At 42.7% G+C, this 256,762-nt stretch overlaps 6 protein-coding genes and 1 long non-coding RNA gene across 18 annotated transcripts in view; 3 read left to right on the top strand and 4 right to left on the bottom strand.

Annotated features, from left to right (window-relative positions):
- The window catches only part of SYTL4 (synaptotagmin like 4), a 48,928-nt gene extending 41,648 nt beyond the window's left edge, over window positions 1-7,280 (bottom strand). For all 4 annotated transcript variants that reach the window (XM_074278469.1, XM_074278470.1, XM_074278471.1 and 1 more), the window contains exons 1-2: window positions 7,263-7,280; window positions 6,513-6,612 (exon numbers count right to left, since the gene is read on the bottom strand). The gene's annotated coding sequence lies outside the window, so the exon portion shown is untranslated. The remainder of the gene's footprint in view (window positions 1-6,512; window positions 6,613-7,262) is intronic.
- Window positions 7,281-25,086: 17,806 nt separating this feature from the next.
- Window positions 25,087-33,509, bottom strand: TRMT12 (tRNA methyltransferase 12 homolog). Its single transcript, XM_074277750.1, has 8 exons — window positions 33,233-33,509; window positions 30,311-30,395; window positions 29,806-29,974; window positions 29,341-29,539; window positions 29,099-29,249; window positions 28,697-28,806; window positions 27,046-27,203; window positions 25,087-26,119 (listed from the first exon to the last, which is right to left on the bottom strand). The coding sequence occupies exons 1-8, from the start codon at window positions 33,309-33,311 to the stop codon at window positions 25,649-25,651; spliced, it is 1,422 nt and encodes a 473-aa protein (XP_074133851.1). The 5' UTR covers window positions 33,312-33,509; the 3' UTR covers window positions 25,087-25,648.
- Window positions 33,493-55,175, top strand: CSTF2 (cleavage stimulation factor subunit 2). 6 transcript variants are annotated; one of them, XR_012484030.1, is made up of 16 exons: window positions 33,738-33,871; window positions 35,218-35,296; window positions 35,474-35,643; window positions 38,826-38,962; window positions 39,368-39,487; window positions 39,600-39,719; window positions 40,611-40,725; window positions 41,572-41,634; window positions 43,490-43,558; window positions 44,136-44,277; window positions 44,942-45,114; window positions 45,745-46,001; window positions 48,720-48,815; window positions 49,834-49,959; window positions 51,520-53,783; window positions 53,878-55,175. XR_012484030.1 is itself a non-coding variant. In XM_074277745.1 (15 exons), the coding sequence occupies exons 1-14, from the start codon at window positions 33,814-33,816 to the stop codon at window positions 49,954-49,956; spliced, it is 1,713 nt and encodes a 570-aa protein (XP_074133846.1). In that variant the 5' UTR covers window positions 33,493-33,813; the 3' UTR covers window positions 49,957-49,959; window positions 51,520-55,175. The 6 variants fall into 6 exon arrangements, 5 of the variants coding, with proteins under 5 accessions (XP_074133846.1, XP_074133847.1, XP_074133848.1 ...); XM_074277745.1 differs by having other exon boundaries at window positions 33,493-33,871; window positions 43,490-43,549; window positions 51,520-55,175; XM_074277744.1 differs by having other exon boundaries at window positions 51,520-55,175.
- A 1,913-nt stretch (window positions 55,176-57,088) lies between these two features.
- On the bottom strand, window positions 57,089-97,446 carry LOC141548684 (uncharacterized). The gene is made up of 3 exons (XR_012484031.1): window positions 97,385-97,446; window positions 97,175-97,284; window positions 57,089-57,343 (listed from the first exon to the last, which is right to left on the bottom strand). It is a non-coding gene; the product is annotated as an uncharacterized LOC141548684 (long non-coding RNA).
- Window positions 97,447-102,238: 4,792 nt separating this feature from the next.
- Window positions 102,239-169,968, bottom strand: XKRX (XK related X-linked). Of its 2 annotated transcripts, XM_074277057.1 has the most exons (5): window positions 169,829-169,968; window positions 139,313-139,456; window positions 113,351-114,436; window positions 110,565-110,833; window positions 102,239-104,794 (listed from the first exon to the last, which is right to left on the bottom strand). In XM_074277057.1, the coding sequence occupies exons 3-5, from the start codon at window positions 113,899-113,901 to the stop codon at window positions 104,049-104,051; spliced, it is 1,566 nt and encodes a 521-aa protein (XP_074133158.1). In that variant the 5' UTR covers window positions 113,902-114,436; window positions 139,313-139,456; window positions 169,829-169,968; the 3' UTR covers window positions 102,239-104,048. The 2 variants fall into 2 exon arrangements, with proteins under 2 accessions (XP_074133158.1, XP_074133157.1); XM_074277056.1 differs by lacking the exons at window positions 139,313-139,456; window positions 169,829-169,968 and adding an exon at window positions 114,840-115,229.
- TMEM35A (transmembrane protein 35A) lies at window positions 155,143-163,512 on the top strand. Its single transcript, XM_074277086.1, has 2 exons — window positions 155,143-155,422; window positions 161,450-163,512. The coding sequence occupies exons 1-2, from the start codon at window positions 155,303-155,305 to the stop codon at window positions 161,822-161,824; spliced, it is 495 nt and encodes a 164-aa protein (XP_074133187.1). The 5' UTR covers window positions 155,143-155,302; the 3' UTR covers window positions 161,825-163,512.
- CENPI (centromere protein I) lies at window positions 169,799-228,094 on the top strand. 3 transcript variants are annotated; one of them, XM_074277054.1, is made up of 22 exons: window positions 169,838-169,974; window positions 170,490-170,633; window positions 173,633-173,817; window positions 174,665-174,802; window positions 187,096-187,214; window positions 187,486-187,593; window positions 196,673-196,721; window positions 196,996-197,042; window positions 200,026-200,115; window positions 200,662-200,790; window positions 201,017-201,184; window positions 201,277-201,397; window positions 201,653-201,744; window positions 204,792-204,909; window positions 205,001-205,065; window positions 209,846-209,940; window positions 212,860-212,992; window positions 214,008-214,132; window positions 215,279-215,336; window positions 215,497-215,712; window positions 220,295-220,336; window positions 221,873-228,094. In XM_074277054.1, the coding sequence occupies exons 3-22, from the start codon at window positions 173,646-173,648 to the stop codon at window positions 222,032-222,034; spliced, it is 2,247 nt and encodes a 748-aa protein (XP_074133155.1). In that variant the 5' UTR covers window positions 169,838-169,974; window positions 170,490-170,633; window positions 173,633-173,645; the 3' UTR covers window positions 222,035-228,094. The 3 variants fall into 3 exon arrangements, with proteins under 3 accessions (XP_074133154.1, XP_074133155.1, XP_074133156.1); XM_074277055.1 differs by having other exon boundaries at window positions 169,899-169,974; window positions 170,494-170,633; XM_074277053.1 differs by lacking the exon at window positions 170,490-170,633 and having other exon boundaries at window positions 169,799-169,974.
- Window positions 228,095-256,762: the final 28,668 nt, after the last annotated feature.

The raw sequence follows: 256,762 nt of genomic DNA, 5'->3' as shown, positions 1-256,762 counted from the left end.
GCATATGTACTGTCAAAAAAAAAGTTATAATTATAAAATAAAATAAAAATTAAATTTAAAAAAAAAAGAAGTTCAAGCTTGTGTCCAAATAACTTTGCACTAAATAAGACTACACATCACCAATCCTAACAAGCACATTAAGCAGATACCTAATAAGGCCTAAGCTTTTTTTCCTCTCACCACTTTTTTTTGGATTTGTTTTGGTGGGGGAGGGAGGTGCTCTTTAGTATATTTTTTATTTATTTCGTTAAATATTTCCTAATCATATTTCAAATTTTTAAATACTTATTTTTTAAATTTTAGTTTCAAATTCTCTCCCTTATCCTCCCCCACTCTTTAAAAAGGCAAACAATAGGATACTGACTATATATGTGAAGTCTCACAAAACATATTTCCATATTAGCCATTCTGCGCAAGAAAAAACACATATAAAAAAATCCAAAAAGATTTTAAAAGTGAATAAAGTATACTTTGGTTCTCTCTCTCTCTCTCTCTCTCTCTCTCTCTCTCTCTCTCTCTCTCTCTCTGTCTCTCTCTTTCTCTCTCTCTCTCTCTCTCTCTCTCTCTCTCTCTCTCTCTCTCTCTAAGTAGATAGTATTTTTTCATCATGGGTCCTTTGATAATTAAACCATTTTCTTAATAGACTATATTTCCCCCAGCTCGGAAATGTAGCTCACAGCCAAATACTTGCATGAAGCCAAAATAATCAGAAGCAAGTGGCTTGGGTGGCCAGAAGACTGATTCACTGTGGTTTTCACTGCCTTTGGAGTTGCTCAGATAGTCAGTATCTGGCCCCCAGGAGCTGCTTAACAAATGCTCGTGGACAGTTCAAAAGTTTTGTTGGGTTTTTGGTTTTGTTGATTTTGTTTGGTTGTGCGTTTGCCTGCTTTTTTAATGGTCAAGAAACCTGGTTGGGAAGAACAGATCAGAAACAGCATCTTTTTCCAGTCTTCTACCTAATTTTCCAAATGCTCACTGAAGAGAGAGAACAAGCCTTGGGAGACACTATATCTCCTAGTTCAACCCTTCCTGTCACTAAGGCTCCCAAAGGCTCAGAGTTGCAGCCAAACAGAACCTTAGAAATGAAGTCCAAGTCCCTTCCCTCATTTAGCAGATGTGGCAGGAATGGAAGTCCCAAAGAGGCTGAACTGAGCTCCCCCATGGGGAGTAAATGGGAGATCAGGAGGTCCAAATCAAGCCCTCTCAGTCCACATCCTGCCCTTTCTCCGGTGTCTCTCTTTTGTAGACCACTCAAAGGTGCTCCTGTCCCTTCTCATACATCATCTTGAGCTTCTATCCCATGAGAAAAGCCTTTAAAGGCAATTGCCAGGCCCCTGAGGACAGAAGTTCTGGCTTGGGTGTATTCTGGGAAAATGCCCAATCTTCAATTACACAGAAGAGTTTCTAGGAAGAAACTAACTTTCTAAGGAAAAAAAGAAACACCACAACACAAGTATGTGCTTCCCACTGGTCAGAGTTATCACAGGAGTGCCCAGAGGTTAAATCAGCACCAGCCCAGTGAAGGCTAATGCTACCTTACCGGAGCCCTCCAGATGTAGCCCAGAGGTGTCCCCAGGGGCAAGCCAAGACTCAAAAGAATGGAGGCTGGGCAGGAGGGGGGAGATATTTCAGGGGCCTCAAGGTCACTGCCTATAGTGCTTCAGATGTTCCCCCCAAGAGAGACCTTCCCGGCTCTCACAGCACCCCCAAATCCTGGAACAGGCGACACAGCCAGCACGTCACAACCAGAGAGATTGGGTGCAAAGTACCAATGGCCCTGGGAGGGGAAAGCTGTTGACTTTTTTCTCTCCACCCTGAGGCGTGTGGCTCCACATATCAGATGGAGAGCTGACGACAGTCTACAGTCCCCGGCGAGGGCACCCAGTAAGCACTTCATAAATGCTTAAGGCTAGGACTGAGCGGCCAAGGCCAAGGGGCAAGTGTTTTGGCCAGTGCTTAGCCAAATTAAATGCTTGTTGACTGAATGAGCAATGCATTTCAAAGCTGCCCTGGCTCTGGTTCTAAAAAACCCTGAGCATCCCCCACCCCCAGCAGCCATGAATAATTCAAGGAACATTTAGAAACCTCCGCCTGGCCACTCACTACCCAAACGACCTAGGGAGAAACACTGAGTCTCCCCAGAACTCACTTTTCTCCTCCATAAAATGAGCCAGCCCGGCTGGAAGGTCCCCAGGGTCCCTTCCTGTCAGCTCTAATCTACCATCTCAAAGCTCTCCAAAGTCAATCTAATTAATTTCCACTAGACCAGGAATACCCATCCATAGCCCGTGGTAACCGTCAGTCCCTCCACTGTGTTCTCTCCACTCCCAAGCCTGCAAAATTGTCCCAGGACCTCGCCTGCCAAGAGCTGCCAGATGCATTTAATAACCCCAGGGAGGAAGCCTGCGCACTATCAATCTCCTCCCTAACGTATCGCTAGCCGGGATGCTCAGTAGTTGGCGTCTGCCCCACCATCTCTTTTCTTTATTCCCAGAAAACTGGGGAGAGGGAAGGGTGGGGCAAGCCAGGGAGCTCCTCACAGTGGAAGAGTTCAAGTTGGCCGGAACCATCCCAGTCCAACTCTTTCATTTTACAAATGGGGAAACTGAGGCATGGATAATTGGTGACAGGGGCAAGATCTGAATAATGCTCTTTGTGATTCCATATCAGGCACCGCATTGCTTCCCTCCCAACATTCAAATCACTAATATCTTCACCTAAATCAATTGAATCCCTTCTGCCTTCCTTGAAGGGAGGGTCCAGAAAGAGAAAGAGGAGGTTGGCGAAGAAGGGACCCAGAATGAGAAGGGAGTGGAGGACGTGGACATAATTTTGCCTAGAGTCACCCGACCCAAAGGAGCACTTTTGAATCTGGGTTCACGTGATGAAACCTGCTGCCCATCTCCTGCCCGCTGCTGAGCTCAGTGTTCGGAACAAGATGTATTTGGAGACATGATTAATATGGGAATTTGTTTTGCTTGCCTATGAACAGGCAGAAGGACCTGACCTCAAATCCAGCCCGAGACCCTTGGGTGCCATGTGACACCGGCTGAGTCACCTGAGCGCCTCACCTAGAAAATGGGGATGATAACAGCACCGACATCCCAGGGTTGTGAGGATCCTGAGCTATTTGTAAAGCATTTTGCAAACCTAAGCTGTTCTAGTTATTTTAGCTATTATTTGCTAGGGGTTTGTTTTTCTTTTGTGGGAAAGGGGGAAGGAGAAAAGACTTTTGTTCATTGGGGAAAAAAATACAATTTAACACAAATTTTTTTTTTTAAAAAACCTCACAAAACTGGGATCTTTAGAATTGTTGGATCCTCATGTTCTAGGAAAACTCTAAGGCCAGCCTGAACCTAATCCAAGCCCCAAATTCTACCCAATTCCCTTCTAGGCCATTCTTACAGGTGATCATCTATCCTCTGCATGAACACATCCCAGGATGGAAAACCTGCCATTTCAAGAAGTGGCCCAAAAGAATGCCTTTCTCCCATGGGACAGTGGGAAGGGCTCTGGACTTGGGGTCGGACACAATAGGTTTGGGTGCTGGTGCAGCCATTTACTTACTAGGGGACCTTGGGTGAGGAAGGGGGTGGGTGGGCTGAACACCAGGGAAAATTCTGTCTCCCAACTCCAAATCGGAGGTTTTGGGATCTCCAGTGAAACTGAATGCTCCTCCCTTTAAACGACACCCACTGATGCCAGAGCTGCCCTACGGAGCCACAGCAAACATAAGTAGCATCTTTTCTCTACAATGGTTCGCCAGTGCTGAAAAGGCATTGATTCCTTTCCCAGACACGCTCTGACAGAAATCCCTTCTCCTTCCTCTCTCCCATGCTCCTCTCCTGCTTAGATGCGAGGTCCTCGGCCAACCCTTTGCCCTGAATTCTCTGATTCTGTTCTAGTGTGTGATGCCCAGGATTGACCCAGCACTCCGGACAGGTTCTGACTGGGTCCAAGGCTAGAAAAGGCATTTCTTCCCTTTGTCTGGATGCTCCCGCAATGTATATAATTCAAGACCACATCGTGACTTGGCCTTGCGCTAAAATACCGGAGCGGTCCACAAGAACCGGTCTGGCCACATCTCCTTTTAAAACTCAGGCACAAGTCACCCTATGGAATTGTTATGGTGATTTTTTATTTCTTGGAACCCAAAGGTTCAGGGCTTTCTATCAACTCTCTGGAACCTATTTCCTCATTTGTAGAATGGTGAGGTTTGGAGATGATCTCTAAAGTCCTTCCAGCTGTCAGTCTAGCAATGAGATGACGACAAGCATTTATTCCAATTCAATTTCAGTTTGCTTGGAAAAAAACCTCAGAGTCGGGAAGCCATGACTTTAGCCTGGTCTCTGTCTGGCATATACCAGCTCTGCACAAGCCACAACCTCTCAGTGCCCAAGACTACGGTCTGAGACTCTTAAAAGAATAGACCAGGCGACGGCCCTGTCCCCTCTACAGATGACAAGGGGAAAAACCCACCTTCGGATCGTAGAACTTGCAAGGGACTTTGGGGGTCATTCAGAGCACCTCCCTCCCCACTTTGCAGATGAGGAAACTAAGGCCTACAGACATTAAATCATGTGTTCAAGGCCATGCAGGTAGCAAGTGGCAGAGCTGAGACTGTCCAGGGCTTCTGGTCACAGAGACGAGGCTCCTTCCACAACGGCACTCCGGTGAAATGATGGCTAAGCCAAATGGCAGAACCATCTTTGAGCATTCTGCTCCTGCCATCCCAAATCCTAGAATCTCAGTCCCACAGAGGCTCCCGAAAAGTGCCCTTCGTGACGTGTTTAAGGAGGGACACTCACAACAACCTCCTGAGGCAGCCCATTCCATTGGTGGACAGGTGCAGACTTAAGCTCATGAAAAAATATAATCACCAGACTCCCTATTTTCCGAAGAGGCAGTTGGAAGGCTGGACCCAGGGCAATTAGAACACGGTTCTGAGCTGGTCCACTCACGCTCTAGTCTCTTTATCTATAAAATGGGGGTGCTAATAGTACTTTTGAGGAGACAGCTAGGTGACAAAGGAGAAAAAGCCAATAGAGACTGGAGTCAGGAAGACTGAGCTTCAGCTCCTTACTAGCTATGGGATCTTAGGAGAATCACATCACCTGTCTGCCTCGCTTTCCTCAACTGTAAATTGGGAATATGAGAGCACCTAGCTCCCTAGGTTATTGAAAAGATGAAATGAAATCATATTTGTAACGCTCGGGGTTTCCTTCCTTCACTGGGTTGTGGTGAGAAACAAATGAGATCACATACAAAGCACTTGGTGATTCTTTTTCTTCACTCAAAACCATGAATAAACTCGGATAGAAATGAGCAGAGGGCAGAGCCCCACGGCACGCCACTATATTTCTCTGTAGCTTCCTATCAACAGACTGCTAAATAATCCTATTCTTCTGTCTTATTCACATCAAGTCTGCCAAATGTCCTGCAAACATTCTGCTGCTACTGCTCTAAGAGGAACCGGGCTGCTTAGGAGCATAACAACACCTTCCAAAAGGAACCAGTTTAAGTCCCCTTTGGATCCTTCTCGGGGGTTTTGGTCTGTGCTTTTGTTATCTGATTGATGCACTGCATACACAATGAAGCCATTTCAGGATCTAAACCCCACTTCCATTCCCACCTCCCATAAGCACTCACTCGCCACAAAATAAAAAGTTAAAGCAAAATTAAGGACACATGGATGAGAACAGCTCATGGGACGCGGAGCCCTCCTCTTTACCGACAGGGAGGAAGCGGAGCCTCAATTGTTCTCCATGACTCTGATGGCTCCGGGTGGTCCCCACTTCCAGCCGTGGGTCCCCGCTCCGCCTCGGTCACACAATGGCTCCGAGACTCGAATTCCTTGCCCTGGGCAGCCGGCTCTCCAAGGTTATGACTTGCAGAGCAGGAGAATTTTGCTCCCCCCCTTCTCCTCCCTTACCCCTCCTTTCCTGGGTTCCCCCTTCAGGGTTCCCACCCTTCAGTTCCCATCTAGCTGCACTTGGTAGAGTTCCCTCCCCGGGACTTCAGTATATTCTGGTCCTTCTCCCCCAAATGTGCGGGCTCCCAGATCCACATTTACTACACTAGGGCTTATATTCTCTTTTATCTCTAGAGATCAAAAAAAAAAAAAAAAAAAAAAAAGGCTCTTCCAAATCTTGGCCATTGATTCTGCAGAGCTCATATACCTATTAAACTAGGGCTTCGTTGCTAAGAAAGCCGATCATTTCATTAAGGAGCAGGAGCCTTTTTCTAGCGGAAATGTTCTTGTTCCCCGAGAAGCTCCCAACGCCCCTGTGGGCGCTCGGCTGAGGCTGGCTGGGGTCGGGATCTCGGGGAGCTAGCCCTTGGCGGGAAGCCAGCCCCGGTGGGTGAAAGGGCCCCCGGCCCAGGAGACAGAGCCTGCAGACCTCTCCCCAAGTATTTCTCAGCAGCAGAGCTCGGGCGAGGAAGAGCCCGCACGAGCCCCCCCGCCGCCGCCCCCGCCGCCGCCGCCCGCATGGAAAGCCTCCCAACTTTACCTTGGCCAGGAGAGGGGAGGATGAGGAGATGCCGTCGGCCTTGCAGGTTCTCCCGAGGGTCCGAGATGGAGGGGATCGACGGGCACGGCCCCGGGCCAAGCTGTGCCAAACGGAAAGGGAATGCCTGAGTCAGCCGAGGTGGGGTGCTGGCCCACGCTCCCCTTCCCCTCAAAGGGCACATTCATGCAGCGGAGCTGAGGGGTGGGGCCCAGAGAGCCCGGAAGGGGGAAGAGGGAAAGATGAGCTGAAGCGGGGAGCCGGGAAAGGGACAGGACTGGACGGAAAGAAGGAGGAAAAAGAGCCCGGGGGAGGCTGGGAACGGACCCTGGGAAAGGGCAAGGGGGTGCTCCCTCCCGGAGCTCCAGACCTGAAGGGCCCTTGGAGGGAGCCTACTCCAAGCCCCTCAAGGTACAGAAAAGGAAACTGAGACCTGCTGGGAGGGAGCCACTTATCCCAAGTTTTCAGAACCGGGGCAGGGGCCCCGCCGGGCTTCCTTCCCACTGAGCCCGACGCCCGGGGCGGGCACGGCCGGGGAAGTCCAGGACTCCAGAGCTCCGGGAAGAGCGGAGAAGGAGGGAGCGGGAGGGAAGAAGTCCGACGGGGAGCGGAGGAAAAGGGCGGAGGGAGAGCGCAGCCCGAAGGAGCGGAAGGGGAGGGCGGGCCAGCCAGAGCAGCGGCCCGGGGCCAAGCTGGGATGGAGCCGCCGGGACCGGGGCGGAGGAGGCGCCAGATCGGGGCTGCCCGCATCACCTGGCTGCGGACGCGGGGACGGGGCTGCGACGCCGGGGGCTGGGGATCAGCGGGTCGGGCTCCCTCCTCTCTGCCTCTCTCGGCTTCGGCGAGTGCAGGTGGGTCGGGTCTCTCGGCCAGGTCCGGGCTGCGGCCAGCCGCCTGTAGCTAGAGCCCCAACCTCCTTGCTCCTACCGGGCGGAAAGAGACACGACTTTCCCGGGAGCGGGGCGGGGCGGCCCCTTTAAAGGAGAGCCCGGGACCCCGCCCCTTGACGCGCGGGGGAGACCCCGCCCCCGCCCCCTCGCGCTCCCGCACACCATTGGACGAGCCTCGGGCCTCCTCCCCCTCCCGGCTGCGGGCAGACTCCACCCCGCCCCGTCCCCGACAGCTCGGACCCACCGGATTTCAAATGCCCGCTCGTCCCGGTGCGTGCGTGCGGGCCCGGGGGTTCTGGGAGAGATGCGCCAGGGTCTCTGCCGGGCTTCCACGGGGATCAAACACAGCCTTTCGGGAAGCGTCCCCTCTGGGTTGGCCAAAACGAACAAGCAGCTGCCTACCAGCAAGGTGCCAGACTCGCACTGAAGCTAGGGTGCCAGCTCTCAGCTCCCCCGGATCTCAGGCCAGGCCCTCGGCCTTTCTCCAAGCCCCTAATCCAGAAGTCAAGCATTGCCACTGCAGCCTCTAGGATACCCCTTCAGTCCCCCAGGCCTGTTCCTCCTGGCACTCTGAGAGCATCCCCATGCATGCCCGCCTGGCTCTGTTCCTCCTGGCACCCCAAGAGCATCATACACATATCCCCAGCCCTGCTCCTCCTGACACCCCAGAGCATCCCCACACATGCCTGTCCAGCCCTGCTCCTCCAGGACCTTCCTGGTGGCAGGCCAAGAAAGGGGGCCCTATTCCCTGCTTCACTTCCACATGGCTGAAATTCTAACACCACCTGCGGGGCAGTATTTTGCTTGGCCATGTTCTCCAAAGGCCCGGGACTAGGCCCGCTCACCAGAATGTCACCCCTCTGGCCCTACACAAACACACCAAGTGGCAGGGGCTAAAGCCAAGCAGAATACCTCAATGCAAAGTAGCGGAGACCTCGGAGCAGCCAGGCTGTGCTGGGAGAGCATCCTGTAGCAGGCCTGAGTAAGGACACTGGAAGAACTTCCCAACGAGCAGGGAGCACTTCGTTCTTCAGCCTTGAAAAATTACAGCAGCAGGCCCTGAGGGCCTGCCTTCTTTCTGGGAGCAGAACTGGGATATCTGGTAAACAAAGATACATACACTGTTCCATACACTGGAACAAGCAAAGTACAGTCGCAGCTCTTTAGAGTTAGCAAAGCTCTGTGCTACCCCTATCTCCCAACATCCCCCTAACACCCTCTGGGGAGGAGGGTACTATAGAAGGGTTACTATCTCCCCTTGACAACAAAGAAATAAGGTTTAGAAAGGTGGTCACATACATTGCCCAGGGCCATAGAACTAGGTGGAAGAGAAACTCTCATTTCCTTGGCAATCCATTCCCGGGAGCTTCCTCTCTGGCCAGCCTATGTCGGGTGCTAGCTCCTCAGTGCTTGGAAGGGAGCTAGACAGGCCACAGAACTTTTTACCACTAGAATTTACCACCACGAGCAGCCTAGATGGCTTTCAGTGTTCTAGGAATGGAGAGCCTGAAAGTCTACGTGGAAACTACATGTGGTACCCAAAGCACTTCCTGCTAAACTAGCCCTTTCCTGAATTGAGGAACCATTTGTACCATTAACACTGAGTGCTCTACCTTCGTCAAAGCTTCATTTGCCAGCCTCAAGTAGGGTTAGCCTGTGCAACTCTCCCCTGAGAAGTAAACAAGGGCCTCTGTGAAGATAATGAGGAATCATGGAGACTAGGATGAGAGTTCCTGTGACCCTACTTTGAGCTCCCTAGGTAGACAAAGCAAGATTTGAATATACTCATTGGCCTGTTTTGGCTAAGGGCCACACAATATAGAATCGTTTTTAAGTTAGTCCAGATGTGATGGGATACTCATTTACAGAAGAGTTGTATCTCTGAGCAAAAGGCCAACGGGGCCATCCCACCTACACTAACAAAAACCATCAGGCAAATGGATAACCCCCTTTCTTTGCCAATCAAAATCTGTCCAAAGTCCTCAGAATCCAATGTTTCACAGTTACCTACAAATGGCTTCATAATGCGTCTGTGTTCCTACTCATATTACGATAACAGGATGTCGGGGTAAGGACAGCTGTATATCCATCAGCCCTCACTCTAGGAAAAACATGATTTTGAATAGACCTGAACAAGAAATAACCCTAAGAAAAGAACGTTCTGCTCAGTGGCTGACTCACACTGGTGCAACACATTACTTTGCCTCTCCGTGTCCCAGGTAACTCTCTTAATTAAGACTTGGTTACAGACATAGGGCTGAGATGCATGGATACGGAGAGCGTCCTACACAGAAGCAAACACGGGCTTAGAGAAACAAAAAAGGGATCCTCCTCTCTGCCCCCCCTCGCGACGAATCGTCCGTCTGGCCCTTTCTTATACCTACAAAAGGGCAGGTTTTCACATATGCATCTTAACAAGTAAGAAAACCATTAATCAGGCTGGGAAAACATGAGCTCCTTCAAGAAAAAGAGATGCTACACTGTGGGTGCCCAGCCCAGTCCTGCCCTCTCCAGAAATCCTCTCTTTCTTTTCCCCTATCAAAGAAACTGATACAGAGATTCCTATCTTCTGTTATATTTGGGAAAATTGAGTTTTCCGACCACCTTAGGTATCTCCCATTCGTGGCAGACTAGGATGCTGACCCTGAGTCTGCACACCTACCAGCATCAACAACTATACAAAAGATTCTGCTTTGTTTCCTGGGCCTCCCCAGGCCTCCTAGATGGAGACTTGGGAACCAGCTACAAACAGAACACCTTCTTCCACTGTTACTGCACCCTTGTTACCTTTCGTAAAGGTGCACCCTCATCTAGAGTTAACATCAGCCTCATAGAAACCCTGTTCAGGGGATGGTACGGGGATCCATGTACCCACTGAAGATTGGGGAGACTGAAAGGTCTGCAGGTACTTGCCTAAGATCACCCAAAAAGTTATTCACCCAGTTGAAATTGGAGCCTAGAGCTTCTGTACCCTTACACTTCTGTACCCTTCCCTCCCATCCCCACCCAAAAGTCCCAACCCGCTTCAGATTCATTGTGTTTCCTGAGTGAGCAGAACTCAAAAATGCTCCCTAATTCCAAATGGTTATTCCTTGAGAGACTGAAAAGTCAGCAATAAGAGCAAGGTGCCCGGGCACACGAGAAGAACTAAAATGGAGAGCAGAAACTGATTTTTTTTCCAAACATTTTCCCCTTTCTTTTCAAATTTCATGGGGAATTTTTTTTTTCCAATTAGAACGTTTTGCATGACTTCACACGTGCAATGTATAATATTGCTTGCCTTCTCCACGGGTGAGGGGAGAAAATTTGAAACTGAAAGTTTAAAAAAAAAAAAGAATTTCCCAAATAAATAAAATTAAAATTGATTGTTTTCTGCTCTGTCACTTTCTAGTGAGTCCTAGTTCCATCCCTCAGCCCCGGAATTTGTTTAGTGAAAAAATTCTCTGCACCAAAGAATTACAATTAAGTAAAACATAATTTGTGTCAAATTCCATGCATACACAGTATACTCCCGAAGGAAACATGTTTCACTTTCAGTGCTCTAGTTACAATTAGTTACAATGATTTGTTCCAAGATCTAGAAACTGATACAGAGAGCCAGCCAGTGGAGACAACTTCCAAAATCTTCTCATTCTGAAATTTCACCTAAATTATTACTTTCTTGATTTCCGAGCTTAATTTCACATGTGGGGTTCTGTGGAGTTTCCTTTTACTTGTTTGTTTGTTATTATAGAACTTTTTTTTTAATCTTTGCTATTCCAGAACTAACTTCTATGTACAAAAGTGCCTTGGCTTCATTATCTAAAAAAGGAATTGCATCTATTTCTTGGTCAGAAACACAACATGGATTTCCTCCCAATGTCCATTTTCCTTCATATTCTTGTTAAGTACAACAGTCATCGATGACAATTGCTGCAAAACTAGCTGCCGAATTTACATAGCCATAATCAAGGCTTCTCTTCCTCTTGTGCCCACAACCTCCCAAATGATTCTGAGCCCAAAAGAGATAGAACCATTGAAGCTGTCAGAGGGTGGGGCATAGAGCCAGAAGACTTATCTGAGTTCAAATCTGGCCTCAGACGCTACCTAGTTGCGTGACCTAGGGCAAATCACTTAATCTTGTTTGCCTCAGTTTCCTCATCTGTAAAATAAGCCAGAGAAGGAAATGGCAAACCATTCCAGTATCTCCACCAAGAAAACCCCAAATGGGGTCACAGACAGTCAGAAACAACAACAGAATAATCTCTAGCCATCCTGGAAATTTTCTCAAAAAAAAACAAAACAAAAAAAAAAAAAAACCCAAAGTAGACAAACTTTCACAAAAGCTGTCCTAGATTAGCAGGCCACATTTCCACTCAGACAAATGCTTGAAATATAAGGAGAATATAAAATATCTAGGATTGATTATAACAAAACATTTGATTCAATACAGTAAAATGCAACTTTAAAGGTTCCATTTGAACCACCAATATTCTCTCAGCGAAGAATGCAAATGGCAGGTAGCTTAAAGGGCAATGGAAAGAGCCATAAGAAGACTGAGGCATGTTATGTACTTTTAAAAAAAAATTGTGGTATTAGAGAATAAATCAAAGTAGAAATAAATTTTAAAACAGTACCTTTACACTTTCAAAATTGGAGTACATATTTAACATGGTAGAATTCATAGACTTAGGGGTTTTGTATTTAATTCTTTTTTCATTTAACAAGTATTTATTCTCTCCGGCCCATGCCCTCCTCTGGAAAACTGAAAAAAATAAAAAAGTAAACCCTTGCAGCAGATATCCATTGTCACACAAAACAAATCCCCATCCTGACATAATATCTCTCTCTTTGTGCCTCTGATGCAGAGTTCTCGTCTTTCAAAGTTAGTTCATTTTACATGTTGTTATTGAATGTTGTCCTTCTGGGGCCATCACCAGTTGCCTTGAGTTAAATCTTGCCACTGAATCCCAAGCTCCTGGATGAGTGAGGCTGATGATCTTTTGCAATTCTGTTTCACTTAAATTCAATACACTTGCAACTTAAGCTATCACCCTGATGTTATTGGTCCTCTCAGAGAAGGACAAACAACAATATTGTTGGTTCTGCTCAATTCACTCTCTACCTTTCCATAAAATCTTCCTTGGATCCTTTGAATAATATTTCACTATATTTATATAGCATAATTTATTCAGTCATTCTCGAATTGATGGGCATGACCTAGTTTCCATTTTTTTGTGTCTGCAAAGAGATACTATAATGTGGTACAGATTGATCTTTTTTTCTTTTCTCTGATCTCTTTGGAATATAGGCCTAACAGCATTATCACTGAGTCAAAAACTATACACTGTTTTAATAATTTGGGGGGCATAGCTCCAAATCACAGTCCAGAATGATTGGGCCAAGTCAGTTTCACCATTTTTGCACTAATGTGCTAGTCTTCCCATGACACACAAATTTCACTTTTGTTTTTGTTTTTTTTTTTTTTTTGGCTGAGGCAATTGGGATTTAGTGACTTGCCTGAGGTCAGTCAGGAAGCATTAAGCATTTGAGATCAATTTTGAATTCAGGTCCTCCTGACTTCAGGGCTGGTGCTGTATCCACCAAGCCACCTAGCTGCCCCAGATTTCGTATTTTCCTTTTTCTTTTTTTCAAACTTTTTCAATCTCAGGATTGCTTTAATTTACATTTTTCTAATTAGAAGCAATAGTGATTTTCCCATGGCTTTTGGTAGTCTGGGTGTCTTCCTTTGAAAACTGCCTATTCATATTCTTTAACCATTTATCAATTAGAGAATGACTTTATTCTTATAAATTTGAATCAGTTCCTTATATCCTTATAAAGACTTTTATCAGAGAAACTTCCTGCAAAGACGGTTCCCCTACTTATTTCCCTTCTAACTTTAGCTGTGCTTAGTTGCATTTGCTCAAAGACTTTAATTTTATATAATTGAAATGGTCCATTTTATCTTCCATGATCTTCTTCATTCATTATTTGCTCATGAACTCTTCCCCCATCCATATATCCAAAGGGGAATTTCTTCCTTGCTCCTCTGATTTATGATGTGACTTTTTATAACTAAGACATCTAAAACTTATCCTGGCATATTGTGAGAGGAATTGGTCTAAATTTAATTTCTGCCAGACAGCTTTCCAGTTTTCCTAGCAGTTTTTGTCAAAACCCAAGTCTTCTTCCCGTAGTTGAATCCTGTGGGTTTCTCAAACGCTAGGCTACTGGGTAATTTGCACCTGCATGTGGTACAACTAATCTATTCCACAGACTGGACTATCTTTTAACTAGTACCAAGTTCATTTGATGATAGCTCTTCAGTCATTTTCAGCCATTTACAACTTTTCAGAGCTCCATTTGGAGCTCTAGGCAGAGGATTGGGATGAAGAGGTGCTTTGAGCCCAGCAGGAGATCAAAGCAGTTGTGCCCCAATCCTTTCCTCCTTAAGATCTTGCGTGTTTTTGTGAATTATACTTCAGTACATGTGGGACAGAGAATGGTGAGGGAGGACATCTAAAGTGGGAACAAGTAAGGAAGTGGTAAACAGATGATCCCCCCTCTCCTTGTATATCGGGCAAAGGAGCCTTTGCTTAGAGGGTAATTATTTTGTGGGAAGGGACCAGAAGAAAACACTTACACAGCCTTTAGCTCAAGAATTTATTGTGAAGCAGAAGCAACATGATTCTATTACAATGAAGATTCGTAAGGTTCAGAAAAACAGCCTTCTCCACGTGATGAACCAGAACGTGAGGCAGGCAGGTCTTCCCCCCACCCCCCACCCTTGTTCTCATTGGAAATGCCACGTGTACTCATATTGTGATACATCATCTGAGCAGTTCATGCCAGGGATCCATGATCCTTGTATCCCTCCACCATCAAGACCCTGGGGCTTGAGCTCCATCCCCAGACATAACCACTCCCAAGTGGGGCTAGGCTCCTTGGAAGCCCTGTCCACGGGGTACAAAATGAGCAGCCTCAAGCTTTTCCCTACTTTGGCACTACTTCTGACCAGGAAGTCCACTGCCTTGGGGTTCCCTTCTTGCTTTTCTCTAACTCTAGAATGATCTTTATCTTCCTTGCTCACTACATTGTGCTAGAGTCTGGCTCCAGGGTGCCCAGATTGAATGTGAGAGAAGACATGACCAGTATCTCAATCCGGCGCTGCTTCTTCCCTTTCCCCCGTCTCTTCTCAGACTTGGCGGCCTTTACGGTCACCAAGCCTTTAGCCAGTATCCCTCTGAGAACCTCTGAGACACTCCCTCTCCTGCTCAACCAATTCCCCTAGTATATAAGCAAAAAAGGATGCTTGCTGTTGCTTCACTTGGATAGAACCCTAACTGCTCAGAATGGCCAAAGATCAGCTTCCTTCCAGTCCTCCCCAGGTGCATGTGCTGGGGTACACTGGGTGGGGAGAGGGAAGAGCTGCTACCCAAGAAGGGCTTCAACAAGGAACCTTCCCCCACCAAAAAAGCACTCCAAATTCTGTTGTACAAGCATCAATGAAGCATTTGTTACAAGCTGGCCCAAAGAGGTCCAAACACAAAAGTCAAACAGTTCTAGCCCTCAAAGGGCTTCCATTTTATTCCAACCCCAAGTCTGGAGACGAAGAAGTCTTTCAGCAACCACCCGGGCCAGCCCTTGCCCGCAGGCCCTAGAAACCAAACCCGTTTACAGGCTCAGGCTCTAGATTATTTTTCCTAGTACAACTTTTCCCAAACTCTGCCTGGAGGACTCAGGAGTTGCAGTCTTCCTGAATTAATTTCTGGCCAACAAGTAACTCCCTATCCGTTTGCTTCGGGTAATTTAAAGAAATCGGATTACCAAAGAAAAAGGTTAAAGGGTCAGCTAGGGGTCCCACAATACACAATGAACCAGGAAGAGCCGAGTTCAAATCCAGCCACTGACAAGTATTAGCTGTGTGATTCAGAACAATTCATTTTTATCCCATTTGCCTTAGTGTTCTCATCTGTAAAATGGGGATAATTATAGTTATCTCCCTCTCAGGGTTGTTGTGAGGATCGAATGAGGTAATGATTGTAAAAAAGCACTTAACACAGTTCCTGGCACATAGCAGAAACTATATAAATGTTGGCTCTTATTAAAGAAAAAAAAAATATATAAAATAGCTACAAACTGGAGAATTCCCCATGGATATGCTCCGTGGCCTTGTTGGTACAAAAATAAAAGTGCACACAGCTGAATGCGGTATTGTAGAAGGGGAGAAGATATGGTTCGGCGGGGAGAGTCCGAGGTCCTGGGTTCGGATCCCAACTATGCTGCTTCCCATCTATGGGACGTTGGGTAAATCACCTCCGCTCTGAGAACCTGTTTCCTCCTCCATAAAATGACAGGGGTAGAGCTCTGAGGCCTCTTTCCATGGGCCTATGAAGAAAGCAGGGAAATGGGAAATGAGACAGATTGAGAAAAAGCCTGGTGATCACGACCAGCCAGCATTCAGAGAGTGCTTGCTATGTCAGGTGCTACGTTAAGCACTCCATATATATTCTCTCCTTTTATTTAGACTAGTCAAATACATGACTCTGTAATTCAATTGAAATTACTGTACACTTTATCTCCTGGGGAGATTCTATTAGTCTTCCAGCAGTCTCAAGGAACCGAGAGAGGCAGAGACCCTGAGTGGCCTTGCATCTCTGGGTCTGGCTGAGCTAGCCATCTGGTCCATTTGGTGATAAAGAGTTAACTAGGTGCGGGAGCTATTTGGACAGCTGTTAATTCGACTTGGCAGCATTGGCTAATTTGAGGTCCCTCGCTTTTGTTCCATTTCAGCCAGGGAGTACTGGCATTTTCTTTTCGAGTCGTTTGCATGCTTCGGAGTCTAGGTGCTCAGGGCCATAGGGCAGAGGAAAGGGGGTGATCACTCAGATCATCTGGAGCTTGTTCATGCTGATCATACACCCATTGAGAACTTGCTGCAGATTCCCTTTGCCTCCCACTAGGTAGACAAAAGGAAGCTGAGTGTGGACAACTTTTGCCAATTTTGACTTTTCAGTCACAATTAAAACACCGCTAGGAAACATGTATCGTGGAAAGAGGCTGGATTTGGAGTCGGGAACCTGGGTTCAATGCCTTCTCCTACCAATACTCCCCAATGTCTCTTCTGGAAAACAGGGGGTTGAATAGCTGCCTTCTGAGGCTCCTGTGGGCCTGTATCCCTACGACTTTGCAAAATTCAACCGGCCCCTTACGAGCAGACCAGTTGCTAATAAACTGCAACCAATTCACTGAGCCTTGGCATTCATTTAAAATAAACAAGCAGGTTTATTGAGTCCACCCTGCCCATATGGCTTTCTATTTGAAACTAAGTAAACCTGGGCCTGTCCTGTCTCAGCGTGAACTGAGATGACATTTCTCCCCCCCCCCATTACTGCCGCTTCCCAATAAGTACCCCATTGCCACCCCCACCCCCACCCCTTGAACCTTCTGCTGTGACAAACCCACATGATCCAGTCTACCACTTCTTGGGGAGAGGCAAGACTGTAGATGAGATACCCAGAGGAGAAGTCCAAACTGGGGTCATGACTAGCAAAAGGAGATGCTGAAAAAAGGAAGACGGAGATTGGATCACTGTGTACACACACAACACACACACACACACACAGCACGGAAATCAGAGACAGGCTTCAGAGAGCCTTTCTGGGGAGTGAATTAGAAAGGAAGACAAGTTCTGAGCCTCAGGGGAAAAATGAAGAAGTCCACCATGCCTTCCCCTCCTCTAAGATCTGGATCCAGGAGGTCCGGCCTGTGAGGAAATCTTCGACTATTGCTTTCCTTAGTGGTCCCCAAGTCCCCAGAGAGTATTTTCAAGGTAAAGCACACACAGTCAGTAAATGACAAGTCACATTTCTACAAAGCACTGCCCTCCCCACGCCCTGCGAGGTAGAGAGCACACACAGCACCGCCCCACTGGAGGTCAAGGTAACTGCATTTCTCTGGGCACTTGAAGGTTTCCAAAGACCTCTGTTCATGTCTGCTCCTTACAACAGGCTGTGAAGTCAGTAATGATTCTGGTCCCATGTCACAGATAGGGAAAAGCCGGCTGGCTCGCTGCTCCAGGGCAGGCTCTATACCTGGGGCTCCTGGCTCTCCCCACATGCTGGAAGTTCAGATTTTCCTATGACTTATTGCAAGGGTTCATCTCACACTACACGGTTCCAGCATAATCAACACACTTCCTACAGAAGGAAGAAATAACATCTTGCACAAATAGAGTATTCTTTTTCAAAAGTTCCTAGGTGCCACTGCAATGAAGAGAATACAAAATCCATTTAAAGAGCATCACTGAATCCATTCGTCATTAGCTACTGTTTTTAAGAAACTGACTATCTTTGTCAACAAGTATACAAAGAATAGACTACAACTCTCTTTGGGGGCAGGGGGTGTCCACAAAATTGTCCTTCCTACAAAAGAGATTCTAGAACAGGCTGGTCACTATTATTCTCAAGATTCAAGAGAATAAAGAAAGCTCCTGAAAGGCACCCCACCCCCCTTCCCCGCTAACTGTCCCAAAGGCAGCAGAGAGAAACCAGGTACAGGTAAGCAGTGGCAGGGCCATGGACGATGGTGGAAATCTGGAGCTCTGTAATGGCTCCATTTGAGACTCTGGTCCATCAGGATCTGCTTTCTCCCAATCTAATCTCTCTTTTGGACGCCAGAAGGGTCAATTATTGCAGGTTAGCAAAACACTGGGCAGAGGGGCTACAGAGACAAGGATGGGGACGGGGACAGGATGTTCTCAGCAGAAACAATGGGCCTGTTTTTTTCAAAGGGACAGAGAGGAGTCAAATAGCAGGCGCGTCTGGCTCTTTAGATTCTAAGGGAAGACAGAGCAACCTTGGCATCTGGGAAATGAGCTCCAGCTCGAGATGGCCGTTGTTACGGGTGATATGATCAGAGAACACATCTGTAGCACCATGGTGCTAACGAGCTGTTTGGGAAGCTCAGGCCCTGGGGCCCCCTAGGGCCTTGTGTATGTATTTCCAAAGAGTGCTGGGTAAGATGGTCAGCTAGCCAGGGGGCCTTTATCTTCCCAGGTTTAAGGCTTGGAACTTCCTGAGCATGCATGAAAACCAGGGAAGACAGCAGCTACCTGGGGGCTTAAGGGCAGAAGAGGAACAGCCAAGAGTCCCCACATAGAATTCCCTCCTCCTCACCCCAGCTGACTCCCTCCCTCCTCCAAATGTGTGCTCCCTATGACCACAGGGGCCTGGTTACACTCCAGGGGCAGATGAGGATGACTAGGATACACTGGAGCCCCTGCGGATTCCCAGGTGGTACTATAATCCTGAGAAGTGAATAGCTTCTCATTTCCCTGTGGGCTCTAGCTCCCCCCCCCCCGCACCCCATCCAGGACAGTTCAGAAAATGCATAGAAAAACACCCTAGTGGGCCATTCTCCACTTCCAACACTTCTTCAAAAGCAGGGAGATAAGGCAAAGGAGGAAGATAGGAGCAGTTCCAGAGGCAGCATTCAGCACACTCCCAAGTCAACTTCTCATCTGAATCCCACTATATGGCATTTCGGACTCCAAGCTAGTGTGCAGCAGCCCAGGGATGACCTAGAGTGCCCGTGTGCGGAGTCGACGCTGGCTGCCCAGGGACCCTCTACACACCGAATCCCATTTCTCCACCAATTCTTATAATCGAACTCATTCTATATTCCTATGAAAAGGTTTGGGGTACGATGCTATCTAAGAATAGGAGAAAGTGGAGCATACACACACAATATACCAGGGGTGTTTTCCCAAGGTACAGCAGCCTAGGACAAGGGCTGCCAAAACGTGAGGGCAAGGGGGATGAGCAATGTGGTTCAGGAATGGGGGATTCAAAAAACTGAGGGAATACGCAGAAGAAGCCCACCGAGATAGATGACAGATACTTTGAGGAAAGAAGGCTTGAAGGGCTGGAAATGGCATAGACTGAATAGGGAGAAAAAAAACTGGCCTGTGTTTGTTCTCTTAGAGAGAACCCCCACGTGAGGAAACTCCATCTACCAATGCAAGGGCAGCACTTTCTTTGCAACTCAAAATCTGAGAGTATCCTAGAGCCCGGCTTCTTAAATCGTGGGTCATGACCTCATGTAGAGTCTTATAACTGAATGACAGAGTCATGAAATTATTACTGGTAATTCTTTGCTTTGGATACCTATATATGAGATCACGTAAAAATGTCTTGGGTGAAGAGGGGTCGGAAGTGGAAAAAGTTTAAGAAGCCTTGGCCTAGAGCACCGGTTTCCAATCTCTGGGTCACAAGTATCCCAGAGCCTGCAAAATTCCCATGTAGAACCTGAACCAGATTAAAACGTCATTGAGAAATTGTTTTTTAAATGAATACAACTAAGATAATGTGAATTTGTGATTTTCTAAGTCATTATGTAGCCTAAGGGACTCCTTTTCTACTTAGTCTGATGCCAATGGTCCAGAGAACTGGGGAGTTGGAGTGACTTCTGCCAGGTGACACGAGCAGCAAGATTCCGAGGAAGGATGCAGAGAATAACATGACAAAATGAGAGTAATCAGTGGCAACAGGATGGGAAATGGGAGTCATCCCCGAAAATTTGCTGCCTGCGCATAGGCAGACCACTGATTCACCAGAACCAAGATCAAAATTAGCACAAAGTAGAAGGTTAAAAAAAAAAAAAAAAAAAAAAGATATGCTACGCAGTGAAAACAGCTCTAATCTGAACTATATAACCAAGTTACTGACGCCCCCAAGTGGGAAATGGATGGAGACATTGAATAGATCTTTATACACAAGTATAACTGAATCCTACGGAAGATTATGAAGAATATTGCCTGACTACGCAGCAAGAAACACTAGAGGGAAAAACCCAGTCTAAGAGAAAGCTTGACATGACATCCACCTAAGCAAAGTCCTCCAAGACTGGAGTAAACTAATGCTTGTTGACTTTCCTGGAGGAAATTTAAGGACACGCATAAGAAGAGAGCAACAAGCAGATGAGTTTCTAACAAACTCTTTTCTTCCTCAAGGACAGTGGAACCATGTCCGGATTTCATCATCCCAGTCAGGGGTCAGGGGAAAGGGGGATCAGAAATGACATCAAAGAAAGAGTAGACCTGCACAAGGCAATGTAACTGGGAGGAAAGCAAGAGAGAGATTTCTAAATGATGTCAAAGAGAGGAAGACACCCAAAATGAGGCGAACATGATTACGAGTCAATGTACTTCGGTTCCTCTTTGTTAAGTTTTTTTTATAAGAATAAAGTAGTCAAACTTTAAGGGCACACTAGTGAGGCAAGGGAGACAGGAAGCCTTGAGGCAAAATCGTCGGGAGAGCAGGGCAGAGGGTGCACTCTGCAAGCATCCCTAAGGAGCACACAGAAGGGTAGCCCCGTATCCCACCTCCGGGCCATTTGTAAATCAGAGATGCTGCCTTCTTGGCTATTCAAGGAGCTAGGGCCAAGCTGAGGGCTGACCTGGGGAAATGGTTATCAATCAGAGAGAGGAAATGTGCAAAGCAGAGTAGGAATACGCTCCTGTGGGGGACAAGATTCTACTTGCTCTAATTTCCAGTCAAAGAGTAGCAAAAGTGGGATGTCCTGAAGAAACAGCACTGGGGGGGGAAAGCAAGTGCTATTAGCAGCAGAAATCCAGAAAAACCAGTGACCAGAAAGGTCCTTACCCTGGGCAGGAAAGGCTTATGCTGCTGGGGTAACCCAGGCAGGACACAGCTGAGGACATGCTCCCCAAACTCCCCAGGAAGTAGCTGGGCTCTGGACTACAGCTAGCAGGCGCAGAAAGCTGAGAATACTGAACTGCCAGTTGTTTTATCATCCCTGCTGAGGTTCCACACATGAGTCCCGCTGACCATGGGACAAAAAGCTCCTGTCTGTTTAGTCTGGTTTTAGAGATCACGGAAAATCAAGCCCTCTTGCCTTTCCCGCTCTAGGCCCCACCAGTGCCCTCGACACAAGCCCAACTCCCATGCCCTCTCCTTCCCAAAACCTTCATTGAAGTTAACTCTGCCAGGAGGGAGCTCTCCTGTGGAATCCCCGTATTGTTTACATTGACGCTACATGGCAGTAATTCCACAGACGGACACTCTAAATGTCCCAGGTCCCACACTAGATTTGGGGCTCTGGGTCAGCTGATCTCTGGCTATTGTGGCATCTCCCATAATGTAGCGTAAACAATAAAGATGTAGCAAACATCCTGCCCTCATGGATCTAGGGGTCGTCCTTGCTGAGGATCTGTCCTACCAGCTTTCTTCCTTCAATGGAGAAGCCCGCTCAGCTGCAAACACCACCAAACCAAAGCAGAGGGCCTAGGGAGCCACCCCGATTAGCTCGAGGCAGAGCAGAAACAGAAATACTCATTAAAAAGCCAAGTCAGAGAAAACCTGCCTTCTGGTGACTCCCCACAAAGCTCCCAAAGGACCTTTGTCTAGCTTTATGATAACAGTCAGAAAAAGGGAAAAGGGACCATAAAGGACTATTAGAAACCTAAACTTCTAATCAAGTCTTTGGTTCAGTTTGAAGCTAGAAAATGGGAATCCCTATGTTACAGAAAGGCCCAGTGACTACAACACTAGACTTAAAATCAGACACGTCTGGGTTCAAATGCAGCCTCGGGCAGTGTGTGTCTAGGTGACCCCGGACAAACCACTTCTCTGAATGTGAATTTCCCAACTGGTAAAATGAGGCTAACAAGGGCCCCTTCCTTCAAAGGGGGTCAGGAGGAATAAGGAGACGTCTGGAAAGTAAATGACAAATCTAAAAAAGGCTACAGAAATCAGAGACGCCATTATTGCTTCATCTTGCTCATTTTTGAGGGAATTCAGCTAGAAATGGGCCTGGAGACAATAGGGCAGCCGGCAAAATGAATCCAAGGCTTGGGATGGAGGCTCACCTTCCTCAGAATCACTGAGAGCAGTTTCGGTTGGACTCCAAGAGTAGCTGGGCTGCCCGGGCCCAGGTTGTGAGACAATGGGCCAAAGCTCGAGCTCTCGATTCCCTGCTCTCAGCTATTCTAGTCATACCAGTATGGGAGGGTCCAGTGGAAGTTCAGAGTGTAGAAAGCAAAGCTAACAGAAAGCCCCAAGGGACCTCTGTGCACATGTCCTGTGCTTGCCACAAGCCCCCTGGCTACCAACCACACTGAATGGCTGCTGGGGTTAGAGCTAACTCTGACTGGGTTCTGAGCCTGCTGTTACTCATGACCCCCTTGCCAAAGCAGTCTGGCCCAGACTCCCTCCCTGAGTTCTCCCAGCCAGGCCCAGGCTCTCATCTTCCAAGGTTTCTGCCCTCATTCTTTCTCCTCTTTGGGGTACCTCAGCTGGGCACCATCACCCGTCAGCTCCAGCAGCCGCTGCCGCTTCAGTCAAATGTGAAAAAGTCTCTGAGAAATAGTCTGATGGGGATGCCAAGTGCTGAAGGTTGGCACCTTTTCCTCCAGAGGTTTGTTTAGGGCCAAGATGCAATTGTGTCTTTAAGGCTAATATGTTTCTGTAGAGCTGATGCTTTAGGCCTGGTTCATGGGAATGCTGAAGAAGGTCAAGTCTTTGCCACCACAAGGGTGAGCACTGCTCCATTCAAATCTCACAAAAGAATAACGGCGGGCATTTTGCTAGTGCCCTAAAGTAGGCAAAGCCCTTTACAGACATTATCTCATCTGGGCCTCATGACACTGTATTTATGAGAATTATCCCCATATTTCAGATGAGAAAAGCAAGATTTAGAGATGAAGTAATTTGCCCAGGATCACATAGTTAGGAAGCATCAGAGACAGGACTAGACCCCAGGTCTTCCCAACTCCGAAAGTAGCACTCTGTGCTGGGGTTCGGCGGAGCCAAGCAGGGCAGGGCTACTGGCCTAGCAGATGAGGAAACAAAGTTCTTGAGTGGCTTTGAGGTCACACACACATATGGGATTCCTATGTTACAAGCTTGATGTCGCCGTTACCATCTTGCTTGGTTGTATTTATGCCCCCAGAACTTAGAGCACAATGCATACCATCTAGTGACTGGGCAATAAAAGCTTTTCCTTTGTGCTCCATCAGTAGGTGGCCCCCTAGCCATCTGAATCCATTTCCTATAATACCAGTTTCAGTTGGCTGAGCTATGGAGTGGCCTGGACCTGGAGCCAGAGCCAGATGCAGGGGCCTGCATGCCTCCGGAGCCCACAGTGACCCTTTTTCTACAACAAAAACTGAGTCTCTTCACATCCACCATATCCAGTTTTGTGTTAGCAGACACGAGAACCCAACAAATGTTTCTCGGGCCAACTCTTATCAATCACATTTGTTCATTCTTTCCTTTTTAAAAACTAACACAGTAATTGAGGCACTTGCGGTTACAGAAGCTGAACATACTTCAGACCCTACTTAATTTTATTTCCTATCTTCCTATGTTTTGGGTCTCATGAAAATGTTTACTTTGAATCAAAACAGAAAGAAAGCTTGCCACCACCAAGAAAACCATCCCAAGCGCCCAGAAGAAAAGCTCGAGGTGACTTTTCCCCAAACGCTGTACCAATCAACGTGACTGCTTCCCCAGTGCAAGCCAGGATATCAAATAAGCATCGGCCCTGTCCTCCCCCCCTCCCCCCTGGCCTGCATGCTTACAGTGTCCAGAGAGTCCCAATCTCTCTGGACATTCAACTAGTCATTAAGCATTTATTAAGTACTTACTATGTGCACACAAAGCTAGAATACAAAAATGAAATCAATTGCCTTATATATGAACTTTATCGCTGATACTTTGTTCTCTTTAAACCCACCCAGCAGAGGCCTACAAAGTGCCCGGATGAAGAGTAAAGATGAAAGCGCTAGAGCTTCCTGTGGGACACTGACAAAAAAGTAATAAAGCAGCTGACCTCGTGACTCTATCACCTTCCTCAAAAGAAGCCAATGTAGCGCTTCTTGGTAACAAACTAACCTTTTACCCACAGCCTGTCACTATCACGATCACTAGAGTCCACAAATGAGGATCTCTGCCTGGTGTCGACGCCAACCTAAGGGAACTGAAGAGTACAAGGTCCTCTTGGAGAGAGGGAGTGATGGATGGCTCCTGAGCTTCCTCCCCTCTCTCTTCCCGTGGCAGGGACTGCAGGAATGGTGGGGGAGAGATCACGAGCAGGGGCAGGAAGGGCATAGCAAACAAAATGGAGCTTCAATTCCCTGACTTAAGAGATTCCATGAGTTTCCATGAGCGGAAAAGTAGAGCTCGAGGAACTCCCTTACTTCTGCCATCCCTGTACCATGACTGTTTCTAGCCCTTTTTTTGGTGCAGGGTCTTTCTACTGAGACTTTAGACAAGCAGAGAAGAAGGGAGATCATAGTGCATTGCTTTGAAATCCAGCTGGCCCCATGTTGACTGGAGAGCACTTGGGGAGTCACAAGGGGAGAAGCCCAGGTCCTTAGTGGGGAGTCCAGCCAAGAGCCCTAACAAATACAAAGCTGTCCTGAAAACGCAGCATTCGCTCCCAAGAAACCAAGCACGATCAGCAAGTTTCTAGCAGCATTCGCATGCCCGACAGCCAAAACGAGAACCTATTTGGAAGATCAAAGTTACGAGCCGTCACAAAGGAGGGCCGAGGACAAGCACTGACGAGACCTGACATGACTTTGGTCCACTCAGGCAAAGAGTGCTCTGGCTCATATTCACCAAACCAAGCCCACCTCCCACCACCCGCTTCTACCCCCCACCCTCCCCTTCCCCCCCCAGAGCTATTATATGTCAGCAACTGGAAACGGCGCCAAGGACTTCATCCCCAGGACGATCCAAAGCTCTTCACGGGACAGGCATAGCTGCCCGTCCGATTCTAAGACCATGGAATGTTTCTAAGAAACTAGGCGAAACCTCCAACTCCTTAGACAACAGCTACATGAGGTAGTTCAGAGATAACCCCATCTTGGAGATGAGGAGACCCAGACAGTCCAAAAGAGCAGCAGCCAGTGCATGGCTGCCCAGACAGAACTAAGGCCAAACTGCAGAACCCAAGGCTTTGTAGGTCACACTCGGGTCAATAAGCTAGTCTGCCTCTGCTAGGTTTATAAATAAGACAATTCTTCATGATTAGTGGAAGAGGAGAGCGGAAGACAAGACTCTGGCACCCCACGGCGCTCAGTCTCACGTTTACACTGAGCCCTTGGAAGAGATATTCAAATAACCAGTTGCTGTAAAAATTCCTTATAAAAATGTAAAAGATCCGTTCCCAGGGAGAAGGGGGCAAGAAGAGGGAGCAAGTCGCCAACTTCAGAACTGTCAGCCAGATGGACCCCAGGCCTCAGACCTGGGGCCCCTGGCCACAGCTCCTCTCAGCTTTACCGATGACTTCACCAGAAGAGCAGGAAACAGGGCGACAATCCAGATCCAAGACCACATGATCCACATGGGGAGCATAAGACTTCACCGGCTGAACATGCAGGATCCGGATCTCCCACGGCTTCCCGTGCAGCTGCAGAAGCAAGACTCCAATGCGAGCAGCCACAGACTCAGCCCACCTGTGCCACTCTAGCTTAGCGATCTTTGCCGGTGTCTGCCTTCCTGAATTCCTGGCAGGTCTCTGCTCCTTCTGCCCTTCCTCGCTGCTGCCGGGGAACTGAAGTTCCTTCCCTGGGAAGGACTCCACGTTGTGGTGGATATGCAGGATGCCCCCTGTGTCCTGGCGTAGCACCTGGCAAGCAGTGGGCCAGCCCTCCTCAGAGCTGGGGATGAGCCCCAAGTTCACCCTGTCAGCAATGCTCCATAATTTCAGCTAAGAGAGGTGGGGAGAGAGAGACACAGAGGGGTGAGTAGAGCATCAGGACCTCTAAATGAGTCACCACATTAAAGGCCCAAAAGGAGGGAGGAAGGAAGGAAGGAAACAGAGAAGGAAGGGAGGGAGGGGGGGAAAGAAGAAGGGACAGAGGGAGGGAGGGAGGGAAGGAGGGAGAAAGGAAAGAAGGAAGAAAGGAGGGAGGGAGGAAGGGAAGGAGAGAGGAAGGGAAGAAAAAGAGAAGGAAAGAAGAAAAGAAGAAAGGAGGAAGGAAAGAGAGAAGGAAGGAAGCAAAGGAGGAAGTGAGGGAAAGAAATAAGCATTTCTCAAGTGCCTGCTATGAACTAGGCCCTGTGCTGAGCACCTAACAGATGCTCAGCTGAATCCTTCCAGTTCTCTTTGGGAAAAGGCTGCTCTGGAACACACCATCACCAGCCCACTGCAGACAAGAAGTTCAGAGTAGACGACAACCTCTTCCTTTGGGTCTTCTCCCAACATAGACTCCCTGTCCCTAGTTACCTACTCAGACCCCTTTTAGGACTGCTGATTCTCAGATTTAAGCCCCACACTGTAAGGACCTGAGGCTTTCTGGCAACCACTCCATTACCTCCTTGCCCTTATTCTAATCCTTTGAGGTTCTCCAATGCAAGAACCAGCATGCATTGCTCTCCATCAGAAGCCTTAAATATCAAGAACATGAGTCCCATAGAGTGAGATGATCATGGCAGACAGCTCAGGACATCATTTTTCTCCATCCACAAAAAGACAGGGTCCAACTCAATGATTTCTAAGATATATCCTGGCCCCCAAGCTGTCTGAGTTTTCCTGAGGAAGGGCGAGACTGGGACGGGCTGCTTGAGAAGAGGGAGGAAGAGGGGACACCTGTCCAGATGTGAAGTCCTGCTCGTTCAGCTCTGCTTACTCACCTTCCTATTATCACCGAGATGGATACAGCATCGATCCGCAACGCCATTGAGCTCCAGGTTCTTCCTCAAGGCGGCAGCAGCATGAGGGTCCCACTCGCAGGCATGGACAAAGGCAGCATTTGCATGGATCAGGAATGGCAAGGTGAAGTAACCAATGCCTGTGAGAAAGGAGACAAAGATGAAGGCCTTGAGTGGACAGGTCTTGCCAGACCAAGGCGGGCTCCACGCTCTTATGTGCGTTGTGACCCATGAACAGTAGTCTCCCGTGGCAAGAGAAACCGTCTAGGAACAAGGGACAAGGTTACAAAAGGAAAGAGATTCGGCCACATGGATGCTGGTGGCGGGTAAAAGCCCCAAGGACCGACATGCAGAAAGGCAACATCTGGCTCACACAGCACAGCACAAGGCTTACTCTGCCCGCCAAAGCTACGCAGCGACTTCCCACGATCACAGCCCAGCCCCTGGCACAGAGGAGGCACTTAATGCTTGCCGGTTCATTGCTAGCCAAAGGTAGGGTTAGAAAGGACACAAGAAACCAACTACCTCAGTCTACTTCAAAAGCGAGACAACTGAACGTTCTTCCTCAAGCTACTTAAGAACCACATTCAGAACTTCCCGCTGCTTAAGGAAGCCGAATCATACAAGCAGAAGTCAAAAAAGCAGCCAGCTGGCTCCAAATGGAGCGTGGTGCCAGCTAGGCACTGCATTGACCCACGCTCCCTGCCTTCTAAGGCCCTAGGATCTGACAGAGACGACACTGATGCAGACAGAAAGGAGACAGGAAGGAAACAGAACTCCAGTATTTACATCACATCCATGCCAAGGGTTAAGTGCACATCTGGTGTGGAAACTCAGGCCACAGCTGTGGGAACTTCCTAGCCAAGCAGAGAGTGGGGGGAGGGGGGAAATGAGGGATTCCCTCTTCTCCAGTCACCCCAGGAAGGACACATGAAGAAGGCAGCATCTCCAGAGTCACTTAATGGAAGCCAGAGAGCTTGCTAAGGCAACTGAGGAGATCCCAGGGAAGGGAAGAGAAGGTTCCAGAGTCAGGTACGGTTCGGGAGAAGGCCTCTAGGCAGGCTACGGCAGAGGAGAGGAAAGTCGTGAAATGTTCTGCGGCAGGGAATCTGGTTGAAGTTGTTGAGGGAAACCATGGTGGACCTGCTACAGAGGAAGGAATGAATGGATGGATGGATGGATGGATGGATGGACGAACGGAAGGAAAGAAAGAAGGAAGGAAGGAAGGGAAGAAGGGAGAGAGAAAGGGAAAGGAAGGAAGGAAGGAAGGGGCTATAAGTGGTGAAGGGATATGGTCAAAGCAAGGGGAGGGCCACTCCCAAAGAGTAAACTAAACTAACAGAGGCCCTGGATTCTGATCTCAGCTTTGCCACTTCACAGCAGCTACACACTCCCTCAGCCTTCCCGAGTCTCCTCCTCTGCACGTGACATCCAAGATCCCTTCCAGCTCTGTCTGAAGCTCGGCCTCTCTCCAGGCCCCTCCTTCCGAGCAGGCAGGATTCCTGAATCCGCACACTCGGGCATCAGCACAGAGCAAGCCTACCAAAAAGCTCCTTACGGTCTTGCACCAACAGCATCGCTCCCGAGCAGAGCGGCGCCTCTGACTCAAGAGGCTGCTCCCAAAGGTTGTCACCTGCATAGAGATCCACCAGCACTTCTCCAGCACAGGTCATTGATGCTACCCGTAGCTTCTCAGTGATGTTTCCAAAGGAGAACATGCTTTGGGTCACATCAAACGTGTACCTAGGGAAATCAATATACCGAGGGGCCGAGTGAACAACATGATGAGCATCCTCAAATTTCTGAGCGCCCCCCAAGAAACAGGGGTGCTCCATTAGGTAGTTCAGAGAAGAGTGCAGGAAGGAATGAGGTTCTCTCAGCCCCAAGCTCTACAGCTCAGCCCGAGTGCCACCAACAAGGAATAGTGCCTGGTGTTCCAGAGCTCTGAGGTGATGCCCTCACCAGCCCTTCTGCTCCCTTCTGCCCATACCCTCAAATGAGTTTCCCTTGGCTCACCAACCCTTCCCATACCTACCTGATGCCATTATCCACATGCTCCACCCAGCCATGGGCACCCAGCAGCAGGATTACTTTGGGAGCTCGAGTCCCACCTGGTGACACACGACCCCGCTTTGCCAAACGCTGGCCTCCTAGCGCAGAGGCGACAATCTTCCAGAGGCCTGGTTCTGGAACAAAGCATAGCCCCCAAAAGGGAGATGGGGATGAGGCTGCCTCAGGGGGAATGCCGACTTAGACCAGGGTACTTCTTTCACTTACCCAGTTTTTTCCATTGGGCAGCTCTGAAGCTATCCTCATTGAGCAGGAGAAGGTCACCATGACGTTGCCAAGAGCGGGGAAGATCTTTCTCTAGCTCGGCCGACCACACATACCCCTGGCCCTCCACCAGATGCTGCACTTCCTGACGTAACTTCTGAGCGGGAGAACGATTCTGAGCTTTCTTCGAGGGAAGGGGATTCTGGGAAAGGAACACAGAAGAGACGTACACAGGGGACATATACATGGGGAAGAGCGGCATGGGGAAATTCCAATACCAAAGCCCGCACATAGAACGAAGGACCGCGTCTGGCAGACTGGACAACAGCTGCCCACAGAGTAAAGCCAGCCTCGGCAAAAAGCTCCCCAGGCCCTGGAGAAGCAGGGCCAAACTCAGGGTCCCACACCTAGGGCTCATCAACGCCAAGGTCCGCTCTTGCCAGTGAGGACCTCTACCTGGATACTGACCAGGATGTGTGTCAGCCTGTAGGTGCTCTCAGGGAGCCCTTGCTGCCTCAGTGCTTGCAGGTGCTGCTCCGTAAGGGCCTCTTCCAGAACAGGTAACGCCATGGTACCATCAGGCAGCTGCTTCACACGGTGGCACTTATCCAGGAGTTGGTGCTTCTCGAGATATTTCCTGCAGGACCAACAAGGAATTTGGCTCCGGGGCCAAGGAGCATCAAGCTGGGCAAGTCACAGGATGACATTCCTTCTCTGGTCTCCAGTGTCTCCACGGTCCTGGCTGGCTCAGGGACCAAGCCATGTTCATCCTGTCACATCAGAGCCCCGGTTGCGAGCACAAGGGTTGAGGACTTCACAAAACCACTGCCACTTCTGTACCCCCTAATCCGGGATCTGTCACCCTATAGTCCTTCACTAAGTTCCACCTCTCATTTCATCCAAGTATTAAATCATTTAACACCATTTCTCCAGGCAACCATCTCCCTGAGATATCCCTGTAACCTTCTCTTACCTGCAATGCTGTGTAAACCGAGGCTCTGTCACAATAGCCGCAATAACCTCAGCCTTTCCGCCATCAGCTCCCGTTTTGTCAGAGCCTGGGGGAAAGAAAAAGTAGCAGCTCAGCGGGAGGGGAAGCCCAAAAGTCCGCCTTCCCAGGTTGGGGATGCATCCGGTGGCCCAAATCTCTGTTCAGCCTTCGTGCCTGGAGCTCCACAGCACGAGACTGCCTGGGATAGACAGAGGAAGAGGGCTCCAGCATATGGACCGCACAGGAAACTCCCAAAGGTGAGTCTTTGAACGGTGCCCTGGACGTTCCATCTCCTCTCTGGTATGGCCAGAACTTTGAGCAAGCAGCCAGGCACCAGTCTTACCGCACAAGTTGGTGGAGAGCAAGCATTCAGGCAAGCCTGTGGCCCTCCGGGCCTAGCTGGCCCAACCTTCCACCCCAGGGACTATACCGGCACACCTGTGTGAGGAGGCTAGGCCACAAGGAGCTGAGAGCACAGAACCAGGTAACCCATCTCACTCTTAAGAAATGCCAAACTGGCACAAGGAGACATGTTTACATGGGGCCAAGGAATTTCTTTTGATTCAAGAGGTAGATTTGTTTGGGGGCTGTTTTCCTCCCCACCTCCCCAAATTTGGAAAGAGAGAGGCTGCCAATAGGGGTTATCAAAAAGAAAAAGAAAATGTCACTGAGGGATTTTTAAAGTACATTGAAGACAAGAAAAGGAAGGCCAGTAGGAAAAAAAAAAATGAGCAGAACAACTTTGAAAGCAACAGGCTGAATTTATTACATACTTTAAAAAGCGAGCTGTATGCAAAGGAGAGCCATGGTTCCAGGGACAATCTTCTTTGTCTCTTCTACTCTGCACCTGGACTTATTTTATTTGGTGTTGGGTAAGTTCAGTATAAGAATTTAAAACAAAGAAATGCCACATGGATTTCCGATTCCTGGATTCCTTCTACTTCTGACACAGACACTGAGTGATTGGGGGAGAATAACATCACCTGTCTTAAATAGGGCCTCAATAGACTAAGGTTCTAAAACCAAACACCCCTAAATTACCCTTTGAAAACTATCTGGGACCTAATTTTTGCCAAAGAGGTGATATAGAGACTCCTCTTCTTACCTGTGGTCTGTGGCTCTCCAAATAGACTTTAGCACTCAAGAGTGGCTCTATGACCTACTGGGCACATAGAATTCCCCCTTTGATCAAAGGGGACTGTGAAAGTGACTCAAGCATCACCTGTCTTCAGGACTGAGGATAATAAAAGGCTTCTGGGTTGTACTCTGCGAGGGTTAGTTGAAGGAAATTAAAGCCCAGCTTGGAAGAAAAGACTTTAGGTGACAAGAAGGCTTAGTACTTAGAAAAGGAGTAAGCCTAGCTAAGCCCTCTTTGGCCCCAGAGGCCAGAGTTAGAAGAACAAGGAAGCATATAGAGATGCCAAGGCAGGATGACCAGTACAGGGATTTCCTGTTGAGACATGTGGAGTAGGTAGTAGCTGAAGTTACTTGGGGGAATCTCCTCAGCTCCCACTCGCTCCATTATGATCACTGATAATGTCTAGATCTGGAGGTCCACACTCTGTCTCCTGTGTTCAACTTCTACACCTCCAACTGTACTTTGGACATCCTGAATCAGATGTCCTGTGCCTATCACAAATTTGGACAAAAATGGCCAAAGCCTGACTCATTCTTCCTCCAAAGTCCCCCTTTTCCCAACTTTCTTTCTACTTTGAAAGCACCAAGCGTCATGCTCAGCTCTTCCCTCTCCTAAGACACATCCATATATCCAGCTTGCTAAATCTGATGCTTCTATTTTCCCCCACATCTGGGGGGATCCCCCCCCTCACTCAGGGCCGTCACCCTAGTTCCAGCCCCATCTCTCCCCTGGACTCTACCTATCTGCTCTTTGGAGCCAAGTCTCTCCCTTCTGGATTTCATCCTCTTACTAAAATGATGTGCCTACAAACACCCGTCTGTCCATTATGTTCAGCTCCACCTCCGAAGGAGCAGTGGTTCTCTGTTACTTCCAGAATATGATGGAAAATCCTGTTTGGCTTTTAAAGCCCTTCAGAAGCTGACCCTCCCTACTTTCCCCTGTCTTTTAGTACCTTAATTCAATCTCCTTCCTGGCTGTTTCTCACACAAGAGGCGACCACACCCTTTCAGTACCTGGAGCAAGGGAGGTTTAGCTCAATCCCTGAAGGTTTAGCTGAAATTTCAGCTGGGGGGGGGCACCCAGAGGCTACCTCCCATTTACCTTCACATTTCTCATATGTATTCAAGAGTTTACACTTAAGTCTCCCCAAGTGACAGAGAGCTCCCTGAGGGCAGGGCCTGGGATTTTGGCATCCTTAGTGTTTGGCTGTCACATGAGGCATGCTTCAGAAATGTTTGGGGGGGTTGCACGCCTGCCTGCTTCTATGGGAGCAGCCTCCCTGCACCGGGCTGTTCCGAGGCCCAGCCGGCTCCTGGGCTGCTGCTTCCTCGATTGCTCAGGGGATAGGGAAGCAAGCAGCAAGGCCGAAAGACTGCCGGGAGCTGGGCAGCCAACCAGCACCCCTTCCTTACTTTCTTCGTGCTCCTGCCAGGCAGCCCTCCGTCAAGCACCTCCTCGGGGCCGGCAGGCTGGAGACAAAGGCGCTGGCCCCGGTACCGGCGTCAGGGAGGGGGAGGCTTCCCCCTCCGGCCAGTGGTGCCCGAGTCAAGCGGCGCCCCCTTTCGGCCGGGTAGCCCCGAAAAACGTTCCCCACGGAGGCGCCGGGTTGCGAAGGGGCGAACCTGAGCCGGCTCCAGCTCCCCCTCCCCCCCGCGCCAAGCACATGGAGCTCGCGCCCCCAGCCGGGTCCAGCGCAGCGCCCCCCCCCCCTCCCCGCTCGAGCCCTCCCCGGCCCCCTCGGCCTCAGGGCTCCCTCCTACGCGTACCCTCGGGCGCTTCAGCTCCGGGGCCCCGGGGGCCGGGGGCCTCGCTGGCGCCCGGCCCGACTTCTGCATGCTGCTCCATGCACTCGGCGTCAGCCCGAGCCAGAGCGGGCGCCGGGGCGGGGCCAGGGGCGGGGCCGCGCGTTTCCCGCTCCCAGGAGGAACCAAAGCAAAGAGGCCCCGGAGGCCGGCGGAGGGCTTCGAGGTGGCGTCCCGGACACTGGCGCCGCCATCTTTAATGAGACACCGCCCTCCGCCGGGGGCGGTCCAGAGGGGGGGAGGAGCCTGCGAAGACTAAGGGCTCCATGGAAGCTGGGCCGGAGAAGGCTTCTGGGGCCGGGCGCCGGCCGGGTGGCGGGAGGCAGCCTTCCAGGGAGCCCGGGCGGTTCTTTGCCATGGGGCTTTGGCCCCGCGTTAGGAGCATTGTGTCTCCCGCCACCGCTGTTTACGGAAGAACGCTGGCGGGGTGCTAGGGGCCGCCCCTGTGAAGGGGGCCGCCCCTCGCGCATTGCGGAAGTGTGGGCAGGCGCAGAAGCTACTTGTACTCGCACCGGAAGAGGACTCAGAAGAGGGCTCGGAAGACGATGGCGGGTCTGGCGGTCCGAGATCCAGCTGTGGACCGATCGCTGCGCTCCGTGTTCGGTGAGCTGCCCTCGCCGAGAGGGCCGGCTTCAGAGCCGGCTTCAGAGCCGGCTTGCGGGCTGAGTGGCTCCCGGGATCGGGTTGTACGGAAGCGGGAAACTGGGCCACGCCGGGGTGGAGGGGCGCGAGCAGGCAGGAAGGGGAGGACCGCGGGCTGCCGGGAGGAGACGGGGGGAGGGGTGACGGAGGTGGGGGGGGTCGCACGCTCGACCCCAAAGGCCTACGGACGGAGCGCGTAGGGCTTAGGGGAGGCAGGGGTCAGGGCCGCGGGCGTAGGAATCCGGTTTTTTGGCTACGCGTGCTGCGTCCGTTGGAATTAGTGCGCGTGCTCCCGGCACCTTAGCTCCAGTGCCTCGTGTGCTTCGCGCTTCTGCAGACGCCCCGCGTTCCCCTCGCCTTCCCTCGCGGCTGCCTCTGCCCCGTTCTCAGCCCTTCGGGCTCCTATCCTGGCATCTTCTCCCTCCGTCCAGGGAGGAGGACAGTGGGCTCTTGGGGGCCCCGGGCTGGCCGCCAGACTTGCAGGCAGCAGAGCGCTGGGCCGACCTTTTGGGCCTCTTCGAATCGTGCTTGAGTAGCGCGCTCCAAAGCTCCTGCAGAAACATGGGACGCCGAAAATGGTCGTCTCGCTCCCGGCGGACTCGCAACCAAAGCAGGGCCGGGCCTTCCGCAGCCCCCTACCCCGAATGGGACGGCCAGGACCAGAGTAACGATGGGGAGAGGGGGGCAGGGGGCGGCAAGCTTTGCTATCCCTGTGGTGGTGGCGGCGACGGAGGCGGCGGCGGTGGTGGTGGTGATGACCAGGCAGCCCTTGAATGCATCCTACAACCTCATCCCTGCAGGGGGTTGGGGGGGCGGTGGAAGAGAAGGGTGGTCTCCCCAATGTCCCTCCCCCCAGCTTGGGAAACTCAAAGCCAGGGCTACTGCGATGTGGGAGCAGAGGTGAGATAAAAGGCACCCTCTGAACACCACGGTGCCCGAATGTCCAGGGACACTGGGAGCGGGGAGGGTCAATTTCCGGGGGGGGGGGGGAGGGGAAGCTTAGGTTCCAGGGAGAGGGAGAAACCCACAGAATGGCAACTAAGTTTGAAATCGAGGTCTACTTGTTAGAAATGTAATGAAGTCGAGAATTCATTGCTCCCTCTACTGTCTAAATCTATCCAATCCTTTGCAGGGAGCAGGTAGGGAGATTGAGATTAAAAACAGCCTAGACGGAAAATTGGGTGTTTTTTCCCTGATTGCTAGAAATGCCATGGTCTGTGACGGTCTAGATTCCAGTCAGCTAATTTTGCCTTGAAATTGTCTACTGCAAACCTGGAATTTCATCTTTCCTACCTTCTTCTCCTTAGTGGGAAACATTCCTTATGAAGCTACAGAAGAACAATTAAAGGACATCTTTTCCGAAGTTGGACCAGTTGTCAGTTTCAGGTAACAGGCCATTCTTTCAAGATACTTTTCTAAGTTTTTTCTTGGGAAACTTAGAATAGATTGTAACTAGTAATTCATGATTTTGCATTCTAAGCAGAAGTTTAATCCTCCCTGATCATTTGATAAGATTTCAGTGAAGAAGACTTAAGTACCCTGTCCTTTGGTTCTCCCTTTTAGGTTGGTATATGACCGGGAGACAGGGAAACCAAAGGGTTATGGCTTCTGTGAATATCAAGACCAAGAAACTGCTCTCAGTGCTATGCGCAACCTGAATGGTCGCGAGTTCAGCGGGAGAGCGCTTCGAGTGGACAATGCTGCTAGCGAGAAGAACAAGGAGGAACTAAAGAGTGAGTCCAGGCACAAAGCATTGTGGGCATCAAGGGGCAGAGGGCTTGGGAATATAAAAGATTTTCATTTCTGAATGAGATGCTCAATCCTGCGATATTCACCAAGATGAAGCACTGGGTTTGTCAACTGAGTCGATTAAAATATGACATAATAAGGAAATTTCAATGATTGGCGATCCAAAAGTTAGTTTGCCTTGAAGCTTCTTACTTGAAAGGAGGCAAGACTTGTATTTGAACTTAGGCTCGTGATGCTAATGTGTAATGTTAATATTTACTCTACCCGTTTTGGTGATTACTGGACATTTAGAATGTTGTGGTATTTCTATGGTGTCCATTTAGGAATGACCATCCTCTAGAACTCTGACCTCAGTCCTGTTAAGAGGAGTTGGGGAGCCTTGTCTTCTAATGTAAGCTCAAAGCTTTTTGCTGGTTTGTAAAGTTGGCTAGTTAGCCTTGTCAAGATCCCTCCCAGTTGGGAGGGAGCAAAGGTGTTTGTTTTCATACTGCCCAACAGCAACTTCCATTTATTGTTTTTATAAATTCCAATAGCAAAGGTTACTGTCACTTAGGAGTTCAATTGCCACATACAGGGAAGAAAAATTAGAGTGCTGGAAAAACCAACCGTGTTGAGGGACAAGAAAAATAAATTGAGCAAATAAGCATAGGGGAAAAAAACCCCAGACAGTTATGAATTGTTTGTCGGTGGAATTTTTGCAGGGGATATTGTTTATGGTATACATAATCGTTGAGTCAACTAAGAATTCATTGAAATGATAAATTAAGTACGATTGCAGAATATCAAGTAAATCCATTTAAGCTGTTAACCCTCATATATATTAGCAGCAAAGCCCAGCAAGAGAGATAGTCTGTTTAAAGTAGTTACAGAATATATAAGAATACTTAGCAGTATTCCTATTAAAACACACACAAGAACTATATGAATCTAACTACAAAGTACTCGATGGGAAAAGAGTACTTGGTAGTTAGCTGAGAGAGGTAAGAAATTTGGTAGAGAACACGTGGGTCTTCAGACCAGAGAACCAACAAGTCAGGGCATTATGCGAGTAGGTATAATAAAGGCTTTTAAGATTACACGTGGCTGTTCTTGAGCGTGCTACCGGTTATTAAGCTTATAGATTGAAGAGATTGTGGCCAGAGACCTTTGAAGGCCTCAGAGGAGGCGAGCCGGGTAGAGTTGACACTGCAAAGGTCAATGGTCAAAGGTACTCTGCTGGTTAAATAATTGGGGAAATATTTAGTTCTCTTGGGTAGGTCAAGACAATTGAATGAAAATGTCAGCAGCACTTAATTCACTGGGTGCTATATTACTCAATCTGCCAAAGGATTCCTTTGTAGAGCTATGAAAAAGTAAAATAAAGTTCATCTAGAAGAACAAAAGGTCAAGAATCTCAAAGAAAATGATGAATAAAAGGAGATAAGGAAGGGCCTGCCAGTACCAGATCTATGTACTATATACCTCAAAGCAGTGATTATCAAAATTAATCAAATAACGAGAAGTCAGTGGAACAGAATCGGTATGTGGTATAGCCGAGCAAATGAACAGTGGTAGCCTAGTGTTCCATAAACCTGAAGCGCTCGCAGATGCTGGGATAATGGCTCACTATTTGGCAAAAACTGCTTAGAAAATTGGACTGCTGCTGGCAGAAATTAGAAATAGATTAACATCTCATACCACATACCAAGACAAACTCCAGATATCTCAAAGATCATGTCATAGATGTGTGAGCAGAATGAGGAAGAAATGACATTTCAAGTCTGTGAATAGGGAAAGACTGACCAAACAAAGGATAGAAAGGGTCACAGAAGGTAAGGTGGACAGTTTTGATTATACAAAATTAAAAAGGGTTTGCAAAGAAATCCAATACAGCTAAGATTAGAGGGAAACAAAGAAGATCTTTGCAACTAATTTCTCTGGTAAAGGCTTCACTTCCAACATATATGAAAAACTTTCATATTTACAGGAATCAGCTATTTATCTGTAGCCCTATGAAAAACATGCCCCTTTTTCCATGCACCAAATTGGCAAATTTGACAAAAAGGGGAAATGGCAAATACTTCCGCAAAACAGACATATCGACACACTGTTTTTGGAGTTGTGAAGTGGTCCGGCTATTCTGGAAGACAATTTGGAAATATGGCTCAAAAGTTACTAAACTGCATTTGTCTTGTGCCACTGCAGAGAACAAAGAAAGAGGGAAAGGGAACACGTGTACACAGATATTTTATAGTGACAGAGAACTAGAAATGGGGTGTGGCAGGGGCATGGCACTCATCAGTTGAAAATAGCTGAGCAAATTATATATGAATTTATCTAAATGTTGTATCTGAAGAGGTTTCAGAGCAACTTAGGAAGACCTCTGAACTAAAGTGATCTCAGCCAGTACTTACACATTATAAAAAAGCAATTTTTAAGATTTAAGAATTCTAGTCAATACAAGGAATCTTTAGTATTTAGAATCTGCTAGATCAGAGTTGTCAAACTCATGGGAGGGGGGAAGGGACTGAATTCAAATGCAATCGACAGACATTTAACTAAATATAAGTATAATACAACAGAGACAATGTTAATTGTCATTTTCTGAGTCTCCAATAACCTTGCTATTTGAGTTTGATATGCCAGTTCCAGACTGCTACCCACTGTTCACACGAAACTCATAAATAATAAATATTTGACAATTGGGGGGGGGGGCAGGGAGAGAAAATGTAGTTTTAAAAAGATAGAAAGAAAAAACTCAAAACAGCAAAATCATTTCTTTTGACTTAAATTGAAAACTACAAGTTCTGGTTCATAAGCTTCTGGAATTTCTGCTAATCTTGCTTTGCTATTGGATACGTTCAATGTTCCGCTAAGCCAATTGCTACTGTCGATGTGGTCAATACAGTATAGAATTTCAATACTTTTAAACATTTCTTGGCATAAAAATTTAGAAACTTTGATGACAAACATTTGTTTCCCATAGTTTTTACTGTATCAGATTAAGGGCAGGAAAGCTATTGTCTTCATATGGCATCTGGATATTGTTGGCCTGATGTGACCTGCACAGGATTTATAGGACTTTAAATTTGTAACAGTTTTAAGATGTTAACAGTAAGCAGCTCTGCATTTGGAATCACTTGATTTGGAGTTTCGTTTTGAATTTTGTCGCATTTGTCTTGATTAGGTCTCGGCACTGGTGCTCCTATCATTGAATCTCCCTATGGAGACCCCATTAGCCCTGAAGATGCTCCAGAATCCATTAGCAGAGCAGTTGCTAGTCTACCACCAGAACAGATGTTTGAGCTGATGAAACAAATGAAAGTAAGTTGAAGACAGATGGAAATTCTCACATTGAAAGAGCAATCTCAAATGTTAATAGAAACTGCTTCCTTTGGTGTGGACGGTGTGGCCACAGATAAGAGTGGTCTTTGCTTGGTTCCGTCAAGATTTAGTGTCATTGACATTCCCTTGTAGCAGAGAAGTCAGATACTTGTTATTTTTGTAGACCAAGAGGACTAGTATTTCAGCTGGGGGGGAGCCCATAGAAAACCTGATCCAGTGGTTAGAAGGGAGGGGTGTAATTAAACAGGCTCTTGAAAGTCTTAAGTTGAATGAGGTGCTGGCTGATGGCAGTACTCTTCAAGGAGATTCATCAGTTAGGGCTCTTACTGTATTATTTCATTCAGAGGGACCATGGGATCTAATGAATTCTATCTCTTTGCTCAGCTTTGTGTGCAGAATAGTCCCCAAGAAGCACGGAACATGCTGCTCCAAAACCCCCAACTAGCTTATGCTTTGCTGCAGGCCCAAGTTGTGATGCGAATCGTGGATCCAGAGATTGCACTGGTAAGTCTGTGGGAGCAAGCCACTATTCCTTTGTGGTGGGAGGTAGGGCTTGGCGGATTATCCTCTTACATCTTGGCCAGTTCCAGCGCATATGTTTGTCTCTTTCCCATAGAAAATTTTGCATCGTCAAGCAAATATCCCATCTCTGATTCAAGGTAACCCGCAACCTGGCCAAGGACCCAGTGCGCCAATGAACCAACCGGCTACTCCAGCCTCTCAACCACAGCCCTTGGTAGGGGTTCACATATAAGCACTTCTGTCTGTCTTAGAATGTTGTTGTTCTCTTGCTGAGAGAACAATGGAAAGCTAGGGTGGAATAGAGAAAAATAAAAAAGCTGCCCAATTAAAAATCGTTTTCACTTTGTGGTATGTACATCTAATGTGATGGTCTCACAGATGCTGGGAGGGGAGTAGAAATTGGGGATGACTGATGAAGTTGGGGCCTCAAAAGAGGGTGGACTCTGCTCACTTACTGCTCTTAACCTATCTTCGGCTTTGTGCAGTGGTGAGGTCTTTCAAATGAGATCGTTTCTATTTAAAGTGCTTAGCGCAGTCTGGGGCACAAAGGTGTTTCCAAAATGCTCGTTCCCTTCCCCTGTATGTAAAGAACTGTGGTTGTGCCACTCAGTGTGAGAAGTGACCTTTGAAAACAACCCCACCAAATCCACCCCAAAGTCTCCCAGTTGCCTTCTTTAAAGCATCACTGCTTTGGTACTTCTCTAAAGAGAATCTCAAGACACCTGCCTTTCTCTCCCTTTAGTTACATAGGAGCTCCCCGACTGGGGTTGAGTGGAACAATTGGATTGATTGGGATGTCAAAAGAACAGATGTATCCCAATATCTAGGGGCTACCCAGTCCCAGCTGTACTGAGTTTGGAACATCCCACTCTGTTATGCAAACACTCCCGTGCACCCTTCCCTGAGAAGCCCAAAGGATTGCATCTATGCCTTTTCTGGTTTTGTAACCTGTGGGTGGGCATTACCATCTGGACAGGGATGTGGGGGGTGGGGTGGGATTGTTAGAATGACTAGTTTGAAGGGAATTTAGGGTTATCATCAACTAGTGTATTTATTAAATCCCCACAGGGACATGGGACAGGCTCTGATTTCTTCTCTTGTTCAGGGTGGGATGCATGTGAATGGAGCTCCTCTGATGCAACCACCTCTGCCAGGTGGCGTACCCGCACCAGGAGCAATACCTACTGCAGGACCTGGCCCTGGCCCTTTGGCTCCTGGAGGTGAGCTGTGCTTCAGATTCTCGCAGTTTGAGGATCTTTAAACACAGTCCCATGGCAATGTATTCATTCCATAGAAGCACCAAGGCTCTTGCATTAATGTGATTCAGTGAGAGAAGCCACAAAAAGTACTCAGTGAACCATAGTGTACTATTGAGATGCACTCTCTTGGGAACGTTTTGTTGAGTTGCTTTTAGTCGTGTCCAGTTCTCTGTGGCTGTATCTGGAGCAACCAAAGTAGACGCTGCTTCATATCTTTCTCTTTCCGAAAAAGATGGGATGAAATAGTCTGAGTGAATGCTTTGAACGTGACAGGGAAAGGAGGAAAGTCTTGAGCATGTAATTAGTCCCGGTCTCCCGTCTCTTTTGCCTGTCATTTAATGGAGTGCTTTGAAGCCTTGAAACATTAAAGGTGAAGAGAAGTGAAGGCCACTGTGCTGTAATTTGCCTTGCGTGATGTGGTCAAGGTTTGACAAGGCTTCGGCCCACGGTTCACCTTGGCAGTTTGAGAAAGCCTGAGGCCTGTTTGTCTAGCCATGAAGCTCTAGGCACTTGGGTAGAAGCCCCTCATGAAGAGGTGGCATCTCTCAGCTGAGGCCTTTCCTGAGTCACAGAAGGCACGTGTTCTCTGTACAGAGACTAGCTGGAGGTCTACTGAACGATAACTGCCTTTGTTACCCAATCCCTAGCCAAGTGTGCTTTTTTTTTTTTTTTTTTTTTTTGAGGGGAATGGAGCAGGAATAGGGATTCTGAACTTGCCTTTGGGGGATTATGATTCTGTCGAAGGAGGAAACGATCTATGGGCTTCTTCGTTGTCCTAAATTGATTCTCTTGGCTTTTGTCTTCTAGGCGGGATGCAGTCCAAGGTTGGGATGCCAGGCGGTGGGCCAGTATCCCTAGACCGGGGCCAAGGTAAGTAGGCTGTGTTGTCTTACTAACACAGATTACTCACACAGTGCTTGAATCTTCCAGACTCTTCTTTTAGTAAGGTAAAAGCCCACTTGCACAAGCATTAGTCATGAAACCGAGCCACCCTCAGCCTAAGATGAATCGGACAGCACTTTTTGCTGATGGGTTAATAGTTGTGCTAGTATGTGCTCGCTCTCTCTCTCTCTCTCTCTTCCTGTATTGCTAGTGCTGGCTGTTGAGGGGGCAAAGGGAGCGATGGGCACATTACGGAGCCAGGGCGCATAAAATGACAATGGCTTAAAAAGTCTGCTCAGAGCTGTTGGGCAGAGTACAGGCCAGTGAAGCCCACACATCTTGGGTCAGGTATACCAGCATGGCCGCCGCGGCAGCGGCCAACACTTGTTGTCGTCACCGGCGTGCACAGGCTCCTGGTCACAATAGCAGCAGCAGCCCCAGACTTTCTGCCTTCTGTCTCCATGTGGCCAGATCCTTTTAAAAGCAAAGAAAATGTGGTTCATTTGCATTTGAGAACCAGGAAGACTAGTGATGGGGAGCTTCAGCTGCTCTTTTCCTCAAATAGCTCTCAGATACCTCTAGCCTTTCTCAAGGGACAAAACCTCCCCTCAAGGGGCGCAGAGCAAAAGTGGCCAGCAAGGAAGATCTGTGAGGCCTTAAGACACAATATTCTACCCTCCTTCTCATTTCGAGCTGGTGTACTGGGAAAGGTTCCTGAAATGACAGGACCAATAATCCACTCCACAGATGACTGACAGCAATCCAGTTCAAGACCATTGTCTCGCTCTTTCCCTCAGGGTCTGTGTGCTTTGAGCGTAGGTGGATAGGGGTGCGGTGTGCCGCCTATCTGGCCACAGAAGAGATAGGTGAGGGGCTTTCCCTCCTTTCACCCATAGGTAGTGTGTTTGAAAATTGCTCTATAGGGAAAGTGGAGAAACGGGGTTCTGAAGCGGATGCTCTTGGGGCTCCTTGGTAGCAGCTCTTCTTGCATGCCTCTAAAGGGCGCAGGAGTCCGGGCTCCCTCTTGCCTTTGCAGCTATTGTCTCTCCCAGCAGTCTTGCTTCTCCTGCATGCATGCATGCTGTGGCCACGGGGGACAGGGAGCCGGCCTGAGAGCGCGGCATCTCTCTGCCTTCTACTACCCGTGATTCTGGCGCTATCACACCTGTGCTATTGATATTTGTGTGCATGGGAGCGAAGCCCTTCCTGGGGCTTGGTTCATCGTTCCTAAAAAGCAATTTCCTTGGAAGCGTCTTGGTCTTCCGAGACCCCACCTGACACTTGCTTCTGTGTTGGCCGCTTTTATGTTTTAGCAGTGGCTACGCTTGTGCCACCCCACATGCTTTGACCCTTTTCTCAGTTAACCCCACCCTTCACGCTTGGACTTCTCTTTTTTTTTTACCTGCTATGTTTTATTTGTGAGCATGTGACCATACTCTTGGATGAAGACTATCCATTTTCTAGCTCAAACGACATAGAAGTCTTTTTAGGAAGAAAATAAAATTGTAAGAGAAATAATGATCCAAGGAAGCTAGGATTGCTTCCATAGTCAAATTCGCAATACAGGCTTGACATTTCTTTTTGATACTCTGGTTACACACACAGCTTCTGGGAATCCACCTTCCCAAAGTTAAAGTGTGACTCAGGTACAAAAAGAAACTGAACGGCCTGACCTGGGAATGATTTTGAGCTTTGGTGAGCATGTTTACAAATCCGCAGGTGTGGGTATGTGTGTGTGTGTGTGTGTGTGTGTGGTGTGTGTTTGTGTGCGGGCGTGTGGGGGATGTGCAAGCCATTCATGTCTTTGCTCTTTTTCCTTCTCTTTAACTTGCTGCTCACCCAGGGACCCTACAGCACTCGCCCGTGGGACCCGCCGGGCCTGCACCCATTGAGCGAGTTCAAGGTACCCACGGTAACTGCAGGTTTCTTCTGCTTGTGTTCAGGGTGGGGCATGAGAGGAGGAGAGCTGTGTGGAAGTGAGCTTCAAGTTGAGAACCCCAAAGGGTGATACTTTGGCTTTGCTTTTCCCTGGGAGGGAGCCACAAGCCTGAGATAGGCCTTTGTTTTGGAGGCTTGGTCGTCAGGAGGCTCAGATGGAATGACAGTAGTCTGTAGGATGGCAAGAGGTCTTTCTCCAGCTAAGAGGTCCTTGTAGGCACAGCCATGTTCATGTGTGCCGAGACAGGAGCTGCTTTTTGTTACTGTGGTTGTCGGGCCAAGATAAGAGTTCTCCTAACGAGGACAGAGGGCACAGTTGGCAATTCTACATGAGCTGTCGCTGTGGCCTGGGCTCTGCTCACTCCCTGTTTTCTCCTATGGAATTTATTTCAGGAGCTTTTGTTTTGTTTTGTTTTGTTTTGTTTTTTTGGGATAAGGAGTTTTCCTGAACCCTAGGGTGTGGTAGTTTTGTTGACTGTGGTACACTGAGTTATTACTCTGAGTGTCCTTGGTTTTTCACTTCAGTAATTCCCCCTTTGTTTCCCTGGCAGTGCCAATGCCAGACCCCAGAGCCCCTATGCAGCGTGGACCTATGCCTGCTGGCGGCCCACCTCCCCGAGGTCTTTTAGGAGATGCTCCAAATGACCCACGTGGAGGGACTTTGCTCTCAGTCACTGGAGAAGTAGAACCCAGGTAAGCAAGCACAAAGCGAGAAGGGCGAGCTTTAACTAACTCGTGCCCCCTCGCTTAGAGCCAAAGATGTGCCATATCAGTTTTGCCCCTCACACCCCCACACCTCCCCCCCCCCCAAAAAAAAAGAATTTTTTTTTTTAAAAAGAAAAGAAGGAAAAAAAAGAAAAAAGTGAACTATTCTTAGATGCTCTCCAGGACTGAGCGCACCATGGGACAGAACTGCAGATTGCAGACAGGTACATCAACCTGGGCTGACTGTGGCTATTGTTTCCTTGGCAATCTTTCATTAAGTGCCTGACAGTGAAAGGTCAAAACATCCGAATGGGGAGATGGTCAGTGTCAGGTGGTCTCTATGGCATATGTGTGTGTATAGGTAACACAAGGTCACGGCGTGGTATGGCCTAGACCCCCTCGCCAGAGAAACATGCTGCTGTTCAAAGAACACAAGTGGGACGGCGTTAACTCGGATGGCCATGTGTGACTGGTTTCCTGCCATAATTCTGGCAGTGCACGAGTTGGATGATTTAGCTGTCTGATAACCATCATCTTACTCCTGCCAATGTATAGACTTAATCTCTGGTGTCAGGTTTATGTCTAATCTCTGTTTTTTTGATCCTTTCCTAGCTGACTCCTTCCTTTTGCCTTTCCCTCTCTCCATGTACAGAGGATATCTGGGTCCACCTCATCAGGGTCCTCCCATGCATCATGTCCCTGGACATGACAGTCGTGGCCCTCCCCATGAGATGAGGGGAGGACCACTGGGAGAGCCAAGGCCTTTAATGGGAGAACCCAGAGGACCCATGCTGGATCAGAGGGGTCCACCCATGGATGGTAGAGGTAAGCTCATTACATTAGCTGGCTGTGGTAGTTTTCACTTGAGTCAGGTTTTTAAAAGAGGGGGGGAAAGCCTCACATAGTAGGAAAGAAACGAATTGAGTATAAAGCAATCTTGACTCCAGAGGACTAACAGTAAAACACACCTTTCTCCTCTCAAAGCAGAGACAGATGCTTGGCTTGGAGCACAGCGAGGCAGGCTTTCATCATCAGGCGTGGCCGGGGTGTGGGATTGTTTTGTTGTAGAGAAGGAGGTGTTGGCAAGTGACAGACAAAATGAGAAGGATGAGCTTTACCTACCTGTTACCTCCTCACTTGGAGCCAAAGACTTCTGTATCAGTTGCAGCACCCACCTCCCACTCCTATCATCCACCCACCCACCCACCCCCCCAAAAAAAGAAAGAAAGAAAATACAAAGTTTTCCTTCTCAATCAGACAGTAAAAAGAAATGAAGATGAAGGGATAGAGAATTATTAGCCAGGAGTGTGCGACATACACGATAGAGGGACAATTTTGAGCCAAGTTATTAGAATTGCATTTGTTGCCTAGATGTTTACCTTGTTCAAGCAGTAAGCCACAAGCAACTGTTGGTTTTTGAATTTAGAGTCATGCCTTTCTTAACTCTCACCACAGGTGGACGAGATCCCAGAGGGATAGATGCCAGGGCCATGGAGGCCAGGGCTATGGAGGCCAGAGGCATGGAGGCAAGAGCAATGGAAGCCAGGGGGATGGAGGCCCGGGCCTTGGAATCAAGGGCCATGGAACCTAGGGGCATGGACACGAGAACAATGGAAACGCGAGGACCTGGTCCCAGAGGCCCAATGCCGGGGGGACTCCAGGGACCTGGGCCAATCAATATGGGAGCAGGTGGCCCTCAGGGGCCCAGGCAGGTATGCATACCCCCTCTTCTTCTCTTAGTAATTCTGGATTCTTCTCATCTGAGTCTAAATGGCCACTTCCTTCTTGTTGTGGCTCTAGTTTTTAGAAACAGGAGGCATGGTGTGTGAGGTTCTACTTGAGGTTTGTTTGTTTTGTGTTCTCTTTTTTGGCCGCTGCTACTGTATCCTAGAGACGAAGGTTCTCTTGCTGCGGCTGATACCTTCGAAAAAGCAGTGTCTAATGTGTCTAACTTGTGTCAGTCTCTAACCCAAGTAAACAAACAGGGTGTCACAGGAGTGCTTTGCTAATATACCCCTATCAAAACCTCCTGATCTCATCTACCTACCTCCTGGCTTTTCTTCCTTAAATGTGCTTCTAGAAACTAAACGGCAACACAGACACTTCTGCTTGCTTGGGACCGTCTTCCTACTTGGTTAGCTCACCATCATCACTAGTACTTGCCCCTTTTTTCTGGTTCTTTTTTCACTTTGCATTACTTCAAAAAGGTCTTTTTGGACCATCTCGGTCACTTTACAGTGTTTCATTTACAGCACATCTGCCAAAGGGTATTTAACTACTCCTGATCTCTCAATAATCACCCTCTTGGTTTCTTTCTCCATGTCTACAGGGTTCTAGACTGTCACTCTAGGCAAGGCCATCACCTTCCTTGGGTTCCAGGCAATTCTTTTAAGAATGAGTTACCTGCCATCTAGGGGAGGGGGTGGAGGGAAGGAGGGGAAAAGTTGAAACAGAAGTTTTTGCAAGGGTCAATGTTGAAAAATTATCCATGCATATGTTTTGTATATAAAAAGCTATAATAATTAAAAAATGTAAGACTGAGTTATGGGGATTTCACTTTTCTCATCTTTGTTTATTCTGCCTTTCCCTTTCTCTCCTCCTTTTTTGCCTCTTCACATCTCTTTCCCCCCTTTCTGGAGAAGGTGTATGTCCCCCTTTCTCCCCCTTGGGGGGGGCAGGGAGCTGTTTCTTGTCCCTTCCCTCCCCACCTATCCCCTCTCATCATTGTACAGTTTGGTAAAAAGGTGTCTCTTTCTGATTCAACACAACTCTCAACTCTAGGGGGAGCCCGAGCCCTGTAGCTTTTTTTTCCCCTTTATTTAAAGTTTCCTTGGCAGCTTTTACAGCTTAGCCTACAGTACACACGCTGGCTGGCTGGCTGGCCTGCCTCACTAGCTTCCATCAGAAGCATCACTCCATTTCCTAAAGAATACGCTCTGACTGGCTGGCATCTGGCCTACCTTCTATGGCAGGTGTTACTACTTTTCCTACAAAACACTCCATGAGTACAGCAGCATCTGCAGAAGAGGATACTTCGTTGCCTCTGCTTACTTCTTCAGTTCCTTTTGCCACTTTTCTCGCTAGAGTAGCGTTTCTGGTACGACATTGAATATAGTCATGGACATCAGACATCCTAGCTTCACCCCTGATTCTTATTCAGAATTGTCCTGTGTATCCCCATTACAGAGAGTGTTTGCTCTGGGGCTGACTTAAAGAAACCCTTTGAGGCGGCCTGTACTTTAACTGGGTTCTGTGTTTGGTCAAAAAGCCTTTCTTCATCTATTGAGATAAATCACACTATTTTTGTTATTGATATGGTCAGTTATGCTTATGGTTGTAATATTGAACCAGCCCTGTGTTTTCTACTATAAATTGACCCTGATCAACATGTGTGCTCTTGTTCTTCTTTTTCTTGCAATTGGGGTTAAGTGACTTGATCAGGATCACAGAGCCGGCATTGTATATGATCTTTGTGATATTGCTATAATTGCTAGTTCCTGCTAGTATTTTCTTGAAAAATTTTGCATCAATATTAATTAGGGAAATTGACCTAGAGTTTTCTTTCCCTGGTTTAGGTATTAAAGCTATAATTATGTCACAAAGGGAATTTGGTAGGATTCCTTTCTTTCTCTCTCTCTCTCTCTCTTTTTTTCTTCTGTTTCTATAACGTTAGAATGAATTGCTTTTTTAAATGTTTGGAAACTCATCTAGTGGAAGAGGGGTTGTTCTTTAAAGAGATTCATGTTTGTTCAGTTTCTTTCTTTTTTAATTGGCTTTTTTAAGGATTCTCTTTCTTCTGTTAATCCAGGTAGTTTTCTGGCTTCTCATTTCCTCCAAAACATTCCCTGTCTCTCTGTCAGGCATCAGTTCTAGTTTCCATAGCAGAGGTTAATTACTTTTTCTCCAGAATACACCTACTCCCATAATCAGAGAGGTATATTTTCCTTTTCTCTAGGGCCAGTCGTAGTCATTATAATTATGCAACTTTCTTCATTGTTCTTTCTTTGTAGTTTGTTATAGGCATTTTAACACGTTCCTTTCCTGGTTTTACTTCCTTGCCTCTGCCACAGAGTTTCTCTCAATTCCTCATCTTTGTAATTTCTTACAAAGCTACTATAGTATTTTCACATGCCAGTTTGTTGAATATTTCCCTATTTAATAGATTGTCATTTTGTTTACAGTTACAATTACAACACACACTCCAGACACTATTGCTCTTACTCTTGTGGTATGGATTTCTTTCTTGCTTCCTTTTGACTTAGGGTACATGACTGGGCCTTTGGAGGGTTCCCAATTCCATGTTGTTCTCCCAACTGATAGGACTACTTCACAGCATATTGTTCTTCTTGATCCTGCTATTTTTTTTGGGGGGGGGCATTATGTGTCTCTAAAACTCATCATGTTTTCCTCTCTTCTCTTTGGACATACAGGTCCCAGGCATGCAGGGATCTGGTCTGCAAGGCGGAGGTCAGCCTGGGGGATTTAGTCCCGGGCAAAATCAAGTTACTCCACAGGATCATGAAAAGGTAAGTCAACTCTGCCAGTGAATCAAATGCCTCCTCTCCATCTGAGCATGTGCCCAATGAGGCTGTGATACAATGAGAGATTTTCTATGTCCATTCAGGAGTGGCATTTTTACTTGTCCACAGGCCCAGCTCTGGTAACTGAATGAAATTTCTGTAGTTGGCTGATCTCCATCAAGGACAGGCTAAAAAGAGCCTCATCCTGTCTTTTATCCTTCACCCTGTAAAAATATTAGTTGAGTTCCTACTGCTTTGAGGCAGTAGATATTACTTGGATTGGGGAAGTTCAGTTCTATTCTCCGACCTCTGGGCAAGTCACTTTATTGACTCAGTTTCCTCAACTATGAAATGGGGATCTTAAGAGCAGTCCTCTCTCTCCCCAGGTTCTCATGAAGATTAAATGAGATAATTTGCAAAGCACCATAAAATGCTGGCTATTGTTAGCTCTTTGCTTTTGTATTAGGTATTTGCAAGAAATTCATATATGGTAGGAATAAGAATAGCAAGTAGTGATTTACATATAGCCTCTCTTGTGATACCACCATCCTGCCTATTATAATCCCTTCCTTTATGGCTGAGGAAATGTATATTCAGGGAAGGGAAGTGACTGAGATGGAATAGGAGTCTTCCTGACTAGAGTCCTGTGTGCTTGCACTAGCCTTGGCTGCCTTGGGGAAAAGAAAATAGAGGGATCTGAAGAAAGGAATGCCAGGTCTTGTAAACCAAAGGGATCCCCTCTGCCTCTAGGCTTCTAATTTACCAGTTTGGCCTTTGGACTGCCAGAGGCCCTGGCCTGGCTGCAGTTTTATTTACATGCAGTCTTCTCTGTTGGCCTTTTCCCTACATTGGTCTTGTTTCCTGTTGCCTTTGTATAATAAGATGGTCTTTCTTTTGCCATTTGACGTCATCTTCCCTGCTCCCTCCCAGTTCCAGGGCTGACTTCATAGGCAGATGATGGCAATGGAGATTTGCGTAGATGCCATTATTACCGTTCCATAATCGTTTTCTTTTCTTTCCACAGGCTGCTTTGATTATGCAAGTGCTCCAATTGACTGCAGACCAAATTGCTATGCTGCCCCCTGAGCAACGGCAGAGTATCCTGATTTTAAAGGAACAGATACAAAAATCTACCGGCGCCCCTTGAGTGGTGAGCAAACACGTTCAGTTGGGGAGGGTAAGGGGCTAGAGAATTCTGTACGAGTCACTTTCGTCCTCATCCAGAATGCTCAGTTTCAGTCCTTCACTTGTCCCTCCTGATCTCTGTTCGGCTTCTGTGAGGCCGATCCAGCCCTGGGAAGTGGGGTGGTACTGTGGGCCAGCGGCCCCTCATCAAGGCTCTGAGTTAATTGCTTCGGATGTGCTTGTATATGGAGCGTTTCAATAAATATCTATGTAGCTTAGTAACCAGAGTATTGACTTCTGAAGCAAATTCTGATGTGAAAAGAATAGAAGTATGTAGCCAAGGAAGCAAATAGTCAAAAAAATCCGCCTTAAGCTCTGACAGGTTTTAGAATGAGTTAGTACAGCCTGACACATAGCTCACTCCCATTATCACCCTTCCTCCTCTGCCAAACTCATCTTCCAAATAAAGTCATCATGACCCTGAAAGTGGTGGTTCACTTTACAGTTTGGTCTCCAATGTTTTTGAGATTTAGTGGTTTAGTGGAAGCTAAGCCATCTGGCTAGTTCCATGACTAGGTTGATTCCACCCTGCCAAGTTTTTCTAACTCTCCCATGCCTCTTTCTTTCACCGGGAAGGTGACATTGGGTTCTTGGAGGTTTGCTGGCCAAACCCAAATTGCGATGGGTCCTGCCTGAGCCATAAACAGCCTCGATCACAAACCATGGGCCTAGCCACCTCCACAGAGTTTTGCTGCCATTTAGAACTTCTTTGGCTCTCATCTCCCAGTCCAGTGATCTAGTGATCTTATTGCACGACAGGCTAGATCCCTACATCAGTCAGTCTGTGAACATTTATTGTCTACTATGTATCATGGCGCTGGGGTCATTGCTAGGAATACAAAGAGACAGACAGTCCTTCCCCATTCAGTAGGCCACAAATAGAGCAGACTTCTTCCCCAAAGTTTTCAAGCCTCTGGCCACCCTTCAAAGAATTGTACTCAAGATTTGAAATAAGTCTTAGTTCATCATCTTGGCCACAAGTGTGTTTACACAGTTTTCCTGCCCCAGGAAATGGAAAATACGAAGTCTGCTTTGGGGCCAAGAGTGGGAGAAGACTCTCTGGGAAAGGTTGCCTGAGGGCCGCATGTGGTCCTGTGTGTATCTCTGCCTCATTCCCTAATTCGGCAGGATTCCCCAGCTTGGATGGGCCTGCATTTTCTGACACCAGGAGATCTTTCTTTTGAAGATTTAAGATGTCAGGTAGCTTCTACTGTAGTTAGGCTAGGTACTTACTAGGGGAAGAGGAATGGGCCATTCTTTGTAATTGCCTAGAGCCAGCCCCCATAAGCTTCTGTAGGAGTTTATAACTCTGTAGAGTTTACAACTCTGTTGTACTTATGGGGGAGAGGAAGCCTCTCTCCTTGCAAATAACAACTGAAAATTGCCAAGGAGGTTTTATGTAAGTGGGCAGCCGTCCCAGCTTCTCCCTCCCTACCTCAGAGGCCTGTTCTTTGTGATCTAGAGTGGTCTTAGACCCATCTCTTCACTAACAGATTCTCCCCAACTTGTCTTTACATGTTTACAGAATGCTCAACAGCAATCCTGCTTGTCCGATTGAACAATGTGGAGAAGGAGCCAGGATCAGAAGATTTCTGTATCCCAACACTTGAAAGACCTTAAATAGTGGTGGGTGGAGGATAGCTAACACCTCCACCACAAGTAAAATCTGCTTGTCTTCATTCTTCTCATTGTCATTGTCGGGTTTTAGTTGGGGGTGGGGGGTGGGGTGGGAGCAGGGACAATGATGGGGAGGGGATAGAAGGGGAAGGTCTATTTAGTTTATTTTATGTGAATTAAAAGTATTCCCCAGGACTCGAGTGTACCCCTAATCAAGATGTTTATGACCTTTTTGCTTTGAGGACAATTGTTGTTGCTTTTGCTTCAATTGAAGGCCATGAAACTACTTGTTAGATTATGGCTTCTATTATCTCTGAGCTGTGTTCCTCAGCTCCGCCTTCCCCTGTGTATCAGTGATTGAACAAACATTTATTGCTAGTGTATGCAAGATATTGTGCTAATCAGTCTTTTATTCTTCTAGATGGTTAATTTTTGGCTCTATGGTTTTTCGAAACCAGTTTTTTGTGTTCACTTTGTTTCTATCCAAAATAGTATGATGTATCTCTAGAGAAACTCTTTAGAATGTACAACTGTGTATCTAATAAGCATAAATCATAAATGGATTTGGCCATGGATGCTCAGTTGACGGGAGCAAGCAAATATCCAGAAAGGCAACAAAGCAATGACGTTGACACAACAGTATGTTGCTGCTGGAAAAGTCCAAGTACCATCATGCATCTTTATGTCAATAGCAGATGGATTCTTGTATGTCGTTCTGAGCTAAGTAAAGATGGTATGATTGATGTCGATGACACAGTGTCATCGACATCATAGAAACAGATACCACTTGCCTGTTCTATCATAAAGCTCTTGGGTCTCTGGAAAGCCAATTAAAAGCTCTTTTTCAGGTGTTCGTGATGCCTTTTATTTGCACATCAGTCATTGGCAGGTATGTTATCTGGGTTGGGAGGTTTCCAGCCCAGTGTTAGTGGAAGGGTATAGAACTTGGTCAGTGAGGGTCTGCAACACTTGGCCCCCATATGGGACCTTTCTTCTGATGAGAAAGAGACAGGTTTCGTTTTCTGTTGTCTGACATTAAGATCAGTCATTAGAAATTACATTTTAAGAAGCAGCTAGGTGGCGCAGTGGATAGAGCACCAGCCCTGAAGGCAGGAGAACCTGAGTTCAAATTTGGCCTCAGACACTTAACACTTCCTGGCTGTGTGACCTAAGCAAGTCACTTAACCCTAGGTGTCTCAGCAAAGAAAAAAAAAATTGCATTTAAGGTAAAAAAAGTTCCCTTTCTTTTTTAAAGTTTTCTTTGTTTACATGACTGTCACCCTGCTTATGGGCTCACTTCACCCTACTTCAGTCTAGCTGAGTCTTCCTGGATTTCACTGAATTCCTTAGACTTGCCATTTCTTACTGTAGAACAATGTTCAATTGATTCTACATATCATAGTGATAAGTCCTCAGCCCTTGTCCCCAGAATTTTCTCTCCCCAAAAGACAGACGGAGATGATGGCTGAGTCCAGAGTCTACTCAAAACTTGCAAATCTGGCTAAGAAATAAAGGCTCTCATCTGTTGCTCTTTGTCTTTTCTAAAAGCCCCATTCCTTAGCAATACTTTGCTAAAAGACATCCTGGCTCCTCCCCTACCTGAATGTTAACATTTCTGTATCTAAAGCTCTCCCAACTTTTATTTATTGCCAGAGTCTGTTTCCCTCCTATATAAAGTCTTTTGTGATTACAAAAGAATTTATTTGGATTCTTTGAAACCAATGATGTGACTCCAGGACACATCAAGAGTTTGTTCAGCCATTCTCTAGTGAATGGACACATAGTATGTAAAATCCATTTAAAAGGAAACCAACCCCAAATAAAGTGAAATAAGAACAGAAAGTGCAAAATCCAGGCCTCTCCTGCCATCTGGAAAAGGCTTTCAGCATGTGATCTGATTGGCTTCCAGTTGCATTACTCTAGTTAAAAATAGTTGGGAATAAATGTAAATGATGTACTAGAGGATTCTAAAGTGAATATATAGCCTGCTGAAAAGCCTAACTCAAATGCTGGGAGCTGGCTACCCATACACCACTGCTTTTGCCTTGCAGATTATGTAAGAAAGGCCAGTTATCTGCTCAGCTCTCTGATCCTTCCAACCCAAACTGCCTGGGACCAGTGGCATTCAGAGCTATGTGGTAAAAGATCATGATTATCCTCCATTCCACGAAGGTGATTTCAGATGTCAGAATGTTCTTAATAATGCAGCAGAACTGTTGTTCAGGAATTGATCTAAATCATTCTCAAAACCTATTTCTATTTTCAGCCTGTGCTGCCTCTTGAGATTACTTGCAATCAGTTGTATTAAGAGGCTCACAGAATGTGATGAACATGTACCAAGCCTGAGACTTAGGAGCCAAAGGCCATGAGATCCCAAAAAGAAGCAAAGAGAAATTGGATGCTAAAAAGCTGAAGGAAAGGTTTTTGACTGTGATGTACAAAGAACTTGAAAAATTCTCATAAAATGGCCCGCCTCCCTTCTAGTACATTATCAATGGGGAAGGGGACCAGGGGAAATGAAATGAACCATTATTTCCTACTTTTTCATTGTTCTGTAAAATTGTTTTTAGTGTTATATATAGTGCAAATCCTATTTTTAAAAATGTCTGCTGTCAAACTGTAACTAATACTTAAAAGACCACAAGCTATCCTATTGATAATGGTGATTATTAGTGTAGTGATACCAGACTGAGAACCAATCTACCAATCCAGAGAAATGCAAATTAAGACAATTCTGAGGTAACACTACATCTCATATTGCATAAGGTGACAGGAAAAGATAATAAATGTTGGAGGGGATGTGGGAAAACTGGGACACTGATACATTGTTGGTGGAGTTGTGGAACACATCCAACCATTCTGGAGAGCAATTTGGAGCTATGCCCAGAGAGTTATCAAATTGTGCATCCCCTTTGATCCAGCAGTATCTCTACTGGGTCTATATCCCAAAGAGATCTTAAAGGAGGAAAAGGGATGTGACAAGAAACTGGAACCCAAGTGGCTGCCCATCAGTTGGGGAATGGCTGAATAAGTTATGGTATCTGAATGTTATGGCATATTATTGTTCTATAAGAAACAATCAGCAGGATGATTTTAAGGAGGGCTGGAGACACTTAACCTGAACTGAATGCTGAGGGAAGTGAGCAGAACCAGGAGATCATTGTACACAGCAACAATAAGATCTGATGATCAATTCTGATGGACGTGGCTCTTGTCAAGAATGAAATGAGTGAAGCCAGTTCCAGTGGTCCTACACCCAGAGAGAGGACTGGGAACTGAATGTGGACCACAACATAGCATTTTCAATTTTTTGCTGTTGTTTGATTGCATTTTGTTTTCTCTTTTTTTTTTTTTTTTCTTGATCTGATTTTTCTTGTGTAGCATAAGAAATGTGGAAATATGTATAGAAGAATTGCACGTTTAACATATTGAATTATTTGCCATCTAGGAGAGGGGGTAGGGGGGAAAGGGTAAAAATCTGAAACAAGGTTTTGCATGGGTCAATGTTGAAAATTTATTCATATATATGTTTTGAAAATAAAAAGCTTCCATTTAAAAAAAAAAGTGTAGGACGTTTAACAAAACTAAAATCCAGGTTGAGGGTCAGCAGGGAAATTGTCATCATCAACCTGGGCAAGTTTAATGGCGAGTTCTTACCAAGCTGGGCCTTAAAGAGTAACTAAGAGGTCATCCAGCCAAGGGGGATGGAGGTGGAGAGAAAACCCTAGAGGCCATCCACAGTATAATGAGGAGAGACAGAGATACAAAGAAAGGCCCACTTAGGGTACATTGTGGAGGCCAGCCTTCTGTCTCAGTATTGAAGAGATGTGGGTAGAAGGTAAAGACTAGGTATTGGAATCCTGGTCAAAGAGAGCTAACATTTGCCCAGGTATGATTATCTCCATCTGGGGGCACAGGAGAGCTGAAAGAAACCAAGAGCTCATGACCAGCTGCTCTTGTCTTGCCTCCTCCATTAGAAGTTTTCCTCACTGAGACAGAACTGGATCTTCCTGGGATCCAAGCTGGAGCAATGGTTACAACATTTTTTGCGGGTCTGGGGATCTCACAGGAAAACCCCCACCACTGACTTACATAAACACAAAAGGAGTAAGGACTGAGATATAGGAGATCATGTGGGCATGGCACTTTCAGCCCTGAACTAGCTCCATTTCTTGGCACTTTCTCTTTTTAACATTACTTTTTAAAACTCTTTGAGTTCCAGATTCTCCCCCTCCTCACTCTCCCAATTGAGAATGCAGGCAATTCAATACAGGTTATACACATGTAGTCATGTGAAAGAAAATAGACCAAAAACCTTCAAAAATAAAAAAAAGTATTCCTCAATCTGTCTACAGTCTTTGGGGATGGATAGCATTTTTCATTATCAGTCCTTCAGAGTTGTCTGTATTGCTGAGAACAGCTAATCATCTTACAGTATTGCTGAATTTTGCACACAGTATATGTCACTTCGCATCAGCTCATGGAAGCTATTCCAGGTTTTTCCAAGATGAGGGACTCCTCATTATTTCTTATAGCACAATAATAGTATTCCATCACAATCCCATTCAGCCATTCCCCAATGATGACCATCCTCTCAATGTCCAATTCTTTGCCCTCAGAAAAGAGCTGCTATATTTTTTGTACATATGGGATCTTTTCCTTTTTTTTAAAAAAAAAAATCTCTTGGGATACTGACCTACTAGTGTTATTGCTAGGTCAGAGATTGGCCCTTTCATAGCCCTTTGGGCATGGTTCCAAACTGCTTTACAGTAAAGCTTTCTAAACAGGGTAAAGACTCCATATGACATTGCATAACTGAATGTGGAGGTCACACAAAATGTGGCAACAACTGACCATGTTGCATCTCGCAACTTCACTGCAGCCTTACTTGCGCCCAACATGCGCACTCTGTACTATTCAGGCATGGGTACTTCCAGAAACATCTGGGTGCTTTCCTAATACACTCAAGCAGATCCCCTCTGTCCTGAGGCTGGAGGACACAGCTCCCGAGAGACATGGTACCTCCTGGTCCACTGACTAAAAGCAATTCGAGTGACTCTGCAGCTCTCCCAACACAATATCCTGCCTCCTGCTTCCATTCCTCAAAGGAATGGTAGTTAGTTCTACACTAGCACTGGGAAGGAACGATTCAGGAAACTATCCAGATTCAATCCCCAGCATTTTCACATTAAAAACAAATAATTAAGGTAAAAGTGTCTCTGTTGTCCACTTCATTTGCTAGCTTAGGTCAAGTACCTGACTGTGCTTTCTTGCCACAGGGGGTGGCAAGTTTTCACTGCTGCCAAAGCATTAATTCTTCCTTAATGGCATTCTGGATGACATTTTCTCAGTTAGTGGTCAAGAGTTTCAGAGTGCCCCAGAGAGATTTCCACAGGAGAGCTCGAACTGATAGGCTCATTCCCTTTCACTCCTAACACTATAATATGAAGTCAAAGCATCCCGCTTTAAATCCTGCCTTGCCACTTACTACCAGTGGACCCGTTCACTTCCCTCTCTTCTCTGGGTCTTAGTTTGCCCATCTTCAAAATCAAAGGGTTAGATTAGGTAGCCTCTGACATCCCATTCTATTCCAACACCATGATCCCATAATACAACGGGTCTTACCTTACAGCAGCCACGGCCAAAACCTCATTGCCCCACACAGAAGTTTTCTACTTCAAACCAGTCGCAACATCAGTAAATTTGTCAACATGCAGTGCTGCATGACCAGCCTAGAGTCAGAAAGGAAGATATTAGAAGAAGCCCCTAACTGCAGGCCATTCACTCCTGGAGGTCGGGTCACTAAAGCTGGGGGCTTCCTACTCCTCCCCCGCTCTTCACTAACTTGAGAGGATCCAGAGGGGCAGCAGCTCATACTCAGCCCAGTGCACCACAAAGAATCAAGAGTCAGGAGGCATTTAGAATCATCTCATTGAATTCAGTCACCTGCCTGCATGCCCTGTGGATGAAACAGTTCACAAAGACTATATTTCCAATGCTTCTATGCTTCTAAGATGAGAGGGAATATATTTACTATTCAAAATAGGTGTTGCAGGTGAAGGGGCAATTTACTTTTGCTTGATTTCACGGATGTTGACAAGAGTGATTTTGTTTGCTTGATTTCTCAATGGGAAGGGGTGGGAGAGTTAGGGAACGGTAGAGAACAGTTCTTCCTTTGAAACTAAAAATTAATCTCAAAAAGCAAAATAAATAGAACTCAAAAAATAGGGGTCGGCAATGTATGCATTATTACAACATGGCAAATAAAAATAATTACTGAAGAGAACTGAATTCTGGGTCATTGATATGACCAACCTGGGCCGTGAACAAAGACAAGGATGTGCAACTAACTCCTTGTGTTAGAAAGAGAGGAGACTACAGGGGTGGAATGTTGATGTTGCATGCAATAATTAGTTAGATTTGCTTCCTTTTTTTTTTCATTTGTTAAGAGAGAAGACTCGGAGGGAGGTGGGCAAAGAGGATACCTAAAATGACTGTGATGTAAAAACAAAATACATCAGTAACAGTTCAATTAAAAACAATGTTGGGAACTCACAATGTCCTACACGGTGAGGAAGAGCCCATATAGGATAAGAAATTCACTTTTCCATACTCTTCCACGTCATATTCTAGGGAAGCCAGCAGGCCATTGAACGAGATAAAGTAGAAATAAATCTGGAATCCAAGAGAGAGTACAACTTTACCCTATTTGTACTTTGAGAAACATGCTAGATATGTCATCAAGAGGGCTTCTAAGGGCCAACGGGACAAATCCCAGCTCTCATTGCTAACTAAGTGACTTTCTAAGGAGTCTTAAAGAATTTCCATGATGTCCAGAGAAGCCTTCAATGGGATGTAATTTGTAGGTGAAAGCTATCATGACAATGAAGCAGTTGCCACTAGTTCTCTAGTGGCTAGAAGCCTATTTGCCAGACTGCCATGTATTTTGGGGGCCCTAGGGGTTTCTGTTGTTTAAACACTCTTATAAAAGTCCGTTGCTGGGGTGGAGCCAAGATGGCGGAGGGTAGACAGGTCTTTATCTGAGTTCCTTCTAAATGTTCCTCAGTCCAACACCAGATCAGGCCTCTGAACTGGTTTTGGAGTTACAGAACCCACAAATATTTGGAGTGTAACAAATTTCCAGCAGAAGATATTTTGGAAGAACTTCAAAAAAGGTCTGTTTCAATCGGATCTGGAGGAAGGCAGCTGAGCACAGGCACAGCACAAAGACCTAGGGTGGTACAGGTCCCTGTGCCAGGGAATCCACCAGAGAAATCTACAGCTGTGTTGGCTACTCTGTCCTGGTTGCAAGCCAGCAGAACAGCAAATTAGCTGTGAGATATCCAACACAAATGGTGAGCCCCTGAACCCCAGAATAACGTGGACTATCTGGCCACACCCACCCAGCAACAAAAGTAAGTCAGCACTGACTCAGCACAGCTACTGTCACCTATAGAGGAAGCTTGGACATTCTCCCTTCCCCACATCTTTGCCCTAAAAGCAGACCTCAATTTTAAAAAAAAATTAGCAAAAAAGCAAAAAGTACTCTGATCACAGACAGTTTTTATGGAGAAAGAGAAGAACAGATTTCAAACCCTGAGGACATTAAAAGCAGATCATTTCCAGAAGCCCCAAAAGATATGAATTGGTCCCCATCTCATAAGACTCTCTTGGAAGAATTCAAAAAGGCTCTTAAAAGAGAGTTAGAAGAAAAATAGGGAAAGGAAATAAGATCATTACAAGAAGGTATGGAAAAGGAAAAATAGAAATTATCTGAAGAAAACTCTTTAAAAAATAGATTTGAGGAAATGGAAAAAGCAAATAACTCCTTCTAAAATAGATATGAAAAAGAAACCAATTCATTAAAAAAATGCAACAAACAAAACACTTCATATAAAAGTTCAATTAACCAAATGCAAAAAGAGATAACAAAGCTAAGTGATGAAAATAAATCACTAAAAATTAGAATTGAACAAATAGAAGTGAATGAATCAATGAAACTTCAAGAATCAGTCAAACAAAACAAAAGAGAGGGAGAGAGAGAGAGAGAGAGAGAGAGAGAGAGAGAGAGAGAGAGAGAGAGAGAGAGAGAGAGAGAGAGAGAAGAAAATGTAAAATACCTCATTGGAAAAACAATTGACCTAGAAAATAGATTTAGGAGAGACAATCTAAGAATTATTGGACTTCCTGAAAACCATCAAGAAAAAAAGAGCCTAGACATCATTTTTCAGGAAATCATCAACGAAAACTGTCTGAATTCCCTAGAACTAGACCGTAAAATATCCACTGAAAGAATTCACTGGTCAGCTCCTAAAAGCGACCCCAAAATGAAAACTCCAAAGAACATCATAGCTAAATTTCAGAATTATCAAATTAAGGAGAAAATATTGCAAGTAGCTAGAAGGAAACAATTCAAATATTGAGGAGCCACAATCAGGATTACCCAAGACCTAGCAGCTTTCACTTTAAAAGATCAAAGGGCATGAAATCTGATATTCTGAAAGGCAAAGGAACTTGGATTGCAGCAAAGAATCAATTATCCAACAAAATTGAGCATCATCTTTTAGGAAAAAAGATGAACATTCAATGAAACACAGGAATTTCATCTATTTCTGATGAAAAGACCAGAGCTGAATAGAGAATCTAATCTTCAAATACAGAACTCAAGAGAAGCATTAAAAGGTAAAAAGGAAAGAAAAAAATAACTTTAAAAAAAAAAGGTTAAAAAGCTTCTATACCTATATGGGAAGATGATATGTTTAACTCTTTTTAAATATATAATTATAACTTTTTATTGACAAAACATATGCCTGGGTAATTTTTTTTTACAACATTATCCCTTGTACTCACTTCTATTCCAACTTTTCCCTTCCCTCCCTCCACCCCCTCCCCTAGATGGCAAGCAGTCTTATACATGTTAAATATGTTACAGTATATCCTAGATACAATATATGTGTGCAGAACCGAACAGTTCTCTTGTTGCACAGGGAGAATTGGATTCAGAAGGTAAAAATAACCTGGGAAGAAAAACAAAAATGCAAACAGTTTACACTCATTTCCCAGTGTTCCTTTTCTGAGTGTAGCTGATTCTGTCCATCATTGAACAATTGGAACTGAATTAGATCTTCTCTTTGCCGAAGATATTCACTTCCATCAGAATACATCCTCATATAGTATTGTTGTTGAAGTGTATAATGATCTCCTGGTTCGGCTCATTTCACTCAGCATCAGTTCATGTAAGTCTCTCCAAGCCTCTCTGTATTCCTCCTGCTGGTCATTTCTTACAGAACAATAATATTCCATATATGTTTAACTCTTGAGATCTGTATCTCTGCTATGGGTATACATAGAGGGTACAGGTATAATTTAATTTTACTGTGATGATTGTAAAAAAGAAATTAGAGGAGGAACAGTGATTCTACTGGAAGAAGAGGAAAATGGAATTAAAATGGGGTAAATTACATCTCATGAGGAAGCAAAAAAGACCTATTGCAATTGAGGGAAAGAGGCGGGGGGGGGGGGGGCGGGGGGGGGGGAAATGAGCATTGTATGAATCTTACTCGCATCAGATTTGGCTCAAAGAGAGAATATCAGACACATTAATTTCAGAGAGAAGCTTGTCACCCTACAGGGAGATAGAAGGAGAAGGGGGAAAGGAAGCGGGGAGGCTAACAGAAGTGAGAACAGAAGTAGAATGGGAAAGGTATAAGAAAGGAGGAGGGGGCTGGAAAAGGGAAGGGCTGTTTGAGGGAGGGGGTGATTAGTAACAAAATACTGGGAGGAGAGAACAGGGAAAAGGGAAGAAAAAAAATAACTGGGAGTAAACAAGATGGCAGGAAATACAGAATTAGTAATTTTATCTGTGAATGTGAATGCGATGAACTCGCCCATAAATCAGAAGCAGATAGCAGACTGGATTAAAAGTCAGAATCCGACAATTTGTTGTTTACAAGAAACTTATTTAAAGCAGAGTGATACATTTAGAGTAAAGGTAAAAGGCTAGAGCAGAATCTATTATGCTTCAGCTGAGGTTTAAAAAAAAAGCAGGGTTAGTAATCCTAGTCTCAGATCAAGCAAAAGCAAAAATAGATCTAATTAAAAGAGATAAGGAAGGAAACTACATTCAACTTAAAGGTACCATAGAAAATGAAGTAATATCAATACTAAACTATGCCAAATGGTGTAGCATCCACATTCCTAGAGGAGAAGTTAAGAGAGCTGCAAGAATAATTAGACAGCAAAACTATACTAGTGAGGGATCTCAACCTTGCTCTCTCAGAACTAGATAAATTGAACCACAAAATAAATAAGAACGAAGTTAAGGAGGTAAATAGAATCCTAGAAAAATTAGGGATGACAGACCTTTGGAGAAAACTGAATGGAGAAAGAAAGGAATATACCTTTTTCTCAGCAGACTATAGAACCTATACCAAAATTGAACATGAATTAGGGCATAAAACCCCCAAAATCAAATGCAGAAAGGCAGAAATAGTAAATGCATTTTTCTCAGATCATGATGCAATAAAAATTACATGCAATAAAAGACCAGGGGAAAATAGACCAAAAATTGATTGTAAACTAAAAAATCCAATCCTTAAGAATGAGTAGGTGAAAAAATTACTCATGCATATATACTGTGGAAAAAAAAATTCTAAATAAAATTAAAAAAAAAAAGAATGAGTAGGTGAAATAAAAAAATCATAGACACAATCTGTAATTTCATGCAAGAAAATGATAGCAATGAGACAACATACCAAAATTTGTGGGATGCAGCCAAAGTGGTTATTAGGGAAAATTTTATATCTCTAGATGCTTACTTACATAAAATAGAGAAAGAGAAGATCAATGAATTGGGCTTGCAACTAAAAAAGCTAGAAAAATAACAAATAAAAAACCCCCAATTAATACCAAATTTGAAATTCTGAAAATAGAAGGGGAGGATTAATAAAATTGAAAGTAAAAAAAAAACTATTGAATTAATAAACAAAACTAAGAGTTGGTTTTACCAAAAAAAATAGATAAACTTTTACTTGATTTGATTAGAAAAAGGGAAGAATAAAATCTCAAAAATGAAAAGGGAGAACTTTCCACCAATGAAGAGGAAATTAGAGCAATAATTAGGAGTTATTTTGCCCAACTATATGTCAATAAATATGAAAATCTAAGTGAAATGAAGGAATACCTACAAAAATATAGATTTGCCTCAATTAGGAGAAGAGGAAACAAATTACTTAAATAGTCTCATTTTAGAAAAAGAAATAGAATAAGCTATTAATCAACTTCCTAAGAAAAAATTTCCAGGGCCAGATGGATTAACATAAATTCTAGGAAACATTTAAAGAATGATTAATTCCAGCATTATGCAAACTATTTGGAAAAATATAGAAAGAAGGAGTCCTACCAAATTCCTTTTACGATACAGATATGGTGCTGATACCTAAAGCAGGTAGGATCAAAACAGAGAAAGAAAATTATAGACCAATTTCCCTAATGAATATTGTTGCAAAAATCTTAAATAAAATATTAGCAGAGATTACAGCAAGTCATCCCCAGGATAATACCCATGACCAAGTAGGATTTATATCAGGAATGCCAGGCTGGTTCAATTTAGGAAAACTACTAGCATAACTGACTATATCAATAACCAAACTAACAAAAATCATATGATTATCTCAATAGATGCAGGAAAAGCATTTGTCAAAATCTAATACCCATTCCTATTAAAAGCCATTAGAGAGTATAGAAATAAATGAATTTTCCCTAAAATGATCAGTAGCATCTTTTTAAACTATCAGCAAGCATTATATGTAATGGAAACAAGCTAAAACCATTCCCAATAAGATCAGGGGTGAAACAAGGATGCCCTACTATCACCATTACTATTCAGTATTGCATTAGAAATGTTAGCTTTGTCAAAAAGAGAAGAAAAAAAGATTAAAGGAATTAGAGTAGGAAATAAAGAAACCAAATTATCACTCTTTGCAGATGATATGATAGTATACTTAAAGAATCCTAGAAAATCAACTAAAAAACTACTAGAAACAATTCACAACTTCAGCAAAGTTGCAGGATACAAAATAAATCCACATAAATCATCAGCATTTTTATACATTACCAACAAAATCCAACAGCAAGAGATACAAAGAGAAATTCCATTCAAAATAGCTGTCGATAGCATAAAATATTTGAGAATTTATCTACCAAAGGAAAGTCAGGAACTATATGAGCAAAATTACAAAACACTTTCCACACAAAGTCAGATTTAAATAATTGGAAAAATATTAAGTGCTCTTGGATAGGCCGAGCAAATATAATAAAAATGACAATACTACCTAAATTAATCTACTTATTCAGTGCCATACCAATCAAACTCCCAAGAAATTATTTTACAGATCTAGAAAAAATAATAACAAAGTTCATCTGAAAGAACAAAAGGTCAGAAATTTCAAGGGAATTAATGAAAAAAATGCAAATGAAGATGGACTAGCTGTGCCAGACCTAAAACTATATTATAAAGCAGTGGTCATCAAAACCATTTGGTACTAGCTAAGAAATAAACTAATTGATCAGTGGAATAGGTTAGGTTCACAGCACAAAATAATCAGTGACTATAATAATCTAGTGTTTGACAAACCCAAAGACCCTAGATAACTCACTATTTGATTCACAATTTGACAAAAACTGCTGGGAAAATTAGAAATTAATATGGTGGTAGAAACTATGCATTGACCTACACCTAACATCGTATACCAAGATAAGATCGAAATGGGTTCGTGATTTAGACATATAGAGTGATATTATAAGGAAACTGGAAGAATAAAGGATAGTTTACCTTTCAAATCTGTGGAAAAGGAAGAAATTTGTGGCCAAAGAAGAACTAGAGATCATTATTGTTCACAAAATAGATAATTTTGATTATATTAAGTTAAAAAGTTTTTGTACAAACAAAACCAACGCAGACAAGATTAGAAGAGAAACAATAAATTAGGAAAGCATTTTTACATTCAAAGGTTCTGATAAAGGCTTCATTTCTAAAATATATAGAGAATTAATTCTAATTTATAAGAATTCAAGCCATTCTACAATTGGTAAATGGTCAAAGGATATGAACAGATAATTTTCATATGAAAACATTGAAACCATTTCTAGTTATATGAAAAGGTGCTCAAAATCCCTATTGATCAGAGGAATGCAAATTAAGACAACTCTGAAATACCACTACACACCTGTCAGACTGGCTATGAAGGAAGAGATAATGATGAATGTTGGAAGGGATGTGGGAAAATTGGGACACTGATATAGTAGTGGTAGAGCTGTGAACTGATCCAGCCAATCTGGAGAGCAATTTGGAACTATGCCCCAAAGGGCTATCAAACTGTGCATCCCCTTTGATCCAGCAGTGTTTCTATTGGGCTTATATCCCAAAGAGATCATAAAGAAGGAAAAGGAACCCACATGTACAAAAATATTTGTGTCAGCCCTTTCATTTCAGGCAAGGAACTGAAAACTGAGTAGATGCCCATCAGTTGGAGAACAGATGAATAAGTTATGGTATATGAAATATGCCATAATTATTATATGAAATATGGAATATTATTGTTCTATAAGAAATGACCAGCAGGATGATTTCAGAGAGACCTGGAGAGACTTACATGAACTGATGCTAAGTGAAATGAGCAGAACCAGGAGATCACTGTCTATGTCAACAGTAAGATTATATGATGGACGTGCCTCTTTTCAACAAGGAGATGATTGAGGCCATTTCCAATGATCTTGTGATGGAGAGAAACATCTGTACCCAGAGAGAGGACAATGGGAACTGAGTGTAGATCATAGCATAGCATTTTCAGTCTTTTTGTTGTGGTTTGCGCACATTTTATTTTCTTTCTCACATTTTTTCCTTTTTGATCTGATTTTTCTCATGCAGCATGGTAATTGTATAAATATGTATACATATATTAGATTTAACATATTTTAACATGTTCAACATATATTGGATGACTTTCTGTCTAGGGGAGGGGATGGGGGAAAGGAGAGAAAAATTTGGAACACAAGATTTTGCAAGATCAATGTTGAAAAATTATCCATTCAATACTGTAATATATTTAACATATATAAGACTGCTTGCCATCTGGGGGAGGGGGTTGGGGAGGAAGGGAAAAAATCTGAAAAGAAGTAAGTGCAAGGGATAATGTTGTAAAAAATTACCCATGCATATGTACTGTCAAAAAAAATGTTATAATTATAAAATAAAATAAAAATTAAAAAAAAAAAGAAAAATTATCCATTCATGTTTTGAAAATAAAAAAGGTTTAATAAAAAAAAAATCCCTTACTATCCTCACTTCAAATTACCTCCAAGGAAGCATTCACTTTCCTAGCTACTGGCACAGTGCCTCACACATAGTGCTTCATAATGCTCATCTACCCTGAACTAAGTGTTTGCCCACAAGTCAGGCCCAGGGGACTGATCCCCACAGAGGATCCAGGAGGGAAGCAGCTCAGAGATCAAGGGAGCTAACCAAAAAGTACAACTACCCTTTTGGTTTTGAAAGTGGGGTCTATACCTGCCATCTAGGGGAGGGGATGGGGAGAATGAGGGGAAAATTGAGAACAGAAGGTTTTGTAAGGGTCAATGTTGAAAAAATTATCCATGCATATGTTTTGTCATTAAAAAGATATAGTAAAAAAAATTTAAAAATAATAAAAGTTTGCTGCATGTCAAAACTTGTACCAAATGGATTTCAGGATGGAGGCAAAGAGGGTGACCCCAATTCCTGTTCCCACCTACATAGACACTTCATACTGAAAAACATCTTCATTAGCTCTACCAAATGGACCATCTACTTTCAGCTTGGAAAGAGTCAAAAGAAAATGGGTCAGAGGACATTCTCATCTTCTTCATAAAGGTCTGAGGGCTCCTTTACTTGTTTTCTGTATTTGGATTAGAGCAGATGGCCTGGAATTTCAGATTCCACTGAGGAGTTTTCCAAGTTGCTTGCCAGGCTACCATTATCTTTGCCCATGTCTTGGATCTTGGCTGCTTTCTAGATCACATGTGGGCACAGAGGATTTCTGTTGTTCAAATGCTCTTATGAAAGTCTCTGTCCAGTCCCCCCAGCTGCCCAAATGTGGATAGAGAAAAAATGTGCTTCGGGTATTGAGGTCAAGGTGAAAGGGTTCCACTCCAAGGGAGATGCTGAGGGGCAACTGACAAAGCTATACTGTCCTACTTCCATATTGAAACCTCACTTGTCATCTAAAGCTCCAGTACTTTAGAAGGGTGCTGGACCACCTAGGAAAGTACATGGACACACCCTGAATATATTCGCCCTACTGTTCCCTCCCTGATTCTGTGTAGGATTAGAAGTACCAAGGTATATATTTAATGCCCAGGATTTCGTTCTAGCTCCCTTCAAGGCTGCCATCTCTCAGGGCCAAAATGAAAGATGGCTGCTTTAGGTAGGTGGATTGGCCAGACAGTACATTCAGTGTCAAAGGAGCCAAGCCCCCATCCCTTATAGTTGGAGATCAGCACTTTCTGCCGTGAGCAGTAAAACCAGAGGAGCCGTTCAAAGATATAGAGGATGACTGGGGCTAGAGCCCACTCACTTCCAGGACTATATAGATACAGGGGCAGAAGGCAAATTTGACATTAATTACCCAGGAGTCTGATGCTCCCCACTATGCACTCCAACATCTGAGCAGAGCACTAGTTCTTCCATTGAAGGAAAGAGAAAGAAAGAAATACCAGCCATTTTACTCATCCAGCTGTCATTCAAAGAAGATAATTTCCTGCAGATTTAAAAGTCTGGCTAAGTAGCAAAACAGAACTAATGTATTTCAGACTGCTAATCTGGATAGTTAGCTAATACCAAAAAAAAAAACCAAAACAAAACAAAACAAAAAAAAAACCCAGTGGGAGTGAGATGGGAAGCAGGATAACATGACCTTGAAAACATCAGGAAGCATGAACACAATAACAATGACATTTACTGCAGTACATCAGGGATCTCATTGACCTAAATGTTCTCTCTAACCCAAGCACACCTGCCATTCCTGTGTGCCTCTTGTCTCTGTCCTTCCAGAAATATCCTGCAAGGGGGGGGGGAGGAGGCAAAAACAACATGTTGGGCATCTTCCACTAGTTTTCTTGCCATTTCAAGGATCCCAGTGTAACACATGAGCAGACCCATAGTTCCTCATCACCTGCTATGTGACATCCCCCTCCTTTTTCTGGCCTCTGAAAGAATTTATGTGACAGCATCATTTATGAAAGATCATATTCAGTGACAGAGCAAGCATTTGAACCCAGGTCCTCTGAATAGTAGTTGGCCACTCCAAACTCAGTGTTCCATACAGTCACCATCAATCCTTCCCTTCTTGGGAAACTGAGGGATTACTCCCCCCCCCCCCCAACAGCTATATCAAACACTTGACATTTTCGACCTTTTCTCTTGAAGAAGTCTCTAGAAGTGCTGCTACAGAGCACAGCTCAGATGGGCTGTGTGGATTTCATATCATGGACAGAACACAGGCATTGCAAAGCATTCGCTGCCACCATCCCACTTGCTATTTCACTAGCTCCCTCCTTAGCCTGCAAGACCCGCAGGCGTTGGCTATTTCAACACAGTTTTGTGGATGTCGTTTATTTTTCTATCAGTCACTTCTAGATGTCCTACACTTTATTCTCATACTATCCCAGTGAGTCATAGGATCAGAGCTCTTTAGCTGAAAGGGATTTGAGTTAGCCAATTCAGAGGAGGAAACTGAGGCTTAGAAAGGTTAAGGGCCCTTTTAATAAAGAAATATATAAATATTTATAATATATAAATATAACACCGACACAGTAACTGACAGGGTAAGTCACATTCAGAACCCATTGCACTCTCCCTCTTCCTTTCTCCAAAAAAAGGAAAGTCATTTCCTTTTCTCTCCTCTAGAGCCAAGGTTGGACACGCCAATTATCATCAGGGATTGACTCTGAGAATTGCCTCAGATGAAGTATGTTTGGGCGCCCAAAAAAGGTTCATGGCTCACCAAGCAGTTGCCCCTTAGGAATGAGAGTACATTCGGGCGCATGGGGAACAGGACCAACAAACTGTAAAAGTTCAGAGCAAGTAGAGGCCTGGGCCTATGCTAGTGAAGACTGGGAAGGAAGTGAGGAAGGAGAAGGAGGAAGAGGAAGAAGGAAAAGGACAAAGAGAATGAGGAAGAAAGAAGAAGAAAAATTACTTTCTTTCTGAATCCTGGCCTGGGTAGACACTATCAATAAGCAGGATTACATTTCGATGAGGAGACATGTTCAAATGGATGAATGAAATGGAAAAACGCATCTATTTATTAAGCACTCTGTGCCAAGCATTGCAAACACCAGGGATTTTTCGGGGTATCATTTGGAGTGAGAATCAATGCAGACATTGAAGGACAGTAACCCAACAGTCAGAGGCAAGTTCCAGATTGCTGCCTATAAGAGGAATCTTTAAAAGCCTGCAAGAAAACCAAAATATAATCTGTAGGAGCCTAGGTATGTGACCGAGCATCTGGTACATATCTTGACTAAAATATTAGAGCTACAATCTGCTTTACTCCAATTTCTTTGATATGGATATCAATGAATGAGATGGTGCTACTAAATACAAAGGCAAGGAAACCTAAGGGAGGGAGGGGTTCAGGACCCCCTCCTTCAAGCAGTTTCCACCTGGAAACTTTCAGGGAAACTCTTCTACCAGCTACTAGGTGTAATCAATGCTTCCAGTCCCCTGGAGCCAGCTGTAGGGGGTAGGCTGGGGCAGTGAACACAAACCTAGATGAACAAAGGCCACCTAGTACAGATACTTTACCCATGTGCCCCATCCAGCTCAACCTACCCATTTCCTGTGACCTCTTCCTCCACTCTACCTCAGCCACACACAGGAGGCCCTACTCTTGATCTTGCCATTACCCACAAATCTTTCACTTCCATGTTCATGAATTTTTAAATTCCCTTATTTGATCATAATGTTTTCTCTTCCCAGCTTTCTCTCTGGCTTACAATCCCAACCTCAGCCTGTAGCTGCTCGAGCCCTCAGTTCTTTCCTGGATCATCATCGCTACAATGACTTCACCTTCCCTCTCTACCTTGCCCCTTTGCTGAATCAGTTCAACGCTATACTTAAATCCCTAGTCCCTTTTCTTACTGCTTATCACTCCAGCCTTACTCCCACTACTCACCATCTTCACTCCTATTTCTGTATTTTAGAAAAGCACAAAATCTTGCTGATTGGTTCCATGAAAAATTTAGGTTCCATTCTTTCAAGTGGACCCTCACAGCAGCAAGACAATACTTTGACACCTCCCTAATTAACTCTCCTCAAGAGCTAGATTTCCTTACCTATAAAATGAATAAAGTTATTCCATTTATTGGTACCAAAGAAATTGGAGGCAAGTGGATCATAGGGCCTGTAATCCAAATTTTTTTTATGCCATCCTCAAGCCTCCTAAAGCACTTCTCCACCCCTCTTTCCAAGCTGAGGACTTTTCCTCATACTTCATGGAAAAAATCGGAGCCATTCACTGAGACCTTCTTTTGTTCCCCATCACTTCATCTCACATCAATCATATGTCTTCCCTGATAATTTCCTCTTTCATTCCTGTCTCACACGAAGAGGTGGCCCTTCTGTTTGCCAAGCCAAATCCCTCTATATACTCATTTGAGTCTATTCCACCTATCTTCTTCTGCAGATTGCCCCTTCTATCATCCTCTTCCTCTCTGTCTCTCTCTTTCTCCTTGTCTCTGTCTTTCTGGGTCTCTCCTTTGATTCCTCTCTCTCCACCAGCTTTCTTCGCTGCCTACAAATGTGCTTATGTTTCCGCTGTCTTGTCCTCCTATATTTCTCCTGACCTTCTCAGCTGAATTCAGAGAGCCATCTATCCCCATTTCCTTTCTTCCCACTCTCTTTGAAATCCTTTACAATCTGGTTTTTGACCCCCTCATTCAACGGAAACATCTTTTTCCAAAGTTATAATCTCGTTTTTTATTTGTACTTTCATTTCTAAATCCTCTCCCTCTCTTCAACTCCTCCACTCTCCATTGAGAAGGCAAGAAATACAATACCCATTATACACACGAAACCAGGGAAAACATTTTCAGATTGGCCATGTTGTGAAAAAAAATGCAAGAAAAATAGTGAGAAAATAATATGCTTCCATCTGCACTCAGGGTTCATCAGTTCTCTCTCTGGAGGTGGGACAGCTTTTTTTCATCATGAATTCTTTGGAATTGTTGTGGATCTCAATGATCTCTTTTCTTTTCATTTTTAATAGCTTTTTATTTTACCAAATACCAAGATAGTTTTCAGCATTCACCTTTGCAAAACCTTGTGTTCCAATTTTTTCCCTCCCTCCACCCCCTCCCATAGACAGCCAGCAATACAATATAGGTTCAACATGAGCAATTCTTCTAAACGTATTTCCATATTCGTCATGCTGCACAAGAAAAATCAGATCAAAAGGTGAAAGGAAAAAAAATGAGGAAAAAAACCAAATAAACAACAACAACAAAATAAGATAAAAATACCATACTTTGATCCATATGCAGTCTCCATAGCTCTCTCTCTGGATGTGGATGAGTCTTTCCATCACAAGTCTACTAGAAGTGGGGCAGCTACATGGCATAGTGGATACAGCACTAGCCCTAAAAACAGGAGGACCTAAGTTCAAATCTCAGCCTCAGATACTTAATGCTTTCTAGCTATGTGGCCTGTGGCAAGTCACTTAACCCCACTTGCCACACCAAAAAGAAATTCATTTTAAAAATTAATATATTCAAATATATAAAGGTAGCCTTTATATATACCATAAGTCTATTGGAATTGCCTTGAATCATCTCCCAGTGATCTCTTACTGGCCAAATTCAATGACTTTTTCTCAGTCTTTAGCCTTTAGGACCTTCTCTGTGACTTTTGACATTGTGGTTCATCTTCTTCTGATGGATACTCTCTTCTCTCTAGGTTTTCATGACAATCTTTCCTGGTTCTTTCACCTCTGTCTGATCATGCCTCAGTTTCCTTTGCTAGCTCTTCATCCAGATCATTCCTACTATCTCACTCCCCACTACTTTTGTCCAGAGTTCCCATCCTCTCAGCCAAAGCTCAGTCCTGGGTCTTTTCTTCTTCTTTCTAGTGTAAAGATACTCTAGCCATGGGTGTGAAACTGAAATAGGAAAGGGACTGTAGTTAAGGATACCTAAATTGATTTAGACAACTATATATTATTATTATCTATGTTCTACTGTATTTTTATTTTGCTAGATATTTTTACTTTTTAATCTGGTTTCACCTACAGAGCTTTGTGAGCAGTGTTTGACACTTCTGTTCTAGACTATCTCAAGTGGTGATCTAATCAGCTCCCAAGAGTTCCTTTACAATGTCTATGCAGATGACTTCTAGATCTACAAATCCAGCTCTAATCTCTCTCCTGGAGCAAGTGCAGTAGATAAGAGCTCTGGGCCAGGAGTCAGGAAGACCTGAGTTAAAATCCCACCTCAGATTTTTACTGGCTGTGTGACTCTGGGCAAGTCATTTTGAAGCAGGTTGTGGTCCCTTTAAGAAACTGTATTTCCAGTTGATCTGGGATTCCTTTCAGATTCCCAGCCCCTCCTGGCTGAGGCTATTCTCCCCAGACAAGTTGTCTTTCCTGGATGCCAGAGCCTTTCATTCATATACAAATCCTGGTCAAAAAGCATCCCTTTGAATTCCCATAGATCCCTGCTGTTCCCCCCCCCCACACACTCACACACATACTGGGTCTGAGCCAACTTATCATTTAACTCCCTGACCACCAGAAACCCTAATCTCATTTTGGTTCCCTAAATCTAGACCTTATCAATTTCCTCCTGTTTGCCTCAGTGTCCTCTTTTGTAAAAATGAACTGGAGAAGATAATGGCAAACCACTCCAGTTATCATTGCCAAGAAAACCCCAAATGGGATCTTGAAGAGTCAGACATGACTGAAAACCATCTGAACAACACTCTCCCTTAGTTATTATACTCCCACCTCACCAAGTGCCTCTTGGACATCTTGAACTGGGTGTCTTGTAGACTTCTCAAATTGAGTATTGTTATGCCACAGTCTCCTTGAGCTGTTCTGCCTCAGTTTCCCTGCACTAGTTTCCCTTATTGTCCTGACTGAGTTTCCCTGAATTGTTCTATCCCAGTTTCCTTAACTGTTTTGCCTCAGTCCCCTTAAGTTGTAAAACCCCCTCTGGTTCATTAAGACTGAGGACCATTTGCTCTAAGGTTATAAATTGTCAATGGGAGATGAGGAACAGATCAGACATCCTGGCTCCTAGCTCCTTCTGCCTTCAAAGAATTTTTAACACTGTTTGCTAAAATATTCTGAGAGATAAGACCATGACTCTGGATTTTATTGCTCTCCCCATCCTGACAGAACCAAAAGGTTCTGTAAGAACTTTTCCCGCTCTTGTTCTTTTCTTTGTTGGAAAGCTATTAAAGGGTTTGACATTCTCCCATTCGTCACTGGATACTTTGAGACAAGAGTCCTGTCCAGTCAATTAAACTCTCCAATTAATAAAAGATTAAAAACTCTCTAATCTCTATCTTGCCTCAGTTTCTCTGGCATTACAGTATGTCCAAAATAGGATTTATTCATTATCTTTGCTCTGAAACCCTTCTTTCTTCTGAATTTCCCTGTTGCTGCAGAGGTCATCACCATCCTTCCAGTTACCCAGGCTCAAAATCTAGGTGACATCCTGGACTCTGCACTCTCTCTCTTCCCTCCTATATCCAATCTATTGACAAGGTCTATGTTAATATAGTACAGCTGTTGTCAGGAACGTGAACTCTATCTAACAGAGTCCATGCAGGCAACTTTATCACATACTCAGAGGGAGGCCAAATTCCTGAGACAGTTTGAGCTCAGAATGACTAAGGCTTGCTCAGTTCAAAAGATCCTTCCTCCCCCAAGCAGGCACACTGGAGACACTCTCACCTAACAAATAACTTTTGTGACCAAAAGCACCTTCATTATCTTGGATATCCCACTTCCTGGTATCCCATCATGCAGTTGCAGGACAGACATAATGTGCACCTTTACATTTAGCCTACTGCTAAATCATTTTGACCAGGCCATTTTATCCTCTAAGATAATAAAGGGTTCCTTGTAGCTATGATAATACCTTTGTGAGTTTTTCACATTCCAAACTGCTCTTCAAGAACCTGGTGCTTCATGAGATGGAGTGGGTCAGACCCTGGGCCTAAATTTTAGGAAATCACATGATCCCTATTCCTAGATGGCTGTAGGGCAGAAAAGATCAGACTCTAGGTCAAAACTTCAGGAAGTCATGTGATCCCTATTCCCAGAGAGCTGTAGGGCAGAAAAGGTCTGATCCTAAGGCTAAGCTTAAGGAAGTCACGTGACCCACAGGAAGTAGACAGCCTTGCTGACCAATGGTCAAGGATTACTTCCTTTTCAATCCATCCAATGAACCCACGTCTTTTGCCATTTAACTAATTCACTATTTTCAGCCCACCAGGGCAGACGATCCCAGGAAATAAGAACTGAGAAGCTATGTGTCTGTTCTGGTGTGCATGGACCTTTCCTTGCAAAGACCGAATAAATGCTTCCTGTTTGTAATGCCTCTGAGTAGTCACTCTGGGCAAGGGGGTCTAGCGTCATCCCACACATGGCTACAAAAACACCTTTGTGAATTTTTCACATTCCAAATTGTTCTCCCAGAACTTAGTGCTTCATCCTTTCTACTTTCACAACTTTCAGAACAACCCTTCTCTCCTCTGATATAACTACAAGCCTAACTCAGGTCCTTATCATCTCTCGTCCAGGTTATTGCAATAGATTTCTAATCAGTTTCCTGGTCTCAAATTTCTCCCCATCTCAGTACATTCTCCACTCAGCTATCAAAATATTTCTTCAAAAGTGTAGATATGACCATATTGCATATCCCGCCCTGTTCAATGAGTTTCAGTGACTCACTGTTATCTCCTGTCCTTGGTTCAGAATTGAAAAGCCTTCATAAAAACTTAGGTCCTCTGAACAATACAGTGAACCACGACAATCCAAAGGACTCATGATGAAAAATGTCAGCTGCCTCCAGAGAGGGAACTGATGGACTATGAATTTGTGCAGATTGAAGAGGATTTTTCTTTCTTTCTTTCTTTTTCTTGCTGGGTAATGTGGAAATGCTTTCCTGACTTCATATGTACAACTGGTATAATACTTCTTGCCTTCTTAATGGGTTGGGGAGAGATTGGTGGGAGAGAGACAATTTGGAACTGAAAATCTAAAAACTATTAAAAAAATTAAGTAAAAGTCTTCCTAACCAGCCCCCTTCCTACCTTTTCAGTCTTATAATGCCTTATTTTATTCCACGTACCATATGACCTAGTGCCATGGGACTACATTTTCTCAAATAAGACACTTCATCTCTTAATACCATAGCATCTTTGCACAAACTATCCTAAGGCCTCAAATGTCTTGCCTCTTCACCTCTGCCTCCTAGTCTTCCTGACCCCCTTCAAAACTCAGGTCAGGTCTCACTTTCTGCAGCAGGGCATTCCTAGTTCCCTCCATCCCCCTTCCTATTTGAGATTACCTTTGGTTCTCCATATATATCTTATAGGTAGCTAGTTATTTGACTGTTGTCTCTCCATTAAAATATGAGCTCCTCAAAGGCAGGACCTTGTTTTTTTTGTCTTTTTCTGTATCCCTTGAAATGAACACAGTGCCAGCAAATAGTAAGTGCCTAGTAAATGTTGGTGCCTCTATTGTCACAGTGATGGTCAAGCATCTGTTATCAGAGGACCAGATGACCTAAGTGTAGAGAAGTTCATCTGTAGGTGGAAGAAATTTTTAGCCACAGGAATGGAGGATGGTGCTTAGCATAATGTCTGGCATACAGTAGGCACTTAATAAATTCTTGTTGACTGACTGGAAGAAAGAGCTTCAGAATGAGTCATGAGTCAAAAGATCTGGATTCAAATCCTGGCATTTATTTCCTATAGGAGCCTAGGCAAGTATCTTCCTCTCTCTGGGTCTTATTTCATCGAGAGAGAGAGAGAGAGAGAGAGAGAGAGAGAGAGAGAGAGAGAGAGAGAGAGAGAGAGAGAGAGAGAGAGAGAGAGAGAGAGTGTGTGTGTGTGTGTGTAAATAATTGCTAAGGTCCCTTCTAGGTCAAAATATATGATATATTCCAAGGCAGAGAAAGGCTGCAAATAGGATCAATGTTTACTGAGTGACTGACAGACAAAATGACAGATTCTTGAAATATAGAAATAGTCTTGATGAATCATTACAGGCACTGGAGATAGACTAAGGTGGGATTAGTCCTGCTCTAAAAGCACTTCCATTCCACATAGACACAGGTCCGATGGGATGGGATGGTACCACTCAGATACAGTTCTGTCACTGTTGGAGGAGGGGGAACAGAGTTGGCAGAGCCAAACAACCCCAATGCTGGGGAGGGATCTGGCTTTTCGGTGAGATGTTGGCCACAGCCTCTAGGCCATCTCCAAACTTTCCATTTACCCCAATGATTTCCCTGGTGTCGTAGCATTTATCTGATTTCTCAGGAAAGTGTACACAAACAGGAAAACATTTAGGCCCAGCCAAACAGCTTGGAGAAGGCAGAAAGAACAAAGAAACAAAGCACAGACTGCTGGAAATGAAATGGGAAGCCAGGGCTAAAAAGGAGAAGAAAGAATATATCCACTCCAGTGCTTTATACATGTCTGCTTTCATTCACAAAGAGTAAAAGTGTGCCAATATCTCATTTTTTGAGATCTTTAGGGAAAGGCTTGGAGACAAGCAGCCTTGGGTGCAAATCCTGTCTTTGCCCCCCCTTCCCTTCTATGTAAGCTTGGACAAGTCTCAACATTCCCCAGATTCAGTTACCTCATCTGTAAAAATGGGGATAATATGCTCCGAACACCAAACTCCTAGGATTATTGTGGAGCTCAGAAAGCGTGGCGAGGAGTTGTGAAACAAAAGATGTCGTGATGTTTAAAAGGGGGGCTTCAAACAATCTTGAAAAAAATCTGCAGTTTAGGATGATACATGAACTCTTTGTGATCAAAAGCTGGAATAAACAGTTGGATTTCTACAGAGACAAAGACTTCTCCACCTGAAAACTAAAGTATTGCTGATGGAGCCGCCCACTACATTCTGACGCACTTTCTCCTCTGCATTGGTTGTATGCGGATTTTTTTAAACAAGCTTATCATTGCTATGGACTTTGTACTGTGGGACTTATTGTCTCTGGCTATAGTGGGCTCCCAGGGCTCCCTAATCTGCTTGTACCTGCACAGGCAGCTATGTATTACCTGGTTCCCTGGGGACCATTGGGTCTCCAACTTGCTAGTATAGTTGTAGGTCTGGAATTCAGTAGGCCCTGTCTTGCTTGCCTCAGCCCCTATTTTATTCCCTGGATTTGGGGCAGTGTCAGGGACTGCTGGCTCAACTCTCTGGGCAATATAAGAATAATCCCAGAAGTCTTCAGCCTAGGAATGTCTAAGAGTTTGTCCAGAAAACCCAGGCAGCTAGCCAGGTATAATACTAACTCTAGCCTCAGAAAGACCTGACTTCAAATGAAATCTCAGGTACCTACTAACAGCCTTGTGGCCCTTGGCAAGATATCTCACCTCTGTATGCCTCAGTTTCCTCCTCTGGTAAATGGGAATAATAACACTGCTAATCTCGTTGGATGGTTGTGCGGATCAAATGAGATAATATTTGTAAAGTGCTCAGCATAGTGCATTGTACATTGTAAAGGATCTGTTTCCTTCCTTCTTCCAGACTTAGCCTCCACCCTCCAACAAACTGATGCCACATCTCCCAGAGTGGAGTTGCATTTGTCCAGATCTCTAGTCCAATCAACCTCTCCTATGTCGATCTCTGGAAGAGGAAAAGTGTGGAGGGCACTCTCCACTGGCTCCCAGGGCCCTAATTCCTCCTCAGCCCCATGTCTCCTTCTCCCCCTCCAGACTAAAAACCAAACAAAGAGAGGAAATGGAGGGGGACTGCTAGTGGTGGCCTTTCTCCTCTTAAAAAAGGGCACCAATGAGACCTTTTAAAAATACACAGATAAGTCAATTAGTTGTTGCAATGATAAACGGTCTTATTCTTTTCAAGTTGTCTTGGCAATGATGTAATTATATAAATTGCTCTCCCTGCTCTGCACCTCCTGACACAGAGGTGAAGGTCTGAAGCTAAAAAATGAGCCACATATATGGGGGGATTTGTTTTGCTTGACTATGCAGATTTGTTACAAGGATTAAGTTGTTCTTTTTTCTTTTTTTCAGGCAAGGCATGGGAAGGAAAAACCAACTTTTATGAACCAAAACCTGAAAAATTCAACCTGAAAAATATGTGTAAAAGAGATCAGGACGTTCAGATAGACAAAGGGATAGCTTTGAAAGTACCATGTTCAATTTACCACATACTTAGATAAAACACCAAGCTGGATTCCCATTTTCATAGACGCTGCTTTTTTTCCCATCTTTCTTTGCACATGGAAATATTTGTTTGTGGATATTTGTCAACATCCTTATGATAAAAAAAGTGCCACGCTATTATCAGTATTATTATTAGATAGCTGGGTGCCACAGTAGATAAAACTGCGGTCTGGAAGCCCTGAATTAAAATCTGGTTTCAAACGCTTCTTAGATGTATGACCCTGGGCAAATCACTTAACCCTATTTGCCTCAGTTTTCTCATCTGTAAAATGCACTAGAGAAGGAAAGGGCAAATCATTCCAGTGCCTTTGACAAGAAAACCCCAAATGGGGTCACAAAGAACCACATACAAGTGAAATGAATGAACAAATATTATTACCCAAAGAAAAGGGCAAGGTTCCCTGAGCCTCAGCTATAAGATGATGTGGGGGTCAGAGAGCTAATGTTGGACCTTCCAAGGTTTACTGGCTATGTTGTCCAACCCTACTCCAGATTAGGAGACATGAATCTTGGGCAGCAGTGGAAACTACACCAGGGTGATCATCAATACTGGACCTACCTTCTGGTAGGGTTTTTTTTTTTTATTATGAAAGCTAGGTTGGTATCCTGGATGGAGAGTTAGTCTCAGAAAGATTGAAGAAGCCCTGGGTTCAAGGCTTGCCAATAAAATCTTGGTTGTAAGCCTGTGGATAAGGAAACCTCTTAATCTCTTAGTACTCCAAGCCATTTTCTAAGTTTCTAAATTGTATAGAGAAAGAATAGCTGCATATTGGGAAAGAGAGTTTCCTCATCTGGGAGGTTCCTAAGCCAATGAAATCACAGGTTTTCAGTCCCTCTCCCTAACTTTTTTCTTTTTAGGAATTTACCATACACTGACAATGTAAGCCAGGCACTCAAGAAGAGCGGACTTTGTAGACGTCCCCAAGTAAATCAATCCTGTTCTCCAGGACTCTGTCTCTAGTCAAGAAGGAAGAAAGGGAGAGAGGGAGACTGAAGAGGCACCCTTGACTTTCACAGAGGTGAAAGGGATGAGACTGCCAAGGGAGTCCAATTTTTGCCTGGAGGGTATGGCTGTACATTGACAGTGATTGGGTTGATTTGAATAAAAACTATGCAGTTGAAGAACAGTAAAGAAAGAAAAAGCAGAAAATGTCAGAGCTGGAGTGACCCTCAGTCTAATCACCTCATTTCACAGATGACAAGAGTGAGGGGATAAATGAGGGGTAACAAAGGGGAAGTGATTGATCTAAGATCACATGGGCAACTAGTCGGGAATTGGAACAGGGCTCTTGACTCCTAGATCAGGGCTTTCTTTAGCTTGGAAAAAGAAATACTTTTTGATTGATGTTTTTTTGTTTTCACATCACTGGCATTTCCGGAATTCTCCCTCCTCCCTTTCATCTCCCCCCCCCCCCCCTGAGAATCAAACCCTTCCTTTTAAGCAAAAAAAAAAAAAAAAACTGAAAACACTCAAGTGAGAGCACCGTGAGCTCATCTGAGCATGTGGGCCAGATTGGGCTCTAGGAGCCCCCCCCCCCTGGCCAAGGCTAAGAGGAAGAAGGCATATTTCATTGTCTGATCTCTGGCACCATTATTGTGCTTTCAATTACTCACTGTTTGGCTTGGTGGCAGCAAGTTTTTCCCTGAAATTGCAATGGGCTGCCTTTGGTTCTGCTCATTTCATCTGTAGCAATTCATCCAGCTCTATTAAGGGCCCTTTCCATGCTAGGCACACATAGGGACAAAGACCAGAAATCTAAATTCAGAGAACTCCCATAAAAAGAGAATCACAGTGTTCATGCAGGCAAGGACAGCACATAGAACCTTCTGTTCCCCAAACTCTCAGCTTTTCAGTAAAGAGTCCCCTCCCTGCAGAAGCAATCCTGTGGGACTCTGAGGAAAAGTGAAAAGCCAGGCAGGCTTCATAAGGAGTGTTGAAGTTGGAGGAAAAGCCCTTAGAAATCTGGGAAAGGAGACAGTGAGTTTTGGCAGCTAAGAAATGAGGATGAGAAGAAGGAATGAGAGATGGAGTGCTGCTCTGGGAGCTCCACTTCTTGTCCTATCATTGACTGCCTATGCGACTTCAGATTAGCTGCTTGCTTTATGCCACAGGTACTGAAAATGTCTGATAGGTACATGATTTAGACATAAAGGGAGATATCATAAGAAAAACAGGGCAGAATTGAAATAGTTTACCTGTCAGATTTATGGATAAGGATAGAATTTATAGTCAAATAAAACACAGATATAAAATAAAATGGATGATTTTGATTATGTTAAATTTTAAAAATGTGATTAAATTTTTAAGAGCCCAAAATTAATGCACTCAAAATCAGAAAGAAAGTAGGAAAGTGGGGGGAATATGTATAGCAAGTTTCTCTAATAAAAAGCCTTATTTCTCAAATATATAGAGAACTCAATAAAATGTATAAGAAGATGAGCCATTCCCCAACTGATAAATGATCAAAGTTTTTAAAAGTTTTTAGAAGAAGAAATCAAAGCTATATATAGTCATGTGGGAAAAAAATATTCTATATCACTACTGATTAAAGAAACACAAATTAAAACAATTCTGAGGTATTACCTCATACCTATCAGACTGGCTAATGCGACAGAAAAAGAAAATGACAAATGGTGGATAGAACAAATGGGGAAAAACTGGGACACTAATGCACTATTGGTAAAACTGGGATCTGATCCAACCATTCTCAAAAGCAATTTGGAATTGTGCCCAAAGGGCTGTAAAACTGTGTATGGCCTTTAACCTAGCAATTCCACTGTTAGATCTGAACCCTAAAGAGATCAAAAGAAAAAGGAAAAGGACCTATAGGTACAAAAATATGTATAGCAGCCCTTTTCTGGAGGCAAAGAATTGGAAATTGAGGGAATGTCCATCGACTGAAGAATGGCTGAACAAGTTATGTTATGTGATTATAACAAAATACTATTGTGCTATAAGTAATGATGACCAGGATACTCTCAGAAAAACCTAGGAGGATTTACATGAATTTATGCAAAGTGGAGTAAACAAAATCAGAACACTGTACACAGTAACAGCAATATTGTACAATCATCAGCTGTGAAAAAAAAGAAGTCTCTTCTCAGTGACCTACAGTGACGATACAGTGACCTAAAATTTCCAAAAAATTCACAATAAAAAATGCTATCCACCTTCAGAGAAAGAACTGGTGGAATCAATGCAGTTTGAAGCATACTATTTTTTTTCATTTTTTAAAATGATTTTTCATGGGGTCTTTTGGAGATCTGTATTTTCTTTTGCAACGTAGCTACTATCATTACACATATCAAATTGCTTGCTTTTTCAAGGGGTGGGATGAGGGAGGGAGAAACAATTTGGAGCTCAAAATTTAAAAAAAAAAAAAAAGAATGTTAAAAATTTTGGCTTCCATGCAATTGAGAAAAAAGAAAGAACTAAAGTCTAAGTTTTTCTTTCTTATGAGACATTGATGAGCAAAGTGAGGTTAGGAATAAGAATAGATATTCTTTTGGAGATTATTAAGAAGAAAGATTGGGGGGGATGATATGAGAGGAGACAGGCCTGAAACCCAGTATTTAGAATTTGGCTACACCAATACTTCTCTGCTATTTGGCTGTGTCCCTTTGGCCACCCCCAGATTTCGCCATATGAATGCACATCTTTTTCTTCATAAAGAATACCAGGAAAGTCCAAGAATCAGCCACATATCTTTCCTCCAAAGAAGGAGGAATTATCAAATTCACACAAGGAATTATCAAATAAAAGTGCTTGGGGTCCTTCTACCCTGTTAGCCTTCCTAATGAAATGATAACTGGGCCACTTAACAGAATCACAGCTGAGAACCAGTGGTTAACCTCCCACCCACCCCCACTGGCTATGGGCAGTCTGCAGTTTCTCTCTGGGCAGAGGGACAAAGGAAGCCACTTGGTTTCTGTGAAGGGCCTTCAGGATCTAATATCTGTCTAGAGTACTGATCGGCTGCTTCTGGTTTCTGGGTTTAAAAATGCAAATCTTCCTAATAATCTTCTAGGAATGAATGAGTGAATCATATATGAATCACATGAATGAATGAATGAATGAATGTTCCTCCTTGGAACACCACTCATCAGCTCAGGTGGGATAGCCAGCCATCTTTACAAGAACCATAGGGGTTTTTTCTGAAATAATGAAGAATAAATTTTCTCCCACCCTTGAAGAAATAAATTTTCATTGGGTTATCAGATTGACCCAGTAAGAGGTATCCAAGGAGTGCTTCTATTTTTTTTTTTAATGGACAGGAAATGTTCTTTCAGGAAAAGCAAATACTTGCAAAAATTATTTTTAAGTTTTTCAAAAGAAAAGGACCCCCCTGCACAAAAATGTTTGTGGCAGCCCTTTTTGTGGCAGCAAGAAACTGGTAACTGAGTGGCTGCCCATCAGTTGGAGAGGTTGAACAAGTTATGGTATATATATGTAATATTATTGTTCTATAAGAAACCATCAGCAGTATGATTTCAGAGAGGCCTGGAGAGACTTTAGGAACTGATGCTGAGGGAAGTGAGCAGAACCAAGAGAATACTGTACATGGCAATAGCAAGATTATATGACCATCAATACGATGGACGTGTTTCTTGGATTCAGGTGATTCAGATAAATTCCAATGGTCTTGTGATGAAAAAAGCCATCTACATCCAGAGAGAGAACATGGGGACTGAATGTGGAACACAACATAATATTTTAACTTTTTTCCTGTTGTTTGCTTTTTCATTTTCTTTCCCTTTTGATCTAACTTTTTCTGGAGCATCATGATATTTGTGGAAATATGTACAGAGGAATTGCACATGTTCAACATATATTGCATCACTTGCCAAATGGGCGAGGGGGAAGGGAGGGAAAAATTAGAATGCAGGATTTTGTAGGGGTGAATGTTGAAAATTAGCCATGTATATATTTTGAAAATAAAAAGCTTTAATAAAAAAAGAAAGGAGCCAGTTCTGCCATAACACCTTCAAGGGAAAAGAACATCACCTGCCCCCAAAGAGAACTATAACAGTGCAGATCAAAAAGTTTGCTTCAGCTTAGGCTCTGGGCTTGCCATCATCATTGACCTAGTTCCACCTTGGGTTAGCATATTAAAAAATGGTTTACATTAATTTTTCTTGGGGTGACGAGACTGAGTAGGATCATGTTTAGATCTTAGAGCTAGCAGTGGAAGAGAACTCAAAAGTCACTAATTCAACCTTCTCATTTTACAGAAGAAAAAAATGGAAATGATTTGTGCAAAGTCACCTAGTTAAGTAGGCATCAGAAGATCTGCCCTGCCATGGCCTGACTCACCTTCACAAGGGACTGACTCAAAGGCTGGAATGCTAAGTTTTATTTTACTAAGAGGAGACACACTTATTAAAGCGAGTGAGTAGTACTGGCAATTCATGACTCCTAGAAAGCCAAATCAATGATCACATTGGACATTCTAGTGAGAAGAGAACCAGGACAGAAACATCTGGCTAGTTTTAAGAGAAGCATGGCTGAGGAGAACACAAACTGGATTCTTGAGGCTTGAAACCTGAGCTCAAAAATCTATCTTTTCCACTCCCAAATCTATAATTTTAGCTTTCCTGTAATTGATGGCTTACCATCAAGATCTTTTTTTGCTGTTTGGTCAGCTTCCTCTTTAAGAAACCAGGCTCCATGCCATTGGCTGTGCATATTTAATCAGTACAGTGTTGCATGATCTATAGTCCTTTCCAGCACAATGGCATTTGTCTGGGTTATCTCACTTGGCGTTATTGATTTTGTCTCTTGTGCTATCTGAAATCATGATTGCAATTCCGGCTTTTCTGGAATTGCGTAAGGCATAGTACATTTTCTTTCACCACTCCAATCTCCCCTATTTTCACTCTGTAGGTCTTTCTGTTTTAGCTTGCTTTCTCACATATAGCAGAAGTTTAGATTTTGTTTTCTCATCTATTCTCGGGAGACAAGAGAGTCAAAAACATTGTGGCCTTGGGAGTCAGAGAAGTTAATTTTAATATTCCTCTTTGCTACTGATAACCAAATTCCTCTTCGATGAAATGAAGGGGATGGCCTAAACCAGAGATGTTTGGTCAAATACTGGGAAGACCCCCTATGGCTCACAAACACTCCTGAGTGGGTTCAAAACAGACAAGGCAAAATTGAATAAAATTATTAAAAATACCATAAAACGATAAAACCTGCAAGGATCCTTATGTATGAATTACTGGCCCAGTTTCTTTTTGAGTTTGATATCACTGGCCTAGATGAGCCCTATGGTGCCTGCTGGGCCAATCCTAAAATATGCATTGTCAGAAACCTCAGGAACCATCTAGGTCAATCCATGCATGAATGAGAATCCTTATCTACAACACCCCACAATTAGTGATCATTGAACCTTTACCCTAAAACTACCCTTTCAAAATAATTAAGGAGAACACAATAAGAAAGTACTCAGAGCCCACAACTTAAGAAAAAAAAATTATTAACCCTCCCAAATCTTAGGATGATGGATTGTCAAAGCTGGAAGAGCCATTAAAAATGTATTTCAACTATCTTACATTGTAGAGGTGGAAACAGGCCCAGAGAGGGGAAATGATTTCTCCAAAATACCATTCACACACTCTTTTGAGAAATAGGTCCAAATGGAAGAACATGCATAGATGTAAAGATCTATATATAGATATGAAGTATGTATAAGATGTAAAGGATGTAAATATTCTACCAAAACAAGCTCTCTTTGTTCAATAGAATAATTGCCTTAAATTCTTGATTTGCCATTCTCTTTCATTTCATTGGTGAGTTTAATCCATTCACATTTTATGTTAATTATGCACTTTGTGGTTTCTCTCCATTTAATTGCACCACAAGAGTTTTGTTGTCTAGGTTTTGGCAACCTTTCTGGGAATTAATTTTCCCATTTGTACATGGGAGAGGGGTGGGTTAGCCTAGAAGATCTCCAAAGCCTTCTTTCAATTTCATATATTTTCATTTTGTCACTAAGCTGCTGTGACAGCTATTACCACTACCACAGGTATCGCCACCCGCTGCCACAGCTATGGCCGCTGCCACAACTATGGCCGCTACCACAGCTATGGCCACTACCACAGCTATGGCCGCTACCACAGCTATGGCCGCTACCACAGCTATCGCCTCTGCGCATACTCGGCACACCATTCGATGTACGGTAAGCGCTTTGGAATCTTAAAGGGGTAGGCAAATGTCTGTTAATATGACTGTTCTTTTTATGCACAGATTGGATCACCATCGAAAGCTGACAATTCAAAACTTCCAGGAACTCCAAAACCAAAGCCTGTCTGAGGCCACAAGCACTCCTTCTTACTGCTTTTCCCTCACTTTGACGTGTTCCTCTTCTCCCCCCTCCCCCCCCCCATACTATCCTAGCAACCTCTTGGTGACGTGAATACACAACATAAAATTCCCCGCCTAATCTTTGGTGGGTTGGGTTACCCAGAGCTCAGAGGGGCTGAGAGAGCTGGTGGAGGTAGTTGCTTTCATCCCTGATCTCACAGAGTCCCAGGTCCAGCATTTCTGATCTAGGCTCAGATTCGCTCAGATTTTCTCGGTCCCTCTTCCGAACGCCAAAGACAATAGCCACCATGGATCTGCCTCCTAATGAAGGATTTGGGGAAAGCCCTTACTTTATGGACTGGCAAGACAATAGCAATCCCACCATCGAAGTAACCTGGAACGAGGTCGAGGGTAAGTTTGTTATCACTTATCACGACTTCTCTGAACGGGAAAATGGCAACGCCAATAGTGAGCATGCCTCCTCCACCCTCCCAATGAGCATTGTCCAAACTGCGGAGGCCACTGAAGCCATGGCTGGGACTGTGGCAGAAGCCATAATGGGAATCATATCAGCAATCGATATTACAAACAGCCAGAATGGCCAAGGAGATCCTGCTATGGCGTCCCCAGGAGCTCAACCCTCAGCACCCACTCACAGCACCGACCTTCAGGGAGCCTCTGAGTTTCAAAGCCTCTCCTCCAGGGCCCAGGACACACTGAGGTGGTACCAGGTCTTGCCACCCAATAAGACTGCTGAGGTGAACCACGGCTTCAGTGCTGCTGAGGCCGCCGCTGCCGGTGCTATCGCCACAGCCGCCACTGCTCCTGCAGGGGACGTCTCCACGTTGCAAGGTAATGGGGACGAAGAGGAGAACGAGATCCCGAACCAGAGTGAGGAAGCTTCCGCCAGCCCGTTCATCAAGCTGTCCGGGCCTGGGGAGGAGGAGGAGGAGAGTTGCCTAGAAGATCAGCAAGATGAGCTGGAGGTAGATCTTGAAATCCAGGTTGACACTGAGAACCCGGAAGGCATCCCCAGGCTGACAGAGACAGTTCTAACCCAGGGGATCGCAGAGGTTGCTGCTGCTGTTGCTGAGGCCCAACGAGGGAGAAGATGGACGCGCCTCTTTTCTTTCCAAGATCTTCAAGCCATCCACCAGCAATTGAGTGCCTTTTCCCCGGATCTAGAGCCCTGTCTGCCTGCTTTCCTCGATGATATGTGGGTGGCCACGTTCAATGCCGACCCAGGAGGATTTCCAAGTTATCTAGATTCTGCTTGCAGCCAGCTTGAACTCTACCTTGATTTAGCTCTAATGATGTGTGGCCAGGAGTTTCTTTTCCATGTGTTGTTCGGAGGGGAGCCGGAAGCCGGAAGCCCGGTACCTGAGATGAGTCCTCAACCCTAACAGAGCCTGTTGCACCTGCCACTGGGAAATGTACAGCAAGACCTGACTATCACCTATCTGATGAGGCCTTATCCAGGCTCCTGCTGTGATGTCGACCAGAATTCCGAGCAAGATCCCGATGGCAGAGGCAATGGCGGAGGCCCCGGAACTGGAGACCCTAGTGGAGGCTGTGAAGGAGCAGGTTTTTGAATTAACTGTTTTTTGGGTTTCCCTGAGCCCTCCAAATTCTGAGTAACTGCAGAATTCGTTCTCAAGGCCTCACAGTTTAACAGTTTAAACCCAACTTTTTTTTTTTTTTTTTTTTTTTTAAACTGGGTTCCATTTTTTCCTTCTGCGGAGGCTGTGAAGGAGCACGTTTTTTGAGTTAACTTTTTTTTGGGTTTCCCTGAGCCCTCCAAATTCTGAGTAACTGCAGAATTCGTTCTCAAGGCCTCACAGTTTAACAGTTTAAACCCAACTTTTTTTTTTTTTTTTTTTTTTTTTTTTAAACTGGGTTCCATTTTTTCCTTCCGCGGAGGCTGTGAAGGAGCACGTTTTTTGAGTTAACTGTTTTTTGGGTTTCCCTGAGCCCTCCAAATTCTGAGTAACTGCAGAATTCGTTCTCAAGGCCTCACAGTTTAACAGTTTAAACCCAACGGTTTTTGTTTTTTTGTTTTTTTTTTTTTTAAACTGGGTTCCATTTTTTCCTTCCGCGGAGGCTGTGAAGGAGCACGTTTTTTGATTTAACTGTTTTTTGGGTTTCCCTGAGCCCTCCAAATTCTGAGTAACTGCAGAATTCGTTCTCAAGGCCTCACAGTTTAACAGTTTAAACCCAACGGTTTTTGTTTTTTTGTTTTTTTTTAAACTGGGTTCCATTTTTTCCTTCCGCGGAGGCTGTGAAGGAGCACATTTTTGAGTTAACTGTTTTTTTGGGTTTCCCTGAGCCCTCCAAATTCTGAGCAACTGCAGAATTCGTTCTCAAGGCCTCACAGTTTAACAGTTTAAACCCCAATTTTTTTTAAACTGGGTTCCATTTTTTCCTTCCATTTGAAAAATTCGATTTTTTTCCCCTAAACTCTTTGAAATAAAATTAATCTGGTTCACTGCAAAAATCTAATGTTCTTAAGCGCCTCCTATTTCACAAGTACTAGACATCCACAACAAAAAGAACAGGCCTTGTACTCAAGGGAGTTACTTTTCACTGAAGAGAGGAAGGGGGGTAAGGGGGGCACAACAGACACACACAGGAAAGGCAATGGGGGGGGGGGGGGAACAACACACGCGCCGAGTAAAGACTTATAGAAAAGGTATAGAAATAGTAAGGGGGGGGTGGAAATGACTGAGTGGATGAAGGTGGGGCAGGTTTCCATTCTTGCACTAAAGATTTTAAAAAACAGAGGTAAAAGGTTAGGCATTCTAGGTCTGGAAACAGCCAGTTAAATGGCTGAAGAGGAAAGATGCAGGATGTTGGTTCTGCTGGATTGGACCACTGGAAGGGTTCAGAGGGTTAAGGGCAGAGAAAATGCCTTCAGATTAAGCATTTAAAAATACACTTCATTTAATATTTTCCCTGAGTTACATGTAAAACAATATTAATGTTTATTTTTAAGACTCTTAAATTTTCTCCCTTCTTCCTTCCAACCTCCCTATTGAGAAGGCACATGATGAAGTTATATAAAACAATTCCATAAAAATCATGTTGTGAAAGAAAAAGTATATTTCTCCTCCCCCCCAAAAAAAAACCTCAAGAAAAATAAAGTTAAAGAAAAGGTATGCTTTAATCAGTATTAAGATACAATCAGTTCTTTCTCTGAGTATGGAGAATATTAAAAATATACTTCACCAAACGTTATATTCTTATGCTAAATGATGGGGGGAAAGACAAAATAATAATTATTCAGGGCTTATACAAACCCTTTCTCTTCCAAGGTGTCAGTAGGCCCTAGTGTCTACAAATAAGAATAGTAACTGACATTTTAATAGTGCCTCAAAGTTGGCAAAGGGTTTCCCAGCCCATCTCCCTAGCACCCCACAACTGAGGCCCCTGCCTCCAAATCCAGCAGCCAACTCTACAAGGATGAGGCAGCAGCGAGTGAGCAATCAGCAATACTCAGTCCTGTCCGTGGCTTAGGCCACAAGACTCATCAAAGCAACCCCTCACATTATTTTCTTTTGGAAGTATCATGTTTGTGTCCCAGTCCAGCCCTTGGCAGGCCTCCGACCGCCCACTAAAGGTGGCCCAATTTTATGCAAAGGCCGTTGGCATGAGCTTTCCACTCCTAAAGGCTCAGCATCTGATGATTGGAGGGATAACGAATGCAAAAGCAGCCAGCTAGAGCAGTCACAACCATTATATATAGGCAAGCACCCATGGGGGCTTTTTGTGGCAGAATGCAGTCTGCAAACAGTATTGCCGCTGCTAACCATCTGTAAGGCCCCATGTCCTCTGCTCAAATCTGCCCTGACCCAGTGGTTCCTCTCTTCTGAGGAACTTTTCCATTTTCCAGTGTAGTAATCTGAGGCTCTGTTTCAGCTTTGGCCACATTGTTCAGGCCCATCTGAGTTGGCCACTGAAACTGGACCCTGTGCATCTAAACCTTTCTGAGAAAAGAAAACTCCGGTCCCTTTCCTTTAAAGAAGACTGTTCAACCCTCAAGGGAAAGAGTCAAACACTATCAGGCCAGGAAGGAAACCCCCAAATCCCCAAGTCTTTCTCATGAGCTGAGATGACAGGGAAAACCTCTGGTTCATTGTGTAAACATGAGAGATTCTTAGAGAAATATGAGAATCAACATTCATGTCTCAACTTCTGCGGGCAGCTCAAGAGAGAAGCTACTTTCAGATTTCTAGCAAGGAAATTGGTACCTGCAGATATTGTCCTGGCCATCTCCTTGCCCCAAACCTCTGACAAACAGCAGGGCTGCTGGTGCTAATAACACAGTTCCATTTTGCTTTCATCATAATAACTCAGTTGTACAGCACTTTAATCACTAGAATAACACATTCATGGAGCATTTTACTAATAATGACTCACATTTACATAGCTCTTTAGGGTTTACAAGCATCTGCCATAAAATATTTCCTTTGATTCTCGCTTCTGAGGGAAGTCTTATAGAGATCAAAAATTATCTCCTTTTTTCAGAAGAGGAAACTGAGGTATTATGACTCCCCTGTGTCAGAGAGGGGATTGGGAACCAAAATTCACAGGCCAGCCTGGGCTGCCTCCAGCTTTAAGGCTTACAAAACCCTTTCTGAACATTATCACTCGCCCCAAACAACTCTAAGGCAGGAACCTCCCTGACTCACCCAGCTAAACCTTGCAGGCTGGAGCTCAGCTTAGCTCTTTGTACAAGGTTTCCCATCTTTCTCTGAGTTTCTCATATTTGTAATTTTCCTTAACTGGGTGGTTCACTCTGGAAGGGAACTCCTCTTTCCCTAAGTGGACACTCTAGCTGTGCACCTGGGGGCAAGGTAGAGGGTGACACAGCAGAAATCTTTCAGTAGAGGTAATTGGTCTGAGGTAATTAAACAGTTTAGAAAACCTCTCCTGAATCTGTTCTCCTCAGGGGTCTGAACTTCTGCTATCCCGTCAGAATCCCAGCTAGAGTGGGAAATGTTGGAGACCACTTGAGTGGAATGATAGATGGCCTTTTATATTTTATTTTGAAAAAATGATCTGCAATAAAACAGACATGATTGATTTGCTGGTTGCTTTTTATTGAGTGGCTATTTTTCCTCTTTTTTTTTTTTTCCTATTCTCTGTAGCAAGGAAAGGCTCAACTTATATGTTTAAAATACTTTTAAAATAACTTTTAAAAATGAATTTGCTCTACGACAATGGAAAATTACAGTATCATAAATTACAAATATGAGAGACTCAAAGAAGGATGGGAAACCTTGTGCAAAATTATATAGAAGGAAGTAAGCAGAACCAGGAGGAGGATATGCAAATAACTATGGTGTAAAAGAAAAGAATGATAAAACGAAGGTTAATGTTGTGTAATTGCTCTTGGCCCCAGAAAAGAAATAAAGAAATGTATTATCTTTCTTTTTTTCCTTAGAGACAAGGAACGTTTTGGATACACAGATGATAGATGTGGTCACCATGGCAATCAGATTCACTTAGCTATTTTTCTTTTTATAAGAAAAGGCTCCCTGGCTGGCTGGCCAAGGAGCAACTGTTGGGGGCAGGGAGTGGGATAATATGCAGAAATGATTATGATATAAAAACAAAAGACATCAATAAGGCTGGAAAAAACCATCTGCAGGCTTGGTGAGAGAATACTAGACTAGAAATCAGGACAACCTGAATTTTCCCTGCCTCAGACACTAGCTGGGTGATTATAGGCAAGTCACTTAACCTCTCTGTGCCTCAGTTTTTACATCTATAAAATGATAAATCTATAAAAAAAAAGAGGCAATAGCACCTAACTCACAGAGTTGTTATGTGCTTTGTAAAGTGCTACATAAAGTGATTTGCAAACTAGAGTTCAACATAGATGCTAGCTATTGCTGTTATTATTACTAGCCCACTTCAAGGAAAGGAAAGGGAAGCTCACAAAAGCTATATGAAAAAAGGCTCCAAATCACTAATAATTACATAAGTGAAAATCAAAACAACACTAAGGTTCTACCTCCTACAAATCAGATTAACAAAGCAGACCCCCCCCAAAAAAAAAAAGGAAAATGACAAATGTTGGAGGGAATCTTGGAAGATAGACACATGAATGCATTATTGGTAGAGTCGTGAATTGGTTCTGTCATTCTGGAAAGCATTTTGGAACTATTTACCCAAAGATCCCCAAACTGTACATTCTTAGGCCCATTGATACCATTATTAGACCTATACCCCAAAGAGATCACAGGATGAAGAAAAGGTGTTATATATATATATATATATATATATATATATATATATATATATATATATATATATATATATATATATATGCCCTATGTATACAAATATACTTATAGCAGGTTTTTTTGAAGTTTAAAAAAAAGAAAAGTAAGGAGGTGCCTATCTAACCAGGAAAGCCTGACTGAATTATGGAATATAAATGAAATAACAGAATACCCTTGTACTGTAAGAAATAATGAAAAGAATGATTTTAGATAGTACCTGGGGAGTCAACTAAAAATTAATTAAAACAATAACTTCAATAAATTTGTAGACCACAAAATAAAGCTATCTAAACCATCAGTATTGCTTTTATTTCCTGAAAATTTTTATTGTATTTAAAAAATTTAATAATAGCTTTTCTTTTTTCCAAATGCATGCAAAGATAGTTTTCAACATTCACCTTTGCAAAACCTAGTGTTCCAAATTTTGTCTCCCTTCCCCACTCTCTAGACTGCAAGCAATCTAATAGAGGTTAAAGTGCAGTTTCCAATATTTGTCATGCTGTGCAAGAAAAATCAGATCAAAGGGGAAAAAGAAAATACAAGAAAGAAAAAAACAAGTAAGCAAACAACAAAAAAAAGTTGAAAATACTCTGCTTTGATCCGCATTCAGTGTCCATAGTTCTCTCTCTGAATGTGGATGGCTCTTTCCATCCCAAATCTTTTGAAATTGCTTTGAATCACCTCATTGTTGAAAAGAGCCAAGTCTATCACAGTTGAGCATCACATAACTTTGTTGTTGCTGTGTACAATGTTCTTCTCTTAGTTCTACTCACTTCGCCTAGCATCAGTTCATATAAGTCTTTCTAGGCTTTTCTGAAATCAGCCTACTTGCCATTTTTTTCTTTCTTTTTCTTCTTCTTCTTTTTTTTTTTTTTTTCTTTTGTGCTGAGGCAATTGGGGTTAAGTGACTTGCCCAGGGTCACATAGCTAGGAAGTGCTAAGTGTCTGAAGTCATATTTGAATTCAGGTCCTCCTGACTTCAGGACTGGTGCTCCACTACTTGCCATTTCTTACAGAACAATAATATTCCATTACTTTCGTATAATTTATTCAGCCATTCCCTAACTGACCATCAGTATTTCTGTATATTATCAACACAACTCAGCAGGAAGACATAAAAAGAGAAATTCCATTTAAATAACTACAGAAGGCATAAAATGCGTGGGAGTCTATCATGGAATATACAGGAATTATATGAACACAATCAAAACTACTTTTGGCAGAAATGAAGAGAGACTTAGATAATTAAAGAAATATTAGTAGCTCATGGATAAGCCAAGTCAATGTTGTTGTTTGGAACAGCAAGTCAATATAATGTAAATGATGATACTACCTAAATTAATTCATTTTTGGAGTGTCATACCAATAAATCTACCAAAGAATTATTTTATAAAACTATTACAATAATAATGAAACTTATCTGAAGGAACAAAATGTCAAGGATCACAAAAGAAACAATGAGAAAAATGTGGGAAGGAAGGGAGGCTGGAAATTCCAGATTTTCAACTATATATTACACAAAGCTGTAATCTTCAAGATGATTTGGTACTAATTAAAAAACAGAGAGGTCAATCAGCAGAACAAATTAGGCACATAATATACCGAGACAGATGAACCCATAACAACTGCAGCAGAAACAAAGTAAATTATCAGCAACTATTTTACCCAATTATATGCTAAAGACAGCCGATAATGTAGAAGAACTGGATGAATACTTACAAAATATAAAATACTCAGATTAATCAACAAATAGAGAACTTCATATCAGACAAAGAAACTGAACAAGCCATAAATTAACTCTCAAAGGAAATATTCCAGAACCAGACGGATTTACAAGTGAAATTTATCAAACATTTAAAAACCAATTAATTCCAACACCACAGAAACATTTGCAGTAAGAGAGGAGAAAAGTGTCCTTCAAATCCCTGTCTATGAAACAAATACGCTCTTGATACTTATACAAGGGAAAGGCGAAGGAGAAAAGGACAATTATAATCCTATATAGCTAATGAATATCGATGCAAAAGTTTTAAATAAAATATTAGCATAGAGGTGACAATCACATGGTATAGAGATTTTATACTATGCATAGGCAGGATTTACACCAGGAATGCAGGTTAATTCAACATAAAGAAGCTTATAAACAGAATCAATAATATAAATAATAAAGCCACAGGATTATATTAATAGATGCCAAAAAAAGGTTTTGATAAAAATCCTACTCACACACTGGAAAGCAGAGGAATAAACAAATCTTTCTTTACTATAGTAAATAAGCTCTGTCTAATACCAAGAGCAAACATATACAATGAAAAATACAGTAAGATCAGGGTCACAGCAAAGATGCTATCACCACTACTGCTTAATATAATGTCAGAAAAGCACGCTGTAGCAATAAGCTATGAAAAAGAAATTGAAATTGTTTGGACACGTATACATATATTATATTTAACTTATACTTTAATATATTTAACATGTATTGGTCAACTTGCCATCTGGGGGAGGGGGTGGGGGGAAGGAGGGGAAAAGTTAGAACAAAAGATTTTGCAATTGTCAATGCTGAAAAATTAACCATGTATATGTCTTGTAAATAAAAAGCTATAATAAAAAAAAAAGAAAAGCAGTGATTCTGTAAGATAGAAGTAAGAAAGCAATACATTCCAAGTCTGGAAGATGGGGAGATAGCCAGTGCAAAGGCAAAGAGGTAGAAGATAAGAGTCCAACTCAGATGCCATTTCCTCCAGGGGGGATTCTGCTCAAGTCTTTTCATAGTTCTTTGTCTAAACCTCTTTAATATACTTTTCCTATACTATTAATATTACAGTTGTGTAGATATGTGTAATATTCCCCTACTTAAGTCTCACATAGACTGAAAAACTAACTAAGTTATCTAAATGTAATCTCCCTTAGTACTTAGAACAAATCTTAATAATAAATAAATATAAATAAATATTGTTGAATAAAAAAAAAGAAATTGAAAAAATAAGAATGGAACAAAGAAGAAATAAAATGATCACCTTTTTGGGAGACAATAATGAAAATTTACTTAGAAACCCTAGGGTCAACCAAAAATTGAAGTAACTAATAACTTTAGCAAAATTACAGGATAGATAAATATGATATAAATAAAATAAAAGCACAGAAATCTTCAATGTTTCTGTAAATTTCCAATAAAACCCAGCAGGAAGAAATGGAAAGAGAAATTGCATTCAAAATAATCAAGAGAAGGTATAAAATGCTTGGGAGTCTACCTACCAAAATATACATATGCAGTATATGGCTCCAACTATGAAACACTTCTTGCAGTTATAAAGACAGATCTAAATAGTTGGAGAAATATCATTTGATGATGCTACCTAAATTAATGTATTCACAAAATTTGCACCCTAGCAAACTAGTGAAGGATCACTTTATAGGACTAGAAAAAATAACAAAATTAATCTGGAGGGGGAAAAGGGTGACTCTCAAAGGGAAATGAGGGAAGAAAAAGGAGAAGGAAGGAAGGCTGGCAATTTCATACGTTCAACTCCACTACACAGAACATCTTGGATTCACCACATACAGAAACAATGAATACTAAGTACTACAGTGTTCAATAAATCAAAAGGCCCCAGTACAAGGAAAAAGACTCACTATTTGACAAAAACTGGAAAAACCGCTGGCAGTTGGCAGAAATTAAGTTTAGCTCAATATCCTACACCATCAACCAAAATAATCTCTAAATGGATGTATAATTTCACCATACAATTTGACATCATAAGCAAATTAGAGGGACTAAGAAACAATAACCTTTCCAATCTATGAATAACAAGTGACAGAGAGGAGCACAAAACACAAAATAGACCATTTTGATTATGTAAAATCAAAAACTAGTTTTTCCCCTTCAAAATCTAATATAATTAAAATTAGAAGGGAAACTGGGAGGAAATTTTGCTATGAGGTTCTCTGATTATGGTGCCATTTCCAAGATCTATAAAGAATGGATTTAAACCTATATAAAGATGAGCCATTTTTCAATTGATAATTGGTCAAAGGAGATAAGTGGGTAGTTTTCGAAGGAAGAAAACCAAGCTTTCAATAGCTATATGAAAAAAAAAATGCTCTGTCAATAATCATTAGAGAAATCCAACTAAAAGTAACTGACTTTCCACTTCATAACCACCAGATTAACAAAACTGACAAAAAAAGAAAAGGGGAAATGCTGGAGGAGGCTGTAGGAAAATAGGTATGTAGATATACATACCACTGTTACTGGAGTTATTATTTGGTCTAGTTGTTCTGGAAAGCAGTTTGGAAGCATGCCCCTAAAGACACTAAACCACAAACCATTTGAGTCCTACTAGCGGGCTTATACCTAACAGAGAGCCAAGAAAGAAAAGCTTCCATATGTATAAAAAATTCTAAATGCTATTTTTGTAGTGGCAAATAACCGGAAACGAACAAGGTGTTTTTTTCTCATCAATTGGGGAACAGTTGCGCAAATTATGGTCCATGAATGCAATGGAATGCTCTAGTGCTCTAAGAAATGATGAAAGTGAAAACTGGAGAAGCTTTGTATAAAATGACATAGAACAAAATGAGCAAGACCCGGAAAACAATTTATGCTATAACGACATCATAAAGAAAAACCACTTTGAGAAACTTAAGAAGTCTGATCAATAAAAGGATGAGTCAGAATCCAGAGGGCTGATGATCCACCCTGCCACCCACTTCCTGAAAGAGAGATCAGGGTGCAGAATGAGACACGCTTTTTTTTTTTTTTTTTTTTTTTCTTAACATAGTCAATGTGGGATTTTGTTTTGCATGAATATCCAGATTGGTTACAGAGGTTTCATTTTTCTTTTTCCAAAGGAGGAAGGTAGGGAGCTGGGGGGGGGGGGAGAAAATATATTTTTGTTCATCGAAAAAATGAAATGTTTTTAAAAGATGGGAAGAAGAAAAAATATACTTTTGTTTGTTGAAAAGAATGACATGATTTTAAGAGGTGGGAGGATGGGAAAATATACTTTTGTTCATTGAAAAAAATGAAATGATTTTAAGAAATGGGACGAAGAGAAATATACTTTTCTTCATTGAAAAAATTTTTTAAAAATTTAAGAAGAAAAAGGATGGATTTGTAGGGAGAGCAATATTTTCCTAAGAAATATGATGATCTTCCCCCCTCCATTCCCTCCCCATAACTGGGTTTCCATGCAAAGAACAGGCCAAAAAGTTCTTTGGGCAGAGAAAACTCCACCAGTCCACAGAACTCATGATTCATGCATGCTGGTACAAAGCAAAGTCTGTGAGCTAGTGCAGCCTCTGGCAGGCTTGAGTGGGCTGCAATCTACAATGGTGAAAGGTACATTAACATCCCTGACATTCATGGGAGTACTGAGTCCCCAGAATAACTCCCAGTCCCTTCAAGACTACTCACTCATCTTGTGCTAGCCTGTGGAGTGTCTGGAGCCTGTGGGAACCCAATCAGTGGCCTCCACAAGCCATGTGATATCAAGATCTCTCTTACCTGTCTGCTCACATCAGGGCCAGGCAGATTTCTTTTCTCTCCCAGACAGGAAGTAGCAAGAAGTTCCTTTCCTGCTTGGCTGGTTAGGAGCAAGTTGCAATCATTTCAGGCTGGAAGGAGGGGAAGTGAGAATAGGGGTCTCAGGGAAACAATTCCAGGGAGGGGTGGAGATTAGATGTGGGTAAGTCCGCCTTTTGCCCCAGCTTCTACCTTTTCCAGAGCCGTCCTCTTCCTCCTTTTGGTGTCCCATCCAGCTCAGCAGGCAGTCTCCATGGGCCCAGCTCAGTCCTCTCCTGGGATTACAAATTGTCAGAGTTGGTCCAGAGTGTGTGTGGGGTGTGTGAAGAAATGATCTGAGGACTAAGTAGCAAGCAGCAGCAGGAGACTGTCTCGGACCCAGGACCAGGCCTCTTGGTCATGAGGCACAACTTGCAGGATCCCTTTTCGTCCAAAAGGGTACTGATCTTCCCTCCATCCTCTACCCTCTCCACTCAAAGTGGAGCCAGTGCAAGTGTCAAGGCAATACTGACTACTGGAAAGAGCACATGATTACGAGTTGAGAGACCTACCTAAGCGGTGAACTGGATATGTAACTTTGATCCTTAGTTGATTTTGGGGATCCTCACTGGCTCATCTGTAAAATGGGCACCACCTATGCGCACATCGCAGTGGGCAGCTGAGCTGTGTGCTGTTTTATCACTCAGACTGTCCACGGGGAGGTGCTAGTGCCAAAGAAGGAAAGAAAAAGTTAGAAGAGGAGAGCTTTCTCTGGGGCAATCATTTCAGCATGGAGGGAGTTGGGGGCCTCCAGGAGGACTGGTTTCCAAGTTAGAAACAACTAACAGGAAACAAATGCTTTGGGAAGTATAAACACTTAGTTGAACATCTGGTCTCTGCCTCAGTGCGGGGGAAAATCTGGGCCTTGTCACCCAGCACAGGTGCAAGGGAGATCATGTGACCAGCGTAGGCAGCTGAGGGTGTTGCCTCTCTCAGCCAGGAAGGAGTCAGAGCCACCCAGCTAGGCCTAGGCCTGGCACTCCACTTGGGACTTTATAATCCAGCCATCCTCCTGGCAAACACAGAATCTCAGAGTCCCTATTGGAAGAGACCTCAGAGACCATCCGGTTTAACCCATAGCTTCAGGAGATGGCTCTCACATTCCCCATCTCTTCTCTCTCCTACAAGCTACTCACACCCATTTCCTTCTCCTTACTCCTAAGGACTTAGGCCCTTCCTCAGCCTGGTCCTGCTCCCCCAGCTGTTCCCCAGATCTTCAGTATCTTTTATAAATCCTGGAACCAGCGCAGCAACAATACCCGTGTGGTCTGGCAGCTAGATCAGAAGCTGCTGCTCAAGATCATATTAGCTTGGGGCAGGGAGTGGGGCAGAGTGTCACATGACACTCTGGATTCATATTTAGCACTCAACACCATGGTCTTTTGTAAACTGCTCTGTAACCCTCTTTCCTCAGGCCCTCCACCGCCCTCCCCCACATCCTTTATGTCCGAAGTTGAATTTGGGAATCCATGTGGGAGATTTTTTCCCCCTATATCCCTGCTAAACTTTATCTTATTCGAGCCAGCCCAGTGTTGCCCACCTCTCCACCGTGGCAACACTTAAGATGCAGAATGAGACAGGCATTTTGGGAAATGAGCAACATGGGGATTTCTTTTGTTGGACTATGTATGTATGTTTGTTATGGGAGATTTACTCTCTTTTTTTTTATCATTGAATGAGGAAAAGGGAAAGCTGGTAAATGTCTGCTAAATTAATTGTTTGATTAATCATTTAAAAAAGACTTGAGTCTAATGAGCTAGCCTTTCGGATCCTGTCATTCAGTGGGTTTCTGACCAAACAGCCTTGTATCAGTAAATGGATGAGCAAAAAAACCTGTGCTTTTGTCTTTAAAAAATGTAAAATGATGCAGAGTCAAACCCAGATCTCTGGAACACTAATGGAAAACTCCAGCCAAGTTGACGTTGAACCATTAACAAGTACTCTTTGAATCCAGTCAGCATTCAGGAGCCCACAGCACAGGACTGATGGCAAAACTGGGGCGTTTACTCCTGGAGAAGATAAGGTTGGAAGAACAGGATAGCTGTCTTCGATTTCTGAAAATTTGTACCCTTAATACCAAATAAAATATGCATTTTCCTATGCATTGCAGAACAGGAGAGGGGAATATTTGAAATTGCAAATCTCTCATAGAGAGCTGAGTTAAAATATACTAATAAATTCAGGCTTTAGCTTTCAAAACTGTTCTCATCTGGGATTTAAAAAATGCTTCTAATAAATAGGCATAGTCAAGCAAAACAAATGCCCCCCAGTAGCCACCGAGTCTCATTCTGCATCTTGAATTGAGTAGCTCTCCCTCAGGAAGCAATCATGGCCGATCACTAAATTGGCCATAGCTGTCTTTAAAAATTTAAAGGGCTGCCCAATAGAAAAAGGGATTTGATTTGTCCTACTTGGCTCTAGAGAGCAGAAGGAGCAGCACAAATCAAAGAGAGGCAGAATGTCAGGAAATGCTATTTACCACGTAGAACTGTACCAAGAACCTAAGAGAGGCCTTTAAGAAGAGGCTGAGCATTGCTGGGGGATGCACTAGATGCCTCTCAACTCCCTTCCGATCACTATTCAAGGATGCTCCCAAAGCACTTGGGCATTTCCTTTTATATATTTCCTTTTATATCAATCATATAATACTTTGCTTCATTATTTTCAAGTTTCCCTGCTCTGCAGCCATATTGTAAACCCCTCAAGAGTAAAATCTATGATTTCCTTTCTCTATTCAAGAAACATTTGAGTTGAAGGCATTGGGGGATAGTCTGATGGGTATGGAGAGAATGCTGGACTAGCAATCAGGAAGACCTGCCTTGGATTCCTGTCTCAGACATTTAATAGCTGTATAATCTCAGGCAAGTTGCTTAAAGCTCTCTGAGCCTCAATTTCCCCATCAATGAAATGAGGATAATATAATGAGGTATCTACCCTCACAGGATTTCTGGGAGGCTCAAACTTGGTAAGTAAAAGAAGTCTTTTGCAAGCTTTAAGGAGCATATTTATTAAGCACCTACTCTAATGCCAGACTGTGACATTTATTACTTCTTTTGATCCTCACAACTGTTATTATCCCCACCTTAAAAACTGAGGAAATTGAGTGTAAGTGGCTTGTCCAGGATCACACGATGGGGCAAAAGAGAAGTCCAGATCAAGGACTCTGGGAATGTTTGGAGAGAGTGTGATCTCTTGAATCCAGCTTGGGGGGTGGGCAGGGTAAAGAACACGGAAGGTCACACTGACTGGGCAGTCCATGAGCTCAACACATTCTAGGCATAGGGTAAGGGTTCATTCCAACCATCTCCTGTGGGATATGGCCTACAGAATATAGAACAGTTGGGCTAGATCAAAGAAGGCATGATAGGGTATTGTGGGAAACAAGGTAAGATTGGAGGTCCAACTGGTTTTTGTGTTTGTGGGACCTGATTTGTTGAGTTGATACTTTTTAATTCCGTCCTCCATGCGCAAGCTCCCCGCCCCCTCCCACCCCAGTGCTCAATGAACAACTTGCTGAATGAATGATAGGGAGTATTATTTTATTATAAGCTGTCCCCCTGGTGCATTAACTTGAACAGCCTTAGCACAGCTAAATTTACAGGGGTCAGGAACACACCTCTTAGCTGAACTCCATTGGCCCAGCATTTTCCCCCAAACGAATGGGGTCCTTCTTCCCTCCTTGGTTCCAGGGCCGGTTGTCGGCCTTTGTATCACACCATTCCTCTTCTTGGCCCCTTACCTCATTCAGAAAGAAGCTTCCCTGCCCTGGTCCAGCATGCGACTTAGAGGAGCTTACTTCAGGCGGTGTTGGAAGATGGGAAGGTAAAGCGAGATGGGCTGAGCATTCTCCAAAACCTCCTTCCTGCCTCACAAACCCTGTAGCTAAATAATTGTTATTTCTATGGTTCTTGAAGATAAACGATAACAACATATTATCTCTCATGTTAAACAATAACTTAATATACGATCTCTCATTTGATCCTCACAACAGCCCTGGGAGGCGATGTGTTACTGTGGAAAGTTCTGGATTCAGTCAGGGGACCCGAATTTGAATTCTGCCACTGCTATTTACTGCCTTCCCATGATGGGCAAGATGGGCCTTAGGCCCCTTCTACCCAGGTCTCTGACTGGAAGTCAATTCCTCTCTCTGGGGCTCAGTCTGTCAAGTCTGTGATGTCCCTTCCAGCTTTAAATCTAGGAGCTGATGAAGTACTATTACAAGGAGAGTTTGGATCACCATTCTATAGCTGAGAAAGCTGAGGCTGAGAAAGACTATGCAACTTGATTGGCTAGGGTCAGACAGCCTACATCATCAGGAAGCGATGCAGTTTCACCGCTATCAAAGCTCCGTCTGGTGTCTCCTCCTGGCCTCTACAAGTTTTTCAGGTTAAAGGCTCTCCCCACCCTTCTCTCTTCATTTTTTCACATTCCCAACATGTTGGGGCACTGGGATCATGAAGGAAATGTAGTATACTCTATCTACTAAAGTCGTGTCTTCCCCTGCAGGGCAATCAACCTGCCAATCCAGTCCAGATGTTTCCATTCTAGCTCTACTGGGCTTCACGCCCAGCCATGGCTGCCCAGCTCCATATTTCCATGATGTACAGCATTCAAATCACCAGATCACATCGTGGTTGGGACAGATGGAGTCAACTTGTGCTCACAGCTGGTGAAAGTTAGTAGGTCAGGTGGCTGTATCCCAAGGCCTAGCTCTATTATTTACCGGGAAGCGGGCCTAGGGCAACTAGTAAGACAAATACCACAGTGGCAGCATGAGATGATGGGAGAAGAACAGGATCTGGAACCTGAAGACCTAGGCTTAAATCCTGGCTCTACCATATCCATACTTCACTCAGTCTCAGTTTCCTCTCCCTGTAAAACAGAGATAATAATAACACCTACTTCACAGGGTTGTGGTGAGCATGAAATTGAGATGGTGTATGAAAGTCCCTTGTAAACATGAAATGAATAAATGTTAAATACCATTTCAAAGGTGGGAAAATAAAGTAATTCACTAGACATTTATTAAGTTCCCATTGTATACAACGTACCATAGTAGGCACTGAAGATATGAAGATGGGCTTTGCTCTTAAAAAGCTTAAAGATATAGCTAATACTGAATAGAAAACATAGAAAAGGAAATAAATACCTGCATCCGTCTGCACAGAGACAAGAAGGTTGTGAATGCAAATTACTTACTGTGAAGTGAACTCTTCTTGAACAAAGATGAGGAAGTATGGAGAACAGTTCATCTGAAAAACGATCTGAGGGTCTGAGGGGACAGTGTGATATACAAGTCAACAACATAAGACAGCTAAGAGGATGAATGGGATCTTGAGCTACATTGAGGGACTCGGGTGGAAGGAAAAGGGAGTTGGCTGGCAATTTCATTATATTCTGCCCTGATCAAACCTTAGTTAAAGAAGGTCACTGTGAAGAAGAAGACCACTGGGAGGATGGTAACCTGGATCGTGAAAGGCCTTAAGTCTATGCCAGAGGAGGGTGGATTGAAGGAACTGAATATATTTAGCCTGGAAAAGAAAAGTCTTAGATGGAAAGAGGGTAGGTGGGACATGCCTGCTGTCTTCAAGTACTCAAAAGGTCATTCTAGGGAGGAAGATGGAACCAAGAACATGGGGAACAGGAGGCTAAGTAGGGGACATTGCAAAAGAGGCAAATTGGGGGGTTAAGAAAACTCGCCAATAATTGGAGCCTCCCAAAGAGGAAGGGCCTGCCTCAAGAAATGATGAGTTATCTTTCCTTAGAGGCCTTTAAACCAAGACTAGATAAGTGTGCTGTAGCAATAGGTTCTTTAAAAGCACGGGGTGGACTGAATGGTCCAAAGCCTTCAAACTTAAAATTCTGTACTTCTGGGATGAGGCTCACATTCTTTTCTGGACATCTGGATGAGATCTAATAACTGAGATGGATTTGATTAATATCTACCTCTCTTAGAATGGCAACACTTTCCCCTCCCCAACCACCAGAAAGAGGCTGTACCAAACATACCCCCCCCCCATCCCGGAAATCAAATAGTTAAGGGAAAGTATCTAAAATAAGGTACAGGAAAAAAAATTAAATAAAGTAAAGGTAGGGGGTGTAATGAAAACACTTTTAGTCACAGATTGGCATTTTTGAAATAATTTGTAATCAAACACTAAGAGAACAGCTGGGTCGTGAGAGAGGGAGTAATGATGATGAGATACCCAAATGGTGGAGTGTGTGTGGGGGGAATAGGGAAACTTGAGAAAACCTTTTTCTCCACTCCTATGCCCCTGATGGCCCATATATGAAAGCCTGGTGAAGGGTATGGTGGGAGGATAGCTTAGGTCTGAAGGGCCATAGGTCAAGCTGGGGGAAGGGAACACACGAATCTCCTGGACTACTCAGAAAAAAAAAATCTGAGGATCTGGATCCCTTCTCCTGAAGCTTGTGAGCTCTGCTAATGATGGGCCCTTACTGGTCACCAAAACACAGCCTAGAAGCTCAGCTCTGGAAGTGTAGCTATCCCATCTGTGCTGGGAGCTCCCAGATGGCTCCCAGTAGCGTGTATGTGGGCGTGGGGATATGTAGGGGCATGTGTGTGAATGAGAGCCGAGTATGGCCCTTCTTCTGTAGTCTGGACCCTGTGAATTGTGAGCTCCTCCCAGCTTGACTCCTCCCCAATTATCTCAGCCTTGCCAGCCATCTCAAAGTCACGTGGCTGCTTTTCTATGTGCTCAGCCATCATCCTCATACTTTCAGTTGTACATCTCCTCTCAGCTATATTCCCACCCACCCCCCCGCCCCCTCAGAAAAAGACCCAGTGGGGAAAACCTTAGACGACACCCCGATTCAACTGTGTCTCAGGGGTAGACTCTGTATTCTCTGATCTGACCCGAGAGGACCAGGGGCAGCAGACACAGTGCAGGTAATCGGCTAGGTTGTGGGAAAAGAGTGAGCGCAAGGGGTGCAGGTACTGGTAGAAGAGGAGCATGAAAGTAATAGAGATCAAATAGGCCACAATTAGCTGAACGCAGATGAAGGTGTGGCAGTAATTCATCAAGACCCTGGTCCCCAGAAAGCGGAATACTAGCACCATGGCGATGTTCTCCAGCAGCCTCAGTGTGTAGTGCAAAGCCATGTGGCTCCAGTTCTGAGTCTTTTCTACCAGGTCCCGGTCAGCCAACCTTAACTGCATGGCTGGCCAGCAGGAGAAGTTGATGGCTGAGTAGAGCACGGTGATGGAGATGAGTACCACCAAGGTGCCCACACGGCTAAAATTCTTCTCGATATTGTTGGGCATCTGAGCACCGCTCTTCCAGAACCTGACCCATGGCTCCAAGAGAATGATCACAAAATTAATCAGAAAGAAAGGCAATGCTTTCAGTCTCAAAGTGGCCGCGAAAAGTACCAGAATTATCAGGCGGGAGGTGATCTCCAGGCTGCGCCAGATGGTGACACAAATGATCTCCGGGGCATGAAAAGGGACCTTGTAGTCATCATACTTGATCTGGATGGCCAGCATGTTGCAGAGGGTAGCTCCATAGGTGACAGAGACCAAGGCAAAGGCTATCAGCAACACTATAAGGAAGAAATATGAGATGGGAAGAGGTGGGTTAGACCATGTGTAACAGGGAGCATGGAGATGATTATAGATGTGGACTTAAAGAATCCCACACGTGCTACTTACTAGCTGTATGACTTTAGGTAAATCAGTTCCCCTCTCTGGGCCCCAGTTTTCTCCTCTGTAAAATGAAGGGATTGGATAAGATAACCTCTAAAGTCTCTTCCAAGAGACTTCATCCAAGATCTCACGATCCTATACTCAATCCTTATGACTCAGTGGTCCAAAAACTTGTTTGTGGATTCAACTTGGGGTCACTGTGACCTGGGCCCAGGGACGGGATAGTAAGAGCTATATGTTTTCCCTTCTTGCCATCTGAATAATAACATTTCCCTGGTGAGTCCAGACAGGGATACAAGGAAACTAGTATTCCTTTGGACCTCAAAGAGCTCTTTTCGAAGAATTAATTGTCCAAATGATTTGCCAATAAATAAAAATAGGAAAAAGGGATGAGGAGAACCTATATTCAATTCCTATGACTCAGTGGTCCAAAAACTTGGGCCCTGGCCCAGGAACAGGATAGGGAGAGCTATATGGTTTCCCTCCTTGCCATCTGAATAATATTTCCCTGGTGAAGTCCAGCCAGAGATACGAGGAAACTAGCCCTTCAGAAATCAAAGAGCTCTTCTCTAAGCAGTAATTGTCCAAATGATTTGCCAATAAATAAAAATAGAAAAAGGGATGAGGAGAATAGACTAGGTTATCAAGCAATTTAGATGATCAATATTCAAACTCAATAATTTACTGTTGGATAAACATGTGAGTATAAATTACTTGGGGAAAAGTCCATATTTCACAAAAACTGCTGGGAAAACCAGAAAGCAGATGTTTTAGACCAATGTCCTACAGCTTGCATCACAGAAAGCTCAAAATGGAGAGGCAATTTGAATAGAAAAGGGGACATCATTAAAAACAATGGAAATGAATAAGTTCAGTGAGTAGAAAAAATTCTTAAGCAGATGAGAGAGAGAGATGATCATAAAAATAAAATTATTTCAATCAAATAAAATGGTCTCGAGAAAATCAATGCAGTTAGGTGTTTTTTTTTTTTTAAGTTAGTTAGGGTTTTCCTATCAACTGGGAAAAACAATGTTTGCATACCAAAGATATCTCTGCTATCAAAGATACAGAGAATTAACACAAATCTATAAGACCAACAGCCAGTTCCCATAAGTTTTCAAATTTATCTAACCAAATAATTCTCAAAAGAATTATAAACTATTAACAGTCATCTGAAAGCTCTCTCCAAGTTGTTAATAATAACAGACATAGTAAATCAAAATTACTTCTCAGGCTTTATATCACACCCAACCGATTCATAAAGATAATAAAGAACAGAAATGGTCAGCATAGTAAGGGCTTGAAAAACAAAAACAAAACAAAACAAAAAAAACAGGCACCCTGATACACTGTTTATGGAGTGGTGAACTGATCCAACCAAAGCAATTTGGAATTATGCTAAAAAAAAAATGTTTACAAAAGCACATAGATTCAAAATGTCCACACATTTTGACCAAGAGATCACAGTGTTGGGTGTATTAGAGCAGCATGGTGGGACAGTGGAGAGAGCACAGGACTTAGAGTCTGCAGTCTCAGGGTTCTAATCCTGCCTCATGTATTCATCTAGTAGAGAGTGAACCTGTTCTCTCAGTGCCTCAGTTTTCTCATTTGTAAAATATAGCTAATTATGCCTCCTATATAACAGAAGGATCAATTGTGAGGATCAAATGACTTAACATATTCAAAGTGTTTCCTAAACCTTAAGGCACTACATAAATGCAAAATATTATTACAAGTCCCAAGGAAATCAATAAAAGAAAGATGTCCTACATATCAAACAATAAATGAAAACACTTTTTGTGACAGCAAGGATATGGAAACAGAGAAGTTGTCCACGAGTTGGCGAATGGCCAAACAAATTGTGGTACACGCGTGTAATTGGATATTATTGAGTCATATTAAATGATGAATCTGAAAAATTCAGAGAAACATGGGAAGATTCATATGAATTGATAAAGCAAGTAGAGCCAAGAAAATCATATGCATGCTAACTACAGCAATGTAAATGTAAAGAACAAGAAATGTAATACTATTTAATGTCAATAATCAAGTCTGAAGCAGAATTGAGAACATTCACTTTGATTTTTTTTTTTTATAAAAGTGGGAAGCTAGAAGTGTGGGATCTTGCATATACCATCAGCTGTTATATCGCATATAGTGTCTGACAAGATAGTTCTCTTGAACTGCCCCTTTCCCCCTGTTTCTTTTTTTTTTTTTCTTTGTTACAAGTGTTAGCTAGAAGGGTAGGGAAGGGCAGGGTGATATTTCCAAATCTGATATTTGGAAATAAAGGCAACATAAAAACAAAAATACATCAATACAAATAGTTTTAAATAGTTTTTTAAAAAGATGGTGTCCTGAAACTAACACAAAGAAGGCAATTTATATAAGACAAGAGTAAATGAGGGGGCAGGAGGAAGGTAGCTAAGGCACAGTGAAATGGGACTCGGAGCAGATATGGAAGAGACCTTTACTGCTCAGCTGGGGAAAAAAAGGAAAACCGACCCATATCAGGAGGAGAAGCTAAGATGATACCTTTGTGATTTGTACACAAGCAAAACCTGAGTCTTGTGTCTCAAGTCAGAGAGTCTGTGTTCTAAGCTCTGTCACTGAATATGACCCTGGACGAGTGACTTTAACCTCTGAGCCCCAATTTTGTCATTTGAAAAATCAGAGGGGGTCAGTCTACACCAGAAGTGTCAAACACTTGATTTTAATGTATTGATATTTTTAACGTATTGATATATTAATAAAAAATATATAAACATATATCGTTTTCTAAGTCAAATCCTCAAAGCCAATCCTTCCAAGCTTGAAATTTGTGATTCCATCACACTTGCTTACACTTATGTAAGATTCTTATTTAATCTTAGGGAGACATATCACAAAGAGAATACAGTGGGGTAGCAATTATAATAAGAGAACTTAGATTCGAATCCCGATGTTGTTGCTTGCTACCTGGGTAACCTGAAGCAAGATATTTTCTCCTTCTGGTGATCTCAAAAGGTCTCTTATTCTAAAATGTGTAGAAGAGCGCAGGGTTTTGAGTGTAACAGTAGAAGCAATGTGAAGCTTGGAGTCGGGGTACCTGGGCTCAGTTCTGCCCAGCCGGCCAAGCCAATTATCTCTGTTCAAATGGGAGAGCTGTCTAACAAGGACAGCAAACCAAAGTAGAATGGACTGTTCTGTGAGGTGGTGAAGATGCACAGTGGCCCTCCTGGGATTCACACAGGGGCTGGATGACCGTTTCTCAAGGACTCCTGCTTGTGATCTAGGTTGGACTAACCGATGGAGCTCTAGGCTCCATTCCTACTTGGAGACTGCTGCTACTGCTGCAGGTGTCGCTATTGAATGGAATGGACACGAATGGAAATAATTCTAATGAAGCAGAAAAATGGGATCTATCTGAAGAGACCGAGGTGGATGTACAGAGAGCTCATCATCCAAGTATAGAAAACGGATGGCCAAATAACACACGATGAATATGAACATTGCCCAATTTTGTAAAAGTGACATCAGGAAACCTGAAGCCCAAGTTGAATTGTGACAGGTGAGGAAAATCTAAAAACACCATCAACCTGGTTGTTGTGTATGTGTGTGTGTTACAACAATAATAAATAACAATTAGCATTTATATAGCACTTTAATGTTTTTCAAAGTGCTTTACGAACATCTCATTTGATCTTCAAAACAACCCTAGGAGGTAGGTGCTGTTATCACTATTTTACAGCAAATAGGAGGAAAGTGACTTGCCTCAGATCATCCAGCTAGGAAGTGTTTGAGGGGTACAATCTGAACTCAGGTCTCCCTGAATCCAAGTCCAGTGCTCTATTTGGTCCCAGGAGCAATGGAAGCAAGTTGAAAAGAGACAAATATGGGCTTGGAGTTAGGAAAACACTTCCTAAAGATCACAGAGCTGTCTTGAAGTGGAGTGGGCTGCCTCGAGAGGTGATGAGCTCCCCCTTCCTCAAGGATTTTAGAAAACCACTTGTTGGGTATGTTACTGCGCTGATTCCTTTTCAGCTCCTTTCCAATTCTCCATGCTGTGACTCTGTCATCCTTTTGGGGTCAATGTGTTCTAGTGGCAAGCAACTAAAGCCAGAAATTTGAGATGGCTCTTCCAGTCCCAGCTCTGTCACACATGAGATGTGTGACTCTGAGCAAGTAACTTCCCTGCTTGGGGCTTCGGTGGGGAGGAGGGTAGACTGAGATCTGAGAGAGTATTCCATTTGCAACATTCTATGACTTGTTTCTAAGCTTAGAGAGAGAAAGCTAAGGAAGTGAATATCCAAAAGAAAATGAGAGGGGAACCCAGAGATGAGCTGCAGAAGTACTTCTCTGCAAGTCCCACAGATGGCCTGAGAGGAGCCCACTGCTCGGGGCCAAGGGCACCTTGGATTGGTGCAGTAAGAGATCAGATCCAAGATGGCAGCAGGCACTGGGGAAAGTGTGAGACTTGAGGCCACCTGTTGGCCCCTGCAGGGATCCATGGGAAGAAGCTGCTTTTTCCCTGCACGATGAGAAAAAATTGTTTGGGTTGGACTGGTGGGCAGGAAGTGGGGTCTGGTTACCTGAAGAAGGCTGCCACTTGCTCCAAGGTATAGACAGGCTGTGATCCATATCAATGGCAGTGATATGATGTGAAGTGAGGTGAAGGTGGGGACTTGGCATCAGGAAGCCCTGGCTTGGAATCCTGCCTCAAAAACTTACTAGCTGGGTGACAAAGGGACTGAGCGAGTCTCTCTGAGCTTCAGGTTCCTCATCTGTAAAAAGACAATGATCCTAACAGCAGACACTTGTCACAGTGTGGGGAGGCTCAGGGAAGACAATGGATGCCTCTGTAGCAATATTAGAGGCTGACACTGGAAGTGAGAACTGGTTCTTGCCTCTTTCTTTACTCTAAGCAGTTTTAAAGAGCTTTAGGTAAGAGGGAAATGTGTCTTTCCTTGCGGTACTAATTTAATCTATTGCCTTGACCAAGCATCCTCTCTAGGAGGGAGGCATCGGGGCCCTTAGCATTCTTTAGAACCCCTCCCCTTTGCAGATAGATTTGGGGGCCTCATCTTTTTCAGGTATTTCAGCTTCCTTAAGAATCAAGGCCTTAGAAGAGAAAGGAAACCCTCTGCCCGCTTCAGGGAGAGGAACTCCCTTCCCCACTGAGTCATTAAATAAGTATAGGAGGAAGTTTGTGAGAAAGTCTAGGAAGATGCTCTTTGGGATGCAGGATGCATAGAGGCCACTCACTGGCTCAGTATCAATTCAAGGACCTCCAAGGTTATATAGTCCACCCCCTTCATTTCACAGATAGGAACATGTTACCCTAGAGGCTAACAAGGCCAGACCAAGAACCCCAAATCAAGAATGAAGAGCGGAGCCTAGATTCAAATTCCACTCCTTTGACTCCAGATCATTGCTTTTCCCATTGCCCCCAAACTATAGGCTGTATTTGTCCTGAGGGCTAGCCTAACCTCGCACTGGACTTGACAGACATTCATACTATCACGGCTGCTGCTCCCCATTTTCCAGGTGGAAAAAAGAGTCAGTGACTGGTTAGGACACTGTTTTCTTGGCTTCTTGACCTAGGCCATCCCCTCCTTCCTCTCTCCCCCACCCCTTTGGAGATCCAGCTTGCTGATCCCATGAGTGAGCTCCCCCTTCCCCACTCACCTCTCCCTAAGGGTATCTCAGGGGAGACCAAGGAAACATAGAGCTGGTAAGTTAGCTGGGGCACCGAGCCCAAGAAAGCCTGGATCTGGGTCATGCGTTTGTAGGCGTTCCGGTGCATCGTCAGGGCTCGGACGGAATGGCCCACCTCCCATTCAAGCAGCACTTCCTGGCCATTTAGAAACATCTTTTTTCGAGTAAGGCTGACATAGGGCTCCTCCTCCTCGGCCTTCTGCCATACTTCAAAATACTTAATCAAAGCCTCCAGACATCTGCAGGAACAAAGCATGATGGGAACAGAACCAAAGCTGTCTTTGATTATGGGGACTGAAAGTTGGGGAGGCCCATTCCCAGTGCCATGTTGTTGCTTGCCCCTTCCTTTCTCCATTTTGCTTGCTTCTCTTCAGACTTATAGGACTAACAGAGCTTCTGCAGGTAGCCACAGATTTTTGGAGCCAGAAGGAAACTCAGTCCAGCTGTGCCCTCAACTCTCTCCCTGCACAGTGATCTCTTAGCCTCTGCTTGGAGCCCCCGGGTGACCCCTTCTACTTTGGGACAGCTCTCATTGCCAAGAAGTTTTTCCTGACGTCAGGGAAAATCCTACAGAATGTCCTTGCTTCTATAAATCCCCCCTGAACCCCGCGTCCCCACCACAGAAACCAACGTTCAATGATTCTTAATTCATTACCTTTATGTTGGCCCTTGGGGCTCTCCACAATTTGGCTTCAGCCAATATTTCACTGTTATCTCCCACAAATGCTCTACGTTATGGCCCAAATACCCTCCTTAAATACTCTAAATCTTTACTCACTCATCCTGCTCCCTTCCCCTGGCACACCTTTTCTCATATGCTTCCCTACCTCAACTTCATAATCTGGAGTCCATGGGCCTTGGGGTTCTTTGGAGTGATGTTGGGGGTTCTGTGAATTTGGATAGGAAACGTGACATCTTAATTTCCACTAATATCTAACTGAGACTTCCCATGACTTCAGGATCCACCAAGGAATCCATAGACTTTGCTGGACAGCCTGTCTGGCCCAGGGGGCTAAGCCAGCACAGGTGAAGAACTAGGCTGCCTTGTTTTAAGGGTCTTCTCCCAAAAGAGGCTTTGAGGGGATGATGGTGGAGCCTCTTGTGGAGCTTCTGCTTCTCTGCTTGTTTCCTTAGCCCCCTTTAGTCTTGCATTATAAACTATCTGCTTCCCAGCCTGGAGCTAAGCTCTGTGAGGGCAGGAGCGTATTCTTTGTGCCCCCACAGTGCCTAGCCTACAATTGGCTCTCCAGTGGAGTTGGCTTCAAAAATACTTCCCTTGGGACTCTAGGGATTCGCCAGCTCTCACAAAGAGGTTCTTCCGAGGCAGAGCTATTTTTCCTGCATGAAGGCACCACGCCTCCTTCTGACCCATATTTCTTATCTCTCTTCAGCTCTGTGTCAGGCATTTGGGCCACGCAGGTTGGCAGGAGTCCCAAGTCCATTCATTCCTCTCTCAATCCTGGGCATTTACTTTGACTCCCTCACCTTGATGCCTTCAATAATGAGCTTGGGGAAGGGGATATCCTGGCCCGGTTAGTGCAAGAGTACTGAGGTACAGGGGCAGAGTTCAAATCAGATCTCAACTGTTTCTTATTGCTTATGTGAGCTAGGCAAAGTCACACCCGCCTTCCTTTCTCCACTGATGGACTAGGATTTGGAGCCTCCTCCAGGCTTTAAAGCCTGCAGCTATGTGTCTGACTGAATAAGTGCTTTCTTAATATCATGAAATCATTCTGCTATAACGAGCACTGGGAGGAGGACGGAGATAGCTACTGGTCTGCCAGTTCTAACCGGTAGGAAGGGGTCCCTAGGGGACTGCTGATCCAACATCTGAGGGTCGGGGTGGGGACAAACCTGCCACAAAAGAGCACCGTGGTGCTCACTGATGGTCGTCTGGCTTTAGACAAAGTGGCCCAGTGGGAGCTGAGAGTGGAAGCAGGTAGGGCAGGAGCTGAGGGAACAATCATCAATTGAATGAGAATTCTGGATATCAAAGCACAAAAGCTATCAGGCCTTGGAGGCCTGGAGCCAAGGATAACATGCGGGAGCGTGTGCACACATGTGTTTGGAGAAGGGACGATAGTCTCCGTATCGGCTTTTGCATTCACACGGCCATATGGCAGCCACCATCCAGTGCTGATAAAATAATCCCAAACCCAGCAGGGTACAGGGGTAGCACGGTAGCACTTTTTCTGCAGCTCATCCTGGTGACATTTCAGTGGCATGGAAGATCTGGGAGGGCAGCCATTGGCTCAGGCCCTGAGCACAGGCCTCAATATAATGCCCAGACTTTAGAAAAGCCAGAGCCATTGAAATGAAGGTCCCTGCTGGATTTCTACAGCACAGTGCCAGGAAGGCCTAGGTTTGAGGCTGGCCTCAGATATTTCCTAGATGTGCGACTCTGGTACAATAAATTCCCTTCCTGCAGCTTCCATTTCCTCATTCTGAAAACAGGAATCCTCACAGCACCACCCCACTCGATCACTATATAAAGCATTCTGCAGATGCCAGCTATTATTATTAGATGGGGGTGGAGGGAGAGGGAAAATGGTGTCAGTCAACAACAAGCAATATTCCTTCTTCAGCACCGGTGTGTCAGAGCAGTCTGGTACCTACCAAGATGCACATAAGACAGGCGCTGCACTATTTGAGGAAGATGCCAAGATGAAAACAAAAGGGGCCCTCCCCACCCTCCAGGAGTTTCCAGTCTACTGAAAGGTCACCAGGATGTGTGAGTTGGGCCGATGGTTACTTACCTGATGAGTGGTCCCATGAGGATAAGATGCATAAACAGCAAGAGAGGCTTATCTTTGGCCAGATCCCTGTGGACGAAAATGAGGGTCAACTGGTCCATGATGGAGGCAACCAGGAAGAAGACAATAGTGTACGTCATCCAGTAAAAATCATTGTTCTTTTGATAGACTCTAGCCATGTACAGGGCAGACGCCGCCTCGCCGCAGTATAGGAACGTGGAGAAGAGGATGCTAAATGGAAATCTGCAGGGAGATTTGGGCCCTCGGCAAATGGCTTCTTGCACGGGCGGGGGGCAGGCAGGCACTTCAACACGGCTCTCCTGGATCCTGGTGATCCCATATCTACTCATTGTCCTCATATTATCCCTTGAGAACCTCGTATTTCCAAGTGTTTGCCATGATTGACAAGAGTGGTAGAAGTTTCTGGACCTTGACGGGGAATCTAGAACACTAATGAGCTGGAAGAGGGACCTCCTGTCCCTCTGAAGCGAGTTGGCCCTGATGACTTTGGGGAAGAAGGGAGTGGGAATATTGTCTAGACGTGGGTCTGCCATGGTGGCGGTCGCCTCAGTGACTTATGCTGTGTGGGCTGTCCAGAGAACCAATGATGACCCGAGCCTGGATCTCCAGAGGGCTGGAGAAAAATCTGCTACAGCTACTAGGGAGCTCTCTCCTTCTTGGCCTGTGTAGAATTATCAGCTTTCTCTTACAGGTGGTCCATGGAGAGCCACGAGGGCTCCAGGGTGATTCAAGTTCAAGGCCTCTGCCTCCAGCGGTCGTGGCCCTCCAGAAGAGTTTGAGCAGACACTAGGGGCTGGAGCGGATGACCGGGCCAATCGGGCTTTGACCAGAGAGGGACGGACAGACGCCTGAGTGTCCTGGACCTTGCTAGACTCTGCTCATCACCTGTGCTGCTGGCTCGCTCCACGGGAAATTGGGACCGCTTGCCGCCTCTCTGGCTTCTCCTGTCCCGCAACAAACCTCGGCTGTCCTGTATAGAATTCCAGGGATGCTGGAGAGAGGGGCTTCCAGATCTTGAGCCCTGGGGTGCGGCAGGTAAACAGGAATGGTGGTCCCAGGACCAGCTTTCTGCGGACAGAGAGACAGAAAGATCTGAGTAAGATAGGGGACAGAGACAGAGACTCAGAGGCACAGACAGAGAGGTGGAGGTAGGCTTGGGCAGGGCAAGGAGAACAGTAGAGAAGACAGACACGGATGGGGGCAGAAGATATGGGAAGGGAGAGAGGGAGAAAGGGAAGGACAAAGGGAGAGAGAAATACAGAGAGAGACAGAAGGGAAAAGGGAGGAAAAGAGAAAGACAGACAGACACACACACACACACACACACACACACACACACACACACACACACAGAGGCAACAGGCAAGAAGACACAGGGAAGGAGCAATAAAAAGGCCAGAGTGCTCCTAGCCTGCACTGGAGAGAAACTTTGCTTCCAAGAAACAAAGTGTGGGTAGAAGCAAATCACCACCTCCGCGGCCGTGTCTCAGCTGTGCCCTGCCTGTTGCTCCTGTAGGCTCCAGGGAGCCTGTCCTCTGGCACAGGTGTTGGGTGGCTGGCTCCAGCAGCAGCAAGAAGGTGCCACTGGTGGTGGAGGCGCTGGGGAAGGAGGACAGGAGAGGAATAGGTGCGATTAGCCAGGGACAAATCAAAGTGGCCTGCCTGCCGGTTACAGGGGAGGAAGGCACAGAGACAGGGGGATGCTCCAAAGCAAAGGAGGAAGGAGAGGCCAGTGGGTGGCTTCTGCCACTCCCCCGAAGCGTCTGTGCCCACAGCGGCCCTGGCACCCCAGCCTCAGAGGAGGCATCGCTCTAGACGGGCTGACTCGCTGCTGAAGGCAGAGCGTCCTCCAGCCTCCCTGGCTTCCCACGCATGGGCTTACACCCTAGGGACTCACTTACTCACCCTATGGGGCTTAAGCAGGTGGCTCCGCCTTTGCTGGGGTAGAAGCTCCCTAGGTCCTACTGCCCATCAGATTTTCAGCTCTACAGCTTCCACCTCGCTGCCAAAGTGATTTTTCCTAAAGCCTAGTGGTCTGTCCATATCACTCCCCTGCTCAGTAAACTCCAGTGGCTCCCTATTTCCACCTGGATCAAATACAAAGTCCTCGTTTCTAGCTTTCCTGTCTTTCACCGTACTCCCCTCTCCATACTCTACAACTTATGTCTGAGGCCTCTTGTTGTTCCTGTCCCAAGTACACTTTTCTCCCTGCTGGGCTGCGGTGCTCAGAACGCTCTCTTTCTCACAGGTTCCCAGCTTCCTGATCCCTGAGAAGGGTGGGCACTTGCCTAATCCCACCTTCCCAAGGAACCCTTTCCTAGTGCCTCCTCTCGGAGTTTGCCTTCTCCTCCAAAAACTTGGCCTGAATTCCTATGCCTTGGTTGATCCAGCAGCAAATGGGCGATAATAAAGAAAGGATGGGATACAGGAGTGAATCATATGGGTATGGATGCCCAGTTAGTCTTTGCTTCCCAGATCTCCTCAGAATCGGAATTCCTCCGGGGTGGGGTCTGGTCCTCCTGATTAGCTCTGGAGCTGTCAACTTGACTGGGCATGGGACTGAATAGGATGGGGGAGGCAGGAGCCACACATTCCCAGTATCACCAGTCTTTCCTCCCTTCCTTGCCCTTTCCCACTGGCTACTTCTGTCTAGCCTTAGGATTCCCCAGCACTTCCATTCCCTAGTCCTTTGGGTCTCATTTCCCGGGTTCTCAGGCCCTGACAGATAGAGTCGGTGGGAGGTTGCCCTGTCTTCTGCTTGGCCAAATGTGCCAAGCAGACACCTTTGCCTTCTTCAGATGGAACAGGCCAGTAGGATGGGAAATGTAGAGCTACCGGGGCCTTGGAAAGGTCATTAAGATCTGTTCTGAACATGTCAGTTGCCAGGCCCTACACGAGTCTGCAGCACCTTCAGAGCCAGTCCCTGAAACCGTTCCTCTGGCTCCATGCCTTCTCCCTGAATCCTGTTCCTCTGGCCCCAAACTCCCCCGTTTTCCCTGGTGCCAGGCCAGAGGCCCACAGCATCTCAAGCCACCTGGTCTAACCCGTACCCACCTGAATGAGAATTACTCCATCAACACTGCCCTCTGGGGCCCCTGCCCTCAGCAGGACAGCTGAAACTGGAGCCACGGTACAGCATCAAGCTATGGCTAGTAGTTGGTATTCTCATTGGGCCTGAGAACTGCCACCTAGGACAAACTCCGCCTGCCCCTGGTACCTAGACTGGTACCATCTACCAGCACAGAAAGCCCAAAGTAAATATTTGCTACTGCTATTGGTGGCTGACCCAGAAGCCCCAAGGTAGAAATGAATGTCACTTCAAGTTACCAGCCCTTGCTGGCTCAGCTTCGTCACCCGTGGGAGGGAGGTTACAAATACTTGACGCCCCGTGTCCTAGACATGCCAAGAGAAGGAAGAGGCACACCCACGGATTGCCAGCTCACTCAGTGGGAGAGCTAGGAATAGAAGGCAGCATCAGGAGACCTTTTCCTGAGTTGTTTTTTCTCTCTCTCCCAGAAGCCCCTTAGCCTTTGCTCCTGGAAGCCCATAGATGGCCAGGGCACATGTAAGGGCAGACGGGCCCTTGATTGGCCAGTTTTGCTCTGCAGTGGACTAAGGAGGGAGAAGGGTGGGAATAGGCAGCCAAGGAGACTGTGGTGGAGTGGAAGGGAACATTCCGGAGGACCTGCCTACTCCGATCCATCCTCTGCCACTTAAAAACTGTGCAACCTACAGCAAGCCCCTTCTTCCCTCCAGATTTCAGTTTGCATCTGTCAAAGGAGATGTTTGAATCCGAAGCCTGTAAGCTCCCTTCCGGGTCAGGATCGATAAGTATTCAAATATTGGTAAACAGCGAGGGGGTCCTGGGAAAGAAGCCAGCTGACCACAAAGAGGCAGAGTGATCAGCAGTCCCGGAATGCCCTGGGGTCAGGTGGAAATTGGGCAAGAATCCCAGCCAGTCACCAGCCTGAGCCTGTGGGGGAGTAACTTGATGCCTACAACAGGTAGCCAAGTGTGCCAGGAGACTCCAAGCACCCTGAAATGGGCAAAGGCCACTTCATCCCACTGCCTAACACATTGTAGGTGCTGAGAAACCGATTCTGAACTGACTATCAACTCCCTCCTGAAAAATCTACTGTTGCTCCCTATTGTTGTTATAGGATTAGCCAAACAGTCCCTGAAATGTTCTCCAATTTAAAAAAAAAATAAATGATGCTGTGATTCCAGGTTCTCTACAATCTGCCTCCCATATACCTTTCTACTCTTATTTCCTATTACTCAGCATCCTGGCATTCCTGTTCTAGGGCCGACTCACTCCGGCTTGGGAAGCTATGCAGGCTGGCTGGCCCCCACACCTGGGAGGCTCTTGCTCCCCAACTCCACTTCTTAGCATACCCAGCATACACATCTCTAAGCTCCACTCAGCTACCTTCTGCTATAAGTGTGGAGGAATGTTACTCTCTCTTTCCCCTGCCCTCCTCCTGGAAGATGTTGCTCAGCTACTAGCTTCTGCAGAAAACTTTCCCTGATCCCCCCAAAAGTTTCTTCACCTCATTTGGGAAATACGGACCCCCTGGGCAGGCAAGGAAGCCTAATGAGCTTTGCACAGAATAAGGCTTTCAAATACTCGAAGGAAATGCTAGATTTCAATTAGAAATTAGGGAAAAGGAAGTTGTCATTTTTTTTTCTATCAGAGTTCATAGATGCTAAAATCTAAGATTACTAAGAATATTTATACTTCTTGTTCACCCTATACATAGATATATGGGGGGTGTACACAATAGATATATGTGTGTATAAGTATACACGTGTGTTTATGTACATGTGCATATCAATACACGTCATATAATTTATGGTGTGCATGCATATATGTATATGTACACATATCTATATCTATATATTTCCAGTCCAGAATCTAGCCTGAGTTGTATTGCTCCATTCAGCAGGAATAGCCTAAGGAAACATGCTTACCAAATGTTTATTTCAGAAGTTTAAGTGGGTTTGTGTGTCTATGTACACTGTTAGGGTTCTACTGTTTTGTCTCTCTGCATCCTAGCCTTCAAGCAACATATTTTCCATTACATTTCCATGTGAGCCTTCTGCTCCAATCAGAGCAGTCTCCTTCCTGTGTCCTTCAGAGGTCAGGCACATTCCTACCATCAGGCCTTTGCTGTTCCCTTCCCCTGGAAGGCCTCCCTCTCCCTTGCCCCCTGTGAATCTTCTTCAGTCTTCAAGACTCTGTTCAACTGATTGTGCTTCCATTTTCTCCCATCATCCCCGCTCACAATCACCTCTGCATCCTCTAAACTCTTACAGCACACATAGGGCGTACCATTCTCTGGACACTTCTCCTATCTTGTCTGTTTGGTCCAGAACCGTGATATCAGTTGGACAATTTTAATGTGGCAACTCATCTGAAACTTCCACCCTTAGAGATTCTTGAAGAGGCACTGGAGAACATGGCAATTACTACAGCTGATGTCAGTGTCAAGAAGTTTTCCTGACTTCAAGACCAGATCTCTATCCAGTATCCTCTATAGTGGACTAAGGAGGGAGTTCACTTTAGTGGGTCTTATCTCAGAAGCCATAAAATAGGTCCCTAGTCCTTGGGCATAACTTCTTGGGAGGATTCCTGGGAAGACCATGGCAAAGATCTCCCAGGACAAGGCTGGAATGGCTAGATCCCAAGCCCATTTATACACCAAGACACTGAAAGGTTTAATCTCAGTGTATAGGATCTGTCCAGGCTCATATTTGGTACTTCCATGACATTTTCTATCCATTTCCCCTTTCCCTTCCCCTTCTCCTTTTACCTATAATCTTTCCCAATATCAGGGGCTTTCCCAAAGAGTCCCATCTTCTCATTATATGGCCAAAGTATCTGAGCTTCAGCTTCAGCGTTTCACCTTCCAGTAAACAGCCTAAATTTGCCACAACTTTCCTTCCAAGAAGCAAGCACCTTTTAATTTTGTGGCTGTAGTCATTTTCTGCAGTGATCTTTGAGCTCAAGAATATGAAATCTGACCCTGTTTCCATTTCTTTTCCCTCTACTTGCCAGGAAGTAATAGGACCAGTTGCCAAAATCTTAAGGTTTTTTTTTTATGTTAAGCTTCAAACCAGCTTTTACACATTCCTCTTCCACCCTCATCAAGAGGCTTAATTCTTCCTTACTTTCTGCCATCAGAGTGGTCTCATCTGCATATCTCAGATGGTTGATATTGTTCCTAGCAACCTTAATTCTAACTTTTGACTCATCAAAACAGTAGATGCTTAATAATTGCATCAACAGGCTGACTGACATCTTCCTGACTGTCATAAAAACGAGTGATAGCTCATATAATGATTCCAAGTTTACAAAGTACTTTCCATCATCTCATAACTGTCCTGGTCTCAGAGCCGTCTTATCATGCCCTTTTTCACAGATGAGGAAACTGAGGCTCATGTAGATCAGGTGGTTTGCTGAGGGTCTTACAGGTATTCCTGGCGGGAGGTGCACCATGGGACCTATTACAGCCACTGCCTTATTGAGGTAACTTAGGCAAAAGTAGCGTTCCTGGCATCCTCTTTTCTTTTTTACCAGGATCTGGTATCACACCATCATGGATTTTAAATGAAGGAGGTCCTAGAAAATCACTATTCTAACTGGAAAGTTTCACGATTGAGTGATTTCCTGGGATTCCCTTAGATGACACCGTTTGTACTTGATTACTCTCCGGCTGCACTTAGAGTCCCAAAATGGCCCAATGCGACAGAGAGGCAATGAAGCCCCAATTCCATCGTACACCATTCTATGAGCCAGCATATGTGTCTTAAATGCCTACTGTGTGCAAGGACGTGGCTACTTCTCTTATTACAAGTTGACACAGACAGAGGCCTACTCAGGTTGCACCGTAACCTGTTTTCTGATCTCCCATCAGACTTTGGCCACAACATAAGTGTTCCTGGCCAGTAGACAGAAGGCGAGGCCGTGGAAAAAACCCCACTGCCTTGTGCTGCCATAATGTAAGTGAGCCGGTTAACCCGGTTCCTCAGGGAAGTTAGTGTCATTCCCATCATGTGGCATATGGCAAAGTCCTTTCCTAGAGGGAGAGAACTGAGACAAGAATCTGAACAGTTCTCAGCATTCTGAAGCCCTGTTCTTTAGATGGCTCAGAGAAGATTCAGAAGACCTTCCTTTTCCCTCTCTAATAAAGTGGCTGCCTGCCTTCAGGCAAGCCCCTTTCCTTGGCTGGACCTCGGTTTCCTGGAGACTGGATAGACAACTTTGATTGTGTGAACCTCAAAGGATGAAAGGTTGCTGAGTAAGAGACGTAAAGGAAGAATGCAGAGGGGAGTGGGCTAAAGTCTGTGTTCCCCTCTAGGAATCAGTATGACAGGAATGTGGGAGAATTCTGGAGGGGCTTCCTGCGATGCCATGTCACCAGTGAGGTCTAAGAGATAGAAGTATGGGGAAAAAGAGATAAAAAAGGGATAAAGGGAAGCTTGTTCACTGCAGAACATGAATTTCAGAGGGCACTGCGGAAAGGGTGACTGTGGCTGGAGTGAGACAAGAATTGAAAAGGATGAGGATAAAAGAATGGAAGGTGGGAGTTGAAAATTATTTTCATCTATGTGGCCAGTGATTTTTTAATACTTCAGGGAAAGGGAGAGAACCAGGAAAAGCTCAAGGAGTAATAGTGGGGGCAGATGACTAAGGCAATTCAGTCTCCAGAGGGGCATTTCAGAGGACATCGGACGGACTGGGCCTGGGTCTGAGTTAAACATCAAGCTGTTCGTGTACCTATTACTCCTTGTAGATGGCTGGGCGATGGTGAGGAGGAGCTGAGCTGCTGGTGGCTATGTAAGGTGAGATGATGGTAGTAGCATGGGGATGCAGGAAGCCAAGGAAAGGAAAAATGTAAAACAGCATTGCTTCTATTCCTTTTGTTTCCCCTCTACCAGAAACCCCAAACTACAGCTAAATTTGAAACTCAGACATGGAATTAAATTCAAATTCAAAAACGCAAATTTCATGTTGCATGAATGTGCAATTCATTTAAAATGAAAAGCCATGTGGCTTACTAGAATGAATATGAGGATGGGAGCCCAAACATGTAAATTTTATTCCCACTTCTGCCAGGGCCTAACTATGGGACCTTGGACAAGGAATTTCTCCTCTTTGTGCCTTACTTTCTCCCTCTGTAATATGGAGATGAGGGGTAGAGTGGTATAGAAGAGTAGCAGATAGTCTCAGAGCCAGGATGATGTGGGATGACAAGATGACCACTGACTCAAACTGGTTGAAACTCAAGCCCTATGAAACAGTATGTTGCCAAACAGTGACTAATCTGCCTTGATAAGAGCGAGTTTCCACACCTCAAATTCTCTTTGCTGATGAAATCACAGACCCAGATCCCCAAAAAGAAGTAATAATTCCTACTGAGTTGGAATGCCAGCATACTGGGATGACAGCATAGTGTTATAGAAAGAAAATCAACAAATAAACCACCCTCAAAAAGCACACAGACCTCGGAAAATTAGAGGAGAGAGAAAGTGGAAACCCAAAATACTATAGGATGGATTAAACAAAACTAAAAGCTGGCTCTGAAAAAAAAACCCTACCAAAATTTACAAGCTTTTTACCAAATTGATTAAAAGAAAGAAGGAACCTCAAATTAACAAAATTAAGAAATAATGGTTAAATAATCATTAAGAAATAATGACTAAAAGAAAGAAGGAAACTCAAATAAAAAGAATTCTCAAAACCTACTCTACAGTTATATGCCAACAAAACTGAGAATTGAAAAATAATAGATTATCTAGATGAGCAGAATACCAAAGAGTGATCTTAACCCAATTTTAGAAAAGAAAACTGAACTAACTACAAAAGAACTACCAAACAAACAAAAAAACCTGGTCCAGATGGATTTTCAGTATAATTCTGTCAAACTTGTAAATAATTTATACCTATAATCAAAATGTTCTCAAAAGTTGAGAAAGAAAAAAAAAGTCTGCCTAACTTCTTTCATAACTACCCCAAATGCTCACAGGGACGATTTGTGTCTGACCTGTGGCAAAGCATTCCAAGCTCATATTGGTCTGATCAGCCACAGTCGGACAGTTTGTAACTGAACATAGTGATGCCATTTTGGTTCTCTTTGAGTAGCAAGGACAACAGTCAATCAACCAGAGTGTAGACACTTAAACCAAGGAAGGAGAAAGCAAAAACATAGGATTATACACCAGTACCAGTAATGAATATCAATTCAACATCTAAAGCAAATCCTGGCAAATTTAATCCCCCGCCCCAATCATTCACTATGATGAAATTAAGAAAAGAATAAACATAATTAAATATATTCACACCAAAAGCAATCCCAAATCACACAATTCTCTCAGTTGATGCAAAAAGACCTTTGACAAAGTATGACATTATTGCTTTAAGAAAGCATTCAAAGCATAAGCACAATGGCATAGTTTTTTCAATATGATACAAGTTTCTATAGAAAACCAAATGCAAATATCACATACAAGGGAGGTATGCTATAAGCGTTCCCACTAAACACAAGAGTAATACAGTATTGGTGGAGTTGGGAATGGGTCCAACCATTCTAGAAGGCAATTTGGAATTACTCTAAGAAATTAACTATGATGTTCAATCCCTTCGGTCCAGAGAGGACGTTAGTAGGCACTACACTCCAAAGAGGTCAATGACAAAAAAAGAAAGGTTCCAGATTGTAAAGATTAAAAAGCATACCTCCCTCCCTCTTCTCAGGCCAATCCCATTATGCCATGTTCCTAGAGGACCTCCCCCTTCTCCCAGATCCTCAGGGGGGGTATAAATATGTGCTAATCTAAGAATGAAGTTCTCTTTTGCTTCACCCCTACCTCCTGGTGGTCTGTCTCTATGTTATCCAGGTTGGTGCCCGAAGATGGGTACGTGTGGACTAGCCGTGCCTTTGACGGACAGGCATTAAGAGTAGCTCAAAGGGGAGGTACAAGGTTAGAGTAGCATTAAGAGACGCTACACATAGAAACCAACATATTTCTAGCAGCACTTTCTAAAATAGTAAAGAACTAGAAACAAAGTAGATGCCCATTGATTGAGGACTGGCTAAGCAAGCTGTAGTAAACAAATGGAATGAAATATGATGGTGCTGGAAGAAACAATGAATAGAATGCAATGAGTACAGAATGAAGTAGGCAGAACCAGGAAACAAACACATGCAATAACTACAAGAATGTAAATGGAAAGAGCAACAACAAAACTATGTTGTTCAGTTGAAACCACTCTCCGTGACCCCATTTGGGGTTTTCTTGGCAGAAATACAGGACTGCTTTGCCATTTCCTTCTCCAGATCATTTTATAGAGATAGAAACTGGGGCAAATAAGGTTAGGTGACTTGCTCAGGGTGACCCAACTAGTAAGTATCTGAGGCTGCATTTGAACTCAGGTCCTCCTGAATCCAAGCCCAGTACTCTATCCACTAGACCACCTAGCTGCCCAACAATACTATACAGACTGTGTAATTATGATGACTTTTGGCCCCAAAGACAACATTGGAGATGGCCTTTCTCCTTCACTTCTTTGCAGAGGTGGGGGATCATGGCTGTGGTCACCAAATATAGCATCACCTTTTGGAATAGATTGATTTGTTTTGCTGACCTTGGATTTTTTCTTCTTTTCTATTCTTTATAATAAAGATAGGCCTGATCACTCTAAAGGGCAGAAACACAGATCTGTGAGTGTAGTAAAAACAAAAAGATAAGAATTCTTTAAAAAAATTTTAAATGAAAAAAATTATAGTTTAGAAATCAGGGGACTTGAGTATGAATCTGCTATTTATTCTTGTGCAAGTCATATTCCCTGGATGGGCCTCCATTTTCTTTTCTGGAAAGCAAGAGCATTGGACTACATGACCTCTCAGGTCCCTTCCAGTGCTGAATCCACAATCCTACTTGTGACAGTAATTTTGAGGTGGTGGCGTAAAGGGTGTTGTTATTATAGGATCACAGTTCAGGAAGGAACCATGAGATGGCCTCTTGTGTATTCCTTTGACTTCAGTACTAGATAGCTCCTACCAGAGCCCTCCATGGTCGCTTATTCCAATATTCAACAGCCCTTTCATGAATTTCTTCTTTCTAAAACTAACAGTATAGAAAGTCTTCGATTTTGAGTCAGAGGACTGGGTTCAAATCTCTGCTTTAATGTATGTATGGCTTTGATTAAGGCATTTCCCCTCTTGGGACCTCAGTTTCTCCATCTGGAAAAGGAGAGAATTGGACTCAATGATTTCTAGTGTGCTTTTTAGTCCTGACAGGCTATGGTTCTATCACTTGAAAGAGTCACAATTTTCAGCTGCTTCAAAAAGTGTAGCTTGGTGGCTCAGTAGATAGAGCTTTGAGCTTAAAGTCAGGAAGACCTTACTTCAAACCTTGCCTCAGATGTCTAACTAGCTGTAACCCTGGGCAAGACTTCTACCTTCTCTCAATCTGCACAAATTGGAATAAATAATAGCACTCCCGGGTTTGTTCAGAGGATCAAATGTGATTACATATCTCAAAGACTTTGTCAACTTGAAAGCATTCTATAATTCTATTGAATTATTAAGTTAGTTTTCCACGTAGGATCCTTAGACTAGAAAAATTGTTCTAGGTAAGTGTTCTTGCATATTGTCCCATTAGCTAGTAACTATTTCAATCTTGTCCTAGCCCCTTTTGGACAGCTGCCATACCACCTCCACACCTCCACTGTGTGGAGTCTGACAGTTTATGCCAGTATCACAGCTGAAATTTCAATGACACTTTAAGGGTTAGAAGGCCCTTACCGTACATTCATCATCTCATTTGATCCTTACAACATGTGAGGTATCTGCCATTAATATCCTCATTTTACAGGTAGGAAACTGAGGCTGAGGGAAATTAAGTGATGTGCCCAAGGTCACATAGGTAATAAAAACCAGGGGTGGAATCCAGACCCCTAGCCATTATATCCCACTGCCCTGGTGGCTTCTTCACCAACTCTGTCTCTACTAGCTCTTCATCAAACTAACCATGCTAACCCTTCTGAGAAACCTTTCCCATTTGTCTCAGATAAACCCCACTCTTCACCAATTTGATGCTCCCCAATTTTATCCTAACTGATAGCAAGCTTAATTCATACTAGCATGGTGTGACCTGCCATGCCTTTTGCCTAACCCCTCAACTCTACCACTGTCCATCCTGACCTAATTCCAGATCCCTATTGGTCTTTTCCAATCAAACCTTTTCCTCCTTTCGTCTCAGAACAAGCTGAGAACCCACAAGAAGGCTCATTTCAGAAGCACACATGCCATGATTGACAGAATGAAATCCAATGGAGAAGGGGGCAGAAATCTTCCCTGGCTGAGCGCTGACAGGCCAGTAACTACTTTTTCCCAGGCAGTGCTAAGGATGTTAGCTTAAACCGATTTCCTTCAGTTAGTGGTTTTGGGGAGAAGTGGTAACCAAAGAGCTCCACTCAGGAGATCACCTAGGGATGCCTTTTGCTGCCTCTCAATTACAGAAAAGATTTTAGCCACACAGCCTCACTGGCTGTCCATAGCCAGACCCAAGAATGAGTCTTGGACTAGGCTCCTAGAGAACACTGGCATGAAGAATGAGACTAGATCCATTTGGCTAGAGCCTCAGGAAGGAGTCCCTTGAACATTGGAGGTCCAGATTAAGGTTTTTCTGTACTTACTATTAATGGGATCTGAAGTGAATGAATGTCTTCTTTTACATCTCAGTGTAGTAAAATAAGTTAGGGTCTTTAGGAATCAGGTGGATCGATTCCCTACTCAGATCCAGGGCTACATTCAATATTCCTGCCCTGTCCATTTACCCACTGGCCTGGAGAGCCATCTGGGAACTACTTGGAGAACCACAGAGCTAAGTTCTTAAATGGATCTTTGACTGTTCAGAATCCTGTTTGGTAACAATTATCCTTGTTGAAGAGGAGGGCACAGTGTTCTAGGTCTAGGTGTCTCCTAGATACTCGTTACCAGGGATACTTAGAAATAATTATCTGGTGAAGGTCCTTTTGCCTGACATTTTACCTTCATCCATGTCCATCTTGGCTTTGACATAAACATGGAGTGTATTATGCTTAAAGATGTCTTTGCTTTTTTAAAATATCATATCACTTTCCAATGACTATCACCACTATTACAACTCCATCTTTGTAATAAAACAGTTATTCAAAAAACAATAGCTCACTGGCCCTATCTGACCATGTACACTGACTGCACTCAGAACTTACCCTCACCTCTTCTCTGCTGAAAGGAGAATGACCTGCTTTACCAAAAGCCCTAAAGAATCATGATAGAGCTCTACATTGATAATTTCCTTCATGTGATTAAAGTCATCATGTAAACAGTTCTCTGGGTTGGGCTTAATTTGCTCTACATCAGTTCCTCTAGTTCCCAAGGCTCTCTGAAGCCTTACTATCCATTGATTCCTCTGGTACAATGACTTATCATGGGACCCCCCATCAAGCCAGGGATTCTCCATAGACTTCCTTCATCTGGCACAGAGCCAGAGGGAGAAGGACTCCAAGGGGAGGAAGGAGGTCACTCATGATTAGACCGTCTATATTTCTTTTCTCCAAGGAAAGAAAAGCATTTATGCCCAAACCTCTGGGAAGCAGGCAGAACACTATCATCAGGCCTACTTTACAAATAAGGTAGCTGAGGTTTTGAACAAGTTAGCTCCCACAGCTGGAGGAGGAATAAGGAAGGACAAATGGCAATTCCAGTAATTCCCCCAACCCATGACTTTCCCAACTAGATTTTCTGACACAAGGAACATATGTCCTTGAATTTTTAAAAAAATCAAAAGCCAACATTTGGAAGGAAAAAGGGGCTTTGAGAGTAAAAATGAAGCTGTTGGGAGAAGAGAATTTAAGGGAGGCCATGGTATCATGGGAAAAGCATTGGATTTTAAGTCAGAGAATGTGTCCGCTCACTTCTCCACACCTCCATTTGTCATCTCTCTAAAAGCCAGCACTTGAACTAGATGATTTTGGACATTCTGTCCATTTCTATATCTGTAATATTATTTGTCAGGTACCAGTCACTGGAGATACAAAGATAAAAATGAAATAGTCCTTGCCTTCAAGGATTCTAAGAATCCCTACTTCCATTCAAGTTTCTTCAGTTTGCATGCTACCTTCTATGAAAGGCTCTTCCTGATTTTCCAGAAATTAGTTCTCTCTCTCCATCCTAGATGACCTGGAACTTTGGCCATATTTATTTCTCTTGCTCTTGTTCAGTCAAGTCCGACCCCATTTGGGATTTTCTTGGCAAAGCGGTTTGCCGTTTCCTTCTCTGGTTCACTTTACAGAAGAGAAACTAGAGGGAAAAGGAGCCACATATGCAAAAATGTTTGTAGCAGCTCTTTTTGTGGTGGCAAAAAATTGGAAAATGAGTAGATGCCCATCAATTGGGGAATGGCTGAATATGTTATGGTATATGAAAGTAATGGAATATTATTGTGCTCTAAAAATGATGAACAAGCTGATTTTGGAAAGGCCTGGAAAGATTTACACAAACTGATGCTGAACAAAACAAGCAGAATCAGCAATACATTGTACACAATAACAGCAAGAATGTGCAATGATCAATTATGAAAGACTCAGTTCTTCCCCATGGCTCAGTGATCCAAGGCAATCCCAATAGACTATGGATAGAAAATGCCATCTGCCTCCAGAAAAAGAACTAAGGAGACGGAATGTAAATCAACACATGCTATGTTCACTTTTTTTCCCCCTGTCTCTTCTGGGGTTTTTTTCTCTTATGGTTTTCTAATTTTTTTTTACATAAGGAAATATGAAAAAAAGAAAAGAATGTATATGTATAACAAAAAAATGTTGTTTTTTACATGTAACTGGAGAAAATAATTTTTAAAAAGAAGAGGAACTGAAATAAATGGAGTAAAGTGACTTGCCCAGGGACACATGGCTAGGAAGTGTCTGAGTCCATATTTGAACTCAGATGTTACTGACTTCAGAACTGGCATCTTATCCACTGTACCACCTCCATGTTGCATTTCTATTGTATTTGCAGGCAAATATATCATCTCTTTAAAGGCAATAATTGTTCCAATTTCTCTGACATTTTTTCTTTCTGTTCATGGCACTTAAAGTGATTCTTGACACATAGTAGGTACTATATTTAATAAATGCTTGTTGTATTGAGTTGATTCAAATGTCTACTACGTATCCCAGCTCCTATTTCTTGCCACAGGGAACATGCTTTCTTCTTTCAGTTTCTTCTTTTATTTTTTTTCCACTTTAGTATTTTTTTTCCCAATTACATGTAAAGATAGTTTTCAACATTCATTTTCATAAGATTTTGAGTTCCAATTTTTTTCTCCCTCCCTCCCTTCCCTCTTCAAGACAGCAAGTAATCTGCTATGGATTATATATGTACAATCATATTAAACATGTTTCCATATTAATCGTGTTGCTGGCATATGCTTTTAACAAGTATGTGACCGTGTTGTAGTGAATAGAGTGTCCTGTGCTTGGAGTTAGGAAGTCCTGGATTCCAATTCTTCCTGAGACACTTCCTAGGTGTATGTCAAGTCACTTCATTTCTGTTTGTTTCAGTTTCCTTATCTGTCAAATGGGGACAATAATAGCACTGACCTTACAGTGCCATTGTAAAGTTTAGAGGCGATAATATTTATAACTTGTGACTGTACTGTTTCTTTTTGCTTTTCTGAATTATTATTTACCTTATATTCAGGGCTGATGATACTATAAAGATAGAACAAAGACTAAGAGAAATTTTCTGGGACTCACCCTATCCTTTCTATTTCTGAGTTTCAAGGGAATGCTCGCTCAAAGGGGACAAAAAGCTTTAAAAAGTCAGAAAAATAGACACTTTTTGCAGTTATATAAAAGTGAACGTCTTTTTTTTCCTCCTTCCTTTTCCCTCATATACCTTTTCCTAATAATATGGCGAAAACTATGCAGTGACTAATATCTAACATCCTATACTAAGATGAGGTCAAAGTGAGATCATGATGAATATGGAAATATATTTAGAAGAATTGTACATATTTAACCTATTTCAAATTGTTTGCTGTCTTGGGGGGGTAAGAAAGAGAGAAAGAAAAATTTGGAACACAAGGCTTTGCAAAGGTGAAAACTATCTTTGCACATATTTCATAATACTATTAAAATAAAAAAATTTAAAAATAAAAATGAAGAAACTAAAGCACATTTAAAAAAGAAATGGGTTTATGATTTAGATATAAGGGTGATACTATAAGCAAAGTAAGAAAACAAGGGATAGTCTACCACTTAGATCTGTGAAGGGAGAAATTTATGGCCAAAGAAGAACTAGGGAACTAGGGAACATTATGAAATGCAAAATGGATAATTTTGATTACATTATAAATTAAAAAGATTTTACACAAACAAAAACAGTACAGCCAAGTTGAGAAGAGAAGCAGAAAGCTTATTTTTTTTTACTGCCAGCATTTCTGACAAAGACCTCATTTCTAAAATATATAGAGAACTGATTCAATTTATAAGAATGCAAGCCATGGGCCCCAATTGATAAATGGTCAAAAGATATATACAATTTTCAGATGAAGATACTGAAGCCATTTCTATTCATATGAAATAATGCTCTAAATCACTACTAATTTGAGAATGCAAATTAAGACAACTGTGAGGTACTACCTCCCACCTCTCAGATTGGCTAAGATGACAGGAAAAGATAATGATGAATGTTGGAGGGGATATGGGAAAACTGGGACGCTAATGCATTGTTGGTGGAGTTTTGAAATGATCTAGCCATTCTGGAGAGCAGCTTGGAACTATGACCAAAGGGCTATAAAACTGTGTGTACCCTTTGATTCAGCAGTGCCATTACTAGGTCTGTATGTCAAAGAGATCATAAAAGAGGGAAAAGGAGCCACATGTATAAGGGTTAAAAAGCTTCTAGAAGCAAGGAATGCGGCTCAAGGCATGTGGGAGGACCTGAGGGATGAGAGGTACTGAGGCACAGGCGAGTCCTATGTGGAGGTGAAGCATAGTCCCAGGAGGCGGTGTCTGACCCCAGGTACCAGGTCTCTCTCCTTAATGCTCTCAAAGCCTAGCACACCTCCCTCCCTCTTCTCAGGCCAATCCCATTATGCCGGGTTCCTAGAGGACCTCCCCCTTCCCCCAGATCCTCAGGGGAATATAAATACGTGAGAACTAAGAATGAAGTTCTCTTTTGCTTCACCCCTACTTCCTGGTGGTCTGTCTCTGTGGGATCCGTGTTGGTGCCCGAAGACGGGTGTGGCCTAGCCCTGCCGTTGATGGACAGGCATTAAGAGTAGCTTTACAGGAATGAACTGAACCAGCTACACCCAGCGAAAGAACTCTGGGAGATGACTATGAACCACTACATAGAATTCCCAATCCCTCTATTTTTATCCACCTGCATTTTTTATTTCCTTCACAGGCTAATTGTACACTATTTCAAAGTCCGATTCTTTTTGTACAGCAAAACAACTGTATGGACATGTATACATATATTGTATTTAATTTATACTTTAACATATTTAATATGTATAGGTCAACCTGCCATCTGGGGAAGGGGTGGGAGGAAGAAGGGGAAAAGTTGGAACAAAAGGTTTTGCAATTTTGCAATTACCGAAGCATATATCTTGTAAATAAAAAGCTATAATAATAAAAAAAAATTTAGAAGATGAAAAAAAACAGAGTAGCTCTAAGGGGAGTTACAAGGTTAGAGTAGTCCAAAGGGGGCGTAATACACACGTACAAGGGTGTGCTTGTCAGCACTTTTTATAGTGGCAAGGAACTGGAAGTTGAGTGGATGCCCATCAATTGAGGAATAATGGCTGAATAAGTTATGGTATATGAATGTTATGAAATATTATTGCTCTATAAGAAATGACCAGTAGGATGATTTCAGAAAGACCTGGAGAGACTTGTACAAAGTGACACTAAGTGAAATGAGCAGAACCAAGAGAACACTATATACAGTAACAGCAAAATTGTGTGATGACCAACTGTGATGGGCCTGGTTCTTTTCAACAAGGCAGTAATTCAAGACAATTCCAATAGACTGGTGATGGAGAGAGCCATCTATATCCAGAGTGAGAACTATGGAGATTGAATGTGAATCAAAGCATAGTATTTTCACTTTTTTGTTGTTGTCACTGTTACTGTTTGCTTAGTTTTTTCCTTTCTTGTGATTTTTTCCTTTTTGACCTGATTTTTCTTGCATAACATGACAGATATGGAAATATGTTTAGAAGAATTGCACATATTTAACTTAGATTGTCTGCTGTCTTGGGAAGTGGGGAGGCAAGTGAAAGAAGGAGAAAAATTTGGAACACAAAATTTTACAAAAATGAATGTTGAAAACTGTATACTAGTGGTCCTCAAACTTTTTAAATAGGGGGCCAGTTCGCTGTCCCTTAGACTGTTGGAGGGCCGGATTATAGTAAAACAAAAGCTCACACTCTGTCTCCACCCCTCAGCCCATTTGCCATAACCCGGCAGGCTGCATAAACGTCCTCAGTGCAGCATCTGGCCGAAGGCCGTAGTTCGAGAGCCCCTGCTCTATACCTTTCCCTGTTCCCCATACTAGGTCATAAAAGAGGACTTTGGGAGTTCAACATTTGTTAGATTGGTGAGGAGACACAAATAGCCATGGCCCAAGATTCTATCTATCTAGCCCAAACCAGTGCTGCAGAGGTAAATCTGATTTCTCAGGAAGCTAGAGACTCAAGCAGACAAGGATGAGGGAAAAGACTGGCAGCTACTGTGATTTGCACTGGGCTGATGGGATGAAGGGAAGATGGCTCTTTTCAACAGGCCTCTTTTTCTTGATATAGTATGAGTTCTCAACACATTTACTACTTCCCCTTCTATGACCTGTGGGACAATGTGCTTCGCAACCTCTCTGAAGGTACCCCAAATATCTGGGGAGATAAGCGGGAGGAGTTTGGAAATGCTAAAAGCAGAGAACCTCCAATAAGCATGCTTAACAACTTTCATTTTTTCATTGTTTTCCAAATTCTATGGCTACCACATGTCAACTTCCTTAATTCTGAAAATGTGAAAGGGAGAAGAACCTTAGAGATTCTATACTTTTAACATATGTTTGATCAATATTCCATGTTCTCTTCTAGATCATGAATTCTTAATTATTTTTGGCTCATGGGACCTTTTGGGAGTGAGATAAAGCCGAGAGACCCCCTGCTCAGAATAACTTTTGTTTAGCTACATTTAAAATGGTTACAAATGCTGTTTCACTTAGAGGTTTGTGAACATAAAGATGTATTTTTTTCCCATTCAAGTTTGCAGATCCTTAGAAATATGTTCTCCCAGGTTAAGAATCCCTATCCTAGATCAATACTGAGTAGATGAATGAAGAAATGAAGCACTTATTCAGTACTGATTATGTACAAAACACTGTGCTAAGCCCTGAGGATACCAAGAGAAAAGTTAGATAATCCTGACTCTCAAAAAGCTCCCATTCTAATGGGGGCAAGCCCTCACATGGAAGGTTTCAGTTGCAAGGCAGATGGAAAGGTCCCATGGTCCTTAGGATGCAGCAATAAAGCAGACAATAATATCATTTCCCTTGATAAAAATCATATCAGTTTTCAATGTTGAATCATTTGGCTAGGCAAAGGACTTGGGTTTTAAATGCTTTCTTTTTCCATGTATCCAGCAGATACGGCCACGACACCTGCAAGACCAATAGCCAGGCTGCCTCTCCACAGGGGCTGCTTCCCAGGAGCATGGCAGCAGGCCCAGGACTGGAAACCTGGCTATTGCCAAAGTCCCCGGATTCAGGATCCTGGCCTTATCCCATCAGAGAATTAGAGGAGATAGTGGCCAAGGTAATAGTGATGGTGGCAGTGGTCTGACTTGCCTGGTACATGCTGCTTTCTAATTTTCCCTCAGGGTGCCCGCTTGCTGGAACTAGGCTGGCCTGCGTGCTCTGTGGCCACATCATCCAGAAGTTTCCCAGCTCTGGGGGTGGGGGAGTGGGGGGGAAGGATTCTAAGTGCATTTGCAACTCGAACACCTTTCATTAGCTAGTGTAGCGGTGCCTCCATGTTTGTGGGAGGAGACCACTTAGTTGGAGACTTGAAGAGACCTGCAGCTGGTGGGAGACTAAGAAATTCCACTCCCTTGATGGATAATTAATGCAGTGACGCATTGCCTTTCCATAGAGCACACATTAGTGTGGACTGTTACTGTTACACCAATGCCCCAAGTAACACATGGAGTTCCCCCAGGTGTCACATATGTAAAATGTTTTGGGAATCTTAAATACAATATAATGTGAGCTACTGTTGTTGCATGTTTAAAGCTGGGTTCTTGATTTTGCAATTGAGAACCCCGGATCATCCCATTCTCTGTACATCATTCCTGTCTTTTGTGCACCTTCTCCCAGTGAGTCAGTTAATAAACATTTATTAAACACCTACTATGCAACGTGCTAGGCGCTGTGCTAAGAGCTGAAGATACAAAGAGGCAAAAGGCAGATGCTGCCCTCAAAGAACTTCTGGTTTAATGGAGAAATGACAAACAAATATGGAGAAACAAACTGTAGATGAGATAGATAGGAAAGGATTAATAAAGGGAAGACACTAGAATTAAGGGAGGTGGAGTGGGGAAGCCTTCCTATAATAAGTAGGTTTTTAGTTGGCACTTGAAGGGACCCCAAGAAGGCAACAGGAGATGAGGAAAAAGAGCATTAAGGATGTGAGGGGGAGTCGGAGAAAATGACCAGAGCCAAGAGATGGAGTACAGAATGATCAGAAGATCCAGGAGGTCTGCATGGAAAAGTATGTGTCTGGGAATGTGGTAGAAGAAGACCTGAAGGTGAGGAACGGGGCTAGGCTCTGAAGGGCTTTGAAGGCCAAACAGAGCATCGTGAGTTTGGTCTTGAAGGTGACAGGGAACCACTGCAGTTTACTGAGCTAGGAGAGTGCCATGGTTGGATCTGATCTTTAGGAAAATCACTTTGGTGGCTAAAGAGAAGATGGCTTAGCATAGGGAAAGACTTGAATTAAGCAGTCAGCTGCCCCAATTCCCAGCCCTTCTGGCTAGCCCAGCTCTGCGCCTCCTCTCTCTGTCCAGCTGAGAGAAGGCCCCTGAATCTGGGTAGCCCAGGGCAGAGCTGGGAGGCTCCAGCGAAGTAATCTGCCGGGGCTCTTTTAGGAAGAGAGGAGGGTCATCTGTATCAGCTGATGCAATCTTCAAGTCTAATGTACAACCCTGCCTTTGCAGCCTGGCTTGTTCCCGAGCCCCCAGCCTGCACTTAACCTACTTCCAAAGAACTTGCTGCAGATTCTTCTTCCTTTGAGTATGCAGCAGGGCAGCTAGGAGTTAGGAGCCAGGAGCACCTTCAAACTGTTGTTCTCTGAGAGAACTTTTGCTTCTTTCTGGCTTACTTGGTATCTGGCCAACAGATTCTTTACTCCCTAGCTATACCTCCTCCTCCTCCTACCAGATACTCTCCCAGGCCTTTACTCCTGCCCCGTTCCTTTTATCTTCTCTCCACCCATCACATTTCCATGTTCCCGTGCCTGGAAAATCCCAGTATGCATTGCCTACTGTTTCCTACTGCCTGTAATTTCAAGGGTGGGAAATGAATCCTACCTACTTGGACATAACCCCTCCACTTCCTATAAAAAAAACAGCTATTTCTGCCAGCAAATTGTTTTTGTTATCATTGTGTATGTGTGTGTGTATATATGTCTGTCTGTCTTCCCCATCTCCTTCTCCTCTCCTTCCCTCCTTTTTCTTCTCTCTCTCTCTCTCTCTCTCTCTCTCTCTCTCTCTCTCTCTCTCTCTCTCTCTCTCTCTCTCCACCTCCTCACCCCTTCCTCCTCTCCTCTCCCTCATCTTCACTCTTTCCTTATCTGGCTCCTCCATGCTGCTTACACATACTATGTCTTCCCGTTCCTTAAAAGAACCTTACTTGCTCTGACCATCTCCACTAGTTATCATCTTATACTTCTGCCCTTCTTTGTTAAACTACCTTAGAAAGCCATCTATACTACACTTGGTGCTTCCACTTCTTTTCCTTTTAAGCCCTCAACAATCTGGCTTCCATCAACATCTTTTGCGCCAAGTGGCTCTCTCCAAAGTTACTGGTGATTCTCAATTGCCAAAATGAATGACCTTTTCTTAGTCTTTGTCTTTCTTGACTTCTCTTTGACATTTTGATCCCACTCTTCTCCTGGAGACTCTCTTCTCTCTAAGCTTTTGTACCATTTTTTTCTCTCTAAGTTTCCCTACTTGTCTGACTGCTCTTTCTCAGTTTCCTCTCTTGTTCCTTCCCATGAATCATTCCTATTCACTTACAGCAGTGGCTGGCAACAGCATTTTCAGTGGGAGCCAAGGACAAACTAGACATATCAAGAAAAGGTAGTTTTAGGACCCTGAGGCACCTAGCATAATAGGACAAGATACTTAAGGGGAACATCATGAACATCCCACAAAGAAAAGAAAGGACTTCTAACAACCGGATGCTGTGTGTTACCTGTTTGCTACATGAATTCTTTAACCTGAGCTCACTTAGGCTGGACAATCTGTATACTACTGGGAGACTGCGGCACAGACTTTTGGGCGCAAGGTTTATACTAAGTGTTTTCATCTTACCACCTCAGTAAATATCTGTTTCTAAAAACTAAGTCTAAGGGCAGCTAGGTGCTGCAGTGGATAAAGCACCAGCCCTAAAGTCAGGAGGACCTGAGTTCAAATGGGGTCTTAGACACTTAACACTTCCTAGCTGTGTGACTCAGGGCAAGTCACTTAACCTGAATTGCCTCAGAAAAAAAAAAAAGATTTGAAACAAAGTCTTCCTGAAACCAAATTTGTCATTTTATCCACACTGCAAGCCACACTGGCCAAGATCAAAGCTACCAAGGACTGGCAGTAAACTGGCAGAAAAGGAATGCAGTTCCACCCTCTGGGGTAGCTTGTTGTGCAGCTGAGGCTAGAGTGCCATCCAGTGGAGAGAGAAGATGTGGTTAGGCAGGGATGCTTGGATCCTAGATTTCAAGCAGGAAGGTCCCTCAGAGGTCATCAAGTGTGACCCCTCATTTACAGATGGGGAAACTGAAGCCCAGACATCTGAAGTGACTAGCCCAAAGTGACAAGGGTAGCAAACAGCAGACTGCTGGGGGGTTCAGAGATTCCCTGTACCCTAAAAGAAGAATATGCCGGTGAGGAGGCCATTCTAACAGATACAGGGAGTAATGAGAGCACAGCCCCAGTGAGGAGAGAGGATGGCTCATGACAATGGAAAGGCAATTGTCCCCTCCAGAAGAACATGACACCTGTGGAAGGGAATAGGGTAACATAAGGCATCTGACTGTAGAAAACATTGAATCATGAGTTAAAGGAGCCAAGTTTTAATCATGGGTTAAGAAGGCCAAGTTTTCTTTGATAGTAGATAAGCACTGAAAGATTTGAGCTGATGAGTGACCTGACCAGATGGAGACTCTAGTTTTTCTTTTTTCTTTTCACTCCAGGTAAAACCTGATTGCAGAAAATTGTTACAGTGCCAAGAAGCTTGTTTTTGCCAGCCTGGCATCGACAGCATCAGGGTCACTGTGTAGGAGTGAGACAGACTGAGCTATCATCTCTATTCTTCAACCCCTTTTATAAGGTCCTGCCTTCTCTTTGTGTGTCTAACAAACTCCCTAAGAACTTTAGAACTGAGGCCCAAAGAATCTTAGACCCATTAAACCTCCCTGTCTTCCTGGCTGATATACTCAGACCCGAGTCCAAGGCTAGATCCTGTCCTCGTGTAGAAATGGGCCATAGGCCTGCTCATCCAATGGATCTACCCACACCCAGCCAAATCTGAATGGTGACAGCTCCTTTCTTTTATTATTTTTAAGAGGACTTCACTTGATTTCCTTTCTCCTAGCCCTTCCTTCTGTCTTCATCAGCTTTTCATCAGAGGTTATAGAAATAAATTCGACTCTTTTGGAAATCAAGGCCTAGACTGGGGAAGTGAACCTGGCAATAACAGAGCAAGGACCCTATAGGGAAAGAGAAGGGCCAGGAGAGTAAAGAGCCAGAGCTATGGTAAGAGTGATAGTTAGGAAGCTTGGACTATCTGAAGGGGAACAGAAGTTAAAGCTCTTGGAGATGATAAATACTGACAAGCTCCAGGAGACAGACGTTCATAGCCTTTGGTGAGTGACCGATATAGAACAAAGTTAGAGGGCATGGGAATATCCTGACTATGATCAGCTCTTACCATCCAAGGAGCATCCTGGTCTATTTCTGCCTTCAATTCCTTAAACGGCCTCCTCGTCCAAAGACAATCACATGCCTTGTTCTTAAACCCTCCTAAAAACAGTGGTCTTTGTCACATCTGTCCAAGGTATTTGAGGAGAGCCCTGCCCTGAAGTGATCCAAGCCAAGCCAAGCCACATTTATTAAGCACCCTCAATGTGCAAGACGCTGAGGATATAGAGACAAGATAGTCTGCCCTCCAAGGGTTGAAATTTTACCCTGGGGGGTGGAAGTGTGAGGGAATGATTTACAGCTAATTTTGCCAACAGATAAGTACAAACATAATTATTTGAGCAGGAATCACAGAATTTGAGAGTTGGGAGAGACCTCCAAGCCATCTAAATCCCCCTCAAATCCTGGGAGAATGTCTCCTATACCACATCTTACGAGTAGTGGCTGGTCCCTGCTAGAGGACCTCCAAAGAGGCGCCCCCACTACCTCCTGAGCCAACCTATCCTAGTCGAACAGTTCTTAGGCAGTTTGTGAAATCAATCCTAACCCTCCTTGCAACTCCTGCACATTGCTCCTGATTCTGTCCTTTGGGGCCCAGCAAAACAGACTCCCTCTTTCATATGATAGCCCTTAGGTAACCTGGGCTGGGGTCTAGGGGGCGGCTAGAGCACACCCCCAGAAAAGCTCTAGTTAACCATGCTGGAGGATGTTCTCCGGCTTTTATTCTCTCCAGGAATCACCCATTGGGCACTCCATTCTGGGGATGTGGAGAAGTCAGGGACCCATCTATTAATGTCATGGGATATTGGCCTACCACTTAGAGCTCAGGAGAACTTAGCTATAGGCCCAGGCTAGATTGTGACTGCGTAAGGATGGAAGGAGTCTCTGTAGAAGAAATTTTACTATTCCTCCAATTCGACTTGTTCTTTATGGCTGCGCCCCATCAGGATCTGAGTTCTCAGCAGCAGCATTCCCTGGTCAGAGTATAGCTCCCCTTTATCCCAATAATTGTTTCCTCTGACCCCAGCCAGTCTGAAATAGACTCTTTAGCTGGAGCTTTTCAATGTCTAGCTTTAAAAACTCCTCATTTTGAGTTTCATCCTATTAGTTTCAATTTCTACATTAGCTCTCAGTGACTGGGAGATAGTCAAATTTACAAAACTATCACTCTAGATACTGCTTTTTGTTTTTTGTAGGCCATACTGTAATGCCACACAGAAAACTGACTTGAGTGAGACTAAGTCAGTCTTTTTAATAAATTTAATAACATAATAATAATAAATTTAATAAATGCTAATCATATTTGTTAAACTCCTCCTATGTGCCAGGCACTGTGCTGAGAGCTGGGGATAAAAAAAAAGGCATTGGTAGTCCCCACTCTCAAAGAATTCAGAGTGCCATCAGGGGGATATTTATTATTGTGGATTATTGTGCAATTATTGTGGACAAATTACACACACATACATATACCCAAGACACACAAACACAATAACACATACATACAATACACACACAATATACACATAAACACAGTACATGGACACAACATATATACACACAATACATATGTATCCATGCCTACAAAATACACACATATATACGCATATATACCCAGACATACAGCCCGTGACACTCAGAGAACAGTGTCAGTAAATAAGGCTTTTTTTGGCTCAAGGCCTCCTTTTGCTCACATGTCTTGATGTCTCCATAGGCAACTCTGGTACTCCAAAGCAATGCCAGAAGCACTCCATCACTCAGAGATTTTGTCCAAGCCTTCAGAGAACACCATGTGTGGGAAGCTGGCTATTAAGTGTTGAATTCTTTTGTCGTAGCACCTGTGAAACAAAGAGAAATAATCAATACTCTTTGGTTCATTCCACTCCCTTCCATTTCTGCAAAGATAGTGGCAGATTGACAGAAAAGTGGGCAGAGGTGGACACAAGTAAGCCCAGAAAATATGCCGCTACAGATTTCTTTTTTTTTTTTTAATTAAAGCTTTTTATTTTCAAAACACATGCATGGATAATTTTTCAAAACTGACTCTTGCAAAACTTTCTGTTCCAAAATTTCTCTCCCCTTCCCTCTTCCCTTCCCCTAGATAGCAAGTAATCCAATATATGTTAAACATGTTAAAATATATGTTCCATCCAATATATGCATACATATTTATATAATTATCTTGCTGCACAAGAAAAAGCAGATCAAAAAGGAAAAAAAATGAGAAAACAGAATGCGAGCAAACAACCACCAAAAGAGTGAAAATGCTATGTTACATATTTCTGACATAAACTTCCAAGACCAACAACTATGGAAAAAGGCGAGCAACCATTAGGGAAAGCAACTGAGAATTATGCAAATGAAGTAAGTGAAATGTCCACAGGCTTTGACCCAGAGATCCCACTACTGGTCATATACCCTAAGGAGATGAAAGGCAGAAAGAAAGGTCTTATATCCACCAATGTACTCAGAGCAGCACTTTCTATGTTTGCAACAAAGAACAGAAACAAAGGGGAATGGCTAAACAAATTATTTTACATTACTGAGATGCAGTATTACTGCCTGTGAGAAACAACATGATGAAAACACAGAAGTTACCAAGACTTGCTGCATTTCGCACTGATGCCAGCTCAAGTAAGAATTCAAGGAAACCTGGGAAGATTTGTATAAAATTCTATTGAGGGAAGTCAGCAGGAACCAATATACAAAATGACTGTAAAACCAGCAAACAGTAGGTGCTTGATAGATGCTAAACTAACACACTCACACTCTCTCACACTCTCTCTCTCTCTCTCTCTCTCTCTCTCTCTCTCTCTCTCTCTCTCTCTCTCTCTCTCTCTCTCTCTCTCTCTCTCTCTCTCTCTCTCTCTCTCTCTCTCTCTCTCTCTCTCTCTTTCTCTCTCTCTCTCTCTCCCTGTCTGTCTCTCACAAAAGTGATAACTCCCTAACTAGAGGAAAAGGAAGGAATTTGTTGAGAAATGAAAGCAAGTGAAAAACAAAAGATGTCCTTTTTAAAAGGTGAGGCAAAGCACATCTCTCACAGAAAATATAATTGGAAAAAAAGTTGGACTGAGCTTTCGTCAAGGACAAAGGCAGGCCAGTCAGCCAGAGTTCTCCAGTGGTACCTAGAGACTGTTTCCCTGTCATGTTGTGGAGAACTTCTATGCAGGTTGTATGGAAGGACATACTTAGAAGAGTCATAATGAAAAGGCACAGAAAGCTAGCAGTCATACCCATGGGCATGGGGGAGGTCCAAGTTGGTGCCCACATCACAGATCAACCATGAATGTATCTTTTGGGGGTGTTGCTGAATTCGGTTTTGGCACATTATACAAACCTAGAGAGACTCAGAAGTTAATCTCCCCCACTTAAACAAGATGACATAAAAAAGAGATTGAGCTAAACAGTATAAGCAACCTTATATTTGTATGTCGTCTTGTTTGTCCAAAGTAAGGAAAGGGAGTGGGCTTTAACTTTAATAAGTTGGTACCGATAGATGGCACATGCCATTTTGAGCTGAGTTCTACTACCGAGTTGAGTACCATTCCATACAGTCTTCATTTACTTGGTTGCATTCATTGGATATGTTATTTGTTTGATTCTGTAGTTTCGCTCAACATCATCTCCTCCATGTCTTTCCAGTTTTATTTGAACCTTTAAGGGGCAGAGGAACCTGGTGGTGGATGTCTTTAAGATATTCACTCAATATGGAAGATGGCTGATTCAAAAAGAAGGAACAATTTTGTAATGTTCTTGGTACAATGGCAAACTGTTCTAGAACCCCTGGAGAACTTAGCTCCAATGATATATCAGAAGCATCCTTTAGTATTCAGAAACTGCCACTGAAACACTCCTACTTTGGAAATATCTGTTCTTTGGACCCCGTAAAGGACCCCCTGAAGGAGCTTTTGTCCTGAGACAAGCCAGGCCAGTAAACATGTTCCCCCACACTATCGACTCTCCACTCTCCCATACACCCCACCGAAGGCTCAATAATTAGAATCTCTACATTGTGAGCCAGGAAGACCACAGGCTACCCATTAAGGACCGAAGATCACGATATGGGCCCACCTAATACATGACTCAAAGGAATGGATCTCTCTGGGAGGCAGAATGTCTTGTTCCTATTTTATGGGTAGACCCTAGAGATGGACCACGTGCTTGGAGACCAGTTATTGATTGGTGTCTGCTCCAGGGAGAAAAGTATTGAGTAAATTTTAGGCTAAAGGAAGCTAGGATAATTTTTGCTCTTCCCCCAGAGTCCATCCAGTATGATGTTTTTTACATATAGTCTTAATAAATGATTGTTGAATGAATAAATTGGGTCTCCCTGCTTAACTTGTTGTGTCTAGGAATAATAATAAGTGGTGTTTGGATAAGAAGCTACTTCTTACAAAAGGCTTTGAATGCAATAATGTTGCAAACCTCATCTACATCATGTAACAATTCCTATAGGTTAGCAAGTAGGAGTGTTCACCCAATGTACAAAGGAGAAAATGGGCTTAGAGAGGCAATGTAATTTGCTCAGGATTACATAATTAGTAGAGGCAAGTTTAGAACCAGGTTCTTCCAGAATCCAAACCCAATAAAACTTACTGCCTCTCAGAGAGATCCATTTCTTTGGCTCATAAAGACTTGGGAGCTTCCAGCAGCTCAGTTAAAATGCAAGTATTTCTGGAAATGAGCATGCCTTTATTTGCTAATAGGCTAGTAGAGAAATTAGGCATTGGTTATATGGAGAAGGAAGGTGCCAAAGATCAGTGGGAGACCAGGAATAGTGAAAAGAACATGGTACTGAAGTCTTAGGACCAAGTTACTGTCACTTTCTAGCTTGTGACCAGGAGCACCTCAGTTTCCTCATCTGTCAAATGGCAACGGTATTATTTTCCCTATCTCAGGGAGATTTTGTTAAGATCTGATGAGGGAAGAAAACTCTAATGGCCCACACAAACATAAGTTTATGTACTATCATAAATATGCAATTGTGTCCAGATCTATACATGGACCACAAAACGCTGGGGGGAGAGAAGGTCCTCAAAATTTTGGCAAAGATCCAAAGTTATAATGACCCGCTTCTACCTAATTCTCTGGTCCCTGAGATGTTTTTGCAAAAACCATCTCTAATAATTGGATTATTTTCTGAGCTTCCCAATTGCTCCTTTAGTGATAGAATAGTTATAGCCTGTAATTGAGAACAAGCAAGCTATGTCTGAATTGTAGGATTCATTTCAGGTTGACCTGAACCTGTCATTCAATCCTGTGCCCTGGTTGGCAAGAACACATGCTCAGCTGTTAGATGTCCAGGTAAAAACTGAATTTCCATAGGGAGGAGGCTCAGCAGCTCCTTTTCTCTCTTTCCTTGCTTTTCTTTTCTTTAAAACAACTTTGATTACATGATCAGAAAGAGAAGGTTAAAAAAGGAATTAATTTTTTCAACTTTCAGAAGATTTTCTAAGAAGAATACCATAAATAAAACACTGAGCAATCCAGTGCTGACTTTTGACTTTTTTTTCTTTTTTTTAAGCTTTGAAAGAGTATGACCTGCCAATGAATGTGCAGTGCGTTGGCCCGGGCTGGTTGCTTCTGCTGGACCGTTACATACCACAACACGGATGGTCTACACATAGCAGGGTATTTCACCTGGCAGATTACAGGCTGGCCACTCCCATATACTTTTTCTGAATTTAAGAAGTCAGTTTTAGGATTCCAGCCTTCTAGAAAAACTAGCTACTTTTGCTAGGTATTTATCTGGTAGAAGAGTAGGGAATTATTTCCATGTCAGCAGATGTCCTGGCCATTTGGAAAGACTGGGCTATGGCCAGGGGGAATGAAACTAAACAATACTAAGAAGGAGAGGTAGCCTTGGGAAAAGCTATGTCCATATCCTGTTGGCACATGGATAATCTATAGCAAATTGCTTGCCATTTTAAGGAGTTGGGAGAGGAGGAAGAGAATTTGGAATTCAAACTCCAAAAAACAAATGTGAAAATTTGTTTTTATATGTAATTGAGAAATAAGAAATTTTAAAAAAAAAGAAAAGAAAAAGAAAATTGAAGTGATAATCTCTCACACACCAGAAACATTCGTGTCAGTATATTCATTGCAGATATCTAAGTGTCAAAGCATTATGGGGATGGAGACAGAGACTGAGGAAAGAGGCTGAAGGTTCAATAAGATTGACAAGAAGAGCAAAGGTCAGAAAGCTCAGCTCCCCAAGAATAATTGATTACATTCACTACTTCCAACACTTTCTTCCATCCCAACACCTGCTGGAATAGCTTTTAAGCCCCACGAACTCCTCAGACGGGAAGCTTCTGCTGATACTAATAGGCCCCTCCTCCCCTATTTCCCCATCCCTTCTGAATCCCTCTGCTAGATGCCATTTGAGACAGATGCAGCTAGAGATCCATCCCTGACCTTTAGCTGCCAGCCGCTGAACAGCTGAACAGCTGGACAGCCCATCTTTTAAAAATAAAACTTGCCCCCTAGCATGAGATGATGACACCCCCTTCAAATGAGAGGAATGCTCTTCCAGATCTCCTCACCCAGTTGATACACTCTGCAATGGCCTGTCACCCACAGCTGGCCCCTACCTCTTCTCACCTGCGCCACCTAATGGGATTTTTCTGGGTTCTTTCTAATGTAAGCACAGCAAGCCTGCAAATCCAAGGAAAGACAAGGATTTATTGCCGTCATTTTATTCTAGAATAATGTTTTCAGAAATTCTGCCCAGCAGCTTCAATCCCTTCTTTCAATGGGCACAGACAGATAGCCAGGCATGAAATGCAGAACCCAGAGAGAGCTTGGGACAGAAGACAGTGGTACGAAAGAATCCAACAGCTGAATGCCTTCGATCTGAACAGTGGATTAAAAAACTATTTGGTGCATTCTGAATTTCAAGGTATCGCCCTCCCTCTCGCCCTTTCAACCCCATATAAGAGAAGGCCGCCGTTTGAGACAGGCATTTATGTGGAACCAGACAGTACATCTTTCTATAGATCAGTTCTTTCTCTGGAAGTAGATAACATCTTCTTTCCCAAATCCTTTGTAGTAGATATGAATGATCAGAATAGCTTAGTCATTCACAATTGCTCTTTGGAAGAGACTGTTCTTATTACATACAATGTTCTCTTAGCTCTTTTGGTTTTACTCTGCATTATTTCATGCAAGTCTTTCCTTATTATTCTAAAATCAACCTGCTCATTTCTTACAGCATAATAGCAGTCCAGCACAATCACATACCACAACGTATTTAATCACTCCCCAATTGCCGGGTATCCCTTCCACTTCCAGTTCTTTGCCACCAAAAAAAGAGCTACTATAAATCATTTTAGAACATATACATTATTTTTCCTTTTTCCTGATAACTTTAGGAAACAGATCTAAAGTGGTATTGCTAGCTCAAAGCTTACACACGGTTTTAGAACTCTTTGGGCATATTTCCAATGGATTTTCTTAATGTGAACATCCCTTGATGCTATTATCTGTCCTGTTCAGACCACACAGGGAGTGCTGCTATTGTTCAGTCATTTTTCAATCGTGTCTGACTCTTTGTGACTCCATTTGGGGTTTTCTTGGAAAAGATACTAGAGTGGTTTACCATTTGTTGTCTGGCTCATTTTACAGATAAGGAAACTGAGGCGAACAGGATAAGGTGACTTGCCAGCTATTAGGTGTCTGAGGCCAGATTTGAGCTCTGAACTGAGGTCTTCCTGACTCTATGCGCAGAGCTTTATCCATATAGGGTGTATTGTGTTCAATTCTGGGAGCCAAGAGTTTAAGAAGGACATGGATAAGCTGGCCCCATGGAGAGCGGGCCCAGGAGAGGATGGAGAAGGGCTTTTAGTCCATGCCACTGGACGGGGACCATAAAGGAAACAGAGGGGTTTAGTCTGAGGAAGGGTCAAGTATGTCCCCAATTCTGTGAGTGTATTCTTTCTTTTTCAACCAGTTCAGGTGAGAGTGATGTTCAGATGTCAGTAATTGCCCTCTATCCTTTCTTCCTTGGGAATAAAGGTGCTATAAAACTGAAAGATTATTAATAAAAATACATTTAAACTACAAGAGATTTGTGGTTTCTTCTATTTCCTTCCACATATATGGAAATGATCACATGTGATGATGTTTGTCAGCTATAAAATAACAAAGACATTAAACGAATTTTTTAAATTAATGCAAAAAGAAAGGGAATGAGCATTTATATATAGCACCTACCATGTGTCAGGCACATTACAAATATTGTCTCATTTGATACTGTGGGAGATAGTTGTTGTCATAATCCCCATTTTACAATTGAGGGAACTGAGGCAAACAGAGGTTATATGACTTGACTATGGTCACACAGCTAGTAAGGATGAATTCGAACTCAGGTCTTCCTGACTCTGTGCCATGTACTCTATGCACTATAGTAACTAATTGTCTCAAAGAACAGGGATACAAGAGGTGGCCACAGAAAAGGGACTCATCTCTTTTGGGACAGGATTATAACTGTCTTCCATGACTTCTTCTTATCATCTTGTCCTCACTACATAAGCATTTCCTTTTTTCTAAATTAAATTTATTTTATTTTCAGATCTCCATGCTCTCCCTCCCACTTTCTCCCCCTACCACATCACCCCCCCCCCAAAAAAACCTAACAAAATAAGAAAAAAACCCCACTATAAACAAGTTTAGTCGAACAAAGCAAATCCTTTTATTGGCCATGTCCAGTTTTTAAAAAACACTCTCAATCTGTATCAGATATCCATCACTTCTCTATCAGAAGTTGGGTATAAGCATTTAGTTGTAGGGCTATCTGGGGTGTCCCTGTCCTATTGTGAGTTCTCAGCTGACCTATATGATTCTTTAATGTTCTCTGGCCATCCCTGGGCCTCTAGCTTGCATCCTATCCCAATACCTCCTTAAATCAGAAAGATATCTCTGAAAATCCAATGCAAACGACAGGTGGGTGTACGAGTGTGATGTGTGTGCCCGTGCTTATATAACCAAGAGCTTTCTATAGCTCCCTCTGAAGTAAAAGTATGGGACTGCAAGAATGTTTGTTAATTTGTCTTAACTTCAATTTGGATGGTGTCACTGTATACCTCAATCGTATATTGGTTGCATAACTGTTGTCCAGGTGGTCCACCAGCAATGTGAAAAGGAAGCACTAGCAAACTCAAATTCTGTAATTGTTGTTTTTAAATAAATATAAATAGATCAAAATCAGTACCTGATGATATGACTCACATCTTGCTCATTGGGTGCCTCTTTTATTCTGAAATTTAAGCACTCTAATTATTAATCTATTTAGAAAGCGTCATAGCTTAATGAAAGATTCCTATGTACCATTCATTCTTTCTCAGATTCTGAAATCTGGGGCTGGAAAAATACTTGTCAACTTGTACCTCAATATTTCCTGCCTATGGCATCATCAGCAAAACACTAAAGGATTTTTTTTTGTTTGTTTTTTGTTTTTAATACAAGATTTTCTTTTTATTCTGAGAACAGGCTGTAATTGTGTTCCAAGACCCAGGCTGCCTAATTACATTTGAGGACAAACTTCTTGGTTGTGGTGACCTGGGAAACAAACAACGTGGAGAGTTTATAAGTGAACAACTGGTTTTAACTCTTATGAATATTTGTCTTTTGGAAGGAAAAGAGCTAAATGGATTAAAATAGTCATAATAGAAACATTTCTAACAGCACAAAATGGGAAACAGAGGCAGCTAGGTGAACAGTGGATAGACCCTAAAGTCAGGGGGACCTGAGTTCAAATTCAGCTTCAAACACTGTGTGACCCTAAGCAAGTCACTTAATCCTGATTGCCTTTAAAAACAAAAAGGGGGCATAACAAAATGAACAAAAGCCCTAACCAAAGGTTATTTTGTGGCCATAATGGATTGCTGTGTGGCACTAGACAGGTCTTCAATGTGAGTCTTCTCATCATCAATGCAGATTGCAATTTATGTATGTCTGCTAATCTTGAGAAATTTGCATCCCTATTTTCTCTGAAATCTGGAGTCCTTTAAGACCTGGGGTCTCATGGGTCTATGGATTGAGTTCGGAACATCTGGGCACTCGGATGGAGAAAAATACGTCTTTCTTTTCACTCGCCTCTGATTGAGATTTAACATTTTCAAATACAAATTTTTAAAAATATTCTGAGAAAGGGTCTATTGCTTTCACCAGACTGCCAAAAAAAAGTTACCTCTCCAGGAGGTGCTGGAACTTTGAGAAGTGTGAATATGAAAAAAATTCAAGATATTATGGGAAGACTTGCATGAAATGAGGCAGTGAAGAAAGCAGATCATGAAGAGCAAGACCCACTAAGAACTGTGCCCATGTGGGTGGCAGGAGCCAGAGGGGACAGGTTTCTGCACTAGGACTCAGGGAGCTTGGCTTCCCGGCTCTGTGCCCACGGGATGGCCACCCTCACAGCAGCTGCAGCTGGAGTGCCTGGCACAGAATAGAAAGGGTTAAGAAATGTTTGACTGACTGATTGAGTCCTGCCTCTGGCACTTTCTGGCTCTGTGTTTCCGGGCAAAAGCCTTCACCTCTCTGAGCCTCAGTTTCCACATCAATAAAATGGAGATCATGATACCAACAGTGGCTACCTTGTAGGGTTGTTGGGAAGATCAAAGAGATAGATAATGTGTGGGTGCTAGGGATTCCCATCCAAAGTATAAGCTAGTGGCAAAAACAAGAAGTTTCAGTAGCTAAGAAGATCTATTGTCTGAAGGCAAGCATCCAACTTGATCTTAGGGATACAGGAAGAGTCTGGTGGCAGCAGGGGATTGCCAGCAAGTCCAGAAGTCAGAGTATTCAACCACGAAGACTTGTGTCCCGAGTGGGGTCAGCAGGCAGGCTGGCAGGCGACCAGCAAGAAGCATTTTTTTTTAAGTGCTTGCTAGGAGCCAGGCACTGTGCTAACTGCCAAGGATACAAAGAAAGGCAAAAGCAGTCCCTCCCTGGGAGGAGTCACAAGGCACACGTCACATAGCCACGGGCTAAAGTGAGGGACTCTCCCAGGGAAGGCAAACTGGGAAAGCTTGCTTGCAAAAGTAGGAGTTTAGCCAGGAGACCAAGGCGAGGAGAGAGAGCAGTCCAGACCCCCCCTGGGATCGGCCAGGGAAAAGACAAAGTGATGAGACCTGGAGGACCCTATTCAGTGTAAGGCAAGGTGGCCAAAGCAGCAGAATCATCCAGCCAGTGGGAGAGAACGAGGGGTGGGAAGGCTAGAAACGTAGGAAGGGAGCAGCTCTGAGAGGCTTCTCTATTTCATTCCAAGGTACTAGGGAGCTACTAGAAATGACCGAGTTGAGCTCAGAGCAGCTAAGCTTTAGGAACTTCCCTTTGGGAGCAGAGGGGAGGACTGTAGAATTGTATGGCAGCTTGAGGTGAGGAGTCCGCCTCCCAGCTCCCGCAGCTGAGTGGATGTGCGGAGGTGAAGATAAAAGGTCTGCCCCAGGCTGATGGCTGGGGGAGTAGTAGGAGAAAGGTCGAGAAGGTTGAAATTACCATCACAATGACCTTGACCCTAGCCCAGATGATTCGGATGGGTGGAGAGTGAGGAGGTGGGCGTGACCCTGTGATTGGGAGCCTGGGTAATGGGAAAATGGTACAGTGAAGCGAGGAGAGGAGAAGGTGGGGCCGGGGGAGAGAAGAGAATTCGTTCTCTTTTGGACGTAAAGAGTTTGAGATATCTGCTATTGCGGAAAAGAGTAACTAGGGCTGGGTCCAGAGTCCACTTCCTTGGCCACCACCAGTACCAACTGTTGCCCAACTGCCACCGTCAGACCCATAAGCTCCAGAGCCCCGGGAGGGGCAGCAATCCCCTTCTGAGCCTCCCTGGAGGCAACCCAGAGCAAACATGAGCTGGCATCTACTTCTGCTTCTTTCAATGGCCACAGCTTCTGAAGAGTCCCCAAATTCTAGAAGTCCTTGGTGCTGTCAAATGGCTCAGCACCATGGGATGGATAGAAGTGACATCACGTTTCCATCCGACTTGAGCAAACTAGGTTGAGCGATCCAGGAGACAGAATAGCAGTCTGGGAGTCCGAAGAAGGGAGTTAAAGTTCTACCTCAGACACTCACTAGCTGTTTGACCCCCTAGGCCGGTCACTTAAGCTCTAGCCTGGAAAGGAAGAATAATAATAGCACATACCTCAAGGGGGTATGGCGAGGATAAATGAGATAAGGCGTGCTTTGCAAATACCCTTTGATCCAGCAACACCAATACTAGGTCTTTATCCCTGAGAGCATAACAAAGGGAAAAGTACTCACGAGTTAAAAAATGTTTATTGGTGACAAAGGGAGCTCCCTGGATTGGGGAACGGCTCCACCGTTTGCGGTATATGAAAGCCATGGAATGCTTTTGTGCCATGAGAAATGGGGAGTAGGGAGAGGTCAGAAAAACCTGGAAAGATTTATGTGAATTGATGCTAAGTGAGAGGGGAAGAACCAGGAGAACAGATCTGGGAATTGTGATCTGCGGGACTATTTTCCCATAAAAGGGAAATTTAGAGTATGGCGTGACACAGCAATCTGTCCCCCACATACATTTGGTTCTCTTGCACTTGGTCATTGAGGAAATTCCTTCTGTTTGACTCTGACATATCTGTGTGGAACAAGGGTTTTGTTTTTCTTTCATTTCCAGTTCGAGAGGGGAAAGAGAAATGGTAGTTTTTTTGCTATTGAAAAAATAATAAAATTTATTTTTTAAAAAAGTCTGAATGCACATTGAAGTTTACTTTTTCATTTTATTTTTCTTGCTTTTTTGCAACATGGCTAATATCGAATATCTCCTATGACTCCATGTGTATAATAGCTAAATTGCTAGCCTTCTCAAAGGCCTAGGGGAGGGGCTCGGGCTGGGGAATTTGGAACTCTCTCCGTATAGTAGGCTTGATCTCCTGGGACTTGAATTAGTTGTTTAACTTAAAAAAAAAAAAAAAAAAAAAAAACAATAACCCACAGATCTTATTGCCAAGTTAAGATTTTCCATATGCCAATAACATAGTCTCTGTCCTCCATAAATATGACAGGACAACTCATTGAGGCTAAAGGCTTTTGTTTTTCCAATAGGACGTAGGGATGGAAGAGGGTCCCATTTTTGTCTGATGTCCCTCAAACCAAAAGCACGCACGTAAGGGCTGGAGCCTTCCCGAGGGCGGAGACTGGGGGCTTTCGGGCTTCTTTCAGGATCTCCTATGAATCCCCCCACCCAGTCCCCCAGGGCTCAGCACAGTACCAGGCACAAAACAAAGGTGCGTGTCCTTCCCTTCTTTCCTTTTCCTAGCCTTCTCCCCCCCATCCATTCTCTTCCCCTCCCTTCCCTGGCCCCCACCCCCTACCCCGGGCAGGCCCGCCACCCGCCGCAGCAGCCTCGCTCTCCGCCCCCACCTCCCCCCAATCCAGCTGTCGGATCTCGGATCTCGCTGGCCCACGTGGCTCCCCGGACTTGCCGCAGCCGCCGCCGCAGCAGCCACTGCAGCCACCACCGCAGCCCCAGCCGGGAGGGGGGGGGGGGGGAGGGGGAAAAGGCCCCCAGGCGGCGGGGAGGCGGGGGAGAGGGAGGAGTCCCGGGGGAGGGGGGGAGGCTGGCGGGCACGCCGGCGGCCTCTTCCCAGCGGGCCCGTGGGCCCAGCGCCTGGCCACCGGCCAGTCCACGAGTGGCCTGGGACGTCTGCCCTGGGCTCCGGGCCTGGGGCACGCGGGAAGCTGGCACTTCCGGGCAGAACTGGCTCCCAAACTCGCCGCCCGGTCCGAGTCGGGCAGCCCGGGGCGGGTGGGACCCGAGCCGCCCACCAACCAATCAGAGCAGGAGGCAGAGGCTTGAGGGGGCGGGGCGGATCGCGCTCTCCTCCGCAGCCAGCCGGCTTTGGAGCATCCCGCCGCTACGCCGGCATCTGGCCCAGGGGCGGGGATCCGCGCCGGCCCAGCCCGCTCCTCCCCGAGCCGTGGGATCCAGACCCGCGTGACCCCAAACACTTTAACCTGGAAGGACCCTCAGAGATCGTCCTGGAGATAGAGCGCCTCACTTTCCCTGGGAGGAAAAAGTGTAGGAAGTGGGGCCCCTGGCCCAGAAGCCGGCCGGGTTTCCAACCTTTCTCACTAGGGGCTGTTGCTCTCAGCGAGCGGCGTGCCCCTTCTCCTCATGCCAGTCCCACCCCGTTTCTGTCCGAGGGATGCACGAATAAGCGGATGAACCCTCCCCGCACATCTGGGAAGGCCTTTCTATGTACAAGCACCAGAAGTAAAACTCCTGCGCCCAAGGAGCCGCCATTCTAATATATAGCTAACACACAGAGGGCAGTGGGAGCCAGGGAAGGCAGCTCGGGTCTGGGGAGGCAGAGATCAGGAATTCACGGGACACAAGGCAAGAGAGCTTGCTACCAAAACAAGAAAATGGGCCACAGGCCCCCGAGTCATGCTAGGCAGACAGCAACCCTGGCTGGCTGGCACGTGGAGGCAAAGCGTGGTCTGCTTCGCGAGGGGGCTAAGTGGGCACTCACCCAGGCACCCTTCACCTACACAGCTGGGGGCCCAAATGCTATCTGCACGAATGCAATGGCTTGAAACATGCCCAAGGTTCCTGTTGGGGAAACTGCTGGTTGGTTGGAAGGATCTGGAGAAGCAATACAGAAAAACATTTATCCAGCGCTCACTGGAGCAACCCGGGGCATAGAAAATCAGGCCTAGAGTCGGGAAAACCTGAGTTAAAATTAGGCTCAGACATTACCAGATGTGTGACCCTGGACAAGTCACGTAACCGTGTTTGCCTCAGTTCCACATCTGTAAAGTGAACTGAAGAAGGAAATGGCAGACCACTCCAGAATCACTGGCAAGAAAACTCTAAATGAGATCATGAAGAGTTGAACATGACTGAAATAATTGAAAAACAATAAGCACCCAGTAAGAAGCTAGATGGCTCAGTGGAGAGAGTGCAGGGCTTGGAGCCGGGAAGACCCGAGTTAAAACTCGGCCTCAGACTCTTACTAGCTGTGTGACTCTGAGTCGGTAAAGTGAGCTGGAGAACGAACGGCAAACCACTCCTAGAAAACCTCATATGACCAGTACTGATGTGCTGTAGTGCCCAGGGTCACAAAGAGTTGGACGTGCAAGCGCCATTATAAGTGTCAGGCACGTGTTAAGAGTTTTGTAAATAGTATCTCATTTGATAGATAATATTTCTAGAATTGGGGAAAGAGCCTGTAGATGGTTCTCTGCTCAGAGCTTGCAGTCCACTGGTACTCAGGAAGAGGATCTATTGTCTGTGGGGAGCAGGGCACAGATACAAGCCCAGCATCAAGCTGACTCACTCATGTGACTTCCTTGGGGACAAGAACTTTCTAAGTGTTCCCCTGATTTACAACTGGGTCACTGGCTGTTAAGGGAGCTCCCTAGCCTAGGAAGAGAAAGGTTAGCCCTGCCTCTGACGGCTTTTTTTATTTCTTTCCGAGTTGGTCACACAGGAAAAACTCTTGAGCTTGCCCTGGCTGGCAGACCCCACCTTCCTCATCTTTAGGGCTGGTCAAGGATTTGATAAACGCACCTACTTGAATACTTCAAGGGATCTTCATTTCAGCCATGTTAGGTTTTGATTCAGATACAAATTCCTCCCTCACTTAGTATATAGTTTAGTGAACCACTATAGTAAAAAATCCAAATCATCACTGGGTAGCTAACCCTGTTCAAAAGAAATTAACTCATTCATGATAAACAGACAGGGAGATGATATTTGCCCAGTTATTTCAGTTATATTCAAAAGTTCATACTCCGTTTGGGGTTTCCTTAGCAAAGGTGCTAGAATGGTTTCACGTTTCTTTCTCCAGCTCATTTTACAAATGAGGAAACGACTTGTCCAGGGTCATACATGGAAGAAGTATCTGAGGCTAGGTTTGAACTCAGGAATATGAGTCTTTCTGACTTCAGGCCCAGCCCTCTATCCATGGTGCCACTTGATGGAACATTTTACCAAGTGCTTACTATCTGCCAAGTGTAAATGACAGACAAGTTGTAATATCTCGCTTTTCAGAGCTGTTTGCATTTTATCTATCATTCATTCTATAATATCTTTTTTAGCACCAAATATGTGCAAAGTATTATGCTGGCCACTAGCACAGTGATAAGAAGTAGAAGAATCAGTTCCCACCCTCAAACACTTTAGGAGGAGAGAGAAAAACATGCAAATAGATATGACAAGGCAGTATCTTTGTTATATAAGTAATGGAAACAGAGCTCCAATAAAAGATGGGGGGGGGGGGAAGGAAATCACTCCAGCCAGGATGCTCATGCTAGTTCAGAAAGGTAGCATCCGAATTGAACCTGGAAAGATGGGTGGGATTTCAAAAAGTGAAGGTACTACAGGATATGGGCACATCAAGACCAAAGGCAGGGAAGCTGGAAAGCATAAGGCACAAGGAGGGGGAGACGTGGGTAATCCTGTCTAGTTACAGCAGAGGATTCTCAGGAGTGAAGGGAAATAAGGTTAGTAAGGCAGATGATGCCAGATTATGGAGAGCCTGGAAGTCTGGGCTAAAGGGTTTGGACTTTATCCTGCAGATAATGAGAAGGCCCAGAAGGATTTTGAACTGGAAAATAACAAGGAAAAAAGCTTTGTCTGGCAGAAGTCAGTGATCTCTTTAGCCCCGAGTGTCACCATTAAGCTAAGAAATGTTTGTCAGGCCTAATGCATGCGTAAAGGAAAAAGAAATAAAGGAGAGATAAAGGAGAAAATAAAGGGAAAGACAAAGAGCAGAAGACACCGTGGAAAGGAGAGGATGGGGACAGATTAGGCAACTACTTGGTTGGAAAAGGCGGGTGGGGGGGTAGCAGACTCTACATTCAGTATGAGTCAACATGGTACCCTGGAAGCCCCTAAAAGCCAGGTGGATCATGAGAGTCTGGTGGCTGGACTCTAGCTGGCTCCCATCCAGACAAGATCATGAGAAGACTCCATGGTGATGGTTGAAGGGACTGGGAAGGTTTAGCCTAGAATAAGGAAGGTACGTGTTGGGGAGACGGGATAGAGAAGTGGGGAGGAAGGAGGCAGGCGCAAGCAGTCTCCAAATATTGGAAAATCTTCCACGTTCCTGTGGGAAAGGCTTTCCTTCTGTTTGGCCCCAGAGGCCCAAACCGAGGGCAGTTCCTGGAGGTCCCAGGGAGGCGGATTTCCTCTCCTTTCCAACAAGGATGGTCTAATGATTAAAACTGTCCGAAAAGGGACTTGGCTGTGTTGGGCTGGAGGTGGGCAGGGTGGCAGTCGGGTGGATTTCTCAAGTCCCATCCATCCCCAAAATCCTATAGCCCAATAATCCCAAAGGAATGCCTTGAAAATGGCAGAGCAAGGGATCTCAGCCCTGGGCTCGGGTGCGCTCGGCAGCTCTCCCCTTCCCCAAGCCACCCATCGTCCTTAGAGAAAATGGTCCAGACCAGGGCTGGCGTTCTGTCCTGACTCCTGTGCTGGGTGGGGCATTAGGACCCAGCACCCGAGGTAGTGGAATCTCCAGCTCTCGTGTTTCTCCCTGGCTCCCTCCTCTCTTTGTCATCCTCCCAGCAGCCTAGCAGACTGCTGCTGCTGCTTGTGCTGGCTGGGCAGCTTCCCTCCTGCCTCCACCCCTCCGGTGGTTACTGCCTGGCTCGGGTCCAGCCGGGGAGCCCAAAGAGAAAGGATCCGGGAGGATCTGCCCCTCCTGTCCCAGATGGCCTCCCCCAGGACCGTGACCATCGTGGCCCTCTCCGTGGCTCTGGGACTCTTCTTTGTCTTCATGGGGACCATCAAGTTGACCCCCAGACTCAGCAAGGATGCCTACAGTGAGATGGTAAATGCGGGCACTGGGGGCTCATGGGGGCATGCTGCTTGGCGGCGGGAGCACCGTATCCCTCCCATCTCACCATCCCCATCCCTGAAATGTCACCTTCTTCCCTTCTCCCCAACAACTTTGCAGCAGGAATAGCCATGCAAGGGGAATTTCGGCTGGGAGCTCCTCCGGAGGGCTCGAATGCTGCAGGGGGGAGGGGCCACCAACCCCTGGTCCTCCGTTCGCTGAGACTGGGATGCTCTGCTCTGGGAAGCACCTGAGCCGGGACTCCCGGCCGGGGCCAAACGGCCCCCCGTTCCCCAACCAGAGAGCTCCGGGAACCGGTGAAGAAACCCGGTTCCTGAGGGATGGAGCCCGAGAGTTCATCTGTGAGGGGAAGAGAGCAGCGGCAGTAGGTCCGCTCCTCCGGGGTTAGGATGGGGCCAGACACCGGGCATGGGAGCAAACGGCCGGGGACGGGCCCCTGGGTGCCGCTTCTGGGGCTGGCGGGGCCTGTCGGAGAGCTCACTTAGCCAGCTCCCGGGGCTGGAGGCTAATTGGCAGAGCCTGCTTCTGTCTCCGCTCTGACAGCCGGCCGCCCGACTTTCTTTCCCCGGGTGCCAGAGGCCAGGGCTCTTGCAGACCTGCACGGGGAATGGGCACGGGGGGCAGGCTGGCCAGCGTCTGCCACTCTGGAGGTTGGCTGGCTCTTCCAGGAAAGGAGTGCTGGGGGACCCGCACCAGGAAATGCCATGGAAGTTTCTAGGCTTTTCTGGCTTCTTCTCTCAGCACCTGCCTCTCAGTCCCCTTCTCATCCCAACTCGGGCTGACTGGCCCCCGCACCTGACTGCTCCAATCGGAGCCCCGGCTCCCAGAGGGTGGGGTTGGATGGGGGGGGCCATGCAGCTTAGGCTAGGGACTGGGGAAAGGGAGAAAAGAAGACAGAAGCAGAGATTTTTTTTTCACCTGGGGCAAAAACAGTTGGGGGGGCGGTGGAGCAGCAGCATCCACATTAAAGATGGCCAACTGTGGGTACGGTCCATCCCCCCTCCATCCGCCAAGCTCACAGCCCCCACTCCCTTCCCCTCTCCTGGGGCCCAGCTTCTCCAGCCAATAGGGAAGGGACAGCAGTCTCTAGACTACCAGAAGTAGGAAGCGCACCCCACCCCCAATATTAGTGCCTGAGCAAAGAGCTGCTGCCCTGCCCTAGTTCCGCCTCTGGCTGGGGGGCTGAAAAGAATTTCTCCCCGTATTCAGGGAGGGAAGTGGCTTTGGAGGAGACTAGCACACATTCTCTGGAGGATGCCTTCAGAGCCCCTGCACACGAACGACACTGATGAATTTGAGGGCATCCAATGACATTTTGGTCGGTAATTCTGAATAAAACCACATCACACCTGAGCCCATGCTATTGTAGGGTCACGCCCGAGATCTGCCTCTGTGGTGGGGGCAAGCAAGCATGGGACGGGCTAGAGAGCGGGCTCCCGCTCATCTCTAATGGTGGCTGGGGTTCGAAGGGACTTTCCTCTCTCCCAAGCCCAATCTCTATCCAAGGAACTGGCCATTAGCAAGAAGCAAAGTGGCTCATTTGGGAGGGATCTTGACGACCCTGTGCCAAAGCATTACAGATGCCCCCCTTCCCGCCCGCCTCAACACGACCGAGCCAGTGGAGAACACAGGCATCCCCATGCCCATGGTGGAGATGAGGCTGAGGATCCCAGCCATCGGAAGACTTGGCCACATTATATAACTAGGAAGTGCCAGGGACAGCCAGCTAGTCAGGCTGGAGACATGGCCACGATTTCATCAGACTGGCCCCGGTGCCCTGGCCTTGCTACCTACCACCTCCCCACTAGCTCTTTTGTAAATGGAAACTGCTTGTGTGGAGGGCCTTGCCCATTGCCACCCAGCTCAATACTCAGATCCCAGCTTCCCTTTATGTCTCTAGACTTTCTTCTCCCTCTCAGCCCCTGAAGCACTTTAGTCCATGGGGATGCCACCTAAATTCCCTCTGAGCCCTTTGAAATTCGCCTTCCCTAAATCCAGGTGTCCCCCTGGCAGATTCTCTCTAGATTTCTTTCCCTTCTTGATCCCCACAGAGATTCCTAGGTAGCACTGCCACTTGCTGCTCGTGTATCTGAGCACCTCTGTACCTTAGTTTCCTCCTTTCTGCCTTACCTCAGAAGGGTCTCATAGGGATCAACTTAGAGAGGGGACACCGAAAGTGCTTTGAAGACCGTCGGGCGCCAGACAAACAGAAGGCTAAATTATCGTTAGGAACGTGGCCAGAAACCCTCTCCCGTTCGCTGGCTTTCACAGGCAGGACCCTCTAGAAAATCTCAGCAGCTCAGAGCCAGAAAGGGACTTAGGGGGCCACCTAGTGCAACATGCCTTTCATTAGACAACCTTACTGGAGACCAGGACACTGTGAAGGAGTGGAAAAGTGAAATGATCTATTACTGGAAAAGGCACGCAAGCTCATTATTTCCAATTACAAACAGTAACAAGAAATAGGCTAATCAAAGCGTTGCCTAGAAGACACTTTTAAACATTTACTTCACAGGAGATAGGCACAGTTTGCAGATGGCGTTTCTTGGTGATTTCAACTAAATTTCTAAAGGATCGAACGAGATAAGACGCAGCAGCCTTTGTAACCTTTAAAGCACTAGAAGTGCGCGCTATTAATAATGAGAATGACAGCAATGATATGTTGGTAGATGCTTGGAAAACTTACTCTCTCGAGCAGTTTAAACATTTCCCAGGCAATCTCCTTGACACCATTCGTTTGGCAAATAATTTCAATCTTTATGGACACCACAAAGGCAAAGTGCAACCAAAAAATCCTCGTCCAAATTATCCCAAGTTCCTCGTCAGGTCGTCAGGGAATTCCCGATGATACTGTTATCATTACATGCTATGACACCTTTATTGTTGTCTTTTAATTTTCAGGAGAATAAGGGTTGTGAGGAATTCCAATGTTGTGTGAATCTGGCAGCTGGCACTAACACATTTTGGGGTCACAGGAACATAGATTTTCAAATAAAAGGGCCTCAGAAGCCACTGGATCCTTGTTTTGAAATTGGGGAAACTGAGACCCAGAGAGAGATGAAATTGTTTGCCTAAGGTCACACTCGAATCCATTTGAACTCAGGACCTTGAATTAATTTGTTGCCTCCCTGAAAGTGGCTTACAAGGATCAGTTTAATGAATGGTAATCAGGTATCCTGTACCACAGTGCCATATTCTCTGCTTTGCCTACTCCTGTGTCAGAAAGGATTTCAGAATGCTTAGCCAGTATACACACACACAGAGATATCTCTCTCACACACATACATTCTCTCACAAACGCTTACTTTCTCACATACTCATATTTTCACCACATACACACCCATACTCTCATACCCACTCTCATGCTTTTTCATATACATTCATACTCTTACACACATATTAATACTCTCTCACATACATTCATACTTTTTATACACACTCATACTTTCTCACATACACTCATAATCTTAGACACACACTCATACTTTCTCCCATACATTCATAATCTTACACACACTCATACTGTCACACACATTCAGACTCTTACACACACTCATACTTTCTCACATACCTTCATAATCTTACACACACACTCAGATTATCTCACATACATTCATAATCTTACATACATACTCATACTTTCTCACATATATTCATATTCTTATACACAAACACTCATACTTTCTCACAAACATTCATACTCTTACACACACACTCATACTTTCTCACATTCATATTCTTATACACAAACACTCATACTTTCTCACATACATTCATACTCTTACACATACACAATACTCTCTCATATACATTCATACTTTTATACACACTCATATTTTCTCACATACATTCATAATCTTACACATACACAATACTCTCTCATATACATTCATACTTTTATACACACTCATATTTTCTCACATACATAATCTTACACACAGACTCATACTTTCTTACTCTTACACACATACACACTCATACTTTCTCACACACATTCATACTTTCTCACACAATTCATACTCTTACATACACTTTCATACTTTCTCACATACATTCATACTCTTACACACACATTCATACTTTCTCACAATTCATATTCTTACATACACTTTCATACTTTCTCACAATTCATACTCTTACATACACTTTCATACTTTCTCACATACATTCATACTCTTACACACACATTCATACTTTCTCACAATTCATATTCTTACATACACTTTCATACTTTTTCACATTCATACTCTTACACACACACTCAGATTATCTCACATACATTCATAATCTTACACATATACTCATACTTTCTCACATATATTCATATTCTTATACACAAACACTCATACTTTCTCACATACATTCATACTCTTACACATACACAATACTCTCTCATATACATTCATACTTTTATACACACTCATATTTTCTCACATACATTCATACTCTTACACATACACAATACTCTCTCATATACATTCATACTTTTATACACACTCATACTTTCTCACATACATACATAATCTTACACACAGACTCATACTTTCTTACTCTTACACACATACACACTCATACTTTCTCACACACATTCATACTTTCTCACACAATTCATACTCTTACACTTTCATACTTTCTCACATACATTCATACTCTTACACACACATTCATACTTTCTCACACACATTCATATTCTTACATACACTTTCATACTTTCTCACATTCATAATCTTACACACACACTCATACTTTCTCACATACATTCATAATCTTACACACACACTCACTCTCACATACATTCATACTCTTACACTCACTTTCTCCCATACATTCACAATCTTATACCCATTCATACTCTTTTTCATACATTCATACTCTTACATACATTCATTATCTTACACACACATTCATACTCTTACATACACTCATACTTTCTCACATATTCATAATCTTACACACACACTCATACTCTCTCACATATATTCATACTCTTACACACCCCCACACTCATATTTTCTTACATACATACTCTCACACACATACACTCATATTTTCTCACGTACATTCATACTCTTACATACACACACTCATTTCTTTCTCATATACATTCATAATCTTATACACACTCATACTTTCTTATACATTCATACTCTTACACACATACACTCTTACACTCATTATCTTACACACACATTCATACTCTTACACACACACTCATACTTTCTCACATATTCATAATCTTACACACACTCATACTCTCTCACATACATTCATACTTACACACACTCATACTTTCTCACATACTTTCATAATCTTACATACACACTCATACTCTTTCTCACATACAGTCATACTCTTACACACATTCCCCCGTACTCTTTCTCATAGACACACACTCATTCTCTCTCTCTCTGTTACACACACATAAGTACAAGTACACAAATACATTCCTATATATACCCGACCCATGATTTCATCAGTATAAGAAGCTCCTGCAATAAGAAATTCTTTCATTGATACAAAATTTGGAAATTGGTTTGCAATTTATAATCTTGGGTAAGACTTCTTAAACTTTTTCCATCCAAGAAATGTTTATGGGTACATAGATATGTAAAACAGATATTCAAATCAAACATTTCCTGATAAGAAATCCTAATTCTGTATCCCCCATGTGGCATCATAACATCCAGTTTCAGAAACCTTCTTCACTGTGGTCACATAGCCAATGTGTGTCAAAAGTAGGACTCTGACAGCAGATATTCCCAGGTATTCCTGACTGCAAGGCTGATCTTCATAATCCAACATGCTGCCCTCTCTTCTAGTCAGTCTATTGGCAATTTTATTTCAGTTACAATCCTTTTATTTGGAAGGCAAGGTGGGGAGATGGAAAATAGGAGCTAAGCTTGTGTGGCAGTCGATTTGTGTTTGGATGGCACTTTTCTCCATTCCTGTGTCATAGTCCAGATTTGCTACAATGGCTGCCTTCTGATTTTCCCATTCCAGAAACGTGCCTACAAGAGTTATGTCCGGGCCCTGCCGCTGCTGAAGAAAATGGGTGTGACTTCCATCGCTCTGCGAAAAAGCATTGGAACCCTCGAAGTGATCTGTGGCATCATCATGACCGTGGTCCCCGGCCGTCCCAAAGATGTTGCCAATTTCTTCCTCCTCTTGTTGGTCTTGGTTGTGCTCTTCTTCCACCAGCTGGTCGGTGATCCCCTCAAGAGATATGCCCATGCCCTGGTCTTTGGGATCTTGCTCACTTGCCGCCTGCTGATTGCCCGCCAGCCTGAGGAACAGCTTATTGAGCGGAAGGCCTCCTCCAGGGCCAGTGAGGGGCAGGGTGCCCCCCACAAGAAGGTCAAGGTCAAAGTGTCATAAGGAAGCAGCCTTACATGGTGGACCTTCCAGGCAGCTCCCTCTGAGTAGCCCAGGAAGATCTCAGTGCATTCTGTTCCTTTTTGTTTCTTAATTGCTTTTGTGGAAAAGGGGGACCTAAAATGCCACATAATGGTCCTCGTGTTTGTGTTTCCCTATTCCCCACATTTAGCTCCTGACCTGACGATAGACCCACCATCTTTTATCATTCCTCCATCTGGTTGCATGGACATGTGTGTAAGATTACTTCTCAGGTGTTTGTGTGGCAAAGATTCCAGCAAGTACTGTTTGTGGGGGAACAGTGTACATGTGGAGATGCGTGCTTGATTTACATGTGTATAGATGGGAGTGCATGAGGACAAGGCTTTGGTCTCAGCCTAATCCTCTAGAGAAAATCCTCACTTTATGTACCGGGTGCATTCTAGCAAAGGTTGAGACACAGCAAGATGGCTGCCCCACACGTGGGGGCGGACATCGTACAGCACTTTCCCCATTTGGCTGACTCTGGATTCTTTCTTCTGCCACCCGTCCTCATTCCCTAACTCCCCGGTCTCCCCACAGTCCAGGAATGACTTCTCTAGCTAGAAATCCCCTGGTATTACAATTGGACCTCAGATGATTTGGTTCTTCCCTTTGGGCTTTAACATCACATTTTCCCAGCAGGGGCTTTTAAGTGATCTTGCCCCCAAACATAACTCTGTCAATCAGAAGTGTTGGATGATGTAAAATGAATTGGCTTCCTCCCTCAGCCACTGTGTAAATCGGAAAGCCTAAATAGCGAGTGACCTTAGAACAAGGGGGCCTTGAGATAACAGAAAATCTGATCCTGACATAATGGACAAATGAGAGATTTGTAGACTGAGAGCCGGAATGGATGGATGTTAACGATTCTCCATTCTGAGCCCCTTATTTGACAGATGAGGAAACTGAATTGAGACCCTGCAAGTTCAAATGATCTGTCTAAACTTATACAACTCTGAATTAAATGACAGAGCTGGGATCTGGCCCTGGTCCTTTGGATCCAAATTCCGTTCTTTCTGTTATACCACTTTGCCCCCGTTCAGACCCTCTGAGCCCAAATGATTCCAGAGTCGCCAATGCACCCGAGCAGTCAACTTTTCTCCAGACACTGTTGTCTGATCTTCCTGATCCCAAAGCTGCCTTGCTTCAAGCTTCCTCAGCCACCAATCAGGATTTCATTTCTGCTCTGCTCTGCTCTTGTAGCTGAGTGGGCAAGAGGTGAGCCTGTTAGATGTCTGTGCACCTCAAGCCCCAGCTGTGCTACTTCCCAGCTCATCCCCAAAGTGCCCAAGCGAAGCTATAACTTCTTGCCAAACAGAAGCTCCCTTCTTACTGATTTTGCACTGAGGTTAAACTGGGTCCAGGTTTGTGACTAGGAGCAGCGTCCTGACCCATCCCTACATCTATATCTCTCTTCATTAGAAAGGGGGAGTGTTTGAAAAAATGATGATCGAGCTGAGCAGTCCAAGAAATTGCTTCCTTTGATAGAAACTGCTGCTTTGCTAGATGTTGGCAAACCAGTTTTGTTTTCGATGGTTTGGGGGTTGTTGTGCCAGGCAAGGGGAAGAATGGGATTGTCATTTTGGAAAAAGCATCACCATTCTTGGTAAATGGCTCCTTTCCCTCTCCCCTTTTTGTCTCATTCTTTCCAAATAAACTTTTAGACATTTGAAGGAGACTGTCTGGGCTAATATTCAATTTCTGGAAGAAATGGCCTTCTCTAAGGCTTCCAGCTCTTCTGTGACACACCTCTAAAGAGGAAGGAGAATCATTTCATATCATATGAGGTTATATAATTCCCCCTCGATTAGCTCTTCGTGCCAACTGAAAATTTCAGTCTGCCACCTTGAGGAAGTTCAACCATTACAAAAGTATTCACATCTTCCAGAGATAACACATGTAAAAGCACCTTCTGAAGGGCAGAACAACAACATTTGGGAGGCAGGGGTTTGTCCAGTCAGGCAGAAGGCAAAAAACCCACAAAGTACCTGCTCTTAAGGAGCTTGCATTCTAGCAGGAGAGATAACATGTACAGATGCATATAACTACAGCGTATATGGAAAATACTAAGAGCCAGGTGAGCCAATTCTCCCCCTGAGGATTTTATGGGTATCATGAGGGTCTGAGGAAACTTCTCTCCATCCATCTTGTTTGAGTCCCCATATGCAACACAGTCCTGTGGCCTAATTCTCTGGAGCAAGGCCAGCTGTATCTACCCCTCGGTATTCTAGGGAGACCCTAAAAGGTTTAGGGATATCTTTGCTGCCACTGGCTCGAGCTCCCACCAGTTGTTTCCTCCCCCACACTCTCTTCGGTACCAGTGAATAGTGCTCTAGCTCCATTTACTAAAGGATATTTCATTTGAAGACATGCAATAACAAATGTACAAACGTTTCCCTTTGTCCTTGTCTTCTGAGGAGAACGGGTTCAAACTTCGCTCAGTTCCTATTGAACAGTACCACCAACTTCATGTCCACATAGAATATGAGTCTGGGACAAGTCCTAGCACCGAGCTAGGTACTAAAGGTCTCACTTCTCACCCAAAGGTCCCTTCTTGCTCCTCAAGGCCACACGAAAATGGAAAGGCAGCAAAGGGCTGTGTTATAAAGAACTCTGGATGCCAAACAGAAGATTTAGTATTTGACTGTGGAAATAATACTGAGACACTGGAGTTTGCTGAATAGAGGATCTTACAGTCACTTCTATTTGATAAAAACCACTTTGGCAGGCAAGGGGAGAAAGGACTGGAATGGGGCGAGAGTTGAGGTAGGGAGGCAAATCGGGAGACTACTGCAGGAGAGGGCTTGAACTGTGGTGTTAACTGGGTGAACAGAAAGAAGGGAATAAATATGAGACACGTTGTGAAAAGAGAGATGACAAGAATTGGTAATGACTGGCTACATGGAGTGAGAATGAGGAAGAAAGGGAGATACCAATATTGTAAGCTTAGACAGAGCAGGACTTCTTCAGTTTTTTTCACTCGCAACCCCTTTTCACCCAAGAAATTTTTACACATTCCCAGGTATATAGGTATAGAAAATAGGCATACAAGTCAACATTTACTGATAATAAATCCGAATTCTGTGACCCCCCCCCACATTCAGTTACAAAATCCCCCATGGGGTTGGAAACCACAGTTTATGAAACTGGGGCTTAGATGACCAGGAGAATGGTGGTGCTCCTGGTGATAACAGAGAAGCTGGAAAAGGGGAGTATTTGGGAGGAAATATGAGTTCTGTTTTAGCCAACTGTGAGTTTGAGATGCTTAAGATGTCCAAAAAGCAGTTGGTGACAGGGAATGGGAATTCAGGAAAGAGAAAGTTGGATGCATAGATTTGAGACTTGACTATAGAGAAATGATCAGGAAACCCATGGAAGCTGATGATGTCATTCAGTGAGGTAAGACGAGGCAGAGCCAGCATTCAAAACCAATGCCCGATTCCAAAATGGTCACTCTTTCCCCTCCTCAGGACACTATTTCTCTTTCTGCTAACAGCTGGTCTGTATCCCAGCTCACTTTCTGGTTCAGATACATCCCTTTCCTATCCCTGCCCCAGCCCACCCCTCCCATGTCACAAAGCTGTATTTACCAAGAGCCAGTTACTTGCAAGCTGCTGATAGAACAGATGCTCCCACATTTTAGCCCCGGCTTAGTGGGTTCCTGTGCCCAGAAAGCTGAACCCCCTCTCTAAAGAGGAGGCAGACCCAGCCTCCACTTCCTTTGATTTGGCTCAGTAATTATTTACACAGTGCCTACTAGTATCTTCCAGGTAGGTGCTGGGAATAAAAAGGCAAATACCAAATAGCCCTTGACCTAAAGGGGCTTATATTGGAATGGAGGCAACAACCTGTACAAGGATAAATAAATACAAAATATAGAAAACTAAATATAGCACATTCGGAGGGAAGGGGCCGCAGCAGCACCTAGTGGGGGGGGGTAGGGAATCAAGAAAAGTTTCATATAAACATGATCTCTGTGGCCACAAGGACCATCTGTACTTAAAGACACAAGGAGGGGCCACACGAATACAGATGAGATGAGCTTTAACCTAGCTCTTAGAAAGGGAGGAACCCCAAGGACAACTCCTGCCCTGCCAGGATGCTTCCTAGGGCTTGGGAAGGCAGTCCCCTGGAACATCACTCCGCGGAACCCTTTCCTTCAGTTTGAGAAATACTGAGCTAGAATTAGCTCTCTCTTCCTCTTTCAAATATTGGAAAACTAAGGAGGTAAGAAGTTCAGAATAAAATGGTATATATTTAAGTTTCTTCCCATCAAACAACGGTTCCACAACAGACTGTCACAAATGGCAAATATGAGTAAACTAGTTTATCTAAGCAAAACAGCAAATAGAAATTGGAGAAATTCTACAGATTAGAATACAAGATTTAATGAGTTCTTTAGCTGGAAATAAGACAAAATCTCAGCTTAAATAAACAGAATCCATCATATCCCAGAGAAGGGTCCACATTTGGCAAGTTCTAGAATATCAAGCAAGTACAGTGACAGGATGGGACCAATTTACCTCGTCTGTCTGCCATTCTAAAGTTGGATACTACCTCCACTCTTCTCCACCAAGAATATATCTAGAGCTAACTCACTAATTCTCTTAAACAGGTCTGCAGCACGAAAGTGTGTTTGGAGCTTTGGCTTCCATTTCATTTTATTATCATTTCTGACTCTCTCCCTCAACTGACCCCTTCCCCACCTATTAAGCAGGCAAGAAATGTAAAACCCATTAGAAATATGTAATCGTGTAAAACAAATTTCCACATTAGCCATGTTTCAAAAAGAAAAAAAAATATGCTTCAGCCTGCACTTGGAGTCCATGAATAACATGTTTCATCATGAATCTTTTGGAATTGTGGACAGTCACTGTGTTGATTAGAGTTGTCTTTTCACCATTGATTATTTTTATAATATTTCTATCCTTGTGTATGCTGTTTTCCTAGTTCTGTCCAATTCTCAATAAAGGTGACATTTGGGGCAGCTGGGTGGTGCAGTGGATGGAGCACCAGTCCTGAAGTCAGGAGGTCAAATTTGAGTTCAAATTTGACCTCAGACACTTAACACTTCCTGGCTGTGTGATCCGGGCCAGTCACTTAACCCCAACTGCCTCAATAAAAATAAAATAAAATAAAAACTAATAAATAAATAAATAAAATAAAAGTGAAATTTGAACTGAACATTGAAGGGAATTAAGCATTGAAGGAAGAGGCCCCAGTGAGAAAGGAGTACATTCCAGGTGTGGGAGACAATGTGTACAAAAGCTGGGAAAGGGAGTTCTGTCTGTGAGGGACAGAAAAGTTAGGTTGTAAAGTCAATGGGTAACAAGCCTGGAGAAGAGCCAAATGGAGGAGCAAATAGATCTGCTCCAGGATGTAATAGTTTACTGAGAGGAGGGATAAATTTAAGGAAAATCATTTTGGCTCCCATGCAGAAGATGGATTAGAGCCAGAAGAAAGGAAGTGCAGAGACTAACTGGAGAGTGACAGCAAGAGTTATAGGATAACGGTATTAATTAGCATATATATCCCACTTTAAGATTTGCAAAATGCTACACACATGTTAATTCATTCGATCTTCATGATGACCCTGAGAATTATGCACTAATATTGTCCCCATATGACTGATAGTTAAACAGGTATAAAGAAGTTAAATGACTTGTCTAGGGCCACACAACTAAGTTCCCTGAAGCAGAATTTGAACTTGGATGTTACTGAGACCAATCTATAGACTAACAGCAATCTATAGACTACTGTGTTACGGTGTTACAGAGGCCTTTGGATTTTAGTCAATCAAAAAATATTTAAGCAACTACTCTCCGCCAGGCACTGTGTTAGACACAATTACAAAGCCTGAGATGAGTTCTACCTTCAAGAATCTCATATTTTTAAATTTTTATTTTAACTTTCAGTTCCAAATTCCTTCCCTCCTCTACTCTTTCCCCTAGCCATCGAGAAGGCAAGGATCACAATACACATTTGAAGTAATGAAGAGCTTATTTCTGCACTAGTCATATTTCAAAAGGAAAAACAAAAGCCCAGGAATATATACTTACTTCAATCTCTACTAAGTCCTTCATGTTCTCTATGTGGAGGTGGGCAGCACTTTTTCATTAGGAGTCCTTGAAACTGTGAGGATCATTGTATTGATCAGAATTACCAAATCTTTCACTGTTGATTTTTTGTGTTTTTTAGTCATGTGTGACTCTGTGGCTCCATTTGGAGTTTTCTTGGCAAAGACACTGAGTGGCTTGCCATTTCCTTCTCCAGTTCATTTTCATTATGAGGAAATTGAGGCACACAGGGTTCAGTGACTTGGCTAATACCACACAACTAGTAAGTATCCAAGGTCTGAACTCAGGTAGAGGAGTCTTTCTGACTCCACACCTGGCACTTTATCTGCTATGCCACTTAGCTGCCTGAACCAGGTTGTGAAATATGCTAAAAACTATACAGAGGTGTCTGTATTTTATCTTGACAGGAAGTCACAGAGTTGACCGAACAGGTGATAAGAAAATGTGTGCAATGTACAGGACTGACTGGTGTATCAAGAGTTGAGGCAGGATGCTGATTAGGAACTAAGGTCGCGGCTCTGAATGGAGAGAAGGGGTCGGAAGTTTGAAACAGCAGGATTTGGCAATTTATTAGATATGAACGAGGGAGGAGTGGGGTCCAGGCGAATACTGAGATCATGAACCTGGTAGGAGGGCAGTGATGCCCTCAACAGAAATAGACTCTTGGAAGAGGGTGGATTTGGGTGAGTTGGTGGAGATGATGAGTTCTGCTTTAGACATTCTGACTTTGAGGTGTTTCCCCAAGATCCAGTCTGAGGTATCCAACAGCCAATTTGGGCTGGATTTACAGATCTATGTAGAAAGGATTGAACCCAAGTGAACTCAACTGGGTTACCCAGAGTTGGTAAAGCTCAGGGGAGAAGCTTAGGAGAATAAACACAATTAGGGAGTAAAGAAGCCTGAGAAGGGGAGACAGGAGAAACAGAGGGTTATTAATGACGTCAAAGGCTGCAGAGGGGTCCGGAAGGATGAAGATTGAAAAAACCCCATTAGGAAGTGGAAATCTTCAACATAAAGAAGATCCAACTCACTTCCAGGTGATCAATGATGGACAGAAACAGCTACACCCAGAGAAGGAACACTGGGAAGTGAATGTAAACTATTTACACTACTGTCTATCTACCCAGGTTACTTATACCTTCAGAATCTAATACTTAATGTGCAACAAGAAAATGGGATTTACACACATATAGTGTATCTAGGTTATACTGTAACACATCTAAAATGTATGGGATTGCCTGTCATCTAGGGGAGGGAGTAGAGGGAGGGAGGGGAAAATCTGGAAAAATGAATACAAGGGATAATGTTATAAAAAAAATTACTCATGCATATATAGTGTCAAAAAATTTTATAATAAAGTGACTTTGTTTTCAATAAAAAAAAGAAAGAAAAAAAGAAAGAAAAAACCCATTAGACTTGACACTTAAGAGATCATTGCTAACTTGGAAGGAGCAGTTTCAGTTGAGTGATGACGTCAGAAGCCTGACTGCTGAGGGTTTAGTACCCGAGTACCGACAGTCTCGAAGGGATAGCAGAGACTGGGGGTGGAGCGTATTATTATCTTTATTGTTGTTGTTATTGTTATAGAACTGTGGAGACATGGGCTTTGTATTTGTAGGTAGTAGGGAAGACTGGGGATGAAAGAGAGAAACTACTGGAAAATAAACCGGGGAAGGAATCATGGACAAAGCCCGCTACTAAACTTCCAAACGAACTAGAGGGAGTTTGCGCCAGGCCCATATTTTGAGAACATTCGAAAAACCGTAGTCTGGAGGGCCGCAACCAATCAGAGTTAAGCTAGTTGAGTCCCAACCAATCAGAGACCACAAACCGACCCATTCGGTGCCTTCTACGCAATGGGTCTCCAGCTTATGCTCGACTTCTACGCCTGCGTATGAGTCTACTTTACCTAGGAAGCGCGCTCGCCGCTCGCTCCGCCCCTCGGAGGTCTCGGCTTGAACGTCCGGCCTTGCGCAGGGCGGGATTCACTTTCGAAAACGAGAGTCGGCGCGGGAAGAGTTCTTGGGGCGGCCGGGGCTGGCACTTGGCCCTCAGGTAAGCTACCCCTAGTTTCCCATTACCTGCTGCAGGAAAAGTGGGGGAGAGTCTTACTGAGGAAGGGGCCGGGGGCGGGGACGGGGGCGGCCGCGACCGCAGCGTCTGGAAGGTGGAGCTGACTGAGATAGAACTTCTCTCCCCGCACCTACCCCCCCACCTCATCCCGTGCGCGAGGACGTGCCTACGAGTCATGTGACTCTGACGCTCGCCTCCGCCTTTGCGTTCGCCCCTCCCCTTTGCTCGCCCCGCCCTCGCACTTGCTCCTCGAATCGGATTGCTTTCTCTCGTGTGGCGCGCTTGAGCTGGTCTCCCAGCGCCCCCTGCTTCCCAGGCTGCTCCAGTCAGCCGGCAAAGGGCCACTAAACTTGTAGTTTCTCTGTAGCCCGGCGCCCGGGGGGAGTTCGGGCTTTGGAGGCAAGGGAGCTCCGGCGGCACCGAGTCGCCCTCCACCCAAGTGGTCCTCACACATGACTTTTTCCTTTGTGTGTTTGCTGTGTCCCTCCTGTGGTCAGCTAGATAATGCAGTAGATGGAGGACCGGGACGGAAGCCAGGAAGACTCCTCTTCATCATCGTCTTCATTTTCGTCTTTGTCTTCATTGTCATCTTCATCTTCGTCCTCGTGTTCATTGTGGTCTTAATCTTCATCGTCATTATCGTAAGTTCAAATCTGAGTCCGGACACATATTGGCTGTATGGCCCTAGTCAAGTCATTTCACCCCATTTGTCTCAGTTTCCTTTTCTGTCCGACGAACTAGAGAAGGAAATGATAAGCTACTCAGGTTTCTCTGCCAAGAAAATCTGAAATAGTGTCATGGAAACTCAGACATCACTGTTCTTTCACACTCTTTTTCTGAATCTTTGTCTCTCCCTCTTCCTCTCTTCTGTCTCTCCTGTTCGCTTTCCCTCCCTCTTTCTTTTTCCATCTCTCTCTCTCTCTGTGTCTCTCTCACTTGTACACACCAACACACCCACTCCTCTCACGATCCTGAATGTCATTCTCCCACTACCCTCTGTTGAGGGTCCCTTTATCAATTATGTCATAGGGCTTGTGAGAAAAAAAAAAATTGCATTAAGTCAATAGTATAGCTGTTATTTCCCCTCTAGAACGTGGCTGCTTGAGAGAAGGGGTCGCTTTCTTTTTTCTGCAGGACATATCACAGAGTAGGTGTTTTTCTGATCCCAGCACAGAGTAGGTGCTTTCTTAAGCAAGCACTTGTGGGTGCCTTTTTTTTTTCCTGACACATTTGGGTCACACAGCCAAGAAGTGTTAAGTGTCTGAGACCAGATTTGAAATCAGGTCCTCCTGACTTCAGGGCTGTGCTCTATCCACTGCGCCCCCTAGCTGCCCCCTTTAAAATGCTTTATAAAACAAGCACCTGTGTCTCTGCCCCTAGCACAGAGTAGGTGCTTTTTTTTCCCCTGAGGCAATTGCGGTTAAGTGACTTGTCCAGGGTCACACCAAAGAGTTGATGCTTTTTAAAATAAGCTTTCTGATTTAAAATCCAAGGTTTCTTCTGCCAACTCAGGAAAAATATTATTTCCTCCTAGCCAAATATTGTACTCACAAAGTCTTTTTCACTCTTAATTTTTTCTTCTTCCATTTCTTCCAGTAGGTACTTTCTGAAACAAGCATATGTATCTCTGACCCCAGTACAGAATAGGTGCTTTTTAAAGCAAGCACCTGTGTCTTTGACTCTTGCACATAGTAGGTGCTTTTTTAAAGCAAACACCTGTGTCTGACCCCAGTACAGAGTAGGTGCTTTTTTATTTTATTATTTTGGTTTTTGGTTTTTGTTTTTTTTAACACAATTTTATCTATTTTATTTAATCAAGATGTGAAAGGGCCACATCCATTACACTACTTATATTTTTTAATAAAAAGGAATTAAATATTTTTTTCCAATGACGTTTTATAGAAAGAACATGATTTATTTAATCTACTTCAGAATATTAAGCTTAGTTGATATCTTATCCACTGACCTTATGCAACCCATCCACTCAATTAGCAACTTAATTAGTTGTTTTCCCTCCAGACCTTAATTTACTTACATTTCAGGAAAGGACCTTGTCAAAATCTTTTCAATAAGGGGTGTTAAAAAGTTAAGATGATCGTAATAGGAATCTAAAGCTTAAAGAGCTTTATTGGCATACCCAAGATCATATGGCTAAAAAGTAGCAGAATTAGGATTCAAACCCATGATTTCTGATTTAAATCCATGGTTTCTTCTGCCAACTCAGGAAAAATATTATTTCTTCCTAGCCAAATAATGTACCCACAAAGTCCTTTTCACTCTTAATTTTTTTCTTTTTTCATTTCTTCCAGTAGGTACTTTTCTTAAACAAACATCTGTGTCTCTGAATCCAGCACAGAGTAGGTGCTTTTTAAAACAAGCACTTAGCACAGAGTAGGTGCTTTATTAAAGAAGCATCTGTGTTTCTGACTCCAGCACAGAGTAGGTGCTTTTTAAAATAAGCACCTAACCTTAGCACAGAGTAGGTAATTTTTAACAAAAGCTTGTTGAGTTGAATTGAATCAAATTGCCATCTTTGTGGCCCGAAACAAATCACTAGATACCATTTTGCTCAACTCTGAAAGGAAGTTACACTAGATGACCCAAGTTCCTTTCCAATTCTGATAATAGGTAGCATTTACATAGCTTTTTGATGTGCTTTAAGGAGGCTACTTCATTTAATCCTCACAACAGTCCCATAAGATAGGTGCTGCTGTTGTCTCCATTTTATATATGAAGAAACTGAGCGTTAGGGAGGTTAAGTGACTCAGGGTTGCAAGCTAAGAAATTATCAGAGGCAGAATTTGAACACAGATCTTCTGGACAAATCCCACTCCCTCTCCACTAAACCCTCTAGTTGCCTCTAAAACAATCATCTTAAATTCCTTGCCTGAATCTATCTTTACCTATCTATAAAATGGAGGTCATAATCCTTTTTTTTTTTTTTTTTTAAATTTTAATAGTTTTTATTTTCCAGATATATGCATGGGTAATTTTACATTGACAATTGCCAAACCTTTTGTTCTAATTCTCCCCCCTCCCCAGATGGCAGATTGACCAATACATGTTAAATATGTATAACTTTTTTTTGACAGTATATATGCATGGGTAATTTTTTACAACATTATCCCTTGCACTCACTTCTGTTCCGAATTTTCCCCTCCTCTCTACCCCCTTCCCTAGATGGCAGGCAGTCCCATGCCTTTCTCATCCTTAAAACACAATTTAAATCTGAAGATGTCTGCTCTAAGGTCATGCAGTTGTGCTAGTTGCCTATTAAGAAAACTAAGGATGTGGCTGTATGAGACCACTTGGCCTGCTAATTTGGGTTTTTAACCAAGAAGTTTGATATGAGCGGGTTGTGAGGGATTGGAGGCAAAAGGACGTCTTTGAGAGTAAGTTCAGTTCAGGGACTGCGTCATTGTAGTTGTGCATGGCCTGAGGTGGCCTGCACTGTTTACCAGCAGAAGGGCACTTCGGCAGATGGATAGGAATTCAATAGACTGACTTCTTTCCTAAGTCTCTTGTACACCATAAGCTTTTTGACATAGTTAACCTGAATTCTTTATTGGTGGAGGCTATCTTGTGATAACGAAAAGAACATTCCACTTTAACAGGTCACTGCACACTTGTTTCCCTATAGAACTTCTGTGGCAATGTCCTCTCGGGAGGCTAAATTATCACCAGTTATTTCTGTTATAAAAAACACTTCCTTGTTATGGACGATGAGACACAGTGACAGTGACTTAGAGCCCTTAATCCTGAGCAGTGATGATGAATTGGAAAATGATGACTACGAGGAGGGATATCTTCTTCATCGAGCATTTGGTAAGTACCTATGAGCCATATCTCCCTCCCCAACTGTCTCACCTTTTTTTGGTTATCTTTCCTTTTTTGATGAGCTTAAGGCACTATATAGAAAACACCTTTAAATGAAGTCATTTCTAGTCTTCTGAAGTCATTGCTGTTTTTTCCAATAAATTATAGAAATAAACGATCGCTGGATTTGGAATACAAGGCCCAAGGCCATAACTCTGGTCCTACTACATTATTATCTGTGTGTTCTTCTCTTTTGGAGACTTAAGTTTCTTCATCAGCAGAGTAAAAGGTTGGACTGGATAAGTTCTAAGGACCTTTTCAGCCCAATGATATAACTATCTCCATGTTGGTTTCAAATCAGAATTCAATTATTTTGTCATGATTGAAGACTTAAGACTTCCAGAAATTTGTGGGAGATTTTTATGGTCAACTATTATTCTTGTCCTAGTGGTCAGTGCTCTCCTTGTTTCAGATATCTCACATAGCCAGTAACTCTTTTTGTTATCTTTTAAGTTGCTTTACTATACATTTTCCAAATTCTGTTGTAGGGAAAGTTACATTTAGAATTCCTGAGCTTACAGGTATGACAAAGTTATAGTTTGTGAGAATAGAATGTCTGTCAGGACATCAAATGGATAAGGCTAAAGCCACCAACATTCTTAACTTTCCAGATACAGAATAGTTTCCCAGTTTAAAATTATGGTTGCTATAAAATAATAGTAGAAACATAAGGAAGAAGAAAAAATTGTTGTTATGAGGATAGCCTTATTAAGTGTTCCAGATTGTAACTTTCTTAAGAATGACTAGTCAGAGTAATCTATGGTCTTCATCAGAGTTTCCCTTTCAATTTTTCTAGAGTACTTCCAAAATGTACCAAAAAAAGGAGAAGTCATGGAGAAACACTTGCAGAATGTGGAAGATATCGCTTGGAAGTCTGGGTTAGCACCCGAAGACATTGACATGCTGTTAGAAGTGGCACTGAATGGCCAATTTGGTATGTAGGGGTGAGGTCAACTCTTGGATCAGTTTCCTGAAGTTTGTGCTTTCTCAACTTTGTTGAGTAATATTGTGTTACTTTGATTGTATTTCAGCATTTTCTAATTTGTGATAAACTAGGCATCTCTATAAAGTGAATATCAGTATGTATACCTATCTAGCCCACCTTAGCCACACATAAAGATTGTTACACCTTTGATCTTTTTTAAAATTTTTTTTATTTTTAAAGCTTTTTATTTTCAAACATATGCATGGATAATTTTTCCACATTGACCTTTGCATGGCCTTGTGTTTCAGATTTTCTCCTCCTTCCCCCCATCCTCTCCCCTAGATGGCAAGCAATCCAATAATATAGTATATTTTTGATCTTGCCATCACCCACAAATGTACTACTTTCACATTTTAGAATTTGGAAATCTCTTTATCTGACCGCAATCTATTGACTTTTCTCCTCTCCACCTGCCTTTTCTTACAAAACTTCATTCTTCACCTGTGCCATGACCTCCAATCTTTTTTCCCCTCACTGTCTCTCCCACACCATCTCCTTTGCACCAGTCACTCTTTTTTTCACCATCTTGGTTCTCCTTGGTGAACTAATTCATTTCTCCAGAATCCTCTCTTGAGTCCCTTATATGGCTTATTGCACCATGTCAGGCCTCAGCCTTGCATCACTCTCACCATTTACTGCCTCCACTCCAAAACATATGCTGTTGAATAAAGGTAGAGAAAACCATGTAGCCATTCTAATTTGATCCACTATAAATTTATGATACACAACTTCAACTGGGCCCTTGCTGCTGCTAGGTAATCCTGTAGTACCTCCCTAATCAACTCTTCCTGTCCTTTACAGTAGCTCTTCCAAACCTCTTAATTTCTTCTCAAACGTACCATGGTTCCTCTTCTCCCCACTCTCTCAGCTGAGAATCTTGCTTTTTTGCAGAACAGTGGAGGCCATTTGGTGAGCACTCTCTCTTCCCCTCTTTTTCATCTCATCACTTTGGTGTGTTCTTCCACAGTCTCTTTCTGCCACTCCTGTCTCCTGATGAGGTGGCCTTATTTCTTACCAAGACTAACTCCTCTACTCATTCAAGTGATCCCATCCCACCAGATTGCCCTCTCTTTCTTCCCCACTCTCATTTATTTTTAATCTTTCTCTGTCTACTGGCACATTGCCAACTGCTTACAAAGATGCTCTTGTTTCCTCCATCCCCCAAAAAATCCTCACTTGATCTTTCCATCCTTGCTAATTATTGCCCTATATTCCTTCTACCCTTTGTAGCTACACTCCTTGAAAAGGCCATCTGCAATAGCTGTGTCTACTTTCTCAGACCTTTTCCCGTCTGTCTTCCTACCTAACCTTCCACTGAACCTGCTCTTTCCTAACTTATCACTCTCTTAGTTGCCAAATCCACTGGCCCTTTCTCCATCCTCGTTCTCGTCCTTTCTGCAGCCTTTAACACTATTGATCCTTCTTTCCTCCTTGATATTCTCTTCTCTCTAGGTTTTGGAGATACAACTCTTTCCAAGTTCCACCTCTCCCACTACTCCTTTTCAGTCTCCTTTGTTGGGCCATCTTTCCAGTTCATACCCTCCTAAATAGAGGTGCCTACAGGGTCTGCCCTCCGCCCTCTTCTCTTCTTCTGGTTTGTTTTATTTGGTGATTTCCTCAGCTCCCATGGATTTAATTATCCTCTCTATGCTGATGATTCTCAAATCTAACTATCCTGCTCCAATTTCCCGTCCCAGCTGCCTTTGGCCCAGTTCACTGTTCAGCTGATGGATCAACTCACTGGGCCCCCGATCCCACTGTAGATCACTGCAGGGCAACAGCTCTTCCATCTCCAGTTGAATGTTTTTCTGTGTAGATTTCTGAGAGTTTTGAATTTTTTTTGTGTGTGATGGTGGATCTGACTGAGGAGTTCCTATAACAATCTGGAGCTTAATGTAATCAGTGACACATGATTTAAAAGCCAAAGTATTTCTTCCATTTGATCGGCTTTCTTGACTGTGTGCTTCAGGCTTTTGAGATTGTGTCACCTCTGATGCAGCTTTGTATACTTGGTCCAGTTCAGCTGTTCTTCCTGACTTCATCATCTTAAGTGTCCATTCATCATAGCACATTGGGATCCAAGTCGTTAAGAGAGCAAAGGAGGTGATTTCTCTGCCATCAGTGTTGAAAATAGATGATTATAGAAATATAGAAATATGGGCTTTTTCCATCTGTCATCCTTCCAGTTTCCCTTTATAAATATTCTTCAGATGATCTGGCGGAGTTGGGTCACATTCACTTTTGTTTCCACCTTTCTTTTCAGGGACCTAATCTCACATCCTCACACTCCCATAGACTCCCCAGTGAGATTTTACCAATCTGTTAATATTCTGAAGCAGCAGCTTAAATAGGTTGATTGAGCTGTTTGGTTTGCACACAGTATCTTCTCCTCTTTATCTTACAGTTTCCTATTAACTTGCCTTTTGTTCCACCTGCTTGTTCTGGCTGGAGTACAGCTGATTATAAAGTGACTCTCCTGTGGATAATCAACTGTATCCTGTCAGATTATAGTCAGTTTCATATTTTTGTAGTGATGATCGTGACTTCTATCCGAGCCTTTCTAGGCTTTCATGATTCTCATAAGTGAAGACTTCTTTATTAAGCATTGTGTGTTGGGCCCTCTGCCAAGAGTGGGAATTCAAAATCAAAAGTTAAGACAGCTCCTTCCTCAAGGAGCTTACATCCTCGTAGGAACAGATAACACATTTGTGGCATGATGGCCAGGGAAATGGCCAGAATGGCTCGTAAAATTACTGGGATTATGGGTAGAGCCAGGGGGGACAAGTTTGAGACAGTAGCAGTGACCGTATTGTTTTAATTCAGGTTCCAGATGAAAGTATTCCTCCTGGATAAGCATGAAGCTTTTGAATTATCTATAAACCTTCTGATCTGTACTCTGTTTTCCAACATGTTTTTTGCTATCTTTCCTGCCCACCTTTGATTTGAAGTCGCTGAGCATCTATTGTATTTATTAATTTAGTTGTTCTCACCAAGTCCATCAGAGAAATGTTGGAAGTTCATCCTTCCCAGCAGATGTTGATAGCTTGACGATGGCCTTTTTTTCTTATTCTGAACTCTGCTGTTCAATGTGACAAGTGTGCCCGTGACATTATTTCTTGTTGCTTTTGGGCACATAATAAAACCATCTCCTTCATTTTTTTCTTGAAAAAGAACTGTGAGCCTTCCTTCCATTTAACTCCAACTTCATTTACCTATTTTGGTTTCATTTATAATGAGAATGTCAGTATTTTATTTTATTTTATTATTTTTTTTTAATTCATTTTTCCAAATTATCCCCTCCCCCCCGATGACAGGTAATCCCATACATTTTACATGTGTTACAATATAACCTAGATACAATATATGTGTGTAAATACCATTTTCTTGTTGCACATTAAGTATTAGATTCCGAAGGTATAACTAGTAGTGCTAACAATTTACATTCACTTCCCAGTGTTCCTTCTCTGGGTGTAGTTATTTCTCTCCATCATTGATCAACTGGAAGTGAGTTGGATCTTCTTTATGTTGAAGGTATCCACTTCCATCAGAATGCCTCTTCATACAGCATTGAAGTGTACAGCGATCTTCTGGTTCTGTTCTTTTCACTCAGCATCAGTTGATGTAAGTCTCTCCAAGCCTCTCTGTATTCCTCCTGCTGATCATTTTTTACAGAGCAATAATAGAGAATGTCAGTATTTTAAAAAATTTCTGCTTTCTGATCTCAAGTATCAAAACGAATATTTCCATATACATAGTAGAATAGAAAAAGCAGATTGTACATAAAACTGTACATCTATTTTAAGAATGTCAATATTGATTCTGTTGCTATGGCCAAAGAATTCTTCCCTTTCTTAGCTGGGCTGATGCTCAGATAGTCGACAAGGTCTGTCACTGAGAGTGTGTTCCAAGTTTTTCTTTCTTGCTCTTGTGGAGGCAGCTCAACTTATATGAAGGTCATTCTTAAAATGTCATGCTCAGAATTGCACAGGGCACTTGAGATCCGGCCCGCCCTAGGCTGAACACAGCAGGATTACTCCCTCCTACGCCTTCTTCTAATGTAGCCTAAGATCATGGTAACTTTTGGTACCTTGGGCCCCTTTGGTGGTTGATCTGGTGAAGCTTATAGATAGTCTCGTTGCCTGCATTCATAATAGAAGCAAATGCTACATTCTAACTATTTAACATAAAACCATAATTTTTTCCTATCTAAGCTCAAGGATTCCTCCTGAAATCTATCCATGGACCCCTTGTGGGTCTGCACCTTAAGTTCAGAACCCCTAAATTCACATCTTTGAGTGTCATATCAACCACTGGATTTGCTGTCGATGAAAAGCCCCAAAGCCTTTTCACATCATTTGTTCAGTCATCTTGTATTTCTGAAGATTTTTTTTTAACCCAAGTATAAATTCCATTTTATTAGATCCAAGACATCATGCTCACCTGTTAATTCTGTATTTCCACATCTTGTCATCTGCGTCTTTTAGTTTTGTGTCATTTATTTTGATCTCTATCAGACTTGCAATTTTCTTTATGTGTCATGCCATTTCTTGTTTCTGTATCTTTTCATAGGCTAACCCCTGGGCCTGGAATTCTCTCCCGTCTCACATTTTGACTTTTAATCCCTGGCTTCCTTCAAGGCTCAGTTCAGGTGCTCCCCCCCTATAAAAAGCCTTTTCTGATTTCCCTACTTTCCAATGGATAATCTTCCCTCTTGCCTTGAATTTACTTTGTATTTACTTTCTGAATATTTTGTATTTACTTAACTGTGTACATAATGTATTCTTCCCAGCAGAATGTCAGCTCTCTGAGGATGAGGACTGTTTGGTTTTATCTCTGCATTCCTAGTACTTGGAATATAGGTCCTAAATGATTTTTGAATAAATCTGACTTTATCTGGCCCTGGGCCAACTATAAATGCTTGAAGCATTCAACTAGCAAAGTCTCTCCCGTTGACCTTCAACCATTAACATCTACTCTTTGACTCTAGCCATTTTGTGAGTTTCAAATTTACATGACTGTTATGGTCTGGCTCATATCTTTCCATCTTTTCTACATTAATAATAAGAGATTTTTGTCAAATGTTTCTCTGAAGTCTGCATCATTATCCCTTAGAAGGGAAGTGATCATTTTGTCTTCAGAGGATCTTGCTCCTTTCTCTCCTGAAGAGCTTCCCATCTCACATCTTACTTGTTTCCAGGAATTCTTTGGTTCTTCTGTCTTTCTTTTCTTTTTCGATCTTCTGCTTTTCTCTTGACTAAGTACCCTAGCCTTGACAGATCCTTTATTTTCTTTGTGATGTTTTGTATCCCTTTTCTTTGTTGGGAACAAGGTAAGGTGCTGGCAGAAGTCAGGAGGATGAGGAAGGAGTATAACTTAGTTCTTTTTGTTAAGCTGGCTTAGAATTACCAAGTCCATCCTTTTTTTCTAGGTTTAAAAATGGGCATGTCATTTGTCCTTTAAAAAAAAAAAACCTGTAAGTGCATCTTGCCTACATAGTTTTGTTTTATTTTTTAATTTATTTTTAATACACATTGCTTTATGAATCATGTTGGGAGAGAAAAATCAGCAAAAGGGAAAAAATCATGGGAGAGAAAAAAAAACAAAAAAGAAGTGAACATAGCCTATGTTGATTTACATTCAGTCTCCTTAGTTCTTTTTCTGGATGCAGATGGCATTTTCTGTCCAGGGATTGCTTTGGATCACTGAACCACTGAGAAGAACCAAGTCTTTCACAGTTGATCATGGCACAGTCTTGCTGTTATTTGGTACAATGTATTTCTGGTTATGTTTGTTTCTTTCAGCATCAGTTCATGTCAGTCTTTCCAGGCCTTTCCATAATCAGCTTGTTTATCATTTTTATACAACAATAATATTCCATTGCCTTCACATACCACAGCTTGTTTAGCCATTCCCCAGTTGATGGGCATCCACTCCTTTTCCAATTCTTTGTTATACAAAAAGAGCTGCTACAAACATTATTGCATATTTGGGGTTCTTTCCCCTTCTTTTATGATCTCTTTGGGTTACAGATCCTGTAGAGACACTGGTGGATCAAAGGGCATGCACAGTTTGATGGCCCTTTGGGCATATATACGATTTCTTAAAAATAAAGTTAATTGACTTCAATAATATATGCCAATTCATTAAGTATCTTGTGATGCCTTTTATTCATTTAACCCTAGCATCTAGCTCTATTAATGCAGTCAGTGTATTGTTTCTCTCTATGACCTAGTCTGGGTATCACATTGGAAATCTAGGCTAGTTAATTGTTCTTGAAAAAGACAGTGTCTAACTTTCATACTCTTCAGTTATTAGTGGTCCCCTTTCTCTGATTCTTTTTTATCTAAATCAAAAATAATGCATTGTTCTCTAAAACGTAACCTTCTTTTGTTGGGGTTTCCTCGGGGTCTCTGGAGGATGCCTTAGTTTCAGTTCAGTAATCACCCCAAATGCAGCCAGGGATTAAAGTCCAATTCCTTTATTGTCTCCTTCGCTTGGGGCTTGGCTAGTTTTTCTGGAGGCCTATCTCTCTCCTTGGTTCCAAGAGCTTCTGTTCCCGCCTGCCTTGTCTGGCTTCTGAATCTCCCCGACTGAATCCTGGTTGAGGCTCCTAGCTTATATGTGCTCTCTTAAAGGTGTGAATCTTGTGGAACTATAGTAAGTACTAAGTACATGTACTAAACTAGAGAACTGTTAAGCACCCTGCTAAACAACCATTGTCTCTATCAATCCCACTGACTTAGCATCTTGTTTCAAGTTCTGACCCATAACAGGAATATATCCAAAAGAGATCAGTGGCAAAAAAAAAAAAAAAAAAAAAAAAGGTTTCATTTATCCCAGAATATTTACAGCAGCTCTTTTTGTTGCATAGATACCTAGGAAAGACCATTGATTGGGGAACAGCTATGCAGATTATGATGCATGAATGTAACAGAATTATAGTACTATGAAAAATGACAACTGTGAATTCAGAAAAGCTTGGGAGGACTTATATGAATTGATATAAAGTGAAATGAGCAGAACCCAGAAAACAGTATATATGATGACTGGGACAATGTAAATGGAAAGAGCAAAATTGAAATTTGAAATTAGAGTGACCAAGCTTAGTTCCACAGAAAAGATACACCAAGTCCTCTCCCATCTTTGCAGAGATGGGGGGTTGTTAGTGTGGAACATTGCAAATATTGTCAGAATTTTTATGTTGATTAATTTTATTGAACTTTTTTTTTTAACCTCTTGTATTTTTTGTCATGAGAGGTGATAAAAACAAAGACAACAATAAAAACTTATTTTCAAAAATAATTCAGTTGATAAAAAGTCTATAACTCTTTAATTTCTTCAAAACCCTGTTAAAAGCTAAATTTCAGATCTTAATACAAACTATTGTTGACCCAGCCTCTAATTCTTCTGTATAAGGAATCAAAGGGAAAACAGACTCTGGCCTTGCTGGCAGTCTTATTCCAATGAATTTCTGGTAGCCATACTCCAATGGATTCTTGGCTCTTAAGGCCAAAGGCACTAGAGAGAGGCCTTCCTGTCACTAGATGACAACCTCTTTGGCCAGGGGAACTTTTGCATAATATCATTTGAAAAAAAAAATTTATTTTAATTTTGGGAGTTTTTTTTGTGTTTACTTTGTCTCATGCTAGTTAAATCTTTTGGTGATCATGTTTCTAATCTTGCTCCTTATAATCATACTATTGCTTTATATTTCTTCCTTAGAACTTAACTTCCTTTCATTTTTAAAAAAGAATACATTTTTTGATTTCTCATAAGTCTGTTGTAGTTTTGAAGACTTAGCCAACTTATTAAAGGTTCAGGTAAACTGCAGTTTGCATTAAGACCTAATTGAGGATTCCAGGGATAGCGACTATTGTGTACGGTGTAAGTTTTTATATTTAGGCATAAGAGAAAACTCCTGAATCTGATTGGTCCTGAGTATATTAGATTATTTTGTTGACTAATTACCAGGCTATTTTAGATCTCTTGTTTCTTAGACTGTCTTTCCTTCTGTTTCTTTCTCAGAGCCATAAGCTTGCTAAAACATACTTAAAACTTAATTTTCTTTTGTTTTTTTTTTTTTCTTGAAGAGCTTTTTTTCTCATATCTTAAGATATTGAATATTGTATCATAGTTATCATCTGGAGGAAACTTTCTAGCTTGTAGAGAAGTCATGCCTTCCAGTATTATTGGAAACTTGAGAGGGTCCCTTTCCCACAAGCACCTCCTCAGAACAGTCTAAAACCATGTTTGATGATGTGTACTTGGTGGAGTCCCCTGTTGCTTCGAGGTTATCACAGTGACTAACCTGGGCTAGAGCTCAAGCTGGCCAGAGATCTTCACATCTCTAGGATAGGTATAGAGTTCTAGGTATATCCCAAACTCTAGAAATATTTCCCTGAAGTAAATGCTCAGGGATATCTGACCATATAATGCTAAACAATTACCAAATGATGCAGAAATAAGGATGGGATAGGGTGTGAAATCTTCACAGAATTCTTTAGAGTTGGAAAGGATGTTAGTGACCAGCTAGTCCAATGAAGACCTGCGAACAATCCTGTCTACAATTGTCATGGTAAGTGAAGGTTCATTCTCTGCTAGAAGATCTCCAAAGAAAGGGCAGCTCACAAGCTTCTGAGGTAGTCCGTTTCATTTGAGACATCTCTGGGTATTTGGAAGTTTCCCCTTGAAATAACGTTTACATTTGTCTTTTTTCCAACTTCTACCTTTTGTTCCTAGTTTTTGCCCTTTGGGACAAAGCAGAGAAAGTCTAATCTGTTCTATATGATAGCTCTTCAGGTACAGAATAACTTTCAGTGTCCCCCTTTAGTCTTTTGTTCTCTAAAATAGCCTCACTTCCTTCAGCTGATCCTTAAATGGCATCACTTCAAGGCCTTTCACAAACCTGGTTGCCCTCCTTGGGATACCCAAAGCTTTTCAACATCCTTCCCAAAATGTCATTTCCAGAATTGAAGGTAATACTCCAGATGAAGTTAACAGAGCAGGACTGTTATTACCCTTATTCATGGAAGCTGTACCTTTCAGAAGATAGTGATCCCAATAATTATAAAATCATGTTAGTTCCTTGACTATCATAGCACATTGTCAGCTCACGTAGTCCTATTAAACCTCCGTATCTTTTTTTCAAATGTTAGCTAGCTATCCATTCCCAACCTCACACTTGTAGTTTTTGAAACCTAGTATGATTAGAAATTTAAAAGGGAGAAAAGTAACCTTATTAGCTTCAGCCTAATGCTATTGGCTGTTATGATCTTTTTGAATCCTGTCATGTAGTATGTTAGCAGTCCCTCCCCATTTTGTGTCATCTCTGTCAACTTGTTTTAGGTTGTAAATGGCATCTATGCCTTTATTTATAAAAGTGTTGAACCACACTAAGCCCAGCCCAGGGCTAAGCCAACCCTTGGACTGTTCTGTTGAGACTTCATTCCAAATTGATATCGAATCCTGAACTGTTAATAACTTTTTTTTTTTTTGGTCTGACCATTCTTACTTCTAAATCCATCTAATTTTACTATTTCTGTCCTGCATCTCCATCAAGAACAGCCTGAGAGATTTTCAAATGCTTTGCTAAGAGTACTAGTTAGTGCCGCACTACTGGGCTGTAAGAAATGACGCACAGGTTGGTTTTAGAAAAACATGAAAAAACTTGCATGAAATAATTCAGAGTAAATGAAGAGAACTACAGGACTTTATAAACAGTAAGAGCAATCTTGTCTGTAGAGTAACTGTGAATGACTAAGATATTCTGAGTAATGTGATCATTTAAAGGAACCATGAAGGAAGATGCTGTCCTCCTCCAGATAAAGAATTGATATATGGGGGCAGCTAGGTGGCAACAGTGAATAGAAAATCAGCCCTGAAGTCAGGAGGACCTGAGTTCAAATGTGGCCTCACTTAACATTTCCTAGCTATGTGACCCTGGGGAAGTCACAACCCCAACTGCCTCAGCAAAAAAAAAAAAAGAAAGAAAGAAAAAAGAATTGATATATGCATATATTGTATAATTCCACATATATGTCTATATCAAATATTAGCCTTCTCTAATTAGGGTTGGGAAATAGGGATAGAAACAACTTGGAGCTCAAAATTTAACAGATAATAGATAAAATAAAAATACTAGATAGCCTATGTTGACACCATTTTCCTGATAATACTAGATTAGTAGTCTTCATCCCCTCCCCCCCAAAAAAGAGGAGAGGAAAGAAAGATGGAAAAAAGGAAGTTAACTTTTAGTCTAGCATGAATTGTTTTTGAGGAGGCCCTAGTGATGCTTTATGATCAGTGCTCTTTTTCCACTAAACGCTCCAATAAAAATCTGTTCCCAAATTTACTGGGGCTCAAATTTCCTGGCCTGTGGTTTGCAGATTCCATTCTCTTCTTTTTGAAAAACTGGAACATTTACTCTTTCCCAGGCCTTCAGAGATCACTAGTTATGGCTTCCATTAGTTCTTTCACTACGTTTAGTTGGAGCTGAACAGGTCTAAGTGACTTGACCTTCAGAAGGACAGCAAGCTACTTCCTTCCTATTTCCTTACTTATCTTGGGGCCTCTTGAGAAAAAATAACAGTCTGTATTCTACTTTCTATCATCATAGCTAAGCAGAGTAGCAGTTTTGATCCTTCGTTGATCCTCTACTCCAGCAGAGACTTTTTCTTCTTTTAAACCTTAACCTTTTTCTGATTTCCTTGTAAGCCACAGCTCATTTTGAACATTCGGATGGCTAATACACCTTCTCTTGAGTTTGTTGTGTGTGCAAAAAACCACACATTGGATGCACTATGCTAGTTGTGCTAGGTAAAAATTTTGGTTGAAACCATATGCTAACCCTAATGGATTTTACAGTCCAGTTCACACATGCGCGCGCGCGCGCACACACACACACACACACTCTCTGTCTCTGTCTCTGTCTCTCTCTCTCTCTCTCTCTCTCTCTCTCTCTCAAATACAGGCTGTATACATTTGTGCATTTGAGACATGGAAAACAAAGTGCTTTTAAATTGGACAACTTGTTACCGGCTGAGGATAGAGGACAAAGAAGGTGATATCTGAGTCAGCCTTTAAAGGATTGGTAGCAGTTGAACAAGTAAAAGTACAGGAAAGAGGACTTTCCAAGGCATAGGATACATCATGAAACCTCAGGGAGTCAAGAGCCTTTGAATTTTATGTTCTAGAAACAGAATAGTTCAGTTATTTAAAATGTATATTATATGTGTAGAGGAACAATATGACATAAGACAGGAAAGGTAGGTTAGTGCCAGATTGTAGCAAAAGAGATCAAAATTTAGTAGGTGAGTAATAAGGACCAAAAAATGACTAAATTCTTGGATAGATCATGAGCTCATCAAGGTGCAAATTTCCCCTATCTGTGTAGGTCACAATCTCTGTTGCTTTTTTACCCAACTTGTCCACCTTATTCCCAAGATCCTCTCTATAGGATAGGGCTTTCTTTTATGGTGGGGAGTTTTTTGACCATGGCAAAGCATGAAAGGAGTGATACAGAGCGTGAAAATTCAAAGGTAGTTGAGGAGTCAGAAGGAAGTGAGCATGGAGGACAATCTCTCAACGTTTTTTGGAGGAAAAAAGCCCATGTTGAGAAGCTTCTGTATATCAAGGTTTACAAAGACATTTCAATTCATGACCAGTGATATCATCAGTCATTCTCTTCCTTTTTCAAATCACAAACCACCTGATACTTGCAAGTCCTTACAGCTTGTTTTCTTCAAGTTGAGGAATTGAAGTTCAGTGGTAAAATGGAAATTATTGTGATTGGATTATTTTAATTCTTGTAAACTTAATGTGTGCTGCATACAAAGCTGTACTTAAGGCTACATCACTTTTACTACCAGAAGGAATGGTCAGATACTGTGAATGTGGGGGGAGGTGATGCAGGGGTGTGTGCTAGCCTTGCCACCTGCTGCTTCCAAGAATGTCCATATTTTTTTTTCCCATTCTTTATTAAAAAAACAAACTAGGGGCTGGGGAGACCATTGTGTTGACCTTCCTTTTAACTTTGAATCCAATGCTATTCTTCTAGTGAAGTCATAGTAGGGATTGCCCACTGGGTTTGTTTGTTTTTTTTCTCATCCTTTGTATGAGAGGTGTATTAAGGGTTAGTTTTTTTTTTTTGGTCCAGATGAAAGGTATAGGCTCTAAAAAAGAGTGGTTGGAGAAGAGAGTAAAATTGGAGATGGGCTTTCATCTGAGACTCTTCTGTTTTCTAGCTGAAGCGGTAAAAGCTCGGATGTTGAAGTGCCTCATTCCAACAACTATCATACATGAAAGTGCTGTGGTTAAAGCTTTCTCCAGGCTTTATGCTAGCAATTGTTCTAATAACACAAAGGTAATTGTTTCAATGTTTTTGATGATGATTCCTTGAGAAATATTTCCCTGAGAATGGAGGTAAGCTGCTTGTGCAAAGGGCCTCAGTCTAGGAATGACTCAGTCTGACACAAGGACTTGGCTGAAAGAATTTGGAATGGGAAATGAAATTGTTTCTTTCCATGCTAGAATATTATAGAAATTCAAGTGCTAAAACAGTCTCTGGGAAGGGAGCTAAGCTTCTGTGCTTTAGCCATGTTTACCTAAAGGACAATATTCTGTCTCTTTGATAGATTGTCTTTATTCGATGGTTGATCGCAATGTTTGACTTCATTGATCATAAGGAAGAAATAAACGCTCTCTATGGCTTCATTTTTTCCTTTCTGCAAGAGGAAACTATGGTAAGTAAAAATAAGGTAAAAGAATTGGTGTACTATACTTGGAGCATTCGCATAATACTTCCCAGTAATATAGGGGGGGTATCGGGAGGAGTTTGTTGCTTTTCTAGGTTTTTTTATTTACTTGACCAATGCATTTGGTTTATTACTTGTTTCCCTTTTTTTTTTTTTTAAATGAAATCTTTTAAAAGATACACTTTTAAAAAATTATTACAAATTGCTTTAGCTGCGTTCTATATTGTCTGACCATTCTTATTTTCTCTCATGAAATTTTGTATTTGTTCTGTGACTTGTTCCTTAAGTCACCGCTTCTTTTAAGATTTTGTTATTTAGATTCCAATTAGTTTTAAATTTTTTCGAGGCCATTTATTAAATGTAATATTTATTGTCATCAGTAAAGGATGTTTTTAATATTTTTCATTTTTTGCATTTTTGTGAGGTTTTCTGTTTCAGTAAATGGTCAGTCTTTTTATGCCGGGGTGGCTAAGAAATTTTTGAAATCCTTTCTATTCTCATTCAGTAAGTCCTAGAGTTTTATCTTTCATTTTTCTAAAATTCAACTCAAATGTAACTTTTTTCTTATTTTTATTTTTGTTAGATTTTTTTTACTTTGATTAAATTTTCTAATGCTGTTTAGTGTTCCTATTGTATGTATTGACATTGATTTATTATCTATGATGCCTTTATTCATTCTATGGTTTTCCTGAATATCTCTTTTTATCATGTCTGTTTTTACTCTGGTCTTGGTATAAAATCTCAATTACTATAACCTGGTTTTTTGAGTCTCTTGAAACATTCTATATTCTACTCCATTCCTTTTTACCTCCATGTGAGCCATCATGTTTTAAGGGTATTTCATGTAAACAACATATGATTGGATTCTATTTTCTAATGCAACTTGTATTTTAGATGCATCTATACCATTCACATTCATAGTTTTATCCTGCCCAGAAAATAATGGTGCTGGTGAACATGGAGTTTGCCTAACACATGTATGACTTAGAAATGATAATCTATTTCTGCTCAGTTGTCCTTCTCAATCATAAGTTTTTACTGTTTTTTTTTTTTTTTTTTTTTTTCTTTTCTGTCCTTTACATTCTGTCCTATGCTGTCAAAGACAATTGAACTTTTAAGCTGAGAAATGTTGGAGTCTGATGATCCTGTTGGTAAAAATGTGGAACCCAAGAAAGGGAAACTGATTTGTTTTGGAAGCATGATGAGATTTTGTTTGAAGTGACTGGGGTATAATATCCCATTGGGATCTCCTTCTGTTTTTGTCTAGCTATCGCTGCATATCATCTCTCTTAACAAGAGTTTTGATTCTGTGTGTAGGCCACTCAGCTTGGAATTGTGGGGCATGCATGTCCTTTGACCATTTGTCACTTGGGGAATGACTAGCAGTGTTTTTCTGCAGTCCTGTATTGGCTGGAGGAGTTTACAGCTGATTGATTCTCTTTGGTTTTCTTTATCATCATTTTTTCTAGTGAATTTTTAGAGTTTTGACGGGCATGTCTGCTAGGAATCTGGGCTCCTTTTGGTCTTAACATGTTGTTGGTGCTATCATGCAATTTCTGCATGTTATTACCACCTACAGCTGTGTTTTAAGACATTGTGCGTTATGTATTGTATCCTAGTACATACAGTCTTTTGAGTAGAAGCCTGCTAAGAAAGGTGTGCCTGTAAGAGCAAGGCTGCCTGGGATAATTGCTGATGAAGTGATGGGGAGAAGTGTGAGTAGGCCTCCTATTTTATGGATATCTTGTTCATTGTTGAGGCTGTGGATGATAGAGCAGGAGCATAGGAAGAGTATTACTTTAAAGAAGGCGTCATTAAAATTAGTTTCAGTGAGCATGATTGTATAGTGGAGAGAGAGTGACTTTGGAGGCAGGAAGCCCAAGTTCCAAGCTGGCTTCAACACTTATTAGCTGTGTGACTCCGCCAAATCTCTTCATTTCTCTGTGCCTCATTTTCCTCATCTATAAAATAATATGGTACCTAACCTCCCAAGGTGGTGAGTTCTGCTTTGCTCATTGAACACCTTCATTGATGAGGGCATACCATGCTGAGAGAGCATGTATCAGTGTCTCTTATTTTGCAGTAGCAAACTTATATTATGTCAGCCCTACACAGGTACATACAGAGCATCCTCCTGCCTTAAAAGAATCTACACGTCTGTAAAAAGTGAAAGAAGAGAAATGCTGGTGTTTTAGGCAGTTCTGGAAAAGATACTGTTGGAATGAGATTTAGGTTGCCTGAAGAGATTTGCAGACCTCAATGGACCTCCCTCTCCCCTCTTCCACCATACAGGAGTTTATGATATGAAACCTTGAACTGACCTCTCAGATGGTTGAATATGATTACCTGCTTTACCCTCTACCAGTCCAATCATCCATCTTTTTCTGCTTTTTGACTGGCATTCTGCTTTGTCTGTAGCCATTTAAAATGGATCTCAAATGAATAGGATCAAATTGTACCCACTTAAGAGGTATTTGTGAACACAGGCTAGTATGGGATAGAAAATTACTTCTAATGCTCATCATTTACTAGGGCAGTTGTTGGAAAGGTTTTTTTTTTTTTTTTTTTTTTTTTAACAAGTGCTAATGTACCAATTCTCAGAAAATCATTTTTTATAATTTCTATGTCTCCATTAGACAAAGAGCATGCCCTGCCTATTCACAGTCTGACCTGCTAGCAGGCTTTGTCTGCCTTTTGTCTCCTGCTGCGTTTCAAATCCATGCTTCTTTGTCCTGGGTTTAACCTGGGCTGCCTGGGAGTATGCTGGCCCAGTCTTCTCTTGATAGGTCCAAGGCCCTGGGGTGCTCTGATCCTATCTCTCTCTACCAGTATTGATCACAGCTCTTCTAAAAATTTAATTATTCTCTGAGAACTTTTTTTTTCTCATTTTTTTATTATTATTAAAGCTTTTTTATTTTCAAAACATATGCACAGATAATTTTTCAACATTGGCCCTTACAAAACCTTGTGTTCCAGTTTTCCCTCCTCTTCCTTCCAACCTCCTCCCCTAGATGGCAAGTAATGCAATATATGTTAAACATGTTAAACATACATGTTAACCCAATATATGTATATATTTCTATACAGTTATCTTGCTACACAAGAAAAATCAGATCAAAAAGAAAAAAAATGAGAAAGAAAACAAAATGCAAGCAAACAACAACAAAAAGAGTGGAAATGCTATATTGTGATTCACACTCAGTTCCCACAGTCCTCTCTCTGGCTGTAGTTGCTCTCTTCATTACAAGATCGTTGGCACTGGCCTCAGTCATCTTATTATTGAAAAGATTCATGTCCAGCAGAATTGATCATCGAATAATCTTACTGTTGCTGTGTATAATGATCTCCCGGTTCTGCTCATTTCATTTAGTGTCACTTCGTGCAAGTCTCTCCAGGTCTCTATAAAATCATCCTTCTAATCGTTTCTTATAGAACAATAATATTCCATATTTCATATAATAATTATGGTATATTTCATGTACCATAACTTATTCAGACATTCTCCAACTGAGGGGTATCTTCTCAGTTTCCAGTTTCTTGCCATTATGAAAAGGCTGCCACAAACATTTTTGTACATATAGGTTCCTTTCCCTCCTTTAAGATCTCTTTGGGATATAGGCCCAGTGGGAACACTTCTGGATCAAAGGGTATGCCCAGTTTGATAACTCTTTGGGCATAATTCCAAATTGCTCTCCATTTGGTTGGATCCATTTACAATTTTACCATCAATGTATCCGTGTCCCAGTTTTCCCACATCCCCTCCAACATTTGTCATTATCTTTTCCTGTCATCTTAGCCAGGTGTATAGGGTTACCTTAGAGTTGTCTTAATTTGCATTTCTCTGATCAGTAATGATTTAGAGCACCTTTTCATATGGATAGAAATAGTTTTAATTTCTTCATCTGAAAATTATTCATATTCTTTGACCATTTATCAGTTGGAGAATTGCTAGAATTCTTATAAATGTGAGTCAATTCTTTATATATTTTAGAAATTAGGCCTTTATCAGAACTCTTGAATGTAAACATTTTTTCTCCAAGTTTATTGCTTTCCTTCTATCTTGTCTGCATTAGTTTTGTTTGTACAAAAACTTTTTAACTTAATATAATCAAAATGATCTATTTTGTGTTTAATAATGAACTCTAGTTCTTTGGCTACAGATTCCTTCCTTCTCCACAGATTTAAGAGGCAAACTATCCTACGTTCTTCTAATTTGCTTACAATATCACTCTTTATGCCAAATCATGAACCCGCTTCGACCTTATCTTGGTATATGGTGTTAGGTGTGGGTCAATGCCTATTTTCTGCCATATTAGTTTCCAATTTTCCCAGCAGTTTTTATCAAATAGTGAGTTCTTATCCCAGAAGCTAGGGTTTTTATGTTTGTCAAAAACTAGATTACTATACTCATTGACTATTTTGTCTGGTGAACCTAATCTATTCCACCCATCGAGTACTTTGTTTCTTAGCTGACTTCTGCTTTATAATAGTTTTAGGTCTGGCACAGCTAGGCCACCTTCATTTGCATTTTTAAAAATTAATTCCCTTGAGATAGTTGACCTTTTGTTCTTCCAGATGGACTTTGTTTTTTTTTTCTAGCTCTGTAAAATAATTTCTTGGGAGTTTGATTGGTATGGCACTGCATACATAGATAAATTTTGGTGGTATTGTCATTTTTGTTATATTCTCTCAGCCTACCCAAGAGCACTTGATATTTTTCCAGTTGATTAGATCTGATTTTATTTGTGTGGCAAGTGTTTTGTAATTGTGTTCAAATAGTTCCTTTCTTTGACTTGGCAGGTAGACTCCAACATATTATCTTACTTTCTGAGAACTTTAGAGATCGAAAAATCGATCTCTGGCCGCTCTAGTGATCACTTTTCTTGTGCTTAGTCGGGTTGGACCTCAGGCAGTAGTCTGACTTAAAAGTCCTTCACCAGGTCTTTCCCTTCTGCTTGGTCTTCTCTAGGTGTGCTTCATTGAAAAAAGTTTTCAGAACCTAAGGTGGCTTTTATACCAATGATCCTACCAGTAGGACTTGCTTAGAGCTTTGATGAAATATTCTTTAGACAGTGAGACCTGGTTACTGTCCACTGGGAAGAAGCTTAGAGACATGGCTGTTGACAAAAGTAGGAAAGCGGGAGTTGAAAGATTTTTTGATAAAGTTATTACTCTCTTGTCATGACTTTGAGACGTAGAGTTTGCTCTTCATTCCTCTTTCTCCAGTGCTTTGATGATTTATTGTTATGGGGGCAGCTAGGTGGCGCAGTGGATAGAGCACCAGCCCTGAATTCAGGAGGACCCGAGTTCAAATCTGATCTCAGACACTTAACATTTCCTAGCTGTGTGACCCTGGGCAAGTCACTTAACCCCAGCCTCAAAAAAAAAAAAATGATTTATTGTTATTTAATAATATCATTCTTAACATTTATTATTATTTCTGGCTATTCATGCCTGATTTCTGATTTGACCTGAGCATGGTTCTCTGTGGGGCCATGCAACTCAGAATTAAAACCCAAATGAGTTTGAGTTTTATGTCCCTCTTCTAAGTAAAAGTATTTATGAAACTGTGTTGTGCTTTTCTAAGAACCTGAGGAGAGTGACAAGTTGGTACTCCTAGTTGTACAGTTTAACATGAAAATCTTAAGGGGTTCTTAATCGGTTTAGAGTTGCTTGAGTTTCTTGGGTGGTATAGATCACTATTTAAAATTTATTTTCAATTGACTCAACAGGAAAATTAATTTCAGGTAAAATTGAAGTTCATAATGCCTGTTCTCCCCACCTCTTTCTCCATGTTTTTGTATACTTTTCATCTCAGACACCCCCTATCATAGAAGGGTGAGTTTCCTCCTCCTTTCCTCTCTAATATAGCCCACTCACCTTTCCTTCTGAGAATTTTTTTTTTAAAAGTCCCAGGCTTTCTGCCTAGCTTATCTTTTTAAATTAAATTAAATTAAATTTACAAATTTTTTCCTGCCTCTCTTCTTTTCAGCTACCTTTTATGTTAATACATGTTAATATGATATAATAACATGTTAATATATCAATATGTATCTTCCTCCATTAGAATGTAAACTCCTTGAAAATTAAGACTTTTGTATTTTTTTTTATTTTTTGTATTTTTTTTTTTTTTGTATTCCTAGCACTTAGCACAGAACCTGGCACATAGTAAGTGCATAATAAATGCTCTCACTCTCTCATCTTCTGTATAAGTTGTACTCTTTTCCATTTCAGAGTATCTGTTCACTTTTGCCTTTTCATCAGAAATTTTTGACCATCTTCAAGACCAAATTACCTCCGTATGATATCATATTATATTATATAGTCTTCTACTCAACTTGGCCAGATATATTATTCTTGGTTGCAAACCTTTACCTTTTGCCTTTTGGAATATCATATTCCAAAAGTTCTTTTTTATGGTGGCAACATCCAAATCTTGTGGGATCCTGACTGTTACTCCTTGGTGCTTTAATTTTTGACTGCTAGAACTTAGAAACTTTGGGTTTTGACTATGAGTTGATATTCCTGGGAATTTTCATTCCAAAGTCTTTTTTCCCTTTTTACTTTTCTCTTTAGTTCTGAGAGAGCCAGGCTATTTTCATTTCTGATTTCTTTAAATGTGAAATCTGTATATACGTGTATGTGTTCTTCATGCTTTTTCAGGCAGTCTGATGATTTTTAGATTGTCTCTTCTTGACTTATTTTTCACGTCAGTGCTCTTTAATATGTACCCTACATTTTTTTTTTGTTTGTTCATTCTTTTGATTCTGTTTTAACATTTTTTTGTTGCCTCATATTTATTTTGACCTGTTGTCCTTTTTAGGTGAGTTCTGTTGTAAAGTAATAATTCTCCTTGCCTTTTTTTTTCCCTCTCCTCTCTAGTTGTTCCATTTTGTATCTCTTGTTTGATTTCTTATAGTCCTTCTGGTCAGGATATTTTCACTGAAGCACTACTTAGAATTTTGATAGTTATTACTCTCTTGTTGTAGGCATATCCCTTGGGCTTCTCTCAGTCCGAGTTATTTGTTCATTATGTTTGGTGACTTCTTCTGTTTACTCATATCTCTAGCCTTGGGTTCTGGAGTAGAAATTAGTGCTTGAATTGAACTCAAACTCATGTTCATGAATGGTGATCCCAAATTCCAAGGTACCACCACACCAGGAATGGTCTGACCTCATCTCCTGATGTGAGTCAGGAAGAACCGTTTGACATGAAAAACTTAAGGGCTTCTTTTTGGCTTCTTTGCAGCAAGTCATGTGCTTCATGGACTAGATTTTTTTTTTTTAAACAACAGTACTTTTTCCAACCTCCCTGGGAATATCCATTGCATCTAATTTAAATTGCTGTCCAGCTTTTCAGTGCTTCATCTGTGATAGTTAACAGTTCACATTTGGGCAAATATTTAGTTCTTGAATTCGTATCCTGTTAAGAAAGGCATTTCAGTCTTTTACAGATGAGATACTGAGATAATGTCTAGCAATTCCCCCCAAAGCCCTCACATATTTCTAAGTAAGAGCTTAATTATATACTTTCAATTGTGTCAGAAGCCTATAATGGGTAGAAACTGTTTAGGAAATGGCAAGCTTTCACAGAAAGAACTATTATATTTCTATAAAAATTTGTTTGGTTTGGTTAAAAATGAACGATTATGGAGGAGATAATGGAATTGAAGCACCTTGCTAAATTCAGGCCATTTAAAATTATGTCTGAAGTCTCAGAATTGATTTGCAGGTTCGGAGGAAATAGTAAGTACTTGCTAGCTTGAGTATTGGTCAAAGATTTAATCAGAGTCTGCTGGGTACTGTACAAGATACTGATGATTCAAAGCAGAGCTTCTGCCCCTAGGAAGCTTACATTCTGAAGGAAGAAGCTACAGACACAGGTTAGCTTTGGAAAGTAAGGCATGGGGGGCAGGCAGAGCAGGGCAGGACCAGGGAAGGCTTCATTCCAGAAGGTGGAAATGAGGAGAGGGAGTTTTGCAGACATGGAAGAATGACGGCAGATAGTGTTGTGTGTGGAGGAGTGCAAGTGTGTCTTGGCAAGTTGGAGGGGAATTGGGAGTAAGAGGTGGTATGCTAACCCAAGGAGACTCTTATGCCCAGGAAGAAGGTGGTCAACGGTATTAAATGCTATGAGGAGATCACAGATGATTAGGACTGAGAAAAGGCCATACTCTTTGGCAGTTAAGTACTTGTTAAGTCACTTGAGAGAAGGCAGGCTCACTTGAATGATGATGGCACTGTGAGAGGTTGAGAAGAGACTGAGAAGAAAAGGAGGGAGGCAATGGGTATGAATAGCTTTCTCAAAGAGGTTGTCAGAGAAAAGAGAGCCATAAGACAGGAGCTAGTAGAGGTTGGTAGGAGCAATTGGGATATTCTAAAGGTGGGAGAGACTTGGCAGCAGGAAAGAGCCAGAATGATTGGAGGACCATCTGCTGGAGAAGATAGGATGGGAGGTGGTCAAGGGGCCCGGCCAAGGGATTGACTTTAGAGAGAAGGGCTCTCTCATCAGCAGAGATACGAGATAACTGGAGAGGTAAAGAAGAGAGACTTCCTGCCTAAGTAAAGTATGAGGTGAGGTCCTCAGCTGGGAGGAGAGAAGACTTGAAAGAAGAGGTTTATAAACTCTATAACAATTACATTGTTAAACTTTAGTTGGGCAAAACACAATCAAGTCATTTGTTGTTGCTGTGCTCGTTTCTTGGCCCCCTTGCTGCCTATTTGTGGTCTTTATAATGGTGAGTCTTCACCCTGTGAGTGTTGCAATTGAAGTGCTGAAGATGGAGGTCTTCTTTTGCCCACTGGATTATACAGTGGGTTACGGTGCAGCCCTTGGCTTGGCCAACTACCATCCCTAATCCTTGTCCTCTGACTGCTTGTGAAAAATTTGTCCCCAGCCTTCCTCACTTCTGGTGGGCAGGTCATTGTTGGTGATGTGCTACTGCCTGCTCACTTCCACTGTGCATTTCTCCCTTTTCTTTGAGGAAATGACTATTTATTTGGGGAAGCTCAGGTACAACACGTGACGGTGGAGTACTCACCTTTTATTCCTGCTCTTTCTTCACAGGGTTCTTACGTCAGTAACTTATTGTATCTGCTGACCAAGAAGGAGAATGGTGAGCATTCTTACTTCACATCTTTGCTTTCGATTCTGTAGAATTTGAGAATGATGTGGGAGTGATATTCTTGCTTCATTGCAAGAACTTCTGGTGAGCAGGCTCTCAGGGCCATAACTGACCATTATAGCTTCTCCCCATGGCCTGATTTGCAGAATGAGGTGGAGTAAACTGAGTCTCATAGAGAGCTGAGTGAATTCTTGCTTATCTTTTGATTTTCTTTATATTCCCATGATGCCTGACATCTTTTTGCTAATTTTGCTTTTTTTATTAGTCAAACCCTTTCGTGTGAGGAAATTGCTTGAACTCCAGTCCAAGGTGGTGAGTAGACTCATGGATGGCCAGTGAGACATTGGGTTGTTGTGGGATATCACACTTTAACAAAAAAATTAAATGAGCAGATGGTTCCTGGGGACCACTTCTAGACAGCATTACTGGCCTATGTACTGCTAAATTCTTACTCCGTTAAAACTGCTATAGCACAAGAGGCAGTACCATTTGCACATCCACATTTTTCTTTGTTAATGACACTGCTTGCATTATCAAGGTTACTGGGGTAGAGGTCGTGAGCCATTTTCAGGTCTGTGCATGAGGACTTCAACAGTATAATCTCTTCAAACTCAACTTAGCAACTAAAACTACCATGTGCCAGATATGATGCTGGGCCCTGAGGAGACAGAGACAGAATCAAAAACCCTCCCTGACCTCCAGAAACTGGTATTCTCTTGGTGGGTACAGCATATACACAGATAAGTGCACACAAGGCCATTTGAGGAGAGAGAGCTGCAATAACTGGGAGATGAGGGAAGGCTTCTGGAAGCCTATAGATAGCTTTTGAGCTGGGTCTGGAAGAAAAAGGAGGAAGACAGGATGCTCAGATACCACCTGGTGGAGACAGTAATGATAATTATTATTACTGTTTCACTTCTGAATGCTGTGAGCGTTATTCTCATTTATAGAAGATTAAGCAGTAGTTCAAGAACGTGAAAGCTTGGTCCCTAGGCTCACAGCATGCATATGTGCAGACCCATCAAGAGGTCATGACCCCAATGCTGGTGATGCTGCTCCTCACTGCCAGGGCTTACTGGCTTGTCCTGTATTATTAACATCACCATTCGAGACTCTGGCTCAAGGCTTAACCGTATTTTCATTGAATGAGTATTTTCATAACAAGATTTCTATGTCCCAACTGCAGCAGGCCCCCATATTTTAAGAATATTCAGTCAGTAAAGTTGCCCTCTATAGTAAAACAATTTGAATACTTTGCCAATTTTCTCGAATGTGGTATGATAGTTATGAATAATCAGATAGACCAAAGGTACAGTTGTCAAGCAATAATAACTTATCATCCTCTGATCATTATCAATTTAGCTAAAACCCAAATCTCCGCTAGATGTAAGCCACTTGGCCTTGTACTGTTGAGATATTTGCCAGTGAACCTTTCTGTAATTGTTATCCTAGGATGGGGCTATTTCCTCCATCCTACTCCCTACTTTGGTTTCTCCTTTGGCATCTATATCAGAAGTGGGTAAGGTCTCTCCCCTGCATGTGCCACCAGTGGATATTGGGAAATAGTGGACAGAGGGCTGAACATGGTAACGGGAAGAAGTGCTGGAGAACTGGGCCCTTTTACCAACCCTCTTAGTGTCACAAAGGCTCTTAGTGGACATGTGTTGCTGTTGCATGTTGGCAAGAGCTGTTGCCATACTAAGAGTTCCCACCAATGGAATCATAGATCTGGACCAAAATAGGGATGAGGTGGTTTGGTCGACTGGAAAGAGTCCTACGTCAGAAGCAGGACTTCTGGGTCAGAGCCCCAGGTTTGGCTATCAAGCAACTCTGGGACTTGGAACAGATCATGCTGCTTTCCTGAGCCTCCGTGCCTTGCTCTGTAATGTGGAGATCTTTGCACTGCCATCTGCCTGGGCTGTTAGGAGGGAAGATCTTTTGAAATTGAAAAGTACTTTATCAGTCTTTTTCTGCCCTGCACACTCTTTACTTCTCCCTCTGTCCTACTTCACTCCATGATCCCAGCTTCCAAAGGATTTAATGAGCATCTCTATGCTTCCCTGTCCTCCCAGCTGACTTCTAACCTTGCATCTCCAACTGCCTTTCAGGCAACCTGACTGGCTGAACTGAAACTCAGTGTGGCCAAAACCATATTCATTATCTTTCCCTCCTGAATTCTGGTCCCTTTCTGCCTTCCCTATTACTGTGGAGAGCACCACCTTCCTCCCAATTCCTCAGACTCACAACTTCTTCTCCCCTCCCTGCCTCCCCATATCTAAGCTGCTGTCAGGGCCTGTCAAATTCACCTTCGCCACATTTCCTCAAATACATCCCCTTTGTTCTTCTGACCCTATCCTTACCCTGGAGCAGGCCTCATCATCTTACCATTAGACCATTAATAATAGCTGCTGGGGACTGGGGCTGCTTGTCTCGTCTCTCCCCACTCCAGTCCATCCTTCATTCAGCCAGCAAAGTGATTTTCCTAATATGGGTTCAGCCACGTCACACACGTAGACACACACGTACAATAAACTCAGACCCTCAATAAACTACTGTGGCTTCCTTTTGCCTCCAGGAGCAAAACCAGAATTCTCTGTTTGGCCTTCAGAGCCTTTGTAACTTTCTCCCTGTCCTTTCCCAACAGCCTTCAATCTGACCTGTTATTCTTCCACCTAGTGACAATGACCCACCTACTGCTGTATAAATAAGACCCTCTGTCCCTAAACTCTGAGCACTTTCTCTGGCTGTCCCCTGTGCCGAAACGTGTTCCTTCCTTATGTGTACTTCCTTGGCTTCAAATCCCAACTAAAATCCCATGTTCTAATAGAAAACTTACCTGATCCTTTTAATTCTAGTGCTTTCCCTCTGTTAGATGGCTCCTATTTATCGTGGAAGCAGCTTCTTTGTACATATCTGCTGATTGTCTCTACTGTTATTCCATGAGTTCCTTGAGGAGCTTTTTGTGGGGTTTTTTGTCCCTTTTTCCATCCTCAACTTTTGGCACAGTGCCTGGCACATAGTCACTACTTAAGAAATGTTTGTTGACTGACTTGACTAGCAGATGCACTAGACGCGGTTGAAGCGCCATTAGGACTTGGCTCTCGGCTTAGTTGGGAGTTTTGTCCAAATCTCCTGTTTCTTTGCTTTCTCCTGTCCCCTTTGTCTGGGTAGCAGTTAGCACCTGCTTGGCCATGCCATCTTTGGGGCAATGGCTGTGTCATCTCTTGGGGCCATTTTGTGGTGGAGTTCTTTCCTATTTTTGACATCCTTTTCAGCTTCTCTTATTACATTGCAGGGGATGCAGCCTTATCTCCAGGCCCTGTTGTCCTTGTATAAATCCTATTGTCCCAACTTGATTACCATTGCTTTGCCTCCAAGAAGGAAGGTAAGGAAGTGAGGGTATGCTCTGTGTCTGTACTAAAATGGCGATCTGTGTTCTTTGGATTCAAGAATGGTCAAAATGTAACATTAATCGTATTGTAATTCTGTATTTTTTTTTTTTTTTTTCAAAACAGATGCATGGATAATTTTCATGCAATTCTGTGTTTAAAAAAAAAAAAAGTAAGGGCAGCTAGGTGGCGCAATGGATAGAGCACCAGCCCTGAAGTCAGGAGGACCTGAGTTCAAATTTGGCCTCAGACTTCCTAGCTGTATGACCCTGGGCAAGTCACTTAACCCCAATTACCTTAACCAAAAAAAAAAAAAAAATGTTTGGAGAGTGACGAATTTGCCAGATTCAGGTGAGAATTACTAAGTGGGGAAGATACATATGTTATAGAAAATGGGGAAAGGAAAAATGTTCTTCAGTAGATGGATGGGAGCTTAGAAGTTTTATAATTATTGAATTGGACTTCGGGCAAAATTTTAGAATCTGTGCTACCTGGCCTCCTGGGTTTGTTGTCACAAATGTAATGGACTTTTCAATTTACAGTTTTACTATAAGAACTCAGATACCATCTGGCAGGCAGCCGTCTTTATTGTGAAGCAAAGACATCAGTCATCCCCATCATCGTCTATGAAACCAAGTTTTGACATTGCTGATCACCAGCCTCGAGGAAAGGTAAGTATCTATGACCCAAGGGATACGGGGTTTTCTTTCCAAGTCACTTTCAACTTTTCAGATGAGACTTATTGAAATGGTTTTTCTAGTATTGTTTATGTGGTATTTCATCAGAGCCACCTGAGAGACCATGACCTGAGCCACTTTCATCCTGGTTTTTTATGTTGAAAGTTTGGGGCCAACCAGATTCACTGACAGTATTATGGGTTGTTGTCTTTCTGCTCAGAAATGGAATTCTGGCTGCTTTATACCAAAGCCCACCAGCAGTCTCCTCTTTGACCAAGAGCAGGATGAGGGAGCCAGCCTGGGAATGATGCACAGTGCTCAGAATGTCGTTCCCATAGAGCAGCTCCATACATTCTCACAGCTCTTGGAGAACATCCACTACATACAGGTGAGTGACCAGGCCCTAGCTGGCCCAGCACCTTGGCTGTCTTCCCTCCTTTGCTCCCCTCATCCACAGACTAAACTGGACTTCCTTTGCAGCTTCCATCCCAGATGTGCTCAGTGCTCAGGAGCACTCCACTGTTACACTATCTGAACTGCCTCCAAGACGAGACCGTCTGGGTGCGGCTTTATTACTGGATGATTCAAGAGTTAAAAGAAGGTAAGAAAGAGATTAAAAATCTTGAGCACTGGAGAAGAGGGAACTAGGCAGGATACATTCCCCAGATAGCTTCCCTTTTCTGATACCTGACCATCCACTGGAATTTTTGCTCTAAAGAGAAGTCTAAACTTTGTGCCAGACTAGCCCGTGCTCGGTGTACCAGCCACCTCAGACTTTGTGTGCTAGGGCCCTGAGCGTTTGCTGTTGAGCTTTGCCTCTGTAACCAGATGCCTTATTTGTGATCTCCTGCTCTAGGATGTGCTTGGTACAAAGTCAGTCGTTGCACATCTGAAGAAGAGTTCAGGAACTTTCTGGACATTATCATCAGCGCACAGTGTTTCTTACAGGTGAGAACTGGCTTCTTTCTGGAGTCCTGTAGTTTTTCTAGGGGTTTGTGGGGTTTCCATGACGCCCTTTAGTTCTGTGGCAACTTTTTAGACACGGTGATGTTATATTCATATGTAATTTGTTAAAGGAGACAGCCGTGTTCTTGAAACAATCTAATGATATGTGTGCACACATGTATGATGTGTGTATGTGTTTTAATTTCATATTTTCAAATACTTTGGATTAAAGTAATGATCAGTGCTGTGCAAATAAACAGTAAAAATTGTCTGTGTAACTAAGAGACGTGTTTGTGAGGAGAGACATCATATATGTCCTTAGCATCAGAATAGCATTTTCTCTTTTTTTTTTTTTTTTTTTTTTTTTTTTTTTTTTTTTTTTTTTTTTTATTTTATATATATATATATATATATTTTATAATATTATCCCTTGTATTCATTTTTCCAATTTACCCCCCCTCCCTCTATTCCCTCCCCCCGACGACAGGCAATACCATACATTTTACATGTGTTACAATATAGTCTAGGTACAATACATGTGTGCGAATATCACTTTCTTGTTGCACAATAAACATTAGATTCCGAAGGTACATGCAACCTGGGCAGACAGATATTAGTGCTAACAATTTTCATTCCCCTCCCAGTGTTTCTTCTCTGGGTATAGCTACCTCTGTCCATCATTGATCAACTGGAAGTGAGTTGGATCTTCTTTATGTTGAAGATTTCCACTTCCATCAGAATACATCCTCATACAGCATTGTTGTTGAAGTGTACAGTGATCTTCTGGTTCTGCTCATTTCACTCAGCATCAGTTGATTTAAGTCTCTCCAGGCCTCTCTATATTCCTCCTGCTGGTCATTTCTTACCGAGCAATAATATTCCATAACCTTCATATACCACAATTTACCCAACCATTCTCCAACTGATGGACATCCATTCATCTTCCAGTTTCTAGCTACAACAAAAAGAGCTGCCACAAACATTTTGGCACATATATGTCTCTTTCCGCTCTTTAGTATTTCTTTGGGATATAATCCCAGTAGTAGCGCTGCTGGGTCAAAGGGTATGCACAGTTTGATAACTTTTTGGGCATAATTCCAGATTGCTCTCCAGAATGGCTGGGCATTTTCTCTTTTTAAAGCATTGTCGAGTTTTTTAATAATAAAGGAGCTAACTACTCAGTCTAAAAAAATAGGTAATTTGTTGTAATTGCATCTGGACTGAATCTAATTAGAAGATTTTTTCCAGAGTTGGCCTTTTTTTTTTTTTTTTTTTTTTTTTTTTAAACTATACTATGTAGTAGGGATTTGGTAGGGCAGCCAGGTTGCAATGCAGTGGATAGGATGCCAGGTCTGGAGATGGGAAGAATCACTTTCCCGCGTTCAAAACCAGCCTCAGATGCTTACTAGTCATATAACCCTGGTTGAAGCACTTTGTCCCTTTTGCCTTGGTTTCCTCATCTGTTAAATGAGCTAGAGAAGTTGAAAAAGTAAAGGCCTTTAGTATCTCTGCCAAGAAAATCCCAAATGGGTTCACAAAGAGACAAGGCTGAAAATGATTAGATGATGACAGAAAGGATTTGGTAAGGGGATTGTGAAAGTGAGATCATCCGTTCAGTCAGCAAACCCTTGAATGTTTGGTTTTTGAAGTGTTTTGGGGCCAAGTGGCCTTGGAGATAGAGACCTTGAAGCCAGGAAGGTGTAGGTTTGGGGCCTGCCTCTGAGGAAGTCACATCCAGGCAACTCTGTAGGGCTTGGCGTTGCAGAGGAAGTGAGGCCTTGCCTTGAGAAGAGGAACTTTCTTCCCTAGGGTGTGCTCTAGATTCAAGAAATGCTCTTTACAATCCTGATCTTTTTCTGCCTGGGGTCTTGAGGACATAGATAGGAAAACTGCTTTATCTCTGAGCAGCTGTGGGGTATGGAGGGGCACAGTACACTAGATCTGGAAGACTGAGTTCAAATCTGGCCTCAAAATACTTATTAGCTTTGTGACCTTGGGCAAGTTACATCACTGCTTTCTACCTCAGTTTCCTCAGCTGTAAAACAGGGATCATAAAAGCACCTACCTCCCAGGGTAGTTGTGAGGACCAAACAAGAGGCTGCTTGTAAAACTCTTAGCACAGTGCCCAGTGTTTAATGAGTGCTCTCTGAATACTCACTCCCTTCCCTACCCTCAAGGAACTTCCATCTTCTTGGAAGGGGAGTCAGCAATGTCCATATCTAAACAAAGCAAATAGAAGGTGGTGGGGCACCACAAGTTGGGGTTTAGAGATTTCTGCCTTACTTGCGATCACCTATTTTAGGTTAGGCCCAGAGAGCTCTTGGAAACATTTCATTTGCGAAAGAAGTTACTATATAGGATCTGAACAGTACTGAATTTACATTTATTTGGAAAATGTTCTTTAATTGAGGCTTTTCTCTAGAGATAATCTAGACTGGCCCCTTCTACTTCTGGTTGACTTGAATTAGGGAAATGTGATGTTCTGTGGCTTTCTAGGGACTACCCCAAACAAAGCCCACGGGCCAGTTACCCTGAACAGAGGAGCTCTTTTGTAACAGGATCACAAAAGGGACTTATCAGCCATCTGGGCTAAGCCATCTATGAGAGGATAGATGCCATAAGCACAGAGGATGATGGCGGACCACCAGGATTCACTATCTGGGAGGCATGGAAGTAGGCCAGGGAACGAGCCGCTCATTAGGCTCACCACAAAGGCAAGGCAGGATTTTTTTGCCCCCCAAAAGATTTCTTCTGAAGTTAACCATAAATAAGGACAAACATACAAAATGAGGAGTTGAATCCTAAATCTTAGCATTAACCAAATACGATGAAACAAACGAGCAAAGCCATTTCTCCGGCCTTGTCCAAGTCCAGCTAAAAGTCCACACCTTGGGCCTTTTTTCTTTGTCTCCTTTGGGGTGAGTGATTCCGGCTGAGCCATCTTGCTGTGCCTTACTCCCTCCAGCTCTTTGCAGCTTTTCCTTTTTAAACTGCTGCCTCATTACCCTCATTTGTGGGCAAAGAGGTTCTGACCTTTGATTGTGTTTCAGGAGGGCTTTCCTTCCAGCGAAATGTTCCTGTATAAGAGCCTTCCTTTGTGGGATGGCATCTCTTGCCGAACAGAATACCTGCAGCTTCTCAGTTGGATTCCCTTGGGGAAATTCTCTGGTACGTAACAAGAAAATAGAGAGCCCCTCTGTAGAAATGTCCAGTGATATTTATGGAAAGGTGACTAACCCTTTGAATGCTTTTTCTTTAGAAATCAAGCCACTGCTCTATAAATCCTTGGCTCCGATCTTCTTTACATCATCCCTTTATCATAAGGTAAAATGATCAACTTTTTGATTTCGTCTTTTTTCCAGTGATGTGGAGTTCCAAACTGAGTCTGCCTTGCAGTGTAGATGATGCCTCTTTTCAAAGCATTAGGTACATATGTGTGGGAACTTGACTCCTTCCTCCTTTATCTTATTAGCAACACAGAGGAGAAAACAAAGGTGCTGGCTTAGCATTGTATAGGGAATGAGATTCTCTTTATACCTGTCACTGTAACTTAGATTTGGGCTTTCCTCAAAAATATTTCAATTGTGTGTTTCTCTGGGATTCTGGTCTAATCCACATGGTGTCTTCTGTATTCCTTATCTGACTCCCTTTGTGTTTCTTCCGATTGCCTCAGTTTCTCCATTGCATTCTTTGTCTTCTTAGGGCTCACTCTTTTTATTGTGTTTATTTACTTAATACCTTTCCCTAGTTAGATTCAAAACAAATTTTTTTACTTTTGTTTTTTAAATTTTTTTAAATTTTTTGAGTTCTAGATTCTCTCCCTTCTCCCCACCCACAATTAAGAATCCACATGTGAAGTTTTGCAAAACATTCCTATAAAAGTCAAATTATGAAAGAAAACAGAGCTCCCACCCTAATGAAAATAAAAACCTTCAAGAAAAATTACATTAAAAAGAGAATGCTACAAACTGTATTCACGCACAGTCAGTTCCTTATCTGAGTATGAATATTAATTTTCATAAGTCTTTCTGAATAGTTGTAGATAATTGTACTAATGAGAGTAACAAAGTCATTTAAAGCTGGTTATCCCAGAACATTGCTATTTGTATACGGTACATTGCACTTTTGAATTTTCCCAATAAATGGGCATCCCCTCAATTTCTAGTTTTTTTTACCCTGAAAATTGCTATGATTAATTTTTGAACGTATAGATCATTTTCCTTTTTTTTTCCCCCTCCAAAATCTCTTTTGGCATTCGTGGCCAGTAGTAGTGTTGTTAGGTGAAAGGATATGCATGAATTTATAGCCTTTTGGGCACAGATCGTCTCTTTTGATCCTTTGTCAATTGGTCCATGGCTCTTTTTTTTTTTTTTTTTTAATAAATTTGACTCACTTCCTTCTGTTTGAGAAACGAGGTCTTGTCAGAGAAACTTGCCTCCAAAATTGTTTTACAATTACTCTTGCTAACTGTATTTTCTTCCATTTATTCTCTCTCTTCTTTCACCCTGTCCCTCCTCAAAAGGGTTTTGGTACTGACTACTCCCTCCCCCAATATGCTCGCTCTTTTGTCAGCCTCCTCTTTTCCTATATCCCATTCCCCTCCTATTTTTCTGTAGGATAAGTTATATTTCTTTAGCCCTATTGACTATGTATGTTATTTTCTCTTTGGGGTTTCATTTTTTTTTAATAATAGCTTTTTATTGCAAAGATAATTTTTAACATTCACCCTTGCAAAACCTTGTGTTCCAAATTTTTCTCCCTCTCTTCCCTTCACCCCCCTGCCCTAGATAGCGAGAAATCCACTATAGGTTAAACATGTGCAACTCTTCTAAACATAGTTCCATATTTATCACGCTACACATGAAAAATCAGATCAGAAAGGGGAAAAAATGAGAAAAAAACAAGCAAGAAAACAATAAAAAAGGTGAAAATACTGTGCTTTGTTCAGCATTCAGTCTCCATAATTCTCTCTCTGGATGTGAATGGCATTTTCTATCATAAGTCTCTTGGAATTGGCCTGAATCACCTCATTGTTGAAAAGAGCCATGCCCTTCAGAGTTGATCATCACATAATTTTGCTGTTGCCAAGTACAGTGATTTCCTGGTTCTACTCACTTCACTCAGCATCAGTTCATGTAAGTCTCTCCAGGCCTCTGAAATCATCTTGCTGTTCGTTTCTTATAGAAGTCCATCACATTCTTATACCATAATAGTCCATCACATTCATATACCATAACTAGTTCAGCCATTCCCCAATTGATGGGCATCTACTCAGTTTCCAGTTTCTTGCCACTATAAAAAGGGCTGCCACAAACATTTTTGCCCATGTGGGTCCTTTTTCCTTTCTTATGATCATTTTGGGATACAGGCCAATAGAGTGATCCCACTGCAGGATCAAAGGGTCTTTAATGGGCTTCATTCTTAAGATTGTACTTTTTCACATCACAACTTCAACTCTGAATATTCTTCTCAGTGACTTCTGCAGTGACTGAAAAACATTCACGTGCCAAATTTTGTAAAACCCTCCTCATGTATAGCATACACAGTACTTGGATTTTTGGTACTTCATGTGCCCCAGAACTAGATTCTCTTTGAGATGGTGATAGGAAGGACCAAGGTTAACTACTTCTGAGTGTGTGTGTGTGTGTGTGTGTGTGTGTGTGTGTGTGTGTGTGTATCAAAACTGCATAACCATTAGCAAGAAGTGCTTGAGCACCTTGTCTCTGCTGGGCCTTTTGCTGGGTGCTAGGACCCACAGAGGAAAAGGTCTTCAGCTAATTCAGAATGCTCATGATAAGTACAAAAGCAGTAAAGAGTGCAGGTGGAAGAAGAGGGGATGTGGCACTTGAATAAAGACTGATAATTAAATCAGAATACCCATTAAAGAATATAATCTTAAGTTAAAAACCTTTATCACCAAGCATGCCAGAGGTAAAGAAATTAACACATATAAATGAAAAATTCATTGGTCATTGCCCTCTCATAAGTCTCTTTGAGGTTGGGTCACCTTTAGCTTTTTCTTTTTAAAAACAATCCCTCCCCGGACAAGTTGGAACAAAAGGTTTTGCAATTGTCAATGCTGAAAAATTACCCATGCATATATCTGGTAAATAAAAAGCTATTAAAAACAAAAACAAAACAAACAAAAAAAAAAACTCCTCCCAAGTAGCCCTATCCCCCACCCCTGCACCACTATCCCTGACAACAGCTTTAATGAAAATTCATTGGCTCTTACTTTTCTAGGTGTCATTCAACAACATGTGGCAGTACTTTTCTTTTCTTTTCTTTTCTTTTTTTCTGAGGCTGGGGTTAAGTGACTTGCCCAGAGTCACACAGCTAGGAAGTATTAAGTGTCTGATCAGATTGAACTCGGGTCCTCCTGAATTCAAGGCTGGTGCTCTATCCACTGTGCCACCTAGCTGCCCCCGGCAGTACTTTTCCAAAGCAGTTGTGATCTGATTGTGTCTGAGAGGGATCTGTGCCATCTCTGTATCCTTTGTCCTGCCTGATGCTTTGCTAGCCACATAGATGTAGCATTCATTCATTATATTTATCAGGTAGCCCTTGCCAGGGTTTGCACAACCTTGGAAAGCCTAAGAGCGGCTTCATGCTGTAAAAAAGCATTGGAGCATTCCAAGGGAGGTATGAAAATTGTCTTTATCATATAATCCATCAAAGGTGAAGTGATTGACACACAGCTACAAACTGAGGTGCTCCTACTCCCAGTTCAGTGTTCTTTGGACAACACTATACTACCTTCTCGTGAACTTGGAAAGCAGTCATGGAGTGGGAATTTCAGGGTTGGATTTCTACATTATTGTCCCAGTCATAGCAATGAGAGAAAAATACATATTTAGACATTTCTAGATTGTTAAGTAATCACTTCACATGGGAGTCTATGCTATTTTCTCACCTAAAAAATAAACTTAGACGTGAAGTAAAATTAACAACTCTCACGTACAATTACATCCATACCTTTTCTTTATATCCAGCTTATACTCATGAATGGGTTTTGGGAGAGGCAGCTGTCAGAGAAACTTGGAATCAGGAAAACTGGGGGTCACACCCTGCCTCTGAAAATTACATGCTGTGGGACCAATCATTTAATCTCTCATCTTCTGACAACTCCCTTAAACCTATCTATTAAGGCAGAGAGAAGTTGTGATCTGCTTTGGAGGAAGAGATTCCCACAATGTAAAAAAAATGACAACAACAATGCTACCGCTGATTCTTCTTATATCCATCATCTACACACTGGGGAGAAGTGTCCTTCTTAAGAATTGTACCCATTTTATATATTCCCTGTTGCCAGAATTTTACCATCTTCATCTAAAATTGAGGCTGCATTTATCATAGGGAAAACCCTGGAGTAGGGGCCCAGGGATGTATGGGATATCTCTGATTCAGTGGCCAACCCAGCTCTGTGCAGAGAGACTTCTCACCAGGCTTGTTACAGAGTTAGAAATTGTTTAGCCCCAAAAGACCAGTAATACTGACTTGAAATCCCTCAGAGGCTCTACTAAATGGGATGCTCATGGGGACAGCACCTGGTAAATCATAAAGAGCTGTCCAAATGATTGTGAATAGCTCAGCACTGTTGCAGGCTCACGAGCATAAGACTGCCTTCAAAGAACAGAAATAATTTGTTCAAGGTGGAAAAAAACCAAAAACTAACCCTCTGAAACAAGTGAGGAGAAAGTAAAAAGTGTTCCTGGGGTGAGAGCACAGAAGGCTTGATCAAAATGTGATGTTCCAACAAAGGGAAAGGAGGGTGGACTCATCTGAATAAGGGAGAGCTAAGACCACTGACTCAGGGTTAGAGGGAGACCAATTTCTGACCGGCAGAGCTCTTGAATGAACAGGATTCTCCTTATAAGTTTTGAGCGTTCCCTCATGACTAGGAAGATTTGAGCAGCGGCTAATAGCACTTAGTTTGTTCAACGAGCATATTCTCAGGGAGATGACATAAGAGGAATTGTTGTCTTGGGAGAGGGGTTGTCCTGGGTGTTCAAATGGTTGATGGTTGTGCTCGGTCTGCCCAGGTGATGGTGGCACGGTAGAAAACAGCCTTGTGGTAATGGGTTCTTTTCTTTGTGTCCTTCAGTGCAGTGTTCTTTATAGCCTGAAAAAACTGGTGCAGAACTGGCTGTTATGGCATACTTCAGAGGTCAACAAGAATCCCACACACAGCACTTACCCGTAAGTCTTTCCCCAACCCACCAGAAGGGATGCTGGAGATTGAGGGAGGGAGGTCTGACTATCCCGAGCCAGGATTGGTGCCCAAGGCTTCGAGTTGCTTAGCGATACATTGTAAATATAATGTTTTCTCAGCAGTTTCCCATCTTTCCTTACAATCCTTTGGCATAAGTTACTTTTGTTGTTCCTATTACATAAAGAAACAATGCTTCTTTTTAGTCTTAAATGATGTTAAAGTTCTGTGCCAAGCAAGTTAAAAGGCTAGGATCATACTGACTTGCACTGGTTCTTCATTTTAATTGGGTTAGGCCAGTGTGAATACAGACAATTCTGATTATAGAAGCCCCTCCAAGCCATTCTGGCTGTTGTTCTGCCTTATTTTGGTCATAGCTTCTTTAATTTGCTCACTGAGAATAGCAGGTATTGCCTGGGATATGCTTTATTCTCTGATAATAGAAAGAGAATTTTGAGATTTTGTTACCTGAAATAGGTTTGTCCTTTCAGCCACATTTCTCATTTCATAGTTGCACAAAGCAGATTCAAAGATCTTTCTCTTTTTTTTAGTTAAAAACAGTTGGTGGCGTGCTCTCGGCCTGGGGAGGGCACTGAGTTATAAAGATGGCCTGGGCTATTGTCTCACATTTTGATTTACTCATTGCACTCTGCGTTACTCCTCTTCTCTACTTTAACTGGAGACATGAAGAATTAATAGGTGGGAGTGCCTTTTATAAAGGAATGATATTTAAATACTTAAGTTTCCTTCCAATATGTTGTCCAAAGTTCGTCTATGATTTTGCTTTTGTTTTGAGTCTGAGCAACTTCAAAAATGGAGGAATCAATTTTCTTATTTTCTTTCAGAAAAAAAATTTGGAAACTTAAAAAAAATGTATCACTGTTTATATATATGCTTTTAAGTATTTTTAAAAAAGGAGTTCTTAAAAGCTTTTTAAATCACTAAGTGCAAAATCAGCGTCACTTTCCCAGTACTATTAGTTCTTTGCACAAATATATTGCCAGTTTTGTACATGCTTTTGTCATCTCCATTTTAGAACTGAGCGAGGCAGCTTGGCATAGTGGATAGAATACTGGGCTTGGAATTCTCATTATGGCTCTGATATTTACTAGCTAGCTGTAGGCCCTTGGGCAACTCCTTGGGAGTTACCTACTAATTTACAAACAGTTGGGGATCTGAGTTGGCAGAGGGAATTCTCATATTGGGAATTCCCCATGCTAAGGAAAACCCAAAGTCTTCTGGGATCCTGTGAGCATTATTCCCATTCCCCGCAGAGGGAATGCCACTTACGGACTAATGGCCTTGGAATTGGGATTTTTGAGGTCTCTCTTCTGTTAGGGAGATGGCATTCGAGCAGAACTTTCTGGAGAGACCTGGTGGAGCCTGTTGCCAAAAGCCTTCTATCTGGAGCTCATTTGGGCACCACTTAGCACCTTCATGAACACCTTTGGCACTGTGGTGTTTTGTACAGGCTCACCTTCCTGCGTTAACTCCATTTTGCCATGCTGTTTCCACTTTAATCTCAACCAATTTAGTCTAAATGGAAGACTATCCATGCTTTGCTTTCAAAACCGAAATTGGTTGGCTCAAGAAGAATGCAGAACATTCTAGTTTCTGATCCTCAGCAGAAAGATGTAATGTGCTGTTGTCTCCAGAAGCTGCCAATCGCTCTCTTGGAGGAGCTCTACTGTGTCAACTCAAATCTCTCGGACAGATTCTTCTTCCTGTAGAGAGCCGTTGTCTCCAGACAGTTGCTGTCAACCCTGGTCCAGAGTAGTAACTTCCTTCTTTTATCCTCCCAGAGAATGGGTGTGGGATAATGCAAGGGCTTCTGGGAAAATTTTCTTCAACCAATGAACTTGCTCCTCCTAAGCATGCAAGTTCTTCCCCAGAAATTCACAAGTAAAACTCCCAGTCATGGCCGGAACTAGAGAATTGTCAAGTACTGACTTAGCACTTAGTAAGAACCTAACAGAAAGAGAAGCCAAAGAACAGACTAAAGCACTTTTGAAGTACCTGCCACATCCAGGTCAGTTTGAGTGAAGGTCTTGACAGCTTCGTAACTCAGGAAGTCAAGTGAAAAAGTTGCAGTAACCTTTTTGTGGTCGTTGAAATTTGTGAGCTTTGGATTTTCTAAAACGTTGACATAGGATGCTTGAGGGTGGGCGGTGATGGTGGCCCACTGCAGCTGCCTCACATTTCATCGGTGTTGAGAAGTTTGCCAGTGCAACTTGGCATTTTGGGGGATCATTTGGGCCACAGCAGTGGGCTAGGTGACTTGTTCAGGGTCAGACAGGCAGCCTGTATCCAAGGTGGCAGAGACCCGAGCCCCAAGCCTTTCTAACTCTGAGATTAATCACTTCCCACTGTATGCTGCCTGCCTCTGTGGCCAAAACCAATTCATTTGAAGCATTCATTTGAATCTTTGTTAAATTAAACTGTTCATAGTTTACTTTCTGTATCCTCCAATTCCATTCCTTGTTTTAGTGCATGATAGCATATACTTATGCTCTCTTCTCCTGTTTCCTTGTTTGGGATCCAGAGCTACTTTCTTGGGTATTTAGTTTCCAGCCTCTTACGGCCATGGTCTGCATGATTGTTGGTGATGAGTGCTTAGCAAGTATTACCAGTGTGCTCAGGACTACCCAGATCGCAGGTTGAGTCAACATAGTTGGTAGCTTGGGATGATGGGAGCTTCTCGTCCCCTCTTTCTTTGTCATCCAGCCTGGGAACTGAGTGTGTCCTAAACACTTATTGGAAGGTCTCTCGAGGAGTGTGCTCTGGAGTACCAAGAAGAAAGTTTTGCAAACTGGCACATACTGACTTTTGTCCCATTCTATATAGAACAACTTGGGAGTTAAGATTTTGGGGAATGCCTATGTGTGAATTGCTTGCTTTTCTGATTATAGAGACATTACCATTATCGCCCTGAACTCTGTGTCTGAGCTGATCTACTACGTGGGATGGCTGTCCACGATTGCCCTGCGCTTGGAGGATTACAATAATTTCTTGTTACACTTTGTTTTGGATTTCTTTGAGACAGTAAGCATCCCATTCCCTGTGATTATTTCTCATCATGTCTGTCTGTTTCAATGGTCTGTTATTTAAGTGTTTCTCTGCAATCGCTTGTCCCAGGTGGTGATGGCTCATACCAACATGATTTAAACCAGTTGAAATTTTTAATGGAATATACTTCTGAAGAATTATTTATTTTATAGAAATTAAAAGGGAAATGGATATCTTTTCTTGCGACGGTATTGATCCTTGGCAAATATGAGATATATTTGCCAACGACCTTTTTCCCTTATTCAGATTCTAAATTCTCTTAGTTTTAACTATTCTTGTTTTAGAGCCTTCCCACCCAATGGGATCTTGCCCCTTGCAGTCATAACGTGTCTTCCCCACAGGCAGCATTGACATATTTCTAGTCTTTTCTGGACTCTGTTTCTTCAGGAGAAGTAATCTTGCCTTATGTCTCATTTGTTTTCAAATGTATCAGACTAGCTAGTTGTTAACATGTACTAGAGTGAATTACTTACTATGTGTCATTCTTTTGTCATCACTAGCCTCTCAGGTAATTTGTTATTTAGCGTTCTGAGAACGATTCCTTAATTTAACTATTGACCAGTCAAATAGCAATTTAGTTTATTAGGTGAGAGAGAAGGTTTATAGATTCCTATTTTGCCTGTGAAGATGGTTGACTTCTGACCTATTGGAATAATTGCTGGTAATATTGTAATAAACAGGGGCAGCTAGGGGGCAAAGTGGATGAAGCACTACCCCTGAATTCAGGAGGACCTGAGTTCAAATCTGGTCTCAGACATTTAACACTTCCTCAGTGTATGACCCTGGGCAAGTCACTTAATCCCAATTGCCTCAGCAATATACATATATACATATATATATATATATATATATATATATATATATATATATATATATATATATATATATAGTAATAAACAATGAGTAAACACTATTTTATGCAGCTGCTCTTTTTGTTATACTTGATTAAGAACTAGAGAGTAATGTCTGATTGTGTCTTTGTTCCCTAAAGGTGTCTGACATGTATCTCAATTACGGCCTTCCATTAGTGGTGATGTTTCCACCTGGGGTCTTCTATCCAGCACTAATCACCTCAGATACCATCACCCTCAACCATCTCTGTTACATCATGTACAGGTATGCGGCCTTTTCCAAACTCTAAAGGCAATTCCATCTTGATGTATCTGATAATCTGTTCATGATTTCTGTTTGCTTTCTGCTGGGGTCTTTTTAATCAGGGAAAAGAATGATCTTCTCTGGGATATGGTTGTCCAGCATGGGATGCTGCTGCTGCTGGTATCTTATAGCATCGGTGCTGGCTTTGGGACGGATAAACGCGTTCTGAAAACCTTGGCAAGTTGTGTATTTTTTTTGCTGAGCAGTACTTGAACTTTTTTTAAAAATATTTTTCTTGATACCTTTTTGTTTTTATATCACCTTTGTTTCTGAATAGTAGCTTCTTCCTACCCTACCTAGTGAACCATCCATTATCACAAATAATAAAAAAAGAAAAAGGGAGAAAATGCACTTTAGAAACAGTTCTCTATTTCAGCCAAGAACAGATGGGAGTACATTTCCTCAAGTCTTTGAGGATAAGTTTGGACATTATTGGGTTTTTGTTTGCTTGCTTGCTTTATTTCATTATTTCACGCTATATATTGTTTTCTTGGATCTGACTTAGTTTGCTCAGCATCAGAACGTAGTATTCCCATGCTGTTTTAAATTCTTTGGTTTTTTTCTTTTCCTGATGGCACACTAATGTGCCATTACCACATGTAATTCTCATATATCACATTTGCTTTAGCCATTCCTCAGTCAGTAGGCCTCTACTTTGTTTTCACTTTTTTGTTACCAAAAAAAAATACTGTTTTGACTATTTGAGGAGAGATGGGGAAGGGAAAGGTCAGCATTATGTAGAGTGGCTTCATGTTTTTTCATTTAAACTTAAATTTTTCTTTTAAAAAGTCAAATACTAGGTAAATGAGGAGCTCTATGAGTGTCCCAATGCCCCCCATCTGATGGCAGTGTTGTTCCTTTCTGTAGCCTCTTCTCTAAGGAAGGCCACACTTTTTCTTCTCCTAATGAAGTAGATAAAGAATGTGTCAGGACCAGCCATCAGATTGCCTTTGACCTTAAGTTCATGTCTAATCCTTCCAAAGAGTATAGCAGTTTCAGAGCAGGAAGGGAAAAAATGTTAATCAACCAGGTGCCTGTGTGCCATTACCAGCATTCATCCATGTTACCATCAGCATTTTGTTTTTCCCATTTTGTTGTTTCTGTTAGGTATCGTGTCAACTTGACTGCTGCCAAGGAAAATGAATTGATGCTCCAGGAAGCTAAGGTAGATTGGTGCCATCAAATCTCTTATTGTGACTGAGGTGACAAGTGTGACTTTATTAGGTGTCCTAGATGTATAGGGTGACAGAGAGGTGTGATTGGAAGGGAGGGTGAAAGCTGATTCTCACAACCTCATTAATGAGCTTTTTTCCCTGTCCCCTTAGGAGAGGCTGAAGTTCAACAAAGCGTACCAAGAGTTTAATAATTATGTGACCTCCTTGGTGGACTGCCTGTGGACATCCACATCCTTGGACAGAGGCCACTCTCTTTACATACATCCTGAGATCCTAGAAAAAACAAAAATAAAGGACATTAAGAAGGGTTTAAATCTAATTAATCATCCAGCCTTACAGGCCTATTCAATCTACTTTCTGCTTCAGGTAAAAGCACATCCTGGATTACTTGCTTTGGGGTGTCTTGAAAACATTTTCCCGCTCCTCGCTATCTCATAATCTATTGCTTCATCAGCAATATCCTTTATTAAAATGGGATACCTTTCAGAGGTTGGGAACTCCATGGCTGTAAGAACCCTCAGGGGTCTAGGTTTAGAATATAGAATAATGTGAGGGATTTGTTCCTTTCAAGTATAGTGCAAAAACCCATTTTGGAAGTGGCTGCAGAAATGTTTCACTCTTATATTCGTCTGCTTTTAAATGTCCCCCATCCCACTGTCTTCTTTTCAACTCTGCCTCCATGCAACTTTCCTTGATCATTCCCAATGATCTTATTCTCCTTTGAACTCCTCTAGTCTAGCTGATTTGTCTGATACAGTATGTCCTGGTTCATATAGTGCTGGTATGATATAGATCGTACGGTCCTTCAAGGGAAGTCACCAGATTGTAGGTCTCAGGCTGCAAAGGCCCCACTTCCAAGCAAACCGAGACTCAGAGGCTGAAGTGAGTACTCAGTCTTCCCCTTCTTTTTTGTCTCCCCCAGTATTCTTTTGCTTTGGTATTCTCCACAGTTCTTAGTCATTGAAATACATGCAGAATTAAATGTAAAAAATTAGCTAGGTCCTTTCAGGGGCCAGCGTGGCAGAGTAGAAGGAGGCCCAGGCCACGGATTTGAGGGCTCTGTTGCTGATAGCCTGCCTGAGACTGGGAAATGAGGGCTTCTCAAGAGTTCGAAGGAGATAAGAGACTTTTTAGCTCAGCCCTCTCACTTAAGAAATGAGACACCAACCCCAGGTTAGAGAAAGCCTCTTTGCAGGATCTCTGCTGTGAATCCTGGTTCTGCTACTTCCCTTGGAATTTTGAGCAAGTCATTTGACTTCTTTGGACCTCAGTTTCCTTCTCAGTAAAACAAAAGGCTTAAGTTAGATGACTGACCTCTCCAGCCCCTTGTTGTTATAAATCCTGTGATTCTATTGCTTTGCCCAGTTCCGCCCAACCACTTAGTTAGTGGTCACGTTGAGTCTGGAACCCAGATCTCTGAAATAACCAGACCAGTGCTCTTTCTCCCAAACCATGGTAGCTCTGCCTTCCTCACAGGCCCTTAGATGAATAAGAGTACTTACATAGTTTTGTAGCATAAGGCCCTTCCATGATTTCTCTAGAACAGTAATGACCTGGCCAATTCTGCCCACTTTTCCTCTGGGTTCCTTCTAGTTTAGTTTCCGGTGTTACCTGTAAAGCACCATCTAAAGTAGCAGGGCTGTGCTTTGTGCTCACAAAACACTGATCATAAATGCTATATACTAAATAACTTATAGATGGCTAAATGCATTAGAAATGAATGAAATGAAATGTCGGTGCATCATAAGGCCTGACAGTTAGGGAGAATTCAGAGAAATATGGGCAAACTTGGGTTATGTAATACCAGGTGTAGAAATGCAAATCAAAGAATGACCTATACAGTGATGAAAACAGCCACTTGTAAAGCAAACACCATGGTAAAAAACAGCTCGTTTGAGGACTCGTACAAGTCAGTGTTGGTGCCGTAGTAGCCAAGCTGAAAGAAGCGAGTCTTTCCTTTCTGTTAACGACAGTGGAAAAGAACTTACATGTACCTGTCACAATTACACCCCTGGGTTTTACAGAGCTGTAATTGGGAATATATTTGGGGAGAGGGGAAAATGTAATTTGAAAATTTAGAAACGATCTGTCAAAATAAAATAGATCAATAAAAAAGTACCATTTTGAGTGCAGGCAAACAGACTTTTGGTTTGCTTTTTTTTTTTTTTTTTAATCAAGTTGAATTTTAATATGTTTAAAAAAGTAGTATTAGGTTAATGTTTTTTTCCAGCACTAGAGGGCACTGTTCTGTAACAAATGGGAAATCTTTTTGCAGTAATCAACAGATGCTTTTGTATGGGCTAAGAAAATATTAGGCCTTAATGCTAATCAGTCTTTTAAGAGAGTTGCCTTTGAATTTCAGTCACCAAGAACTTAGCATCTAAATGTCTTAAGTCTAGGGGCGGTATAAAAGGTGTGTGGCTCTATTAATAGGGGCTCCTGTTGATTTAATTTTGGTATTTTTTAATCAGCCTTGAATAATCCCTGGAGATGGACCAAGTTAACTAGCTTTTCTGTACAAGACTTAGTGGAACAGCTTGGTTAATTAATTTTTCAAAGCTTCCAAAAATTAGTCACCTCACCAGCAAGCAGTGGGCGTTGTTCAAATTTGGGAGGGGTCTGTGTTTCTGAATACTTTGTTGCTCCAGGCCCCCAATTTAATGATCTATAAGCATTTAATAAGCTCTTATTGTGTGCCAAGCATCATGCTAGGTGCTAGGGACACAGCAACAGAAGCACTAGCAGTCTCTACCTTTAAGGTATCGAATGTCAAGGAAGATTTCTGTGTCTCTGTGTGTGTGTGAGAGAAAAAATGAAGTATATACCATATAAATACATAGTAATTCAGGTGGAAATGGAACATTAGCAGCTGGGGTAGAGTAGGGGAGGAAAGGAGAGGCACAGGACCATGAAAGGCCTCATGCTTTAAGTAGGTGGTACTTAAATTGAGCACTAAAGGGAGCTAGAGAGTTGAAGAGATAGCCATGAGGATGGAGGGCAGGGCAAAGGCAACAAAGGTTAGGAGATAGAGTGGTATAGGTGAGGAAAGAGCAAAGCAGCCCACTTTGGCTAGACTACTAAATACAGAAAGGTGAGTGATGGAAAATTATTCTAGAAAGGTGTCTTGGCAAGTACTTTATGTGCCAAAACAAAATTTCTCTTTATGCTGGCAGCTGGGAATTACTGCGACTTGAGTTTCACAGGTTGACATGGTTAGATCTTTGCTTTAGGAACATGACTGACAACCATGTAGACAATGGCCTTTTGGGGAAGCAGTTTGGGGGACTCTTGTAATAGCTCCAGATGGGGCAGATCTGTGCTAGCAGAGATACATATGATAGAATATGGGGTACTCAAAAGGACAAGACTTGGCAATTGATGGAGACAAAGAAGTTCAGAAATAGAGCTGATTTTTGTAAAAATCTAAGGAGTTCTCTTACTTCTATGACATCCATTTGAAATATTCGAGAGTCATTTGGGGAGGTGGAGCAAGAAATCATGGCAAAGACTAGAGCTTGATCTGAGAAGCATCTGTGTAAAGATAATAAGCCACTAGGTGCTGATGAGTTCATCAAGAGAGACGAGGTCCAGGAGAGAGCCCTGGGGTCCCCCCCCCCCACAGTTAAGGAATGGGATATAAACAATGAAAAGATAAGAGAATCTGCAGAGAGCAAAGTCTCCCAAACATTGAGACTATCCAAGAGACAGAGACCTGAGCCAGTCTGAAAGAGAGAGAGACAGAGAGTGAGAATGAGTGTTAGAGTTCAGTCAAGAATGATGAGAGTTGAGAAAAAGCTATTAGATTTGGCAGTTAGTAGGTTATTGATGACGTTGGAGAGAACAGTTTCATGTCAAGTGGTACAAATGAAAAGAAAATTGCAGAGGGTTGAGGAGTGAGGAAAGGAAGTAGGGGTAATATAGATAATTTTTTTCTAAGACTTCAGCTTTGAAAGAGAGAAGAGGTATATAGAAATAAAGGAAGAGAAGATGGGAGATAAAAAGGTCGAGTGAAGGTTTTTTAAAGATTAAAGAGATGTAGGCTTTTTTGTATGGATCGGAGAATAAAGCGGCACCTAGGAAAGATAGAAAATTAAAGAGAGGGAGTTATAATGGCAGCAGGCATAGAAAGGTAATGGGATCGAGTATGCAGGTCAAAGGGTTGGCCTTGGCAACAAGTGCTGCCTTTTCATCAGACTAATGGAGGAGAAAATAGAGGACAATGCTAAGGGGGGCGAGGGGGATTAAGATGTAGAAAAGTAGCCATTTGTAGTGGACCGGCTTCTCAGTAAAGTTTGGATGAAGGAGAGCAGGAAGGGATGGCATGAAAGGCTTGAAAAAGAAGTTGGAAAGCCTGCTTTAGGGATTTCAATAGAAAATCAGTCAGGAAAGAGGAAAAGGATACCCTGGCTTCTGTAATAGAAACCTGTGCTGAGACTAGTTGGGCCGTCTGAGAAACTTCTCTGTCCCGGAGCTTTGTCACCGAATATTCATCTGATGCCTGCTCAGCTCCCGCTCGGCTCGTGCCGACCTCTGCTTTCACACAGTCAGTAAGGGTGGTAGCAGCCATTGTTTGTCTAGCATATCTCTCCGTCAGCTTGTCTTCAGAATATGAAGGGGATGTAAAACTACAAAAAGTGGCAATTAATATCCGAATAGCTAAAACAAACGATAGCTTGAGAAGCTTCACTTTTCTTTTTTAAATGCTATAGTGATCTCTTTTAGATCTATCTTGTAATGTGGATTTCACATTGAATTCTCCATTGTAATAAAGGAAAGCATGAGCATAAACCTTTGATAGTGTAGCAGAATCTGGAAACAGATGCTACTTTCTTCCCTTTTTCTATTTCTTTACTCTAGATCTTTGGTAGTTTTTAAGTTATTCAAAATTTGGAGAAGCCTCAATTAATTTTCCTGTGATTTAACTAACAAGACTTGTTTTCTTTTTAAGGGATGGCCATCAGAAAGTGAATTTTCTTTGAACTTCATTCAGGTAAATATTAAAGGAAATTTTAAATTATAAATAATCATATTACCTCTTTCAGAAGTCTCTTAAAAATGTTTTGCTGATTTTTCTAAATGTTTCTGTTGCTTCCCAATTATCCACCCAGTATAATCTCTCCCTCTCCCTCATCTCTCGTACCCTGCTTCTTCACCCACAAGGAGATTGTCTTGTAATAATAAATCGAGTTATAAGTACAGTTAAGCAAAACACCCACGCCATGTCTGACTCTGGATGGTTTTTCTCATACCTCTAAACTCACCACCTTTCTGCCAACGATCGAAAGGCATGCTTTAGTATCAGTCCATTAAAGGAAAGATTATCCACTCAATTGATTAATTTTAAGAGGTCTTTGAAAAACCTGCTTTTCGTGGCCAGTGCACACACATTTTTTTTTCCTTTTTTTTTTTCCTGAGACAATTAGGGTTAAGTGACTTGCCCGGGATCACACAGTGTTAAGTGTCTGAGGCAAGATTTGAACTCAGGTCCTCCTGACTTCAGGGCTGGTGCTCTGTCCACTGCACCATCTAGCTGCCCCATGCACACGTATTTTGGCACAAGATTTGTGTATACAAATTGCGCAGCCATGCAGTAGTTTGACTTTTGCTATTGGCGTCTTCCATTTCTCACCTTGCACACCTTTGTGTAAGATTACAGAAACTGCCCACGTCTCAGTGCTTTATGGTCATCTCTTGCGTGTACAGGTGTCTGCATCTGGATGGCCTGTTTTAGCCCCTAAGTTCTTAGAGATTGGGGAAAATATCTAACATGCATCTCACTCTGCTGTGTTTGGCTGGCCACTTCATAACTTAGTAACTTTGTTCCCGTGAATCCGGCCCATCTGTGACTTGATCTTATTATGCATACATAGCTTAAGGACTGGTAAAAATACTTAGCACCACGTGAGGGGAAAATGGAGAATAATTTATACAATGCCAGTGACGTTAAAAAAAACAAAAAAACCTAAGAAAGACTTGAGAACTGCTGAGTACAGCCAACGCCTCTGACTGGAGAGGAGCAATGATGTGGTAGGCCTCCCACCTCCTACTGAGAACGTAGAGCGAGCCAGACACTTTGGGATGTGGCTACAAAGGGCATTTGCTTTGCTAGGCTCTGCAGTGGGTTTTTCCTTCTAATTTGGTGAGGCGGTGAGAGGGTCACCAAAAAAGGAGTCAGAGGGTGGAATGGAAAGAAAAGGAGACCATTGAATGATTTAAAAATTCCCAGAAGAAAACAGAAGGAAGGGGAATAGACAGCAGAAGCAAAGCTGCCAGCTTGGAAAATAGCACATGTAGTTTAGTCTATATCTGGAAGGCCGCTCTGTGCTCTTCTTATGGGCAGCTACATGTGCAAACCTGATTTCCTCCTCAACTTAGTATCTAAACACGTTCAGCTTATTTGGAATTAGGTTCAGGATATTTTAAAATGATAGTATTCAAAAAGTATAAAAGGAAAAAAAAATAAAAGTTTACTTACCTTAAAAAAAAAAAAGAGTATTTGGTTAATGTGCTTTTTCTCTGCCTACAGAAAAAGAAATGGAACTGGTATTTGGACTATCTCCTTTTGGAGAATCTGCACGGCCTTCACCTTTTCATGCAGAGCAGTCTCAATGTTGCTGACAATCCCTCATCAGACGGCACCCAGCCTGACAACAAGCTGTCAGAGACTAGCATGTCGGAGTCATTTTGAGCTTAGGACAAGTCTTCCTTGGTGGCAAAACATTGCCGTGCTTCAACTCGATTTTCTCTTATTGGATTTTTAATAGATTACCATTAACAAGAATAGGAAAGGAGTGCTTAAAAGAACATTCCGTGAGCGAGAAAGGGTTTGGGATAGATGACTTATTATTTTTTTTTAATCAAGAGTTTATTTCTTCACTTCCTTAGTGAAAATATCTTAATGACTAGTAGGCATTTAAATCTCCCCCTTCCCCCAGTCTTTGTCTCTCTTTGTCTCTCTTTCCCCCTGTCTCTGTCCCTCCCTCCCCTCCAATCGCTCCCATTTGCTTCCCTCCAGACTGTGTTTCTGTTATGTCGTGGACTTTTAAAGATGTTTTGGTATAATATATTACGTGTAAGTTGCATTTCTGAAGGAGAGCTTAATACAGATAATGGGAAGCACCTTTGAATCAGCTAACATTAACACATAACTCAGCCACAGTGAGACATGGCCAAGAGTGAGCCTCGTCCCTGATATGAGGCTCCAGCATGCTACTGAATACAAGAGGCAGTGGTGGCAGCGGCAGCAGCTGCCTGAACCCTCGATATGGAGCAGAGGGAGGCTGTGTGAATAATCCGATCAAGGTTATCCATTGGGAACTTTCTGCTTCAAGCCGTCTAACTTCCTAAAATCTCCGAGAACCAGCATACTGTGCACAGTGCCAGAATTTAAATGCAGAGGAAGTTAGACTAACCATTTTACTTTTCAGACTGATTCTCTTGAAGGTTTTCTTTTTTTCACACTGATCTGTTCAAAACAGCTACAGTATTACACAAAAAGTATGTGTTCATCAGATTTTGCTGAGTAGTGTTTCCCTTTTACTACCATTCAGCTCTTGGGGGAAAAACTCGTTGAGCTTGTTTTTGTGCGTTTGCGAGTATGTGGTCCCTTGGTATCTTAAAAAAGTCTAGTCATTTTCAAAGATTGTGTGTATATATTAGAAGTGTGATAGCTCTGGCTCCATTCCAGAATCTTTCTCACTTGTTTTTTACTTTACTTTTTAAACAGAAGAACTTCAGAGCCCGATGCCTCTCTCCCCAGGATCTCCATGCCAGTCCCTCATTTGTAAGAAGGGATTTGATGATCCCTCAAATGGGAACAACTTCTGATTTGGGCTATTTGACATTTATCAGTGGTTGATTTCAGTGCAGATTATTTTCAAGCTTGCCCATGAAAGAAACCTTTTCCTTCTTCAAAATGAATACTCAAGGATTTTCCTCCTGAGGGTCAGCGTTGTGTTGATTGGACCATTCTCTGAGCACAGAGTTTTCTGCCCGCAGTCCCCTTGATCAGAGGTAGATTTGGACAGCTTGCATTAAAAATCTGACATCTTGATATAATGGACTGGGCTACGCATGATGAGCCAAATCTGGCCGCTTGAAAATGCTCTTATTGAAAAGCTTACTATCAAAGAAAGCAGGCTTTGGGTTAGAGTGACATGTGTGGAATTGTTAGACCACGATTGAGGTAGTGCTTAGTTGAGTGGCATGTCCCTCGCTTGTCACACTAGCAAATAATACAGTAGGAACATCACCAAAAGTGGTCCCCAAACCTCAGGACTAGAAGTTGGCTTCTGAGTGTTTTCGCTCTAATGTGCCGTGAAGAACAAAAGCTAGACAGTGCAGTTAGATGCCTGCCACCTTTTCAGAGTGCTTGAAGAAATGCTTTTAGAACCGTGCCAAGGGAGTAGAGCTCAGAATTTGATGAAATGACAACAGCTGACAAGATAAAGAACAATAGAAAAAGGAAGCAAGACGTACCATCTCAAAAAAAAATAGCAAAAGGCAAGCTCTGATCTCTGCAAAAAGCCACATTTTGCTTCTGTGCAGAACAAGGATTTTCTCCTAGCTTAACGATTTCCAAACCTTGACAGGTTTGTGGGCACCGTGGCAAAAACAACTTTGCCCTTGGTAAAATGTGGAGATACCCAAGTGATAAAGTAACCGTCCAGCGGTGAGAGCGAAGCTGAAGCAGAGGTCTTCAAAGGGCCAACTAGAGCAGTCCAGAAAGTGGTAGAGAAAAAACAATGAAGATGAAGATAATGGCAAGTAAAATTACTATGTGGTCTATCCATGTAGAGACAGGAGGGGTCACACTGCAAATGAAGCACTTTCTGTTTAAGATAAGTGTCCAGATGCCTTCATTGTCAACCATAAAATTGGATTATTGATCACATGTGGTATTTAGAAGTATTCTCAAAATTATAACTGATTTTTTTATAGCTTTTTATATACAAAACATATGCATGGGCAATTTTTTAACATTGACCCTTGCAAAAACTTGTTTCAACTTTCCCCCTTCTTCCCGCCACCCCCTTCCCTAGATGGCAGTTAGTCCCCATATATGTTAAATATGTATAACTGATTCTTAAGAAAGAATCTGGAAACTGCCTTACCTTTATTTCCAAACCTTTTTAAAGTGAAAAGATTGTTTTTACTTTGTGCACTTTGTTTTTTTAGCATAAACAAAACATTTTATCATATTTGGGAAATTTGTAAAATTGTATAAACTCTTTGGTTCATGGCTAGAAATCCTGGGTATTCATTTTTATAAACTCATCACTTAAATGGATTGGTGATTGCATCATTTCGGGCATGCTCTTGACTGATGCAGATGGAGGACCATTCAGGGTGATTCTTGTCCATTTCTTCCCCAGACGAGACACTTGAGAGCTGCCTAGTGTTGGAGGCCTGCCTCCCTTCCCTTTGGCATCGAATGGGTGGGTATCAGTGGAGCTCTCTGTTTTGGTCATTAACGTCATACAGATCTTTAGTTTTATGTAAAACAAATTCCTATGGTGTATGGCTCACTGGGCTGAGAATCAAAAATTCAATTCAGCCTCAGAGACTTCCTAGCTGTGACCCTGCCTGGGCAAGTCACTTAACTGCCTCAGTTTACTCATCATAAAATAAACTAGAGAAGGGAATGGCAAACCACTCCAAGGTCTTTGCCTAGAACACCCCAAAAGGAATCCCAGAGTCAGACGTGACTAAAAGGGCTCACCATGGTTAGAACATGTAGAATGTTACTGTGATGAAGCCACAGGGAACACTGTCTCTTTGAGGTATGATTTGGACTAGATTGACCCTGAGGGGTTTTCCAGCTGTGACATTCTGTCAGTCTATGATTTTCATGGGCTGCACAATCCAAAGCACACATTATAAAGGGAGATGTTTTGAGAAAGCAATGGGCAATCATTTGGCTTCAAATTGACCTCTCGAATATAATGAAAATTGCATTTCCCTGCTGTTCTTAGGGTTGAAAAGGAGGGCAGCCAGCAGAAATACAGATCTTGAAAGTTTGTGGTAATTTTTCAATTGACATTTCCCATACTGGCCAACCTGAGAGCCATTGCAGCGTGGAAAGCTTCAACAGTTTTCTGTGTGATATTTATTCATCTGTATATGTTTTCAAAAATGATGACATATTTTCGTACGTTAACCTAATGTGAAAAGTTAATTTTCTAATTTTTAAAAAAAATTTTCTGTGTGTAAAATTGTGTGGGAGGCAGCATGGCAGAGTTTGTTACAAAATTATATATAAATGCTAAAGGAAAACATTAATTTGTAAACTTTAGAGAATGAGTTGGAGATTTTGTACTGAACTCTGAGTCAAATGTAGCTTCCGTAAGTAGCAAACTGGATGATGTAGGGCACGTTAATCTCTTTGTTCTTTGCTTTGTGTGTGTATGTGTACAATATATTTATGATAATAATGTATTCAACCTTCAAAGTGTTAGGAAACTAAAACGAATCAGTAGATGAAAAGTCACTGGGGGGAAAAACCAATTGCTATTTTTCTTTTCCTTTATAAGTGTTTCCCCCTTGAAATATTAAGTACGTATCTAATAATAGACAAAAAGAATTTTGCACTGTTTTAGAAGGTAATGGCTTTTGAAATATTATGTTTTTAACTTTTCTTTTGGGTGGAAGTTAGGGAGAAAAGAATAGATAGAAGTTGTTCCAACTTCTGGAACCATCTTCTGTAGTTGGAATAGCTTCCTGGGGATTTGTACATCATACAACTCTGAATATATTGAAGTATGAGGAAATCCCTTTGATGATAAGTATAAACTGCCATTTTGCTAAATTGTTTATTTATGTTTTATATTCTCTACTGGCTACACCTGAGCTTTGATTTGAATGAAAGTAGGGATGGATTCTTAGATAAGTGAGAAGTGTGTCTAAATATTGGGTGCCTCAGTACCTGACCTCAAACACTTCTAGTTGTGGGCAAGTCATGCCTTCTGTTTGACTCAGTTTCCTCAGCTGGAAAGTGAGGACAATAGCACCTACATTGAAAGGTTATGAGAATCAGATGAGATCATATTTGTAAAGCACATAGTACAATACCTGGTATATCGGTGCTATTCCAATGCTTTTAGCCCTTCACCTTCCCTTCTCCCTTTCTCTAATTTGGTGTTCATTTTTTGTTGAGCCATTTCAGACTTTTTGTAACCCTTTTTGGGGTTTTCTTGGCAAAGATATTGCAATAGTTTACCACTTCCTTCTCCAGCTCATTTGACAGATGAGGAAACTGAGGCAAGCAGCGTTAAATGACTTGTCTAGGGTCACACAGCTAGGAAATGTCTGAGGCCGGATTTGAACTCATGAAGGTGAGTCTTCCTGATTGCAAGCCCAGAATTCTATCCACTGTATCATATCCCTGCTGTTGATTTAATTTTGCTTTAACTAATGGTTGTCAGACAATTAACTAATTATCTTAAAAAGCAAAGAAATCACAGTAAAAGGAAATTCACAGATGTATCAAAAACACTCATTTCAGCCAATAAATTAAGCTTTATGTAAATTGAAAACAGTGAGTTGATTTTGATTTTGTTTTTAAGTGAGTCCCTCTAGGTGGTCCAATGAGGTAGAAATAAAGGCCTGGTGTAAATTTAGAAATCAGTGGTTATTGAATTATCTAAGAGCACTTCCTATCTTGCTGTAGAAATTTGCTAGGGGAGTAACCGCTTTTAGGATATTTTGGTGCGAATATATTGCTTAGTGATAATCATGCTGGATAACTGCTGGGATGCCGTGTAAATCTAGAACATTAGATTGTGCAGTTGCAGAAATGTCATTTGCCTCCCACCACCTTCACCTTATCCTCTCCAGGCTGTCTTGGGAAATTAGAAATGTGAAAGCAATATTTTATGCTGTAATTGTAGAGCGAGAGAACATTTATGGAAGGTCAGAAATGCTAACCCGCTTTTCTCAGTTGGTAAATATCAAGCTTGAATATTTATCCAAAGGCTTTTGGTGCCACCAAGAAAAGTAGGTACATTGTAAGGAGTTTCTAAATTATAGGGTGGATTAGTAGAGAAAGATTCTAATATCAAATGTACGTGTATCTTTGAAGCTGTTATTCTCAATGCATTTGCTCTTAAATGGTTTTTCATTAATTTTGGATTTCTGTTTGCTTATTTGCTTTTGGAGTAGTAAAATAAGTGATAAAAGAATAATGATCACCCATTGCGTGACATACAGTGGGTTCAGCAAAAAACAACCACCATCTAAACCACACACACATAGACTCACTTTTTCTGAAAAGCTAAGCCAGTTTCTGCCTTTTCTTTAGTGATATTGCCTCAATTTTCCACTTTGGCTTACGTGTGTATGTATCTATAATTATAATAATATGATATAATAATCTAGTCCAACCTGTTCAAGAATCTTTTCTAGAAATGATTCATATTTGTCATGTTTTCAATGCAAAGAACATTTAAATGTAACCCTATATTTTTGATTGAACAGCAACAGAGCTTATTTTAATTGTTAGGGGGCTTTTTTGTGGGGGGGGGAAGGTGTTGAAGATTACACGAGTTATATCCATTTCAAAACCTTAAGTCCAAGCATATATTTCTTTTTATTTTTATTTTTTAATAGTTTTTATTTACCAGATATATGCATGGGTAATTTTACAACACTGACAATTGCCAAATCTTTTGTTCTAATTTTTCCCCTCCTTCTGCCTCCCCCCCCAGATGGCAGGTTGACCAATACATGTTCAATATGTTAAAAGTATAAATTAAATACAATATATGTATACATGTCCAAACAGTTGTTTTCCAAGCATATATTTCAATAAAAAAATCTCATCCCACTCATAAAATGCTGTCTTGACCTTGAACTATTTGAAGAAAATCAACTTAATATCCAATATTCCTTGTTATCACTTCTAGGGTGACAAAGTATCATTTCTTGGCTGAATGCTCCTGGTCCACAAGGAAGAAAAGGAAGGATTTCAGAGACTAAAAGACAGTTTCCCCTTATGTGTAGATGATGAGAGAGGGAGAGAGAAAAACCATAAGAGTAGGTGTATGCTGCCTCCATTCCAAGCTGCCCAGGTACCACAAGCAGAGCCTATGTCATAGGTAAGAGCTTAAGAGCTCAGTGCCTGAGAAGATCTAGAAAAGACCCTCCTCCCAGAAAATAAATCTAAATTGCTGACATCTCCCCACCCCCAAAATGAAATTCGGGAGTGCCAGGACCAGTTGTTCAAGGCTCCCCTCAGAACCTGGTTCCGCTGATCATTTTTAGCTTTTTGGCTCTTATCATTTATTTGTTTATCATCTTTGGTACCTTGAAGAATTTTATCCTATTGCTATGTTTTGGGTATTTTTTGATTGCTTTTTAAGACTATTAAATCATACTGGTTTTAGTTTGTTTCTTCCTTGTTTTGCATTTTTATCCATGATATTTTGAGGTTCTCTTCTAGTAGGGACCTCCACGTTCCAGTCAGTAGACACACTGGAAATTGTAGTGAATTTGGAGTCAGAGAATGTGACTTCAAATCTTACCCTGGACTTAATGCCAGTGTAGTTTTTGACAAGTCGTGTGCAGTTTCCTCATTTGTAAATGGAGGGAATTGGGCTAGAAGACATAATATTCCTTCCAGTTCTAAATCTGGTTTCCTGTCATCTTGTGGAATTGAGTCTTTTCAGTCATGTCCAACCATTGGGGGTTTTCTTGGCAAAGACACCGGAGCGGTTGGCCATTTCCTTCTCCGGGTCATTTTACAGATGAGGAAATTGAGGGAGACAGGGTAAAGTGTCTTGTTCAGGGTCATACAGATAGGAAGTGTCTGAGTCTGGATTTGAACTGAGGTAAATGAGCTTTCCAGATTTAAGGTCCAGCATTCTATCCACTGAGCCACCTTTCTGTCTCTGTGGTCTAATGATCTACCAGTATATCATCACCCCGACATGCTGCTTGTTTTTTCTTTAGCCAGCCCCTTTCCCCTCCCATTGATTTCCACCATCTTTTTAAGTTAGGTGTACTGGAAGCTGTTTAGCTGGTACATTAGCTTCTGAGAGTTGATGTAGTTCCAAAAGTCAACATGGATCCACCCTCATACAGGTAAAATACTAGTTGTAAGCAGTCTTTGAAGATTGTGTTTAGTGGTTTTTAGCTATTGAACCTGTTTTGGGTGTTCAGCTGTGCTAGTAATGTTATGCCCTTGATATAGCGATAGTGAAAGGGTCCTTGATGAATGTTTGGGAAGAGACTAGGCAGGCTTTTACAAATGATATTCTCCTGTAAATGACGCCTTATCATTTCATTGACGTAGGGAACTCTGAAGGAGTAAATTCCATTCGTCCCTGCAGATCTGGCAGTTCAGGGTCACAGGCCAGACTTGAGCCTCCCTTCCTGATTCTGAGGGCAGTTCTCTATTCAGTATATCAAGTTGCCTTACTGAGTAATTTTTTTTTTCAAATGACATCTATGATATGTAGAAAATTAGATAATGTATAAAATAAAGAAGCCATTCCCCCAATAGATAAGTGGTCAGAGGATATGAAGAAAGTTCATAAAAAAATTCAAAAGAATTACAAATTATCAATAGCTATTTGAAAGAAACACCAAATCACTAATAATAAGAGTAATATAAATTACTCAAAAAATTGACAAAAATGATCCAAAATGGCTGTAATTAAATGTTAGAGAGATTGGGCAAAGATAGGCACTCTAGTACATTTTTGGTGGGTCTGTGAATCAGTACAACCATTTTGAAAAGCAGTTTGGAATTATGAAAATAAAGTCACTTAAATATCCATACCCTCTGACAACACATTTCACTAGTGGGACATATACCCCAAGGAAGTCATTGATAGGAAGAAAGCTTCTATACACACAAAAATACTTATAGCAATGTTTTTTGTGGTAGCAAAGAACAGGAAGTGAAGTTACATGCCCATTGAGGAATAACTAAACAAATTGTGTTAACAATAATAGCAAATATGTTAAGTGAATATTGTGTAGTGAGAAACATCAAATGGGAGGAATATAGAGCAGTAGAGTGAGGCAAAACAGATGGAAAGCTCATACTTAAAATGCTTTATCTACGCAGCCAAATTATATAACCTTGTCCCAGGCTCTTCTGTCAGGATCTAGGCTTCTGAAAACTGAGGTGAACAGCCAAGGTGTCCCTGAAGCCCTCTTCCTTCTCCTGATAAACCTGATCTCACTAAAGCCTACTCAACTTTCTATTGTGGATGGAGCTCTCATGTCTTTAAGTTAAAAAAACACTAATATTATTCAGTGATCCTTTGGGATCTATTGGTACAAAATGAGAATTTACCCAGCTGCAGCTGTTCATACATTTTGAACAATTCATCAAAAGTGGGGTGAATTTTGCCGTGACAAAAGAATGTTTCCCAGCATATTGGATGTGAACAACAGTCGTTTAGGATGAAAAGGGGTAAGTGGATCATCTTATCACTGGAGGGAGTACCAATAGTCACATGAGCTTTGGGGACTAGAAAGCAGAAAGGTGGTTTGTAGTGAAATGTATATTAAGTTGGCTAATAATAAGCTGACTCCAGCAGTGTGCATATAAATGTTTAACAACCGACTCTCTGGGAAAAAAAGTCAACAACAACAAACAACACCAGACATAAGTTTAATCTGCATTTTAACATTTTCTTTATTGCTTTCTGAAGTCTAGAAAACAAAACAAACCAAACCCTCATTTGTAACATTTGTTGATTTCTGAGATCTCAATGCTCATACTGATTTAGTAATTAAATAATTACATTAAATTTAATAATTGGCTCTTGTGCGCCACTTCATGCTGGCTCCAACTCACTGTTGACTGAATACAAGTTCAAGAGGTGCTAAACCTAGAGATTAAAAATAGTTGTTGAACCTCAGAGACTAAAACTGTGTTGAATTTTAGGATGACCTATACTATGCATAAAAAAGGTAGTGTAATTAATTGGGAAATTAAGTCACTTGAACATCTGTACAAAGGAGGGACCTGAAGAAAAAAGTTACTCAACAGACAAGGAACCTGGATCTCTAGCCCAGACAGCAACAAGAAGAAAATAGACTACCATTTGCACTGAGGATGAACCTGCACTAGAGCTATCACCTTGGGAAAAGAACAATCAAAAACTGAGCCAGGACAGGGTCATGTGAATCGTGATAACCCTTATTCTGTAGACCTTTTCAGTTATACCATCTTCATTTTTACCACCCCTACTCCCCAAGAATGGAACTCTGCCCCTGGAACCACCCTGTGTCCATTTCCTATTCACTTCTAGCCATGTCACCACATATGCCTTCCTACCCTTTATGTGTTGTCTTCCTCCATTAGAGGTCAGGGACTATCTTACTTGCTCGTCTTTTTCTTTTCCTCTTCCATCCATCATCACGGAGATAAGATCTCCAGGAGGCTGTATGAATGGCATTTGGGGAGGAATGAGAAAAGGGTGATTGATGTCTCCGAGCTTCACGGGAGATGTAGGGAAGAAGAAAAGGCTTGAAAGCGTATAGAAAGGATTTACCTTGAGTCATGGGGAATAGAACTCAGGCTAAACTGTGCAGCATATGTATTTCTCCAAAAGCTTATGTTATAACTAGGTATCTTTAATAGAGTTCAGAGACAGCATGCAGGTTTCCGTGTTATATTTTGTGATTGCTGCCATGAGTGGTTTCACAGTTTTGTTGCAGTATTTTGGGGTTGCTGTGACCAAAGCAATCTTCACCTAGTGGCTAGCCTACTGTGATGAACATTCTCTAGCTGGGCTGGCTCTCAGAAAGCAGACTCTTTCTGTTGCTGGGATTATTCTCAAAGCTATTTTTGATTGGAAGAACCTGCTACAGCTTTTATCCAATGGGTTAGAATCACCACCACACACCACACAATGAGGCTTCTGCAAGCACTGGAAAAATAGACATGTGAATCATACTGTTATTCAGGCTATATTCATGCAAATGGATTCATGCTCCTCTTGCAAAGGCTACAGGTTGGAAGACATTGCTTACACTGCTGAAATAGAAGTTCTACCTATTGGGCAAGTTGTGACAGAACAATCCCACCAAGTCGGTACGCTACCTAAACATAGCGCTACTGTCTAATATACTATGCTACCTAATAGCCCTATTAAGAAATCAGATTACTTCTCATTATTACATGTAGATCCCAACTAAAGTAAAGTTGGTACATGAAGATGACTCACTTGGAGGACAAGAATAATGGAAATTTACAGCCTCCAATACATATGTTACTAATTATAACAAGAAAATTGTCTCCCATTTGATGTCTTATACCTAGAAAACTGCTCTGATTTTCTTCTCAATTAATTACCATTTCCACTCTAATAAATGTTATGTATTATTGATATATATTGATGTATAATATATAATGATTAATTATATATATATATCATACTACTGAACTATGACCTTGGACCAGTGAACCTGAAAACAGGACTTCCTTCAAACAAAAATATGGTGGTTGATTCCTGCCAAAACCACCATTCCACATTAGTCAGGGAAGATAGGAATTAAAGGTTACCTGTTTGTAAAAATAACTGATTGCTTCAAGTAAGAAATGAGGCAGAAGACAATAAGAAAGGAAAAATAATAGTTGGGACTTAGATCATGATTTAATTAACTCTATCAGTACAACTACTTAATATTGACAGATTTTTTCCTATCCATTTACATCACTATGTATATATCAGTTTGTCAGTTCATGTTTCTTCTTGTGTGTCTCTGAAATTTTTCATACTGATGAGCTTTTATAGAATAGTAGTATTCCGTTATACTTGTCACACAAGAGCTTTTACAAGAGAATATTGACTTCTAAAAGTATTATTCCAAATATAGAAATTTACTGCCTCAACTTATGAGAAGCATGATCCTCTATCCCCCACCTTACCTCTTCAGTCCTTGGGAAGGAGAAGATAGGTTCATTTCCTGTAGTGTGTAGTCCAGTCCCAGTTCTAAATCCAAAAGATCCCCTTTGACTATCAGGTTCTCAGGGCTTCTCTTCTAAGCTGGCTGGCTGGCTGTACCATCCTGCCTGCATATTCTAACTTCAAGGTGTAGTGGCTCAAACTGGTCCTTTGAACTTTTTAATTTATGTAGGACCTTTCTTTTTGCCTATGACCTCTTTGAGGGTGAGTAACAAGTTGCATTTATATGGTGCTTTAATGTTTGCAAAGTGTTTAACAAATATCTCATTTGATCCTCATAACCCTGGGTAGTAGATACTATTATTATTCCCATTTCACAGATAAGAAAACTGAAGGAAAAAGGTGAAGAGACTTGCCTTGAGTTATATAGCTTTTAAGCTTCTGAGGCTAGATTTGCACTTCCTGACTTTAGGTCCAGTATTCTATCCATAGTGTCACTTAGCTGCTTCTATATACTTAGGAATGGATTCTCTGGGTTAAAGGATAAGGATGTTTTAGTCACTTTTTTTTTTAAGCATAATTCCAAATTGCTTTTCAGAATAGCTGGACAAATTCCCAGCTTCTCCATGAAGCATGCTTGTATTTCTGCAGTCTCTCCAACATTCACTATTTCCCTCTTTTGTCTTCTCTGCCAATTTACTGGGCATAAAGTGAAACCTCGGAGTTGTTTTGATTTGCATTTCTATTATTATTTGTACATTTCTCATTCATTGGACAGTACTCGGTATGGGTAATAGTCTGCAGTTCTTCTTCCAAGGGGTATGGGTCTTCTTCTTAAATATTTGTGTTTAATTCCCCATGTATCTTCACCATCAGACCCTTCGAGATAACTTGATTCAAGGATATTTCTCCCAGTGATGTCTTCCTTCTTACTCTAACTGCACTGATTATATTCACACAAAAGCTTTTCAATTTCATGTAATTTAAATTATCTGCTTTATCTTTTATGATCTCAAATTTTCCCCTTAGGGAGTAAAAAGGGAATAAGAGAAAATCAAAGAACTAGAATCTAAGGAGATGCCATAGATTTCCTGTTAGACAATTGGAGAATGGCTGAACAAATTGCGGTATAAGAGTGTAACAGAATATTGTCACGCGGTAAGAAATGATAAATTTCAGAAAATCGCAAAAAATATAAACGATGTAGAGTGAAAGGAGCAAAAGCAGAACAACTTCTGCAAGGGCAACAACGCTGTAAGAAAAAGAACTTTGAAAACCTTCAGAACTGATCAGAGTAGTGACCACCCATGTCTCTAAAAGACCCGTGATGAAACAGGTTTAACTACCTTCTTACAGAGAAAGAAGGAAGAAAATAAGTATTTATAAAGTGCCTACTGAGCATCAGGCATGAAGCTAAATGTGTTTTGTTTTTTTTAAAAAGCATCTTATTTGATCTTTAAAACAACCCTGGGAGATTAGTGCTATTATAATTTCTATTTTACAGTTGAGAAAATTGAATCAAACAAGGACTAAATGACTTGTCCAAGGTCACATGGCTAGTAAGTATCTGAGGCAGGATTTGAACTCATCTTTCTGAATCCAGGTCCAGAACTCTACTGTATCATCTAGATGCCAGAGAAATGATAGACATGAGGCACAGAAAGAGACACATTTTTTAACATGGACATTGTGTGGATTAGTTTTACTTGACTGTACTTACATGGTATAAGGATTTTTTTCTCTTTCTTTCAGTTGTTAATTGGGGAAGGGGCAGTAATTAAGGGGAAGGAAGTTCACAGTAGTAGTGCCAAAAATACAGGAACTATTGACTTTTTTAATGCACAGAAGGAAGTTCAGAAGGAAGCACAGATAGGCAAGTTAGTTTTGAAAGTAATATGTAGAACTTAATATGTACCTCCCTCCTCCCCTTTTTTTTAAAGCAAGCAGATCCATGGTTTCATTGTTCTCTAAGAAATCCATGTTTTCATTGTTCTATAAGAAATCCTCTTTTTCTGTTCTGTTGTATATAGAAATACTCTTTTTTTCAATGTTTAAGTTAAGAATTTTTAAAAAATGTTCCTCCCTAACCATAGCTATGAAAAGTACCTGATACTTTTATAATTAAAAACATTTTTCCTCCTTTAAATTAATAAGAATTTATTTATCTTTTCTTTCCCACCATCTTCCTCATTGAAAGAAAAAAGAAAAGCCTTGTAACAACATGTTTTGTCAAACAAAAAGAATTTTCCTATTAGTCATAACTAGAAACGTATGTCTTGAATCTATCACCTTTCTGGTGAGTAGGAAGCTTATCATGGGTTTTCTGGAATTGTAGCTAGTCATTGTGTCAATCAGAATTCTAAAATCTTCCAAAGTTGTTTGCATTTGCAATGTTGTTAATGTATACATTTTCCCATTCACTTTCCTAGAAATTTTGTGTAAGGGAATGTGTAGAAGGAAAGTACCTTGGAGAGACTAGGAAACATATGTAGACATCCTGTAACTGATTCCCGTCCGCTAAACCTGTAGTGAATGGGAGGTTTGTTGGCTGCAGAGGTGTTCAGAAGAGTAAGATGGATTCTACCAACTTTCCTGCCTGTCTTCTTGGTTGTACTGTTCATTGTAGTACTGCCTATTGAGAGACTGTGCTATAAGAGGAGAGGCTGTGGCCCCAAGAGGTCCTTGGCCTTCGTATTTGTTCTTTTATGTTCTAGATGAAGGGAATGAAGTCTGTGACCTTGCAGGTTTTGAAAGGTCTGGAGGGTACCTCAGTATCCCAGTGTTCTAGAGTCTGGGTTCCAGAGTCATCGTGGCATCAATACCCCAAGGAGCAAGCAGCAATCCTTGGAGTCCCAGCCTCATAGTAGCTGAGACAAGGACTCATCCAAAAGAATTGACGTATTTGGAAGGGAACTTGGTGGGACAGATACTATGTAGGAATTGTGGTAAGTCGAGCCTGCCCCACTTTCTCCCAAGGCTAAAAGTGGGAGAGGGAAAAATATGCTCACAGAGTACTGGGGGAAAAAATGTCTGTTCTTGATTAACTTTAGAAGTAAATATCCCTTTGTAAAATCTAGTTGCTGATGTTAGGTAGTTAAATGGAACTGAGGTGCTAATAACTAGTCTCTAATAGTGGGAAAAGCACAACTGGCAAGGGTTCTTTCCAATGACAATAGAGGACATAAAGTATTCCAGTTCCTCAGGATACCCCTAAAACCTTGAAGGAGATGTACCCAGCCTGGCCCTGAGAGAAAGAGCTTATGCTCACTCTGAAACTTTTCATTATTAATCATGGCACAATAATATTCCATTATATCCATATACAATAATTTATTCAGCCATTTTCCAGTCGATGGGGGTACCTTCTTAATTTCTAGTTCTTTGTCTTACAAAAAGCTGCTGCAAATAATTTTGTAAATATGAATACTTTCCATCTTTCTTTAATTTCTTTGGGGGTAGAGGCTTAACAGTGGTGTTCCAGAGTAAAAGGGTATGTACAGTTAAGTAACTTTTGGAGCAGAGTTCCAAATTGCTTTTTATTTTGCTGTTTTTCTTTTTTTTTTATTTTTTTCCAGCTATCAAGCATTTTTTTTCTCTCCCTCCTACTTACTTTCCACTGGGGAAAAATAAGAAAAACAAATCCTTTGTAACAAATATGCTTAGTTAAGCACGACAAATTCCCATATTGGCCATATCAAAAAACGTCTCAGTTCGCATCTTGAATCTGTTGTTACTCTGTCGGGTTGTCCTGTGACAATCATGGCAGCTGCAGGAGGGAGGGGGACCAATTTCCTATCGTAGTCCTGGCAAGATTCTTGTCAGAATCTCCCTTAATAGGTTGATCCTTCACCTGGAAGATGGTCATCAGCCCAAGAGCCAGTGTGGCTTCAGAAAGGGCCTAGGGTATTTGCTACCTGGCAACTCCAGGAGAAATGGCCGGGTCAGAACAGAGGTGCCCAGCATTTGTAGATTTTACCATGAAAGATCATGGCAAAATTTGGTTGCCTGGAGCAGTTTATCAGTATCGTACGCCAGACCCATGACCACAAACTTATCCTGATTCTAGATAACGGACGATTTACCTTCGGCTTTCCCAGTCCCCAGTGGAGTGAAGCAGAGCTGTATTCAATATGATATTTTCAGCAGTGTTGTTAAACATCAATGGCGTCAAGATTAGCTACTGCACTAACAGGAAATTATTTAACTTGAAAAGGCTAGAAGCCAAGACTAAAGCGGAGGGAGAGTTGTGCAGTTTTTTGTTCACAGATGGTTATACACTCAGTGCAGCCTCTGAGGCTGAGATGCAACAGAGCGTGCATCTATTCTTGGCTGCTTATGCAGATTTTGGCCTGACAATATCAAATAAACTCAGAAGTTCTCCGCCAGCCAGCACTGCACCATTCATATGTGTACCCATCAGTTGCAGCAAATGGAGAGATTTTAAATGCTATGGATAAGCTCACTTGCTTTAGAAGTGGATTTTCCGGGAATGGACACAGAAGAAACCATACAAGGACACTCTTTAAGGTCTCCATGAAGAACTCTGGGGTTGATTGAGACATGGGAGACACTGACCCATAACTAGCCAGCATCCAAGAAGGAAGGTGCTATACTCTATGAACAAAGCAGAATGTAGTAGTAGTTCAAAAGAAATGTGAGATGTACAAATTTGGAATTTCCACGCCAAATGTTCACATGGACTCTTTGTACCTGACCCAAATTAGAGCCTTCTGAACTTGTATTGGTCTGATCAGCCACAGTTGGAATCCTGTACCTCGACCCTGACACAGTGGTGGTCACTTTGGTCCTCTTTTAGCATGAAGGACAACCATCGCTGTCTGGAGGTTTGTGGCCCACTTTATCACTGGTCCTGTGAAACCATGGTTAATTATTTCATTGATCAGAATTTCCAAGTCTTTTAAAATTGTTCATTTTTACAGTATTGTTGGCTATAAATAGATTGTTCTCCCACTTCTGCTCACTTTACTCTGTATCAGTTCATATGGGTTTTTCTTTGAAATTGCCTCTTCCTTTATTAATAGTGTCTTATTGTATGCCATAATTTGTTTAGCCATTCTTCAGTTTATGAGCATCCCCTTAGTTTCCATTTCTTTGCCATTACCAAAGTGTGCTACTAAAATATTTTTGTACATGTGGGACCTTTTCCTCTTTTTTTATTTCTTTGAATTATATGCCTAATAGCAATATCATTGAATGAGAGGGTTTGTGTGCACAGTCTAATAACTTTTTTGGGCGCAGTTTCAAATTATTTCCCAGAATTACTAAATCAGTTCAGAGATCCACCAATAGTGCTTTAACATTATTGTTTTCCCTTAACCCCTTTAATATTTGTCTTTTTTTTGTTGTTGTTACTTTCCTAATCTAATGGGTATGAAATAGAACTTGAGAGTTGCATATTTTACATTTCTCTCTTAGTGATTTGGAACATTTTTTTTCAAACAGCTATACATAGTTTAAATGTATTCTTTTAGAAACTACTTGTTCATAGTCTTTGACCATATATCAGTTGGGGAATGGTGTTTGTTCTTTGAAACTTAAATCAATTACTTTTATATATTGAAAATGAAAAAAAAAAAAGAAAATGAGACCTTCATTGGAGAAATTTATTCCCCAGTTAACTGTTTCCCTTCTACTCTTAATTTATAGAATCAAAATTTTCTGTTTTTTCTTTTGTGGTTCTCTCTATCTCTTTTTTGGTCATGAACCCTATATATTTATAGTTCCAAAAGATAATTTGTTCCTTGCTCCTTTGATTTATGATATGATTTTTTTCCTCCACCTTTTAAAAAAAATAGTTTGTCAGTTTCAAAATACATACAAAGATAGTTTTCAATATTCACCCTTGCAAAATCCTGTGTTCCAAGTTTTTCTCCCTCTCCTCCTCCAACCCCCTCCCCAAGACAGCAAGTAATCCAATATATGTTAAATATGCAATTCTTCTATACAAATTTCCACATTTATCATGCTGCACAAGGAAATTCAGAAAAAAGGAAAAAAATGAGAAAGAAAAGTAAGCAACAAAAAAAGGTGGAAATCCTGCTTTCATCCACATCCAGTGCCCACAGTTTTCTTTCAGGATGCAGATAGCTGTCTCCATTACAAGTCGATTGGAATTGGCTTGAATCACCTCATTGAATCACCATGTGCATATGATGTGATTTTTAAAATATCTAAATCCGAGCTGTCCAACTCTGCATACCTTTTGATCTAGCAGTGTCTCTGCTGGGTCTGTATCCCAAAAAAGATCATAAAAAAAGGGAAAAGGACCCATATGTACAAAAATATTTATAGCAGGTCTTTTTGTGGTGACAAAGAATTGGAAATTGAAGGGATGCCCATCAATTGGGGAATGGCCGAACAAGTTATGGTATTTGAATGTAATGGGATACTATTGGGCCATGAGAAATACTGATCAGGTGGATTTCAAAGAGAAAAAAAGTGGACTTAGGTGAACTGATGCTGAGTGAAGTGAGAAGAACTAGGAAAACATTGTACACAGTAACAGCAGCATTGTGAGATGATCAGGTTTGATACACTTTGCTCTTCTTGGCAATTCAAGACAGCTCAAAAAGACTCTCTGTGGAAAATGCTATCCACACAGAGAGAAGGAACTATGGCATTTGAATAAATATCAAAGCATTCTATTTCCACTCTTTGTTTTTCATTTCTCATAGATTTTTCCTTTTGTCCTGATTCTCTTTTCTTAACATAACTAATATGGCAGTATGTCTAATATGATTGTACATAGAATAACCCATATCAGATTCTTTGCTGTTTTGGGGTGGGGGGACAGAGGGAAGGAGAAAAAATTTGGAACTCAAAATCCTATAGAAGTGAATGTTGAAAACTATCTTTACATGTAATTGGAAAAAAATAAAATATTATTAAGTAGGGAACTAAATCATGTATCCATTTAGAACCTCTCTGGGTATATGCTATATAATCTATACCAAAGTTTATTAAACTGGGGGTTATGACCCCAAATGGGGTCATTTAACTGAATGTGAGGGTCATGAAATTATGATTTATTCTCAGTAAATGTTTGATTTATATATCTATTTTATATACTTATATATCTGGAGTCACATAAAAATTTTGCAGGTAGAAAGGGATTGTGAGTTGGGAAAGTTTGAAAACCCCTGGTCTGTGCCAATTTCTGCCAATTTTTCCAGTGGGTTTTGTTGAATAGTGAGTTCCTACCCCAATAGGTGGCATCTTTGGGTTTATCAAAAACTACTGTGCTTTTTATTTCTGAATGTTGTAAACCTGATCTGTTGCATTAATAGACTTCTCTTTTTTTTCTGTTAATTAGTACTAGATCTTTATGATGATTATTGCTTTGTAATCTAGTCTTTTTTGGCCCTCTTCTATGCCACTTTTTGAGATTCTTGACCTTTTATTCCTCAAATGAATTTCATTATTATTTTTCCTAGCTCTATAAAGTAATCTTTTTGGTAGTTTATTATGGAGCTAAGTAAGTTAATTTAGGAGTATTGTTCTCAGTATTATATTGGATTATTCTGTCCCTGAACAATTAATAGTCTATAAATTATTTTTCATTTGCATAGTGTGTTTTGTTGATGTATTCATACAGTTCCTGCATGGATCTTTGTTGGTAGACTTCCAAATATTTTATGTATTCTGTAGTTGCTTTAAAAGGATTTTATCTTTTCCTGGTTTTTTTTTTTGGCAGTATACAGATATGCTGGTGATCTATGTAGATTTATTTTATGTCCTGTTACTCTGTTGACTCCAAATATTTTTTTCTTAACACTTAGTAGCTGTATGACCATGGTCAAATCCCTTAACCTTAATTGCCTTGCCAAAAAACCCTCTAAAATATTTAAAACTCCTTAATATTATTTTAAATATGTATTTTATAGTATGACTTTTGTATGCCTCAAAGGGAATTGGTGATTTTCATATCACCCGATTCAGAGATTTCTGTCCAAATCCTACAAACTGACTCTTGAGCAATTGATCCATCTCACGTTCTTCCATGGCAGATTGGCAATTGAAGCCGACCTAAAATGTGGGAGGTCCTATCTGCCACACTTTGGGTTTTGGAAAATCCATTATCCACAGCTCATTCTTTAAAGTCAGAATTGGAATTGGTTCATTAGGACCCACAAAGGAAACTTGAAGGGAAGTGGCAAGGTTTTCCATTTTAGATAGAGGAAAGAAGATAGCTCACTCAAATGTTGACTTCTTTCTTCTCTCTGAGCTGTGGTTGTCATGAAATTGAAAAAAAAAAGAAAAAATTCAACTGAGTACTTCATTGTCCCAAAGGAAGCATCCAGCATTTTGTGGGAGCATTCCGGTCTTAGCGACTATATCATAGATGGATGACATAATTATGAGAGTGGGAGTAAAAGTCTTGCCTTTCATCTGTCAGCCTCCCCTACCACTTTCACTAAGGGAACCAAAGCAAAGGAGTCTTATGAATGAGTAAAACAAAGGGATAATGATCTGTTTAGGAAAGGATTTAATGGACAATAAAAATCTCTCCCATAACGATCAATCTCAGGGAGAAAAGTAATTATTTCACTTATTAAATTCTATTGTACTGACAGAAAAAAAGATAAAAGAATATGCTATCTTTCCATTTTAAGTAGGCTAAAGAGAATAGATCATATCAACTTGATTTTTCTATTAACAGCTGAGAATTTTTCTTAAATGGTGCCCATGTATTTCCTCCATTCCACATCTTTCCACAAATCAGTAAACTGAGGTGTGATACCCAGATTACACAGAAAAATTGAGGGTGAAATGGGCTTAATTAACCCATTACACTCATGCTCATTCAAATGAGAGATGCTGGAAGAGGTCTATTATCTTTCTAAATGTGATTAACATAAGGTTCTTCTACCCTGTCATCTTGTCACTCAGTTCCAAATCATAGGATTTAGAGTTGGAAGAAGTTATTTAGTCCAAGAGAACCAGATTGAGTTGGATTCATCAGAGCATGTCTGGCATTATTTGCAGGATACCCCTAACCCCCATTTCCACTTTGTTTTTTTTTCCCCAAAACTAGTAACTGTTCTCTTTCTGTTTGCTAGTGGGTATGACTATCCCATCCTAGCATTCTTTGGGTATAAGGAGTGTCCAGGTGGCTCCAAACTTCGTGTCTTTGGGTGTCACAGACCTGGACCCTCAGTGCCCATGAGTCTTGACAAATTTCAAAATGCTCACATGGCTGACCACTTCGAGAAGTCTCACTTGACTACACTGTGCCTGGCTTTCAGCATTTGTTTGCTGGAAACAAGTTCTGAACTACTCTCTATTTGCAAATTGGGGTCAAGGAAGAAGGGAGATATCCTCAGCAGGGTCTGTTTCACAGGTCTTCTCAGCAAGGTCACGTATGCCAACACTCCAGAAGGAGGTAGCCCTTGGCTGCCTCCCCTAACAGGCCCACATCCTGTAGTCTCTGACGGCTTTGATCATACCTCCTTTCACTAGGGAGCCAGTTGCACATGCACAGAGTTCTCATCTTGTCGTCGTTGTTTAGTAGTTTTTCAGCCACATCTGACCTCTTGTGCTCCCCATCTGGAATTTTTTTGGCAAAGACATTGGAGTGCTTTGCCCTCTCCTTCTCCATTGGATCCTTTTTGTCAGGATTGAAGGTTAAATCAGTTGCCCAGAGTCACACAGCTAGGAAGTGCCTGAGGCTGGACTTGAACTCAAGTCTTTCTAACTCTAGTCCCAGTGCTCTATCCACTAAGCCACCAACTGCCTCTATTTTTCTCATTGACAGTCTTTCCCTCATCTGTGTTCTGTGATGAGCCAAGAAACCACCCAGAGAAGAGCACTGCCGTCCCACTTCCCCAGGCCTGCCCTGTCCCATCTCAGCTTTCCACCCCCTCTGAGGAAGGATGGTGTGAGACGCCGAGAGCGGCACTCCATCTCCTCTTCTCAGCTTTGGGTTTTTATTGCTGCTGTTCTCTCTGAGTCACTGTTTTTCACTCAGGCTACCCTACTTAACTGTTGGTTTCCCTAACTGTCCTGTGGGCACAGTCATCATTTCTTGCTCATAAAGAGCTTTGATATTTGAGGCCTTCCAGTTCATCTTCCACCAATCTGTCAGTCTGGTGTTTCCCCAATTTTATATCCAGACTTCAGAATAAACCCTGTCGGGCCCCTGAAGACTCTCTAGACTGACTCTGAGCCATCTGTGATTTCAGCAGTGTGGGTCTTGCCCCACCAACCCTAATTGCAGGAGTACTGGTTTTGGTGTCAAAGGATTCTGTCTCCATTCCTGACTCTTCCATTTACTAGCTGTATGACTCTGGGTAGAATCCTTCCCATGTGTAGGCAGAGCTGGATCTCGAAAATCCTTCCCAGTTCTGTGATCCCAAGGCCAAGGAACCTGGGAATTCTTCTGTACTTTGGTAGAAGGTCTCCGAGAGTGCTGTGGCCACAGAAGCCATTGACTTTCCCACAGACCAGCATAGAGTCTCTCTACGCTCAACTAGCTTGGTCCTTAGATGACTACCATGAAGTTTGTTCCCGGCTTTGAACTGAGGAGCCTGATACAGACCCCAATACAGCTTGGATTCTGCCGGTGTAGCCTTTTCCATTTTGCCCAGATGAGGCACAGGAGGAAGGCCTTCTCTTCTCCCACTTGACTGTTGCATGTGACTTAGAAGCCAAGCACTAAATTGGGAAGCGTGAATTTTCATGAAGATTATATGACGGGATGATTGCTGATCTGTGACTTGGGGCTTCCAGGTTGTACCTATGTTGCCCACTCAGCCTGCAGATTTCACAGACTGGAGGAGCTTGGTTGCGACCTCCCTTGTCCTGGACCCCTGAAGGTATACCATTCCTTCTACTTCCAAATACTGCTAATCCTATAAATGTTTATTTCAAGACAACTTGAGGCAAATGAGAGAGAGGCAGGGACCCATTATCTCTGGGCCATCAAGACACCTTTGTGCCTCAGTTTCCTCAGCTGTAAAATGGATATAATGCTCCCTATCTCCCAAGGTTGTAAGGATCAAATTAACATAGTTGTATTGTGCTTCTTCCTCTCTAGGACAGAGTTGACCTGTTTTAGAACAGAGTGGGCAGTTTTCCTATGCCAATGAAGAGGCCAGTCAGTGGTTAGAGGATCACATCTCTGGAGACAGCAAAATCAGTTCATCTTGCTCTCTGGAGATACAGGATTGATCAGCACTCAGGTAAGACCTATTATGAATTAGGCACCTTCATGTCCACTCTCTAACCACTTAGCTTTAGAGATGTCAGGGATTATCCTTGTCAAAAGGCCTGCTTGCAGGGTGATGGGCTAGGACATCGCTCAGATCTCAGAAGGTGAACTTTTCTTGGGGAAAAAAAATTTAGGCACCTGTTGCTTTCTAAGTGTAAGGGAAGCCCAGTGTGGAAATTTCCTCTACCAAGCCAGGCTGATGAGTTTTCTATGCCTCATTGTTAGCTTAATTGGAATAAATGTAAAGCCTGGACTAGATGTAGGATATCTTAGGAAGAGTGAACACCCGATGAGGAAACTCCTATCAGTGCATATCAGTTGGTGCTCTTGCAACTTAGAGAAATACCTGTAAAGTCTAGTGGGTTCCAAAAAGGCAACTTCAAAAATAGAAGCTAGGGGAGTTTGTTTGAAAAACATAAGCAACCCTTAGTGGACCACACACTGTGAGGGTGTGGCATGATATGGCATCCAGAAAAATTAACGGTATCCTTTCCAGTATATCCACAACAATCTATTCTGGTTACATTTGTATAGTTCCTGAGTATGTCTCCATAGAGTCTCTATATTTTATATATTCTGTAGTTTCTTTAAATGGAATTTCTCCTCTCTCGTCCTACTAGATTTTGTTGGTAATATATAGAAATGCTGATGATTTATGTGGGTTTCTGTTATATCCTGCAACACTTTATTGTTTCATTTGTTTTTAGCCTTCTGTCGGATTCTTTAGAAGGTATCATATCATCTTCAGAAAATGTTTGTTTTGTTCCCTTTTTGCATATGTTTATCTCACTGATTTCTTTTTTTTGGGGGGGGGAGGTACAACTAGCATTTATAGAATTATGTATCGGTGATAATAGCTATCCTTGTTTTATCACTGATCTCATAGGAAAGGCCTCTAACCTTTCCCCACTACATATATAATATTTGTTCCTGATTTTAGAGAGATTCTGCTTTCTGTTAAGGAAAAGTCCATTTATTCTTATGCCTTCTAGTTTTTTTAAAAAAACAGAAATCAGTGTTATATTTTGTCAGAAGTGTTTTTAGCATATATTGATACATTTATATGGTTCTACTATTTATTATTATTAATAAAACCTATTGTACTTATTAATATAGCCTGTTTTCTTATATTGAATGAACCTTGCATTCCTTCTCTAAATCCAACGTGTTCATTCTGTATGATCTTTTAAATATGTTGTTGTGATCTATTTGCTAATATTTTATTTATTATTTTTGTATCAATGTTCATCAGGGATGGTGGTTGATAATTTTCTTGCTCTACTTTGTCTTTCCCTGATTTAGCTATCAAAACCAAAGAAAAATCAATAACGTCCTAGATCCTTTGGGAGCTCATTTCTGATTAGTTCAAATTTATTTTTATTTAATAATTTATGTCTTTTTTTGTTAGTGTGGATATTTTGTATTTTTAAAGTAGTCACTATTTCATCTAATTTATCCATTTTGTTATCAGCTAATTGTGTAAAATAGTTTCTTATATTTCCCTTTATTTCCTTTTCAACTGTTAACAGATTTTTCTTTTTAGTCTTTAGACTAACTGATTGTTTATTTTATTTATTTTTTCTCAAAACCCAAAATAAAACTCAAATCCTGTTTTTTATTAATTCAATCTTTTTTTTTTTTTTTGCTTTCAATTTTATTAATTTCTTTCGTTTTTAGAATTCCTACTTTGGTGTTTAGTTGGAAATTTTTGATTTGTTACTTTCCTGGGTTTTTTTTCTATGTTCTTTTATTTTTATTTTATTTTTATAATTTTTAAAATTAATTTTATAATTATAACTTTTTTTTGACAGTACATTGCATGGGTAATTTTTTTTACAACATTATCCCTCGCACTCACTTCTGTTCTGATTTTTCCCTTCCTTCCCTCCATCACTTCTCCCAAATGTCAGGCAGTCTTATACATGTTAGATATGTTATAGTATATCTTAGATACAGAATATGTGTGCAGAACTGAATTTCTTGTTGCATAGAAATAATTGGATTCAGAAGGTAAAAATGACCTGGGAAGAAAAACAAAAATGTAAACAGTTTACTCTCATTTCCTGTGTTCCTTTTCTGGGTGTAGATGATTCTGTCCATCATTGATCAATTGGAACTGAATTAGATCTTCTCTTTGTCGAAGATACCCATTTCCATAAGAATCCATCCTCATACAGTATCATTGTTGAAGTGTATAATGATTTCCTAGTTCTGCTCATTTCACTCAGAATCAGTTCATGGAAGTCTCTCCAAGCCTCTCTGTATTCATCCTGCTGGTCATTTCTTACAGAGCAATAATATTCCATAACCTTCATATACCATAGTTTACCCAACCATTCTCCAACTGATGGACATCCATTCATCTTCCAGTTTCTAGCCACTACAAAGAGGGCCGCCACAAACATTTTGGCACATACAGGTCCCTTTCCGCTCTTTAGTATTTCTTTGGGATATAAGCCCAGTAGTAGCACTGCTGGATCCAAGGGTATGCACAGTTTGATAACTTTTTGAGCATAGTTCCAAATTGCTCTCCAGAATGGTTGGATTCGTTCACAATTCTACCAACAATGTATCAGTGTCCCAGTTTTCCCACAGCCCCTCCAACATTCATCATTATTTTTTCCTGTCATCTTAGCCAATTTGACAGGTGTGTAGTGGTATCTCAGAGTTGTCTTAATTTGCATTTCTCTGATCAGTAGTGATTTGGAACACTCTTTCATATGCGTGGAAATAGTTTCAATTTCATCATCTGAAAATTGTTCCTATCCTTTGACCATTTATCAATTGGAGAATGGCTTGATTTTAAAGGATTTATTTGACTCATTAGTAACCCCAAATATTTTCCTCTTATTGTGGCCTCAACTTACTATAAATTGGGAAAGGAGAACTATATAAGTCTCTAAGGGAGAAGAGGCTTACCAAAGAGGGAAAGAAAAGAGTCTTGATTTTTTGTGTGCTTGGATGCAAATCCTTTGCATTTTCTGCTGGGTGAAATAAATTTTTCCTACACTTAATGCCTTGTTAGCCTGAGTGCTTCCTTGGACACTGAAGGCTCTCTACTATTTCTGTAGGTACATGGGCATAATCCCAAATCTCTTGTTCTTGAGGAAAACCTAGGTAGGGACACAAGCCAAAAAAAAGAGAGAGATTTTAATGAGATGTCCCTGAAACATGGTTAAAGTAAACCCAATGTTATGGTTCTGGGAAAGGAGCTTCTTATTTCAAAATGCAAGGAGAGACAGGAGAGAATTGTTCCTGTGGGTTAAGTGGAAAATTTGTGGCTTTGGAGAACCTAGAATAAACAAGAGAAATGCTTTAGGGTAGAGACTCTAGGGATGTGATGAACTGCCCAGCCTCCCTAAAATTTTTTGACATTCGTCTTATCCCTAGCCCAGCAGGACTGAACTGTGGGCAGCAGGAGTATTCCTAAAATCAACATGCTAACAGCATAACTTAAACCTCCAAAGAAAGTCTCAGAGCAAAGGCCTGCTTCCTAAGTGAAGACAGTTGAATGCTTGAGTTTTCTCTTTAAGAAAGGAGTTCCCAAATCTCTGAATAGGAACCTGGGAGAAAGAGTGGATTGCAGATTGGAGAATGGTGAAATGAATCCACCCCATTCAGTCCCTCGGTCAAAGCTAGCCACTGGGCCTTCCTCAACTTCTTTGAAATTCATGACCCCTATATGGGAGGGACCCAGCAGCACAAAAATGCTACCAAAAGAGGTAGTGGGGAATGAACAAGGGGCTGATGAGTTGACACTAGTTCAGGGCAAGAATAAGCCTCTAGAGAAAACCTGAAGAGGCACCTGGTAATGAGGATGCAGATGGCTGAGATGCAAACTTCCTCTTTAACCAACTGGAGACCGTTTGCATTGAACCCAACTTTATCTATCAATCCAATCCATTAATTGATCACGTAGCATTTGTTTACTAATAATAACTTTTTATTTTCTCCCTCCATTCTTCATCCCACCCCCATTAGATAGCAAGTAATCCAAGATAGGTTTAATATGTGCCATTCTTCTAAACATATTTCCATTTATCATTCAGCATCCACTTATTAAGGGCCTGCTCTGTGCAATCTGTGTGTATTTGTGTATACAAATCCAAGAAAGGAAACACTTGATTTTGTTTATTTCTGGGAGCCTAGCTGTCTCACAGGGCCTCACTCTTTCTTCCAAGGAGAAAGAGATCTTGGGCTACCTAACCCTCAGCTACTCTGTACAAGCAAGTCTGCTGAGGCCTGGAAGCCTTGGGAGGACCACTTCCTCTGGTTTTAGAGGCTCCGCTGTGTTCAGGAAGTGGGATTGGCCTGGCTGAAGCTTGGCTCCTCGGTCAGAAGAAGTCTCCCCTCATTACCCCTTCACAAGATTCCGAGGTGGACGAGAAGTACCATTGAGGGGCCCCCGAGTTCAGGCGAAATCAATGTGAAAGTAGGGAGCAATATGAGCAGTTGCCTAAGAAGCCTGCTGATGTTTCAGGCCATGGGGGCCATAATTAAGACATGCAAACCTCTCTGTACCCTAAATGTGACCATGCCCAAGGACACCTTCTTGATTGATTGGGTTTCAGAGACTGAGGCGCTCTCTGGTAATTGACTGCCTGGAAATTTGTGCTTTATTTCTAAAGGTGAGCTGAATGGTGTGTTGGGAAGGTTCCCACTCTGCTCTTTCTCTTTGGGTTTTCTATACCTCTGTTCCCTAACTTCCAAGGGGGCTGAGAGAAGGGCTCCTGTATTAGAATCCTTACTAGGTGCTAAGTCAGTACTTATCAATTCTCTAGTTCAGAGGTCACACCTTTAAAAGGAGTTTATACCGTTAGACTTCTGAAAGGAGTTTACACCTTTGAAGAAATCAACACCTTTAAAGAAGCTAGCTCATTGGTTCTGTAAGGAGTTCCCACAACCCCTGGTAGTACCCACAAGCCCATTCTCTTGGAGGATTTAAGGGGCCAGGATTCAGGAAGAAGAGGATCTGAGATTCTACTGTGTTGCTGACTGGGGACACTTGGACAAGAGCAGATTCACAAGAACTAAAGGATAAGCCTGCTCATGGAGATTCACAACTAGGACTGACTTCCGGGAAACCCACAATCCCACACTCTTGGAGGCAGAGTCTGATTCATTCCCCCATCTACCTTTGCTCTGGCTGGAGGCTCCAGAAGCCTCCTAAGAAACCTGCTCCCAGAGAAAAGGATTTACAGAAAAGAAACCTCCTCCCAGAGAAGGATTATAATTGAGAGACAGAACATTGTACTCCTGAGCAAGAACATTGCTCTAAGTTGCTCTAAGCATCTGCACATCCCTTGGGCTCTAGATGATTAAGGCAATTTGGGTAGACCGGGCCTCCTAGGATCTAAATAAGAGACATTCCTGCTCCATTGTGAATCTGGAGAAAGTTCAGGTTGGCCACCATACTACACAGGAAAAACAAATTCGAACAATGACTCAGCTGGCGAAGGTCTTGGAGAAAGAAGACTGCTTGTCTAGCAGTCCACCAAGAATGTTTGCTTTGGGCCGGAGGTAGAGCATGAACCATAGCAGGGCACTATTAGTCTCAATCCTCCTGGGGCTTATTTTCTGGATCTTGGTTCTCTTTGTGCCATTGCCCTTCCTTCCAAGGCTGAAAGAGCTAGAAAGACCTGGAGCTCAGTTTAGGTTCTCTCCTTGACGTCTTTGAGTTTCCCGTAGCCACCATATATATCATTCTGTTTCTTTCTGTATCAGTTCATCCAACCTTTCCTGTTTCTCTGAATACCTCATACTTGTTCTTCACCAGATAGTAATAATTTATTATAACCATATTTAGCCTCAGTTCACCCTGAGGGACAGACTGGAAGCCTCATGTGCCAGGCAAATCAGACCGGCTATCACTAGGGAGTGGACCTCAATTCCATCCCTGACCCGAGTGTCCTTCAAGGCTTCCAGCCCAGCCCCTGCAGCCATCATTGAAGGGAGATATCATTGGAGAGAAGAGTCCCACCTTCCTCATCTTCCTCATCCACCAGCAGCTACCACCAATAGACCCATAGACAGAGGAACTCTGGGAAGGCCAACCCCACTCAGACTGGAAGTCCTGCTTCCAGCCCAGCCTTCAGTCATCATCATCCATAAAGAAGGCACCATCCTTCCCTACTGACTACCAATCAGGTGCCATACTTGGGACAGCCTGAGAGCTAGGAGGTAGGACGTGTTAGGCAAGTCATACTACTGCACCTATTAGACCACCATCTTCTTTCAGATGCTGATGAAGACAGACCACATGACCTTAATCCCAAGAGCCTTGGGAATAGAGGTTCTTTCAGCTGTTCTCCCGGGAGCCTGGCCATTGCTCCTGTGGGTGCCATAGCCACAGCTACTGAAGATCCAGAAAGGAAGTCCCTTGGAGCTCGGACTAAGTAAGTTTGAAGTTGTCTGTCCCATCTAGACAAGACTGAGTGATCGCTTCTGACAACTTCAGAATTGACAGCGGGGCACCCAATACCCCATTTTCTTTCTGGACTCCTGGAGGCTGAGGGAGTGAGATAAGCCTGTACTGAGCTCTCCAAGCGGAAGGAAGAAATGCTACCTCCCAAAGTGCCAGGTGGATGAAAGTTTGCTTACAGTAGAACAGGAATCTTCCAGTAAAAAGGATTATTACGGTGCTTGGAGCAGAGTAGGGAAGAGTAGGGTATGGGAAACGTGAGAGCAGGGTCATGTTAGGAAGAAAGCACAGGAGGCCTGAGAGACAGGGGAAGTTTTGTCTAGGACAGCAATTTGTGTAAAGAGGCAGGAAATACCATTGGCCTAACAGGCTTCTGGGATCCTTTCCAACCCAAGACGCTGAGATTTCGGATTATTTGGATGTGGCTCAGAAGGTCTAAAAGCAAAGGCCAAAAAAGACTTCCTTAGGTAGGTTGTGGGATAGTTCAAAGTGCTGGGAGACGAGAAGGCAGGCGTGCTGCGGCAGCCTTGACCTACCTGGCTCTTTCTTCTGTTGAGGAGTATCTCAGATGTGGAGCTCATCTTCCACAGTTGGTTACCTCCCACCCACTTCTGGTAAATTGGGCCCAGCAGCAGGGGGGTTATGTAACCAAATGAGGTGTTCTATTTAGACCAAAGCGAGGCTGCAGTCAAAGTGGGGGAGTAGAAGGAGGTCTCGACTAGACAGCAGAAATTTCCGATTCTGGGCCTGGCTCTGTGACCCCAGGAATATTATCACTTGGCCTTTTGAAGCGTCATTTGGAAAAAGGAAATAATGTATTGCATTTACCTGTGTCCCATCCTTTCTCTCAGGGTTATTGAGGATGATCTCCGGTAGAGCCATAGGCTAAAAGATACCTCCGAAGTCACTGGGTCTGACCCTTTAACTCCTTTTACAGATGAGGAAACTGAGACCTAAAGGGTCTTAAGTGAGTTACCCAAGTTGGCAAAGGCAAGCCAGTAGTAGAGGTAGGATTTGAACCCAGCTTTATGTCATTTAAAGTGTGCTAAAGACTAAGGGCATCCTAGGTGAAGTCAGCGCCCTCTTCCTGAGGACATGGGCCACCTTTGTCTCTCAGGTCTGTGCTTTGTGTCACTACTCGGGAATGACCTAGTGGAAAGAAAACCAGATTCTGGAATCAGAAGACTTGGGTTCAAATGGCGACTGTGCCACTTATGACCTCTCTGAGCCTATCAGTCACTTCCCCTTGAGATATAACCAGGAGCTCTCTGGCCTAGGAAGGTACCCTAGCCCAGAGGACAAATTGTGTTCCAGGTCTGGGTTCTGCCAGGAAAATGGAGTAAAATAGCCCTCGGAAGGGTTAATCTTTTCCCTTTCATGGCCTGGAGAAAGGAGGGACAAAGAGCAGTTACTATGATGATGGGGTACTCACATGGTAGCACCTCAACTATAGCCACCTCAGATACAGAAGGAATAACTACCCCCACCCCACTGTGCTGGCACCTGGGTGAAGTTGATGTCACCCCATGCTAATTCGAACTCTGACTTCCCTTCCCTGAACCTCAGTTTCCTCTTTTGTCAAATGAGGCTGTCGGACCAAACACTTTCCAAGCTCATGTCTGGGTCTCACTCTCCAATGTACAAGCATCATCTTGAGCAAGTAAGCCACCAACTTCCTAAGATAGACCTCCGTGAGAACTTGGGATAATCTTTGGCTGAAGAAAACTCGACCACGAGTGGTTCTCCTGCCTAGGACAAGCGGCCCGAACCCTCTGTCACCGCCACTGCCTTGAGTCTGTTCTTGTTTGGAATGTATCTGACTCAGAACTTGGCCTAAAAACTCAAAGATATTAAGAGAGATGCAGATGCCAAAAAGAAATCCCCTAGCTCTTACTGCCAGCCTCAGAACATCTGCTGGGCGTGCTGTTCACAACCTTGAAGATCCTACTTCCCATTCTTCCATCCATAACACCTCTTCTTTTCTGGCCTGAGCAACTCTTCACCTTTTGGGCTACTGAGCTGCCAATACCACACCCACATTGACTCTTTGTTCTAATCTTTGCTACTTTCCCTGGATCCCTCTGTCTGTATTGGAGAGGGACACCTCAGTCAAGGTATTTAAGCAAGAAGCGTTTTGGTTTGGAAAAGTGCTCTCTCCCCTTCCCTCTTTAACTGTGAGTTCCTCAAGACATCACACAAATGTCTTGCTCCCCAAGTACAACAGGGCCCCAAGGTCAAGATGGTGTGAGTTCAAATCCAGCCTCAGGAACCTATTAACTGTGTGGTCCTGGACACGTCACTTAACCTCTGTCTATCTCAGTAAATAGGAATAATAATTGCACCTATCTCCCAGGATTGTTGTGAAGATCAAATGAGATAATATTTGTACAGTGCTCAGCACGTAGCAGGCACTTAATAGATGCTTGTTTCCTTCCTTCCTTCTTCAATTTTCCCTCGGATTCTAATAAATCTGGGTAGTTCTCATTTAAGATGTTTTTGAACTAGAATGTCTGGGCTTTTAAAAAATTAAGATAGTTTTTAGCAAATGCAATGATGTTTAAATTCTTCCTGTTTTCCAGATGACTTCTTTCATATTTTACCTTCCATTTTTTTAACTTTAGATTTTACTCTAATATTTCTTACTGTCTCATGGGGTCATTAATTTATGTTTGATCTTTTCTAGTTGGGGGGGGGATTTCATTTCTTGGTTTACCACTTTCTCTAAGATCTACTCCTTCTGATTTTTTCATTTTTTTATTACTTGCTTCATTTCTTTTAGGCATTCTTGTACTCCCTGTGGAAAGGCTGTTTTTGCTTTTGAGTCTTTGCAGTTGTTATAAGCCCTTTCTGTAGATTTGCAATCCTTTTTTCATATTGGCTGGCACTTGCTTTGATTTTTCTCATCTATCTAATTTTAGTTTCTGAATTGGGGCTTTGTGCCAGGGTCGGCCTTTTCCCCTTACTGTACTTTGGGATGGGTTGGTCGCACTTGCTCGGTCTCGTGCTGGGTCCTCTGGGTTCTTGGGATGAGCCCCGCTTACTGAAGTTAGGTCCTCCTGGAGCTTTCAAGTTGAGAGCACTGGGTCTTCAGGACATACAAAACTCGCCCATTTCAACTTCAACCAATAGTGGAGAACACATGGTGGTGTGAGGGCATTAGCCCCATTCTGAAAATGACCAGATTTGGGTCTCCCAGAATGAGGACTTGGAAGTCAGCACCTCGGGCTAATATGTTTAAACCCACAGTGAATTTGGCAGTTTAGACCTGGAGAAAGTGGATCCCAGCTCGTCACACAATAATATCACCCACAAGAAAAGCGGTTGATACTGCATGCTCTTCCAGAAACCACTTAGGTGGTTGATTCCTTATTATTTGGACCCAAGCATTTGGAAGAGAACGTCCCCTTGTGCCTTCCAATGTGTCTCTTCAACTCAAGCCATTTAGAAGTCATATTTATAGGATTTGTGAACAAAGAAAATTTCACAAGATGATAAAAGATAACTATACAACTCTAGGCGAAGTACAAGTTAATAATTTGCTTTATCAATCTAGAACAAATTATTTAGTCTTGAAGTTTTCTGAAAACCACCTAATCCCTCTAGGATGCCCCTCAGAATCCTTCACCAAAGCCCAACTGGTGCCTGAAGTGATCAAGAAATGGATTTCCTCTGGTATGATCCCTTCAGGGATGAAGAAGGCAAAGAACCTTGTTCTAAGTCTAGTGACCACTCTTAATCCATTTTCCAGGGCCTTAGCTTGCTTTCTTGTTGACTTTCTATGCTCTTTCTTAAAGAAAAGGATTAGGCCTAAGAGCAAAAGGAAGAAAAAAATTTGAGTGGAAACCACTTCCTGAGAAGTTCACTTAACACTATTAAAGTTTCCTTCCTTCAGGCAGAAAATCCAAGTCTAAAAAGAACTTTAGGAAGCATATTTCTTTTTTTTTTCCCCATGGAACTAAGGAGTTTCCACAAACCCAAGGCAACAGCACAGAGCAGGCCCCTCTCCAACCACTTGGCTCAAACCCCGGCTAAGATTAAGTCTGTCTTAGGAAAAAGGTAGATTGACCAGGAAGCCCTAGGACCCTCATTCCAGTTGCTCCTGGCAGATCCCCACAGATCTCACTAGGGGCTGGCCCCATCCCTTTGGGGTGGATGGCCCAAAGAATAGCAGGGGTTTGGCACTTCTGCAGTGAATCAAAAGAACCTTCCCCCTTGTCACCTTCTGCATAGTAGCCATAGTCCTCCCCCCTTTCCCCGTATTCTCTCTCTGCCTTCCCCCGCCCCCAACCATTCTACTGTCCATTGCAACCTCTTTGCATTAGTCTACCCCAATCTCAAGCATAATATATCTATCATTAGCTAAGCTTTCCAGAGAGCACTCCAGAGGCCCACAATCACTCAGCTTCAATTACTGCTGCACAAACCACAAGGTAACCCAATCATCTGCCATTACTACTCTCACTCGATAAGTGGGGGAAACCGAGGTACGGAGGACCAACGAAATGGTTTAACAGGTTGAGCTTTTTTAAGCCGTCTGACTGTTTTGTGTTGGTTTCCTGTTCCTATCCATGAGAGCAAAACCAAGCGTACTCCTGGGCAAGGAAGGCTCATTTCCCTTACAGCCAGGCAACACAGTACGGAGGTTAAACAGCACAGCTACTCCCGGCCAGGAAACCGTAGAGAGCAATATCACCTTGTACTTTCTCTCGACTTTTCTTCAATGGGACTCAGTTGGCCATCTAACTGCTGACCATGAGCTAACTGTCTTAAGCTAACTTTGCTGACCACATTCTAACTGTGCTCGGTTGACTGGTCTGAGTCTCACTCATTGGTGGAACGGGATGGGTCAAGCCCAAAGGGATTCTGAAAAGGGAAACGCCATATGCTCATAGCAGAAGAGGCTTCTAGATATTTTAGATAGATGGGCCAGCTAGATGGCACAGTGGAAAGAGCACCAGCCCTGGAGTCAAGGGGACCCGAGTTCAAATTTGGCCTCAGGCACTTCATACTAGCTGTGTGACCCTGGACGAGTCACTTAACCTGGATTGCCTTGCTAGAAACAGAGAGAAAGAGGTGGGGGAGGGAGGAAAGGAGAGGGAGAGGATGAAAAGGGAGGGAAGGGAGAGAGGCAAAAAAAAAAAAGAAAGAAAAGAAATGCAGGGAGGGAGGGAGAGAAGCCAAAAATAGAGTAATGAAGGGAGGGAAGGAAAGAAAGGAAGAGACAGAGAAAGAAAGAGAAAGGGAGGAGGGAAGGAAGGAAAAAAGAGCAAGGGAGAGGGGGGAAGAGGGAGAGCGAGGGTGGGAGGAAGGAATTAGGAATCCCGGGCTCGGGAGGCTGTGGGGTTGGGGTGGAAGCCGTGCAGAGGCGCCAGAGGTCTGTCCGGCTCCGGCTTGTGTTTGTGCGCCTAGAACTTAGGCAGGGCCGCGGGGCTGCCCGGCCGGCACACGGTTCGGGGACCCTGAGGCGCTCCGGGTTGGGGCGCGGGGAGCCTGCGGCCTCCGTCCTAGCGCTGACCGGGCCGCCTGCCCTCGCCGAGCGTGTGCTCTCCACCGCCGAGGCCCAGGCCGTCCCCTCCCTGGGGGTCTCCTGAACATGCGGAGTCAATGTTTGTGCCCCTGTGCCCCCCCCCCACCCCCATCGAGCATAGCAGAGGCTGGGATCGAGGCGGCAGGGACAAGGAAGGGGGGTGCTTGCCCCAGCCACTTGGGGTCCATTTTGCTTCGTGCACAGGATGAGACCCTTCGGCGCCGCGGACCGAAGGGAGGGTGAGGGCAAAGGCCGAAGTGCCCGGGCCTGAGCCGGGTCTCGGTCACCGGGGAGCATCTGCCCCCGAGCAGCTGGCTGCCAAGGGGGGAGTGGGGGTTCTGGCTTCGGTGGGGCTCGCGAACCTCCCCTCCTTT

This window comes from Sminthopsis crassicaudata, chromosome X, assembly GCF_048593235.1.
Source record: "Sminthopsis crassicaudata isolate SCR6 chromosome X, ASM4859323v1, whole genome shotgun sequence".
NCBI lineage: Eukaryota > Metazoa > Chordata > Mammalia > Dasyuromorphia > Dasyuridae > Sminthopsis > Sminthopsis crassicaudata.
This window is presented reverse-complemented; position numbering and strand designations above follow the sequence as displayed.

Bases quoted from the DNA above. Each gene is read 5' to 3' on its own strand.
- CSTF2 (XM_074277744.1), top strand. From the start codon at position 33,814: ATGGCGGGTCTGGCGGTCCGAGATCCAGCTGTGGACCGATCGCTGCGC. The intron at 33,872-35,217 runs GTGAGCTGCCCT...TCTTCTCCTTAG, and splicing joins ATCGCTGCGCTCCGTGTTCG to TGGGAAACATTCCTTATGAA. The intron at 35,644-38,825 runs GTGAGTCCAGGC...TGTCTTGATTAG, and splicing joins GAACAAGGAGGAACTAAAGA to GTCTCGGCACTGGTGCTCCT.
- XKRX (XM_074277057.1), bottom strand. From the start codon at position 113,901: ATGGCAGACCCACGTCTAGACAATATTCCCACTCCCTTCTTCCCCAAA. The intron at 110,834-113,350 runs GTAAGTAACCAT...TTGTTCCTGCAG, and splicing joins CTCATGGGACCACTCATCAG to ATGTCTGGAGGCTTTGATTA. The intron at 104,795-110,564 runs GTGAGTGGGGAA...TCTTCCTTATAG, and splicing joins TGAGATACCCTTAGGGAGAG to TGTTGCTGATAGCCTTTGCC.
- TMEM35A (XM_074277086.1), top strand. From the start codon at position 155,303: ATGGCCTCCCCCAGGACCGTGACCATCGTGGCCCTCTCCGTGGCTCTG. The intron at 155,423-161,449 runs GTAAATGCGGGC...TTCCCATTCCAG, and splicing joins AGGATGCCTACAGTGAGATG to AAACGTGCCTACAAGAGTTA.
- CENPI (XM_074277053.1), top strand. From the start codon at position 169,814: ATGAGTCTACTTTACCTAGGAAGCGCGCTCGCCGCTCGCTCCGCCCCT. The intron at 187,215-187,485 runs GTAATTGTTTCA...TCTCTTTGATAG, and splicing joins ATTGTTCTAATAACACAAAG to ATTGTCTTTATTCGATGGTT. The intron at 201,185-201,276 runs GTGAGTGACCAG...CTTCCTTTGCAG, and splicing joins AGAACATCCACTACATACAG to CTTCCATCCCAGATGTGCTC.
- TRMT12 (XM_074277750.1), bottom strand. From the start codon at position 33,311: ATGGAGCAGCATGCAGAAGTCGGGCCGGGCGCCAGCGAGGCCCCCGGC. The intron at 30,396-33,232 runs GTACGCGTAGGA...TCTTTCCCCCAG, and splicing joins CGGAGCTGAAGCGCCCGAGG to GCTCTGACAAAACGGGAGCT. The intron at 29,250-29,340 runs GTAAGTGAAAGA...GCTTTGTTCCAG, and splicing joins TGCCCAATGGAAAAAACTGG to AACCAGGCCTCTGGAAGATT.